At 45.6% G+C, this 212,991-nt stretch overlaps 2 protein-coding genes across 4 annotated transcripts in view; both read left to right on the top strand.

Annotated features, from left to right (window-relative positions):
• Window positions 1-620, top strand: part of SRSF5 (serine and arginine rich splicing factor 5) — a 5,180-nt gene extending 4,560 nt beyond the window's left edge. The window contains exon 8 of one of the 2 annotated variants that reach the window (XM_009900616.2): window positions 114-620. In XM_009900616.2, the coding sequence (XP_009898918.1) occupies window positions 114-360 (247 nt within the window). In that variant the 3' untranslated portion in view covers window positions 361-620. Of the gene's footprint in view, window positions 1-110 lie in introns of both variants that reach the window. The other variant, XM_009900615.2, reaches the window with a different exon arrangement.
• A 50,176-nt stretch (window positions 621-50,796) lies between these two features.
• SMOC1 (SPARC related modular calcium binding 1) lies at window positions 50,797-201,256 on the top strand. Of its 2 annotated transcripts, none has more exons than XM_054161578.1 (13): window positions 50,797-51,039; window positions 99,748-99,919; window positions 108,637-108,749; window positions 120,350-120,449; window positions 122,894-122,941; window positions 145,754-145,843; window positions 151,179-151,259; window positions 171,844-172,036; window positions 172,950-173,032; window positions 176,489-176,594; window positions 186,439-186,686; window positions 195,976-196,026; window positions 197,928-201,256. In XM_054161578.1, exons 1-13 carry the CDS (start codon window positions 50,932-50,934, stop codon window positions 197,939-197,941), a joined length of 1,407 nt encoding a protein of 468 aa, XP_054017553.1. In that variant the 5' UTR covers window positions 50,797-50,931; the 3' UTR covers window positions 197,942-201,256. The 2 variants fall into 2 exon arrangements, with proteins under 2 accessions (XP_054017553.1, XP_054017552.1); XM_054161577.1 differs by having other exon boundaries at window positions 197,925-201,256.
• Window positions 201,257-212,991: the final 11,735 nt, after the last annotated feature.

Below are 212,991 nucleotides of genomic sequence, written 5' to 3'. Positions count from 1 at the left end.
AAGCATTCAAGTCAGTGACCAGGCAACCAGACTGGGAGCTGGTGAATTGCCTGGTCGTTGTCATGGTCTGTGACTTCGAATGCTAACAGTAGCGCTCTTGGGTTTCACAGTAGGTCCAGAAGCAGGTCACGGTCTCGTAGCAGAAGCTCCTCCAGGTCTCGTAGCCGTTCCCGTTCCCGCAGCCGCAAGTCTTACAGCAGGTCAAGGAGCAGGAGCCGGAGCAAGTCTCGATCAGTTAGCAGATCTCCAGTGCCAGAAAAGAGCCAGAAACGTGGCTCTTCCAGCAGATCTAAGTCCCCATCGTCTGTGGATCGGCAAAGGTCTAGATCGAGGTCCAGATCTGTTGACAGTGGCAACTGAACTATAAATAACTTGCCCTCGGGGCCTTTTTTAAACCATACTTGCTAAAACCTGTGGTAAGTATGTGACTTTCTGTGGGGAGGGGTTTGGATGGGGAGGAGGGAGGGGAGGGGGAAGGATCTTTGTAGATGTGGACCATGGTGGGAAGGGTTATTGACTAATTGTATTAAATGTTTTTGATAACCCTTTTCTTGCTCACATTTTTTGTGAATGTCTGAAGTGTATAGTTTGTGTATATTGGTAGAGCTCTTTATAACTAAGGCAAACAAATGTTTTGTACACTTAAAAGTCATCTGAACACTTAATTCCCAATATACTCAACAGTGAGTAGCAACTGGGAGCAACATTAGTTTAGTATCTCAAACTAATAGCTTTAGGCATCTAAGAGCTCTACGTGTGCTGTACATAAAGCTTTATTTCAGAGGATATTTTTTTGTGCTTTAGAACCATTGTTTCATTTACAGGTCAGCAGAGTACCTGCTGGGCTGTACTGGTAATAAATCTATTTTTAAAGCTTTTCATTTAATATGACTTGCACTACACTAAAGATGCTCATTTCACTGCCCTGTGGTAATGATATTCTATAAAGGACCCTAATTCTTAATACTTACGAATTAAATAACGGATAAAGAAACATATATCTGCTTCTAGTCTCTTATTTGTGAGCAGGCCTCGTGCTGGGAGAGTGTGTAAATGTTCCTTCAACGTGGATCTAAGATAAAGCAGTCACTGAGCATGGAGGAGAGCTAACATACTTTCAAACACATCATGCTGTGTCCTGTAGACCTCTTTGTTTTTACAGCAATAAGAGGAATGGACAAGTCTCTTGGGTTTTGCTATCCAAAATGTATGTGTGCACACATGTGTGAGAGAGCATGGAAGTGTGCATAAAGCTTTTTTTGTAGGCATTAGTTTTTGTTCTGAGGAATGAGGAGGGATTTCAGTTGGTGGGCTGGGAGTACTGCAGCCTGGTTTAGTGTTTGTGCCTTACAGGGGCAGCAGCCCTCTGCACTCACCCTCTTTTTTCAGGCTGTCACCCAAGTTATGGGAGGAGCCAGCTTTAGAACGGAATTAAAATAAAAAGTGGTTGGGTTTGTTGTTGTTTTATAAACTGCTTTACAATCTTACTCCAGTAACTCAGTGAAACCTTTAGAGAGTATCTCCAGAGCCTAAGCTGGGCTTTGGATTAGTTTCTAGGAAATCCAGGATGGATCTGCTCAGAGTGAGGTCTGTCCTTGGAGGAGGTTAGTCTTTAGTGTCTGCAGAAGACAAACTGCTGCCTTTTCTCCACACTGCTGCAGAGTTCTTGAGCACCAGGTTAGCAAACAAGACCAAGCCTTTGTGCCTTCTGTATCTCTCTGTAACAGGGATCCTGCATCCAGCTGCTGGGACCTGCTGGGAGCAGGCACCAAGAGCTGGTCAGATAGGGAGTTAATTGTATTACTCCTAGCTGGCTTTGGGGAGTGGGAGGCCTCAGAAGTTGGTAGTTAGACAGTGGGTCACGTGCAGAGGTGTGGAAGAAGAGCGGTTTAACCTTCAGGGGTCAAGGCAGCAGTGACGTATGACGTGAGTTTAGCTGCATCCCCTGAAGTCAGTTGATCCTTCCTGCTTACTGTGATCATGAGAATCTGTTGAAGTGGGACTTGGCTTCAGCTGGATCCTGGGTGGCTGAAGGCACCCAATGATCAGAAAGAAGTAGGATTTCCTCCACTTTGTTCAGGCTAAATCTGGGTACTACTTGGTCTATAAATAGTTGTTCTGAATTCTGCTTGTAATCCACACCGCTTGCCTTGCAGGCACTCTGTGTTGTCTGTGATTTATTTGGGGCATGGCTGTTGTGACAACAAACTTCCCATTTAAAAGGGACACCCAGGCTTTCATTACATCAGCTTCTGCATTTATGAAGCAGAGGGTTTTGGTATGAGCCTCTTCATTCTTGGTTAAGATTCATAGGAGTCATAGAATAGTTAAGGCTGGAAGGGATCTTGAAGATGTAGTTCCAGCCCCCCCACCATGGGCAGGGACACTTTCCATTAGACTGGATTGCTCAAAGCCTCATGCAGTTTGGCCTTGGAACACCTTCAGGGAGGGGGCATCCACAACCTCCCTGGCCAGCCTGTTGTAGTGTCTCACCACCCTCAGTGTAAAACATTTCTTTCTAATACCCAGTCTGAATCTGCCCTCTTCAAGCATCAATCCATTCCCTTTCCTGTCCCTACAAGTCCTTGTAAAAAGGCCTCTCCTGGTTTTCTTGCAAGCCAGGCCCCTTAAGGAACTGGAAGGCTGCTGTAAGGTCTCCGCAGAGCCACCTTTTCTCCAGGCTGAATAGCCCCAGTTCTCGCAGCCTGTCCCCACAGGGAAAGTTTTCCAGCCCTGTGATCATCTTTGTGGCTCTCCTCTGGACCCACTCCAGTAGCTCCATACCCCTCCTACGCTGGGGCACCAGAACTGGGTGCAATATCTCGGTCTCATGAAAGCAGAGTTGAAGAGGGAGAAACACCTCCCTCACATGAAAGCAGAGTTGAAGAGGGAGAAACGCCTCCCTCATCTTGCTGGTTCACACTTCTTTTGATGCATCTCATGGTATGGTATGGTTGGCAGTCTGGGCTGCAAGTGCACTTTGCTGGCTCGTGTTGAGTTTTAGCACCAACTGCCATCCCCAAGTCCTTAAGACAGTTCTTGAGCCACTCCTTGCCCAGCCTATATTGTGCTTGGGATTGCCTGGACCCAAGTGTAGGATCTTGCACTTGGCCTTGTTGAACTTCATGAGGTTGGCTTGGGCCCGCCTCTCAAGCCTGTCCAAGTCCTCCTGGATGACATCCCATCCCTCCAGCATGTCAACTAGACCACACAGCTTGGTGTCATGTCATAGAGTTAAGATTGGAGAAGACCTTCAAGATGGTAAGTCCAACTGTAACCCAACTACTGTGACCACTAAGCCGTATCTCCAAGTGGTAATACCCACAGGCCTCTTGAACACCTCCGGGGTGGTGACCCCACCACCTTGCTGGGCAGCCTGTTCCAATGCGTCACCATTCTCAGTGAAGAAATTTTTCCTAGTGTCCAATGTTAACCTACCCTAGCACAACTTAAACTTGTTTCTTCTTATCCTATAGCTGGTTACTTAGGAGAATAGACTGACACCAGCCTCACCACAACCTCCTTTGAGGTAGTTGTAGAGTGCAGTAAACTCTTCCCTTAGCCTTCTCCAGACTAAACAACCCCAGCTCCCTCATCTGCTTCTCATACGATGTACCCTGCAAACTCCTCACCAGCCTTATGCTACTCTGGACAGGCTGCAGGACCTCAATGTCTTCCCATTGGCACCTCTATTTGAACACAGTACTCAAACTCCAGCCTCACCAGGCTGAGCACAGGGGAACAATCACTCCCTACTGCTGCTGGGCATAATGGTTTTGATACAAGACAGAATGCTGTTGGCCTTCTTTGCCACCTGAGCACAGTGCTGCCGCATGTTCAGCTGGCTGTCACCAGCACCTCCAGATCCTTTTCCACCAGGCTGCTTTCCAGCTATTGTGCCCCTAAGCCTGTAGTGTTGCTTGGGGTTGTGACCAAAGTGCAGGACCTGGCGCTTATGTCTTGTGAAACCTCATTCAGTTGACCTCAGCCCATTGGTTTAACCTCTCTGGGTCTGTCTGCAGTAGCAGGTCAGCACTCACGCTCGGTTTAGCATCATCTGCAGACTTGCTGCTGGCGCAGCGCTGTCCATATTGCTGATGAAGATGCTAAACTGCACTGGGTGCTGACTCCTACAAAAAGCAAGAGCGTGTTCAAGGCTCATCCTGCTTCCAGATGGACAGCTTGCTGGACCCAAAACTGATGTACTGCAGCAGTTTGCATAGCTACCTTCAGGTTTTGTTTGCCTCTGCTCTCTGGAGAGCAATGGTGCACCGCACAGTGCTTAGATTTGGAAACAGGGGTGACTGTCAGGCAGCCCATGGACCCCTTAGCTGCCTGCTGGGTCAGGGTGGATCCTGCACCGAGAAGCTTCTGTACCTCATTTTGGGTCTTTATTAGAGAAATTGCTTTGATCTTCAGTGATGTCCTCAACAGCTGCTTCCAACCATGTGCCACTGGGACAACTGCAGGTAAATGATGTTAAAAAAATGAACTGATGCAGGCAGGGGTTTTTCATATGGGCAAAACTGCGGGCGGTTGCTCAGAATTGTGGCTCCTAAGATGCCCCAAAGGAGACTTGATGGGGTGCTTGGTGCCATGGTTTAGTTGATTAGATGGTGTTGCATGATAGGTTGGACTCGATGATCTCAAAGGTCTCTTCCAACCTGGTTTCTTTTCTACTCTACTCTACTCTACTCTACTCTACTCCTATTCCATTCTATTCTCATGGTGACTTAGAAGTTTCCTTCATGGGCAGGCAGCGAGAAGCTTAGTCTGGAGCAGGAAATCAGGGTGCAGATAGCTCCGTGGCCTTGTGTAAAATCATACAGGTAGATAAAAGTTGTGGACATAGCTGCTGGAGACCTGTAAGCTGGCTACAAAAAGTGGATCCTGAAGGGAGTGTGATGACAGCTGCTGCAGAATTCATGTGTTGTTTTCCTGGTTTTCCCCTGTTTTTGCCACTGGTTTCTTTTCTTCAGCACTAGCTGCGTTCACACCTTTGCAGATCATTTTTGCTGCATCTGAAGAAAAAGTATTGAGAAAAATGCAGATCTGAAACCAGGTTATGGAAAGATTGTGATGCAGTTACAATTGGTGTTGCTGGGTCATTTACAGCAAAAGGGAAGGAGCTTGGAAGCCAAAATACTTAAAGACGTTTTGTTTCAAGGAATTTTTGAGTTGGAGCTTGGAAAGCCACACTTTTTGTAGGGGGGTTAGAGTAGGTGAACTTCAGAGGTCCTTTCCAACCCAAACCATTCTGTGATTCTATGATTCACCCCATGCAGTACTGCAGGCTGGGGTCAGAGTGACTGGAGAGTGGCCAGGCAGAGAGGGAGCTGTGGGTACTGGTTGACAGTAGGCTGAACATGAGCCAGCAGTGTGCCCTGGCAGCCAAGAAGGCCAATGGCATCCTGGCCTGCATCAGGAATAGCGTGGCCAGCAAGAGCAGGGAGGTCATTCTGCCCCTGGACTCAGCACTGGTTAGGCCACACCTTGAGTCCTATGTCCAGTTCTGGGCCCCTCAGTTTAGGAAAGATGTTGACTTGCTGGAACGTGTCCAGAGAAGGGCAACAAAGCTGGGGAGGGGTTTGGAGCACTAAGCCCTATGAGGAGAGGCTGAGGGAGCTGGGGTTGCTTAGCCTGGAGGAGACCTTATTGCTCTCTACAACTACCTGAAGGGAGGTTGTAGCCAGGTGGGGGTTGGTCTCTTCTCCCAAGGCAAGCAGCACCAGAACAAGAGGACACAGTCTCAAGCTGTGCCAGGGGAGGTTTAGGCTAGATGTTAGGAAGCAATTCTTCATAGAGAGAGTGATTGCCCATTGGAATGTGCTGCATGGGGAGGTGGTGGAGTCACCATCCCTGGAGGTGTTTAGGAAGAGAGTGGATGGGGTGCTTGGTTTCATGGTTTAGTGGATTAGGTGGTTTTGGATGATGAGTTGGACGTGATGATCTTGAAGGTCTCTTCCCGTCTGGTCTGGTCCATTCCATTCCATTCTATTCCATTCTATTCCTGCTTGTGTTCCTGGGGCCTGTTTTGTGAGACTTCAATGTGTGTTCAAACTACAAAAGCACATCCATGTTGAAACCCATGTTTTCACTGTTGCACCAGAAGCCAGAGCTGCCATACCTCTCTGTTCTTTCTGGTGACAGAGTGAGGGGAAGGGGGGACTTGAGGAACATACTGGTCATTAAGCTTGAAGACTGCACAGAGAGCATAGCCCAGCAGGAATCCAGTAAAAGGCATGAAGGAAGAAGATCCCAGGAGTGACAGTGAGCAGGCAACCATGATACTGCTTCCCATATTGGTGACAGAATGAATGATTATTGCAGCAGGTAACAGTAGCACAACCATCCCTGCTTAAAGTAAAGATGATCACAACATGAACAAGAAGAAGTTTGGGGAAGTTTAGGCTCGAGGTGAGGAGAAAGTTCTTCACAGAGAGAGTTGTTAGCCATTGGAATGTGCTGCCCAGGGAGGTGGTGGAGTCACCGTCCCTGGAGGTGTTCAAGAGGGGATTGGACGTGGCACTTGGTGCCATGGTCTAGTCATGAGATGTTGGGTGACAGGTTGGACTCGATGATCTTTGAGGTCTTTTCCAACCATATTGATTCTATGATTCTAAGAGTGAAATCTTGAGCAGCATTTTCCCCAGCTGTGCCCAGTTCCCCGTCTGTCACATATAATTGGATTGTGAGAGTGCAGAAGTGCCTTTTATGGACCATGAATGTTATAACTAATCAATAAGAGACCATCCTGTGGTGTTACCTAGAGACACCTTAAAAAGGTAAGTCTTTTTGGTCTATGTGCAAACCAGCTGATGTCTGCTTCACCAGATACTTGTCTCTCAGGCATTGCTGTGTGTCTCTGTGCAGGTCCCATGGTGGGTCTCTTCCACAGGTGGGGAGGAAATCACTTTACTCACAGCTGGAGTCTGCCTGCAGCATGTGTGGAAGCTGGTGGCTGCATTTTCAGGCTGTCTCATTGGTGTCTGGTGATTGGGCAGATGAAGCAGATGGGGAATTTAGTGAGGCAGAATACATAGCTCTCCTGCCTGTCTCTCCACTTTGGAGTCCAGCTTGGATGGACTTCCCCAGGTGCTCTTTCAAAGCATGTCTCTGCTCCTTTTCTCTTTTGTTAGTAACATAAATGGAAAGGTGGTGTTAGCAGGCAGGAACATGATCTTGTCATGTCAGCTGGGCTAGTGTAAGTCACATTGTCATGCTAGACTATTAAAGCTGCTTTTGAAACAATCTAGTCATCACTGCCCTGTGCTGAGTGAAGGGACATTTAAAGAGCTCTGGTTCTCCTGCATCTGCTTGAGCTCAACTCGTGCTTCTTAGAGGATAGTGATTCCTCATGTAGTTTTATCAGGCCTGCTATTGAGTCTTGGCACCCTTTTCTTGCTGTCCTTGGTCCCAATTTCTCTGAGATGAAGCCTTAGTGAAATAAATGATGAAAAACAGGTTTACAGAGCAGCTCTCCGAGTACTGGTAGTGGAGCTCTGGAGTTAGGCAATGGTGTAGTTTGTTGTCCAGATTTTGCTTTTGCTGTTTGAATGCCTGCAGTACAGAGGAGGCAGTGGGATTAGTGGGTTCTTACTGACCTAGATCTTAAGGGGTCCTACAAGAAAGCTGGTGAGGGACTTTTTAGGGTGTCAGGTAGTGATAGGACTAGGGGGAATGGGAAAAAAATTAGCAGTGGGTAGATTCAGATTGGATGTTAGGAAGAAATTCTTCCCCATGAGGGACACTGGAACAGGTTGCCCAGGGAGGTGGTAGAAGCCCCATCCCTGGAGGTTTTAAAGGCCAGGCTGGATGTGGCTCTGAGCAACCTGATGTAGTGTGAGGTGTCCCTGCCCATGGCAGGAGGGTTGGAACTAGATGATCCTTGAGGTCCCTTCCAACCCTGACAATTCTATGATCTGCTGGGTAGACACCTCATCGGTTTAAGAAGCAGCTTCCCGGTGTGACTTTCTGCCTTGTGCTGGAACACTGAGAACAGTGGGCTGGTTTTGTTTGGCTTTGCTTTCTTAATCTGGGGTCTTCTTTGGTTACAGCAGTAGTCAGGGACAGTCCCTGTGAGGTTCATTAGTGCTGTTTGTAGCAAAAGGAAACAGAGTTAAAGCTGAAGCCAGTAAACAAGATAGGAAGCTGCCTACAAAATGGTTTTGGTCTGGAAAAGGTGGAGGATTTTTCCTGAAATGGTAAAGTGAATGTTTTTAGTTCTGCCCTCAGTCCTTCCACTGATTTGTGGTGTACCTTTAAGAAGTTGATATTGCTGTGCCTCCATATGTGAAAATTTACTTGAGGCCCTTGGTTGAAAGGCAGGTAGCACAGGATACTTCCTACCTTGATGATGAAGCCTGGGTGCTGAAGATGGTGCTGATGGTACAAGGGACTAGCATTAGCACCAGGGAGGTGATTAATCCTTTGTAAGGTACCTTGCTCTCCCAATCACTCTTGCAGAGTCCTCCTGTGTAAAGGTCCAGAGGCAGAGGCATTAGTCCCATTGCCAGGACCTTTGAGCATGTTCATTACAATGGTGAGATGAGGAAAGTGCCCCTCCATGAAGGAAGGAGGCTTTCGTAAATGGATTGTGCTAATTTTCTTACAAATCTGGACACACAGTTTTAATATAAGGCTTCACATCATTCTGTCCCAACATCACTGCTAGGTTGTAGAAGATATATGAGTAGAGAAGGGAGAAGTACAGAATCACAGAATCACCAAGGTTGGAAGAGACCTCAAAGATCATCAAGTCCAAGCTGTCACCCAACACCTCATGACTAGACCATGGCACCAAGTGCCACGTCCAGTCCCCTCTTGAACACCTCCAGGGACAGTGACTCCACCACCTCCCTGGGCAGCACATTCCAATGACTAGCAACTCTCTCTGTGAAGAACTTTCTCCTCACCTCAAGCCTAAACTTCCCCTGGTGCCCCTTGAGACTGTGTCCTCTTGTTCTGGTGCTGATTGCCTGGAAGAAGAGACCAACCCCCACCTGTATACAACCTCCCTTGAGGTAGCTGTAGAGAGCAATAAGGTTTCCCCTGAGCCTCCTCTTCAGGCTAAATAACCACAGCTCCCTCAGCCTCTCCTCGTAGGGCTTGTGCTCAAGGCCTCTCCCCAGCCTTGTTGCCCTTCTCTGGACACGTTCAGGAGTCTCAGTGTCCTGATCCCTCTGTAGGTTTTTCCTTCACTGAAGGCATTTATTGCCTTCAGATTGATTTAAACCAGCTACTAGGCATGGTCTGAGTCCCTAGAAACATACAAAGCTGGACACATTCAACTAGAGGGGAGTACATGCTGTTACTTTACATGCTTTTGGATCCAGCTGTGGAAGGCTTCAGTGAGAACCTGCTGCTTCATCCCTTCCTGGCCAAGCTTGGTAAGCAATAGCACTCTTCAGCCTTCTGCTTCAGGAAAATGTTTCCCACTTGGCAAAACCTTGCAGAATATAAAACCTGGCTCTGAAAGAGCCTTGTATCTAGAGAAGTTATTACATGACAGTTGTGTTAGGGGGCAGGGGAAGGGATTTCAGCCAGGGAGGTCTGCTGCAATATGGCCAAGCTCTAATCCCTTTGCTGAAGGGCATTATAATGCTGCAGTAATGTGTCCATCACTCCTATTCATCTGGGAGATCAGCAGGCTCAGCCTCTCCAGCCCCATCACTCTGGAAACACCAGTGGCAGCAGGCAACAATGTCAGAGCTGTTCTCCTTCCTCCTCCCCACATGTTCTCACTTCAGTTGGGAACTTTGTTTTCCAGGCTAGCAGCCAGGCCAGAAAAGCACTGACAACAGCTATGGAGCCCATCACAGGCATCTTGCATTGGGTGGGAGAAGTGGTGCCTGCAGCCGTGTGGGACAGAGCCATTCCAGCAGCTGCTGGTTGCTGTACATCCATGCAAGCAGCTTCTCTTGCACCCTTGTGAGCACCACGATGCCCTGCCTGGGAACAAGGGCCATAAATCACAGATGGTGCTTTGAGACCTACCTGTCCCTGTGGTGGCAAAGGGTACTGCCCAGCCTTCTCCCTAGGCTCCTGGCTAAGCAAGCAGGAGGTTTATTTTGCATATCTACAAGATTTCCAGACACAAGTAAGGGCTGCCCAGGTAGCATATGGACAAGATCCATAGGAATTAGGAGGAAATGCAAGGGCAAAGCCCACAACAACTTTCTAGCCCTCCCTACAGGCTTTTTTCCCCCTGCAGATCCCCAGCTTTCCTGAGAAATGCTTGTTTTCACTGTGTTTGCCTTTTAGCTGCAAACTGACTTCTGTCAGGAGGTGTGAGAAGGGTCAAGCCAGGCAATTAAGTGGTTATAAAGCCTCATTGCCTCAGCGGTGCCCAGACCACCCTCTGGCAAGCTCAGTGAAGCTCAGGGTTTTAAAGTGATGATGTTGTAACCCTCTCATCCTTTGTCTTCACAGGGCTGGAGAAGAACATTTCCACTACCCCCAACAATTAAAAAAATGCCTGCTAGGTATTGCTCTCCAAGTGTTCCTGCTGGTTCCCAGTAGTCAGTGTAGGAGACACCACAAGAGCCAAGGGACAGATTTGTTGAGAGAACAAAACAAATTGGGATCATTATTTCACCCTGCATCATGCTGGGATATCCACGGGCACTGGAGCTGGGGGTATGCATTCAGACATGGCCAAACAAATGTATCTCAGCTCTGAAACTGCTGCTTCATGCTGTGGGACCTAGAAGGTAGGACTACTGAGGAGCATGGCTGGAGGAATCCCAGAAACAACTAGGTTGGGAGAGACCTCCAAGATCATCAAGTCCAACCAATCACCCAACCCTATCTAATCACCAAGCGCATCATCCAGTCTTTTGTTAAACACCTTCAGGGACATCGACCCCACCACCTCCCTGGGCATCCCATCCCAATGGGCAATCACTCTTTCTGTGAAGAACTTCTTTCTAAGATCAAGCCTAAACTTCCCCCAGCACAGCTTGAGACTCTGTCCTCTTGTTCTGTCACTGGATGCCTGGGAGAAGAGGCCAAGCCCCACCTGGCTGCAACCTTCCTTCAGGTAGTTGTAGACAGCAATAAGATCTCTGTGAGAAAGGAGCAGGGGTTCACACCTGGGGGTGGTGGGGCTCAGGTGGTGCAGGGGCATGCAGCTGGTAACCCATGATGGGTTGCTGTTGACCTAATGGCCACATTTATCTGCTCCTGTTCAGAGGAGGCTTTGGCCTTGGAGAAACCACGTGCTTGACAAGTGAGCCCTTTGTTCCCTCACTAAGCGATGTGTGCGTTTTCCTTCCTTTGGCTGCTTCCTGCACTCACTTCTTATGAAGTAAATTTCTAGATGCTCTTAAAATGTTTTGCCTCCCACCTCAAGAATGCTCAAGCAAGGACATTGAGACTCTTGAACGTGTCCAGAGAAGGGCAATGAGGCTGGGGAGAGGCCTCGAGCACAAGCCCTATGAGGAGAGGCTGAGGGGGCTGAGGGAGCTGGTATTGTTTAGCCTGGAGAAGAGGAGGCTCAGGGGTGACCTCATTGCTGTGTACAATTACCTGAAGGGAGGTTGTAGCCAGGTGGAGGTTGGTCTCTTCTCCCAGGCAACCAGCACCAGAACAAGAGGACACAGTCTCAAGCTGTGCCAGGGGAGGTTTAAGCTGGAGGTGAGAGGAAAGTTCTTCACAGAAAGACTGATTTGCCATTGGAATGTGCTGCCCAGGGAGGTGGTGGAGTCACCACCCCTGGAGGTGTTCAAGAGGGGATTGGATGTGGCACTTGGTGCCATGGTCTAGTCATGAGGTGTTTGTGTGACAGGTTGGACTTGATGATCTTTGAGGTCTTTTCCAACCTGACTGATTCTATGATTCTATCTTGCCCCTTGTTCACAAGCCTTTGCCTCTGCCTGTGCCATTGCTCTGAGGAAAGCTAAGGAGCTTGGTGGCAGGTCCTGCACAGCTCCTGCCACTTGAGGGCAGTGGTTGCATGCCCAGAGCCTCGCTGCTCTCCGAGGATAAAAGACCTCGTAAAACAGTCTCACCGTTGGTGCTTTCGCTTAGATCGTTTTTATTAAGCCAGATACTGCCAAATTCAGAGACGCAGTCTAACACAACAGGCATGAGAGGATGCTTAACAGGCCCGAGGCATTAAAGGAGATATTAAAGAAAATATGTATACAAGTTTGCAGGCTTCCTGTTGGTGCTCAAAATGAGCTGTGCTGTGGACTTTGTTATTTTAAAGACACCAAAGGAGTCAACGTTTCGTGCTTGCATAATGAAGCTTTGTAAATCTGAACGGGCTCACGGGCCCCTTTCAGTGGCGGGGGGGTGAGGTCCAGGTTTGCAGATTGCAACTGAGACTGTCATCTCTTCGGTATTTTTGCAGAATTTAGTGTAAGCTGAGCTCAGCCCAGTGGCTGCCCAGAAGACACATCCACACCGAAACGGCAGTGGATTGATTTGTGTCAGATTTTGCACTCTACTGGCCCACAATCCAAGACATGACCTTGGCATCTGACTCAGGTAATGCTACCCAGCGTGTCGCAGGGAATGGGCACAGCTGTGGCGGGGCAGGGTGAAGGGGAGCTGGAGAGGATCCCCCAGCTCTGCACCATCTTCTTGCTGGCTCCCTGCAGCAAGGCTGAAAGCCCTGCTGTGATACCAGCAGCATATACTGGAGGCTTCCTGCAGCTGCCAGGCTGTGCTGGTGATGGGCAGTGGTGTGTTCTGCAGTTCACTACCTGTCTGCTGCAGCACACTGGCAGGGATGAGAGCCCCATCCCAGTGCCCTGCAGCAGGGTGGCTGGGACCTTACACCCCTGTGTGGCAGCTGTGCCCTCTTCCCCACAGCTGGGCATTTGCTGACTCCCTGCCCTAGTGCTGCTACTCTTTCCAGATAGGAGTCAAAGTTGCTTCTATTTATTCAAATCCCATTTAGCATCCCTCAGGCTTCAAAATCCCATGACTCTTCTGCAACTTTGTTAGATAGGAAAACAACTAATTTTGCAACTGCTCTGTGCCCAGAACAAATGCTGCAAGAGCAATGCGTGTGGGCTAAATTAGCACCTGCTGAGGCACGGTGCCAGCATCTGGCTGCTTTAGTGACACAGCCAGAGGAGGGGAGAGAGCGCACCCTTCTCTGATTTTACTGACAACTTTGTCTAAACCAAGAGACCCAGAGAGGACTTGGAAGTGTGAGCTGGATCGGGCTCCCATTGCTCAGCAGTGAAAACCAAGCTTACCCTGAAGCCTCTCCTCTGTGTTAGGAAGGTGGGTTTAAATTTGAGCTTTCTAGCCAGCTGCTTATGCCTCAAGCAGTGTGAGGAGCTCTGGAGAAAGGAAAGCTGCTCCCAAGAGTGTAAGTGAGCCATTTCAGCCACTGAGACTAACACCGAGCCATTGAGAGTAGGTGGCCTCTTCCTCTTATCTTCTGGAGCAAAGCTTTCCACCGGTACCATGAAGTGCCAAAGGATATTGGTGTCACGGAAGGGTCCTGCCCTGTTCTTTCAGCAGTGTTACTCTACCCTAAGGAGTTTTAAGTTATTCCAGACAGAGAGCTGTACTTCTGGAGAAGGGTCATTTTTATTATTAGAAAACCCAGATAGCCTTGGATTTCAGACCACTGTAACAGCCACTTGGTTTTCTTTAAGGAGCCTGTAGCAGCCAGTGCTACTGTGTGGGAGAGGCTCTGCTTTCCCTTGGTGGGGAGGTCTGGGGTAGGAAACCCCCTGCTGATGGGAGAGGGATCTTTGCATGTATTGAGGGGAATACTGGGGGCACCCCTTGTTCCCAGATGCAGAAGGTGGCTCTCATTTTGCCACCCATTCCTGCAGGAAGGGTTCACCTCAAGGGCGAATGTTTTGGGGAGCAACTCCACAGAAAGGAGCATTTTTGTAGCTCTGATGCTTGTTTTTCCCAGTGGGAAAAGAGCTATTTATTGTCTATTGTAGTCACTTGTTAACTGTGTAATTAGTAGGACTAGTTAATTTTGACTGTTTCATTTCCTCAGGGACCAGATGTCAAAGACAGCTTCATAAAAAAATTGAGTGCTTTTGTTTCCTTGAAGCTTTGGTGAAATGCTGCTGGCAGGCCAGCAGGACCTTCCTTGAGCCTGTATCCGATCTCTTGCTTTTAGCTTCGTGGGAGAAATGAGCCTTGTCTGCTCTTCTGCTGATCTTTGCAGGATGACAGCTATTCAGAAAATGCTGTGAGGCCTCTTTGGCACGGACTTGGGAGAGCAGAGCTGGGTGGCAGAAGGTTCCCTACTACCTTGCCCAGCTGTGGATGCTGTACATCGGTGAAGGGCAATTGCACATTGAGCCGAGGTGAGTGTATGTCACCTGCATCAAAGCTTGTAGTTTAAATAATTACACTGGTTAGATTGTGCTTGGGTTCCACCTCCACAGCTTTCAACTGCTCCATCAGTGACATGAAACAGCTTTTCTTCCTACATGGTCAATATGAAGATTTAATAAAGGAGATGGGAAGTAAGAAAGAAGGTGATTGGGAAATAGCCAAGGATTAGTGAAAGAGTCCAAGACCCTTATCAGGTTGGACTCGATGATCTTTGAGGTCTCTTCCAACCTTAGTGATACTGTGATACTTATGCAAACTCCAGGGAAGAACCAGGGGGTCTATGAAAGCGTAGACTCATCACCCAGCCTTTGCCCTTCATTTGCTTCCCAAATTCCTGTCTGAAGGGCCACCAAATTATTAAGGCCACCACCCTGATAAGAGAGAGAAATTTCCATCAGAGTTTAGTCTTAGGAATAAGCCCTCAGGTGGCACCAGGTGGCTGCAGAGCAGCAGTGCCACAGAGCCATTCAGCTTGCTGCCTTGTTTGCAAGGGCTCAGTGGTAGAGCTTGGGGTTCCCTTGTGGCATGCATGCCGTGCCAGAGGAGAGCATTCTGTGCTCCTCAGTGCCTTTACAGGTGGTGGTGGAATGCCAGCAAAGACTAGGTCCTGACACAGCTCTGGAGATCATCCTTGAGCTGCTGAGATGATGCTACAGCCAGCAACGAGACAGTTTTAGCCACCTAGAGACTTGAACCCTCACCTGTGAATCAATTTGGGTAAATTATCTGCCAACATGCTATGTTAGGACCAAGATGACATTTTGGAGTCACAAGGCCAGTGAGGAGGAAAACAGTGCTGCCACTGTGGAGCCTGTGGCTTTGCCTGCTTCGTGTCTGCTCCTTTGTCACCCTTGCATTGTTGACTGCAGTGCCTGGAAATTATCTTGTCTTTCTTCTCTCTTCCTCTTGTGGTTACTCACAGACTGTGTGGGAAAGCTGTAAACCATGCATGTTAGAAGGTCAAACTTCTCTCCCATAGGTTTACTACCCTCTTCAAGAAGAGGACCTGCTAGCTTGCTTAGCAGTGAAGATCTCTCTAACAGGCAGAAGCAGCTGCAGTGGATGTACCACACTTATTCATGAGGCTTGGGACCAAGAAAGCCATTAAGTGGATGGCTGAGGTCAGTCCAAGTCTTGCTCCCTGCTTTACCACTATCTCCTTGTTCCAAAAGTGCCAGCCCAAGGGAGCATCCCGAGTGGGTACAGGGACAGCAGGACTTCGCAAAGCAGCACTGCAGTTGAGGTGGGACATCTGAAACCACATCCCGAGGGAATCTTTGAAGCCTGGCTGCCCTGGCTCAGTGCTGGAATACTGGCCCAGCTCTTGAATGCTCTGCAATCAATCAGTGGAGTAATGCTAAACAAATATCTGGGTGCACAGCAGTGCTTGGGTATGGTCACCTGTTTGCTCACAGGGCAAGCTCTGTGAGTGCTCAGTGATGTGGTTATGCCACTGATTTTTTTTTGTCTGGATTTGGAGGGGAGTTTTGCTATTCCCCTACAGCCTTTATTTGGTTGCCTTTTTCTTCAACTTGTACCTGTTGTGATGAGTCCTTGATTCAGCCTGAAGAGGAAGGACATGCAGAGAGAATAGCATAGCATAGCATAGAATAGAATTAACCAGGTTGCAAAAGACCTTTGAGCTCATCCAGTCCAACCTATCACCCAACACCATCTAATCAACTAAACCATGGCACCAAGTGCCTCATCCACTCTCCTCTTAAATCTCCAGTGATGGTGACTCCACCACCTCCCTGGGCAGCCCATTCCAATGGCCAATCACTCTTTCTGTGAAGAACTTCTTACTTGCAGAGGAGAGCTGGACCTATTTCTTTGCATATCCCAGCTGTGCCACACAGGTAAGGAATTTCTGCCTCTCTTCCACTGATGTAGACAGAGGCATTTTGCTTCCTGCTGGTGAGGACAGAGACCCTGGAATATGTAAGATATGGTACTATGCTCTAATGTGCTTTGAAGGCTGGGAACTTGCTGAGATGGGCTCTAGGTGCATCCTTTGGTCTGAGAGGGGTTGGGCTCAGGGTCCCCAGCACCCTGGGAGATGGGGTGTGCCATTCTGCAGAAGTCCTGTTGCCTCTGCTCTGAACTGAGCCATGGTGCAGATGTGTCATGAAAGCCTTTTGCAGCCCATTAGGCCCGCGTGTGCTGGGCTTTGCCTTAGAGCAGCACCTCCAGGTGCTGGATCTTGATCTGGGCACCAACTGTTTTTGTCACCCTCTTGGATGCTTTGCTGAGTTTCTGGGCTGGTGGGAGCCTCACGTTTTTGATCTCCACCAGCGCGTTAGGGTACTGTTGTCTTTTGGTTATTGGCATTCTTGCGGTCAATCCCTGTACTTGGGCTTGTCCCAGCATCCAGGCAATGGTGAGCCAAACCCAGCAGTGCAATGCCTTTGTCTTGCTTTAATTGGAGTAGGACACAACTATTAGTGGCATGTTTTTATTTCCATTTGTTCATTCTGACAGCAACGAAAGGAAGCCATTATCTCTACAAGAGGATGTTTCAGCAAGTGTGACAGTAAATAAAGCTAAGAGGACTGGTGCAAAAGAGAGTATCACATTCTCTTACAGGCAGCAATCAATAATCAGGCTGTTACAAGCCAGATCCTTTCAAGAGGCACAATAGTGGATCTGCACTTGGATCAGCCTTTAATCTTGGAGAATGACTGAGCTCTTTACAGACTGATCTATTCATTGCAGTCTCTCTGCCCCATAGCACAGGTAGCCCCATAAGGAGATGTGGCAGTTCTTGCAGCACCTATGGAGATAGAATAGAATAGAATGGAGTAGAATAGAATAGAATAGACCAGACCAGACCAGGTTGGAAGAGACCTTCAGGATCATTGTGTCCAACCCATCAACCAATCCAACCCACCTAAACAACTAAACCATGGCACCAAGCACCCCACTTTGGCCACAACAACCCCATGCAGCACTACAGGCTGGGGTAGGAGTGGCTGAAGAGCAGCCAGGCAGAAAGGGACCTGAGGGTACTGGTTGACAGCCACCTAAACATGAGCCAGCAGTGTGCCCAGGTGGCCAAGAAGCCCGATGGCTTCCTGGCATTCATCAAGAATTGTGTGTCCAGCAGGAGCAGGGAAGTCATTCTGCCCCTGTACTCTGCACTGGTTAGACCACACCTTGAGTCCTGTGTCCAGTTCTGGGCCCCTCAGTTTAAGAAGGACATTGAGACACTTGAATGTGTCCAGAGAAGGGCAACAAGGCTGGGGAGAGGCCTCAAGCACAAGCCCCACAAGGAGAGGCTGAGGGAGCTGGGGTTGTTTAGCCTGGAGAAGAGGAGGCTCGGAGGAGACCTTAGCTGTCTACAGCTACCTGAAGGGGGATTGTAGTCAGGAGGGGGTCAGGAGGGGGTCTTCTCCCAGGCAACCACCACCACAACAAGAGGACACAGTCTCAAGCTGCACCAGGGCAAGTTTAGACTGGAGGTGAGGAGAAAGTTCTTCACAGAGAGAGTTGTTAGCCATTGGAATGTGCTGCCCAGGGAGGTGGTGGAGTCACCGTCCCTGGAGGTGTTCAAGAGGGGACTGGATGTGGCACTTGGTGCCATGGTTTAGTAGTCATGAGGTGTTGTGTGACAGGTTGGACTTGATGATCTTTGAGGTCTTTTCCAACCTTATTGATTCTATGAAGAAAATAAGTTGGATGGCACCCGCCTGCCCGTTTTGGGTAGTAAATTTCTGTATGGGTCAAGCTAAAGGTGGAAGTTTTGACGTCGAATAATGTTTCCCAACCTTTCCTGCTCTGTGAGCAGCAACATCCCTGAACACACAACACACTTCTTGGAAACAGTGTGTGGCTCTGGTCTCCTTAGCCTGGGACAGCAGCCCTCGGTTTTAACTTCTCCGCAGCCCTTGGTTGCTAGCAACATTGTTCTTGGAGGGAAACACCAGCGAAGACCTGCTCTTCGTGCTGGCAAGCAAAGTACTTGAGCAATGTGATGTTTGTTAAAACAGCAAAATATCTTCTTAAAGTGTTGTTTTTTTTGTGCAACACTGGAGAGCAGCAGTGAAAGCCACGTGTTCTGCAGGGTGTTTGTGCTGGAGATCTCCAGCATTTCCTCTTCTCCTCGTTTTAGCGTGAGCCTTTTGATCTCCGCTCTTTGCCCCAGAGCTGTGGGCATTAGGTGAGCTTCTCAACTTTATTTTATAATAAAAAATACAGAAGCTTTGTAGCCCTCAGGGATGTGGAGAAAAGTTTGAAAATGTGACCATAAAGTGCCAGAAACCAGAGTGCAATTAGAGAAAAAAAAAAAAGCTCCAACATTTCTCATTTTCTTTAAAAACCAGAACAAAAACTCTTGTGATTTTTAAGCCATGGTTCTCTGGAGCCTGACACGTAACTTCTGAGTATGTGGGGTTGGCAGTGCTGGAAAGGATGTTTTTCTCTGCCCAGATCATGTTTTCTAGTGGTAATTTTATTTACCATCGACTTTAACTGTTTCTGCCTCTCATTCTTGGCTGGCCTCTCGTGCAACTGAGGAGCCCTCTCCATCTCTGGGGGCTTGGAAGGGCAGCTGGAGGTGGTGGAGGGCAGCTGGGATTGCTCCAGACAGCCTTGCATCTGGCCGTGTGCTTCAGACCTGCCAGGCAGCAGAACCACTCTGAGGTCTTTAAGCCCTGTGTCCTAGTGGGGAAAGGATCTGTGGAGCTCACCAGGGGCAGCAGCACCCCTTGTGCTCCACTGAGTCACCGGGTGCACAGCTCCTCCTCCACAAACCAGCAGCTTTGGTTGGAGAACTGGTTATCTCCATAGCCTGCAAAACTTGCTGGAAAGATGCAGACTCCTCCAAGGGCTCATGAAGGGAAGAGCATCTTTCCTTGGAGGGCTTGTTTGCACGGCATGGTGGCTCCTGTGAGCAGGTGCCCCCAGCCTGATGCTGCTCTTGGTGGAGCATGAATAGAATAGAATAGAGTAGAATAGAATAGAATAGACCAGGTTGGAAGAGACCTTCGAAATCATCATGTCCAACCCATCATCCAACACCATCTAATCAACTAAACCATGGCACCAAGCACCCCATCAAGTCTCCTCCTAAACACCTCCAGTGATGGTGACTCCACCACCTCCCTGGGCAGCCCATTCCAATGGGCAATCACTCTCTCTATGAAGAATTGCTTCCTAACATCCAGTCTAAGCCTTCCCTGGTGCAGCTTGAGACTGTGTCCTCTTGTTCTGGTGCTGGCTGCCTGGGAAAAGAGACCAACCCCCGCCTGGCTACAACCTCCCTTTAGGTAGTTGGAGAGAGCAATAAGGTCTCCCCTGAGTCTCCTCCAGGCTAAGCAACCCCAGCTCCCTTAGCCTCTCCTCATAGGGCTTGTGTTCCAAACCCCTCCCCAGCTTTGTTGCCCTTCTCTGGACACATTCCAGCAACTCAACATCTTTCCCAAACTGAGGGGCCCAGATCTGGACACAGGACTCAATGTGTGGCCTGACCAGTGCAGTGTACAGGGGGAGAATGACCTCCCTGCCTTCCCCGAAACCCCACGCAGATTTGGTAACAACTGCTGCTCTCTTGCCTCTGCTTCTCCCACCTTGAGCCACCCTCCCTTGGGTGCTGCCCTTTCATATTTTCAGAAAGCAGAGTTTCTGTTTTTCAGTGCCAGCTTTGCACGTCAGCAGCCACTGCAGAATGATCCCTCGGGGGCCTGTTTATTTTGCAAGCCAGGGTCATACCCTGCAAGGCTGTTTTCCGCCACATCACCATGAACACCCTGGGCTCTAGCTGCTTCAAAATGGCAGCCTATTGTTCAGTGTCCCAAGCCCTGCTTGGAACCATGTTCCCCTAGCTCCTTTCTGTGACCTTTTTATCCCCCAGTGCTTTGGGGGAAGTGGGGTTGGGTTCATTCTTTTTCTTTTAGAGGCCCATGCAGCCCCTCTTCCTGCCTTCCTCCCAACGTTTTGGGGCAGTCCTAGTTTAATTCAGCATGAGCCCGTCTCAGAACTGCAGGGTTTGGGGCCAGCCATGCTCCCTACGCTGGTCTTTTAGCTGCAGGGACATAGCCCAGCCTTCGCGGAATGATGTCTGCAAGAGGGAAATTGTCTTCTGGTCTGCTCAAAAATAGTTTCAAATTACAAACAAATAGAATATCAGAGGAGGGCAACGATGAGCAGGGCTTTGTTTTGCAGCTTTAGGATAACAGTGGAGACCAGGGGAGCCATTTACCACCATTTGTCAGAAAAGATGGCAAAATGAGTAGAAACATTCAGAGGCTGGAGCCTGGTTAGGCAAGGACAGATTCTCCTCCCCCATTGACTCCTCCCTTGCTGGCCAGAAGCTTTTCCCTCGCTGAGCTGGGGGATTCTGACACCTCTCCATAGAAATGCCTTTGCTCCACCTCCCCCTGACCCCTCTGCGTGCCCCCACGTTAACACTGTGTACCCATTAGTTCTCGCAAAAACAGCTTTTTGCAGGAAGAGGGTGGGGAACCCCAAGCTGTGTGGCCCCTGTGGAACATTCTTAGCTAACCTGCCTGTACCATCTTTGACTAAGGTTTTAGGGCTCCGAATGTTTTCACATTTTCCTAGTCAGGCTAAAGGCCCTTCCAAATCATCAGCCTGACCCCACCCATGCTGATTTATGCTCCCTGAGAAATGCAATTGTAACTATTTCCATTAAGAGAGCCCTCAAAGCCCTAGATGGCTCCAAAGTTGCAAAGAATGCCCCAGCCTGGGACTGCAGTGCCCCAGGCTCCCTAAAAGCTGCTATTGTATGCTCCTGAATGTGGCTGTATTTGATGCTTCCAGCACGTGTGTGTGGGCAAGGCACACCATCTGCTTACTCTAACGTGGTGCCCACTAAGGCTTCCCCCCCGGTCAGTGTTTCTTTTGCTTTGTCCTATTTCTTCCCAAATTTGCTCATGCCCTTTGGCAATAAGCTCTCCAGAGCCCAGGATGTTTTTGGTGTTTATTTTGGGCTTGCTTAGGGTTTTGCTAACAAAGAGGGTACAATTCTTGTGTGGTTCTTAACAAGATCACAAAGAATAATAAAGGTTGGAAGGGACCTCTGGAGGTCATGTAGTCCAACTCCCCTGCTAACTCAGGTTCACCTAGGGCAGGTTGCATGGGTACATGTCCAGGTGGGCTTTGAAAGTTTCCAGAGGAGGCTCCACAACCTCTCTGGGCAACCTCTTCCAGTGTCCTGTCACCCTGAAACTAAAGAAGCTTTTCCTGAAGTTCAAGTGAAACCTCCTGTGGTTTTGTTTGTACCTGTTGCCCCTCGTCCTATTACTGGGCACCACTGAAAAGAGCCCAGGCCCTTTCTCATGACCACTTTATACATTTAAGAGATCCCCTCTCAGTGTTCTCATTTCCAGGCTAAAGACTCCCAGGTCTCTCAGCCTCTCCTTGTAAGAGAGATGCTGCAGACCCCCTCATCGTCCTCATAGCCTTCCACTGGTCTATCTCCAGTAATTCCCTCTCTGTCTTCAGCTGGGGAGCCTGGAACTGGACACAACGCTCCAGATGTGGTCTCACTAGGGCAGAGTAGGCGGGGAGCAGAACCTCATTTGACCTGCTGGCCACACTTCTTAATGTGCACCCCAGGCTAGGGTTGGCCTTCTTGGCCACAAGGGCAGGTTACTGGCTCAGTTCTGAGGACAATGTGTTTTATTTCAGACAGAAGCAAGCCCCAGCTCGCACTTAGCACGTGTGAGCCGCTACAGAGCGCCACATTCACCTACGGAGGTATATGAAGGGTAATGATAACGTTGCCCAGAAGGCTGACACATCAAAGGCCAAGGAGCAGTTAAAATGCATTACGAGCTGTTGGCAGTGATTGGGGGTAGGGGGGGTGGAGGGGTACTTGTGCATGGCTGGATTTGGACGGCCCAAGTAAATGGAAACCCTCTGCATTAATTGGTACACCAAAGAGATCTGGTGGAAAATGGAAGCTGATGGAGAATGACAAACAAGGGAAAACACAGATAGCTGGGTGTGCTGACCTGCGGCGAGGCACTGCTGATTAACTTGTGGTTCCCTACTGTGCCCTGGGAAGCAGAGCAGAGGTGGGAGTGCCCCACCAGCAGCTCGCCCGGCGCTTTGGTGGGAGTGGGCTGAGCCCCACAGGCAGCATCTGCAGCACTGCTATTCCAGCACAGCTGAGTGGGTAGTTAGAGGTGAGACTTACCAGGTGTCCTGTGACACCTGAACACCATGGGACAAGAGTTTAATTATTTTTAATGATGTGGGGGAGGGAGAGGAGGCTGTGCAGTGCCTGGTGTCACAGAGCAACTAACGCTGGGAACTCCAAGGTAGATTTGCACAGAGGCCACCCGCTGCCCAAACTGGACGGCGACCAGCACAGGCAATGCTGAATGACACGATCCCATCTTTTACCAGGGTACCCACATTCCAGCTACCATCTTGTGGTTTATTACTAACACTTCAATCAGACACAAACAGCTCCTACCTAAGTGTTACAGTGCCAGCCATACAAACCCCAGTCATACTGGCTCGATCACAGGATGTTAGGGGTTGGAAGGGACCTCCAAAGATCGAGTCCAACCCCTCTGCCAGAGCAGGACCACAGAAGCTAGCACAGGTTGCACAGGAACACATCCAGATGGGCCTTAAAAACCTCTAGAGAAGGAGACCCCACAACCTCGCTGGGCAGCCTGTTCCAGTGCTCTGTGACCCTCACAGTGAAGAAGTTCCTCCTCATGTTGAGGTGGAACCTCCCGTGCTGTATATCCATTGTCCATTGTCCATTTTCCTATCAAGGGTACAATTGAGAAGAATCTGTCCCTTCCCTCTTGACACCCAGCCCTCATGTGCTGACTGACCAGCTGAAGCAGGACCATCACCTCTCGACACAGCCTGGCCATGCTGGGTAAGGCATGCCCTTGCAGACCAACCAGGTGACAATGGGGGCAGGATGGCTGTGCTGAAGGCACTGGGAAACTGGTGCCTACCTGGCTGTCTTTCTGCACTGGGGTTCCAAGGGCAAAAGGTTCTTTGTCTTCTCTCTGATCAGTAATTGGGATTTCAGTAATGGATTTCCAAAACAATTCCCCAAAGCCATCCCGTCACTTGATCTTTTATCTGGACATCATGTCGGTCAACCTGTTAGGTACTTCCTAAGACCTCTTGCCATGATCTTACCTAGTTGTCACTGGCTCTGGTTGACAGCACTTTTCTACTGTTAGCTTTAATTAGATCCCTTGTGATCTGGTTGGTTTCCTATTCTGCCACACCAGTTCCCTCGCAGTCCGGCAGTTCACTTGGCTCTTGTACCCAACGTGTTAACCCCGCGCTTTGCATGTTCATCTGTTGCAGACTTGAGGAATCTTTGTCACAGCTGTGCAGAAGGTGGTGTGCTTCTGGTGACCTGGGGATTTACAAGGTCTCTTTTCCCTCACATCATCTGTTCAGTGCATGGAAGAGGGGAAAGAGGCTGCTCAAACTGACAGGTTCTCCTGACTGTGTGTCCTTCTCCTGGCGGCTGTATGTGTGTGATGGGCACGGAGTCAGGGCAAATTCCAGAGGGACCTTTCTTTGTCCTTTCCCTGAATATACTTAGTGAAAAATGAGTGAGTGAAGAGTTGGCAGAAAGGCAGAGAGTGAAAGCATGATGCTCTGAGCAGCCATACCTGAGCAGGTGGGGATGACTCATCTCCCTGAAAGCTTGACTCCTGCTGACCTGTGTCTGACAGGCTCTTGTCTTGTCTCCCAGCTCATTGTCATGGATGACTTAAAGCAAGGCTCAGCTCTGCAGCCTCCATCCCACTGTCCTGCTGCTAGTCTCCTTTCTTCCATGGGTGTCAGAGGAAAAGCCTTGTTTCCTGCTTGACCCCCAGAGCTGAGTGGGAGGAGCAGGATATTTTTTTACACTCTTTTCATCTAGTGGGGGCATAAAAATGAGCATCACCAGCTTGCTTCTCCCATAACTTTGAGACACACATAAAGAATCTGTTTTCAGTCTTGAAGCTAAGGAGAATCATCAATCCTAAAGCTATTTATAAAGAGAATTGCATTGTAATTCATAATCTTAAGATGCAGTTTTTTAAAGTGCTCTCATCCTTGGAGAAAAGAGACCATTTAATTTTTGGTGACTGATGATGAAGTGCTTTCTAAAGGTGACTGAGCACAGCACAAAGAGCCCTACATATATTTATTAGCTTATTAAGCATAATTGATGGAACGTAGTCGCTAATATTAGCGGTGCCTTTTGCAAGTGAAAAAGGCTGCTTGTTAGCTAGAGAGTTTTTGGTCAAAGAACAAAAATGAAAGCATATGCAGCTTACTGGAGAATCGTGTTATCTATCAGACAAGCAGCAGAATCATCACTGAATTGCTCTTGAAGTGCCAGATTGGGTAACACACATAATTAGGCCCCATTTGATTAGATATGTGTGCCCATGGTAACAGCCGCACTTATTAATATAGCCTTGAAATAAGGGGGATGGTGGCATCAGAGCACATCTGAAGCCTCACTGAGGAGACTTCTGGATCACAACCTATGTGCTGATTTCCTGTCTTCCTGGGTTTGTTTTGGTTTTTTTTTTTTTTTTTTGGTCTTATTATCTTTAATTTTTTTTAAAACAATGCATGCCTTCCATCTCGGAGGTGATATACTGCCTCCCCGAAATGGCACTGCACTTCCATCCCTGATCACATGCATCATATTTTAAAGCCCAAAGCCTTCCTATATTTAGGAATTGCCACGTCCTGGCAATTGGCAAGGCTGCTGCAAGCTGTTTCTAGGAGGTGGGAATAATCATCACCTGGAAGCCAGCCCATCTCGGATCTGCTCTCCTCTCCCAGCCCAGGACAGCCCATTGATGGATAAAGCTTTCTGGATGTTCTTTCAGGCTGTGGCAGGAGCCTTGTGAAGAGACTGCAAGGTTTCAGCAAGAACACTGATTTTGCACCAGATCCAAGCCTTTGAGAGGGCCTGCAAGTGCTGAGCTACTGCCAACCCACAGGGAATGAGCCTGGAAGGTACTGTTTGGGTAACAGTGGAACCCAAGAGAGTTTGTTTAGCTGTAGATGCAGTATGAATTGTTCCCACAGTTTATTTTTACATGCTTAAGAGGTGAATGAGTTTGGAAGGGTTGGAGAGAATCAGGGAATTAGCAGAACAAATTATTCTTAGGGGTTATTCATACAAAATGAGAGACATATATCTCCTGGTGCAACAGTGTATGTCCAGGGCTGATGAGAGTTGTTGTGTTTGCAGTAATGCCTACTGGGAAATATTTTAAAGAAGCCTTTTTCCTCCAGCAAGGAAGATGCCAAGATATGGAAGAGTTCCCCCAGATGAAGGCACCAAGGAAAGACTGGTCTGAAGCAGGGAAACCTAGGCAATGTGTGCTGAGAGAGGAATGTGGAGCCAGTGTGTCCTGGCCAGTCTGGTCCAGAGGGCTATGGTGTACCTGGTTAGTCTGGCCATGTCAACTATCCCACCACCTGGCATTAAGGCACCCTGTTTGGAGATACATGATAGAGAGAAAACCAGCACTGAAAGTCCAGCACTGAAAGTCTGTGAAAAGTGAGTGCACAAAGATGGTTTAGGATGTCATTTAGCTTTTGGCAAGAGGAGGGCTAGGCCAAGCACATGAGAAACACAGAACAGTGGAGGGAGCACAGGAGAAGACTTCATTGCCTGGTTTGGCTGTTACTTGGCACAGAGGAGGGGAACACTTTCTCCAAGGGGACAGTGACACAGCCAGTCACGTTTGCAGCCTTTTGCAGCCCTTTGCTGGAGGGCAAGAACACTTCAAGTGGTGTCTACATAAAGTCATCAAACTGTTACTAGACGCAGTGTTAGGATTACACCTACTGAGGCAAAAACAGACCTGTGGACCCACCTTGGGCATATGCAGCACATGATTAGGGGTGAGTCACCTTTCTGCTGCTCTTAACCCTGCCTAGGGGACAGGATCCATAATCCTCAGCAATATAAATTAAGATCACTGGTCAAATTATGCTGAAGTTGTGAAATTCCCACACCCTTCCCTCTTCTCTTTCATTAAGTGCTGTTCTTAGCATTGCTCCCCAAAGCAGTGGATTATTCAAACCGGTTCCTGGCTATTCACATTGGCACCATACTACAAGGTCTGAAATGGGTCAGACCAAAGCCTGTGTCTGCCCTAGCTGAGAGCAGGAGGACTCCAAAGGGAACTAAGTTGTGTGTGAACCCTGCAATGCTTGCAGTGATGGCTGTGCCAGTCCTAAACACCCTGCTTTTAGGGTACCTTGTGGATAGCTGCTGCTTGCGTTCGACAGTTGTGCTGGGTATGCCCTAGAACTTGGGACCTCTTGCAGGCTTGAAAGGCATCCTTAGGTTGTGGGGCTGGAGGCCTGGCAGATATATGGGTGGTAGAACCAGTCTTGAGAGAGGCCTGGAGGTGCCTGAAAGGCACAGTGGATGTGCTGAGTGTGTGAGTGGGAGTGCACACGTGTTTAGGCAATATTGGTCCCTCCTGTGATAAATGGGTCTGAGTACAGTTGTGTGAAATGCTGAATTTCTGCTTCTGTTTTCCAGAACAGAACAAACTGGGGAAGAAAAAAAAACAACCAACAAAACAAAAAAAGGAGAGAGAGAGAGAGAGAGAGAGAGAGAAAGGAAAAAAAATAAATGTTTCCTGGAATTAAAACAGCCATGTTCAGAAAAGTCTCCATGTTCTGTTTTGACATTTTGGGGATCAAAGTGAAGCATTTTGACGTTTCAGAGGTAGGAGTGTTTTGTTTCAATTTGTTGAACTGACATGAAATGCTTGGTTTCAAGTCTGCTTAACATTAAAGTAGGCAGCGCCTCTCCTTGGGTTCGTGTCCCATTCTCTCTTCTGGGCTGTGCTCCCTGGGAGCTCTGCCCAGCTCCCATAAAGCTTGGGCAAAGTCCACGTTGTTCTCAGTAAATGCAGCTCAGCCACAAGCCCCATGCACAGGAAAGAGGAGGCCTTTTTGGGAAAGTTCATTTTGATGCTGAGCTCGATTGAAATGAAAAATCTGGGGGCAGCTGGAGCAAAGCACTCCCTTCCGGGTCACCTCCAACAAAACATCCTTTCTTGTCAGCAGCACCCCTGTCTTCCCACAGGCACTTTTTGTGTTGCAGAAGCTGTTTTCTGATGGAAAAAAAGGAGGAGATCTCCCAGTGAGCATCTGCATAGGTGTTGCCGTGAGCTATGCCAATAAACTTCCTCAGGCTGCAGACTGCTCCCCTGGACTTAGTAGCGAAGCTGTCCCTCAGGGCCACTTGAGCAGTTCATCCAACAAGCTAAAGACCCCAGCTCACCTGCTCCTTGGGGGCTGGAATAAGAACAGGAGTTTCTTTTAGGATATCAGAGGTTGTTTGTTGTTTGTTTTGTTGTTGTTTGGGGTTGGTTGGTTGGTTTGTTTGTTTGTGGTGGTGGTGTTTGTTTGTTTTGTTATAAAAGTGGATGTAGAAGAATTTTACCTAAAAGTCAGTCTAAAAATTGCCTTGGTTCATTCTCAACAGCTCTCAATAGGACCAGGCAGATCCTACTACTTATTGTAGGGGATAATTGAACCCTTCTCCCTCCCCCTTTCCTGGGCAACAGCTTCAAAAGATCCCTGATTTTGCTCACCAATCAAGTAATCTCATTTGCAAAACAGCTGCAAGGGCCCTGCAAGCAGAAGGCCGGGGGCCTTTGTTCAATAGCGGCTTTTGGGGACACAAAGGAACCATAAAGGTGATGGGGCTGCAGCCTGGACAACCACAGTTCCTGGACTGTCCAGGCTGGGCTCCCTCCCCCACTGCTGTAATTTCAGACCCCGAGCTTGAGGATTATGCAGGGTCTGAACCCGAGGAGCACAAGGTGCATCGCAAACATTCGCGGCTACGAAAATTATTCCTGCCTTTGCTTTGAAATCTGAACCGGGGTTAATTTCTGCCCCCTTCCCCCAGCCCGTTTCCTCTCCCCTTTCATGTACCTGTTTGCATAGACTGTCATCGTAAGAATCTCCATTAAAATTGAAAGCCTCCTTCCTGCATGTCACCTCTGGCAGCCCCCTTCCGCTTGCCCTGCGTGACTTTTGGAGGGCTGGAGACCAAAGGTCCCCTCCTCGCAACGCCTCCCCAAGCCCTGCATTCCCCCTGCCCTGAGCCCTGCTCCTCTGTTGCTATAGGAACATCGATCAGCGAGGGAGTGCTGGAGAAAAAGAACAGGGAATCGTCTTAATTATTTAATGATTGATTAATACATGTTTGTAGAGCACTTCAAAACGGTGCATCCTTCAGTAAATGGTTTATTGCCTGGGCAGGTGGTGTGATTTGCTGAGCGTCCTCCTCTCTCATTGGTTTGGGTGGGAGGGAATGGTGGCAGGCAGCTTGCAGATTTTGTGCTCATTGTGTCTTCAAGAGTACTAGCAGCTCTGCTTCGGGAGAATCGTTTAAATGTGAACCTTCCCTGGAGGCTGAGGGAGGTAGGGCTGCTCCCAACGCCCACCACTGAGGCTGCTCCAGTGCCTCCGTTGTAACGACCTGTGTTCAGCTGCTCTTTGAGCAGATTTCATCCACCTGGAAAGAAGGATCAGGCTTGCTTCTTCAGGGGGATGGATAAAGAGAAGGAGCCCTGGGGCAGTGTTTGCAGCTGGTGCTGCAGCATGCCTGGTGGTGCAGAGAGACTTCTTGGCTCAGCTGCTCCTCTCCTGTTGAGTGGTAGTGTTTTTGTCAGGAAGCTATGGAAGCTGTTGCTAAAATCTGTGTGTTCTGTGCCCAGTTGGAAGGACTGCGCAAGGAGGCTGTGCTGGCTGCTTGAGGAGGTAGGGAAGCAGAAGCATGTTGCTGGTGCCGTGTCTGCTGCCTTGCTCCCACACCCAGCTGAGAATGCCAACTAGATCCATACCTGATGATCATGCTGGTTGTGAATCCTCATCTCTGCCCAGCCTGACCTGTGCAAGCCAGCCTGCCTCTGTTCCCTCCACTCCCCAGGACCTTCTTCAAGTACTGTAAAATGTAAATGCACAACATCAGCTAGCACTTGTGTAGCACCCTGTCCCTGATGCCTGCCCTCTCTGGCTTCCTCACCCTTTCTGCTAACAAGCTGAGACTATCCCAAGGTGTGGTGCAAGGTAAATGCAAACTGAATAGCTTTGTTTCACCAAGCATAGGAGAGTCTAGGACATGCAACACAGTGCCCTGTATGCTTGAGAAATGAGACTTGCAGTCTGAACGGCTTTGGTGTGAGCTGTCATGCACCTTGGAGACCCATAGGGCTGTTATGACCTCAGTAAGAAGCCTGGCTCTCCTTAGTGGTGCAGGTGGTGAGAGGTGGGCTGATGCAATAGGATACAGGCAGTTGCTGAAAGCTGGTGCTCCCTGTCTGACTCAGGCAGGCTCCTTCTCTAAAGCTTGCAGGATCATGGCTGATGTGATGGAGGATGGTTGGAAGGGTAATAAGTATAGCTGATGGTCTTTGAGGGGCTGCTTTCCTTAGAATCATAGAATCAATGAAGTTGGAAGAGACCTCAAAGATCATCAAGTCCAACCTGTCACCCAGGATCTCATGACTGAGAGGCACCAAGTGCCAGGTCCAGTCCCCTCTTGAACACCTCCAGGGATGGTGACTCCACCACCTCCCTGGGCAGCCCATTCCAATGGCAAACAACTCTCTCTGTGAAGAACTTTCTCCTCAGATACTGCCTTGTAGGAAGCACTAACAACCTGAGGTAGATGCTATGGGGTGGGTGCACGATGAGCACAACTCCCTAGTTTTCAAGTGGAAGCACAGAATGAATAAGGAGACCAGCAACACAAAACAGATTTGCCCTGGATCCACACCGATATTTAGGGGTATTAAAGGTATTAAAACCTTACTCATTTCAAGGCCTCTCAGTGCCTGTGAATACATCTGCTGTAGAGCAGTCATCCCATAAAGATACCTACCTTCACCTGTGGCAGTCACCTCCCTGGTTTGTTTATTTGGCTTAATCATGGATTGCCACAAAAAAAGGCTATGCTTCAGCTGAAGAAAGCAGAAGGAGGATTCAGTCATTCCTCTGTATTAGTTCAGCACTAGAGGGGGATGTAGCATGTGCTTCCAGCACATTTCATGTGTGCATGTAACAATATACAGCAGTGTTTATGGGGAGGCTGAGTTTGTTAATTGTTGCCATGAAGATTTTCCTCTTAGAGGGACGATTTTCTTGCACAGGGATAAAAATCAGAGAGGCTGCAATTTTCCAAGCCTTGAAACCCACTCTGCTTATGGCCAGTGAATTGTGTTATGTTTAACGTGTGGCTTGGCTACTGGGGCCTCAGAACTTAAGTCATTCTTGGGACCTGTTCTTTGGTTGTGGGTTTGTTTTTTTTTGTTGTTGGTTGGTTGGTTTTGGTTTGGTTTTTGTTGCTGCTTGTTTTTGGTTTTTTGTTGTTTGGGGTTTTTTTTTGTCTGACATGAGCAACCAGCAAGTAGAGGCTGCTCTGTAGCTTGCTGTAGCTTTGGTCCAGGCTGCTGGCTGGAAGGGTCTGAGATCTGCCCTTTTATACCACGGGGACACTTTGTGTTCTTTGCTGGAGGGCTGCAGCCTAGTTGAGTCCTGCAAGTGGTGAGTAAAGTGAAATCTACCTGACTCCACTTGCTCTGAGAGCTGCATGTTTTTGTTCACACCATGAAAGGCTCTTTGGCTTTGCAGACATCCTAGTAATAAAAAGCAGTTGTCCACTTTGCTCACAGGGGAAAGGCTTTGCAAAAAAAATGCTGCTGCCTCGTGGAGGTTTTGCAGAATGTGGTCAAATGTCTGTCATCTTGTTTTTTCTCCTCATCTCTGCTGTACAGTTCTCATTCCATCTTTTACTCCACAGTTCAGAAGCATGTCAGTGTGGGAAGGTGGCCACACAGGCCAGGGAATTTCTGCCAGTGCACTTGGATACCGCGGGAGAAGAGCAGTCTGGCTGGTGGATGCTGCATGCAGGTACAAACACAGCTGTAGCAGAAGGTGGGGATGCCACATGCAGGTATAAACACAGCTGTAGCAGAAGGTGGGGATGCCACCTGCTGAAGAAAGCCTGTATTGGGCCAGTGGGTACAGGCTGCTCTCATGGATATGAATTCTGCTGGTTTGCTCTCTCTGTGGAAGACCTTCATGCACAGCCCCATGCCCTCCTCTCCTCTCCTCTCATCCCCTGGGCATCTCACGGAGCTGTGGTTCCCACTTCATGCTGAGGGCGATGTTGGCTGGCCAGAAGAGATGTCCCCATTCACATCTTCACATAGAAACTTTTCTTCCCCTACTTTTAGGGCCTGTAATTACCTCTTTACTCCAGTGCCAGCAATCTTCTATCAGGCATCGTTATTAATGGAGAGAAAAGAGAAGGGGAGGGAGAGAAAGAGAGAGCCACAAAACTTAATTTAATCGCAGCACCCCATGCTCAATTTAACAGACACAACAGCTCAGAATGGGGTCCCTGTGCGATGGGAGGGCAGGCAGTGGAGCGTCCCTGGAAAGAATTAATTGTGGATGACAATGTGTAAACAGTGCAGATGAATAGGGCATGCAGGTGTGAGGCACGGGGGCCATCCCGGGGACTTTTTCACACGAATTTCAGCTCCTTCACTGCTGACCTGCTCCCGAAAACGTGATTAGTGTCGGCGTTGGGAAACCATTCAGGGTGTCAGGGTTTGGCACATATTAACTAACCCTGGGGGAAAGGGGAGGGAGCACATTGGGTGGAGGGGGGGTGGCTATGAAAGGAGGAAGTCTGGGGAACAAGGGGATTGTTAAAAGGGCCAGAAAAATCCCCATCGCTTCGAAGTGCCCTCGCTGCTTGGAGGAAAATGGAAAGGAGACGAGGCAGAATACAACTCCAAGGCATCCTAACCAAGCTATGTGGGAAACAAGGCATAGCATCCTGGAATGTTTCTCTCTGTGTGTCCATCATAAATACTGATGATGTTTATATTACTGATTTTTTTTTTCTTGGCTATGGCTTTCATGGTTCTGGACACTTCAGCTCAAGAGATAAACAGTCAAAACAAGCAGGAAAATTAATGGGACAGCACTGAGAACAGGAAACTTCTCCTGGGTAACATATGGATGTTATTCAGTGTGCAGAAATTCCCCTTCATCAATATGTGCTCTATATGTAAGGTGATACAGACAGGGGGTTGTATAATGGACCCCATCTACCAAGCACTCTTAAATTATGTTCCCTGTGCCAACCTGATCCTCTGCATCTAAACAGAGAATTGAAGTGTAAAGAGCAGACAAGGTTACTGATGTGTTTAATTCCCCCCTGCCCCCCATTCAGGAGAATGATGTGAGAGAGACAGAACTTGATGAGATCTAGCCTGGATACTAGTGCTTCTGCTGGACTCTGTTATGCCTGTCTTTCTTGCTGGGAAGTCTTTCCCTGTCTCTTGGCTTGGGCAGCTTGGCAGGGGAGCTGTGCAGATGTGTGCTGAGATTCCCAGCTTTGCACTCCCTGGACTACTGCAGCCCAAAGGCTTGGCCCTCACATAATACAACAGAAAAGCCAGAACGACTGCAAACAACGCCTGTAGATGTGAAAGTGAGGCTGGATTCTTGCTGGCCTGATGAAGAAAAAGGGTACTGGTCTGGCAGTGCAGAGGGCTGTGCAGAAGGCAGGGTGTTCTGGCTTGGAGAGATGAAGTAGGCAGTGAGGAAGGGGCATGAAGTATCATCAGAGAGAAACCATGAAGGCTGGTTTGCCCAGCAGAAATCTCACCTCAAATGCAGGGTTGAGCTTAGTTAATCGCTATTGGAAAATCACCTACTTACTTTGCTTGGTGACCTACAAATATGTGACAGGCTAGTTCAGCACCCTTTTGAGAAAAGTATGGTGGTGGTTATTGCTGCCTTCAAGGGATGTTGTAGGGCTGAGATCACATGGGCAATTACTGAGCTTGGGCAGTGGAAGTTTTGCCTTTGGTTTTGATTGCGTCAGTTAAAGAGGATTTCTCTGTTCACAGCGATGGCTATGTGGGAAAGATGCTATGTAGGCACTAAAGTGACCTTGCAGTGCTTGTATGCTCAGCTAGATTGTTGGCAGAAGAGGAAAATTCATTTGCTTTTAAGCCCAGTGATCTCTAAATTCATAAGCAAGAAAGCATGACACAGGCTTTACCTAATGCACATCTCGGGGAGTCCAATCCTGCAGCTCTTGAGATGGGACCCTCCTTGTCTGATGAGCTTCCCAAAACCTGGGGACGTGCAGCTGAAGCCACTCATCTTGCTTCTCTCTGGGACCCCAGATGGTGCAGGACCTCTCTTATCTTACATGCCCTCAGCAAGGATGAATAACAGTTTTTGCATTGCAACTGCTTCTTCTTCCCTTCTAACTGCTGCTTCTTCCCTTGTCCTGCCCTCCTCCCCACCCCCGCGTTGTTTCTGCCTCCCTGCATTGCTCTCTACAACTACCTGAAGGGAGGTTGTAACCTGGTGGGGGCTGGTCTCTTCTCCCAGGCAACCAGCACCAGAACAAGAGGACACAGTCTCAAGCTGTGCCAGGAGAGGTTTGGGCTGGATGTTAGAAAGAAGTTCTTCATAGAAAGAGTGATTGGCCATTGGAATGGGCTGCCCAGGGAGGTGGTGGAGTCACCATCACTGGAGGTGTTTAGGAAGAGACTGGATGGGGTGCTTGGTGCCGCAGTTTAGTTGATTAGATGATGTTGGATGATAGGTTGGACTTGATGATCTCAAAGGTCTTTTCCAACCTGGTTAATTCTATTCTATTCTATTCTAATTAAGATATCTCCCTTCTGGAGTGCAGCTACCTCTGGGAAAGTCCATACTGCAAAGACTTTCTACCTGTGGGTTGTGCATGGAAGCTCTTTTTAAAACTCTCAGAAATAAGTTCATTCTGTAGGGGCTGTTCTCACCCAGGTGAAAGTGATGTTTTTCAGAAGAATGAGTTAGCCTTGGTGCTCCAGGCACATTCCAAGGTACTGGCTTTGTGCAGTGTTCAGGAAAGTGTGTTGTATTTGCTGCAATATGGCAGTTTCTCAGCACCCTGAGTTCCATACAGTGGTGCCTGTGTTTGGCCAGCTGCTGCTTGTGTGTTTCAAGCCCTTCTTTTGTTTAGGGGTTTGTTTGTTTGGGTTTGTTGTTACTGTTGCTTTTTGTTTTGGTTTGTGGTTTTTTGGTTGTTGTTTGGGTGGTTGTTGTTGTTGTTTTGGTTGGTTGGTTTCGTTTCTCCCATCGTTTGTGTGGGGTCAGTATTTTGAAAGGCATTTGCTCATGTTTACAATTTTGCTTTTCATTGAGGAGGAGTAATGTGCTGGAAATGTCAACAGTTGGACAGCTATCAGTCTAACCATTGGAAGAGAGGGGGCTGCAGGAGCCAAGGACATCCAGGACCCCACCTGGAGTACTGCCTCCAGTTCTGGCACCCCTATTACAAGAGGGATATGGACGTGCTGGAAGGTGTCCAGAGAAGGGCCACGAGGATGAGCAGAGGGCTGGAGCACCTCTCCTGTGAGGACAGACTGAAGGAGTTGGGGCTGTTCAGTCTGGAGAAGAGAAGGCTCCGAGGTGACCTCATTGTGGCCTTCCAGTATCTGAAGGGGGCCTACAAGAAGGCTGGGGAGGGACTTCTCAGGATCTCAGGTAGTGACAGGACTAGGGGGAATGGAATGAAGCTGGAAGTGGGGAGATTCAGGCTGGATGTGAGGAGGAAGTTCTTCACCATGAGAGTGGTGAAGCCCTGGAATGAGTTGTCCAGGGAGGTGGTTGAGGCCCCATCCCTGGAGGTGTTTAAGAGCAGGCTGGATGAGGCTCTGGCCAGCCTGATCTAGTGTGGGGTGTCCCTGCCCATGGCAGGGGGGTTGGAACTAGATGATCCTTGTGGTCCCTTCCAACCCTGACTGATTCTATGATCAGCTCCCCAGACACCTCATCCTAGCAACTATTGCAGTCAGTGAAGGACCGTGTCCTGCAGCATGAGCTAACTGGTCCTTAAATGATACACCAACAAAGACTGGTTTCTCAGGCTGTAATACTTCATCTTGAGGATCCTACACATGTTCTTCATTGTTACTTAAAAATGGATCACTGTATCTTCACTTGCACTATAAGTTAACGTTCTACCATCTACCTACATTCCTGCCATGACACCCTGTGGGAAGCTTTCCTTGGGACCAGACCATCATGACAGTGCTGAAGCCTTAAGGCATTCTGGTTTAGAGCTGCCTAGATAGCAGGGTTATGCTGGCTTATTCCTGAATCTTGGGGTGGCCAAAAGGGATTTAATAAAAAAGCAACTAGATAAATAGTTCAAATTGTGGAGAATTCTTCATAGTTGTTCCCTCTGCTAGCTGTATTAAAGATTCCCAGCTCTCTCTTGCTTTCTTACACTGATGCAGTGGACATTGGTTATATCATGTCTGATGAATTTGATGATATACTGAGTATGGCTTTGCATATTTCTCTTCAGCAAGAGAGCATTCAGCAAAATATTTGGTGTCTTTCATCCTCCTGCCAGTGTCTTGGAAACACCCAAGTTTTTAAAAGTGCTCTTATGTACAGAATTTTCCTTGAAGTGAGGCTGGAGCACAAACTGCCTTTAGAAGAGGTTACAGCAGAGGGCAAGGAAACAGGAGCTCTGAAATAAGAGAAAGCAGTCTGTTCTCTTCCCTTCACAGTCTCAAGCTGCGCCAGGGGAGGTTTAGGCTGGATGTTAGGAAGAAGTTCTTCACAGAAAGAGAGATTGGCCATTGGAATGGGCTGCCCAGGAAGGTGGTGGAGTCACCATCACTGGAGGTGTTTAGGAAGAGACTGGATGGGGTGCTTGGTGCCATGGTTTAGATGATTAGATAGTGTTGGATGATAGGTTTGACTCGGTGATCTCAAAGGTCTTTTCCAACCTGGTTAATTCTATTCTATTCTAGGAAAGAAGAGCTAAAGCTCCAGGTGCTGAGGGCTACTGGGTTCCCTACGCAAGGTCCGAGCTACAACAAAGTCTGAACCTCCCAGGAGAAAGAGAACATAGAGGGAAGGCCTTGAGGGGAAACTCACTGCTCAACATTCAGGCCAGTGAGAGATGTCTCACAGCCTAATCTCCATGGGGTCACTCATTACCATCACTACTCACAAGTTGTGCTGCTTTGGCTGCAGCACAGAAATCATAGAATCAATAAGGTTGGAAGAAACCTCAAAGATCATCAAGTCCAACCTGTCACCCAACACCTCATGACTACTAAACCATGGCACCAAGTGCCACGTCCAATCCCCTCTTGAACTAGGAAAAGCAAAGTCTCTGCTGGCTTATAGATGATCTGAGGGACAGTGATTGAAATGTTGTGAAGCTCAGAATCAAAATGTATTTAAGTCAGAGATGGGTTGACTAATTCTGGTAAAATAAGACTGGATCAAACCTTCAGCCAAAGCTCAGATTAAGTAGATTCTGAGTAGTCTGCTTTTCTTGACATGGTTTTGAAGTCTGCAGTCATAGCTTCCACTGGGAGGGCTTGCTTGCTGACCTGCTTACTAAGTGCCACTTCAGAGACAGGCTTCTTGCACGGTTTGTGTTTCCCCATGAGAGCATGCACCAAGGCAGAGGAGAGGCAGTTCAAACTGTTTTCCTGGAAGACACTTTTCCTGGGTGTAGACCATGAGTTTGAAGGTAGATAAGGCACTTTCTTTAGACCCAAGGGTTTATCTGTATTAACCGAAAATGAAGAAATGAGAACCCCCCTAAATCCTATCTGTTGCACAGTGGTGAGCAGCTGCTAATGCCTTTCAACCAGGAATACACACCGGCGTGCTCATGTTGGGAAGCTCAGTCTCTCTGGTGTTTACTTTCCAGCACCTCCCCAGCACTGCCAACCGCTGTCCTCTTCCTGAGATGGAAGCAGGTCTGGCTGTGCTGGCATATCCAGAAACCTGGTTTGGTTGGTTGTCTGGCTCCAGCTGCAGTGATCAAGCCTAGGACTGCCTGACAAATGCTCCCAGGCCCTCTTGGCCACATGAATTGCAGATCAATTTCTGTGTTTCTCGACCCCTCTTTTTGCCACTCCTGCATCTCCCTTTCTTTTTCTCAGTTGAGAAGGACAACCTGCATCTAACAACTTTTTCTTCATTTGTCCTGGTTTTGCCACATCCATACCTGGATTTTTTGTTTCTTTCAAGGTCATCTCAACCTCATGTGCTCTTAAGGCTGGGGTTGCCACGCACACCGGCTTGGCAAGGTCCCATTTCCCAGTATGTCCCTGGGTGCTCCACTCCAGCTAGCTGTGTTGTTTGGCTGTTCCTCTCACCTGTCCCCCTTAACCAGCCATGGGGTCCAGGATCCAGCCAGCCCTTACACCACCACCTATAGCTTTAGCCAGCTTCTCACAATGTTCTCTCTCAGATCCAGCTTTCCATATGTCACATAGACTCTCTTGTCTGTTAGCTTCTACACCCTTCCCAGGTAGCTCAACCTCAGGCGAGGCTCCAGGTGACAGCCTGGTGGCTGCAGTGCTATCCATGCTCCGGGCTGCCACATTATTATTTGCTTGTAAATGATCTATATGAAGACACAATGTATTTATTTGACAGTGTAAATCTAAGTAATTTTTGTAAAGTCTTGCCTTTTTGGAGAAATATTTAAGGAAGTCAAGGCAGAGGTCAGCTCTGAGACATCCTAAGTTCAGCTTTCCAGCTGACACCAAACCCCATGCCCGTTTAATAACAAAGCAGACTCAAAGAAGGTGGTGGAGAAATGTTTGTGGATGTCCTTACATGTTCCTTGGCAAGTCTGCAGTATCACCTCTAGTACCCCAGGAGCGGTGAAGCGATTCAGCTTGGTTGTTTCTTTCACACATTGAAGAATGTGTGAGGTGTCATTTTGGATCTGCTAAGCAATGCTGGATGTCTGCCCAAACCAAATTGCTGGCTGTGGGAACAGTTGAAGGCCTTATGTGAGAGATTTGGGAGAGAGGAGGTGAAAGGAACCAATGGCAAAAGGGTAAAGCACTTCTGAGATGCTCTCTGTGTCTCTGTCCTTTCTTTGGCACTCCAGTTCGCATCTCTACTGAGTGCCAGCGGAACTTGTTCCTCTTGACCAGCCGAGGGCAGGGGGTTGTCTTCACTCAGGGGTGCCAGCTGAGATAAAGCCACTTGCAGCTGTGCTGCTCACTCCCAAGAGAGGGCCACACTGCTGTTGAGGGATGGAGCCCTGCTGGAGTAAAGCCCTGTGAAAGGCAGCTGCCATGGTTCAGCAGCTACCACAGCTATGCTCTCACCTTCCTGCCACCCACCTGCTCGACTCCAGCTCTTGCCAGCCACAGCAGATGCCTGCCTGGGCTCTGTGTGTGCAGGAGGCTGGCACATCTGGGTAAAGATCTTTTACAAGACTGACTCTCACAGGTTGTGGGCATTAGCACCACAACCGTTTTTAACAATCATGGAATCATTCAGGTAGGAAAAGTCCTTTAAGATCTTAAGCCTCAAGCTGTGACTGGCTAGGTTTAGACTGGACATTAGGAAAATCTTTTTTTTTTCATGGAAAGAGTGGTCAGGCATTGGAATGTGCTGCCCAGGGAGGTGGTTGAGTCACCAACCCTGGGTGTGTTTAGAGGTCGTTTAGATGTGGTGCCTGGGGATATGGTTTAGGGGTGAATTTTGTTATCGGTTGGACTTGGTGATCCTGAGGTTCTCTTCCAACCTGAATGTTTTTGTGATTCTCTCTAGGCTACTGTTTTTCACCTTTAGAATGAAGTGAAACTATCACAGTTGTGAGCACCCATCAGGTTTGCATCTGTTCAGAGGCTACAAATGGACTGCAACAGCATCAGCGGTTAATCTTCACGTTGCAGACTAAACTTCTGCAAGTAAGTATATAAGTAAGAATAATGTAATTTGCATCACCTACCTAAAAAAGCCAGGTGAATGTGATTTCTTTTTTAGAGAAGTAGATTATGTTTAGAGACAGTGGGAGACACTGAAACATCTGAGAACACCTACTAACAGAAATACACAGAAACCTCTGTTTAACCACACCAAAGAGTCCCAGTTCCTCCATATTTTGGGTACCTTTGTCTTCTTTTGCAGATATGAAAGGTGAAGTATTTGGCTAGTTCTCAACTGAGATTGCACACCCAGGATTTCACCCAGCTTCTATGCTCCAGTTATGCATGCAGATTTACCTGCTTGGCCAATAAAAGCACTGGTGGGGCATGTGGCCCTGGTGCTAATGCTTGGCCTCAAAACTTTGAGTGGTTACTTGTTAGTGGGCACACTCTGGCTCTGGGATGGCTGCAGAAAGACTGTCTGAAAATGCTGTTCTGAAAAATGTAGGAGGGTAAATCCTTTAACAGTATGTACATACAGAGGTGCTGCTCTATTCTGCTCTACCAACTAGCTACATTTACTGAATCAGAGAAAACGTCTGGTTGGAAGAGACCTCAAAGATTATCCTGTCCAACCCTTGACCCAGCACTGAAGGGTCAACACTAAACCATGGCCCTAAGCACCAGGTCCACATGATGCTTAAACACCTCCAGGGATGGTGACTCCACCACTGCCCTGGGCAGACCATTCCAATGTTTGATAACCCTCTCTGTGAAGAAATATTTCCTAATATCCAGCCTGAACCTCCCCTGGTGTAGCTTGAAACCATGTCCTCTAGTCCTGGAGGAAGAAGAGAAGAGGCTACCCCCTCCTCACTCCTACCTCCCTTCAGGTAGTTGTAGAAAGTCATGAGGTGCCCCCTCAGCCTCCTCTTCCCCAGACTGAACAAGCCCAGCTCCCTCACATGCTCTGCATAGACCATGTGTTCCAGGCCCTTCATGAGCCTTGTTGCCCTTCTCTGAACTTGCCGCAGCACCTCAATATCCATCTTGTGGCGAGTGGCCCAGAACTGAACACAATACTTCAGGTGTGACTTCACCAGTGGGATGATCACCTCCCTGTCCCTGCTGGCCACAGTGTTTCTAATACAAACCAGGATGCCACTGGCTTTCTTGGCCAACTGAGCACACTGCTGATTCATATCCACTTGACTGTCAACCAATAGCCCCAGGTCTCTCTCTGAGTCATGGCTTTCCAACCACACATCCCAAAGTCTGTAGCTTACCATGGGGTGGTTGTGACCCAGGTGGAGGACCTGGCACTTGGCCTTGTTAAACTTTATACAATTAGCCTTTGTCCATCAGTCTAACCTGTCCAGACCCTGTTGTAAAACATCCCTACCCTCTAGCAGATCGACACAGCCACCCAGCTTGGTGTCGTCTGTGAACTTAGAAAGAGAATCAACCTTTTGATGCATGTTGTCTGATAAGGTATCTCCAGCTTTGGCTCATGCTCAGGAGACATTGCTACAGCAGACAAAATAGAGATCTGGCTTGGCTTGTACTAACAGTTCTGAGACAGGCCCACAGGTACCCATACCAGTGATGTCTTCTCTGTGTTTTGCAGGCCAGAAGGTAGTTACAGGTTGATTTGGCCATCAGAGGTGATCCCACTGCTGGTAAAGAACAGTGTTGTGTATATAAGTGGGAAATGGCTGTCTCTTGCTGCATACAGTGGAGGGCAGTGAGGAACTGACATGTTGGGGACCTGTCAGGTAAACAAACTCTGTGGTTCAAAGGTGCAGGGAGAACTGTTATTCAAACACAACTCATGACCAAAACATCAGTTTAACAAATGGAAAGCACTAAGAAGCTTTGTTCCGGGCTGGGAGTGAACAGGCTCGTGCTTTGGAGAGGCTCTGCATGGCCAAGAGGCAACACAGGCTCTTTACAGGAGTGGGGCAGGTCCTGTGCTGCTAGGCAGTCCCTGCACCCACTTGGTGGTTGTTATCATCATTTATTTGCCCTTTCTCCAACAAGCAGCTAAGTGGAAGTGAGGCTTCTTTGACTTTGGTGAAGTGGCATGGGAATATATCCCTCCTGTAACCCAGGACCATTTCTGCACACCTTCACGGTCTGTGTGAGTCAGGAAGAGGCTGTGTAATGAGCACGTTTCAGGAGATCTGCAAGTTCTGAGGAGACCATAGGTATGCCCTGAGGAAGTCTTCTCTTGAAGTCAAGTTACATGTGCTGTGAGGACTCTTGTTTTCTCAATAGGGGTGGGAGCAGCCTTTGGCACAGCTGTCACATCCATGAAGCGCTCTTGCATCCATCTGCAGTGCTGTTGTCTGCATGTTTGGAGGCATTTCTATACACACGGAGGAAGGGTACTTGTGCACAAACATATGTATATATGTGTATCTCACTTATGTGGCTGTGTTTTTTTGAACTGATCCAGTATCCCACCGAATTGAAGGAGAGATGTTAAAGCCTACTCATAGGAGTACTAATTTGAAGGAGCATGTCCTTGTTTTTGAAGCAGATTGCTGTTCTCAGCTGATATATTTCTTTTTCTGGTAAGAAAACACTGCATGTGCTTTACCTCTCTGAAGTCTTTACTTGCAATGCAAGAAACACATCTCTGTCAGTGATTTATACAGCCTCAGCACCTGAAGAAGCAAATAGTAAGCAGTGGGTCATGACGGTGCTCAGCACTCCGCTGGAGAATCTACTGGATTAGCCCCATATGCTGTGGTCTCTCTTCCTGCTCTCTCTTTATCCCCAGTGTGCATTACACTTGCCCCAGCTTTGCAGAGATAATTTGCACTCTCCTAGTTCATTAGCTGCTACCCCCTCCTGTCCATGGGCCAAAAAAAAAAACAAAAAGCCCTTACTGTTCAAAAGAACACATGCAGCAGTCATTAATGCTGACCCTAATTGTGCCAATTCAAACCTCTCAATAGCTCTAATTAAAACCTCTCTTGTGCAGGGCACTGAACAGTAAAAAACCTGTCACCCCGAACAATCAAATCATGGAGCTAAGAAATTTTTTTTTCCCCCTATTGTGTTCAAATGTTGTTGCTGCTGCTGCAAGGGTCATCTGAAGGGATTAAGTATGGGGCTTTTGTAGGCTGCAGAGTCGGGGGAGGAATATCTAAACCCAGCCAATATGTTTTGGTCACAGTTTGAAATCAGAAGACCCCAACTCTTTTTCCAGGTCTCCTTTCATCCCCTTTACCCACCCCCCATGCAGCAAGCAACACCTGCAAAGTAGACAGGCTCTTGGTTATGAGACACATGGACACCACAAGTCAACTTAAACATCTGCAAAGAAGGGGGTGAGGGGGAAACCCAGGCGTTCCTATCCCTACAACCTCATTTCTCAGGGTCCCTGACTAAACTTTCCTGTGCGCCATAAATAACTCTGCAATTACATTAATTGGTTGCATATTTGTTGACACAGAGGTAGACAAGGGTAGGTTATGGTGGGAGGATTTTTGCTTTCAGTGCAATTTTATACTACTTTCTTCAGATGTCCCTTAATCCCCGCTCTCCCCTCCCCCATTATTTAGGATTCACATGTCTTCCAGAATAATTTTATAAGCCTGTGGGTGGGAGGCGGGGGATGGGGGGAAGAAAGCATTAAAATTCATTTGATGGCACCCATGCATACACATCTGTTCCACTGTGTTTCCCCAGTAAGGTCTATCAATCAAAAGGAAAAGGTTGATATGCATCACAGGGGGATATTTCAAAGACCTGGTTGCAGGCAGTTGTGTGCTGGAAGGTTTCTTTCTGTGACAGGGGTCAGAAGAAGGAAGTGTCGTGCATGCACACCTGCGTTTTTTTTGTGCCTTTGCCATTTGCTAAAGAAGGTAACAAAACTAACAGAGTAACAACATTAGCTACCAACATTCCAGTCTCGGTGTCTTTTGCTCTGTTTGTTGTCGAATGTGTTCTGAAGCCCAAGTCTGGGATCGAATGTCAGAGCCTGAAAATGCTGCAAGGGCTTTTGTATCTGTGATTCTAGTTCAGGCACACATGCTAATTACCATACGTGGCTCTGAGTTCAGACTACCATTTCAGGGTACTTGACTGAATCTTTCCTTCCACTGCCTCCTTGGCTTGCTTTCTTTTGCCGGCAGTAATCAGAACTGCAGTGAGAAAGTTCATGGCATGTTGTGTTTCATCTTTCCTCCTTTCATCTCTCCCGAGCTGCTGTCCCAACCGAGGCCTAGGGAGTAGGATGATACCCGTCGAGCCCTGGCAGCCTGCCTCTTCAAACACCCTGAGCGCTTTCTGTCAGAAACCACCTTCGTTGTTTCTTGTTCCGACGGCTGGGCTGTGCCGCGCACTGTTACAACATTGCCTTGTCTCAGCAGTGAAGCCGTTTCATTTAGTGATGGGTAAACCAGCCCACAGTTAGAGGACAGGTTGACTCAGCCTGTAAGTATTTAGCCTCGGTTAGCGACTAGGCACAAAATCTTGATGTAGAAACATATAAACACATGTTCTTTATGTATAGGAGCGAGGGGACAAAGCTTAAGGATGTTTTTTGAAGCACTTTGGGGATGAGCAGTCTCTTGTTGTGCAAGCCCCTAGCAAACTCGGCCATCTGAGCAGGTATGCTTGGGATGAGGCTGATTTTCACCCGCTTGCCTTGGACCCTGGGAATCCAAGGGGCAGAAGGGCCCCGTGCTTTTCGGAACGTGGGGATGCTGCACCGTGATGTGTGACAGTGCTGACCTGCTCCTGCCTTTGTGTCACCTCCGAGTGGTGTTGAAACGCTCTCCCGTTTTGGACGGGGATGTGCTGTTACAATGGAGTGGAGAGGAATAGGCGGCACTACTATACGGCATTCAAACAAATGCTTTTCAGAGCAAGGTCCCTGCAGCAGAAGCACTGGGGAGAAGGAACTGGAGCTCTTTGATGATTTCGCACTCTGTCAGGGGCTGTGGCAGATAGCACGACATTCACATGAGGCTTTTATACTTCTTGACACTTGCTCAAGAGGAGAAAATAGGAATAGAGAGTGTTTTTGACCAGCTCCAGGTCCTTTTAGCAAGCCAACAGGCAAGCTCAGAACAAACCCTGGGACCCCACTATCATCTCTGTCTTCTGGAAAGCACCATCTCCTTTCCTGCTCTGCTTCTTGCCTGTCTTCATACAGGAAGTGATGTGTTTCTGCTGATCTGTGAGCTGAGGGAAGGGGATTTCTGCAAAATACACTCTGAAGTATATTCCCATCACTTTGTGTACAGATCTCCCACGGTCTCCATCTGCCCTTCCATCCTCATTCCTTGCCCCCATTTTCTAGGCAGCAATGCTGTAGCCTATCCTCTTGACTAAGCTGTTACACTTTAATTTTCAACAGGCCCCTATTGCTCTTGCACCTTGTGTGTGGTCTTTGAAGGTTATGTGGCTCAGGCAGCTGGGAATAGTGAGTGGGTGGGCAATTTAAAACAGAAAAGACTCTGTATCGGCACAGGGCTGAGGTTTGAACTCTGCTCAGCTTTGGATACATGCTCTCAGGGCTGTAATTTAAGTGCAGTCTTGCTGGTGTCAGTGTGGAGCCTAAATCAGTGCGAAGAAACTGGTAGAGAATTAAAAAACAAACTTTGCCTGTCTGATAACAAGTATTACTCTTGGCCCCCACGAAAAATTGCAGGATCAAAGCATTTTGGAATCTGTATTCTGCTGTTTTGTCACCACCTGGCCTCCCCAGCTCAGAAGAAGAGCTTTTCTGGAGTGTATTTCTGAGCTGCTTTCATGCCATTTATGACACAATTCTGATTCTGAGTTTCCTGAGGATAAGGAGTGCTGAGAGAAGGAGGTGGATGAGGGGGGTGCTAACCTGTGGCATAAAAGACTTCATTCCATTCATCTTAACATCTCTCTGAGACAAGGTAAACACGCAGAAGCAACAGAAAGTAATCCAAATGTCATGACTAGCTGAGCTCAGAGGGCCTGGTGCTCAGCTGCTTCCTCCCTCAGCTGCTGTTGTCTGTGTTGGTGCAGAGTCACATGGAGAGGGGGTCCTGCCTTCCATGTGCCCTGGCATGATTCCCCCACACGCACTTCTTTCTTTTGTGCTTTTGAGCACGCTCGTGTATGGGAAATTCATCACCTGCTCTCTCTCACATTTGCTTCCCAGAGTACCCCAGTCCTCAAAATTTTAGCATGGAGGTATTTCTTTCTCCACCCACTTTCCATCTATCCCACCCAGGTAGACAGGATGAGCAGAAAGAATCCTTGCCTTGATAAGATTGATAAATGAGGTTGGAACAGAGTTCTTCTCTTCTGGAGTCCATATGGAGATGAACCCAACTTCAATCTCCTAGCTGACTCAAAAAACCCCAAACAAGACAAAACCAAAACCCCAAACCACCTGGCAAATGCCTAAGTAGTTTTAAAGATTCCAAAGGTTAAAGATATGGTCAATTGGCATTCTTTTACAGCCTGGAGAGATATTATATTTACTTCACACACCAAAAAAAAAAAAGAAATAGGGCAGCACAATGAACATCAGAAATCTGTTAAATTATTGGAAGAGTCACTTAACTTTCCAGTGCTACACAAATTCACCAGCACTGCACTGAGTCTCATACAGATTCTCAACACCATACCCTTGAATCTGCAAAACTTCAGCAAGAGTAAGAAGGCAAACCAGGAGACTACCCTTGTAGTGATCAAGGAGCTGGCAGATTACAGGCTAACATCAGCCAGGTTATTGTAGAGGTTCCACCCTTAAAAATAGGTGTGTGCTTCAGTGCAATGAAAAAACACACTGAAGCTCAAATGGGCTTTACTGCCTCTTTATTACATCTTGCACTTCACTGCATTCCTCTTCTGGGTTTTTCATAACAATACTGGTGTATGGCCAACAACCTCTTCCCGTGGTGGAATAACATCAGGGCATGAAGCTCTGGCTGGCTAGTAGGATCAGATAGATGGGCACTGGGGAGAGAGGAGGGTTTGGCAGTGATGGGGAAATAACCAGAACTGCTAACAGCTCTTTAGGAAAACAAAGAAGTGCAGCCAGGACCCACACAATTTAATACACTTTTAAGAGAAAAGGTCTGCACAGAGTATGGAGTATAAAGAACGAAGTGGTGGGCTCTAGGTGGATCTAATGGAAAAAGACTTGCAATACAAGGGTTTTTGTTCAAGGGTAAGTGAACATTCTGCAAACAGCTTCCAAGATGAAAAGCCTAACAGGACATTTGCTAATGAGGTTTCTGTTTCACTCAGGCACATGTATAATTAGCTTTCATAAGAGGCTGAGCCTCCTTTTTGTTAACATAATCCAGAAGTACACCCCAAGTTATACTAATAGCAATGTGTCTCCACATCTTAACAAGTGTGAATACTTTGCCCAAAGCAGCAACTGTGCTGACAGTAGTATGAGTGTAAAATTGCCTTGTGCTGTGGTGTGAATCCTTTCAAACCCAATGACTTTTAATTTTTACCCTCATAATCACTGTGAGTCACACTTACTTCTTCCCACTACCTTCATATCCCGGCTGCATTTGGGAAGCTGGGGAAATGGTATTCTATCTCATTTTAGGGTAACTGCACAGACTCTCTCAACCTGTGGCTGCTATTCCAACAGGTTTAGAGGCATGAGTGTGCTCAGCTGTGGCTTTTGAGTCTTTCTTTGGGGCTGCCCTGAATTTGCCTTTGGACGAAGATTTGGGGGTGTCAGCATAGTAGTTTTCTACTATGCTCTTCCACTGCTGCAGGTTCTCAGCATTTAAGGCCTTGAAGCAGTGGGTAATTCTCTGATTATGATTATCCAAATGATCCATTAAACACAATGTTAAAACCCCCAGCTCTCTAAATTCTACAACCTGTAACAATTAATCTTACAGCACACACACCACACCCCCACCCCCACACTCACCAGCTCACCCCCACACTCACCAGCTCACCCCCACACCCACATCCCCACACCCACATCCCCTCCCCTATTCGTCTTCACTAATTCTGTGACAAAAAGTGAACTAAATTCAGACCTGCTGCAGGAGCACTGACTTAAAAAAGAACCACTAACATTAATTTGGACCCTGGAAGTAATTGACTCCTGTTTGGAGATAGAAAATTGTTCTTTACTGACAGTGTGAGTAATCATTTCTACAAAATGTCTCCAAGAAGGGATACACTCCCTGATGGAGGCTGTGGCAGACAGATCCCGTGACAGTTCTGTTGTGCATGCCAATATTGTTCAAAAGAGGACACTGATCTTCTGAAACTTGTCTGAGGACAAGACAAGTAGATGCAGAGGCAAATAATCAAAGCAATCAAACAGCTCTCTCTGAACAGTTGTCAAGACCACCAATATACACATCCTGTGCCATGGGTTTGTGGTGGTGCACATGATATGCAGGTGCCATAGCAACAAGATATTAATCATCAACTGTTACAGGCACATGCTGGGGTAAGTCTTCAGAGGTGCAAGTTGTAGGCTGTATCTGGTATACCCAACAAGCCCCAACGGTACCAGTTTCAGCACTACCTCCATCAGCATTGCATAGTTGAATTTATTATGGCTATCTTCCTCCAAAAGATCCAAATGTTGGGCCTGGTATATGAATGCCTGGACATGAAGAACAACTTCTCTTCTAGTTCCATGCCCCTTTCTCTTTGTAGTTTTCAGTTAAACACCTTGGGCAAGTTCTTTGCTGGTGAGACACCACTGACTAAAGTGGCATGGTGCCAGTGCAGTGTTTGGCACTGCATCCTCAGAGTGATGGCAGAGGTTTTCAGAAGAGCTCAAGTGAGAGGGTTGGGGGCCCTTACACTTGGACAGTAGTCTTCTCATGGCTCACAGCAACTCTGGAATCTCACCGATGCCCAAGGCAAGGACTTCCTGCTTGCCAGCAACCTGGAGAGAATTAAGAGACGATTTAGTGGCACAAAACTTTGTTTCATCATTCTGTTTTATTTAGCTAGATTTTTCTCTGAAGATGACACACCAGTAAAGTGCATCTATGCCAACTGGAGTACCAGGCCCAGTATGCCAAAGAGTGAGGCATGCACTTTCAACAGTGAAGGTGATTCACCACTGGAACAAAGACATTTATTCTCTCTCTTGGTGGTGTCTTTAAACTGGGGCTGGATGTGCTCCATCCACCTGGATGATGCTTTGCTGGGTTTTTGGTTGCAGAACAGCCCAGTGCAATGTAATGGTTGTGGTACACAGGCCAGGCTATGGCGTCTCTTCTGGGCTTGGTTATTGCGCTAAGGCAGTTGTTATCTGCAAAGGAAGTATACACCCCTACAGAGGAGAGCCTGGATATGGGAATATTGGTCAAGGCATGTTGCACATTGCAAGGTTATGAACAACTAGGACCATAAAGGGGCTAAAGGGCTCAGTTACCGGGAAATTCCAACCCTCTCTGGAACATCAGTTGGTGTTAAGATGCTGTTGGTGTCAAGGCCTCAGAGGTGTTGGATGATGGTAGGCTTCCAATGTAACTAGTGTTCTCTGTTAACCAGTAGAAAAACAAACACATTTTCATTGTGGTAATGATCATTTATATAGCAGAGAGACCCTGGAATACATGGGTGTGGAAAAGACACCAAAGAAAGACCTCCACATTTAAAGTACAAGTCATAAAGAATACATGAAGGCATCAAACAAAACAGGTCAGATGCAAAAAAACCCTCCCTTATGAAATTGGAGAAGGGAATGTAGGCAAGTGGGATATTATTATCTGGACTGGAATTTAATCAAGACTTAACTATGAGGTGATGTGGTACTTCAGTGGTGGGATCAACGCCTCCACAAAACTGTACTAGATTCTGCCTGTCTTTTTGCAGATGTCAGGTGTGCACTGGTATAACTTGTCCAACCTCAAGAGAGTTGATAGTGATGTACACAAGGACACTTATTCAGATTTCCTAGTTCTCTCTCTCCTCTTCCCCTCAGGGTGTCTCTGCTCATGTCATGTGGAATGGCAGAAGTTCAGGTGGGGATCAGAGAGACTTTGAAATGGAAAATCAGAGGATAACTGTGAGGCCATATTGAAGAAGAGCTGGCAAATCTTAGGACCAGGATGGCAGAGTGGTGAAGGTGAGGGCTAAGGTATATTGGTAAGCTTGTGTGGGGTACTGGGTTTGGAGCTCCAGAGATCTGCAAGCCAAGAATAATGAATACTGGCAGAACTCTGCATGAGCAACAAATGTCTTATCCTGCATAAGCCAATGACAAAATGTTATGTCCTGGCATTTTTTTAGCATTTTTTTTTTTTCCTAAAGAAAAGAAACATTAAAGCAACCACTATAGCTAAACACCCTGCTTTGCTCTGATAAGATGCCAGAATTATATGACTTCTACTGTGTAACAAGGCTCTTTGTGTGGGCGTAGCAGCCTCTCCCCATACCTAGCGGATACACTCTAGGGAATTTTCACAAGTGTAAGTATTGCCTCTTGTAATGTCACTGAGTAGAGAAAGTCAAATATGATGTATGAAGCAATTGCATGTCTTATGTGTTTCCATAAGAGCACCACAAAACAGTCCCACAAGAAAGGTTATTACCACAATTACGTGCACGGCATTGATCTCCTATGCATATTATTTTGCAGAGTGCTGGGCATATTATTTTGCAAAGCATTGGGCCTCTGCCCTGCCCTCCACCAAATTCATGTTGCAATTGAAAAATTAAGGACTCAGTGCAAATGCAAGTCAGTCTGTTTCACAAGATCCCTCTGCCACTCACTCAAGCAGATAGAGGCTTGGTATTGTTTTCCATCTCCACTGCTCAGAGTCTACAGCTGACTGCCATTATGCTGCCACAGTAGTGCTCCTCTTTAGCTCCTAATTGGACAGACATGCCTGCAGAGACCAGGCCCTTCCAGTAGATGTGTCACCATCCTAACTCTGCTCCTGCTCCGCAGATGCACCCACTTGCCTGTTGTGTGATGTAACACTCACTTTCTACTCAAGATTCCCATTTTGGAGTGCCTGGTTATATTTGGATCTACTGGGACACACTTAGAGCCTAGAAGGGCTTGTCCCAAAAAGGTATCAAACTTTAGCCGGGAATAATAAGACTTGTTGTCACAAGAGATGTCAAACTTGATCTTGGAACGGTTTTCCAGGTGCACCATACGTGTTACCAAAGACCCTAAGCATATCACCTCTGCAACAACATCTCTAGGCTTTGCTGGGCAATGTAGAGCAACGGATTGTAGAGCTGCTTCTGGAGTTGGGAAGGTGAGGGCAGATAGTGTCTGTGGTCGCATGTCATCCAAGCTTTGAGCCCTGGCATGCTGGTGACAAGAGGACCTACGCTTCCCGAGACAAGAACTTGTTTCTTCAACAGCCTTGACCCAAGAGCGCCGCACCGAAGGAGAGCGGTACGTGGACCAGCTTCCCACGCCAGATGTGCTTAACACATTTGCGCGACCCGACTGAGCGGCTCTGCTGTCTCGGCCTCCGCGGGGGCCAGTCCCGGGGCTGCCTGGCAGCCGCGCAGCTCGTCAGCTGCCGAGGGCAGGGGACGGTGCCCGCCTCTATCACCCCTCGCCGGCAGCACCGCACCGCCCGGGGCCAACCTGCGCCTCCCGCCTCCCGCCCGGCAGCGGCGGCGGGGCTGGGCGGGGCGGACAGCGCTGCCCCCTCGTCATTGGCTGCGGCTCGCAGAGACCGCGCTGCGATAGGTGAGCGCCGCAGTCAGTGGCGCTCGGCCCCGCCCCGCCGCGGCTTTATAACGGGCATCCCCATGGCCGAGGCGGGTAACCTGCCGCGACGGGAGCGGGCAGAGCCAGGCTGACGGACACGCTGCTGCCGGGTTGAGGGGCAGCCGCCCGGGAGAGCCGCTGCCGGTGGCCGTGGAGTCCCGCCGCTATCCCCCTGCCCTCCCCCAAGGGACGATGGTGCCGCGGGCCTGGCGCAGCGCGGGGGCTCGCCCGTTCCTGCTGGCGCTGCTGCTGCTGGTATATCTGCCTCAGGGTCGCGGCCACCGAGCCACGGGGCCCCGGGTAAGTTGAACCGCCGCCCCGGCGGCGGGGCTGCCCTTCTCCTGCTCACCCCGCCCGGCAGGTTGGCCTTCTCCCGGCCCGCGATCTCCACGCCGCAGGTGAAGCCCCGGCGGTGGGCGCTGGGGAGCCCCGGCCGCCCCCCAGTGCCTCCCGCCCGGCTCCCGCGGGCGCGGATCCTCCCAAGGGCCTTCCCGCTTGTTGGAAGCCGGGAACCGGCTGGACGCACGAAGTGTGCACATTGGTATTAACTGGTTGGTATTTATTGCAGGGGAAAAAAAAAGAAAAGGGGGCAGGGGGGAGGTTGGCAGGCTGGGTTTTTATTGTGCTCCTCTTGCATTTAATGTAGCCCCTGTTCCCAGCACATAGCTTTAGGACTTTCGGTTGTTTCTTTTCTTTTCTTTTTTTCCCCCCTTCTCCTGTTCCCAAGTAGGGATTAAATGAATCCCTGCAATAAAGCTCAATGCCCTCAGCCCAGACTTCGCCCCGTAGGAGTCTAGCTCTGTGTTTTTAATCTGACAATGTTTGACTCTTGCTGGGGCTGTTAATTTCACTTACCAAACTATTACATTGCTCTGGGGGAGAACCCAACATCTTTTCTAAATATGGTCCTCCCTGTGAGCTAATGTTACGGCTGCAGCACCACTACGGAGTAGCAGCAGAGCTTTAAATTACAAAACTGCAAAACAGTAGCTGTTCTTCAGCCAATGCTGCGCTGAAGGCACAGCTCTGGGGAAGTGGAAAAACTTGATCTCTCTGCAGGCGTGTTGGATGCGTTGACCATGTGCATTCTTGACTGATCAGTCTAAAATGCTATGAAATGTGGTACCTAATTAACTTACACCATGGTTAGGCAAGAGCAGGAGTCTTTGGAATCCCTGCTCAGCCCAAGTATAACAATAAGGGGCTTCAGTGCAATGTTCTTTTTTTTTTTTTTCAGTAGAAGTGCTGTTTGAGTGAGATGACTACTAAATGCCTCACAGAGATATGGAAATTATACTGGAGGCACTGGTGTCCTTCTGTTCAGCTGTGCTGTGTAGCCTCTTTTATGGCCAGATGTGTAACAGCGACTGTTAGAATGTGGCAGATCAGAACTAGTGTGTGCCATAAATTCTTGGAAACCTGCTTTAAATGATGGGGAAACATAAGAGTGCCTATGCATATATCTGTATTGCCCGACATCGAGCATAAACTCCCAAACTGGAGTGGTGCCAAATAGAGAGGAGCTTTGAGGTGATATGCAAGAGCCTCGCTGGATGACTAGGGCCCTTCATCAGCGCTGGTATCTAAGTGCTTTGATTAAGAGCAAGTGAAACAAAGAACCAAATAAAAAATTCCTGAGGGTAGTGAATAATTGCACAACGAGGCCTGCCTATCAAACAGGCTCTATACGTGCCATTTTTATATACTGCACTTCACCAGACGTTTTAACTGCTCCCTGTGCTGTGCTGTCTTTGGAATAGCAGCTACTTCAGGAGAGTGGAAAGCCCTATACAAAGGACTACTGATTTACTTTTTTGCTTGGAGTAAGTGAACCAACTTTGCTGTTTCTCTGACTTTGCTGTTTTCCCCTTCGTGACTGGGGAGCAGTACATCTCGCCTATGTCTTTAGTTCTGTAGAAAGATGTGCTTTTAAGTTTTAGCTTACAGGCTCTTAACTGGAAGGCTGTGAGCTTCTGAGAAGTCTGTTTTCTCACCCTTCTGAGTGACATGTTTAGGCCCACCTGAGGCTGGAGAGTTTAGCATATTTGTTGGTAGCCACGTTGATCGATATCATAAGCCCCAGAGCTTCAGCTCCCCTGGTGATTAGATATTGCCTGTAAAGTTGTCATTAGTATAAAGGTGCCATGTTTTAGACTCCAATGTACACAAGAAGTTTCTTTAACTTTTTAAAACTCTGATTACTCAGTTATACCAGTGGGTTTTATGCTGACTTGTGATCAGGAGCATATTTCTGTCAGGAACACACCCTGGATGAGGGGGTGGGGGTGTGTCATTGCAGTTCTGGGGTCTGAGCCTATAGATGTGTGGTGTGATGGTTACCCTTTCATGCTCTGTTCTGTAAGGTAAGCGTTAGAACTAAGCTATTTGTGAGATGAAATGCTTTTGAAGGTGAGCAGTAGGTTTGAATCCTACCCAGTGAGTTTAAATGAGCAGCAGTAATGCAAGAAGCAAGCTCTTGATCTTTCTCCTTGTGTTTCCCTTGCTACCGTGGTGGTGTTGCTAAGCTGGGCAGCCAGGACTGCCTCTGAATGTATAAATAGAGGAGTATGGCTTGCTGCTTGTCTGCAGAAAATGGTGAAAACCTAAGACTATTGAAGAGAAATCAGTGTATCTACATCTATTATGCCAATAAGGGATCCAACTTCTGGATGAAGTGAGTTGTGATTGTTTGAATACCAAAGTAAATAACAAGTGCATCTACTATCAACTGGCCTACTGAGGTCCTGTGGGCTCTCAGATGATGTACAAAGCTTGCTGTTTCCTGTTACAGTAATACTGTGGGCAGTTACATGAATCCTTTACACTTGGGGAGCATCAATGACCTGTAGGAAACATCTGGCTTTTGTACATATGCTGTGGCCCACTGAAACTAAATAACAACTGTCCCAAGTGAAATGATCTCTTGGATGTTCTAGAAATAACTTGGAAGCCCAAGGCTGTTGTGTGACTTGTTTCCTCACTTGACAGACTCTAGGAGCTCTGCTGTATTATGCAGTTTGGTTGCTTCTGCTGTTGTAGCTGTGAGGAGCACTATGCTTAGCAAATGCTTGAAAAGTGTTGCCTTCTGGAAAAAGACAATCAGGCATTGCTTTCCAGTCATATTCTCTCTGCTGGTATGACATCTGGAGTTGTGTGACAAGTGCTGTTTCCCCCTCTTTGACCCCAAAGGGATAGATGGGAAGCTTGACTTGGGCTGGCTCCTGCATCTCTTACCATGTGTTGTATTTGAGCAGTACTGTTTATAGCAGATTAAATAGATTGTGCAACTAAGCTCTGTTTTCCCTCATCTGGACAACAAATTGTGACCTTTGTCTTCCTAGCTCAAAGATAGGTCCATGTAGGCCCCCTGCTTCTTTAGTATGATGTGTGACCATTATAAGCTTGCTTCACTTATGGCAGAGAACTAACTTTCTTCCTAGTTTTGTGCATGGAAACATGCCTTATCCCTCCTTGAGAGGCATTCCAGTTGGAGATGAGGGAGCCTTCCAGTTCAGTGCTATTGGGAAAGTAGTAGACAGTAAAACTATGAAGATCCCCACAGATCCAGATGCATAAATTGGAGTGCCACAGAGCAGTGTGCATTCCCTTCTGCAGCTGGCTGCTAGTTAGAACTCCGACTAAGAGCCTTGATAAAAAGTGCTGAAAAGGATCCTGTAGCTTTGCCATTCCCTCTGGAGGAGCAAGCAGCATCACAGCCTGTGCTATATATCTGCAGTGTGTTCTCACTGCAGCCCTGCTGGGAGTGTTCCACAAAGCAGGTGTCTTTACACATGCTCCACTAAAACTTGTGTGGCTGTTCTTTGTGGTGGGGGAAAAAAAAAATCAGAAAAGGGCATGTGACAAAAATATAAAGCAAAGGGCTCCATGTGGAGTAGATGCAGAACAGAGGGGTGAAACTTAGTTTTTCAATGACTGACTCTTGTGTCTTTGAACTACTGAAAGGTCTACACTGACAAGCAACAACAGAAGGACTTCAGTGTCTTAGTTTTCCTTACTGATGGAAAGACTCATTTTAAGGAAGGAGTAAGTCCCCCTCACAGGACAGATTTGCTACTCAATGGCAAATCCTTTTGGCTACAGGTGCTCTGTTTTGGTTGGGTGAGATATTCTTGCCTATGTGGAAGCTTTAATTTTAGATGGAGGTGTACTAATTATTTGTGCCTCTCCTTGTTCTTGTTTAGATTTTGATGTTAGACAGCTGAATTCCCTGATGTGTGTAAAAGCAAGTGGTCTGCCTTGCTTTTTATACATTATGCAACTGTGCTGAGGATCAGGATTAGTTCTTGCAGGAGGATATTGAAACATCATGTTCCAGTGCCTTAGTATGGGAACAGCAGGTCATGTTCTAAAAAGGAAAACACACTGTAGCATCTGACTTACTCTGTGTGGTCTTGGAGTTTGTGTTTTAGCTGCCTGAGCTGAGAATAGCCATGTTGGTGACCTCTGCTAAGGAAAGGTTTCTGGCCACCAGGAGATTTGACACAGGAAAAAGAAGCTGCTCGTGTACTTCTGCTGGTGGCGGCGGCAGCAGGCTTTGTAGCTGGTGGAACATGTACAGTGATAACCTCTTGGACTAGTTTTCAAGTTTCTAGCAGTAGTCATGTGCTAAGGTAATCTCCACTGCCATCACTGCAGAGCAGATGCTGTCTTGGCTTCTTTCATTTCCCAGATGGCCTGAAGCAATTGGTAAGATGACTGTAAACTTCATTTCGGTGCTGTAGTAGCTCTGAAATATTAATACTGCTGTTTAAATATCTCAGATGTTCTTATCCTGCCATCTCGAGCTAATTGTGACATTACTATGTCAAAAAAAACCCACCCTAAACAAACAAACCCCCATTTGTCTGCTTCTTGGCTGCTGAATTCCTGGTTCTTCTGGGGCTGGCACATCTGACAGAGCAGTTAAGTGTTACACAACAAACTTCAGGCTCACGTTGAAAGCTAAACAGAGACAATACAGGTGAAACTGAGGCTAATCCCTGAAGGCTGCTGTGCTGACTGTCACACTTAGCCTGCTGTGTGACAGCCTGATGGCTTCCTGTCAGAACTCCCCAGCAGCTGCCACACACAAGCTCTCTGATGCTGGCACCACTGTCCAGGGATTTTGTGGCACAGCAGATCTTTCACCAAGCTTGGTGTGTAGTCATGGTAGTTTACTTGTGTCATCAAGGGAAACTCTGGCAGAGAAGCAGATGTGGTACCTTGCATCTTAAACTAGGAAGACCTTTTTATTGGTGGTGGTTGTTACAAGCTTAACTACTGTTGCTGCACTGGTAGGACTCTAAGCTTCCTGTGTTTCTTTGAGCTCTTCCATTTGTAAGGCTCTTGCCCCAACACTGAGGGCTGCCTCTGCTGTAGGTGAGTTGCTTCTGCACTGGAGCTTTCTGGGTAAGGTCAGTGTAAGATGCTTGCTTTCACAGAGAAGCTACTGGGATGTGACTCTCACATGAGCAGTTAAGGTGTGCATTCAGCAGCTTACACCTGAGCCTGTGAAGCTTTCTGTGTGGTGGCTTTACTGCCTGTAGGAGAAAGTATTTTGGCACTGAAGCCCTTCTGGTGATGACTGAGAGTGCAACTCTGCCTTTTTTTCTTTCTTTTTTTTTTTTGTTTTAATCATTGTAGCTATTGGAGAATAACAAGAGGAAAGCACAGCTAGTCACACCAGAGTGTAAAGCTTGAAAACAACCACCCACCATACAAAGGAGCTCTTTGTGTGTGACTTCATGTAGGCTATCAGCAGCTCTTCAGCCTGAGAGCAGTCTGGTCCCTCAGGATGAGGCCTTGCCTTGAAATCAGGCTTATGGCTCCTGTCCTGGATGGCTTTTCTTCCTATCACAGTAGTCTCCTGATGCAACTTAGACCCCTGTGGGATGTTGTGGTAACACTGTAGACAGTGTCAGTCATATTCATGGGCATTTTTAAGAATCATCTGCTCCTTTGCCCTGTGCAGCAGGCCTACCCACTCACAAATGCTATTCCTTGTGGAATTAAGGAGACAAATTTAGTTATGACCTCCTCCAAGAACTGCTCTGAGTAAAGCCTGAACTACCTGAGTACATGTATGACCTGCATGCTGTAAGCACAGTCCCTACAGTGTGGAGAGGAATGATGGAGCAAACAGACTTTGGCTTATAAAAGGATACATGCTGTTCTGTGACCCTTTGCGGGTAGCTTTCAGACTGACCTGGGCCTGACTGGATGATTCTAGGGTGCCTGAAACACCCTGGAGTAGCAGCCTTAGTGGAAGACTGTCCTGTCAGATGTTCACATGCTGGCCTCTCTGGGGCAGTTGTGCTTCTCTCCTTAAGGCATTGACTTAGAAGCCTCTGTAAGTCTTCAACTGCCTGCACTGTTGGACCTCCCTGGCAGTTTCCCAGCTGTAGCCTGCTTGGGAGATCATGCCTGCGTGTTGGGTTTGTGCATTCTTGCCTCCCACTGGCTTGTGGCTGAAGCAGCTGCTCTTGAGAGCCCCCTGACAGGTGTTCACATTTGGAGTAGCATGTAGCTGTGCACGGAAGTGAGTGGTAGGTGAGAAATGAGAGCAAACTCAGACCTTGAGGGGAAGCACCTGTGCCTAAAGATGGGAAAATAACACTAGTTACCATAGGAATGGAGGTTTCATGGTTAAAAGTTGGCTCAGGATTTAGTCAGGTAGAGTCTGGCAGCAAAACCTAGACAAGCTACCCATCAGTGCTGCTGGCAGACTCATCCCTGCAGGTGGAGGAAGCCATACAGAAACTGGTGTGTGTAGGCAGGTAGCCTGCTCTGCCATGGACACCCAGAACCATCTCCTGAGATGGAGCTAGAGTTCTTGATGAGAAGCTGCTGCCTCTGGATAAAGAACATTCATGTGAGCAGAACAGTAGTATGCAGGTAAGTGCCATAGAGTACCAAACTGCACAGTACTTGAGTAAGGACCTACACATTGTGCCATGGTTCTGTGTACTGGGTTGCCTTGCCCCAAACCCTTTGATTTGCAGTGGCTAAGGAGAAGGAAGCAGACTGTCTGTGTACATTCTTTCTGTGCAATGCATAGAAAACCTATTGAGACTGGCCCCATAGGGCTACATGGCAGCCCTTGTCAGTCTAAAGGTATCACAGTATCACTAAGGTTGGAAGAGACCTCAAAGATCATAGAGTCCAACCTGTCACCACAGACCTCATGACTAGACCATGGCACCAAGTGCCACATCCAATCCCCTCTTGAACACTTCCAGGGAGGGTGACTCCACCACCTCCCTGGGCAGCACATTCCAATGGCTAACAACTCTCTCTGTGAAGAACTTTCTCCTCACCTCAAGCCTAAACTTCCCCTGGCACAGCTTGAGACTGTGTCCCCTTGTTCTGATGCTGGTTGCCTGGGAGAAGAGACCAACCCCTTCCTGGCTGCAACCACCTTTCAGGTAGTTGTAGAGAGCAATGAGGTCTCCCTTGAGCTGCCTCCTCTCCAGGCTAAACAACCCCAGCTCCCTCAGCCTCTCCTCACAGGGCTTGTGCTCAAGGCCTCTCCCCAGCCTTGTTACCCTTCTCTGGACATGTTCAAGTGTCTCAATGTCCTTCCTAAACTGAGGGGCCCAGAACTGGACACAGATTATATTTGATCCACTGCTGAAAGAGCATTGGCCTAACAATTTTCCCTATTCTGAGTCTTGTGACAAAGTGAAATAATGTCATTTCACCCTCTTTAGAGTGGAAGATGCCTGCTCTTCCTTGACAGTGAGATGTTTGATTAAAGCTGAGGCTGAGGGTCTGCTGAAGGTAAGGGCTTTCTCCTGGGTGAGATTCTGATAGAAAAAGAATCATAGGGAGTGAAGGTGCATAGGAATAAGGAAAATGGGGGAGTAGGACAGATCAACTAACTTGCTTTTCTGAGAATTTTCTTGGCTGCTGGTCCAGTTAATGATAATTGGAATCACATCCAGAGGGAAGTGCTGATCCTCGAACAGGGAGGAGAGGTTCCAAACACTTAGTGGACAGATTCTGTTTCAGAGTTTCTCTTGGCTACCAGTCCTCTGTTCCCATTAGCTAGGTCACAGACCAGAAGGAATGTGGAAAATGTTATCCATCCTTGTGCTCTACCCTGTTCCATGACTGAGATCAATCACTTAAATTGCATGCTGAAGCCATACTCTGCCTTCCAATGAGGAAAGTCCACTGTCTTAGTTGCTGCGCTGAAGCTTGTTGTGATGCATGGAGTACCGCACATACTATGCTGTTGTGGAGTTCCAGAATACTGGGCTAAGAACTGTTTATTCCTAAAAATGAGATCATCTGATCCTTCAGTTCTAATTCTAATACTTTAGCTCAGTAAATCAAACCATTCTGATATAGCCTTAATGTAAAGGTAACTAACTATCTTTTGTTCTGTGGCCACCGTGAAACTGAGCAGACTGATGGCTGCTTCTTGGGCTGCAGAAGCAGCAGTGTGGTTCCCTCCCTGCAGAGGGGGAGTGAACTAGGAATCAATTAGATAAGGAAGCATCCTGAAATGAAAACACCTGGTAAATAAAGGTGGTGGTATCCTTTAATGTACAGCAGAGACATGCCTAGGAAAGATGTCCAGATGTACACTATCTCTAGATCTTGCTTCTGTGTGTACCAGCTACACACTAGTCAGAAGCAGATGGGATGATAATCTTTTGTTGCAGCATAGATTGGTGTAGCATGAAGATTAAAGAGCCTACTGTAGCTGATACATCAAACCATTTCCCTTCCCATTTCTTTGAAGCAGATTTACATGCAGTCTGCACTTAGGCTTAAACAAATACTTGGTGGAATGATGTAAAAGTTAAGAACTAAAAAGCTCTTGGGTGTAATTTCCAAGTGAAGGATATTAAATGAGTTGGAGATTGTGGATACTGGCCACATAAAGGGGTTTCTGTTTAAACCAAGCAGCTAATTCTAATTTGGGTCTAGTTACCATACAAAATGGTGGTAAGTCTCATTGGCTTCTGCCTTGAGTTTTGCATTTGGCTTCTTCCTCTGCTTATTCTGCTGCTGTACATAGAAGTGGGCACCCGAGTGTGGCAGAAATAGATAAGCTGTGTGCAAAAGTAGCTTTTAAAATTGTATGTGTCTGGGACTCTAGAGCATAATCTGCTCCAAACTTGCAAGGGAGGGGTGAGTTTTAACGTGTACACTTCTTGGTTGTAGTGGAAGCAAAGTGCTTCTAACTCCATTAAAAAGTTGTATGTATAAAATGAGCAGGGCTGTTCTTGCAATGAACACTGCTTTTCTTTCTGCAAAGTTCTAGGGATTGACTTCTTGTTTCCTGTTTTGTCTTCATCTAAAAATATGTAAGTCTAGAAGAACTGGCTCCACCCTTCTAACTTAGAGAGTACCACTGTCCACCTCCAAGGCTTTGGGGTTCTGTCAGGTATGGGATCTGGTGCAAGGCAGTAACGCAGCACTGCTGCCATATCTACCTGCTGTTGCAGTAAGCTGCAGCCAGTTGGATTCTTCAGGACCACTGCTGGTGATGTTATTTGACCTCAGTTAGATGCAATGCATCTGAAATACTTCTGAAAATTATGCTAAATGCAGAACTCTATTAAAGCTGGAGCTTTAACTTAGCTTTTGAAAGTGGCTCCCATGGGACAGGATATTTTCAGTGTGCTGCACATACGTGCGAGTTCGTCACCTTACTTCTTGGCTCTGAGAGAATGATGCTGCTGTACCGAAAGGCCTTAGAAGCTGTCCTGCATCTTTATAGATATACTCCGAAGTGATGGCAGATGAATAGATAACAGCAAATGGTGGAAGGAACTATTTCAGTGGTGGCTGTGCCACCTATTGAAGGGCTTGTGCTTTCCATAAGGGGATAAGCATTGAAGAAATGCGTTACGACGCAGTCTCAACCTGCACCAGGTTTAGGAAGGGCTAGGAAGAAATTCTTCACAGAGAGAGTGATTTGCCATTGGAATGGGCTGCCTGGGGAGGTGGTGGAGTCGCCATCACTGGAGATGTTTAGGAAGAGACTGGATGGGATTCTTGGTGCCATGGTTTAGTTGATTAGATGGTGTTGGATGATGGTTTGGATGCAATGATCTCGAAGGTCTCTTCCAACCTGGTTTATCCTATTCTATCAGGTTTGCTGGCAGCATTCCTCTAACTTTGTCAGTGTCTACAAGCCATCTTTTACTATTGTAAAGGTACAGCCAGTATTTTTAGGAGCAAGACTCATATGCTTGGATGCAGGATTGAAAATCCAATCTGTCTTCTATAGGCTTTAGCTTGCTCTGTGCTCTGTAGAGCTAGTAATGCTGTGCTGCATTGAGGCAACACAGTTCTTTCAGTGGCAGTAGCTGCTCTTGCACTCTTTACTCTCCCCAGTCCAGTCTTAAACTGTAGGAGCAGTAGCTGCAATTTCTACAGCCATTTACGAAATACACATAAATGTGCTTCACTGGTGATGGTTAAACCCTTTGTGTAGGGTGTGGTGGATTTTAGTTTGGTGTGGTGTGGTTTGTTTTTTTCTTTCAGTTAGGGACTCTTACACTGAAGTAGGCCAGTGGGATCCAAAGAATTTTGGATGTCTTAAGTTTTCCAAGGCTACCAGATTTTGTCCTCTCCTCAGTTCACTTGAAGCAACAAGTGTGTTGGCGTTAAAAAAAAGGCATAAAAGTTGTGTTCTGCTCTACTTGAGCTGTCATGTAAGCTACTACCCTTCCTAAAGCTCGCAGAAGTTGTTAAAGTCCAGCAGCAGGAACTCTCCTGAACTTCACAGCTCACCTATCAATGTGCAAACTCTGGAAAAACAGGAGTCTGTTTAAGCTAAAGATGGTGGCTGCTAGAGCTTTAAATAAATAGTCAAGTTAAATTTTTTGCCATGTTGTCACTAGTATAGGTGCTTCCTGATGGTGAATAGGATGGGGGGGGGGGGGGTGTGGGGGTGGGAAGCCTTCAGTGTGAAACTAGGGCTGATGATGCTTTTCATATCTTTATCAGTTGCCAATGAGGCTATCTGAATTTCAGGAGTTTTATTGTGAACGATAGATACCTAAAGTAGTTCTAAATTACCTGGCCTGAGAACAGAAAGAAGATGAGCTTTTCTTTACCACAAAAGAAAGAAGGGCTTCTTTACCTGAAGCACTTTGGCAGCAGTGTTGGAACTGAAACCCGTTGTTGCTCAAACGTTCTGCAATGTGTGGTTTGCAGATTTCTGCTCTGGATGGAGAAGCAGCCACAGGACAAAGCACCTTAATTCATCTGCTCTGTTTTGTGAAATCTGTCAGTGTATGAACACCTGTAATGTGTAGCTGTGTTAGCTCTTACCCTAGGAGGGTGAAGCTGTCATGATTCATTTGTGTGTGGTTCTTGCATTAAAAGTAGTTCAAAACTCAAAAAAAGTCCCAGCTCCCAAACTGAGTCTCACCTGTGAAGCTGACTTCAGGGAAAAACTCAGTATGTTTACCAGCACACTAGGGGTTTTTTAGTGCTGAAATTGGAACTGAGTGGGAGAAAAAATAAATTAATCTGTCACACTTGAGTAAATTTGAGCATTCTTAAAACTCGCCCTTCAACATCTCTGGAGTTGACCCAGTTATGAGGCAAGTACAATTTGAGCCCAAGCATTTGAGATTCTGATCTAGGTTGAATAGCTGGTGAGTGTCAGAAGTAAACTAAGTTTTGAAGTTTCCTGTTGGAACTCTAAGAATTTACCTCCAAGATATGCTTCTAGTTCTGGTGGCATGAAGATAAACTAAAACCAGAAAAGCTTCCACAATTGCTTCACATAACCTGGAGACTTCCCCCTCCCCAGGAGCTCCAGAAGAGATGGGAAGGGATCAGTAGGAAAATCTGATGCAGTTTGCAAAGAGAAGGATTTAATTATAGTCGAAGCTTAGCTTGTGCTGTCGAGTGAATCACAGCACAACAGAAAGTCTAACTTCAGCTGTCAGCATATTTTCCTCTTTATCAAAGAATATTGAGTTCCCTATGTTAAAAAGTAGGTATCCTATCTCACTATCTGTTCTTTCTGTTAAACTTGATACCTTCTCAGGTGTCTTATGCAACTCTTAGCTTATTGTTGCTTGCCTTAAGATGTCCACTTCTGACCTTAGGTGCAGACCCTCCACTACAACTTCTTCCACGTTAACCAGCCTGCTGATAGTGTCACCCTGAGAATACCTACAGACAAAAACCTTCTGACTAACTCTTACCTTACGTCCATACTCTTGTCAAAGTCTGCTCTATACCCTCCAAGATATGTTCCCTGCTTCTATTCGGGCAGGGCAAGGAGTGGGAGAACAGTTCTGAACTTGGTAGTTCTTGCTGAACCTTGCCTGAAGCCTTCCTTCTGGCAAAGGTGAGTCCTACTTCAGGAATTCATGCTTTTCTTTGGAAATCACTGGGGCAGTAAATCAAGTTAAACTGAACATACATTTTCCACCTGACATGTCTTCTTTCAGTTTGTTCAGCTTTGATAAACTCTTCTCAGGTGTAGAGGTGTAACCAACCTTTCAGTGCAGTGATTAAGTGCAGCATGTCAGAGCAAAAGCTAAAGAGACTTTCACTTCTCCTTCCTTGTCTTCACCTTGCATGAAGCCATGGAGATTACAAGCACTTGTATTTGGGAAGTGCTAGAAGGTTGATGATAGACATGATGAGGTCAGCTTAGATTAAAAGGACAAAACAGGGTGTTATCTTTGGCTGTACTCTGGTTAGTATTTATTAGAAAGCAAACCTAGGAATTACTACAAACAACCTAAGCCAAGCATGTCAACTCTTCACCGTATGGTAGACTAATGTTCATGCATATCCATGCATTTCCTAAGGCAACCAATTAGGATCAAGTGAGAAGAGATAATCTTGTTAAATCTCATGCCAGTGTTCTGATGGGTAGAGCCATGCTTATCTAATATTGTTTTAGTGGGACTTGCTAGTGGCTTTTGTTTCACCTAGCAGATGCTGATGTAAAAATGCAAGAGACTCTTGGCATCTGTTTTACTGCGAGGTGATTGACACCAGCACTAGGCAGTGTTTACAGAAAGCATCTGAGTGAACTCAGTGCTGGATTCAACAAGATGCTAACTGAAGACAGCATTTATAAATGCTGACACTGATGAAGCTTGTTTAGTTAATGCCCTATACTAAATTGCAATCAGGATGTGATGGCTCTGAATAGAGGAAACCTTAAAATAGGCAGGGGGCAGGGTTTGAGGAAGAATTTATTTCCTGAAGAGTAGAGAGTATTTTCTTCCTCCTCTTTCCCCAGCTCTGTTGTTATTTTTGGTGATAAAGCAGTTGCTGGGCTGCAATTTCAACTCTTTAACTGAACCTCTTGTCAAGCTGCTGTCTGGCTTCTATTCATCTTGAGTACTTGACTTGGAGGCCTGAATTCCTGAAGTACAGGGAAAGTATCAGAAAGTTTCCTCTTACTTTAGAGAGAGACATGTCTCTGTCTAAGTTTCCTGCCCAGAAAATACCTGATGGTATCTACTGTCATCTTATTCACAGCTCATAATGGTTAGAATATACAGCTGGCTCTTGGAATCATTCTGGATGTATTATATGGTAACATCTATCTGGTGCTGTATGCAGAGGCTGCTCAGCTTAAACAGTTCTAATTGGACAATCTGCTTTCAGATGGTGAGCCTGACTTTGTAGAAAGCTTCCCTTGAAGTGTGTTTTCTCCTTTGGGGGAAGTCTTTTATGGAAATTGACTGAGATTATAAAATCATCCCAGTTTAAAACTCCAATGGCAGTGATTCAACAAACATTGCAAACTATGAAAGAGGCACTTGGGGAGGTCTGAATGAATAAGTGGCAAGTGTCTGTCTTACTTGAAGCTTGGAATCCTCTGGTGATTGCAGTGTAAACTCTAAGGCTGGAGAAGAAAAACAAAAGGCAGATGTTTCTTTATCAGTCTGAAAGGTCAACAGTTTTCCTCAACCTCTGACTGGGTCAATGTGACAGGATGAAACAGAACTGTAATCATTTGCATTCATGTAATTTTCAATTCTTTCCCTTCCTTGACTTGCTGACATTAACTTATGCCAGGGAAGGCTTCCTTCCTTAGATTTCAAATGATCCCTATTGCTTACTTATGCTACAGTCATCTCTAATGAGTTAAGTTATCCACAGGACTGAATGGTATGGGGAGAGTTATTTGCTGAAGTGAGATTGGTGCCTAAAATCTGCAAGCTGGAAAGGTTTGTGCTTTTCTCCTTGGGTGGTGTTGATTGACCTTGCCCAGCTGCCAGACCCCTCATCACTGTTTTTTTTGCTTGCACCAGCATGGATCTCTTGTGTGGACTGCAGTCTTTCAGAAAAACAACCAACCTGTCCCATCATGGGCTCTGTGGGCTGCAGGTTCCTTCAGGGTATGTCCAACTGTTGTAGCATGCCATCCTCTCCACAGGCTGCAGGGCAATACCTGGAATTCCATTGTAGAGTGTAGTTTTTGCTTGTAAATACAGCTTTATTTGCTTCTGAGTTGGTCTGGCTTAAACGTTAATGCTGGGGGAAACTTCAGCCCACTACACTGATCCACCTTGATCTCATGTACAGGCTGCAGAAGAGCCTCTGCTTTGACACCTAGAGCTCTTCCTTCTCTGACGTTATTCATACAGTGGCTTCTTGCTTCTCTCCCTGTCATGTGACATTTTGCCTTTGAACTGTTTTCAGAGGCACCACCACTTTGGCTCATGGTCCCACCTTTGGTCTTCAGTGGGTATGTTGTGGAACCAGCTGTGTCCAGCACAGGGCAGCCCCTGTCTTCTCACAGAGGCCACTTCTGCACCATGCTGCAACTGGTGTGGGTCCTGTAAGAACCTTTGAGAAGTTCCTTCAGTTCCAATTGAGACCTGCATCTGGCCAAGACTGAGCCAATCAGTGCCTCTGCAATAATGTATTTGTGGGGAATATCCTGTTAGGTGTGCTCTTTTGTTCTGGAGAGGGTAGCACCTGAGAGACAGCTATTAAGACACCAAGGTCAGTGAAGGAGGTGAGGCACACCAGAGCAGCCATTGCCCTTCAGCCCATGGTGAGAGTCGTTCACCATTGGAATGTGCTGCCCAGGGAGGTGGTGGAGTCACCATCCCTGGAGGTGTTCAAGAGGGGACTGGACATGGCACTTGGTGCCATGGTTTAGTCATGAGGTCTGTGGTGCCAGGTTGGACTTGATGATCTTTGAGGTCTTTTCCAACCTTAGTGATTCTGTGAGATGGGAGGTTGACCCTGTGCAGTCTTTAAAGAGCAATAGTGGGGGCAGAATCCCACCTGCAGACCCCATATCAAATCAGGGGACTGCTCCTGAAGAAGGCCATTGCTGAGTGCTGGAGTAGTTACTTGCTCAGAGGGTTGCAGCCCGCTGAAAAGATGCTGGTGAGAGAATTTTGTGGTGGACTGTTTCCTGTGGCAGCATTGCCACAGGGGAGGACTGTGAGGAGTCCTTTCCCTGAGGAGGGAGGAGTGGCAGAAACAACACAGAACATCCTGGAGCTGACCACAACCTCCATTCCCTGTCCCTGTGTGCCGCTGGAAGGGGGAGGAGATAGTGAATCGTGAGCAAAGGTGAGTCTGGGAAGGTATTTCCTATCATCTGGGGTTTTTCTTGCTTTTCTGCTCTGGATCATTGGTGAATTGATGGTGGGTTTGTTGTTTGGATTAAATTGATTTTTAGCATTCCCCCCAAGTTGTATTTGTCTTTTTGTCCATGGCCATAACTGGTGAGTGTGCTTCCTCTGTCCTTTTTCTCAATTCTGAAGCCTTTCCAGGTGTTTTCTCCCCATCCCACTGGAAGGGGGTGGGAGTGACTGAGTGGCTTGCCTGATGCTTTGTTGATGGCTGCGTGGGCTTAAACTGAGACATGTAGACCCAACACAGTCAGTCAGACCAGGTTCTACACTGTCAGCCTACAGGCTGAAGGAGCCATGCTGCCTTGGTCTGGAAAGCCTCCAGCAGAGTCAGCAATGGATGTGCCTGTACTTCTGGAAGTACCACCAACGTGGAGTTCACATGTCAGTCAAACTGGTTGTGCCCTGAAGTCAACTACTTCAATCCTTTCCAATGCTGTGTGGATCTCTTACAGCAAAACCATATGCAGCCTCTGTGAAATATGCAAATGCATCTAAACAAGCTTGAAGATGCAGTCTAATGTTGACTGAACACTTCCAGGTTCTCTTCCCAGGAAGGTATTGATTGTGCTCCTCTTTTGCATAGGAGTTCCTCTGCTTCCAGAGTACTGCAGTTCTGTACTGGTTGTGGACAGCTGATTTGCAGGCATGTGTGTGACTTCTGTAGTAAGTAGGGGAATGCCTAATTGCCTTACTTGAAGTTCTTTGAGGTTCTACACACTACTGATGCTTCAGATTGTGGGGTATCATAGAATCAGTCAGGGTTGGAAGGGACCACAAGGATCATCTAGTTCCAACCCCCCTGCCATGGGTAGGGACACCCCACACTACATCAGGCTGGCCAGAGCCTCGTACAGCCTGGTCTTAAACACCTCCAGGGATGGGGCCTCAACCACCTCCCTGGACAACCCATTCCAGGGTTTCACCACTCTCATGGTGAAGAACTTCCTCCTCACATCCAGCCTGAATCTCCCCACCTCCAGCTTCATTCCATTCCCCCTAGTCCTATCACTACCTGATATGCTAAGAAGTCCCTCCCCAGCCACAATGAGGTCACCTCGGAGCCTTCTCTTCTCCAGACTGAACAGCCCCAACTCTTTCAGTCTGTCCTCATAGGAGAGGTGCTCCAGGCCTCTGCTCATCCTTGTGGCCCTTCTCTGGACACCTTCCAGCACGTCCATATCCCTCTTGTAATAGGGGCTCCAGAACTGATGCAGGTTCTTTTGCAGTGAGTTGGGTGGGTGATGGATGCTAAATCCCACAGGAATTCAAGCACCTGGATGCTGTTTATTTCTGTAAGTTCTGGCTCAGTGAGGAGCCTCTCAAAGTCTTGGCATGACACTTCAGTGCTGTTACAGCCAAACCTAGGGGTTTGCTTTTCATCTTTCCCTTTTGGAAGAGCACACAGTTGGTGGTAGGAGGAAGTGCTATTACTGGTCCTGGTACTGAGTAATTCTGAAAGCGTGTCAGATACTGCAATTCCTGACAAACTTCAACCTTGGAAACTTAGAGAAGCATCTATATAACATCTGGATCTGGTGTTCTGCATCATTAGAATCCAAACCCAAAGCTTCCCATGTTTTGATTCCCTGAGGAAAGTATGTTTGGCCTTTATCAGCCAAAAGCCTAGCTAGTTATGTCAGTGCTGCCCAGTGAGGCCAGGAGAGAGGCATAGGATCATGTCAAAACTTTACATCAGAATACATAGAATACATACATAGAATATACCAGGTTGGAAGAGGCCTTCAAGATGATCGCATCCAACCCACCTAATCAACTAACCCATGGCACCAAGCACCCCATCAAGTCTCCTCCTGAACATCTTCAATGATGGTGACTCCACCACCTCCCCAGGCAGCCCATTCCAATGGGCAATCACTCTCTCTGTATAGAACTTCTTCCTGACATCCAACCTACACGTCCCCTGGCACAGCCTGAGACGGTGTCCTCTTGTTCTGGTACTGGCTGCCTGGGAGAAGAGACCATCATCCGCCTGTCTACAACCTTCCTTCAGGTAGTTGTAGAGAGCAATGAGGTCACCCCTGAGTCTCCTCTTCTCCAGGCTAAACAGCCCCAGCTCCCTCAGTCTCTCCTCATAAGGCTTGTGTTCCAAACCAAGCAGTTTTCTTAGTTGCAGGTGCTGAAACTTGGTATGTAATAGTGCTAGTGCTCTGTGCTTGATAGTGGAAAGGAATATACAATGCTTGAACAGAAGGAACTTCAGGGAGAAGCTATTGCCCAAATACTTAGCTTATCTACTTAAATAACTTGTACAAAAGACCAAAACTTATTTCTTAACAAATGTGTTTTTTTTGCTGTTGCTTGAGATCAAAAACTTTTCCCTTGTTACCTTTAAATTCTGTGTTTTGCTGGACAGCAAGAAGTTAGTCAGTTTGGTCACAGACCTCTTAAAGTTTCCAGAATCAGCCATCTTCTCTAACAGTTTAATCTGAGGGACTGGGGACTTCATCAAGTTGTTTCTCAGTGCCTCATGAAGGATATGCCCCTGCAGTAATTCACAAGCACTTACTGACCTTACTCTTTAGAGCAGTGATGGAACTGTACTTTCTTGCATTGCTTGCTGCCTTTTAGCAGAATTTTGTGGGAGGTTCAACCTTTAAATAAAATAAAGCAATTTATGAAAGAAACCAAGTCTATCCTAGCTGTAGAAGCACCACTGCTTGAGTTAAAGTTGTTGGCAATTAAGGGCAACAGACAGCAAGCTTGGCTGGGTACTCCTGAGCTGCAGCACCCTGTTTCTAGTCTTGATTTTTTTGGGGCCCATAAACAGTTATTTATGCTGCCTCCATACTTTTGGCTTGTGTCTCCAAGTTCATGTCCAAGTGTATTGTCTGATCCAAGTGTGTTGACCTTGTTGCTTTGGCCTGCTGCCAGAGAAGTCATTCCTGTGGCAGGACTGACACCTAAATTTTGCCTAACAATTGAATGGCTGAAGATGGATTTAGTCGCTTGCTTTGGCGGTCAGGGACAGCTGTAGATGAAGTTGGTGGATAAAGGACAGCTACTGAAGGCAGTCTGAGCCTCCTGGTTGAAGCACTGGTTTATCTTGAAAGGTGGGCAGCTTTGGGGCTATAGGAGCTTGTTATAATAGTGCAGTTCCTGATAGCCAGCCTGTGCAAGCTGTAGGGGTGGATCATGCTGGCTCTTTCTGTTCCTACTGACTTAGCACTTCTGGTGATTGACAAACTAAGACACTTGTAATTGCTTCAGCTGTTTCTTTCATGCAACCTTCTAGTGAATTGAGTAAGGTTAACTTTTGAAATAGCTTCTTAAAAGCTAATCATTAATAAAAACAGTAATTCATGTCTGCTTGCAACTTGTCTTTTGGTGACTGGATGCTCAACTTGACAGTAGGTGCACCGCTGCTGTGACAGAAGCCCAGCTTCTTAACTGCTTTCAAAGGCTAGTTTAACTCTTTCCTTCATCCATACCTGGATCAGTAGTAGTACCTGGTATTTAATCCTAAGCAAGAGGCAATAACATAACTTACTGACACTGGGTAGGTTCATGACTTGCAGTAAATCATAGAGTTGAACTGAAGAACTCCAAGCAAAGTCTGGAAGTGCTAGCAGTGAACTTTAATGCTGTCCCATTATATAACCCTTGTGAAAAAAGTAGTTGCCACTCTGAGTCTCTGCTGCAAGTTAAAGATCAAACACTGCTTTCCTTTCCTGCAGAGTACACCTGGGAGCCAGGCTAACAACTTCGTTGTGCTTACTACCCTCTGTTCAGACTAAAGAGTTGTGGGGTTTGTGTATTTGTTTTTGTTGTTGTTGAAGTTCTTCCTTGGCAAAAGCAGAGCTTGTGTGTACTCACCATGAGCTGTGATAGCTGAGAATAGGAACAAATATTAATGTCTGCTAATAAGAAAGACACCTACTCCACCCACATTTGTGCTGACAGTTGCAGTGTTCTGCTATGATGTTCCAGCCAAGTGTAAGAGCAGTCTTACATGCATGAGGAGTAACTTCACTTCCAAGGAAGTGTAAGGCAAACTATTTCTTCAGCTTTTTAAAGATAGAGTAGGCTAAGGCTCTCCATAAAGCTTGTTAATTGGGGAAGGATTTCCCCCCTACACTTTGAATGGGGCATGTCTCAAAGCAATAGTAGATTATTTCTTTGCTAATGTGAAATGAGGCAGACCAATGTGAGAACAGTTAAGGGGTTTTGGGCTAACTTCAGCTGAATTCAAGCAAATCTCCCTGCTTTTAACAGAAATACTTTGCTTGTGTCCTGTGCTGGCAGAACTTTCTGCCTACACTATACGTAGTGTAGCCATCATTGGATATCAGAATTGTCTGGGCTTGCTGTAAACATCCACACTGGCTATCTACAAGAACTTGCTTGCTAGAAGAAAACTATACATCCTACAACTCTGCTGAAGTGATTTGTAAGTCCCAACCTTGCCATCAGGATTAGTTTCTATCCTGCCATTGTTCCAGATGCTTTCCCTGCATACCTGATATATAGGTGGTGGATAGATCCAAATTGTTTACATGTACTTCTGAAGGATACTCACCTTTGCCAATGACTGTAGAGGATATGCCTGTGATCTTTGACCATTTCCTGGGTTTCATGGAGCTGGGTGGGTGAGCTTGGAGACACTCTAAACTGGCATACTTTGTCATGTTGTACTTGCATTTACTAAACTGTGCAAGGTCAAAAAGCAGCCTCTGGAATAATGTGGTTCTGGGCCCCTCAGTCTAGGAAAGGTGTTGAGTTGCTGGAATGTGTCCAGAGAAGGGCAACAAAGCTGGGGAGGGGTTTGGAGCACAAGCCCTATGAGGAGAGGCTGAGGGAGCTGGGGTTGCTTAGCCTGGAGAAGAGGAGGCTCAGGGGAGACCTTGTTGCTGTCCACAACTACCTGAAGGGAGGTTGCAGCCAGGTGGGGGTTGGTCTCTTCCCCCAGGCAACCAGCACCAGAACAAGAGGACACAGTCTCAAGCTGCACCACAGGAAGTTTAGGCTTGATCTTAGGAGTTCTTCGCAGAAAGAATGATTGCCCATTGGAATGGGATGCCCAAGGTGGTTGATATCCCTGGAGGTGTTTAAGAAAAGACTGGATGAGGCACTTGGTGCTATGGTCTGGTTGATTAGATAGGGTTGAGTGATCAGCTGGACTTGAGGATCTTGGAGATCTCTTCCAACCTGGTTGATTCTGTGAGTGTATTGCATTGGTTACAGTATTGCTGTGTGATGCCTGGGGAAAACTGCTTCCAAACTGGATATGGAGCAGCACCTTGAGGGCATGATCATATGGCTCCTCAGAACCTGGAAGAGTTATCTGTGGTGCACTAGAAACTAAATTTCCAGGAGGTTTTGATGGGTGAGTTTGGCCCTATGTACATGCTGAAAGGCCTTTGCCTGAATAGGGGAAGGAAACTGAGTCCTTGGGTATGGGTTTGATGAATTAGACTTAGTGTAGTTGGGGCACACTAATTTAGACTTCTAACATCTATGTTCTCTTTGCTATTATGTCTGAGGGCCACGCTGGATAAGGTTCTTGACAGCTGCTTTTTATTCACCATTGTCAAATATTTAAGTACTTGCTTGAAATAGAACAGTGAGATGATTCATCTGAATGTGAGGCTTCACTGCTCATCTGTTGCTTATTAAATCTGAATGCAGGATTGTTAGTCACCTTCGGTTCTTGTTTAGGTCTGCAGCATGTGAAAGTGAAAATCTGTCATGGGTGTATGTAAACAGTCTGTTAAAGCATTCAGTCTGCAACTGTGAACAAGGCACTGCATGGGAATGAGGGAAGTAGGTGTGGAAGGTGTAGCAGTGTTGAACTTAGCCTCGAAAAGAAGATAGTATTGCTGTCTGCACATGGGAGGGAGAGAGCTCAGAAGTCCTTGTTGCTTTCCAAGCTAACCCAGAATTGAAATGAGATGGCAAACACTTGACCAGTGTACACAGTGGTATGCCAGGGAGGGAAGATAGAGGTTGATGTGATTTGTGGCTTGATGAGGTGATTTGCTGACTTAAGCTGAAGGCTCAGATCTCGTATTAAGGCAATTATGCTAACCATGGGATACCTTTCGTTTAGTTCTATGCATGAGCATCCAGGTGGTGATGTGATCCCTATGTGAAGAGGAGTTTGAGTGGAGGAAGTCAGTGTCTTTGACTTCCCTATTAAGCATAGGGCAAGGCCTGTTGTTTGAACTGACTCCTATTTTTGGAGTAAATGTCAAAGCCCTCTAGTGGCTTTAACTGCACAAGGAATGGCTGGATTGTTATCTGGAACAGAGATAAAACACAGATAACAAACACAGGTGTTTGGCTCTGCAGGAAGAGGTAGCTGGAGGTATGCATTCTGGGGACATGGACTGTGTAACCGTTTGAGGAGGAACGATGGAAAACATCCAGGAAATACTTCTTAGCTTGAATTATTTAGATGGTTTGAAATGCCAAGCATTCCAGAGGTGAGATGTGTGGGTACTTCTCTACCTTTTTATGATGGGAATAAACCTTCTCTGAGGAGACCACTACAGAAGAGTTTGATCATCCCCTTCTATGAGAGCCTGAGTTTTAAGAAAATAATCAGATACTCTGACATTAAAATGGGAAGCTAGCCAAGACACACTTTCAGAACTGCACAGTAGAGAACCACATCAGCAGTGTGAGGTAAAACCTGTAGATAAAAAGCACACTGCTCTACAGCACAAGAGCAGTGGAAGACTGTACAGACTTGGGGACTTGGAGCAGCTGGAGGTCTGTGTGGGCAAGTCAGCTACAGGTGTGAGTTCCTAACACTTAGGTTCATGTCCTAAAGTAATTGCTTAGCTTTGAATGCTGTTGCCTGTGTGTTATCTAACACTTTCTTTTGAGGAGTAAAACCTGGGATGGCTAGAGAAGGTAAAAATGTGTTTGGTGGCATAATTGCCTCTCTGCACTTGGCCTCCTACCAAGAAGAAAAACTGGAATATGCCTTAAAGAATTTTCAAGATCGAAACTGCTTGCAAGGCTCTTGCCTTCAAATCTGATCTTTAAATATACCATGGCTTCTAATAATGATGTAGTAGTTCAACTTCCCTTCAGTGTGTTGCTGGTGAAAGTCAATTAGATGCTTTAATTCCACTTGAATAGTCTGCCTGCCTAATGATATAATTAATTGGGCATTTGTGCCATTTGGAGGTGCATGCATTGGTGTGTAGCATACTGATAAGGTGTCTCAGAGATGGCTTTCTTGCATGCTTAATATAAAGTGCTTTGAACTGGAAACTGAGCAATTACCTCTGGAAGTAATTAATAAAAGCAGTGGAAGTTGCAGTTGGTAGATTGTACTGAATGAACAAAGATTAGGTTATGCATCAGGCATTTGAAGACTTACTCTCATCTAAATGTGCTTGTGGACTGTAGAATCTGTGTTCTGATAACTTACTCAGGGTGTCTCTTAAGCTGGAGAACTCCCAAATAGCTGCAATATGATTAAAAAAAAATAGCCTAAAATGCAGTTAAGACTTGTCTTTGCTCTTGTGGTCTTTGGAGTGATGCTCCCCCAGTGTGTTAAGGCTTTGTCTCAAGAACTGAAGGATTTTACTTTGCTAGGCTTTAGGATATTGAGTGAAGTACATCACAGACTGGGTAAGAGCTTCGTTTAAGGGTATCATAATATCAGTCAGGGTTGGAAGGGACCACAAGGATCATCTAGTTCCAACCCCCCTGCCATGGGCAGGGTCACCCCACACTAGACCAGGCTGGCCAGAGCCTCATCCAGCCTGGTCTTAAACACCTCCAGGGACGGTGCCCCAACCACCACGCTGGACAACCCATTCCAGGGCCTCACCACTCTCATGGTGAAGAACTTCCTCCTCACATCCAGCCTGAATCTCCCCACCTCCAGGTTCATTCCATTCCCCCTAGTCCTATCACTACCTGATATCCTGAGAAGTCCCTCCCCAGCCTTCTTGTAGGCCCCCTTCAGATACTGGAAGGCCCAAGGTACTTTGTCCTATTCTAATACAGTGGATGTGTAGCTGACAAAATACTTGCCCAGTCCTTTTTTTTTTGTCTCAATTCAGTTTATTTACTTCAGTAGGAAGAGAATAAAGCTTCTGAACAAACTCAGTGCAGTTCCTCTCTTCCCCATCATTCCTCCTGTAGCTTTTTACTTCCTAGCTCTAAAGTAGCACAAGTCCCCTTGCCATGTAGCACAGCCATGACTAGATGTCTGAGGGGGTTAAGCAGGTATTGACTTCAGCTTCAGTCTGAACAGTGTGGACTTGTTCAAATGAGAAATATGTGCAGACAAACATGTCAGGCTTCTGCTCAAGTCTGGAAACTGAGTCATTATATAGCAGGCAAGGAAATAATTTAAGGCTGTTAACCCCTGTATCAGCAGATCTGGACTCCAATGATTAAGCACTGAACTGGATTCTTCAGCATGTTTTATCATGGATACTACACTTGATTACAGTTGTGTGGTTTAGTTTATCCAGGCAGTCCTGTTTGATACTGAATTTGGACATTCCTGTGCTGGACTGGGAGGAGCAATACTGAGATGGCAAAACAGTTGCTAAAGCTGGCACGCAACTTCTGTAGCCTCTTTGAGCAGTTGGTCTAGGTGCCTCTGCCAAAACCTATAGCTCTTGGTCTCCCACAAAAGTACATGCCTTAGATCTGCTGGTTTTAACTCTGAGCTTGTCAACAGCTGAGTGGGTTTCTCTGTGAAAACCGATGATGTTAGCAGCAGTCCTGCTTGATCTGCTCCTCACACCCTAAGAATACTAAGCTGGATTGTCAGCAGTGTGCATATTCTGCCACAAATTTGCAGAGTGGGAACACTCTAAAGGAATCTACATGTGCTGTGGGTAATTTTAAGAATGAAATGCCACATCAGGCTGGTTACTTTTTCTGGTTCCTTTCTTGTCTACCACTTGTAAATTAAGAATTATAAGGGCATCTCTGCCTTCCTGCATGTGCTGCCTCATTGTTTGCTTTGTGTTGCCTTACTTTTTTACCATTCCTCATTAGGTGGATGAGTAATTACTTTTTTCTTGTACAAAAGAGCTGCCATGGTGTTTCTAGATTTGCAGCTGAGAGAACAGAAAACAAACTCATCCTTCACTGCCTCTCCCAATGCTTTCTATCCCACAGGGCAGTTTGGTGACGGGAAGGGACAGTGCCTGGACCTCCTGTGTTGTGCTAACCTCTGAGGGCACAGGGTACTCCTTTGAGATCCTAAATGGTACTTGGCTCTGCTGTGGTTGGGTTGGTGCCATGTTTAGGCTTAGCTTGCCCCAAAGGTGGGGAAAGGGAAGGGAAGAATGTCAAGTATCTTCAGCTTGCCACAGGATGTGATTAGGTAACTGAAGAGGATTTTCAAGTCTTTCAAACAATGAGTAAACATGTCAAACGTGATGGAAAGCTCTAGAGTCTTACATGGACAATCTAAGTCTCTGTCAAACTTGGAGCATCAGGTTAGTGTTGAATTTTTGCTCTGTTTTGACCCCTGTCCTTTGAAGGGGAAGGCACCAGCTATTGTGGGAGAGGCAGCAGGAATTTGCAGGCCAATAAAGGAATAATTTGCCCCTTCTTCTGAGGATTAGTATCTCATGGTTTGGAGTGAGCTACGAATGAAGCTATAATTTCTTGTCATGAAAACCATGGCATGTTACTCTTGCAACTGTATGGGTTGGAGTCTCAAATTCCACTGAACTGCTGGACTTGGGTTGGCATATATGTAACTTCTTTAAGAGCCCAAGTAAGCCAAGTAACTCCACAATATGCATGGCATGTCTTCACCCAACTGGAGTGATCCTAGCTTTGGTAATGCTTTGTGCATATTTGTACCTAACATTTCCTTGACAGGTGAAAAATGTCAGACAGTGCATAGTGGTGCTCTGCCTTGTCCTCCCTGCAATATCCATGCAATGGTATAAAAACAGGAATAGGTTCTTGCTTAACCCTTCTCCACTGAAGGGTGATTGCTGTACTGGTTAGGTTAAAGCAGTAGCATAGCTTCATTCACTTCTGTCCAATGTTATTCATCCATTTCCCATGCTAAATAGCCAGGCTGCATCAGCAACTGCTGCTCTGTAGTTCAGACATTGCATGTAAGTGAAGCCTGTATCCTTCACAACTGTAATTGGAGGTAGGGAAAAGACCTCTGTGGTGTAAGGAGTTAACCACATAGGACATCTTACCACAGTGATGCATTATGGTACTCTTTTCTTGGATATGCTTTTGGTGACTATCTGAATGTGCCCAGAGGTTGGGGCAGAATAACTTTCCAGGCCTTAAATGCCTGCAGAATAGTGGTAGCTTGGTGCTCTCATCTTTTCTACTGGCTCCATTTGTAAACTTGATCAAGTTACTGTCTCCAAAGCTTTTCACTTCAAGTGGGATAATGCCTGCCTTACAGGTATGTGGAGGAGCTGTTTTCCTAGTCAGTGTGCTGTAGTCAACAGATAAAAGGAATCTTAGAAGTGCAAAACCTCTGAAGCTTATGATATGCTTATGATATATCCCCTTTAAACAGCTTTTTGGCAAAGTTTAGTGCAATTTCCAGTTAATGAGGGATGTTTTCAGGCCCTGCCAAGAGAACAGGTGATGCTTTAAACTGATACTTTTAATAAGTCATCTTTATTTCATAAAAGCAGCCATGTGTGGATCCTGGATATTCTTGTTCTTAAATAGGACCCCAAATTAATCTTGATTGTGTTGCACAGCACTTAAGAGAATCCCTGCCTTAAAGCTTGAACAAGAGCAAAGAATGTCTAGGATACTTGTGTGTCTGTCTCTGTTTGGGAACTTCAGAGAAGAATCTCTTCCAATATCAGTCCTGCAATCTGGTAAAACTTGCATTAAGATACATTAGAGGTTCTGGTAATTTAAATTTAAGAGCAGGAATGTGCTCAATAGAAAACAAAACCAAAACCCTGTTCCTCCAAACACTTTTGTTAGCATGAATGACAAGGAAATCTGAAAAAAGGTGTGGGTGAGTAGATGTATGTCAGGCCCATTTAATTTAGGAGAAAAGCTTGGAGTTTAAGGATGTTGATAAAGGTGCAGATGTAAGCAAGCATGGTCTTTTGCCTGTAGTTCAGGGAGCAAATACAGACTTGTGGGCTGGACAGGCTGGAACCACATGGCAGAGGGGGTGAAGGCCAATGTCTGGGAGAAAGCTCTTGGAGTACTAGTGAATCATAGAATCAATAAGGTTGGAAGAGACCTCAAGGATCATCAAGTCCAACCTGTCACCCAACACCTCATAGATACTAAACCATGGCACCAAGTGCCACGTCCAGTCCCCTCTTGAACACCACCAGGGATGGTGACTCCACCACCTCCCTGGGCAGCACATTCCAATGGCCAACAACTCTCTGTAAAGAACTTTCTCCTCACCTGGAGCCTAGACTTCCCCTGCTGCAGCTTGAGACTGTCTGTTAGAGAAGGGCTTGAGGATGAGGAGGGGAAAATACCTGGTGGTGCTAAGGCTGTGATTGCCTTCAGGCAGTCCCATATTGGTGCCTTGAGGCTGGTTAACAAACTCTGAAATAGCAATGCCTTGAGATGGAAATGTAGATGTCACTCCCCTTTGCTTCTGGGGTACTGGAACCCTCACTGGGAACACTGTTTTCATTGCATCAATATACAGCAATGCTCTTTCACTCAGAGGTGCTGATTACTCAAGGGGCAGGTTAATATGGTAGAACTTGCCCTTCCCTTCAACACTGTGCTCCTGCACCCCAGAGCCTCACTGCAAACAGTTGGCTTGCTGAGTGGCGAGAGATTATTTGGCTCTCTGGGGAGCTGGATGCAGCCTGTAGGCTACTAGTCCTGACAAGTTATCTAAATGCTTGAGATGGCAGTAGTGTCTCATTGTTTTCTGTAATCCTCAGTTATTTTGGGCTGCTTATTTATAGGCATTAAGTGTCTGAAACAGAATTTATGTTAATCGCTGTATTGGTTTGCCGCAGAAGCACATGCTTGCCATGCAAGGGCTCTTATGGCAGGGGAGGGAGGTAAGAGGTAGAAGTGATACTATCTATGAGCTGCCTTGGCACAAGATCTGCTGTTCTCACTGCTTCTAAAACATCTTGGAGGAAAAAGGCTTGTTCTTGGCATTGCTTCCTCTTTATTGTACAGTGCAAGGAGCTAAATCTTACAGAAGACTGTGGACAAGAGACTTGGGCTGAAAGACTCAAGCAGGTAGAGATCACTCCTAATAAACCCTGTTTGGATTGTCTAGAGATGAGAGTAATTAAAACACCCTTCATGATGAACATTGCTTTTCAAACCTCATGCAGTCTTAGGAAAGATCTTCAGAGTTAAACATTCTGTGACTTTTGTACTGGGCTTTCATTTCACCCATTGCCATTCTGCCTGCTGCCCTTTAAAGATCTGTCAGTATCTGTCCTGATACTCAGTTTGGTTTTGGGGCAAGTTTTCTTTGTAGGTATTGTGATGATTTTTCTCCCTGAAATGAGTTGAAAGTCATCCTCTGAGGGTAAAATACCAAGGTGGTGCCACAAATCACCATACAAAACAAGTCCTAAGACAGTCAAAAGTCACAGAATGTCTCTGGTGTTACTGGTTTATTAGCAGCATCGCTTTGTTAGGGCTAAATAACTTACCTTTCTCAGTCAACACTGCTCCTACTCTGAAGAACTTAAGCTTGGTAAACTGAGCTGTTCAGTGGACTTGAGAATCCCAGTGGCCTGTGGTTAGGATACAGATGTTCTTTCAGCACTTGAACCCAGTGCAGACAGTTTGTCATGTGGAGACAAAGACTGGAGGTCAGTGAACAATTCTGCTACTGATGACCATGACTAAGTCCTCCCACAAGCAAGCTGCTGGAAAAACCTCAGACAGATTCCCTTGTTCAATTTGCTGGTTGATGAATGACTTAGGGAATTATTTTTTCCATGCAGCTACCTACTGTTTTCTGACCACTAGTTAATTTTTTTAATATGTGACTCCCCCAAATGAAAGTAACTTCTGTATGTGTATAAACATCCTCTGCATACACGGGTGTTGCTTAAGGGTAATACAAATGCATGGCTCAGTAGTCAGAGCATGTGTGAAGAAAGTTATTACAGGTGCTTATGATAAATTGTTTATTAGGTGTCTTGAAACAGACTTTTGGTGGTAGTTCTGCAGTGCAAGTGTGGTATATATTTGTGGTGGGTCAATGGCCTGTGGCTCTTGCATCCAGTATTCCAGTTAGTGTAACCAGACAGTGTGAAGGGGAAAAGCAATGTGTTCAAGGTAGCTAGAGTCAACCTGTCAGGAAGGTTTAATGCATTGCCTGCATTAATCCAACCTGGTAGAAGTGCCTTTGAGTAGCTGTTGATATGACTGTTAATTCTCTCTTTTTGGGGGGGTCCTGGTTAACATGTACTGAGATGAAGGTAAGCAATTCCAGTATTGCTTAGCTGTGAAGCTATCATACAGCACTGCTAGCAAAAGCAGAGCTACTCCGAACTAGTAAATACTGCCTGAACTGTTAAGTACTACGTGGGAAGAATCTTATTGTAATGTTTCATAGAATCAATAAGGTTCGAAGAGACCTCAAGGATCATCAAGTCCAACCTGTCACCCAACACCTCGTGAATACTAAACCAAGTGCCACGTCCAATCCCCTCTTGAACATCTCCAGGGATGGTGACTCCACCACCTCCCTGGGCAGCACATTCCAATGGCTAACAACTCTCTCTGTGAAGAACTTTCTCCTCACCTTGAGCCTAAACTTCCCCTGGCACAGCTTGAGACTGTGTCTTCTTGTTCTGGTTGCCTGGGAGAAGAGACCAATCCCCACCTGTCTGCAACCTCCCTTCAGGTAGCTGTAGAGAGCAATGAGGTCTCCCCTGAGCCTCCTCTTCTCCAGGCTAAGCAACCCCAGCTCCCTCAGCCTCTCCTCACAGGGCTGTGCTCAAGGCCTCTCACCAGCCTTGTTGCCCTTCTCTGGACACATTCAAGTGTCTCAATGCCCTTCTTAAACTGAGGGACCCAGAACTGGACACAGGACTCAAGGTGTGGCCTAACCAGTGCTGAGTCCAGGGGCACAATGACTTCCCTGTTCCTGCTGGCCACACTATTCTTGGTGCAGGCCAGGATGCCACTGGCCTTCTAGGCCACCTGGGCTCACTGCTGGCTCATGTTCAGCCATCTGTCAATCAGTACCCCCATGTCATGGGCTGCTTCTGCTGCTAATGACGACTTCTATCTAACTAGGAAAAAAGAAAAGGAAAAAAAAGGATTAACTAGGAAGAGTGACTTGGTGTGGTTTTCCCCTATGTACTTACTAAGTACCCAATGAATCTGAGTTAGTTGCTACTTGTTGAGCAATATGGCCTGGTCTGTAAAATACTGCAAAGGCTAGCTACTGATTTATGCTGCTTCTTAAAAGAGCCATCTCCTGGTTTTGAACTAAAAAGAAATCTAAGATTCTTTTCTTTGCAGAGTGCTGTTCTGGAGAAGGTATCCTGTTTCTGCCTCTGAGTTGACATAAGTACTGGACAAGAGCTCTTCCTTTCAACCTAGAAGTAGTAAGATTTAGAGCTGTAACTGTTTCATGGAATCTTCTGATCTTCAGATTTTCTTGGGAAAGTAGCTGTAAGACAACCACCTTCTAACAAAAATCTCATCTCTAAATTCAAACTATACTGAGTTTCTGTGTAGGTGCCCTGTTTCCATTCCTTGGCATGATCTCTTCCCAGTTCAAGCTGAGCCTCTGTTTTGAGTACTTAGCCACCTGAAGCATTGCACACCTTCAGTGCTTGGCAGTTCACAGAACTGACTTGAATAAAAATGTTTGGGGCACTCCAGCTTCCCAGGTTTTTAAGGATCCATACTTCTTTTCATGTAGGTCCTGCTTCAGGGCTTTCTCACGTAAGTTACTACACAGAAGTATTCCATTTGACTGCAAACCTGGGGCTCACCTAATTTAGAGGACTGTCATAGGTTAAGTTGAAAATTTGCTCTTATTACTCAAAACCGTCCTGCCTCATGCCACCTTCAAAATGAAAGTGCTGGCTGGAGCAAGCTATTGTGGGGCTTCAAGTTCAGATTGTAAGGTGAGTGGCTTCCTGGTTTGGTTGCTGCTTTTGGGTTCTGGGGTTTGGGGTGTTGGCTCTCTTCCACTGGGATGGCAGTCAGACAGGGAGGGATGAGGGATGGTGGTGATTTCTGCTGTGCTTGTACTGCAGATAGGCTAAGGTATTTGTGCATTATGTTATCACATTTATATTAAACTCATTTTATCTCAACTCTTTTGTTTTTAACCCAGAGTTGTTTCTGTGTTACTTTCCCCTCACTTCTGTGTTGGAGGGAACCAGGCAGGCTAACCCGTTCACAGCTCTTTAACCTTTTACAGGGACTTTAAAGTGACTCTGCTGAAAATCTCCGCTCTGAGGCAGTCCTCAGTCCTGCTCTGTAACAGAATCCACTTCTGAGTGGAGAGCAATGAAATAAGCAGGGGATATAGATCTGTGTATTGGAGCCAAATGCAGCTATCAACCTCTCATGCAAACTTCAGATCTTCCCTCCCCTAAACCTTGCTTGCAGGTGTTCAAAATTTGGCTCTGGTTTTACCTACTGAAACTTCTCTCCCTTTTACCAAGAGATTAAGGATGACTAAATTATCCTGAGAAGTTTGTATTGGGCTCCTCTTACAAATGAGGGAATGCCAGTGGTGGGGGGAGAAGGAAGGAGGAAGCTCCTTGGCAGAGACTTCACAGCCAGACCTGGAGATTACTATGAGTACCAGTCCTGTGTAAGTCCTATGCTCTTAGCAGGCTCGAGTACTCAGGAGGAAGGCAGATGAATGTAGAGGTGGCTTCTCTACAGGACAAGTGAATGTTTGTTTTCAGATAGTTTGTATTTTCTTGAGGAAAAATTGAGTTTACTTTTATTTTTTTTCCCTTGCTCTTCCCCTCTCCACTTTTATTTTAGGTAACACTAATGCTTTCTTGGCACTGTCTTGGTACCCATTTGTAACTGTAGTGTGGTGCTTCTGAAAGATCTTTGCAAGAAACTGAGCTACTGCTCCACTGCCGTGTGTCCCACAACTGTGGTGTCCAGCTAACAACAACAGAAAACTAGGCTTATGATTAGCCTCCTGTCACTGAAAACTAGTGGAAGAAAAATCTGCTGTTGAGGCTTAAAATTTGTTATCTGGGTTGGTGGATCAGAAACAGGGCAACATTGAACTGACTGACTTCTTTGTAGTCTGGAGTCAGAAGTTCTGTGAAAACAAAGGAACGTGCTGGTACTTGAGCTGCAACTAGAAGCAGAGGATTGGGGATTGAAATAGCATCCAATGACAGAACTGGATTATTGAGTATAATTAGGGGTTTAGAGGGTCTGGTTAATAACTTCCTTTTTCTACTTGAATTCTAAACAAGAAAATGGCTGGTGAAGTTGTTTGGGTTAGTAACAGGTACTGGGAAGAGAGGAAAAAGTCTAGGAAGCTGGACGAGTTGAGGATGGGAGGGGAGGAGCTGGAACAGTCATGAGGATGGAAGTGAACCAGCAGCCTGGCATGTGAATAAACCTGAGAAGATGCTTGGTGTGTGAGCTGGTAAGGATATTTGTGTATATAAGATGTTAATATAATTGCTAGATGAAAAAAGTCTTTCAGAGTCAATTATAGGAGTGGTCTTTGTGTGTGAGAGCTGGCATACCTCAGCTGGGAGGAGCAGAGATGACTCTCCTTGGCCTTAATATTTTTCAAAGGTTTCAGTATTTTCCAAGTCAGTGCTGGAAGAGGGCTGACTAAATGTGTAGGACATCTCTGAACCTTAAGAGGACTGGAATAAAAAAAGACAAAGAGCAAGCAAGTAAAAGGGAGGAGTTGTGAGTGCATGGTTACAAGGAGACTTGACTGGAGAAGTGTGTGTAGTCATGGTTGATTTGGATAGAACTAGGATGGAATCTTCAAGTGGTGGCCACATCTTCATCCAAAGTTAATGAAATCATACAGCTAGGCCAGGTACACAACCATTTTCTTATGCACCTACAAAACCAGTTTTGATGTCTGTCAGCCCAGTTTCTGAAATTAAATATTTAGTCTTGGGTCACAGTTGACCTAAACTGACTTACTATTTGCCTGGAGTCCAATCAAACAACATAATCCCACCCCCCACCAAATTCTTCCCTCCTTATTTGTAAGGCTGATTTTCCCCTGGATTTCTTAAACTTCATTTCCCTTCCAATTATGTCTTGCCCCCTGGTATGAATCAAAAGTCTTGTAAAAAGTGGGATGATATATGATTCAGCATGTCAAGACTTTTTTTTTTCTTTTCAGGTGAAACTAGGACTTCTAAATGCTTCCTAAGATGGCTAGTGCCTGGGATAACCTTTCCGAGTTCACAAGGAGAGAAGGGACTTTTGCTCCAGAATAGGCTCCTCCTCAACCAGAAGCCCACTGAGAGCTGATTCCCTGAATGCTGCTGTCACTGTTTTTTGCTAATGTTTAGATAGTACTAAGCTGCTTTTGGGGAGGTGGATGCCAACCCCCACAGCCCAGGCCTTTGTTGTTGCTATCTTCTTGTTTTTAAACCAGCCTCAACCAGCATCTGCAGCACTTCCTAGCTGTAGTGACTAGAGCGCTCCTGGGGGTTACATTTGAGCAGGGTGAGGGAGTGTGATTTGCTAGTGTTGTCTTGTCTGGATGAGGAAAAAAATACATGCTGTAATTCCTACACAGGTGGATGGGGACAAGTGTTTACTGATCTTTCATCTCCTTTGTTCCCTGTCAATGCATTAGCTTGCCTGCTATCCCCTCAGGCAGTATACTATCATGAGCAGTTGTGCTGCTTGCTGATAAAACAGGAACTGCTTCTGATCCTCCCTACTGGTGCCACTTCTTGCTGGGCTCATCTTATAGGTCATGCTGCTGGAGAGGTGAGCAGTGGCCTCCAATGAGAAGAGGAACTTTGATTATTGGGGTCATCTTCAGATGAGATCATACCTAACAGCTTCCTATGCTACAGTATCACCAAGGTTGGAAGAGACCTCAAAAGATCAAGTCCAACCTGTCACCACAGACCTCATGACTAGACCATGGCACCAAGTGCCATGTCCAATCCCCTCTTGAACACCTCCAGGGATGGGGACTCCACCACCTCCCTGGGCAGCCCATTCCAACGGCTAACAACTCTCAGTGAAGAACTTTCTCCTCATCTCAAGCCTAAACTTCCCCTGGCACAGCTTGAGACTGTGTCCTCTTGTTCTGGTGCTGGTTGCCTGGGAGAAGAGACCAACCCCCTCCTGGCTACAACCACCCTTCAGGTATAAAGAAAGAAAACTGCTTCACCCTGTGCAGAAGCTCACTGTGCTCATCCAGACTTAGTGATGGTGTGAGTACTGCTTTTTATAGTCTGAGGCAGCCACAAAAAACTGTATGTGGAAGCTGATACCACAGCCCCCTTGAATTCTGTCAATTAAAAATGTCAGTTCAGTCTTTGTCCACTGGGAGAAGCCTGACCAGTGAGCTTGAGCATCTGTTTGTCCTGAGGCCAGGTCTTAGGCCAGACAGAAAGTGATTCAGAAAATCCGAGCAATCCAGATAAAGCCACAACTGTTTTGTCCCAGCTTTCTCAATAACATGTCCTGAAAAGGAAGGTGAGGAACTGCAATAATCTTGGCAATTTTGTGAGAAAGATTTGTGGTGAAAAGGTCTGATGTTTGCTTGTATTAAGATTGATACCCTGCTCCCTTCAGGGAGGCAGATAGCAGAACCAGACCAATATGTATATTAGGTTTTTATATATTGATTTCTTTTTTAAGCTTTCACCAGAGAGGTGCATATGAATTGCAGCATAAAGTTAGCTGAGCACTTGCAGAACTCCAGTAAATACAACTGGAGGAATGTTGAGCTGGGGAATGCTGTGTGAATTTGGGCTAGAGGTGGACCTTTGTATGGGGAGCTGTCAGTCCATGTGTATGCAGATACCCCACTGGCTTGGATGGCTTTTAATTGCAAAGGTCTTGGTGAAAATGAAAGTTAACTTCTCTTGTGTTTAAGGTGTAATACTGTAGAACTAGCAATGTGCTAAAACTTGCTTCTGCAGAAAATAAGGAGTGCATGTCTGTCTCTAGGAGCAAGGAATCAGCAAGAATATTCTGCAGTTGCCTCACTGAAACCCTGGGGGGGAAATAATGCTTCAGTGTAGCTCAAAGCACGCTTTCTGCAAGTTGAAAAGAAACACACTAAAAACAGTTCTATAGTACAAAATGTTGTGAGAGTGAACAGCCTGTATGAAGGTCAGTCACTAGCATCTTTCTTCTTGAATATGGGGACTAAGTGTATGTATAACATGGTGGGATGGAAGGGAAGCGCTTTGACCAGAAAGGAATTTTACAGGTTGTTGAGCAAACTCATACCAACAGCCTGGTGCAGCATTAAGATACTTGTAGATGCTTCTCTTTTGAAGGCACCCCTGTCATTGCTTCCTTTTCTACATACTAGAGCCTGCAGTCCTCGTGGCAGCAACCCTCACTGCTTAGGGATGTTCCCTCTTCCTACAAGACAGACGCTGACTTTCGGCAGCTTGTCCAAAGAAGGGCAGTGAAGGTGGTGAAGGGGCTAGAGCACAAGTTTTATGAGGAGTAGCTGAGGGAACTGGGATTGTTTATTCTGGAGGAGAGGAGGCTCAGGGGAGACCTTAACTGCTCTCCAAAACTACCTCAGAGGAGGTAGTAGTGAGGTGGGGGGTTGGTCTGTTCTGCCAAGTAAAAAGTGATAGGGCAACAGGAAACCGCCTCAAGTTGTGCTGGGGAAGTTTAGGTTGGACAGTAGGAAAACTTTCACCAAAAGTATTGAAGCCCTTTACCAGGCTTACATGGGAAGAGGTTTAGTCACCATACCAGGAAGTATTTAAAAGATGTATTAGATGTGGCACTTAAGGACATGGTTTAGTGGTAGACTTCAGAGCATTAGGTTAACAGTTGGACTCAGTGGCCTGAAAGGTCTCCAAACCTAAACGATTCTATGATTCCTTGTAGGTCTCAGCAGGAGGCATTCTGTTTGGAACATGATACAAACCATGTCTGTCACTTCAGTATGGAGAATGCTCCTGCATATACAGAATTTCAAGCTAAAGCAGATTTTTTTCATGCTAGTGTCACAGTAATGTTACTGAATCATTTAGCAGCAGTAGTAGAATGCATCCTCTCACTCCTAAGCTGTTGGGAGGTGTGTGAACTCTGCTTGTAATAAGCTAGAAAAACTTACACGGTAGCAACTTGTTTGTTGAAGTGGTGTTGGGTAGTTTGACTCTGCAGCAAATGGCAATGCTGAGGTGATGCTTGACTTTCAAGTTCAGCAATCAGCACCTAGGTCACTGCTGTGACTTGGAAGAAACTCTGAAGAACCATGGTGCAGGACTCCTGTCTGCAGAAATCAAAGTGTGTTTATTCTTTAGTGTGTGCAGCAGTATTGTCTGTCATTGATTGCAGATGACAGCATAACAGTTAACTATGGTGGAGCTAACATGGATCCTTCATTCTTGCCTTGCATGAGCTTTTTGTCTTAGAACTTTTTACCATAGTATCAGTCAGGGTTGGAAGGGACCACAAGGATCATCTAGTTCCAACCCCTCTGCCATGGGCAGGGACACCCCACACTACATCAGGCTGGCCAGAGCCTCATCCAGCCTGGGCTTAAACACCTCCAGGGACGGGGCCTCAACCACCTCCCTGGACAGCCCATTCCAGGGCTTCACCACTCTCATGGGGAAGAACTTCCTCCCCACATCCAGCCTGAATCTCCCCACCTCCAGCTTCATTCCATTCCCCCTAGTCCTATCACACCTGATATCCTGAGAAGTCCCTCCCCAGCCTTCTTGTAGGCCCCCTTCAGATACTGGAAGGCCACAATTAGGTCACCTCAGAGCCTTTATACCTCTTCCCATTTCCTGAAGCAACTAGTACATACACCTTGTCTGTCATGGAAAGGTTTTTGTGTTTGTCATACTTTAGCATATCAAAATACTTTTTTTCTTTTTTTTTCTTTTTTTCTTTTCTTTGAGCTGGGAACAGTGAACAAAGAGTTAGTTTCATCCCAGCAGAACTGAAGCTTATATCCTGAGCCTTCTGTGCACAGCAGGTTCTCCTGCTTGCGATCCAAGAAGACTTCAGCAGAGGGGAAAGCTGCACTGCTTTTGCTTGTGCTGTCCAAGAAAGCTTTGAGTGCCTGACAGTCCAAGCAAGCGATGCCCAGCACTTAATTTGTACAAAGGGCTGAACTCTGGGGTTGGCTTTCCCTACAAAACTGAGGGAAGCATTTTGTTTGAATGTTTAAAGGTAGAAAGATGAGAATTACTGCAAACAGTGTAAAATACAATGCAACACAGGACTGCAGTGACCCTTTCCCTTAAGGAGTTAGGGGGGAAAGTGTGTGGTTTTTTTTTACTTTTTCCTGACTGTTGACAGGAGTTTCAGTTCTGTTTTATACATCCTTTCCTGATTCTTTCCCTCTTGCTCTAAATTCTTGCCTGGCATATTTCTTTCCTTGGTTAGCAGGCCTGCCTTTTTTGCTTGGTGGAGTGTGGGGTTGCTTTTTTTTGGGGGGGGGGGGGGGTGGTTTGTTTTGGTTTTGTGTTGTTTTTCTGAATTTAAACTTTGTCTTAGAGAAGAGAAGGCTCAGAGGTGACCTCATTGTGGCCTTCCAGTATCTGAAGGGGGCCTACAAGAAGGCTGGGGAGGGACTTCTCAGGATATCAGGTAGTGATAGGACTAGGGGGAATGGAATGAAGATGGAGGTGGGGAGATTCAGGCTGGATGTGGGGAGGAAGTTCTTCACCATGAGAGTGGTGAAGCCCTGGAATGGGTTGTCCAGGGAGGTGGTTGAGGCCCCGTCCCTGGAGGTGTTTAAGCCCAGGCTGGATGAGGCTCTGGCCAGCCTGATCTAGTGTGGGGTGTCCCTGCCCATGGCAGGGGGGTTGGAACTAGGTGATCCTTGTGGTCCCTTCCAACCCTGACTGATACTATGGTACTTAATGTGTCATTTTGGGTCACTGTGGAATCTACCAAGGTAGGTTGAGCAGTTGAATCAGTGATTAAGAAACCAAGCCTGGAACCCTTATGGTAAAACCAAAACACCCTACTGGAGGGCTGTTCCAAAGTCTCTGCTAGCCTGCTAAAACAAGAGTTAGGGTTTATAAATGATGTCTTCAAATATTATTTAGCTTGTATGAAGTTGAGTCTGAAATTACCTGTCTGCAGATCAGACAGAATAATCCTAATGTAAAATGTATGCATGTATTGGTAGTTGGATATTACTTCTGCAGTGTTATGTAGGGGCAGTGAGAGTATCTCAGCTATTAGCTAATGAGAGTGTCTTTGTTGTTGTGTTATCCCTTAAGAAGCAACCTCTATGATATTAGGAAAAATCCTTTTCTTTAGAGCTCTGTAATAATGTTAGCCATAAGTACAAGTAAGCTGCTGCTTTCACAACACTGGCAGCACAAGCTGCTTTGTATTAAATATGGGAACATGCTATTACGTGTGAACTAGGATAAACTCTTGTCTTTTTTTTAACTTAGCTTCACTGTCTTTGAGACTAGGAGTAACAGAGTAAATATGGGCAAACTCTGTTAATCTGCATGGTTGATGAGACCAGAACCCAACTCTGAACATCTCTCTGGAGATGGCAAGATTGACCTATAGAAGGAGGTATGTCAAGATATTTGTGTCCCCAGAGAGAAGTAGTAATAGTGCTTCTGAAGCTCTGACACTGAAGTGCTGATGCTTGTGCATGTAAAGCCAAATGAAATGGGGAGAAGCCCCTGATGGAGCCATCTTCCCCTGAGAGTTATCTTTGGTTAATCATTCTTTGGATCATGTAGGGGTAAGAATCTAGTTAAGAATCCTTTAATGTTTGCAGTACCTCCTTTTTTAATATCCCTCCTGTGCAATGGAATTTCAGTCTTGGCATTCAGTTAGTATACCTCTGCTGATGGGCAGCCAGCCCTTGCTGGGTTTTGAACTAATGAGCTCAGCTACTTCTAATATCTACTTCTTGGTTCTGTTCTTGGCAGCAGTAACAACCACCATAATGAAGGCTGGATGCCAGCTTAAATTTGAATGCCTCTTTCAGCATTTTAGAAGAATTGATTTAAGAAGGAGTAAAACTTGTGGAGCTATGGGGTTTTAATGGGTGACATTTTCCACCCTAGCAGCTCTACAAGAACAAAGCATTTGTATTTGAAGGAGTGCTTTTGTGCAGTTGTTTCCACTGGAGCTCAAATCTGAAGGTAGGGCTACTGAACTGTGTAAACTGTTTAATCATGATGTTGCCTCATGTGAGGATCTTCTTGCAGAGTAAAACAGGTTCAGAGATACTAGTCCTCTTTATATACTTGCCTTGATAACAATAATAACGTCTAATACCTATGGCTGTGACTGAAATGAGACACTGGCTGTGGTATGGACTAGACATTGGAGAAAGATTGCCTGGCCTGATGAAAGCTCAGTTGAACCTATTTTGTTGTGTGTGCTACTGTGTCTAGTTCTGGGCCCCTCAATATAAGAAGGACATTGAGACTCTTGAATGTGTCCAGAGACGGGCAATGAGAGAGGCCTTGAGCACAAGCCGTATGAGGAGAGGCTGAGGGAGCTGGGATTGTTTAGCCTGGAGAAGAGGAGGCTCAGGGGAGACCTCATTGCTGTCTACAACTACCTGAAGGGAGGTTGTAGCCAGGCAGGGCTGGGTCACTTCTCCCAGGCAACCAGCACCAGAACAAGAGGACACAGTCTCAAGCTGCACCAGGGGAAGTTTAGGCTGGAGGTGAGGAGAAAGTTCTTCACAGAAAGAGTTGCTAGTCACTGGAATGTGCTGCTCAGGTTGGTGGTGGAGTCACCAACCCTGGAGGTGTTCAAGAGGGAATTGGACGTGGCACTTGGTGCCATGGTTTAGTAGTCATGAGGTGACAGGTTGGACTTGATGATCTTTGAGGTCTTTTCCAACCTTATTGATTCTATGATTCTATGTCTGTGCTAAAGGGAGTTGATGATACTGACCTAGAAGACAGTGTTCAGGGGGTTCCATAGCTGTCTTTGGTAAGACTGGATATGCACTTTTTGTAGTGGGTGGTCTATGATATATACAGAACACTTTTGTCTTAATGGGGAGAATGCCTGATGGGAGGAGAAAAAAAAAATTGTCTTGTCAGTTTGGGATGTTTGGAAAGCTTATCAGCTGACCCAGAGACTCCACTTAACATAGGTGCCCTGCTCATTAGCAGTAACACTGTAGAAGGAAAGGGCAAAGTACTTGAATTCTTGAGAGAGACTGCATGAGAAAGGAGTCTAGGTGAGTTGATGTCAGGTGATTAAGCCGTATTTTAAAGGCTTTGGATTTAAAGTGAAGCTCTTTATAACTATCAGGCTACTGATGGCAAGTCAACAGAATTTGTACTTCCTTGATCAGATAGAATAGAATAGAATTAACCAGGTTGGAAAAGACCTTTGAGATCAAGTCCAACTTATCATCCAACACTATCTAATCAACTAAACCATGGCACCAAGCACCCCATCCAGTCTCTTCCTAAACACCTCCAGTGATGGTGACTCCACCACCTCCCTGGGCAGCGCATTCCAATGGCCAATCACTCCTTCTGTGAAGAACTTCTTCCTAACATCCAGCCTAAACCGCATTTGAGAACACTTCAGCAGAACTTGGTTGCAGTTAGTAGGTATCCCCACATTGCATAACAAAGACTTACATGAGAAGCTTATTTAATATGAAGCCTTTCCTGCCCTTCAAAACACGTAGGAAGTGTCATGGTATTCATGGCACAGTGTAGTGAGAGGTATTATTGTAGTGCTGGCAAAATCTCATCAGCAGAAATGTGGAAGCATTCAAGGGAAGGGTCTTGCACTGTTGTTCTTGATTAGTGATAGGCCCCAAAGAGGTTCTAGTGGAGTTCTTAGGAAGGAATTAAAAATAGGTGGAGGGGAAAATTACTGTGGATTATAATTATGTCAACTTTCATCTTCTGACAATTCAAGAGCTCAAAACTGGCCTTGCAGATTACCCATTCTGTTTGCACTGCTTCAAGCTCTTATGAAGAGCGGAGATGATTCCCTAGCCTGACTGCATAGCCAGTCCTACTAAAGGTAGGAAGGGGGAAAATAAGCTCAAATAAAAGACAAAGGGGAAAATAGGCTCAAGAAAGTATTCTTTTGTAGCTGCTTCCTGTGTAGCTAAACTTCCCTTGTGAGTGCACAGAACTCTGCAAACTCTGGAACTGCCTTTTAGTGGTTTACAGTGGGGGATAAAAAGCAGGCACTTCAGTCTCCTCCATGATTTGAGAGAACTGGGGCCAGGTGGGTTTGCTCCAGATCATGAAGCATGGTTTAAAGCCTTCACCATGATAGCATTTGTGTAAGGATGGGGATGACTCTTCCTGGAAGTGCTGCTTGCGATACCATCCTTCAACTGTTAAAATATACACCTGACATTACTTCAACACTTCTGTGTACCTGAGAGCTTATTTTGACAAAACCATATCATTTTACAATGGAATAGCTGACTTCTCACCTTCTAGTGACAGCATGAAGTTAGAATCCAGCTACATTCACTAGGGCAGAACAGCCTCAACTATTATTATGACAAATTAGAGCAGGGGATATGGTTACTCAAAGGAGATGAACTTGGCTTAAGTTATACAAGAGGCTGTTTATAGTTTGTTTTTGAGTTATGCTGAATAAGCAGAAGACTCCTTAAGCCAAAAAGACTAGATCAAGGTATTAAACAGTACCATTTACTAGACACAAGATTCCACCTTTTATGTCAACGAAGAGTTTTGCTTCTGTTTTCTTTGGGACGAGAAGTTCATTGCCTGACTATGCAAACATCTGGATTTTCTATCTGGTTCAACATGTATGGTAGCAAAGCTAAGGAGAAGAAACAGTCCAAGTTAAACATGCCTTCTCTTGTCGATGTGCTTGACAAATTGAATTTAATCTTAAGTTTGTTCTAAGTTTGCATGTCATCTTGGCTGCAAGGATAATCTGAGTAGGAGAGTGAGCTTTGAAAGAAGCTCAAGTGATGTTAATTCCAAGGAATTAAATCAGTCTCTACTTCAATATTGCCAAACTTACCAGGGAGGTTTAGGAGTTTTGTGTTTAGAAATGTGAGCCTCGAAAATGTCTATTTTGTGGTTCAGAGTTTTGGTTTCCTCTTCTGTTCAGCTGGTTGGTTCAGCAGATGCTCAGACAGGCTTGATGTTTCTAAAATCAGATTTTTATAAAGGTGATACTGATATGTAGGTTAAAGATTCTGTGGGATAATGGATTACTATAAAATATGAAATGAACTTCTGGTCCTTTAGGTCTCTGACATTTTCTCTCCTAAAGTAAACTATAGTTAAGCACTTGCACCTTAAAAACAAACAAACAAAAGATATAATTCTAAAAGTTCACTCCCTGCATGCAATGACTTTTTCTGTTAAAAACAAACACGCCAAAAAAAAACCCAGTAGAGCTTCTCTGGGTCAGATTCTAAGGGCTTTTCATGAACCATTTTTTGTAGGTGGCCTCTTCAAATATGCCATGAGGCAGTTTCTTTGGATCTAGTAGTAGCTTATCTTCTAAAAGCAGAGTGCAGCTGCTACATCTTCTTTGGGGATCAGTTAGTGAAGAAAACCAAAGTGTTTCCCTCCTAAAAGTCATTGAGCAGATGAAATGCAATACTGAAGTGCTCTCCTTTGTTGTTGTAGCTTACACAAAACAGATTGAGGGAGGATGGTGGGGGGAAGGGAGAATCACTGTAGAAAACTGAGGCTTCTATCCTGTCAAGGCAGAAAACTCTTGAATTCAACTCCTACAAAATACTTCTAGAGTTTGCCTGCTTTGTGGTGTGATCCCATGTGTTTGCCCAGCCTTCACCATCCTCAAGCACAGGCTGTGTGCTTTGAACCCGTTCTTGTTTGCACAGCTGGGGGCTTGGGGCTGAAACATAAGTGGTGCTTTAACTTAGGCTAGACTCCTCACTTTGCAGGTGGGATGACTCAAGGAACAGAAGCATTACAATATCCTTCTTGTAAGTTCCTTCTGTCTGGGGGAAGTGCCTGTGACCTTTCCTGGGAAAGCCTTAAGTCTCAGTATAGAACTCTAGGATGCTTGAAAACACCCACACGGGAACTGGAGCTTGTTAAGATACAGGACTTAAAGAAAGTTTGGTTTAAAAATGTGTTCTTTAACCAAAGTTGTCTGCATGCATGTGGAAGACAAACTTGTGCTTCCAAAAAGATAATGTTAAAATAAATCAATCTTTTCCTTCTCTGCCCCAAAACACAGACTTCCCAAGAAGCACACTTTGAAAGCCTTTTTTCACTAAGGTTCTGAGGCTGCCTGGGCACTTTCAGGAGAGAGACTGGACGCTCTGGCACGCTGTTGGGAGTTGTGGTAGCTCTGGCTGATTAATGTCTTTCTGCACATGGAAGACTGGGAGCCACCTTGAGTTTCTAAAGCTTTCAGTTTTATTTTTTTCCTCTGTATTCCTTGAAGCCAAGGATTTTGGCTCTCTGGCTTAGAGCCAGGATCTCTGACACTTTTTGAGGCCTGCTAGGCTTCTGGTTCCATGGCAGGAAACTTGGCTGAAGTCCCAAAATTAAGGCTGAAGTTAAAGACCTTGTGCCCTGTAGGCAACCTGCCATGGGGCTGAGCCTGGCTGTGGTTAAAACTGGGACTTGGTCCCCACTCTGCCTCCACTGTGGCTAGTTGCACCAGTTTGGAGCCTGAAACCTGGGAATAAATTTGTGAGGTTAAAACTAGGAAGTACGAAACGATGCTTTCCAACAGCAACAAGTGTTCAGAAGTGTGTAGTCTCACCTAATGTCTAAAATGGTATGGCTTTCATGGGGAATTCTCAGGATGGAGTTGCCCATTTATACTTTAGACAGGCCAGTCTGAATGCTTAGACAAATGGGTGGGTGATCTGTGCCATATGAACATGCCTGCATTGATCACTTCCCCCCGCCCCCAAAGATGTATTCTGAGGGTCTTCGAGCTTGGAAGGTCAAGGCAATGCACATGCTGTTTGCCTGAGCTGTGCTCCTCAGTTTTGTTGGGCAGCCGCCTGTGGTACTTGGAGGCAAAGCTGCCAGACCACAGAGGCACCTCAGGACTGCTGTCCTGTAGATTAGTTTCTTAATAGACTTCCACTTTTCTCATGTTCATGTCACTTGTGTCCCTTGCTCCCTCTTTCCCCTGAAGCCTGGCAAAGGCACGTTACTCTGGTACTGCGGTGCTTTGGCCATTTCCCGTTGCCTCCATCACAAAGGGCTGTGCTGTTCTGTTTGTGCTTATAACGTATCCAGATGGTGAATAGAATGAGTGACCACCAAGCTCATTTTCACTTGTGGGGTCAGACCTTTCTCTGCTAAATAACACAAGCGTTCCCAGCTGCTGTGCAGCTGCAGGGAGTCTGCTTTCCTTCACAGGCATTAAAAACCCTTTAATCAGTGTTTGTTGTTTGTCAGCAGTGGTGTTGAGGTGTGGAGAAAAAGAACAGATATGCTTTGTTGGCAAAGTTAACTTCATTCTGACCTCTTATCTTTCCTTTTTCTTTTCAAGTCTGAAGAAGCAGAAAGTAGTTTGGGAAGTGGTTTCAGCAAGCACCTGTGTAAATGTATTTGCTGAAGGAGAAGGTTTATGTCCTTAAACAGATGCAACATTTGACATAAAAAGATGTTCTGAGAGCTGCATTGAACTGGAAGCTCTTTAGGGCAGGGACTCCCATCTTAAGGAGCTGTGCTGGCTTCCTTAATGTAAGCAAATGTTCTGAAAGTACAAATACTGTTATGTTATAGTGGTGTTACTTATGCTTATTTTAGTGTTGAGACTTCATTCAAGAGATCTAATTTGCAGCCTGGTCAATTTTAGCATTCCCCAGAGAAATTGTTCATGATATTTTTGTTTGTTTGTGGGTGGGGTTTTTGGTGGGTTTTTCCCCCCTCTTTTTTCTTTAGTGGAGTTTTGTGTGTTTATGGGTTGCTGTGGGGTTTTTTGGTGTTGTTTTTCTGTTCTGCTTTTAATAGTTCTGCTGTCATGGAGGTAAAGGAAAGAGAAAAGAACTGATAAGTGAGTGACACTGTTTCCAGTCCCATTTGTTTTGGATGTGGTCTGTCCTGAAACAAATGGAAGCAGAGATGTCAAGAAGAAGCTTTGAGGAATCTCAAAGCTAAGATCATGATTTCTCTCTCTGCTCTAGATGAAGTTTGGAAACCTGCTGGTGCTGCATGTGTCTGCAGGGTTATTTTTCCTCTGAGTCTGAATCTGTTCAGGTTGTGTGTCTGCGTGCAGAGCACCACACACTGCTCTGTGACTGGTGAATCTGTTGTTTGCAAAGCCTTTTTGCATTGCCATCCTGAAGATGTTCGGACATCAAGCTTTGACTCGAACTTGAGGAGTCACAATAGGATGTTTGGTTTAAGAGGCTGAATACTTTATCTTGCTACCCTTCTGCTGAAGGGACCAGCCTCAGCTGTGTCACTGCCTCAGCTGTGCCAGGGTAGGCTGGGTAGCCAGGTGTCAGGGCACCCTGTGCACATTCCTCACAGCCCTCAGCCTGGCTCAGCCATATCTCCTGTGGTGGCCAAGGTGCTTTTCTGGAGCAGGGATGTGCTCCTTGGAAAAGTAGTCTTGCTTGAAGTAGGAATAAAGAACTGGGAAGGATTAACTTATGAATTGTAGTCCTAGTGGTTAAAATGATGAATTCAAGTGTTTTCCCCATGGGCAGACATATTTCAGCGTTCATCCAGTGGTGGTTTTTTTTTTGAGTGGCTGAGGCCACTTAAAAAGGAGGGCAGTTGTGCTCTTGGACAGGCAGAAATGGTAGGAACAGAGCTCTTTGCCGGGTGGTAGGGCATGGACAGTCAAAACAGCTAGTGGCTGGACTCTGTTGATGCTAATTTCTATAGCATGAATGCTTATCAGCTAGAAGGAGGACAAAGAACCACCATTTTACTGTCTGAAACCTAACAGGGCTGCTGACCAAGCCGAGAGCTCTAAGCTACAGTGAACCGGGTGACCTGCTGCAGAGGGGGGCTCTTGGGAGTCCTTCAATAAGGTTCCAGGAGATCCAGCTTTACTGGCAGAGCTGTCAGATCACATGAGAAGAAACTTGATAAGAAAGGCATGATGCTGGATCCTTCTGGAAATTAATGCAGGCTTTTAGAGTGATAATCTGGTCGAACAAAACAAGCAGCATCTTGTGCAGCTACGTAAACCATTAACTTTTTTGGCAAGGCAGGTGTGGCATCTTCAGTGTCTGGAAAGCACCTAACATGCTGTGTGGGCTCCCTGCTGTAATCCAAATTGCAAATGCTAAAAAGGCTTTGATTTTTTTAAAGTTTTTCAATTTTATGTTTTTTATAACATGGTTCTTGGCTTAATTTGGGTAGGCAAGGGCTTCATAGATTACATTGGGGCGCTCCGTGTGTTCCTTCAGGGCCTCATAATTAATCGATGGTGAGCTGTGCCTCCTTGTCCCTCTGCAGAGAGGCACCAGAGGAAAGCTCTTCATAGCCTGAGGTTTAGCTTGTTTGTCAGCCCTGAGAGACCTTCTAATCTTCAGAGATGCTCTTTGTGGAAGGAGAGGCCTTCCTGGCCTGCAAGGCCTCTCTGTACAAAGTATTTTGGTACGGGGTGCAGAAGATTTAGGTGAACTTTCATGATACATGCTGAGTTTTCAGTGAGTCCTTAATACAGTTTGATGCTGGGACCCAGTATTCTAGTGGTTTTGATGTACCTCTGGATAACTCTGCTCTGTTTCTGACACAAAGACTTTGCAGAAAGTTTCATGCCAGTAGCTCAAGCTCTCAAAGCTGTGATAAATGGTGGTTGTATGTGCCCTTTCTAAGCCAGTGTGGCTTCTGTGTTTAAGTGAGTAGTGTTTGTGCACCGTGCTGCAGTGTTGGGCAGCTCTGCTTTTAAAGCCTGTTTATACAGGCAGCTGAAGAGCCTCGTGAACCTTTCAGGGTCTCTGATATCACACTCTAGGATGAAGCAGTCAGTGCCTTCTGTCTGCTTTCTGCTGTATGTGTTCAGTTACTGGTGATCTTTACCTCAGGGGGCTACAGAAAGGTTACTGTACCCAGAGCGATTTCAAGCTAACCTGTGATAGTTCAGCCCCTGACAAGAACTGGGCAAAAATCTGGTCCAGCTTTACAGTGTTTTTATAGTCTAGTCCAGGTCTCTATAAACAATTTAAAATTGCCTTCAGGTTTAAATTTTCCAGTTTCCTATTTGGAGCAGGTGTTGCCAGGTTATAGAAAGTGATGCAGAAAAGGAACAAAAACATCTTAAAAACTGCTGTTACAAACGTTGGCAAGTCTCTGACAGATGAGATTTGGGGGGACGGGGGCGGGGGGAAGGTTTGCCCCATTGACAGTCAAACAAGTGCAGACCTCGCTTTCTTTTCACAGCTGTCATGTTTAAATAGGGGCTTTAGTAATGCATGAATCTTCAAAACATCCAGCAGCACAGAGCTAATGTTTTCATATGAGAATATGAAACTTCTGGATTGTTTCTCTCATTTAATTCTGGAGAAAAAGGGACTGAAGGATTTTAATGTTTTTAATGTCAAAAAAAAAAACCAACCCCAAATTTCGGAGATGCATGTTCTTAGTGGTTAAAAACCAACCCAAACTTGGCTTCAGGCAATGTTTTATATATCTATATCTATATATATATATACACTTTTTTCCCCCAACAGCCTAACCTCAAAGCATAGAGCAGACAGCTTTGTAGGCAACTGTAACACCCAGGTGATTATGGCAGCGACTTGTCATAGTATCAGTCAGGGTTGGAAGGGACCAGGAGGATCATCTAGTTCCAACCCCCCTGCCATGGGCAGGGACACCCCACACTAGATCAGGCTGGCCAGAGCCTCATCCAGCCTGCTCTTAAAACACTTCCAGGGATGGGGCCTCAACCACCTCCCTGGACAACTCATTCCAGGGCTTGCACTTCCCTGTAAGGCATTCAGATCTCAACACACTTGGAGAGCCATGGCTTCATGCAGGCAGGGTGTCTGTCAGTCAGTCTGAGCTGCTCAGCTCATAACTGCTTCAACAGCAAGCTGGGATGTTGATGTATTAGGGAGCAACTGGGTCCCCCCCAAGGTTTGCAGGATGCTTAAGAGGTGGGAGCTTGGGAAAAGGAAGTGAAAGGCAGGGTTAGCTTCCCTTTTCTTTGCTTAATTCTTGTGGGACTTGTTTCCTGAGTCCCCTGAAATATTCCTGTGAGCAGGTGGTTGGGTTGGGTAATTAAGGCCTGACTAATCACTAAGTGGGGTAGTGTGGGATACAAAAAGGGCTGCTGCTTTGTGTTCTGCCAGAACTGACAGTGGTCATGGAAAGAAGACTGTCTGTTGAGGTACTCAGTGAAATAGTATAAACTTGGGAGAGACCTGGGTATCTCTATAGGTAGCTCAGAGTACAGCTGAGGGTACGACAGTGACCCATGGGGGTTTGCAGGGAACAAGGAGTGTAAGCACTCATTCTTGTGCACTGTGGGTTTCCCCATCTCCAGAAGATAGGGCAGGAGCCACACTGTCCTCAGAAGAGAAACCAAAGTGACCATGGTATGGAGAAAGTCATCTGGGTGAGGAGTTGGGAGACTGGGGTTGTCCATGTGGAGAGAGTGACAAGGAAGGAATGCCATGCTTGTATGAAACAGGCTGCATCTGAACCGAGTGCTTGGGAAGAAGAGGTGTTTAGAAGGACATGGGTTTCTTGAGAGAAAGTAGCTTTTTCATGTAGTGTGCAATTAGTTTGTGGGACGCATGGAATGCAGTTAGCCGAGCAGGATGTCATTGGGAAGGAACAAAATGTGGCTGTGGGAGCGTGTATGTATGCTGTTAACAGGTGGTATCCACAGATGACATAATTTAAACCCCAAATAGCTGGTAATATAAAGCTGGCCACATCCATAGTTCACCTGCCAAGGCTAATCTTGATAGGTTATTTGGATTCCTCCATCCTAGGAGATAAGTTTCATGCACCTCTGACTGCAATTGTCTGGTACCATTACACTGCTTGCGGCAGGGCAGTGGGCAAGTCGGGCTGCTGTGACTCAGTATTGCCCTTCCCACGTGGGTTGTGTTTGGCTTTGCACACCTCATGTTTTTGGAGGGGAGGCAGAGTGAGCAGTATTTCTGCTCCAGAAAATGGCATGGCAAAGACTCTTAGTTTTATTATTGCTATTTATTTTATTTTAGAGGTGTATGTGTTTCATTTCAAGCTGCCTTCAGGCAAAGCCAGCTTTGGTAGGCAGCTCACACTGCACTGCAGACCATACTGCTATTGTCATAAAAACAAACCACCCTGCTCTGGTTTGGGCAACCAAACCAACCTTCTTTTTTTTGTTTGTTTGTTTAACTCCCTCCCTCCTGGTGTTTTTGTTTTTTTTTTTTTTCTTCCTTCAGTTTTTAATAAGTGACCGTGACAGAGACCCTCAGTGTAACCTGCATTGCTCCAGGTCCCAGTCCAAGCCTCTCTGTGCCTCTGATGGCAGAACATATGAGTCAATGTGTGACTACCAGAGAGCCAAATGCCGGGAGTCGAGTCTGAGCGTGACGCATCGTGGCCGCTGCAAAGGTAGGTGAATTTCAAATACTTTCCAGGGTGGAGTGGGGGTCCTACCTCCTAAGAAACTGGATTCTTAGGCTCTTATGTTTAATACCACGCTATGAGTAATCTGGTTGGAATCGTACGTTCATGTGAACAGGGGTATGCGAGTCTGGGTTTATGTAGCAGGAGCAAGAACCAAGCAGATTATGAATGAAAAAAGACAAGGGAGCCAGAGACCTCACTGGAAAAGGGCTGAAATGTGTGGGCAGAGCAGAAGGAGCTGGCTCCATGCAAATGCAAAATCAGATCCTGAAAGAGGAGGTCTTTGCCACCTGTGCTGGTGAGAAGCTGAGATACCTTTGAACGGTAAGAATGCAGAGTGGGGAAGAATTTGCAGTGCACATTATGTATCTAGTCCCTTCTCAGAGATACAGAGCTTTTCTGCACTGAGCTAACTCAGAAGACTGTATGCATACAAAGATTTACATGGCCCGTTTGCTGTTACACATCTACTTCAAAGTGAGAATATTGTTTCTCTCAACTCTGCTCTTCCTAAGCATAGTCTAAGGGTGAAGCCAAAACTTTTTAAGGAATATTAGTGTCTTGCCCCACAAATGGTTTTGCTTCTGCGGTGTAGTGCAAAAGCAAGTGCAGTTTCTAAGAGCACAATTGACACAGAGGGCAGATGGCACAGATGTTTTTAGCAATTGGTTAAAGTGACAGGAGAAACTCATTAAAATCCCTGTGGAAGGATAAATAGGCATGTGTTTAAGCCTGGCTTTGGTTTATGAAAGATTTTTTTTTTTTACCATTGTGAAAATGTGTCTTTGTCAGAATTACTTGTTCTAAAATGGAAATCCCTTTTCAATGTATTGACAAGCTTTAGAGTTCTAAGTAAATCATGAGCATGATCTTACACCTTACTCTTTTCAACGAGTTCTCATTTGGGTGGAAAAAAGCTTTCTTCTATGATTTTAATTAAAAATAAATAAATCAAATTTTTCTTTTTTTTCTTTCCTCCCCACTGCTGTGTTGCTTTATGGCAGCTTCTCCTCCACAACATGCTTTCTGAGTACTGAAAATCCAGATGAATTTATTTATTTATTTGTTTGGCTTGTTCTTGCAAGTGATGCCTTTTAAAATACCATCACAATGAGAAGCAGTGTCCTGGAAGTCCTGATTTTGCTTTCATCACTTGAACAGAGTGACCTTGGTAAAGCAGCTCTGTGGCTGATACTGGCATATAAGCTGGTGCTGCTCAGCCACTTGAAACGTGGGAGCTGGCTTGTGGTACATCTGTGTGCAAAACTGCCTGTTTCTGGAAGTGGAGAAAATGTTGATTGCCAAACTACACAGCTTGCTGTATATGGTGACTGCAAGGAATCCCAAAACAGTCACTAACTAAAGACTGTTGTCTTAAGCACAGGTAACATTCTTTCCTTTCTGCCCTCAGATGCAACTGAAATGTTTAGCTGAAGCTGCTCATGTTCTTTTTTTCCTTGCCCTGTAGTAGTGTACAGCACCTAATAACCTGAGAGTATTGGACAGCTATGAGTCTTGCTTTTACACACTAAGGCTTCCATGAATACCTGAGAATTGGGAATGTTCTTAACTATCCCATTCAAATGTAACCTTTCTGGTGATTTTTGTGTGGGATGTGTCACTGTAAGGTATCTTGTTTTTCTAATTGTGTTAGGGTTATGACCTCCAGTTGTGCTGAAAGATCACTGGTCTTGACAAATACAGACTGGTATGCCTAACTGCAGGCACTTAGCCAGGTTGTTACCTTCCTTTGCTTGAGGACAAAATATCACCAGCAGTGTCTGAGCACCTTCTGCTGCAGGGCACCAGCTCCACCCTGAACAGCCTTCATTTTCTTCTGCATGACAGACACTCTAAAGGGGAACTGCCTGGAAGAGGGATCGCACGGGCCATTGAGCCCAGTCAATTGTGACAGATACTGTAAACTTACCTTTATGAAATGAGCAATTTTAACTTGAGCTTCTTTCTTTAAGGAGGGGGTGAAAAAAAAAAAACACAAACCAAACAAACAACCAGGTAACTAAAATAAGGAAAAGAGGAAGTATATTGTGAACAGCAAGGCATGGTTCTGCACCCCAGATTACCTCAAGTTTCTAATTTCATGTACCGATAGCTTGAACTGTGCTTCTGCCAAGACAAACAGATTGGTTTCTATAGTGAGAACAGAACCTTTTTGATTCAGCTTAGCTCTCTGCTCTCGCTCAAGAAGCTAAGGACCTTTAAAGATGAAATCTTGGCAGCCCTTTGGGAACTATAACTCTTACTCAGCTTTCACTCCTTGTTAGCTTCCTCACGTGCTTATCCATGAAATTCCTGCAGTGCTGAACTCCCTCCGAACCCTTACTTGCACATCGCAAAGGGTTAAAAGTCATGAGTAGCTTAAAATGATCAAACTAGGACACCCATGACAAATGGAGCCTCGTTGAGATTCCAGAGAACAGTTCCAGATGGCATAGCTGTGCATAACATACACAGCCAAGCACTCCTACCTGGATCTTTTGTCAGCAGGCATCTTAGGATCTGATGTCAAACGAGATTTCCACTGCAGAGCGTTGCAGGGATGAAGGACAAATACTTCTGAAATGAGTCTTGTCAATCTGTGAGGATTATGCAGTGGGTGTTGGGGTATGTTTGATATCTGTGGCTTAACACAAATTTAAGCTCTATGTTAACTGGTTGGTTTTAGGAACTTGTTTTGCCAAGTTAATTGGGGAAACAAAAACACAATCAACCAACCACCCAAAAAGGGTGGAAATAGTCTAAAAACTCCATGTAGATTCGTAAGTGTTGGTTTTGAAAGGCTGCTGGGGTGGAGCTTGTTCTTGGATCACGAACTACTTTGTGGAATGAACCTCTCTGTAATTGCTGATGGGAATTAACAGATCTTCAGCACTCCTGAGACACGAGCATCTACAAAAGTTTAGCTGATGTGCTGGCAAGGAAGGTCTCCTTCTGACTAGGAATGGAGTTGTTTAAAAGGTAATTTAGAATAGAATAAACCAGGTTGGAAGAGACCTTCAAGATCATCATGTCCAACCTATCATCCAACACCACCTAATCAACTAAACCATGCAACCAAGCACCCTATCAAGTCTCCTTCTAAACACCTCCAATGATGGCAATTCCACCACCTCCTTGGGCAGCCCATTCCAATGGGCAATCACTCTCTCTGTGTAGAACTTCTTCCTAACCTCCAGCCTAAACCTCCCCTGGCACAGCTTGAAACTGTGTCCTCTTGTTCTGGTGCTGGTTGCCTGGGAGAAGAGACCAACCCCTGCCTGGCTACAACCTCCCTTCAGGTAGTTGTAGAGAGCAATAAGGTCACCCGTGAGTCTCCTTTTCTCCAGACTAAGCAACCCCAGCTCCCTCAGTCTCTCCTCATAGGGCTTGTGTTCCAAGCCCCTCACCAACTTTGTTGCCCTTCTCTGGACACCTTCCAGCAACTCAACATCCTTCCTAAACTGAGGGGCCCACAACTGGACACAGTCCTCGAGGTGCAGCCTAACCAGTGCAGTGTACAGGGGCAGAATGACCTCCCTGCTCCTGCTGGCCACACTGTTCCTGATGCAGGCCAGGATGCCATTGGCCCTCCTGGCTGCCTGGGCACACTGCAGGCTCATGTTCAGCCTCCCATTGACCAGCACCCCCAGGTCCCTCTCTGCCTGGCTGCTCTCCAGCCACTCTGACCCCAGCCTGTAGCAGTGCATGGGGTTGCTGTGGCCAATGTGCAGAACCCGGCAATTTTTGTCCTCTGCCTACTGTTCTGATTGGACAGGAGATGTTCTGATTGGACATGGATCATGCTAGATACATGTGTTCTGTCTTTGAACTTTGTTGTTTGTAGTCAAGGGAAGATAAAGGAGGTCCTTCCTCAACAACAGTCAGTGAACCGAAATGGCGCTTTCATTTGCTTGGCAAATTTAGGCATTATTTTTAAGCATGTTCCAAATAAGTTACGGGACTCTGGGGTAGAAATGGTTGGGGGGTATCAAAGGAGGAGGAAAGCACATTGGCATGGAAGGAAAGAATTTGGATATTCCAGGTGTAGGACTTGCCAGAAATAAAGTGGAAAGCAGTGAGGAGAGCGGAGAATGCTCGACACCCCATGGGACAGCATGGGGTGTCAAGCTCCCCATGGGACGGCATGCTTTTTGTGGTTTGCTCAGCTTCTGTTTTTACCCATTTCATGCAAAGACACAGATCACTGGCTGGAGTAAATGGATGTGAATCTGCTGACTTCAGTGTAGCTGGACTGCTTCATGCCTGGTGGGGGGGACCTGGCCTGCGTGTGTGGAACTAGAAATAGTTCAAAAGCTGCATGGATCAATTTTTGCCCCTTGAGCTTTTAACAGAATTAAAATTAAATGCCTAGATTTTTGTGGTTCCATAGTATAGATTTGCTGCTGGTGTTATGTAGATGCCTGGAGATGTTTTACTGTCGTGTGGTGTCAAAACTGCCTCTGCCTGTTGAAGAGAGGATGCTGGAATTCTTGGGGCTTATTAAGGAGTGCACTGTATATATTACGAAGGCCACGGTGGTCTCATTTGAATAAACTGTTCATGGATAAGATCAACCATGGTAACTAGCCAACTTCATTGCAAAATCCACAATTATGTGTGCCTGCATTCTGCAGATTAGGCTGCAGATGTCAAAAACATCACCTGCAGTTCACGATTTCATAGTTGCCAGCTACCAACCTGGGAATTAATTTTCTTGAGAAGGCAGCTGTCAGAGCTGCAGTAAATCTGTCCTAAGTTTGAAGATATTGAACGTCATATTATTAAACAGCTCTCCTTGTTGAAAAAGTCATTCAGCTTTGGTTTTTCACCTTATGTAAGGGAGGGGAGAAGGTCCTGCTTAGCCTGTCTGGACCATGAAACTATAATGCATTAACACCATCCTGTCTTCTGAGCTTGGTGTTTGCTATTACAGAGAACCTTTTCAAAAAGATGGAAGAAAAAGTGCTGAAACACTCAGGTAAATAATCGAGATGCAGAGCAGGATCTATAAGCCTACATCATCAGGAACAGTGTGGCCAGGAGGAGCAAGGAGGTCATTCTGCCCCTGTACTCGGCACTGGTTAGGCCACACCTTGAGTACTGTGTCCAGTTGTGGGCCCCTCAGTTTAGGAGGGATGTTGACTTGCTGGAGAGTGTCCAGAGAAGGGCAACAAAGTTGGTGAGGGGCTTGGAGCACAAGCCCTATGAGGAGAGGCTGAGGGAGCTGGGGTTGCTTAGCCTGGAGAAGAGGAGACTCAGGGGTGACCTTATTGCTGTCTACAACTACCTGAAGGGAGGTTGTAGCCAGGTAGAAGTTGGTCTCTTCTCCCAGGCAGCCAGTACCAGAACAAGAGGACACAGTCTCAAGCTGCACCAGGGGAGGTTTAGGCTGGAGGTTAGGAAGAAGTTCTACACAGAGAGAGTGATTGCCCATTGGAATGGGCTGCCTGAGGAGGTGGTGGAGTCACCATCACTGGAGGTGTTCTGGAGGAGACTTGATGGGGTGCTTGGTGCTATGGTTTAGTTGATTAGATGGTGTTGGATGATAGGTTGGGCACGATGATCTTGAAGGTCTCTTCCAACCTGGTCTGGTCTATTCTATTCTATTCTATCATAACATCAGGCTCTGGTCAAGCTTGCAATGATTCTTCTATCTGTTGCGAGCTATTTGGCAGCTACGTTTTAATGTTTGGCCCTTATGTAATATTTCACATTTTCTAATTAACAAAAATAGCAAGGTGAAGTCATCCCCCTGAAATCACATGTTGATGCAAAGATTATGAAAATAACAGCCTGTGGAGTGAGAGAGAGAAGGATTGACAGCCCTTTTAAAAACAAACTGGTCAATGTTGATATTAAAGACACTGTTTTTACTGGAACTGGCCTGTGAAACAACAGACGAAGAAAGATAGCGGTGTGCACACACCTCTCCAGCCAGCACAGGGGAGGTGGTTGTTCCAAGCCAAGGCTGTAAAAGGACTGTCACAACCTTTTGAAAAGCAATGAGGGGGGATGAGAGAAGTAACTAGGACTGAGTGTTCATGAACGGAAGAAAAACTATCTGTCTTCGCTGTACTTCAGCAGCAGTTTATGAAGAGACTTCCCTTGAGCCAAGAGCTGAATTGCAGAAGAGGATGTTGCAACAAGAGGAGCTCTTAAATGCAACGTGGTGGTGCTGTGCTGTGCCGTGTGGTCTACTGGCTGGCACTAGAGAGTTCAACCTATAAAGGCCAGTTAAAATTGTCAACTTGGCAGTTACATGTTTACATTATCTTATCCTTACAGTAAGGACTTAATTGTGTTCATGTCTGCCCATTAGTCAAACTGAACAAGAGCTGAGTTAGTCTCCCTTCTGCCTGGGCTGTGAATGTGTTTGTACTACAGGGAACACCACAAAAGGTTTGTTCTTACCAGCCATGGGGTGAAGCATCCAGCTTTAGCCATCCAGTAGTGACTGCCCCAGCACAGAAGTTGGGTGTCCTGTGGGAATGTTTTATACTTCTGTCTTATGTTCAGGGGAGGAACCAAACATGCCTGTCTGCAGTCCTGTAGCTTCAGATGGAGAGACCAGATAACACACTTTCTTTTCTGAAACTGCTTTGATTGTCACCTGAGAGATTTCCTCTCCTTATAGGTGCAGATGGCTACGTAGTTGCCTCCTGTTAAGCAGAACTTGAAGGTGTGTTTAGTCAGACAACTAGCTATAAAACAGAAGGTGCACCCACACCCTCTGGTTTTGTAATAATGTCCTGTGTCATGCCAAGCAAGATTAGACTTTTAAGCTTGAACAGGAGATCTGCAGGTGGTAGGTGTTCCAGTTAACAGCATTGCCAGTGCTTCCTTTTTAGCAGGAAGAACGAGCAGGTGTTGGAAGGGTCAGTACTGCTGGCAGGACCATCCTTCCATGAAACTATGCAAACAAGACCTGGTCACTTTGGCAAGCAAGGGGTAAAAAGGAATTCCATCTTAAAGGTTGTATGAAGGGTAGTTGGGGGAAAAAAAAACCAAGCCCACACCACCAACCAAGACAAGCCCACACCACCTGCTTCTCTAAATTCAGTGTAAGCTTTATTCAAGAAAGTCTCTCCATTCTGTGAGTAACAGTCTTGCTGAGATCAAAGCTCCTTGTGCTAAGAGTGTGGTGCAGATACCCCACAAATAAATTACAGTCTAAAGGTGAGAGTGACAGGATCAGAAGGGACGCAAGGTCATAAGGAGGCAAGGTGACCAACTTGGACACACTCAGTGGGTCAGTGACAGAATTGATACGGGCTTTCTGTGACTCAGTGCCTAAGCTACAGACATCTGTGCTAAATGCTATTGCTCTAAATGATGACTATCTCCAAAGAGAGAGGTTTGCTTTCCAGAATTTCAGGAAGCTTGTGAAATCCTTCGTGGGAAGTAATGTGTTTAAACTGAAACGCTGCTGGCAAACTGGAAACAGAGTATGGTTTGAAAGCTTTGGGCTGTCTTTATCAAATCTATTTCCAGCTTTGTCACCGTTTTCTCCATTTTAGGTATGCTTAGATGGAAACTGCCTGCAATGTGAATTCAGTTGACCTGAGAACCTCAACTGGCTTTCTAATTCAGTGCTGATTTTAGTGATTCTGCTATTAAAACTATGTGATCTGTGAAGTAGAATATGGGAGCCAGTGGGACTTTTTATATTAACCAGTGTGATTTCTGTGCCTGTTGAAATGGAGATTCAACCTTGATCACTCTCTGTGCTGGAAGATTCTGATGATCATATTTTGTAGTTTCTGTACTGAAAGTCTTTCAGCCACTGGAATCATGGGAAAATGAAGGTGCTAGTCAAACTCCCATGGAAACAGGTGTTTGCTGTTTTTCTTCTCTTTATAGACTGAAGAGCAGTACTGCTAGACATCACATTTTAAAATACAAATACTGAGTCAATCTGTATCTCTGCAGGGCAGAACTCTTCCCTTTGGCCCATCAGATCAGGCTTATATAGATCTGCACTCTCTAACAGTGAGCTGGACCTGGAAGGTCAGGCTACATGTTGCCATCATCTGGAATAAATGCAGAGCTGAGATCTTAACCCTTTCAAGCTCTGCTTGCAATGTTTTTTATTTGCAGCTGAATTGAGTGACTGATAGGGGAAAATACTATGCATGCCTGGCTGTAAACACTTGGACTGGATATAGAAGCAGGGTTTCAGGAAAGCACAGGCACCTGAACCACACAAAGAGGGAAGTTCAGATGGGTGGCTGGGTATGTTATCGTACTGGGAGAGTTGCTGAGAGAACAAACTTTGTGGGGCAATCCCTTCTTCCATACTACTCACTTTTGGGCCCAAACTACTTGGCTTGTGCTCAGCCATTCAATTTCAGACTGTTAATGTCAACACAAACAATTACTTCCTGGATAGCCTTTCACTGTGTGGACTCTGTGCTCCAGCACTTTTTGGAAGAAGCTTTCAGAGCCCTTGGATAACCATAAAAAGTATTGCCTAGGAAATTAGGCAGCTCTTAACTGGCTCCCAGTTTGATTGTCTAGGTTCGTATTCACTTTTGGGATGTGCCAACTCTGTAGCTGCCTCATTAATGTGCAGGTAATGATCCTTGATGCCTTTATACTTGTTTGGGTTCCTTCACCCTGGCAGCTGCTTGGGACATCTGGTAGCTTTTGAAGAGGCCAAATGGTGTGTGCAATCTAAGTGGGTTTTGCTTTTCTCTCTGTAGATGCTGGCCAAAGTAAGTGTCGATTAGAGAGAATTCAAGCGCTGGAACAGGCAAAGAAACCCCAGGAAGCAGTCTTCATCCCAGAATGCAATGAGGATGGATCATTCACACAGGTAAAATTTCTGTTGGCTTCCTTCAGCCAGGATCCCAGCAGCTGCAGGAGTCTCACTGTTAAGGGATGAGCCAAGTGATGATAGCAGCATAGGTGCACACTCTTAGTTACTCAAAAGTGTTGAAAGCTGGGGACTTGTTTAAGCCAACTGGAAACTTTGCTTTGGTCACCATACCTTAATAGATGTATGCACATGTCATGGCATTCACCTGCAGAATAGCTCAGAAACAAAAATGGCATCGACATCCAGCATGGCACAGAAACAAAACCAAATTGCGGGGGAGGTCAGTTCTTCCCTGAAGATGAGCTGCAAAAAGAGCTGTAGGTCACAAGGAACAGGGTGGACCAAGCTGCTTCTACTGATACCTATACTTTGTCCCAGCAAGAGAGTGGCCTGTTGAGCCTCTTACCTCTGCAGGGTAATTGTTAGTTGCAGGCTTCTCTATTTTGTTATCACAGTATCACCAAGGTTGGAAGAGACCTCAAAGATCATCAAGTCCAACCTGTCACCACAGACCTCATGACTAGACCAAGTGCCACGTCCAATCCCCTCTTGAACACCTCCAGGGATGGTGACTCCACCACCTCCCTGGGCAGCCCATTCCAATGATGAATGACTCTCTCTGTGAAGAACTTTCTCCTCATCTGGAGCCTAAACTTCCCCTGGTGCAGCTTGAGACTGTGTCCCCTTGTTCTGGTGCTGGTTGCTAGAGAGAAGATACCAACCCCTTCCTGGCTACAACCACCTTTCAGGTAGTTGTAGAGAGCAATGAGGTCACCCCTGAGCCTCCTCTTCTCCAGGCTAAACAATCCCAGCTCCCTCAGCCTCTCCTCATAGGGCTTGTGCTTAAGGCCTCTCCCCAGCCTCGTTGCCCTTCTCTGGACATGTTCAAGTCTCTCGATGTCCTTCCTAAACTGGGGGGCCCAGAATGCCCTGATTTACTTTGGGGATCTGACAGAGAGGCAACGAGGTTGCTCTGTTTGGGTTTTTGGTTCTTCACTGTTGCTGGAATTAAATGATGTGTTGGGACTGTTTCACAATGCAGCTTCTCTCGAGAAGCAGTTATCTTAGGCACAGGTAGCAGGGGAGGCTTATGGTTTATTGGCTTGAAGTATCTGTGGGAGTTGAGTAACCCTAGTTGCTGGGCACGCTTCAGAGGCAGCTGGGCTGGAAGCTGTCCTCTGGAACTGCAGAGAATTTGAAATAGTTACTGCAAAATTGAAGTTGGACTTTGGGAGGAGTAGTTTGCAAAGGCAAGGCAGAAATGAAGAGTGATACTTGGTTCTGTTACCACTAGCATATTGAGTAGCGTTCCCCATACTAATTGAACTGGGTGTTAAAAATGGCTCATAGGCGTTTCTCTAACGGGTGGGAGGGTTATGCTCTCTGCCCATTTTGGCACACATCTCAAAAGCCAAACGCTGCAACTCTGAACTCTTCTTTGTGAGCTTAGGCAGCCTGCACAATGCTTTTTGCCTTACCTTTCCTGTATCTAGTACTATCTAGAGGCCTTGTGCCTCAGAAATGTTAAGATTCATTAGCTACTGTTTGCAAAGCCTTCTGAAGGGAAGAAAAGGAATAATTCAAAAATATAATCAATATTGGCTTCAAAAATATGAGTGACAGAAAGCTTTGGGGTTGGTTCAAGCACTTTGTGGTGCCTGGGGGAAGAAGAGAGGAAAGATTTTTCTTTTTTTTTTGGTGATAACCCACCAAAATTTTTTATTCCCCCCTATAAGCCTTGCCCTCCCGTTATCTGGTGTGCAGGAGTGTTTGTTTTGGTTTTTTAATGGTCAGGTGGGAAATGTTTTTATCCACTGTGCCAACTCTGCATACTTTGGAGCAGTATCATATGTATAGTATGGACCATCTTGGGCAGGTGAGTGTAGGAGAAAAGGTGGCTGCATTTTCTTGCAGTCTAGAAATAGAATAAACCAGGTTGGAAGAGACCTTCAAGATCATCCCGTCCAACCTATCATCCAACACCACCTAATCAACTAAACCATGCAACCAAGCATCCTGTCAAGTCTCCTTCTGAACACCTCCAATGATGGTGACTCCACCACCTCCCTGGGCAGCCCATTCCAATGGGCAATCACTCTCTCTGTGTAGAACTTCTTCCTAACCTCCAGCCTAAACCTCCCCTGGTGCAGCCTGAGACTGTGTCCTTTTGTTCTGGTGCTGGCTGCCTGGGAGAAGAGACCAACCCCTGCCTGTCCACACCCTCCCTTCAGGTAGTTGTAGAGAGCAATAGGGTCTCCCCTGAGCTTCCTCTTCTCCAGGCTAAGCAACCTCAGCTCCCTCAGCCTCTCCTCATAGGGTTTGTGTTCCTATCTACACTCAGTTGTTGAAATCTGATTTTGTGAAGAGCTGTTCAGATTATGTTGGCACTGGAGGGGAATGCTTATAAAACCTAGCACAGTGGGCTGGCTAAGTGTTCTGTGTTAAACTTTATAGTTCAAGGAAAAAGGGCAGAGGAAGGCTGACTTTCTGATGTTCCCATCACCTATTCATCAACATCTTGGAGAGTAAAGTAAGGGGTGTAGTTGAATTGGTTTTGTCCTAATAAGCCAGACTGAGAGTTCAGTGAATAAAGATTTGTTTCAGACAGGTCTGTTTGGAAGGTTGGTACCGAAGTCTGAATTGCAGAGCAGTTGCTGGGCCTCTTTCCTGCACATTCCCTGGCCAGCCTGGGTTGTCAGCAGAAGGTCAGCTTTCAGAAATGGTGTGTTTTCAGCTGGCAACTGAGCCATAGTTCACATTCTTCCTCTTTTTAGTCCTATCTCTTTTTTCACCTGGCATGATGAAGGAAGACTCTGATCCCTTTGTAGCTGGAATTAACTGGAATTCATATCATTCCTTGGATCATGAAAATACCCCATGTTCTACATACCTCAGGGACCAACTTCATCTTTTCTAGTGTAGCATTTACAGTAATTGTCCCTGCATAGGGTGTGAATGAGAAACGACATCAGAGGAATCTAGCTGGTTTCAATCTGAAACAAACATTTTCTTTTGGCTTCTGTTCCAAATTAATTAAACTTTGATTTTTTTTAAAGGATGTATAAAAATGAGTATTTCAGTAAACAGTTTAAACAGTTTTTGCTTCCAGCAGCTTGGGAATAGATCTTATCTGGTGGAGGTGGTTTGGATGCTGCATCTTTTGTGCAGAGAATTGGCGTGCTTGGTTTCCATCCTACAAAGGAGCTGTAGGCCAGCTCTTAAAAGTCTGTGAGGCCTTGCTGAAGTCAGCTCTGAACTGTTATTTATTCTGGTTCAGCACTCAGAGTTGCTCCTTCCAAACTCTAAAATCTCAGTTGGGAAGTCCAGAAAAGAAGCAGCATCTCTCAACAAATTTTCTGGGTGAAATATCCACCATGCTCTTCAACCTTGAATCCTCATCCTAGCAAGGATCTAAGCAGATGTGTATGCTTCAGGGTATTCCCTGTATGTGGCGTTGGCTAGGGAAGGTTTTCAACAACTTCCTTCTGTGTAACAGTTACTGGGGGAATATTTTGGGTAGAAGTAAAATTCTGATCAGAGGGGAAACAGATGCAGGCATATATGTTTAGAATACCAAATGCCTTAAGTGCTACATCATTCAAGAACTGGATGACTTGCTTACAGGTCTTGAGCTGAACCTCTTTTGTAGGTGCCCACACAGGTGTTCAGGCCCACATCATCCTTGCCATCACATTTCAAAAGATCTGGGGCTGTGTGAAAGTTTTGCAGGAGCAATAAACAGGACCAGTGCAGGTTGGGGAGCTGTTTAGTAGTAGTAACTTTGTTCACAGAACCTGTTTGGTCTTAACTAGATTGAACTGTTGCTTTTGATTTCTTGTCATCCTTTTGATTAGAAACTAAATTGCAATCAGTATGGGTCAGCAGTGAAAGCACAGCTGAGTGTGGCTATTTCTCTGGAAGCTACTCAAGTCTGCCCTTTCCAGCTCCTGGAATTGCATGCAGTACAAAACTGTGGATTTGGGGCTGGATCCCTAGGAAGCTGCATGGAACTGTAGGGTGATGAAGAGAACAGAATTACTCTGCTGTTCTGTGACGACCACCATATGCTGCATGGGGCCCCCCTGTGCATGGGGCAGCTCAGGGGAGACCGTGCTCACTGTCTATCTTCTACCTTCCTTGCAGGGCATTTGACTCTGAGACCCAACTGTTAGATGTGGTAACAAGGGTGAAAGGCAATCGTGAAGGCAAAGGCATGGCTGACATTTAAACACTGTGTTAGAGAGACATCCTGTGTGCTGGAGGTCTCTTTCAGCCCCTAACACTGTGATTCTGTGACTCTTTAATTATCTGTAAATGATTTAGACCAAAAAGAAATGTTGCCATGGATTCTGTCACTGGGATGCCAATTTTCTTAGTCATGGCTACTTACAATGGGGTTTGTGTACTGCATGAGAAGGAGCAGGCACCTGTCCTCAGTTCATTGATTTTTCAAGTGTTGCACCATGTGTGATGCTTCCCTTTTATTCTGGGAGCTGTGTATTGCAAAGATCCTAATCAAATCTCTTTTAATCACTGCTTACACACCTAAGTGTGTCATGGATTTGCAGCATGGAAGAGGGGGTGGTGTTGCAGACATGATGGGATGACTGTAAATGGGAGGAGGTCTGGAACTGCTGTTTCTTTATATTTCAGTCTGTGTGGAATATGACTTCCTATAACAAAAGCTCTCTGGACCTAGCCCACAGTAATATAAGTATGCAGATAAAACTTGAGTTGTTCACAACATAAGAATCTGTTTTATGTGACTAACTTGATTAATTGTATAGAACTGAGGTCATGTACTGCTGTGCAAAATTGGACATGACTAAAACCAGTCTCTGTTCCCAAGACTTGCTCTCTCCTTTTTGCTGTTAAGCTGCATTTTGCATAAATGCCATTCCCTTTCCATGCTGCACTTAACCTGCTGTGATCTGTTCTTCATAAATAGGCTCTAGTGGGTAATCTGCACACTCTTTTGCTGCCTAGTGCCATTGGGCTTGTTGCCATGGGCTGAGAGACTTAGTTTCTTCATAGTTTTCCCCCAAGCAGTGTTTTAGAAAAGGTTGCTGAGATTTTAAAGGGGATCTGTTTCAGAGAAATTAGTATCATCATGAACAATGTTAATGTCACTTTGGGGATGTAGGCTTGTGGGGCTTTTGTGGCGTGTCTTGCTGTTTGCCACCGCCTTCCACTGTCTGGCACTGATTTCTTTTCCTGGCAAGTCTGCCGGCAAGTGGCTGAGAGCAAGTCTCATTGGAGAGTCTTTTGAGTAAAGGGCTCTCAAAACTGTAGCTGCTCTTGCAGCTGCAAATCAGCACTGAGATTTCTCTTAGAGCGCATCAGTCAAACCTGTTGTCTTATGGCAGGATCACAGGGTGGGCTAACTTTACTCAGAGCACTTTACTCTTATCAGATAGCTTCCAGAGCACTCCTGCATCCGGTAGTACAAGTCTGGTTGGAAAGAGTGGTCTCTATTATGGTCCATATCAATACTTTCCTTCTGTGCTATGCTGCTTTCTCCTAAATCCCACAAACAGACTCCTTTCTAAAAGACATGAGGAACCCTCTCAGCTTTCAGTGTGACTTCATGATCCAAGTCTTTTTCCTCTGCATTGACTAGTGTGGCATGATGCTGGGCAGAATTACAAACTCCTTGCTTAATGCAGGATGGTGCTGTGAGGCTGTGTCTGGACATGCCCTGCATTTCCTGAATGCTATTATTCCATTATTCAGTGCTCAGACTCTAGCAATGCTACGTTCTCAAGGACTTAGCTTCTCCTTTCAGAAGAAAAGAACACAGTCTTGCTAGATTAAAGAAACTCTATTCATAAAGACTCAGAGAGCCTCTCCTGAGCAAAAAAGCAGTATTCGTTTGTTCGGGATGCCTTTGACCATGGCTAGGATTCCTCTGCCACACATCACTTCTTTCCCTGGTTATTTGAATAGTGAAATTCTTGTGGAGCAAGTATTTCTTGAATGGTACATAGACTTGTGGGAGTTGGCTGCTGCATGAAGCCCTAGTGGCAATATTTGTCTGCAGAAGACCATTTGGGAGGAATGATATGTGAGCAGGGAACAGGAAAAAACAATATTTAAGGGGTTGCACTCCTGAAGAAGCTCAAACTTATGATTCAGGCTGATTCATAGTTCCTTAAAATTGTCAGTAAAGGCAAGGCAACCTGTAATTAAGTCAGCCTATCTAGCAGAAACCAGTGCAGAGTTAGGATAATCAGCCATCAGGCCAGTGTGCTGATTGTACACTACTAACTTGGGCTCAGGGGACTTTCTAGATGAGCCTCAATGGGTTGAACCAGAAAGGCTTTGATTAAAGAATTGCAGTGCGACACTGGCTTCTACTCTGGGTCAGAGCAAATGACCTACTGGCTTGGTACAATTTCTTTAGCTTTTATACCTTGTTTACAAGGAGCACTTGGGCGCAGCCAGGGTTTGAAGCCTTGCCTGGTGCTGTGAGTGCAGGCAGCAGCTCTGTTGTCTCATCTTCAGCAGTGACTTCGAAAACTGGCTGTGCTTTTCTTCTCTTTCATACCGGATTCATTGCTTTGAATGCAGAAGGAGTGCTTTAGTTTTGTTTTGGGGTGTTTTTCCTTTCTTCTCTCTGCCCTCCATTATGGAAAGAGCCAGGAAATGTTTCTGATCTGCAGTGGTGTAGGAATTAGTTACCAAACTCTTCATCTGAACAGCAGCGGAAAGCTGGTTTGCGTGTTGCTGTTCCTCTCCTCAGCCCAGTGCTTGTCCAAAGTGCTCTCAAGCCTCTTACAGTGAACTTTCTACAACTGCGTAGAGACTGGCTTCACTGCTTTGCCCCTGTTCTCCTCTCATACATGTGCATGCAACTTCCAGTTTGTAACTGGAATCAAGCCTTTGATCCTCCTTTGTCAAATGGTTGGAAAGAGATGCTGCTGCTTGCTTGTTGAAAAGCTTTGGACTCCTTGGGAATGTGATTCTGGCATTGCCAGTCAGATACTGAAGAAACTCAAATGACAACAACTTTTTTCCCTCAGGAAAGTAAGAGGCAGAGTCATCTGCCAGTGACTACACTTTCAATGTTTTCATTTTGGTGAAAGCAGGTGTTTATTCATGTGGCCAGGGGCTGGTATGTTTGCTGCTGTTTAATTTCACACATCTAAATGGCAGGAGGGATGGGAAAACTACTGCTGGGCTCTTAATTTGGGCAGTGGTGACAGAGCAATTTTGTTGGGTTTGTCCCTGATGGTTGTCATCTTTTGGTTGAGATATAGTTGACATGGCATATTTCTCACCCCTGAAAAACAGGAACAGTGTCTTCCTGCACAACTGGGGCCATAAACTGCAGTTTGAGGTTTGTTTTGGTGGTGGATTTTTGTTGTTTGTTTGTTGGGGGTGGGGGAAGTGTAGGTGGTAACAGGGAATCTGTTTGAAGTCTCAACTGATTTGCAGGTTTTGTTTAACTCAATGTTGAGCTGTTGGACAGTGTATGTAAATTTGAAAGCTCAAACCCTGGCATGTGCCTTTCCAGCAGTAATGAGCATTCTGTAGCTGTGGCTGGGTTAGCTATCAAGCTTATTTTTTGTTAAAAACTGGTAATGTGTTTTCTCTGACACAATACTTAGTTTAGGAAACTGAGCCTAAGAGTGTTGAACACCTTTTCTAACGTGTATTTTGTTACAGCCCAAATTAACTCATAGAATCAATAAGGTTGGAAGAGACATCAAAGATCATCAAGTTCAACCTGGCACCCAAGACATCATGACTACTAAACCATGGCACCAAGTGCCACGTCCAATCCCCTCTTGAACACCTCCAGGGATGGTGACTCCACCACCTCCCTGGGCAGCCTATTCCAATGGCTAACAACTCTCTCTGTGAAGAACTTTCTCCTCACCTGGAGCCTAGACCTCCCCTGGCACAGCTTGAGACTATGTCCTCTTGTTCTGGTGCTGGTTGCCTGGGAGAAGAGACCAACCCCCTCCTGGCTACAACCTCCCTTCAGGTAGTTGTAGAGAGCAATAAGGTCTCCCCTGAGCCTCCTCTTCTCCAGGCTAAACAACCCCGGCTCTCTCAGCCTCTCCTTGTAGGGGTTGTGCTCAAGGCCTCTCCCCAGCCTCGTTGCCCTTCTCTGGACATGTTCAAGAGTCTCAATGTCCTTCTTAAATTGAGGGGCCCAGAACTGGACACTCAATAACTAAATATTAGATCTGTGCAGTGAACAGTTACCCTACTGATTATATCAGTATTTAAAGATCTTGCTGTTATGGGGGTAGGATTAGAATGAAGTTGAATTTAGGTACGTGGGTTAAGTGGGACCTAAGATCATTGGAAGATTGAAGATTCCTTACTTAGAGGTGTTCTGGAATAGTTGAGACTTCACAGAGTTTGTTTGCACACAGCTGTTAGAAGTGGCAGTGCATCAGCTACTGCCTTTACTTTCTTTTGGGAATGCCATGCCAGTGATATGTGACTAAGTATAGCAGGTGTTTGTGGTGTGGGGGAGTGGTGGTGTTTTGGGGTTTTTTTGTGCTTGTTTTTCAGCCCTTAAACTACAAAGTCCAAGCTGTAGGCCACTGTGATGATACTTCAATATGCTGAGGCCTGGTCAGGCATCTTTTCTTTTAGAACTTTGTATGTTTCAGCTTTTTTGAAGGCTGCATAGGACCACTGCCAATGAGTGATTGGAGTAATTCAATTGCAAAAATCAGTACATTTTACCCTGCAACACATCTAAGTGCTGTATAATTGTGACTTGAATAGAATAGAATTAACCAGGTTGGAAGAATTAACCAGGTTGGATCGAGTCCAACCTATCAGGAAAGCCAGCTGTAGTGATTTTTGAGGTTTCTGACTGTCCATTCTTCATGAGTAGTTGTCTGGCCTTTTGAATATGGGCACAGGGGAGGAAAAGGTCTCAGATACAAGTCCAAGGAATATCAGCATTCCTTAGCTTAATTACTTACAAAAGTGCTTTGCTTTTATGGATGCAATATGCTTGGCTTGCATAAATGCGTGTATGTAATTGGTAGTTCTCCAGTGGCATGAGTGGCATAACATGCTCTTAGTTGATGCATCTGTAACAAATCTGTCACTGCAGATTTTGTGGAGCCCTCTACCATGCACTTTATTTTCTGAAGGCTTGACTAAAGGACTATCAAGGCACTAACACTTGAAATGTTTTTAAATGCTGTGTACCCTGGATTTTTTTTCTGTAAATGACTTAGAATTACATAGAATAAACCAGGTTGGAAGAGACCTTCAAGATCATTGCGTCCAACCCATCAACCAATCCAACCCACCTAATCAACTAAACCATGGCACCAAGCACCTCATCAAGTCTCCTCCTGAACACCTTCAATGATGGTGACTCCACCACCTCTCCAGGCAGCCCATTCCAATGGGCAATCACTCTCTCTGTATAGGACTTCTTCCTAACATCCAACCTAAACCTCCCCTGGCACAGCCTGAGACTGTGTCCTCTTGTTCTGGTGCTGGCTGCCTGGGAGAAGAGACCAACATCCGCCTGTCCACACCCTCCCTTCAGGTAGTTGTAGAGAGCAATAAGGTCACCCCTGAGTGTCTTCTTCTCCAGACTAAGCAACCCCAGCTCCCTCAGTCTTTTCTCATAGGGCTTGTGTTCCAAACCCCTCACCAACTTCGTTGCTCTTCTCTGGACTCGTTCCAGCAACTCAACGTCCTTCCTAAACTGAAGTGGTCTTGCCCTACCAATTCCCAAGACCCTATCCTGAAATTTGGTTTCATCTCTATGTAAGATTTTTGCAGTTGACACCCAGATGTGCAGGTAGCTTCTTGTGCTGTTGGGAAGGCAGTAATGTGTGTGAGAGCAGCAAAGGTAGACACTAAACACAGAAACCCAAGCAGTTCCATCACACTGCTCTTGAATGTGCAGTTAGTTAGATTGAGCAAAAGGAAACATTTGGCAACTGGGTTATTGCTAATTATATTCAAAGTGCTTTTGAGCACAATCAATTTTGTGATATATTGAGAGAATAAAAAGGGAAGTATGCAGATGACAGTGACTTCAGCAGCGGGTACCTGAGACTATTGTTGATTTTGGCTGCTGAGAGTGAGCTTGCTTGAGGCAAAATGATTGATTTGCAGTTGAGTAAAGCCCAAGATAAACACGTGGTACCATGTTATAGTTGCTCTTAGATCATGTTTTATATGATACTCAAAGCCTTTTAAAAGGACTGTCGTTAAGTCTCTGAAGAAACTCTGCTACCTTAGGGAATCGAAGCCAGCTGTTAGCAAGGGGGAGTGACTGGGTTCAGCTCTGAAGGATCCCTAATGAGGGGCACGGTGTAAACACCCCATCACTCTTCTCCGTGGAAAGGGCTGGAATGGGAAACTGGCTTCAAGGAGTTTATTTGGAAAAAGAAAAACTAGACATAATTCATTTTTGAAGAAGAATGAAAAGGCAGTTTCTGTGGTGACCTCATTTTTGTGTGTGTGGTTTGGTGGTGTGTGTGGTGTGGTGGTTTCTTTAAAAAAAAGAGAATCACTGAAGGAGCTTATACTAATGTAGGCATTTCTATACCCTGCTGGCAGTACTGATGAGCATACTAGCCACAACCCAAAGTATTTTTGCTAGAAAAGGGATTTTGGCACTTGTTAGTATTTATACAGATGCCTGTATGATGATCATTTGCTTTTGTCTTGAGGGAAGTCAAAGGCATCCTGAATTCCATCCAAATGCTGACCACTCTAAAAGCTGAGGCAAAGGCTGTAATTAGTTTTATTAAGGTGGATGAAACTGTAGTGCCATTGAACTAATATCTGTATAGATGTTGCCAAGACCAGTCTGCTAGATGGGAATTTTTCTGTTCTCACTTTAGGAGGTGCACATCTACACTAATGACTCTGGTGTCCTTGTCTGGTGAAGGGTGGAACTGGACTACTTGACATTTTCACTTCAGAAGCAGGGCTTTAAGGTTATGCAAGATGGATCTTATGCTGTGTGCCTTTTGACTCATTAGAGCCTTCATGAAATATTCTTAAGTCCTTGTCAATTTGGGAAGAGCATGCATATTGGATCTTGCTCCTGCTGCTTAGGTTGACATAGTAACAGGAGAGAGCTTAAATCTGTCTGGAGAAGGCTTGTTAACGTAAGTCAGTGCTGCATTTTTCTAGCCATGTTTACTGAACACACTGCTCTCAAAACGCCTACAGATGTTGTTCTCAGGCATCAGCTGTGGAACTGGGCCCGAGTGGCCTTTCCACAACACAGCTGGGATGCAGTGGGACAGCTATTTAATGGTAAATAATAAATGGGATTTAACAGAGGGTGGAATGAGCTGAGGCACAACTGTTGCATCCCCAAACTGAAGTGTTCTCAGCTGACTGCCTGTAACTTCTTTTGCCTCCTGCTTTGCAGCTAAGAGAACAGGAGAAATAACTGGGAAGAGAAACCTTAGGGGAGGAAGAAAAGACAGCAATAACAAAAATACTCTTCTGTGTGACCTCCTCACTGTAAGGCATATGTTTGTGATGTGCTTGGGTTGGGACTTCCACTAAGATGCTGGATTATAACAAAAGTTGTGGGTGACAGAGCGAGAAATGAAATGCCTGCTCTTTGTTTTGTTAAACAGGTGCAGTGCCATACCTACACTGGATACTGCTGGTGTGTGACACCTGATGGCAAACCTATTAGTGGCTCTTCTGTACAGAACAAAACTCCTGTATGTTCAGGTACTGTATGTGGGAATGGCTTCAACAAATACTAATATGATTACCAAAGTCGGGTGGGGAGAATACATCCTGTTGAGAGTGCTTAATCTTTTCAGGTGAGTTGGCCAGTTTACCCCATGTAACACATGCACTTGTGCTTATAGCTCCCTGTGCACTTACTGGAAGCTGCAGGGGACTTGGACTGTGCCCTGTACACTCTGCAGTTAGGCTGCAGACACTCTTACGAGGCTTACCTCTAAGGTAACAGCCAGTGGTAGCCAAGGTGAGGAGTTGCAGTGTTGCTGTGTACGCCAAACCCAGAGATTCCTGCAATAGGTAGGATAATCTTTTTCCATCAACTACATTCTAAAGAAATCATTCTCAAGCTCTATTTAGCAGCCAAGGAGACATTTTGCCTTCAGCATGACTCCAGTTAAACTGGTAGGTGTTGACTCTGTAGCCCCCCAGATCTGGGGACCTGCTGTTATACTGGATTTGGGTCTTCAGATTGTTGCTAGGCTCCAGGGTACCCATGTTTGTGTCCTGGGGATGAACAGCACTGGGCTTGCAGCACAACTCAGAAGGGAGAGGTGTGAACCCAAACTTACAGGTTTAAACACAAACTGATGGGTTTATTAGGTGACATGTTTCTGGACACTTGGCATGACACTGCATTACTCTGTCATCCAATCCCAAATCCATAATTTCCTGTACTTAAACCAGAGTGATGCTGGTGTGGTTTTTCTGTTGTTGTTTTGGGGTGGGGGTGGTTTTTTGGGGGGGATGTCAATATGGCAGCCCATGAATCTCATGGGGTAAGACTGTTCTAGCTTTTCCCTGTGGCTCTGATCAAAGATGTGCAGTCTGCTTTGTGCAAATAGCTGCTCTAGCTGCGGCACACTAGGTACAGAGAGGGGGTAGGAAGCTGTTCTGTGCTGTTTAGGAGAATCCAGGGGCAACACTAAGATTGTGCTGCCATCCTCACCCCTCCCCCCTGAAAGAAGGAAGGAAAGACAGCAAGCACAGAAGCACATTTCTAATGTTCAGTGATACTGGCTTCATGCTCTGCAGACTGCACCTCATGGGTGTGTAATATGTTTCTCCTTTCACACCTTGCCATGTTTGAACCCTTTAGATGGGAACATGACAGCAGCCAAACTTTTGGTTTTCTTAGCCCTTCTCACCTTATTTAGTGTCCTCTTGGTTGTAAGGCATTTTGTGGTGATAAGCAAGTGTAGTGACTTGCATGAGGGTTTGAGTTAAGTGGGAGAATTTTCTGGGAGCCACTGAGTCAGTGTAGCTTGAGGGGATGTTTGATATTTCACAGGTATGTGGAAAGAAAATAGGATTAATATTTTCTTTTAGGTGTAATGCTACAGTAATTTGACTTAAACCTTAGATTACTGCTTTCTTCCACCATTCCCAGTATATGGTTTTAGTAGGGCATGTTTTAGCATTGTGCTGGTTTATTCATTTTAGTTTTGAGCTGTTTATAGAACTGTGTTACTAGGGAATTACAGTCATGGTGTGTTGTAGGACAGATGTTAGGCCTGTGATGAGTAATACTGAGTATGTGCTTCCTACTTTTAATACAGCAGTAGGTAAGTTTGATAAACAGAGTTTATGGTTAGAGTTTGTCTTGACCAGGCTCTTGGACCTGTCAGAGCTGCCTTCTTTGCAGCTGACTTCTGATCCATGTTTTCCTGAAGTATCAGTAATCACTGGAACTGTTTAGTGATGATATATGGAAGAATCAGTTTCCTGTGGGGAGAAAAAGAAAGGCTATTTAAACAGAAGGCAAAAAGCTTGTCAGATTAATTTTTTGCTAATGGATGTGTTAAAATTTTATCAGTTCAAGTTTTAGTGCAAAAACTGTGTAATGAGACACTGTGGAAACAAGTATAGAACTGTGTGTATTGCATGAAGATGTAGGATACAGTAAAAAACTCAGTGTTCTATTCAAGTAGATGCTGCAATTCAGTTTCCCCTTTCTAGGAGCTGGGGATGTTCAGGGATTGGGTGAAATCTGTTTTCTGCAAATTGTCCCACTTAATTCCTTTCCTTTAGAACACTGCATTTGCATTCCCTGCATGCTTCCCCCACCTGTCTTTGATTTGTTCTTCCTGACACTTGCAAATGAGAGAAGTGACTCCTACTGATCTTACCTTCTTGCTCTGGGATTTATGCTGGGCTTCTTACTAGGACACTGCTGAGTTCTTTCCAATCACTGAATCCAGACACTAAAGATTTCTTGTTTGCCTTCATCTTAATGAATACAATTTCCTCACGTTGTCCCAGTTAGTTGCAGCCACATGCTCTCTGAATCCTCAACTAAGCTGTTGGCAAGTAAAACAGACACTTGAGATATTGAGTGCATTAATGTGACATTCCATGTCCTGTGTGATCATGTAGCATCTAAATAAATGTATCTCTTTCTTCTTTTTTTTTTCCCCCTTCCCCTTTAGGTTCTGTCACTGATAAACCATCAAGCCAGGGTAATTCAGGAAGGAAAGGTGAGTGGAGTCCTGTGCTTTAGCAGCTTGTTTTGTCATTGCAGCTACCCAGCCAAGTCCCTTGAGATAACTCAGAACGTTGGTTGCTAACCAACTTGGTGTGCAGAAAGCTTATGTGCCTTCAAACGTCTGCCTTCAGTAGGAGGAATAAGATGGCAGTTTGTTTGTGAACCACCCTGAGGAGTAGATGATGCTGTGTTCCGCTCTGTGCGCCTCAGCTGAGATGTAGTACATGAAAGCAGAACTTCCCAAAGGGATGACTGGCACAGAATAACCTCTGCTTGTTCACCTTGAAGTTGACTACTGAGTGTGTCTCAGTAAAATCCCTGGAGATTAGGAAGCTATCAATATGACTGGCACACCAGGAGTCAGGAGTGCCAGTGTTGTGCTTGTGGCTTTAAATGCATTGAATGAAAGGTGGGAAATATTTTAATGAAGCATAAATCCCTCTGGTTAAATGAAACAGTGCTTGATTAAAACCCTGTCTGTGCTTGGGAACCTTATTCTGGTGCATTAGACATTGGTCTTCCTTCTTTGCACTCTTGTCTTCAGTTCTTGCTTTTCTGGAGCAAGGTATTAGATACCTTGGTGTTCTTTCTCCTGTGGGTATTTGTCGCCCTTCTCTCTACCCTCTGATTTGTTTTCATTTCAATAACGTTGGTAGGGGTGACCACTGAAGTATATACATTGAAAAGGAGTCAAGTTTGGGTTTAGGTCTTCTCCACACTCTGATACTTATTTTTTTCCCCCCAACCCTTCTCCCCTCTACCCCTCATCCCATCCCCACCCCCCCCCCATTCAAAGTCAACTTCTGAGTTTTGTCTTACTACAGAAAAACTGTGCTGAATGCATCCTTAGGCCTACTGCTGAGGATGAAGGCTGTTTCCTGGGAGAAGCAGGATTTGTACTTCTGACTATCTATACCACTTATTTCTGACATTAAAAGGCAGGAAAATGCCTACCTTGATGCTAACATTTTAATTTGAGGAACATCTTCCACACTGGGCCTGTCAGTCCAGTCCATGAATTACAGATTGCTGAGTTTAGAGCAGTGATGCACTCCAAGCGTATCTGCGTGCCAGACTATTGGCTGTGTAGAGCAGCTTAGGGAAATGCAGAAGAAAGATGCAAAGAAAACCACTTATTTAATATTGAATGCTGAAGCCTGCTTCTTACTTGAGATAAGGCTATGTCTCTGTAAACCCCTTATGACATGTTAATGTATAATTATCATCTGCACACATTGTTATCATCGTGCTAATGCAATCATTGCTAGTCTTGCCTGAAGTACAAGCAAATCAAGTAGCTCTTGAAATCTGCATTATTTTTTGAGTGGTGGTGTTTGCAGGCTTCCTATCTGAGTAGTCCTGCTCTGTTCTAGAGTTGGAAGCACCTGACTGTGGATTTTGTAAGTAACAAGAGCAAAGGGGGAAAACATCAGAACTCATTTTATTAACTCACAGGTTGAAACACAGATATAAATGGAATGAATTAATCTGAGATTTGTAGCATAAATTTATTCTCCTTCATGCTGCCTGTGGCATCCCAGTTCAAAAATTGCATGCTTGGTCACATGGCTGCAGACACTTCCTATGCAGTAGCTCTCAAGGAAAATCTTTCCCCTTGTGGCAGCGTGCTTCAAGCAGTCAAACTTTGTCCATTCCAGTTCTGAATCTGTTCATGTCTGTTGGAAGCCCCCACACAAGCCACTCTGTTAGGTTAGAAAAATACTTGAGAAATGAAATCAGCATTTTAAAATAAAGAAGGCTTTCTGAAGCTGGAATAACTTTTGACTAGTGGTGAATCCTGAGTCTGAAAGTTAATTTGGCTTTCTTACCAAGGTTTTTTCTGGACTTAAGCTACCTTGATTCAAAATTCCAGTATCTGTTGTTAGGAAGATGGAACCAGGAACAGTCTGGCTTCTTTGGAGCAGGGTGGTCAGTGGAGGCCTGGCTTCTCTGAAGACTGATGGCTAGCCAGTGTACATGTAACCATCCTTTCTAGCTGGGTGTTTAAGCTTTCTGCAAATATTGCCCTTTGCAAGAAGCTGAGGGGAAGGATGAGGAGGGATCTAGAAGAAACTGGCTCAATGATGACTGTTCTGTTGTAGAGGCACATCTTGGAAACTTTTGACATCACTTTGGGCAACTGCCATCTGACTTGGGAGTTTTTGAGCTTTTCCCACTGCACAGCAGACTCCTTGCTCCGTCCTTGGATGTGGGTGTCTGAGTCAAAAAGCATTATGCATTGCAGAATAGATACTCTCAGGAGGAAAAGGAATAGCTAAGACTCTCAAAAGTAATTTCTTTTGTCCCATTCATCCAGGAACGTAAAATATGGAGCTAATAAACTGTGTGATGCTTGTGCCTTTTTAAGTCTTCAGGGCAAGATAGTTTTTTGAATAGAGGCTGCTCTGCCTTAGAAACAGTGCAAATGGGTAGAATAGAATAGAATAGACCAGGTTGGAAGATACCTTCAAGATCATTGCATCCAACCTATCAGCTAATCCAGCCCACCTAATCAACTAAACCATGCAGCCAAGCACCCTATCAAGTCTCCTCCTGAACACCTCCAATGGTGGTGACTCCACCACCTCCCCGGGCAGCCCATTCCAATGGGCAATCACTCTCTCTGTGCAGAACTTCTTCCTAACCTCCAGCCTAAACCTCCCCTGGCACAGCCTGAGACTGTGTCCTCTTGTTCTGGTGCTGGTTGCCTGGGAGAAGAGTCCAACCTCTGCCTGTCTACAACCTCCCTTCAGGTAGCTGTAGAGAGCAATAAGGTCACCCCTGAGTCTCCTCTTCTCCAGGTTAAGCAACCCCAGCCCCCTCAGTCTCTCCTCACAGGGTTTGTGTTCCAAACCCCTCACCAACTTCGTTGCCCTTCTCTAGACACGTTCCAGCAAGTCATCATCCTTCCTAAACTCAGGTGCCCACAACTGGACACAGTAGGCTTAAGTTAATAACTGAAGACTTTGTATTAGCTCTCCTTTCCATGAGATGAATTAATGCTGGAAGGAGAAAGACTGATTATTCAAATATGTTGGCTTTTTTTCATCCTGCTCAGCCCTAATTTCTGGGGGTGAGTAGGTATGATGGAGTCACCAGAAGCTGTGAGGTAACACGTGATTCCACTGACGGAGTCTTTCGCTTCTAATGGAAGGAAAATGAAACAGCTCTTCTATGGTCACGTGGCTTGGCATGGAACTTCAGAAGTGTCTCTGTGAAGCTTTCTGCACAGAACAGGCAAGAGTGTTGGCAAGAAATCCTTTTTACTTTTAAGTCCATGCTCTGGTTGCCCCTGTTTATGTTGCTGATACTGCTGTATGATGCAATGCCAGCTACTCATACAATTTGCCCTGTAAGGTAATTTAAGGCAACCTAAATAGGCAGTAAGAGTAAAACTTGAAAATAGGACATGCTGATTTGTTCTGCATCTGAGAAGTGCTCTGCTGCTGCAAGGCAGACCGGGGCTGGGCCTGGGGAGATGGAGGCACGTTTGTATGAGGTAGAATGGAAACACAGGTCCTCCAGCACATGCTTGCTGTGTGAACTTTGCAGCTCAGACATTTACCACTGTACTTTCTGTGCTGAGTTCAGCCTCCAAATGAAGAACAAGTTTCTGGGACCTTTGACAGGGAATTTAGTTACTCTTGGGTGGGATTAGGATATCCAGAACCTGCTGATTTCTGTTGCTGTCTGTTCCTTATTCTGGATTGTTCTTTGGACAATCCTTTGTCATAAGAAGCTTCTTGCACTAATTTACTCCAGTTGCTGCTTAGTTTGAAAGCCCTGAGAGACTTGGAAGATGCTCACTGTCCTCCCTCTCTCCCACTGGGAGGATTGTTAATGTTTTAAGAAGCATTGAAAGGCATCCTTGGAGCCAACATGGCTGGATTTCTTCCCTAAATAATGCAAAACTTTCCAGCCAAAGGGAAATTGTGTGATACATTTGAAGCAAAAACAAACACCAAACAAAGGTTTATTTTCTTTATTTGGGGAATGCTGGGCCTTTAGGAGCACAAAGCTGCAGATTTGGTATGTTGCAGCCATGAGTAGTGTCTTTTGCAGCTCCACTCAGGTTTCAAAAAGGAGGCTGGTCAGGAGACAGTGATGTAAAAAGCAGAACTGTTATTGCTTATTTCCCTAAGTCACTTGGTCTTTGTTAATTAAAACTAGAAACTGAGCAAATAAAAAGTGGAGATTGGAAATGAATGAATGGGGGAGGAAGAACAACAGTTAAGTGAAGATCCTGCTTTGTTAGTGTCTGCTCTAGACCTGAGGTGCTGATACCATTTTAAAAACAACTGAAAGAAGGAAATGAGAAAGGAGGGTAGGTTCTGTAATCTGGGATTAAAAATTGATACAAGTACAGGGCTGGATAAACTGTTGGTGTTGGTCATGAAGAGTTTTGAGTGGTATGAACTCCCTTTGTCTTTTATAAAGTTGCATAAAGTTCCAGGCCTGTTTTGACTTTGTTTTCCTGTTGCAGAAGCTGGCAATAGCATCAGCAATTCCCTGAACCTGAGCCAGGTACAGTGATGCTTGTGAAATGTAAGGTCTGATGGCCCCACAGAAAGCAAAGCCTGTGCTGAGCTCATTTTACATTTATCATCTTAAATGTAGGCATGGCTCTTGTATGCTGTTTGCCCTCTTAAGTTTGCAGCCTACAAGAAAATACTGAAGCTATTTGAGAAACCCAAGATGAACAACTTTAGATTCCTGTCAGTTAAGCTTTTAGAATTGGGTTCTTTTTTTGTGTGTGGGCTTAATTCTGAGAAATGGGCTTTGTTGCAGGGAAATTCTCTGCTGCAATTGTGGGTAAGTTGGCCCATTCTGTGGCTCTCTTCCTCCTGGTTTCCAAGAGTCTTACCTCTAGAAAATGTTAATGGCCTAGTTGGGCAGCCAGTAGACTGAGCAATTCGAATCAGTAATGAGCCATTAGTCAGAGCCAGTAATTAGACTGAGCAGTAAAGGGCCAGTGCTCTCCTCAGGCAAACCCAAGTGGGCTTGCGCTGATGCAAATAAATGGAACCATTTGAGCAAGAAGATCCTCAAGCTTTGTCTGCTGGTGGTAAGAAGTCAGGTGCAGCTGGCACTAATTCACCTGCTGTCTGCTCACAGGGAGGGGAGCACACTCCACAGTGGTTAGCATGTTTTAGAGGACAGATAATATCTTGACAAAAATGTCCTGCTGAAATGTGACCAAAACCTGAGACTGAGACTTTGGTCTTTACCTTCTCCAGTGCTTTCTGGGTTCATCTGGGCATTGATCAAATCTGAAACAGGGCTGTGATATTACACAAACCAAGCTTCAAGTGTCCAATTATTCCTGCTTCACCAGCCTCATAAATATGGTGAAAGTGCACTAAGATGTCTTTAGCAGCTTGGCAAGGGTACAGGAGAGGTAGACAACTGTTGTATGGCCTTCATCAGTAAGGTGAAAGAAAGCTTTCTGGAACAATATGAAGTCAAGTGATGGTTCTAGCTGGTGAACCCCATCTTATGATGAATTTCTTGCAGAACATTAGCAGGTAGTAAGCCTGCACTGCTACCCAAAGAGTTCTTCTGGATTGCTTATACTAAGTATTTGGTTTTTAAAATAAATAATACTTCATAACTCTGGGTGAAGAAGAATTGTAATGCAAAAATTGAATTGCTGAACTGTTTAACTTTGCCACAAAGTTTTCCCTGACCAGGGCTGACATGTTTCTGTTAGGTCTTTTTTGAGTAAAATGTACACAAATGTGTACATACAATTTGAGCAGGAGCAGGGAAGTCATTGTGCCCCTGTACTCAGCACTGGTTAGGCCATACCTTGAGTACTGTGTCCAGTTCTGGGTCCATTGAGACTCCTGAATGTGTCCAGAGAAGGGCAATGAGGCTGTGGAGAGGCCTTGAGCACAAGCCCTATGAGGAGAGACTGAGGGAGCTGGAGTTGCTTAGCCTGGAGAAGAGGAGGCACAGGGGAGACCTTATTGCTCTCTACAACTACCTGAAGGGTAGTTGTAGCCAGGAGGTGCTTGGCATCTTCTCCCAGGTGACCAGCACAAGAACAAGAGGACACGGTCTCAAACTGTGTCAGGGGAGGTTTAGGCTCGAGGTGAGGAGTAAGTTCTTCACAGAGAGAGTTGTTAGCCATTGGAATGTGCTGCCCAGGGAGGTGGTGGTGAACACCGTCCCTGGAGGTGTTCAAGAGGGGATTGGACGTGGCACTTTGTGCCATGGTTTAGTAGTCATGAGGTCTTGGGTGCCAGGTTGGACATGATGATCTTTGAGGTCTTTTCCAGCCTTATTGATTCTCTGATGCTTCTGGACAGGGCTGTATGTGTAGTGTAGCTATGTGGAAAGTCAGAGTGCTATGAGTATTTGTCTGGTTTGTCAAAGCAGTAGATTTGCTCTGTGTGTGCTACATGAATGCTCCAGATGTGCAAAAGGGTGATGGTGACAGAGTCTAAGCCTACCTTGATAAAATTTAACAGAGGTGGGAAGTCATCTCTGGGAGAATGTGTGCTGCTCTTATAGGTTGAGGACTATGTCTTAACCATAGAGATGGTTCCCCCCAGAGTACCAGAGGGTACAGGGAGCTGAGCAGTCCAGCCCTAGTGGATGGGCACAGGAAATTTTTAGTCTTTCCGACAATATTGCATCTTTATCTCCCCTTTATAAATGAACAGGCTGTTTGTTCCCTTCTCTCTCTGCTCCCTTCCTGGTGTGGACTGCTATCCTTTGCTGGGCAGTGGGGCCTGGTGCCACCAAGCTGATTTTTAGCCTGGTATGGGGGGGTAGGGAGGTATGGGGAGGGAGCACCTTTGGGGCCTGGGTTTTTAGCCTAGTTTGGGAGAGGTTGTGGAAAGCTTTTGCTAAATGAGGTTCTGTGGTGAGCCCAGATTTGGAGGTTGACTATGGATTTGTGGTTTTTGTCCTGTTGTATAGAGTTGTGAATGGTACTCCCATTTAAACTTCCAATTCTTTCCACTCCTGTGTGGAGCATTTTTTTGCTCTTTACCCCTCCCCAAAGGAGTATCTGTCTCACTCCCTAAACCCAAGACAGCTGCTTTTCATGAAGCTCTGATAAAAAACCAACTTGGCTGGCTGAGAGGTTAGTGCAACAAACCCACTGTCCTGCAAAGGCTGGAGTAGGCTGTGCATGAAAAATTCTGTAGAGGAAAAGTCTAGCACAGGATTTTTGGTTAGCTCACTTATTATTTCTGAGCAAATTTTGTGGAGGAATTGAAGATTACTTCTGTAAAAACTGCTGTGAGAAATGCCATTACTTAGAAGTTGTTCTTCACAGAGGGATTGGCCATTGGAATGGGCTCCCCAGGGAGCTGGTGGAGTCACCATCACTGGAGGTATTGAGGAAGAGGCTAGATGGGGTGCTTGATTGCATGGTTTAGTTGATTAGAAGGTGTTGGGTGATAGGTTGGACTCAATCTTGAAGGTCTTTTCCAACCTGTTCTGCTCTGCTCTGTAGAATCATAGAATCAATAAGGTTGGAAAAGACCTCAAAGATCATCAAGTCCAACCCGTCACCCAACACCTCACAACCACCAAACCATGGCACCAAGTGCCACATCCAATCCCTTCCCGACCACCTCCAGGGACACCTTCCTGGGCAGCACATTCCAACAGCCAACAACTCTCTCCGTGAAGAACCCTTTCCTCTCCTCGAGCCCAAACTTCCCCTGGTGCAGTTTGAGACTGTGTTCTGCTCTGTTCTGCGCTCTGCTCTGCTCTCTGCTTTCTGCTCTGCTCTGCTCTCTGCTCTGTTCATCAGTAAGTTTGCCAGTTTGTAGGTATTCAGGATTCTGTTGGGTTCCTGTTGCTATCCCTATGCTGTGCATAATCTAGGAAATTGTTGGCTTAAATTCCAGTGACACGTAACTGTAGAAAGCAAATTAATGTCACAGGTATTGTAGTTTGCCTGTCCTGCAGATTTTACCAGAGAGAACCCAGCTTTTAACTGGGATTTGTGAGCAAGTTTTGTGAGAGCAGAGGAATGCAATTTTACAATGTTGTCCATACTGGATCCGTTTTCCACCGTTAGAGCAACGTTCTAAGAAACACTTAGCTGTATCTCCTGTGAAACAGGCTTTCAAAATACTGAAGTCCAGGAGAAAAGGTCAAACTGCAATTGCTACCTAAACATTGGAATAAAAAGAGGAAGAAAAGACCCATGTGTGTCCCCACGTTATGGGGAGCTCCAAAACTGTTTAGTTTTTATCGAGACTTTTTCTTTGTGGGCTTCAGAACACGTGTGTCAGATTTGGGGCTGAAGAAAGATTCATTGGCAAGTTTAAACAGAAGGCAAATTCTGGTTTGAGGTATGTTTCGTGTGATATAATGCAAAAATTCTGCTTTCATCTATAAAGCAACAGTTCTGATCGGGAGGTTAGTCTATATAATATGACTTAATAAAATTGGGGTTTACAAGTGTTATTACAGCAATCTACAGACTACCCAAGGTCTTAAGGACAACTGTAAAAGTTTTAAAATGATTAAATCATAGTATTGAGCAGCTGGGGAAGTAGCACTAACAAGCACACTAACAATTGATTAAGCAACATCTGTTAAGGTATTAACCGTTTATGTGCTATACGGTTTTCTGGTGTCTGACCAATTAGTTTGCAGACGAATGGAACAGTTCTGGGGTCTGTGTGGTGTTTTTTGTCACTGAAATCCTTTGTAGCTATGTGGCCTTGAGAAGAACTGTTAAAGAGATTCTTCAGGCTTTTTGAGCATCTGGATCAGCATGCCAATGTATTATGCTATTATGCAATGTATTTCTCTAGATCCTTTAAAACAGCATCATCATAGAAAGGGTGATTTGCCATTGGAATGGGCTGCCCAGGGAGGTGGTGGAGTCACCATCACTGGAAGCATTTAGGAAGAGACTGGATGGGGTGCTTTGTGCTGTGCTTTAGTTGATTAGAAGGTGCTGGATGATAGGTTGGACTCGATGATCTCAACGGTCTTTTCCAACTTGGTTAATTCTAGTTTATTAACTTTTAAAGTAATAGTACAAGACTTTCCCATCTTCTGTAGCTTGTTCTTAATAATAAACCTGAGGAGAATAGAATAGAATAGAATAAACCAGGTTGGAAGAGACCTTCAAGATCATCGTGCCCAACCTATCATCCAACACCACCCAATCAACTAAACCATGCAACCAAGCATCCTGTCAAGTCCCCTCCTGAACACCCCCAGCGACGGCGACCCCACCACCTCCTCAGGCAGCCCATTCCAATGGGCAGTCACTCTCTCTGTGTAGAACTTCCTCCTAACCTCCAGCCTAAACCTCCCCTGGCGCAGCCTGAGACTGTGTCCACTTGTTCTGGTACTGGTTGCCTGGGAGAAGAGACCCTTCAGGTAGTTGTAGACAGCAATAAGGTCACCCCTGAGTCTCCTCTTCTCCAGGCTAAGCAACCCCAGCTCCCTCAGTCTCTCCTCATAGGGCTTGTGTTCCAAACCCCTCATCAGCTTTGTTGCCCTTCTCTGGACACCCTCCAGCAAGTCAACATCCTTCCTAAACTGAGGGGCCCAGAACTGGACACAGTACTCGAGGTGCGGCCTAACCAGTGCAGTGTACAGGGGGAGAATGACCTCCCTGTTCCTGCTGGCCACAAAATTGCTGGGTTTGCAGATAAGAGAAACTAGAAGCTGTCTCCCTTTACCAGCCTAACCTGACCCTATTTTACTGGGGTGTTTGTATCCTGTGGAAGTATTTAGACATCTGAACCTTAGTGTTGTTTTCTTTCAAATCACCGTGGTGCAACAGGAAATGCATTTTGTCATGGGTGCAGTAGTTTGGTTGAAGGACTGGAATTGTTTTCCTTTCACCTCCTTTGTCCCATGAGTGCTGTCAAGGTCTCTAAGAGAGATAAGCTATGAAATTGTGATTGCTAAAGCTTGAATGCATGCAGAGCATGTGTGCTTGTAAATAAGGGAAGCTGGAGAGGCAGCCTCAATGTTTCTTTGAGTTCCTGAGATGACATCTATGGGAATTAACACTTCTTTAGAACAGATCAGTCTGGAATAATGGCTTGCCTCCATGTGCACATCTGGGGTTTTATGTTGACAACAAGGAAGCTGTATTGCAGAATGCTTTGATAAAGGCTAAGGATGGGCCAAGCCTTGGGAACAGACTTAATTTCTCTGGGCTGTGTCTTTTATTGTGTCACTGTGCTAAGCTTGGTGATCAGATTCTGATGGGACCTTTAGGTCCTACAGCAAAGCAGTTCTCAAGTGTGAGGGCTTGACAGGTTTCATCTTAACTGTTCAGCTGCTCACAAATAACAATGTTAAATGAAAATAATTCTTGAGATCATTTATCTTGGGTTTGTTTTGAACAGTCAATCTGTAGATGTCTGGCAGTCTGTAGCTTTGAGGAATGACCTTTCTCCCCTTAAAATAGAAATATTTTAATTTTGAGAAGGTGGTTGTCACTTTTGTACCCCTGTGCATATTTTTGAGATGTACTTTGTTCCATACTTAGAGATTAATTTTTTTCTGAAGCGTGTTAGATGCTTTGGAAGTCCTTCCAGCATTACTCAGTTACCCTATGTTTCTGCTCCCTTCCATTTTTCTCCATTACTTCACTCACAGAAAAAAACAAACCTGTTCCTTCAGTTTCATAATCAAGTACAACAACTCTTTTAGACTACATTCAGATCCTGGGTTAGAGAGCAGAGTTGTACTTGCTCAGTAGAGCTCTGAACCTCTACTCTTAATGATCCTGGGTTGGGGGGGGGAGTTTGAAAAACCTGCAGAAACAAGTGGTGAAAAAACATAGTTGGTTTTTTCTTTCCCTCCCTTTCCCTCATTTGCACACATGCAATACAGACATAGCAGTGAGGTATCCATTCTCTTTGCCTGCGAGGAAATGAAAAGGCGTATTGTAAGCCCAAGGGTAGTCTGGTTGTCAGCCAGGAATTAGTCCTCTAAAGGAGAAAGGGAGAGGGGCTGGCAAGAGAAGAGGCTGGGAAGGGGAGCTGTAAGGGGGGGAAAATACACTTTGAGATAGGTTCAGTGCACGTGGCTAGAGATGGAAGGGGTGTTGTGCTTCCCCAGCATGCAGGTGTCAGGAGAAAGGAAGGGGGCTTGTGTTCTTTTTCAGGGGTGTGTGTCTGGGGAAGCACGGTCAAAAATTTAGACTATTTACTTAATCCCTTGGACCAGCTTTGCTATTCTGTTTTCTTTTTGTGTTTAACAGACTGCTTTACGGGGGACACGTGTGGTAATTAACACATGCCGCTGTAGGGCTTCAGCCATATGTCTGAATTGCAAATGGCCATTGATCTGGGAAACTTGCTGCCGTCTCCACACCCCCCAACCCTTATAGGCCATATTTCTTGAAGATATAGAGGAATTTATAGAGCCTTTGCCTTGAAGAGACCAGATCTGGAAGGAGAGGAGTGAAAGGGAATGTGTGATGTTGGTGAGAGAGGGGAGAGGGACTGTGAGATTCCAATCACACCCTTCATGCCCCTTGCCCCAGGCCACTTTGTATGTTAGATAGCTTCTAGAATGTTTCAGAGCTAGGGATCTGGTTATTGCTCATATGAGGCTTGCATAACAATCCTTATTTTTTTTCTTCATTCACCAAAACAGTTTATGAGCTGAATGACAATGTCTTTGTGGGCTTTTAAGTTGTGCTTCCCTTTCCATAGCTGCATAGCTGGCCTCTCACACAGCCTGGAAATGGCAAGGTTAGAGCCCCTGCCCCTCAGACTGGGACTCTGAGTAGCTTTTTGGGAGGAATAGTCAAAGGAGGGGGTGTGCATGTAGTGGTGGAGGGGCAGGGAACAAAGAGTACTTCAGATCAAACAAAGGCTCCTGAAAGAAGGCATGAAGTATTGTAGGTAGATTCAAACCAGAAAGGCTAAACTAAACAATCATGTGATTGGTGTTGATTTTGCCAACAGCAATCAGGCAGCTGTTGACAGTGCTGTAGAGCTTTCTGCAAACTTCTCTTCCAGTCTGGTGGGATGTTAAGTGCTAAAATCTTGCTATGAGATACAGTGTCTTCAGTGAAATACTTCTTCATGCAGAAACTTCTCTGCTCCCTGTTTTATTTCAAGTGTCACTCAAGGCAGTGAGTCACATGGAAGATGGTTCAAAATCAGGTTTCTGTGGTTCAAAATCCTGCAGTATCTATCATACTTCAAGTGCTAACGGAGTGAGATAAAGAATTGTTTTACTAAGTAAGAAGCTCTAAGTCCCCACAGCCTTTCATCCTCTGCTCCCCCCTCCTTCAATTGACTTTTAAGTTTCCTGATTCCTTGATCTCATCACTCACTCCACAGTGTAAGTAATGCTGACCCTTTGGAGGTGTTTCTGCTCTGGAAAACATTCCCAGTAGTGTCTACACCAAAACTCGCTGAAGGGGGACTGTGATTTACTCAGCCCTTGTAATATTGCTGCTCTGTTCTACTGTGTTCTGTCAGTCCTTTCCACTTTCCCTGTGAAGCTTAGTGCCAGACTAAAAGGATTGGCATGACCTTTTTAAGTAACTTGGTTGTAGCCAGTATTAATAGCACTTGGATACAATTTTCGTTACAGAGCCGAATTCTTCTTTATACACTGTTTATTACAGCTGATTTATTTCCTTTCAGTTGTTTATCTCCCTGAAGAGTAAGGTTATTCCTATTCATCCTCTCCTCTTTGTCACCTTTTCTCTAGAGGAAAAGAGTTGCTGGATTTTACAGCCATGCAATTGCTGGTTTGCATTTATCACCACAAGGCTTTTCGATGCTGGTTGACCTGTGAAGGTGTCTGGTGGTCAGCATGAGGCTTGGAGACTGAGTTTTGAAACTGAGTGCCATCCTCACAACCAGCTCCTATTGTCCTTCAGGAAATATAGCATGTTTTTTGGGAAGGGGGTAATTTTTAATGCTGTGTATTTGTTTGGTTATTTTAGCTGTCCCTCCATTTCTTCTTTGATGTGTATGTCAGTAGGAGAATGATACTAGATGTCTAAAGGACAGCTAAGTATGCAGTTGAATGAAAAATATTCTTTACTTCCCTAAGTGAACCTCTTTCTGCAGCCTTTATGGGTTCCTTTGGTTTGAAGGTGTTCCAACAGGCTTCCTGTGTGTCACTGTATGTGAGCTTTCTATGCCACTGAAACTGCTGTAAGGAAAATAACCATGCTTACTGGTTGTTAGAGGTTCTTGCCTTTAGACTTGCAGAACATTGCTGGAAGTTGTGAAACATCAGTCAGGCTGCAATCCTGGCTGAAAACCTACCAGATCACCAAAGCAGAGCCTGGAAACAGCTGCAGCTCTGAGCTTTGCTCCACTTCTCATTTCTCAACAAGCAGTTGAACTAGTGGTTGGGTTGGTGTGTGGTGTGATTTTGTTGTGTTGGGTTTTTTTTCAGCCATGCTTGTGAGGATGGGCTCACAAGTTGTGTGCTGCAAAGTTGCCTTCTGAAATTATCTACTGTGAAATATGTAGGTCTACATGTAAATGTATGACATTATGTAGTGTTTCTAGACAAGCTGTACAGTGGGGCCAGTGGACTCCAGGCCAAAGAAGGATTTTAGTGTTGTCTGTGCTGCTGCCTAGCAGATTTCATGAGGTGTATGAAAAATACAGAGGAGGTAGTATCCTGGCACTGTGGGATTTGGTATATGGTTGTTTTTCAAGGTAAAAGTATTGCACAGTTTTTAGACTCTTTTGATTATCTCAGTAGGGTGGCAAGAACAGCAATAGGATAGAAAAGATGCAGCAATACCAGGAAAACACTGCCTTATTCCAAAGAATTATGACACTGTGCCCATGAGGGAAAGGAGGAACTTGGCTCAAAGGGAGAAATAGTCATATCTGATACACTGGAAATAGTAGATAGATAAAAACACATGATTTGCATCTCTTAGCTTCCTCAACAGCCTTTGAATGGTTTTCTTCCTCCTTTTTTTTCCTTTCTCCTTCTGACAGCCTGAGCCATTCTGGGAGTGAACTGAAAATTTTGCCTTAAATCAAGACAATTAAAATCATTGCCAATCTCATTTCCATTCTCTTTGGGGGAGGGAAACAACTGCAGGAGTTCAGGCTTGGTTCTGTAGGTCGGTGCTGATGACAACAGGGTATATTCCTAAGTCACACAAGACCACATGACTTCACAAATTAAAATGGTGCAAGGATGGTTGGCTCTGGCCAGCCTGATCTAGTGTGAGGTGTCCCTGCCCATGGCAGGGGATTGGAAATGGATGATTAGGTGGGTTGGATTGGTTGATAGGTTGGATGCGATGATCTTGAAGGTCTCTCCCAACCTGGTCTGGTCTATTCTATTCTATTCTATTCTATTCTATTCTATTCTATCCTTGTGGTCCCTTCCAACCCTGACTGATTCTATGATGGTTGGGGAGGATGGAATAATGAGTCCACATTGATCAAACTTAAAGCTTTCTGTGTAACTCTAAACTGGAGGTAGTCTTAGACTACCCTGACCTTTATTACTTGCTTCTTATTTTTGGTAGATAAGCTTCACATCTGGCCTTATTCTCATGTTACTTACAAGTCTTTGAAGAGACCTCTTTTACCTTTTGAATAGGAATTCTTCTGTGGAGTCTAAAAATTGTAAAACTGCGTAAGGTAAAGCTATGTGCAACAATGAGTCTTCATCCAGGCTTCCTTGCATCTGATGTTAGAAGTGCGCTGTTAAACTGAAATCTGATCATCTGCTTCTCTGCCCATCTCTTATGGACAAATTGCTCTGAGAGGAAAGATCATTTCTGTGTTGAACTTCGGCCCAGAAATGAACTGAAAAGTCTAGTTGAGTTCAGAACAGCAGGACTGTGTGCAGGCATCTTATTCTGAATTACTTCTGTACTCAGCCTACTCAGGAGGTAGTGCTGCTGCTTGATTGGACTAGGTGACCTTTAAAGGTCCCTTCCAGCCCAAACCATTCTATGATTCTTTTCCAAAATTTCAAGCCTGAAAAGTTGGTTAAGATTGCAGTTTAATGCTCATGATTTTGAGGGGAAAAAATGGCTGAAACCATCTTATTTCAGAGATTTCAAGGTTTTGAACTCACAATTAATTACTTACTAGAACAAAAAAGAGACCACAAGCTTGTGGTTCCACGCTGTCCTCCCAAATGATTTGATTGCACTTTAGTTGGGATCCTGGCCCAAGAAACAGGAGAGCAAAGTGAATCTCAAGCTGGAATTAGATGAGTGCTCTGAAGGCTGGCTTTAATTATTTTAAGGTTCTTGCTTTTGTCTTCTGCTTGGAAGCCTGCCCATATACCTGAGGAAAAATATTATTTGGAATGCTGCATTTCTATGAATAAGCTAAACCAATAACTTTTCATGAGTACTGAGGCAGAGGTATATCACTAGAAAGTTCACAACCAGCTCAGCTTAATTCTCTGAGCCTTCACGGATGCTTTTGTTCCTAGAATAACATGTCTGTCTGTCTCTCTACATTGGCACAAAAATCTGTAACAGAGTTTTGCCATCAAAGTGCTAAAGTATAATGGCTTAGCTTTCAGCTGCATTGTCTTCCATGCAGCAGTAGTACTAGTAAGATGCTTGCTTTTTTTTGTCTTCTCTCCCCAGAAAGGTTTACCTACCTTACAGAAATGAGTCAGGTATTTAAGTGGTAATTAGGGCTTGGTTCAACCTGCAGAGTTCAAACCTGGATCTGAACTTTCCCAGAGGGAGGGGGTGTGTTTGGACATTGTGTCGGTTTGACCTGTTTATAGCACAGCCTCTGAAATGCAGGTCCAGATGTGGACTGGGATTCTGTAGCTACCCAAGTGTGAGTCATTTGAGACCACTTGTTTTAAATTGACTCCTGTTTCAACGGTACAGAACTGAAATAATAGAAAGCCAGGTCCCGTTTTGGGGGAGGTGTCTGCAGCATTGTCTGAAGGGGATTATCTTGCTGTGCCTTTATTTTTCAAAAGGAGCTGTTTGAAAGCGATAAGTTAGAGAGCACGTTTGTTTTGGCTAATTACTGTAGAAGTACCTTGAGAACTATAGCAGTAAGTGAGGACTTTGGATTTTACAGAGATACTGTCTGAACCTTGGCATGCAACGGTTTTAAAGCCACCGAATCCCAGAGACTAGAGCATTGCTATTAATACAGAGTGCTGCTCCAGACCCCTTTGACACGTTTGCTTTTGAAGGACCAGGCCCTGGAAGAGGGAGCTCTTTGTTTGTGGTCAGAATAAACTCATTGTACACCCAGACAATTAACTCTTCAATCGACTTGCCAGCCTCTGTAATGCACGCCGGTCCCCTCTCTATCTCCAGTCCTATTCAGACACTTAAGCACACCAGTGTTTTGTTTATTATTCTAAATAAGTCCTTCACAAGAATAGTCAGAGCAGATCAACATTGTCCTCCCAGCAGCATTTATCTCAGCCAGGCAGTGAATGTGTCAATCAGGAATCAAAAAGCCAAACAGAGGAGGCTTTGAATTGTGTCACGGGGGTCAGAGTTACTTCCAGCTGCCTGTGCGTGGGACAGGCTTTCTTGCAGGGCAAAGAATTGTGCTGCCATACAAATGCACTGACTGCCCTGGACCACAAAGTCCTCGGGGCTTGAGTGGCTTTTTTCATGTTGATGCACCTGCGAGAGAGATGTGAGGAGGAAGCGGGGGGAACTAATGCCTTCCAGAAGGCACAGGGGAAGGCTCCTCATCCTATCTGGATGATGCCTGGAATGCAGCCTCGAAGTAAACACTGCCTGTGCCTGTGTGGTGCACAGAATAGTTGAGTTAGGAGGGGAAAACTCACTGCAGTGACAGTGCAAATCGACCTCTGCAGGCAAGAACTCCTTCGGGGCCCTTTCATGTGCAGCCCTTAGGCACGTTTTCACTTTTTTGAAGCAAAACTCCATATTTTGGTCCGTGTCCAAGTGTTTGTGGGTTGTGATATCCATAGGGAATGCCTTGTTGGTGTTTCTTAAACTGAAGGCAATAAAGAGAGAGAACTTGCTTTTGCTGATTTGGTCTAAAAAGCTGGGTGTTTTTCATAGCTGTGGGATCTCCGTGCATAGAAGTGGTTGGACTCTATGATCTTAAAGGTCTTTTCCAACCTAAATGATTCTGTGATTCTGTGAAAGGGGGTGTGAAAACCTGGCAGGAAAGTCTATTTACACTTGGCAAGAATTTATCCATTTCAGCTGCTTGGCAAGAATTTATCTTGATTTGGCTGGGTTGTAAGAGTTTCACATTTTTTTGTCCTGAGCACTAACTTTCTGCATTTATATTGGCAATGTGTCTCTGCATAAAAGCTGCATAGACTACTAAATTAATTATGACTTGCTGAAACTCTTATTTGATGTAGGGAAGGATTCTGATTAAGGCAACAATTTGCTCCACCCCTACGAATACTAGAAGGGACTTTGTGTAAGATCCTATGTAGTGCAAACACAGGTTTTGTTGTTGTCTTTTAATACTTAAGACAGCACCTCCAAGGGATAATACATGAAAATGTCAATGTTGTCAAATTGCATTCTTCAGGATTTAGGAACTGCACAAATAAAGGGAGGTAGAGTTGACCTGGCAGGTTTTGGTTGCATCCGACCAGAGTGTGTGTGACTGAAGTCCTTCAGGAGTGCTCAAGCATAGAAAAGCTCCTCTCCCTTTCTGTTAGTCTGACAGCTCACTAAAGGTGGGGTTTGCTGCATCAAACAGGGCATGCTAAGAATTCACTCATTGTCCTGTCTCTCTGTGCTCCAAGTGTCTTCTTTAGCTTCAACTATACTCTCTAGTGGCTCACCCCAAACCAGGTAGGTGATAAGTGAAGGAACCACTTGACATTAGAAGGCAGCTGTCCTCTCCCAGGGCAGAGCTATGCACTTCAATTTGTCATGCAAATTGACAGAGTGCATCTGCTTGGAAGGGACCCTCAGAGGTCATCTTGTCTGACCCCCCTGCAATGAGCAGGGACACCTGCAACGAAGTCAGGCTGCTCAGGGCCACATAAAGTCTGATATTGGGTGTCTCCAGGGACTGGACCTTAACCACAACCCTGGGCAAGTTGTTCCAGTATTTTACCACTCTCATTGTGAAGAACTTCCTCCTTATGTTCAACCCAAATATACTCTGCTCCTGTTTAAAACCATTGCCCCTTCTCCCTTCCAAACAGTCCTTCCCCAGACTTCCTGTAGGTGCCCTTCAGATATTAAAATGTAGCTATAAGGTCTCCCCAGAGCCTTCTCCTCTCCAGGCTGAAAAGCCCCAGTTCTCTCAGCCTGTCTCATGGGAGAGGTGCTCCAGCCCTCTGATCATCTTTGTGGTTCTCCTCTGGACCTGCTCCAGCAAGTCCCTGTCTCTTTTGTGCTGGAGGCCCCAGAGCTGCACACAGTGCTCCAGCTGAGTGTCATCCTCTTGTTCTCTCTCAGGCTGACTCAGTGTCTGGGAACCAGTGTTGCTCAAGCTGTAGCCTTACAAAAAGGACTGGATTGTGTGTGATGCCTGGATGCTTGAGCCCACAACACTAACTCTCTTTAAAATGGTAGGACTGTTTACGGAGCGACTCATGGATTCCAGTGAGAACACAAACATGAGGTACTGGAGGTTGAGGTTGCATATGAAGAGTAGTGAGATAATGTGGTGGTGCAAATATACAGATGACTTTTGCAGTTGATATGTTTTCCTGGATAGGAGAGATTAGACGGGAGGTTAATTTTGTCATCTAATTTTCTCCCTTTCTCCAGTTTCCATCGGGTGGCTTGAGGCAAGAACAGTGATTCACAGCAGCAGGCAGTTGCTCCACGTTCTTCCATTGTAATTTATGCTGCTTCTGTGTCAAGGAGCTTACTTTTCTCCTGATGTAACTTGAGTTGCTCATGGCCCCAGTGCCTGTCATTCAGAGTTTAAAGATCCCTTTAACAGTCATGTTTGCATGAACTGAATCTTCTTGTCCCTGAATTCCAGTGTGTACTGTAGCCATTCCAGATGTGGATGCTTGGTACAAGGATAAGGTTAAGGGAGGGGAGTCTTAGTAGAAGCATGAGTTGTTGCCCACTACTAGCGGTAGGTCTGGAGATCAAAGGAATTGCTCTTAAATTTACAAGCCTTTGACAGTGATAGTGCAGGTGGGCTTCTGGCTTATAGCTGTGGTAATTTCTTGTGAAAATGGCTCAGGGAGAGTTGTTTGGACCTGCATTTCACTCTTACCAGTGGTAAGATAATACCCTTTTTAAGTGGACACCATTTGAGCCAGAAACTGTGAAACTTTCGCAAGTGCACCCTAGGAAAAACAGGCTTACCGGGAAGGAGTTTTATGGCTTTAATGTGACATCTCCTCAGGAGCTGTTCTGTGTGAGTGATGCTGTCTGTATTCAGTGGCTGTCTTGGAAAAAAAGTGGGTATTCCTGCTGGGCTGCAAAACATAGAAGAGAGCCATGTCAATGCATCAAAGCTCTGAGGATATTCTGCAACCAAGGAAAATGATCTTTGATCGTTCTGGAGCCCATGAGTTCCAGATTTAGGAGCATTGCCATCTAGAGGGATCAGGAAACACTTCCTTGACTGCTTTGATCCCTCTGTTTGTGACATGCTCTGCATGAGGAGCTATTGCAGTTACACTTTGTTTTTTTTTCTTTTGGAAAATGTGGAATTTTAATGCTTTTTGAAGAAAGGGAATTATTTGTACCCGATGAACATCCCTCATTACCTTTTGGCTGCACAGTAACAATATCCTCTACACCTTGTATGCCACAGGCTCCAGGTCTCTGAAATAGCTTGGATTTTTTTGGGGGGGGTCTGTGTCACAATGCTGCTTTAAGGAATACAAAAATGCTTATTCCAAACTTTTAGGTATGTAAAACAGAACTCACTCCGTGTTTACCAGAAGCAAAAAGGCCAGCAGAGCAAATGTGGAGTGTGGTGAATAGTACATTGAGTGAGAGCCTCTTCCAACCTTATCGATTCTATGATTCTGTAAATATTAGGCTTGTTCTTCTGCCTAAAGGGAATGGCAGTGAAACTTTTTACTATAAGCTAATTTGAAATGACTACTGAGAATTCTCTAGCCTCAGAAATGGATTTGGTAGATCCAGAGTAAGAAGCTGGCAGCTGGGAAGTGACCATGATGCTTTTAATAAAGTGCAGGTTTTTTGTCTTTAGTGTGACTATTTCATGACCTTTAAAAAAAAAAAAACAAAATCAGAAATATCCCTGGCCTTTGATTGTGGAATTATGATGAGTGTAATTACAGGGCTCTTGTCTATTGTATTTTTTCCTGTATGTGTGACAAAAGAACTGTGCTTGCTCGAACAACAGGAGGGTGATTATATTCCCCTCTATTTGCAAAAGTGCTAATACTGTGCTGGGTGTTGCCACAATGTGGATCTAGTGGTGGTCTAGCCTTAGTAACCTAGGGAGATGATGATGGTCTAGCACCAGAACAAGAGGACACAGTCTCAAGCTGTGCCAGGGGAAATTTAGGCTCAAGGTGAGGAGAAAGTTCTTAACAGAGAGAGTTGTTAGCCATTGGAATGGGCTGCCTGGTGAGGTGGTGGAGTCACTGTCCCTGGAGGTGTTCAAGAGGGGACTGGACGTGGTACTTGGTGCCATGGTTTAGTAGTCATGAGGTGTCGGGTGACGGGTTGGACTTGATGAACTTTGAGGTCTTTTCCAACCTTATTGATTCTGTGATTATCTTAAACCCCTCAGTTCAAAGGTTAGTTTGGTGGTTTTGTCAATTTGCTGCATTTATTTCACAGAATCACTAAGGTTGGAAGAGACCTCAAAGATCCACCGAGTCCCACCTGTCACCACAGACCTCATGACTAAACCATGGCACCAAGTCACTGTTTTACACTTTCTGGTGGCTTAATAGCTAATTTATACAAAACCTGCTGCAAAATTCTTTCATTAGAAGAACGTATTTCCCAAAATGTAATTGCTAGTCTCTGTCCATCACACACACAGGTCTAAAGAATCCCCCTTGAACCTGGAGCATTCCAAGTTCTGCCAAAGTTCATGTCATGGTTTGGATAAAGCGCTGTGGCTCAGATCCACTTCTAATTTTGCCCCATTGTTGGCTTCCAAGTTGCTCCTTTAAATCTGAAAGCAATTCTGTAATTACTTGGTGCAGAAGCATTCATGAGAACAATAGGAATAAACTTACCATACTGGTTTGTTTTCTGTTTTGTTTTTTTTTTCCCCTTAATGCCAGGTATTTTCCTGGTTTTATATAACAGAAGAATTGGTCACCTTCCCAGTTGTTCTGCAAGTATCTTTTGCACTTTTGAGCTGGTTTCTCCCTCTGTAAAGCCAATCATGTAGAGTACATACTGCTCACTGCTTCACTAGGGCATGAAGTGCCACTCTAAATAAATAACACCCCATAGCTGTGGTTTTCTGGGATATTGGAGAAGCAGAGCAGCCTCTTCTGACCAAAAAAACACCCACCCAGAAAACAACTGAAGACCAACTGTTTACTTTTAGCCAAACATATTTTTGTTTTTTAAAAAACAAAATTCTCCTCCTTGTAAATGAAGCAAAATTCAGGGAATTTGGCCAATAAATCAGTTGCTCAAGCTTTTAAAGGCAAATACTACTTACACATGTTACTGGTAATACCCAATAACAGGAAAACTCAGAACAAGACTTGACTGAGGCAGAGTAAGGAATTTTTTATTTTCTTCCAAATATTTTTTTGCTGTGCTTGCAGTCAAGCATAGAAACAAATACAGCGATGAAGAGGGGGAAAATGACAACAGGGTCTCTCTTTGCTGTCAACCTCCTTTACCTCAGTGAATCACTGAGGTTGAAATGGAGTTACCAGCACCATTTTGCTTTTGGTGAATTAAAATTCCAGAAAGAAATGCCTAAAATTAATCATCTGTGGAAGAGGTATTCAGGCTTTCTCTCACTTTGTAAAACTGCAAATACAGTTACGGATGGAAAAGTAGTTTTCCATCACTGCCCTTCCTTTCCTCATCCAATGGTTTCTTACTTTTGTAACAGGAACTAATTATAAGGGAGAGGCAGGTATTGCTACCTCTAGGGCAGTCTGTCCCATGTGCCTTTCCTCAAATGTTGGCTACCCTGTGCATCTGATAGTTGTGGAGACAGTGGCAAACCTGGGGTTTCTGGCACAGACAGTGGCAAACCTGGGGTTTCTGGCACAGACTCCTCCCTACAACTGACTTTTGCTATGTAACTTTACATTTCAGGTTACTGCTTGCTTTGCTGATGCCTAGTGTCATCTTTGCCCATAACATATGCAAAAAAAACCCCTTTACTGTTATGAATTGCCAGTTTTAAAAGCCACAAAGGAGGGGGAAAAAAATAATTACAAACAAAACCAAAATTAGAAGACATTGCCACAGCATTGCAATTGGAGAACAGCTTGATGCAGACATTGTAAGGAAAAAAAAAGATTTGCTATTGACCATCCCTTTCTCACAGCTCTTCAGTGAACGTTGGTGCCAGGTTCTGCACAGGTAAGTTTCAGAAGAAGGGGTTTTGTTTTGATCCAAAAATAAGGAGAAAGACACAGTGGGACTGCAATCTCCAGGCTTCTGCTTTCTCTCAGGACATGACCTCTGTGATATATGGCCACCTGAAACTCAAAAGGTGACTGCCTGGTCAGTGCAGCAAGGGGAGACTGCCATGTGATGCACACGAGTGGTTTGTGGAGGGAGAGGGGAGAGAGTGGGAGGATTCTATTAAGGATAGCGCTTGATGCGTGTTTGCTATGTAAAGTGTTACTGCTGCTGGTTGACTCTCTTCGTTCTGTCTGTCTTCTTTCTCTTCTGGACTTGGCCGGGCCATGTACAAATCCCAATCATTCAACAGTGCTGGAGAGTAGATAGTATTTACCTCAATAATGGTAGTTTCTTTTCGATTCTTTTTAACCCTCAATTCAGATGACGGTTCCAAGCCAACGCCTACCATGGAAACCCAGCCGATTTTCGATGGAGAAGGTAAGAGCACTCCTTAAAATAGCAACAACAAGACCCCCAGCTACTTCCCTCTCCCTCTTCCTTAGGATTTATGGCCCAAATGCTTGCTTTATCCTGCAAAGCAGAAAAACCAGTGAATCTCATAAGTTATCCAAATTTCACAGTGCCCTTGGGACCTCAGACATTTTCCCTAATCCTTGTACATCCTCCCCTCTTCCCTGGAATCCAAGAATAACACCAGCTGACCAGATTCCTGGAGTAACCTTGGAGGAAAAGGTGTCATGCATCAAGTCAGAAATGGCAACTTCCTTTAGTCTCTACTTATCCTCTTGCTCTCTCCACCCTCATCATACCAGCGCTGGAGTTTCATAACCTTTGCAACATGTTACAGCTTCAGGGAAGGGAGGGCAGTGCTAAACCACAGCTTGTGAATGTTGACTTGGAAGAAGATTGCTGGGAGTTTTCTCTGTTTAGCAATTACTTTCATTGACGCACACAGTATTTAAGCAAATGAAGTCAGTGTTCTGGGCCCACTTAATTCGTGGCCCACCAAGGCAGTTTCCTTCTCAAACGGGATAATCTTGCAATTACATTATTTTAGAGAGGGAATAGTGGGTCTTAGTACTTTGCAAGCCTTGAAGCAAGGGTAAAGTGTCTGTCATCACAGAGGATTCAGGCTTTTTACAGCCCCACAAACATGAATACCAGTGGGGATAGTGGTCCCTGGGGAGTGAATGAGCTGATCAGCAGCTGCCTACCTTGCACATTGCTTAGATGTAGCGCAGGCTTTCTGCAGATTTAAACCCACAGCCATTATAGTCAAGCTGTGGGCTGAAGTCCAAACTGTGTGACCCACCTGACACTGCAGACCATAAGGCAGTGAAGGGAAAGCCTGTGCATTTTCATACTGAGCTGCTCTACTTAACACTTCTTTTAAACTGGATCAAAGCCAGAAGCAGAGACCACTGAGTGAGAGTAGGTGTTGCTGTTGATACCTCCTGCCTGCTTGTAAAATCAGGTGATGGAGTGTGGGGGGGGTTTGTAGTTAAAACAAGCTTATTTGATGGCAGGATGCTGTAATCTTGTCACTTCCATTTAGTGATTGTGGATTTGTAAGAATTTTCTCATGAGATTTAGGAAACAAAGCAAAGCCCTCGGAGCAAAAAAGCATTCTCAGATAAACAAAGGAAACTGAAGCCATGCTGACTATCTCTTGTTTATATGGAAAAAAAAAGTTCCTCCTTGTAGCAAGTTAATGTTGTATTAAATTGCTGTTTGTAATCACAAGCTTCTGGCCTTTAAGTTCTCCTTGACAGTGTGCCCATAGGTGTTCAAAGGAAAGAATGTACTAGTGAAATGTAGGAGTGAGCTGATCTGGTTTAATACGTCTTGTTTAGCAGTTCCTTCTAGGAGTGACTCAATGTTTTGGCCATTCAAATTGAAGTGGGCAAAATTCTTGTGAAATGGTGCAGTGAACAGGCCTGAAGAGACCTTTTCTGGTCCTTCTGGTGACAGGCAGAGTCTGTCAAAAAAAGCTTATCCGGTCTTCTATGAAAAACATTTTCAATCAAAACCCTTTGCATTGGCGTGTAGGTGCAATCAAGTCTGATTAATGGGCTTGGGGAGTGTGAAAAGATTGCCTCTCTCAAATCTTGCAGTATATTATGCAGGACCTTATCTCCTAGACTTCTAGAATGACTAATGCAGTGGCTTCCTGTTGTATTAGCTGTGTCCCATATGACTTGGGAGAAGACAATGTGACAGGCAAGTTAATCAAGCCATGCATTAATGAGTAACTTCTGCAAAGTTTGTCACTCATTATTTGTCATCCCTCTTAGTAAAGTAGGGACTAACTAGATTTCAGTGATGATTGTAGCAATAAGCGTGGGAAAATCTATTCTACCTTTGAGTGTGCTGTCTCCAAAGGTGGCTTAAAGTGGAAACATCAGGAAGAGTGTAAGAAATGTTTATCTCAGAGAAGACTTAGAGATGAGCTAAGAACAGCCTTCCAATACCTACAGGGAGATTTTTATCAAGGAGGTGGAGCCAGGCACAGTAATGCATGATGAGAGACGATGCCCATAAACTGAAACAAAGTGTTTAGAGTGGATATAAGGAAAAATTTGGACTCTGAGGACAGCGAGGCAGTGGAACAGATTGAGAGAGGTTGTATTCTGTCCTTTCTTTCTGCCCCAAGTAGTTCAAGCTGTGAGCAGCCTGGTCTGTTCTTACAACTGACTCTGGAGTGGAAATTTGGACTAGACAGCTCAGGATGCCATCCTGCACAATCCCTTGATTCTGCCTGAGAAAACATAGTAGTACTTCACTAGAATACTCTTCCAGTGTCTTGGATAGGTCTTCATGAAGAATGGCTTGTACTTTCCTGTACACTTTACATTTGTGTCAGACACCAAGGACAAAACAGTTATTCATTCACCTGTCAGGTCTGAACTCTTCGTATATGTTCAAAGGAGTTAAAGTCCAAATCCCATTCAGTTTCAGTGGATTTGAGATCTTCTGGGTTCCTGCAATGTGTGCCTTCAAAGTCAGACAACCAGGCTGGAGCTGGTAGCAACATGAATGGGCAAGAAAAATGTGGGATTTCTTTGCATACTTTGTTTTTGGGTGCCCACTTTTAATCGACAAGGGGCTGACGTTTTCCAAAAGGCCTTTAATACACTCAGCTGCTCCTGAAATGCGAGATATCTCTTGGGCCTCAGCATCTCCAAGATGAAGGTTCACTTTTCTCATGTTTTCACCTACATTGGAAGATAATGAAAATTCATAATTGAAGCATAGTAAGGTCACCTCCCACTCCCTACTGTCATCCCCGAGGGCATAACAGTTCTCTGGTCCAAGGCTTGAATCAAAGGAGCCATCTCTTTTAAACGTATTTCACTTTGTTACAATGCAGATCTCAGTGATTCTTATGGTGAATCTCCTCTTACAGCAAGATTCTCTTCTGCAGAAGGGTGTTTTTATATCATAGAATCCCATCCAACCCAGACCATTTATGATTCTGTTAATGGTCCTTGCTGTAGTTTTAAACTTTAAAAGGTTTTCTTCCCTCCTGCACATCTAGACTCTGTGTTCTTTGTATCCATCTTCTATGTAGTTGTGCAAGTTATGAGTCTGCTCTTTCCACAGATCTGTTGTTTGGAGGAGTCTGTATTGCTTACCTGTATTCCAAAATAGGTCCAGGTTAACCAGATGGAAAATGCCTTTTTGTGGTAGATCCCAAAGGATTATTTTCCTTTCTCTTCTTTTTCCACAGTTCCTCTTTCTGCACCTTAGAGGCTCACTTAGATACGTACTGTTTTCTCTCTAAAGGCCTTGATCCATTTTTTTTTGATGCCTTTGTCCTTCCTTTTTCAGCTTAGACATACTCAGTCCATGCAGTGCAGAGCCAGAAGTATATTTAATCCCAGATTTAGGATTTTGGGTTACAGACTTCCTGCTGTTGTGCTTCTCCCCTTCCTACCTAGTGTTTAATCTGATGTCATTCTCCCTCAAAGAAAGCCTAAAGTATATAGATATAGCACATCATGATTTAGTGATGAAGTCATAGACTCAGAATCATTTTGGCTAGAACAGACCCTTCAGATCATCAAGTCCAACTGTTAACCTAGCACTACCAGGTTACTACTAAACTGCCTCTCTCAGTACCATATCTGCACATCTTTTAAATGCCTCCCAGGAAGGTGATTCTACCATTTCCCTGGGTAGCCTGTTCCAGTGCTTAACAGCTTTTCCAGTCAAGACTTTTTTTCCTAATATCTGATCTAAACCTCCTCTGGTGCCACTTGAGGTTGTTTCCTCTCATTCTGCTTCTTGTTACTTGGGAGAAGAGACCAACACCCACCTTGCTAAGACCTTGTCTCAGGTACTTGTAGAGAGCAGAAAGGTCTCCCCTGAGCCTCCTTTTCTCCAGGCTAAACAACCCCAGTTCCCTCAGCCACTCCTTGTAGGATTTTTTTTTTCTCTAGACTCTTCACCACCTTGTTGCCCTTCTTTGAATAAAATCCATCTCAATGCTATTCTTGTAGTGAGGGGCCCCAAACTGAACACAGGATTCAAGGTGTGGCCTCACCAGTGCAAAGTACAGGAAGACAATCACTTCCCTAGTCCTCCTGGCCACACAATTTCTGGTAGATCCCAGGATAATAGTGTAATGAAACCTGTGAATAAGGTGATCTCTGTTAATTAAATTTACTACTGCTGGAATAGCAGTGTTCAACCTATATTTCCATATGAGAAGAATGTCTTGAATGTGATTACACTAATGCCTACAATCAGTGTAGCTGAAAACATTTGGGAAGGAGAAAGTAATTTTTGTTTTTCTTTTGTGCCCTTACAAATGTGTAATCAGTTTTTCTTGCAGTCAGCCAGCTTCTCCTTTGAATCAGATTCATGTAGATGTCAACAAGGGAGGAGAAAAACTCTTGTGAAACTTCTTAGAGGAACTTAAGGCATGTTCCAGGATCTAGTATTTAAGGCATTCTCTTGTGGGAACTTTAAAATTGTTCAGAAATTATCATTCCTGAAAAATACCACTTCAGGAGCTTTAGTCCATGGTACTGAGTACTGCAGTGATCAGTTCCAATCAAACGCTGATGTGGTGTCATTTCAGTGTCCTGGGCAGGTTCTGCTGTGTTTTGAAGTGGATTTTTACACCCCAGGGGAGGTGCTCTGAACGCTTTCTATTCCCCACATTTAGGTTTGGATGCCTTAGGTGTAGTGCATCAGACATGCTTTTCTAACCAGAGCTTGCTTCTTTAATAGGCATCCTTTCAAGTCTTTCCAGAAATATCTTAATTTCTCTGCCTGTTTATTTCAGATTTTGTTGTTGCTTGTTTTGGGGAGCTGACTGTGGTCAGCTCTAACTGGGCTGTTAAAGTAATATTTAAGATCTGAAATGATTTTTATTTTAATCTCAATTTCATGTGTAATTTAGTGGAAACCAATGTATACTATAGCACACAACAAAGCCTTTTGGAATGTGTCTTGAGGAGAAATGGTTTAGATTTGCAAATCTAGAAAATGGGGGGCAGTGGAGGGAGTTAAAACACCAAAAAAAACACAAACCCCACCAAACCAAAGCAAAATAAAACAAACAAAAACCCCCAAACAAAACCCCCACCAAAACCATCTTGCCAGCAGGGGAGGTACTCTGGAACAGGAAGCTAATGATATAACCTTGTGGAGAGATTTACAAATAGTGGCTCATAAGATGTTATCAGCCAGTCTTTACAAACTTGCAGCTAACATCTTGTCCTCCCGAGTAACAGTCATGTGTATTCACTAGTTACTGTAGTGTCTTGAGGACAGTTGTTCTGTTTTGTTTTTTATCTTTCAGAAATCACAGCACCAACCCTTTGGATTAAGCACTTGGTCATCAAAGATTCCAAGCTGAACAGCTCCAGTATAAGGAATTCAGGTAATGTTCCATCTAAAAACAAATACTTCTCATTTTTTTTAAAGCTATGTTTCAGTCCCCTACTGTCTGTAGTTGTTTCATTCTTCCTTCTTTGTAGCTATCCTGCAGCTTTACAGTGTTGCAGGACTTGAAGTGCAGGCTATAAAATAATTCCATGTCGCATCCTTTGTGTCCTCAAGGCCACAGCTGCTGCACAATGAGGGATATTTGTTTCCCTAAACCATAACTGGGGAACCTCAAATTATGTAATCTAATCATTCATCCTAGCCATCTGCCATCTTTATTCTCTTCACTTCTCAGCTGTCTTTCATAGATGATGTATTTTTCTCTGAGATCTGGGCTGTGGTTGTGGTCTAAGAAGTTGAGAAGCTTGCTGAGAAATTGAGAGGGGCTTCTTTTGTAGCAGATTCAACATTCTTCTCTGCTGGGGATTAGATTGTTTCACAACTGAAAGTAGGTTACTTATGTCTGGACCTAAGTAAATGTTGAGATTATTTTTGTGGGTGGTAGAGTGGATAAAGGAAGACCCAAGCATAAAACCCAGCAAAGATCATGAACACAAGTGAGGGAAAAAAGCTGTAAGGTTAAGATGTAAAATTTGAGATTGGAGATGAGGGTGGAGCACTGAAATCACAAGAAACTGGAGGAATCTGAAGAAGACAGTGAAAGGCTTTTGGTAAGAATGGTTTCTAGCTGATATAATTTCACTGAAGTGGGAGAAAGAAAGAAGGTAAAGGGGATATCAAAAGAAAAATTGCCTTAAGAAGCCATGGGTTTATTAGTTTAAATAGGAGCTGCTGCTATTGCAGATATTTTATTAAACAATGCATGCATAGAACAGCTATTGGGAATAACTCTAGTTCCCAGAATGGATAAATTGTGATAGCTTGAAGTACCTCAACACTTGGTATTTCTGGATTAGCCAGAGAGCATTCACAGCACTCAGCAGTTCCCATAACTTTCCTCTGCTGCTTTCGAACTGTAGGGTGAAATCAGTGCTAGATTAGGTGAGATTCTATTGCTATTTAGTGGAGGAGAGCTTATACCAAGAGGACATCCAGCACTGCCCAGACCCATTTTAGCAAGTCACCTGTGCCTCACCTCCTGACTGTTTTTGTAGCAGAGTGGTCTGCGTAGGAGCTGCCAGTGGAAATCATCCAGAAGCTTCAGACTGATGTGGGAGTATTGGCATTCTTCTTTAAGGATGTCTTTCGTGGGACAGCAAATGCAGTGTGTGGTTTGTGAGCTGCTGGGATTGCTCACAGTGTAATTGAAGCTGACAGCTTAATGTTAAAATCCTGTGTTAATAGATCCTACATATCTTGGAGACCAACTTTCCTTCCAATGCAGCAAACCTGGTAGTAGTAGTAGAGGTTTCCTTGATGTGGGTTCTGGGATGCTACAAAGTGACTTGGGAATAGGAAGGTCTTTTACTTGGGTGGCAGACAGGCTCTCTTTTTGGCCTGTCAGAGACAAAGCAGGCTGGCTTTCACCTTGTGAAAGGAATCAGTTTGTTCAAGTGTTTAGTCAGGAAGCTGCCTGATGTAAAGCCGAGTTTTGTTGATGGAGGAGTTCTTCTCTGAGTTTACTTTTGTCCACTTTTTAAAATTGCTCAGGGTGTCATTTCTGTTACAAGCTGATTGTGGGTGCATGCTACATATCCAAAATAAATGATGTTTTGGAAAATTCAAGAGTCTGGAGGAGGTGGTTTCTACAGCAAGCTAAAAGGAGCTGTGTGGTTCATCTGATTCAGTCTTACTGATTGCCCTGACAGACACTCATTTGTTGTAGGACCTCATTAAGAGACTGGGTTACCAGTTTTTAGCCTCAAATTTCCACAAAGAGATATGTAGACTCTCTGTTTCTGACACTGAAATATTGATACCAAGAAATGCTGCCTCACTGAAAGAAGGCTCTAGTTTAGCTGATACTAGGTGCTACACTAGCTGATACACTTCAGTCTGTTCCTTTCAACCAGTGAAGCTCAGTTCCCTTGTTTGGTACTTTTCCTTCCTTCCATTCCTTATCATGTATGTTAAAAAGCAAGGCAGGGTAGGTGGGATCAAACAACAAAGAGCTGGGGAGATTAATTACTGGTTAGAATCTGGTTCTTCAGGTGTCTTCAAGTCTGGCTTGGCTGAAGATAATGCCATGAGATGGACATACAAAATCGGGGATGGGTTTTAATTGCCATTGGCCACTGACAACTTAAAATTTTAATACTCTTTTAATACTCTTTGATTTTATACTTTTTTTTTTTCCCATTCATTTTGGAAGAGTTAAGGTAAGTTTACTAGCACAAGATTAGATTTTTTGTTTCTGTGTTTTGGTGCTCTGTTTGGTATTCAGCTATATTTTCTGAGTTTCCTCATCCCATCTTGAAAATACAGCCTGGTATTCTCTTGGAGCAATTTAATGAGATCACTGAAATCAGATGACCCATGAGGTCTCTTTTCACCTTTATCTACTGCCTTATGGCTAGTGAATGCAGTGTATGAAGAGCAGTATTTTCGAGTGTAGCATAAATGCACTGGGCAATAAAGAATTCACTTCTTCCCACAGGAAGCTGCTCTGCTGTCTGAACAAAATCTCAGGATTTTTCTTTTTGTAATACCCAGTCTAACTCTTTTATTTTCCTCTTTCATTAGTCTTGAGTCCTTGAAAGCCTGCTATGTTGCTTGGAGCTTGTATACTGAAACACTTAACCCTGATCTCATTCCTTCCCTGCAGTGGTTGTGTAGCCCTGTCCTGTGCAGTGAACAGAAGTCCAGTAGGTACTGCTGCGAGAGGACTTGTGCTCCTCCCTCATCAGCACTGACCTTGGGCATCTTGGGAGGCTAGCACCATCACTCTATCAGCCATTTATGAATTGCTGTATGGAGACAGGCTCTGTAATTTGCTGTCATTGTCTCTGGTCAGCGTTAGGCTGCATTGTGAACTAGCCACCAGGCAGCTGAGCACTGTGGAGCCGGTGATGCCTTGCCTTGCGTACGCAGCCTCTATCTCGTAAGAGCTGCATTTGAGATCTGGGTGTCTCGCCTTGCAGTTAGTGTTGGCAAACAGAAGTTCTCCAGAAAAGTTCTCTCTTTTGGAGCATTTGTTTTGCTTGGCATGTTTAAGTACTAATTAGAGGTCGGGAAAAGCAGAATTACTCTAGCTTGGTGCTTAAGAGCACTTGATTGAGAATATACGTCTCCAGGCATTTTGCCAGCGAATTTTTCTATGCTAAGTAAAACAGCATTGCTAGTGCTGTTACATCAGCCTGCCTTAAAGAATTGAAATGATCTTTCTCAGTATGGGGAGATGCTCAAGCTGTGCCAGGGGAAGTTTAGGCTCAAGGTGAGGAGAAAGTTCTTCACAGAGAGAGTTGTTAGCCGTTGGAATGTGCTGCCCAGGGAGGTGGTGGAGTCCCCATCCCTGGAGGTGTTCAAGAGGGGATTGGACGTGGCACTTGGTGCCATGGTTTAGTAGTCATGAGGTCTGTGGTGACAGGTTGGACTTGATGATCTCTGAGGTCTCTTCCAACCTTATTGATTCTATGTTTCTATGCAGGTTCAAGTCTTCTCAGCCAGAGGCAGGAACCAAAATATGCACGTCCTCTAACACCTGGACTGTTGAGTAGCAGAGAAGCTACCATTTTTCTACATTTAGTTTTGACTTTGAATCCTAAAAGCCCAAAAGTCAGTTCATGCTTCCATTGAAGTAAAAGATCCGTATTGTCAACAGTGTTCTGTTTGATGTGACAGCATAAACATTTTTTGATGTTTGTTTTGAATTGATTTTTCACCTTCCCCAAACATGCACACCCCACAGGCACACACATGTGTACCCCAAACTATTCCTCTTATTTAGCACTGCCCCTTGTGATGTGTCACTTATTTTTAACACTGTCAAAGCAAGGAGGTGATGCAGGTGGGACCTTTGCAGTGGTCTAATCAGCATAGGTAGGAACTATCTCTTCTACTGTTACTGTTTCTAGCCTCCTCCCTCCAACCTATTCTAGCCTGCAACACTCCAAATGATTATTCTTTTACTGCTCTTAATCTAGGAAAATACTTGATAGAGACTAGTAAGAAAATAAAGCTAATGGCTGCATGTTTGGGAGCCCCCATCACTACTGGGGAATCCATAGCTGTCCCTCATTTCTAGAGCTGGGTTGTCTCCAAATCCATTTGTGCTACTTAGTGATTTGGTTTTAGTTAGCAAGAGATCACAGTCTGTATTCAGCTTACCCTGACAACCTTTAAGAAAAACCACAGAGTGATGTAATGAGCTCATGCATGGAAAAATAAACAGCTCTAGAGAAGCCAGCAGTAGCAGCCTCAAGTAAATATTCTGCAGTCACTGGGGGTTTGAACATGACGTTATTTGAAAGGAAGAATGAGTAATATATTAAGGGTAGCAGCTGAAGACAGGTTTGTGTGTGCCTGTTTAAAAAAAAAAAAAAAAGAAAAAAGGAAAAGAAGAAGAAAAACCTATAGCTGTTTATTTCAAAACCTTGCTTGTTGAATGGGAGCCAGCTCTGTGTGGCCTATTCTGTTTCAGCTCTGGCACCCAAGCATCGTGCAGGCATCTCATGTGACAGCTTTCCAGTGGTGGAGCTTTCTGCTGTCAGGAGCTCTTAGTAGATGGAGTGTAAGTGTAAATGAGCTTTGAAAACAAGAATGGTGGTATTCACATTTCTTCTTGTTAATTGAAATCACTTGAAGCCCAAACTTAAGGGCTTCATAAAGAGAAAGCAGCTTGAAAGCTGCATGTCTGTGTGCTTTTGCAAGTAGCAGAAGCACACCCCACTGTTCATTCCAAAGAGTCTGTATGCTCTTGGGTACAGTTAGTTTCCACACATCTACACTGTCAGATGGGATGTGATTGTCAAATGTACTACCAGGACCTGGGGTCTGTCTGTTCCTTCCTTTTTTTCCCCACTTTCAGGCTGGGGTGGGGGGAAGGCAGGAAAACCCACATGGCACCCCAAAATCGAATACTCTTTCTGGTATTACCTAGGAAGTAATACCATTTTGTTGTTGTTCTTTAAGGATCAGGAGTGGTGATTACTGCTGGGAGAAAGTACTTGTGGTATGTTGCCTTGGGGATGTATGGAGTCTTTCTAGGATCTCATACACTAACAAAGGGTCTTCTTTACATGGTCTGTTCTGTTCTATTCTATTCTGTTCTATTCTTTTAACCTTACCTGTGGAGTCGCTATCCCTGGAGGTGTTCAAGAGGGGATTGGACATGGCACTTTGTGCCATGGTTTAGTAGTCATGAGGTGTTGGGTGACAGGTTGGACTTGATGATCTTTGACGTCTCTTCCAACCTTATTGATTCTATGTTGAGAATCAGTGTAGGTCCCCCTTGAGTCAGATTATCAGGTGAGACCAACTAACACAGAGCAGGGCAGGGCTTGCTGGTTTGCTCTAAAACAGGAACATGGCAGTTTTGGTAGGATACAGAAACAATAGCCCAAATTAGACACAAGTTAGGTTTGTTATTTTTTGACTGAGGATTAACCCCAGGAGCTTGAATTCCTATAGTGTTTTTCAGAACGGGGGAGGCAGCACAGTACTGAGTATATAGTTATTTGAAATTAGTGCAAATTTCCTTGAGCCTTGGAAATCTGGAACACTGCTGACACTGCAAGCAGATTCAGATCAGTCTCTCTAAGCAAAGCACTTTTGAATGGGGGCAATTTTTCATCTGTCTTTAATCCTGTCTTCTCAGGCTTATTTCTTAGCTGCTTTGCCCTACTCTTGGTGCATAGCACTCCCCACTTTGTTAGTTAAAGACATGTGAGACCATGGGCTTCTGCTTCTCCTGCTACTTTTCTCATGCTTTCTTCTACTACTAAACTAGTTGTGTTCAAAACTGCCTGGCTGTCTCTCTGTGCCAGTTCTGTTAATGTTGTTGTCCAAAGGGTCATTCGCCGTTGGAATGTGCTGCCCAGGGAGGTGGTGGAGTCACCGTCCCTGGAGGCGTTCAAGAGGGGACTGGACGTGGCACTTGGTGCCATGGTTTAGTCATGAGGTCTGTGGTGACAGCTTGGACTTGATGATCTTTGAGGTCTCTTCCAACCTTGGTGATTCTGTGATTACAGGATTGTAGATTCTTCCCCAAACTCTGGTTGGTTAGTGTTGGTTAGTCAGGACCCCAGGTGGAGGAGAAGGGTGGAAGCAAAAGTTGATCTCGCTTAGTGGGAAAGCAGACTGAGAAGAATAAGTAGCCAGGCACAACTGTGCTTTAGTAACCTCTGAATAAGATGTCAGTAACATTGGAACTGGAGAATTTTGCTGCCTTGGAGTGTTGTCATAATGCTGATTGCAGTCCTGTTTGGTGAGCGTTTTGATGCTTTCGTCTCCTCTGGGCATAACACCAGAGTGGCTTTTGAACCTCTAAACAGCTAGAAAGGCAGAGAGAAGTGTCAGAGGTGGTGTCAAGAACAAGAGTTCATGGGAGGGAACCAGTGAGTCTAAGTTCTTGTTTTCTTCTATCCTCACTGTTAATGTGTCCTCTGTGGCTCTTATCATGCATCTTGAGCCCATGCCTGCCAATACAGTACTCCCCTGACCTGTCAAAGCTGCTGCTTTAATGTCCCACCTGCCAGGACTATTTATCTTCAGATCTTTATATTAATCCTCCCACCCTCTATTTTTGTGAGGGTTTGTTTTGGTTTGGCTTTGAATTTATTCTAATTTAGGTTCTGGCTTGATACCAAATAAAGTTATCTCAGGAGAAGTTCCTGTTCAGTGTGATGTAAAATGCCTCATTCCATTACACGTTCACAGCAAATCTCTATGCTCTTCTCTGGTGAGCTGCTGCTTCCTTGCAAGCCAAAATTTGATGCTGCTTTCTCTTGTCTCTTCCTCCTTTCTGGGAGGTTCTGAGAAGGTACTGTATAGGTGATGCCCAAATGTGATTCTCCTGTGGTCTGTGTGGTGAAGGAGGGAGTAAGTAGGGGGGAGCAGAGGCAGAGAGAATGGAAGAATCTATGACCAGGACCCTTCCCAGACAGCCAGCAAACAAAGTCATAAATAACATGCCATAGGGGACCAGTTAATCTGCTCTATGAAAAGGTGCAAAGTATACAAGTGGGAAAAATAACATTGTATAATAATCAGCAGGCAACCATAGGTGTTAAACCACATGCAGCTAGGTAAATAAATGAAGCTCCCCCTAAGTGCTGTGTGATAAATCATTCCCAAAGAATTCAGTCACTCCCTGCTCCTTATCCCCTAAAGACAGAAAACAAATTACTCTGGACTTGGAGTCATAACTGCTGCTCTACAGCTGCCAGTTAAGGTGAGTGGACAGGGAGTAGTAGGAGAGGGGCAAAAGTGTAAGATGTTGGGGTAAAAGGAGAGGAAAAGCCCCTACCAATAAACAGAACCAACAAAAACAAACCAAAAAACCCACCCCACAACCCTGCATTTAAAACCATTGAGGATTTGGAGGGAAAAGGAAAGAAAATCAGATGTAGTACCAGACATTACCTGGATGCACAGGGACATGGAAGGTGGAGAGGTCAGCTTTATGGAGTGTGTTTTGCTTTTTAACAGAAGCTGGTTCATACTGGAGGTGATGCACTGACTTTGAACTGATTCCTTATAGCAGCAAAGTGCTCCTTGCTGTCTATAATAGAGCCTGCTCAGCACAGGCTTCAGTGTGGATTTGCACTTCAGGCATCCATTTGAACATACATTAATGCTTGCAGATAGACTATACCTGTCGACTCACTTTCCTGCCTCTCTTGAACTGTTCCTGTCACCTTCAAGAAAGATGCTATTTCTAAGGTGGCACAAGAGAGGGGGAGTTGTTTCAAAGTAACAGCTTGCCCCCCACCCCAAGGTTCCTTCTGGAAAAGGTTTTGATCTAGGTTTTTCCTCAACCCAAAAGGTCTGGTGGGGCTTGCAAGTGATTTGCATGGAGACAACTGACTGAAAAAAAGGGTTCAGTGGTACGTGGGTTAGCATAGCCCAAAGAGTGTCTGCTGATCCCAGCATTGTCCAAGGAAGCCAAGGATACCACCTAGCAGAACAAAAGGCTGTGAGGGATAAGAGCTCCATTCCAGGCCTAAGGTGAAGAGGCTCTCCACGTTGGTCAGTCTTGGAGATGGAGTGAGTAGGTAAGAAGGGAAATGTGTGAGGCTCTGCAAGAATATCATAGGGGTTGTGGAGCAGCCCCTTTGAGGATAATGTGGTAGAATCATTGAAGTTGGAGGACACAGTCTCAAGCTGTGCCAGGGGAGGTTTATGCTGCATGTTAGGAAGCTCTTCATAGAAAGAGTGATTGGCCATTGGAATGGGCTGCCCAGGGAGGTGGTGGAGTCGTCATCACTAGAGGTGTTTAGGAGACTTGATGGGGTGCTTGGTGCCATGGTTTAGTTGATTACATAGTGTTGGCTGACAGGTTGGACATGATGATCTCAAAAGTCTCTTCCAGCCTGGTTAATTCTAGTCTAAAAGACCATTAAGGTTGAGTCTAGCCCTTAACCTAACACTACCATGTCCCTCACAGACCCATGTTCCTGAGTACTATGTCCAGACATCCTTTAGATATTTCCAGTGAGAGAGACTCTGCCACTTCCCTGGGGAGCCTGTTCCACTGCTTGACAACCTTCTTCATGAAGAAATGTTTGCTAAAATCCCATCTAAATCTCTTCTGGAACAATGTGAGGCCATTTCTTCTTGTTCTATCATTTGCTACTTGGGAAAAGAGACCAACACCCAACTTGCTACACCCTCCTTCTATGTCTACTGTGTTTTCTTTACCTTTAAACTGATACCCATAGGCCAGACCTCTGAGCTATGTTGCAAGAGTCCTGTGTATATTTTGGAGAGAGGGCATGAGTAAAAGGTGCCATCTTCTCCTTCCCTTTCTCTTTGTAGTTATCTCATTTTTGTGTGTGGCCAGGACACCCAACTAAGTGGTCAGTGGAAACTGCTGGATATATATTGTGATGCATTCCAAGAGTGGCTTAACTGCATGCTTTTAAGGCCATTGAAGTGGTGTGTGAACAGCTGGACAGACCTTTTGGTAAAAGGTCCCAAGGCCTGTCTCTGAAGAGTCAAGAAAGAAGGCTGGGTAGAGAAGCTACCTTCAGAGCCCATTAGGGAGATGGGAGTACATTTTAAAAGGCAAGGCATCACAAGGAAGGAAGATGTGTTCAGCTGGCTACCCTCACTCTGGGTAAATGAAATGGCATTGTTCTGGTTTCACCAGTTATAACATGGGTTGGTCTATGATCCTACCAGTGCCATCAGTCTCCCACATCATCATGGGCTAATTGAGCAGGCTGATAACACAAAGCTACATCTCCTTTCTGGAGCTAGGCCACCTCCCCTCCCCCTCCCACCCCAAGAATGCATGGGATCCCACAGCCAGAGAGAACCTGTTCCATGTGCAAGGCTATGATTCAGGGAAATCCTACTGAGAAGAACACTAACTTCAACTATATAATCACTCTGTAGTTGTTGCCTTTCAACCCAAAGCATGGAAGAGGGCTACCTCCATCTCATGACACTAATGTATTGGGAACAGCTTTTTGTGCTGTGGCTGATGACTAAATCTTGTGTGTTACATTGTCGAACCTCCAAAGCCTGAATGCTTTGCTCAGAGACAGCTAAATGCCCAAGAGTGAGTGCTAGCACTGCTGACAGAGGCAGTTCCCTCTGCCACCTTGACTGCCAAGTCCTGCAGGAAAAAAACTGGTCTGTCAATGCACTAAAAGGCTCATCACGCTGTAAACCTCTTTTTCCTCCTCTTACTCACCAGCAGTAGCATTAAAAACCCACCAAAGTTACTGTAGTTAGGAAGACCAGTCTGAAATACTTTTATTTGGTATTCTACAACTATGTGCTTACAGTACTGTAAAATTAGTGTGATTGTATGCTTCAGCCAGAGTCTCTTGCAGAGTACCTCCAATAATTGCTGTGCTCATTGTCTCAACGCTAGTAAAACCAGGTGTGGAAGTGAAAATAGTTTCCCAGTAATGTTAAGGCTCCTCCAGTGCAAACACCTATGGCTTCTCATTTTACTGAATAGCATTTCTCAGTGTGGAAAGCGTGGTGAGAGGCATACATTCATTTTCCATCTACTCCCCTCTGAAGACAGGTGGCTTATCTCAAAGCTGAGTGTGCCACAAGCTAGCTGTGCATAGAAACTATGAAATGGAATAGAGGAGTGAGGGAGGAAAAAACAATAAACTCTGGGTAGCTTCTTTTAACTATCCTAGGGACATTGTCTAAGGTTGAAAGTTTTTCTGCTGCTGAGAAACTGTCCTAAACTGAAGAGGGCTGCATTTTAGTGACAAACTTTCTCTGCTTAGAGTGGGGAAGCTGTTGTCATTGTGAAGGTACTGACCAGCTACAGCTGTCATAGGGAATACGGAAGCCAGGTGACGTAAGAAGATCTAGCCCCCCCTGGAAATTTAAACCAAATATCTTCCAAGATTGTAGGCTGTGTTTGCCAAGAGGTTGCCTCAGTCACCTAAGATCTGCTGAATCTTCTCAGGCTATGTTGAGAGGAGTGGAAAAGGCCTGAAGAGGTCACATAATATTTTTCCTCCCTGTGTTAATTCAGGGTCGTATCCAGTTAACAGCAGCTCTGACATGTGCAGCCTGTTCCCAATGCAGTGACAGGGATCTCACTACCTCTTCCAGTGAGTGAACCAGGGCTTTTTTTCATACCAAACCTAAATCTCCTTTCTCTGAGTAAGCCAAATGCTGCTTGAACTACCCATAGGGGAAAGGGAAAAAAAGTGATCTATGACCTTTTTCTTTTGGTAACAGCTTTTATGTATCAGAAGACTGAGTCTCATCCCTGGACTAAACAAATTGAATTCTTTCAGCCTTTTCTCATAGATTGAGTTTCCTAGACCTCTGCCTGTTCCTTTTGCTCTCTACTGCACTCTTGCCAAATGCTCCACCTCTCCCTCGAAGTGCAGTGCCCAGAGCTGGATGCAGGGCTGATTTAAAGGCTCACCAGACCATAGTATCTGTTTCTTATGTGAAGATTCTGTTACTACATTCCACAGCCAGGCTGACCTACTTTTAATTATTATTATTATTTGTTGTTGTTTACAGTGTTGTAAAATTGCTGATTTATTATTTTTTTTGGTGCTCTACCTAAGCTCTTGACTGTTTTTTCCAAGTTTCACTGTCTCACCAGTGATTTCCTCTCCATGCATTGGATTTCTCCGTGCTGGTTCTTATGATTCATACTTGCAAGTTTGAATCACGCTGATTTAAAACCATTTATCAAGATGACTTTAAACTCTTTCCTGAATTTCAGTCTGCAAATTGGATGCTGTGTTCCACTAGCCAAATTGGTAATGTAATTTGATGCAAGGCAAATCTCATGATTCCTTTCACTGCTGAAGAACTCTTTCACAGAGAACTTTTCAAGACTTTCACTCTCAGAGGATGTTTTTCTTAACCTCCAGTGTTAGGTAACTATCTCATAGAAAGCAGGTCCCTCAATTGAAGAAGGACATTGAGACTCTTGAATGTGTCCAGAGAAGGGCAACAAGGCTGGGGAGAGGCTGAGGGAGCTGGGATTGTTTAGCCTGGAGAAGAGAAGGCTCAGGGGAGACTTTATTGCTCTCTACAACTACCTGAAGGGTGGTTGTAGCCAGGAGGGGGTTGGTCTCTTCTCCCAGGCAACCAGCACCAGAACAAGAGGACACAGTCTCAAGCTGCACCAGGGGAAGTTTAGTCTTGAGGTAAGGAGAAAGTTCTTCACAGAGAGAATTGTTAGCCATTGGGATGTGCTGCCCAGGGAGGTGGTGGAGTCACCATTCCTGGAGGTGTTCAAAAAGGGATTGGATGTTGCATTTGAAGCCATGAGGTGTTGGGTGACAGGTTGGACTTGATGATCTTTGAGGTCTTTTCCAACCTTATTGATTCTATGAAACTGTATATAGTCTACAGTTTCCTTATTTGCTTATGAGAATGACACAGCTTACAATATACTCTAGCAAACTAGAATTTAATCAGAGCCAGGCCAATGCATCTTGTATGAACTTGCAATTATTTGCAGTTCTTTTGCCAGGATGATGTACTGTAGCCGTAATAAAAAGGTTCTGTTCTTTCTGCCATCCTTCAGCTAGTCTGGCTACAGGTCTAGGAGGGCTGGAATTGTGTGATTGACTGCTGAAGTGTTGGAAAAGTAGGAAGAGTCTGAGCCCTGCAGGGACAGATAGCTTTCAACTGGTAAGTTTCAAGATGCTCAGGCATGGAGCCTTATCCCCTTGTGGTTTGGAAATCCTGTGGAGAAGATTTCTTTCCTAGCTGAGGATCACCCAGGGCCCACAGGTTCTGCAACATGAATGCAAGTTATGCATCATAGAGTCCCCCTGCAAGTTCACTCTAATTCCTTCTTCAGCCATTCCTCCTTATTTCAGCCTGGAGGGGAGATGGTGAATAGGCTTCTCATCATGTAACACTGGCAGGAGTGCAGCGCAGCTTTATCGCTTTGAGCCGAAGGGAAATGGCAGGGGAAGGATGTGTTCCTGGATAGCTGAAGTTAAATGAGCCACTTGTAACAATGCATTTTTCTTAAATTATAGGCCACCTGTTAAACCTTTGCATTGTAGTTGTTTATCACTGGAATGTGTAGAAATCTCTGCTTCCTCTGTGGCCTGTGCCTTGAGAAATGGAACTGAGTGAGTGCCGAGGGAAAGCAAACTGCCGAAGTGGTAGAGTGTGGGAACACCTGCAATGTTTGTTCTTCTCTTCACGTTTACATTAGCCAGCATACCCTGGAAGGACCACAGTCCCAGACAGAACAGGGAGGAGCTGGTAGCAGTATTGATGGCTGACAGAGGTGCAGAGAGATTTATGCTATCCCCATGAGCCATATTTGCTCAGCTGTTATTGTGCTCCTAGTAAACACAGAAGGGGTTGTTTCTGTCCCTCCACTCACAGCCCTGTGCTAGTGCCTATTCACCACGTTGCTTTGCTAGTCCTGCCAGCCCTTGTGCGTGTACATACCCAAGGCTTTTCAGATTGTTTTTCCCCTCCAAGGTGGAAAGCCTGCAGATTTGGGCCACTGATAGACCCTGAGCAAGCTTTCTCTGTGGAATGGGGCTGTGCTTTCTGCTACAGCTTTTTGTAAGCTCTGTACTGGGATGAGGCATCTGTGCTCTCAGAGCAGACCTGGGTCTTGTTTGTATTAGAGCTCCCTTATGCAATGTAAAAACAGCTTTAAGCTGGTGTGCATGCTACAAGAAAATAACCAGTTTAAGGCTGTCCTTCTCTGCCATGCTAAATAAAAATGAGAAATCATTCTCTAGAAGGCAGTCAAACACTTTCTCTCACAAGAGGAAAACTGAGGCACAAAGACACTTAGTCCTCACATTTGGGTTGGCACAGGGTGTCAGCAGGAGCTTGGCACTAGATCCATACTGTTGCCTTTTGTTCTGTGCTGCACTAGCTCTGGCAGAGGCAAAAGCCGGGAGGGGAACAAAAAAAAAAATGGCAGAGGCATGTATTTGATTCTTTTGAGATGGTGTTTTGAAGACACACCAGTGTTGCATCACTAACAATTGGGATTGGTCAAGAATCCTTCAGTAAAAGACCTTTTCCTCCCCTTCATTAAAACTGAAGAAACAAGAGAGGGAAAGAGAAGGAAATCTGCCCTGTTTGGCATAGCCTGTAGCTGTGGGGTTAGTCTATTCACATATGTTCATTAGGGCTGAGCAAGAACACAGAGGAAGGCTAGACCCTCTCTTTTGCCTGATTTGGAAGAAAGATTCTTGTCTCTCAAGGGTGCAGGGATCCCTCTGAGGTGGCCGATTATGGTGTCCCATTTCCCCTCTTAAGAAAAAAGTGTAGAGGAGCTGTGTTAAAAAAACCCAACAATCTGCTGTGGTTAGATGACAGAGCTTCTTTATGTCCCACCCTAATCATCCACAGCATCATTGCAGCCCTTGTGATTGATGCTTGGTCCTTTGGCTCTGATAGTAGTGAGAGGTGCTGTGTCATAAGAGAACAGCTGGGAGAGGCTGCCTTGTCCTGAGAGCTGCACATTGCATCTTGCCCTGCAAGCTGAGCACAGGAACTGTTAAGCACTTGCTTTTGGTTAGATGCTGCTAGACATCCTCTCTTTTCATCTTTGTAAGGTAAACAAACACCCCATCTTTTTAATAACCATCTAGGAGGTAATAACCATGAAGGGAGGTGATTTTCTCTCTCTACTCAGCTCTGGTGAGACCCCACCTGGAGTACTGCATCCAGTTCTGGAGCCCCTATTACAAGAGGGATATGGACGTGCTGGAACATGTCCAGAGAAGGGCCACAAGGATGATCAGAGGGCTGGAGCACCTCTCCTGTGAGGACAGACTGAAGGAGTTGGGGCTGTTCAGTCTGGAGAAGAGAGAAGGCTCCGAGGTGACCTCATTGTGGCCTTCCAGTATCTGAAGGGGACCTACAGTAGGCTGGGGAGGGACTGCTCAGGATATCAAGTAGTGAATAGGACTAGGGGGAATGGAATGAAGCTGGAGGTGGGGAGATTCAGACTGGATGTGAGGAGGAAGTTCTTCCCCATGAGAGTGGTGAAGCCCTGGAATGGGTTGTCCAGGGAGGTGGTTGAGGCCCCATCCCTGGAGGTGTTTAACACCAGGCTGGACGAGGCTCTGGCCAGCCTGATCTAGTGTGGGGTGTCCCTGCCCATGGCAGGGGGGCTGGAAGTAGATGATCCTTGTGGTCCCTTCCAACCCTGACTGATACTATGATACTACTATGATCGAGTTTATCAGAGAGTCACGTGAGTCCCTTACCTCATCCATCATTTTTATTCTTGTTTTGCAGGCACTAGATGTATGCTTGAATGTGTGTACTTAAGAGACCAGGAATGAGAGACCTTTTTATGAATCTGACCATGTATTTCTCAGAAGGCCACTACTAGGGGGAGATGATTGCATAAATAATGTTCAACTGCAGGTGTCCAAGCCCTATTTTTCTGCAATAGCTTATGGCTTCAGAGACACCACTTTAAAGACATGTTTGGAGGAGTCAAAAGTAAGAGGGAACAAACAGCATTTTAGACCTGAGAAGTTAAGGTAAAATGCATATTTCTACCAGTGGTTCTCTCCTTTGTGTGCACATGCATTCCCTATCTTCTTCCTGTAATCCAGATTAGCTGCCTTCTAAGGGTTTCCCTCCCCAGCAACAATCACTTGTCAAGTGTTACTCAGCTGCTTAGCTGATGGTTCTCTTAAGTCAAAGCAGAGATGGCAGAAAACAGGGCAATACAACATGGCCTTAAAAAAAAAAGGTGCATAATGTTATTGTTGGTTCTAGGAAGGCTGTTTGTGTCTCACTGGCTTGCTGTCCTAAATGTTCTCCTCTCTCTAAATGGAAAGAAAGAAAACCTGTTTTGTCTTTCTGTGCCTGCAACCCTTATTAACTCCAACAGGGAACAGGCTTTTTAAGTACCCTGCACATATAATAAATACATGCTTCTTGCTAGGATGACAGCTTAATTTCATAGCTGGCATTAAAACTTCTAGCTTGGCCATAGGCTTTCACTGTCCTCCATAAACCTGGCCTTGGCAACAACAGCAGAGTTTCCAGTAAGCAGTCTGACTGGAACAGGCTGACTTCAGTGTCCTGGAGCTGGGATAGCATTTGATGGTCCCTTCATTACCTACAAGACCATCTTTCAGGGTGACAGTGTATGCAGTTCATGCCAAGTCCCATGCTAGGGAAGCTGATGGTATGGATTTTCCAGCTGATTTTGCTGGCTATTGAAATGCACCCAAACTGTTGGTATTCATATTTATTTTTGGAGAAATTAAGTGCTGTTAGAGTGGTAGCCTGGAGGACAGACCCTCTCCAGGGGGTAGTGCTAGTTAATACTTTTCTTCTGCTTACTAGACAGATGTCACTGGAGGAACTTTGAACAGGGCTTTTGTCAGAGCATCCACTTAGTATAAATGTATTTGCTATTTTGATGCCCTCCAGTTCAGGGAAGGTATGGTAGAACTGGAAAAGGTTCAGAGAAGGAACTAGGTCAGCTGTGATTCTTCAGCATGTAAAAGATACAAAGTAGTAATCTGCCGAGCAATGAGGCAGGGAAGGAGACTGCAAACTGTTCACTGTTTCATCCTCAGAAGAGCTAGGGTCAGCAAACTAGCTGGGAGTCAGGTTTAGATCCATTCAAAGGATGTGCTGTGTTCTACCTGCATGAAATCAAGCCACAGAACTAGCTGCAGGATGAGGTAGTCAATAAAGTTTGTGAGGGGAGACATGGCAAACTGGCTACACAAGCCCTATGAGGAGAGACTGAGGGAGCTGGGGTTGCTTAGCCTGGAGGAGAGTCAGGGGTGACCTTAGTGCTCTTTACAACTACCTGAAGGGAGGTTGTAGACAGGCAGAGGTTGGTCTCTTCTCCCAGGCAACCAGCACCAGAACAAGAGGACACAGTCTCAGGCTGCGCCAGGGGAGGTTTAGGCTGGAGGTTAGATGGAAGTTTTACACAGAGAGAGTGATTGCCCTTTGGAATAGGCTGCCCGATGAGGTGGTGGAGTCACCATCACTGGAGGTGTTAAGGAGGAGACTTGATAGGGTGCTTGGTTGCATGGTTTAGTTGATTAGGTGGTGTTGGATGATAGGTTGGACACGATGATCTCAAAGGTCTCTTCCAACCTGGTTTATTCTATTCTATTCTATTCTATTCTATTCTATTCTATTCTATTCTATTCTATTCTATTCTATTCTATTCTATTCTATTCTCACTAAATACAAACTCTGTAGCCATCTGCAAGTTTCTGATACACAAGTGACTGAGAGATGAAGCACACAGTGGGAAGAAGCATTTCCTTGTTCTGTTCCTCCGTTCTCTAAGCTGCTGCTTCTGGCCACAGCTAGAGGCGAAACACATGAGTTGGACCTTTGGTTTGTCCGACTATGTCTCGGTTTATGTTCTTCAGGATGTAATGGAATAGAGGCTTTCATAGTGCCTATTTCTAGATGCATGCTAGAAGTGAGAAAAATCTGATCCCTGCTATTTCAGTGGTACTGCTGTCACTGCCATCCGCGGAGGCACTGAATACTGATGACGATGGCGGGTTTTGCATCATTACACCTATTCGGTGTCAGCTTGCTTCACTCAGCCTTCAAGCACCCTTCAAACACGAGTGACTACCAATTAGTTCTATATTCTGGTGCTAAATGCAGATTTCTGTTGTTATTTGCAGAGGCTATTTTGTGGCATAGTACAAAGGTGCGTGCTAGTACATACATTTATTCTGTGTGATTTGAACACCTAACTAAAATAAGATGCACACTGATACACACTGAAAGATGTTTATTATTTTTTCCCCTTTTTTTCTTGGTTTCAATAAAAGTGGCACATTTATTTATTTTCTTGGTGGTGCTTTCACAGCCACCCACCCCACACTTCATTTTTTTCTTCAGAGTGCATTTTAGTACTAGTTTTGCAAGACTCACAGGACTTGAGAGATCTTGGTTTGACTCTGTGCACTTGGAAAGCTTTGGAGATGCAGAACACAGAATTAACCAGGCTGGAAAAGACCTTTGAGCTCATCAAGTCCAACCTATCATCCAACACTATCTAATCAACTAAACCATGGCACCTAGTGTCTCATCCAGTCTCTTTTTAAATACTTCCAGTGATGGTGACTCCACCACAGAATCACCAAGGTTGGAAGAGACCTCAAAGATCATCAAGTCCAACCTGTCACCACAGACCTCATGACTAAACCATGGCACCAAGTGCCACGTCCAATCCCCTCTTGAACACCTCCAGGGATGGTGACTCCACCACCTCCCTGGGCAGCACATTCCAATGGCTAGCAACTCTCTCTGTGAAGAACTTTCTCCTCACCTTGAGCCTAAACTTCCCCTGACACAGCTTGAGACTGTGTCCTCTCATTCTGGCACTGGTTGCTTGAGAGAAGACACCAACCCCCTCCTGGCTACAACCACTCTTCAGGTAGTTGTAGACAGCAATAAAGTCTCCCCTGAGCCTCCTCTTCTCCAGGCTAAACAATCCCAGCTCTCTCAGCCTCTCCTTGCAGGGCTTGTGCTTGAGGTCTCTCCCCAGCCTCATTGCCCTTCTCTGGACACGTTCAAGAGTCTCGATGTCCTTCCTAAACTGAGGGGCCCAGAACTGGACACAGTACTCAAGGTGTGGCCTTACTGGGCAGCCCATTTCCATGGCCAATCACTCTTTCTGTGAAGAACTTCTTCCTAACATCCAGCCTAAACCTCCTCTGTTGCAGCTTGAGACTGTGTCCTCTTGTTCTGACACAGGTTGTCTGGGAGAACCCCCACCTGGCTACAACCTCCCTTCAGGTAGTTGTAGAGAGCAATAAGGTCTCCTCTGATTTAGATAGGAAGAAATCCTGGAATGTGGTTATTTTCATTAGAAGTGTTTGTTCTGTTTTTTCTTTTGCTTATTATATAAAATGATGATAGGGGATTCTGTCCCTGTTTTTGCTTCCCCAAGCTGCATGAATGATCCTCTTCACCTGAGGGCCAAGGTGTGAATTGCTGTCAGCAGAGCAATTCAAAGCTATGGCCTCTAGTGATGTAAGTGGTCTGTTAAGGAGCCTGCTGGCCTCTTGCTCAATGGCTTCTCTGTCCACTTACAGCTTGGGAACGGCCACAGGGCCTTTTTTTTTTTTGTGATGTGAAATCTGTCAGCAAAGTGAAGTCAGCTTAAATATCAGCAGAGGCTTAAGCTTCCTTTCATTTTTTTTGTTGACTTTATCCCCTCCTGCTCCTTCCTGATCAGGTTTCTCTCTGCTTGAGTCAGACGTGCCAACACTTAGAAGTTTTTATTCTGTTTCTGTTGTGTGGATCTGTGTGTGGTAAAGCTCAGGTGCCCTTCACATTCCCAGCCTCAACAGTGATCTGAAATGGTGAACAGTCTGAGACCGCTCTGGATCTCTGAGACTCCATAGCTGCTACAGTTCAATTGGAAACCGGTAACAGTGCTTCTGGTACCCAAAACATGCAGTGCTCAGGTGAAGCTGTGCAGACCAGCTGGAGTTTTTTGTGTTGTACCTGCTGCTGCCAGGCTGAGGAATTCTGGTTGCATCCTGCACCATGATTTGTCACCAAAATATAAGACGTGGGGTACAGACAGGCAGGCAAAATACACAGAAACAGTGAGCATGTGTTGTGTGCTGAGCCTGTCCCAGGGGCAGGATGTTGAGGTCATGCTGTGTCTGCTGGCTGACCATGCAAACATCTGCAGGTCTGGGATGAACCTGTGGTGTCATTGCCTGTCAGTGTTGAAGCATTTTATGTATTGAAAGCTGTAGAGAATTCTTGGCTGTGGCAAGGATTTTCAGATAATGTGGCTGGTTTATAAGAGAGAAGAAAAAACCACAATCTGTGAGGGAGTGGAAAACTGGGGAAGGAGAGAGCAACTGTTTCTGTTTTCTGTCACTCTCCTATGAGTTATATTGTTGTCTTTTTTCACCCTAGACTTAGACATATTTTTAATCCTCTGATCAGCTGCCCTGACTGCTTTCTGTCCTGCATGCATGTGTTTTTGTCTGTCTGTGATACCTTCAGTGTTTTCCAAAGTTGAGATAGTTTTCCTACTCCTCAAAGGGCTAGAGTGTTTGAAGACCTGCAGTTGAGGACTTCTGGCTGTTGAGCCAAACAAGTCTTAATGTCTGGGTACTCTGTACATGTCTTCCCCCTTTAATGGCTGGACCATGAAATAAGCAGGACCTCTCTGGCACCTCTCTCTACATCCATCATTACTCTGCAGGCAGTGGTTGAAGAGACAGTGTTAGGGTCAAAAGTATCAGGCTAGCTGCAACAGCCCCTTCTGGACTTCTTTCTTTTCTTTGGTGTGTGCCATCTGTGTACTCTATCCTCTAGCTGATGATATCTTTGAAAATAACCATTTCTGTGTAATAAGCTTCCTGCCAAGGAAGCCATGTTGGGTGCCCTCTGTTTTCCAGGTGAGGCTAAGGGTGGAGCGTGCCGGAGAGGTGATGGCAGTGTGGGTAGAATGGGATATCCCTTTCTGTTCCCTGCAGCAGTGTGTGCAGGTGCTCTGCACTAGATAAAGCAGTGTTAAAATAACTTTCTGTACCTCTTGGAACCGTGTTGGAGAGATGCTATTGAGTGAGAAGAGTACATTGCAGTCTGAAGAAAGAGATGGTGGGGGAGTGCAGGGTGTTTGCCTCCTTTCTTTAGTTGGAAAATACAAGCCACAATTTAGGGTCTCTCAGGATGCAAAAATGTCATCTGGGAAGTGCTTACCCCATGGCTGCAGTAGTTTGTTTTGCTTATTGTTATCTGGTAGCTCTGTTCCAAAACCCTGGGAGCAGGTTTTCCTGCTGTTCCTGGCTTGCTGTACACTTGGCAGTCAATATCTATAATCCATAATCTTCTTGTGTCACAGCTTAATGCAGAAGAAAGCTTTCAACCCAGAAGTCTGCAGGTTCCTAGGGACCTGGACATGCTTGTGTTTGCTGAGAAGGAAACAGACACAAAGGTCTGCTGATGTGAAAGCTGCCCATATGCTGCTGAGCTGAGGAAGGTGATGTTGATTTGACTTTTTTTTCTCTGCTCCCTCCAACCTCCATCCTGTCTTGCAGAGAAAGTTCACTCCTGTGACCAGGAAAGGCAGAGCGCCCTGGAGGAGGCCAGACAGAACCCCCGGGAGGGTATCGTCATTCCCGAGTGTGCTCCTGGAGGGCTCTACAAACCAGTGCAATGCCACCAGTCGACTGGGTACTGCTGGTGTGTCCTGGTGGACACAGGACGCCCCTTGCCTGGCACTTCCACTCGGTAAGTGCTGTGGGCCTGGTAAGATGCCTGCATGGAGAAGATGTGATGGAAAAAATACTGTTGCTGTATCGGATAAGTTCCTACTTCTGGAGCAATTAACTTTGTACTACCTTCCTTAAAGCTAGCAATGCCCTTTGTGATGTTTGCTATTGAATGTGACTGTGCAGTTCCCTCTTTGTAGGAGTTGGTGCATAGGTACCACCGCACTCAGTCGCCTCTGTGTTAAGTGTCCATGCAAAACAGCCGCCTGCTTTTTATCTCAGGATTACAGCTTTGGCACAGTAGCAGAAACCAGAGCTTTGCTGAAGAGGACAAGTCAAGGGCATGAGCAGTGAAAAGACAAGTGGCATTGTTGTATTATCTTCTGCTTTATATTTCCATGCTGTGGCCACATGGACCTTGACCAGTAGAGATTTCGAAGGCCGCTCGGTTGTGCGTTGGTAGATTTGGACGCCAGCGATAGATTAAGCTTTAAGTTACTCTGTGTCTTAAAACCGTCAGGGAAATCTTTTCTCCCTTCAGGTTTGGAAACAAATTGTGGGTCTGGCATGCTACAAAAACAGGCCAGTAGGAATCAGAACCTCAGTTCTGCTAGATAGCGATTCTGCAGGGCATGGACAGGTTTGAAAATAAGCTCAGCCTGTGCCCACTAGAATTGGAAGAGGGCCTTGTGCTCTTTGTGGGTTTGGATTGGTAGCTGGTATGGGACTCCAGAGTGTACTGTCAGTTTTCTCTCCACTGCTGCTGCTGTTGTTGACTGTCCATAAGCAGACAGATGCCTGAGAGTAATATTTCTTCTACAGGTTTATTGGTTTCCCCTGCAGTAAGCAGATAAGACACAATCCCTTAGCAACCATCTGATGACACTAAAGGTATATCACATAGTTTAGCATCTGCTGTTCTCCTTTTTCAGCTATGAGACCCCAGTGTGTGAAAGCGATGCCAGATCGAAGAGCACAGAGATTGATGATCCATTCAAGGACAGAGAGCTTCCAGGTCAGAGAGGAACAAGATCCTGTCTCTGCCTTCTTCCCTTGTCTCACCTTGGGACTCTTAAGAGGCCAAGAATATTACTGAGGAGATGGGGGATTTCCCTTACTGTGCATGTTTTACCATAGCTTTTATTCTATATTATTTTGGATCACCTCCAGTTTCAGCAGTAACTGGAAAAGGCTGGGAGTATCCTGGGGCCAGGTTTTGTCTGGGATGAGCATTTTCAGGAAAGAAACATGGGTGCTTGGAAGTCCCCTGGGGGAGGAAAGCCTGGCCAGGACAGGGCCTTTTCCATTTAACAGGGGTTTTCAGCAACTTGGTGCTCCCTGAGCAGTGAAAGAGGACACAGCTGTCTGTTGTCAGTGGACCAGCTGGCTCCCTGACACTGCAAGGATCAGGCAGGGCAGAGTTTGTGGTGCACTAAGATATCCCTAATTTTCTACCAGGGCCCCACTTTATGTCTCATTGATGCTTGTTTTAATGTCCTTATTTTCCTTCTTAACAGTAACAAGTGACAATCCATAATTTACTGTTTGCCTACCTGCCTTCTGCTTGGAAGATGTGCTGGGCATAGATGTCTGTGCAGCTCTTGAAAAGGTGCTCTGGTTCTTCCTTCTCATTGACTTTCCAAGGAATAGAGTGAGGAGCCCTCACTGACAGGTCAGCCATTGCTCTCCTAGGTCCCTCCCCACCATGAGGGAGTGGTAGAGATCAAGAACTCTGCAAAAAGAGCTGATAGCTCTAGATCTACTTCATCTTCTCATGGCCTTTTCTAGGGCTAGCATAAAGTGATTTTTTTCTCAGCAGATTAGCAAAGGAGATGAGATTGCTTTGAGATTTGCCTTCTGTGTCTCCTAATTCTTCTGCTGGCTTCTGATCTTGGGCACCATAGCTTTCTGCTTAGCAACCCTGCCCTCAGCAGGGCTGCTAAAGCAGCTCCTCATTTTCACAGGTCACGTAGAAATGTTCTGTCTGCCTCCCTCTCACATTCAAATGAAATTGGCCAATTGGTTCAAGTGCTACTTCAGGGGGTAGAGGGAGGGAAACCAGGTAAATGAGTGCATTAAGTCTCATTTCCTTAGGAAGTCATGCTAAAATAGACTAACCTTACATCTTTTCTTCTCCTTCCCCTTCTCTCCTTGCTTTACTGTCTCTCCCTGCACTTTTCTTCTGCCTTTCCAGAACTCCTCTGTAAAAGCCTTTGCTTGTAGGCTTTTTGAGACTCTCTGATCTCTCAGGAAGACAGAATGGTTTTCTTTGCCTTCTCTCTCCCCTTCTGACAAGGGGATAGGAAGTGCTTGATGCAGAAGAGGACACATGATGCTCTGTAGCTTAGTGGTCTGATCCCAGCATCAGACTCCAGACGAGTTCTCTTCTTATCTCAAGCCACTTTCCTGTGCCTGAATAAGCTTTCAGCTCTGTGCTTAGCTGCATTGGCTGGCATGATGGTTCTTGCCAGGGAAAATACCCTCATCTATAGCGAGACTAGGCGATGGAGGACTTGATCCTGGTTTGTCTGTATGATCTTTTGATGCAGACTTGAGGTTTATTTCATTAGCTGCCTGTTGTATGCAGAAATTCACTGGTGAGCCAGAACTGCAGAGAATGAGAAAGGATGTTTCTTTACTTTTTCTTCTACTCTTACTTCTTAGCAGAAATTAATTTTAAGCAAAACCCCTAGTTCAGTTTGAGACTGATCATTCCATTTGCACTCAGTTCTGTAAGGGAGACCCCATGCCTAGTTCTTCTTCTAGAAGCCTGCTCCTTCTTCAGACTCTTGGTGCTGCAGGGAGTGTGTTCCTTGGCCTATTTGAAGACACTCTGCAGAGGCCAAAGTAGGGGAGACACAAGTTCAGATCCTTGCACACCTACATGTAGCCTCTTCACAAACTGTCACAGCTGTGGCGAAAAGAAAGAAGGAGGGAAAGTGTTGCTTGCACATAGCAAATGGCAAGCTGCTCATTCCTGCAGACGGTGAGATGCTGAGGCCCCAGGGAGATGACTTCTGAGCGAATGGTTTTTCAACCTTCTCATTACTGCAACAAAAACCTCCTTTAAGTGAGTGGTCTACTCTGGCTGCCATAGCAGCATACCCATTACAATGCTGACATTTTCTGGACCATGTGCCAAACAAGTGCTGAGGTGGGGGGGTTGGGGGTGTGTGTGTAATGCACATAGTATGGAGACAGGCGAGGGACTGTTGGTTAACTATTACAGAGAACAGAGCTTGTAAAGCTGCAGAGAAGGAAGTTTTGTCAGGTCGGTTTGCAAGCTGCTTTTGGCTGTCAAAGGATTACATTAAGTTTTGGGTGCTCTGTTTGGGGTACACATGCTTCTCTGCTTGTCTGGGAAAAGCAGAAAGTGTTGACACTGCTGTGCGTTGCTGGGGAGGCTGTCTTCTGATGTCTGCTGCCTCAGTCGGCTGACTGCCTCCTAAGTGCAAGGTGGTTTGGGGAAAGAGAGAAGTGCAAGGTAGTTTGGGGAAAGAGAGAAGTGCAAGGTGGTTTGGGGAAAGAGAGAAGGTGATGATTCTATGTGGTGATGGCTCCTCTGTCACATCAGAAGACAATGGGATGGGAAGTGATGGGGTTTGGAGGTGGTGGGTTGAAGTTCAGAGCGCTCTTTCCTTGGTAGGCTAGAGCAATTGTTACAGTGTTGACATGGTAGTAAACCAAGCATGCTTTTGCTCCTTCAAAAAGCAAGGGAACAGCATAAGTTGCCTCAAAGGTGAGGAGATAGAGAATTTCCTCATGGCTGTATCATAACAGGCTGGCACTGTTAAGGGCAGGAGACTCAGTCTGTGGTTATGATGGTGGGGAACCAAATGACTTCAGTGCTAAGTAATGGAAAAGGTTACCAAGCTTGTCTTCAGCCCTCTTTGTCCTGCTGAAGTCAGCAGTGACTGGGGGTGATTACCACGTGTTGACTTAGACTGCACGTGTGGTCATGCAAAGAGCTGAATTGTTGTGGTAGCTGCTGGCAGCCAGCACTCTCTGAAGAGGAGAGTGCAAGCAGGAGTCCTTGCTTTGGCTCCTGCTTTGTGAAGCTTTAAGTTGTCAGTTATGACCTCAGAACAGCCATGTTTGCAGAGGAAGATGACCCAGGAGGTAATGAATTGTTTTGTGAATTTCTCTGTAAGTGTCACCATGGGAACTCCTGTCTGCCAGGCACTTCCAGCACATCCCTGCGGTTATGCTGGTAGAGAAGTGGGAGAGGCTATAAAGCTAACCACATGGTCTTCCTGCCAGATATTGTTGATGACCCTGTGTGTGCCTGCACAAAAGCAGCAGGACCAATTGCTACTCCAAGAAACTCACTGAGGGATTCTTCTGCCTTTCCTTAGGAACTGTGATTATGGCCACCATGTTACAAAGGAGGTTCTGGCTGATCCATAGCGAACTGGGGTAGGAGACCGATCCTGTGTATTCTTGCATTAAACCTCCTCTTTTCTTTCTACAGGCTGCCCAGAAGGGAAGAAAGTTGAATTTATTACCAGCTTACTTGATGCCCTGACTACAGACATGGTACAGGCTATAAACTCGGCAGCACCTACTGGGGGTGGGAGGTGAGTCCAGAAAGCGCTTGAGCTGAATTCCACCAAGGCGGCTGCAGAGCTCTGGGTGCCCCTGAGGTGGGGGCAGGAGGGAAAGGTGTTACTGTGTGCAGGTTTTGGTACTTCTGGGTTGCTGGGTGAGGAGCTGAGGCTGCATCTTCAGAAACTGCTCTGTCCTGTCTGCTTTCTCCCGCCCCTCCTCCCTGGCAGCTGCTCTGCCATAAAGGTTAGTATAGCCCATTTGAAGTGTGAAATGACTGCTCAGTGGGAGGAAATGGCTTGTTCTTTTGTCCCTTGGTGCATGAAAAGACCTAATAAAATGCAAATGGATTGAAGGAGACCGTGTGGCCTAGTGGCTACCATAGGGAGTGAAGAATGCGAACCAAATTCTTGGCTGTACCAGCCCTGTGGTTTTGCTGTGGGACTGGAGCCAGCCAGCCGACTAGGAGAGAGGAGCTGTTTTTCATGGCCCTTTCCTGCGACCAGCGGCAGGTCAGGCCGGTTGCAAGAGGTGGGCAGAAGCCTGCCTTTCTGGGCAACCAGAGAAAAGCTGAGGGCTTGTCTCCCCCTTCTGCTTGGTAACAGCAAAGCCCCTTAGCACAGCTGCCGCAGTGCTGTGGCAAGACAGGTCACAGAGGGATATAAAAAGTGCTGCGTTGCCTCACCCAGGCAAAGCTGCTCTGCTTCTGGGTTCCCCTTCTGTATAAGGAGTCAGTCCTAGGGACACCACAACAACTCTTGTGCTCTTGTTCATGAGAGTGCAGAGATGAAGGAGGTGCCTTTGTGCATGTTGTACAGCTGTGGGTATTCCTCTTAACTTGGTGAGAGTAATGTTGAAGCCCTACTATTGTTTATCAAAATACAGAATGAGGCAGTGTCATCTTTTAACTACTCAAGACTAAAGTGTGTATGTGGGGGGGGGGTGTAGGAAACATGGGGATGGTCTTTTTTTAGCAGGAGCAGGGCCTGTTGCAACAGGACAAGGGGCAATGGTTTTAAAGTAGATTTAGACTGGCTACAAGGAAGAAATGGTTTACAGTGAAGGTGATGAAGTGCTGGTCCCTGTTGCCCAAGGAGGTGGTGGATGCCCCATCCGTGGAAACATTCAAGATGGGATTGGCGAGGGCTCTGATCAGACTGATCTAGTTAAAGATGCCCCTGTTCACTGCAGGGGACTTGGACTAGATGACCTTTAAAGGTCACTTCTAACCCAAAGCACTCTATAATTCTAAGACAAAAAGCTTCCTGGGTGGCACCTCTGTGCCTGTTGATTTACAAGTCAGGGCAGTGGCTGACCGCCTGCATGCTGACTATTCTGTAACCCTTTCAATTAGTCGTATAGACTTAGCATGTCTGTATTCATATAAACAGGATGAAAAATGCCCTAAGGATGGGAAATGCGTCGTTCTCTCCCAGCCACGAGCATTCCAGTGTCAATTCTCTCTAGTTTGCATGGTTCAAATGCAGTGGGTAGGCATAGTGAGAAGCCCTAGAGTATTTGGTATTTATTTGGCGTCTTTGGCGCTGAACCCAGCCAATGTAATCATCACTCTTAAAAGAAAGTTTAATATAAGTCAGTATTGGTGGGACCAGAGATGTATGCCCCCACTGCACTTCTATAAACCAGCAGGCTTGCTTCCTAATGTTGTCCAAGCTTTGTGTATTCCTCATCTTGCAATAGAAGCCTTTCTGGTAGAATTTTTTCACTGCTCAGCTCTTCTCACAGTCGTCCTGCTGGTTTATTTTCAGCTCCAGTGTTGGCAGCCCAGTTGCCATCGGAAAAAAAAAGAAATCTTTTAGCAGGCTGCCCTTTGTAAGGCAGAAGACTTCTACTACCCAAATGCTCTGCCTGCCCACAGCCACCACTAAATTCAGGGAACTGCTCTGGCGTAAGCTTCCATGCACATCAGCTAGGCTAAGCACGGATCCCGAAGAACATGCATCAAGCTTTTCCATCCCACCATGCCATTATTTTGAAGGGGGGGAAAAAGAAAGAAAGAAAAAAAAAAAAAAGAAGAAGAAAAAAAGGCATTTCAAGGAATTTTTGGTACTTATATAATAAAGGGAAGGCATGTGTTGAGTCCTTTCCTCACTAATATCTACTGTTGTCTGCGTGACCTAACTTGACTTTGGCACTAGAAATGAAAGCTGCTTTCCAAGGTGAAGGGATATTTACTTATAGGATTAATCATAGGTCTAAATAATTTCCAGCCTTAACAACTAACAAATTACTGACTTTATGACAGTGCTTATCCTGTATTTCCCTAGCCCAGGTTTACTGAGGAGGTCATGTTGAAAAGAAAATCTAGGGATCCAGCCATCTGACTTCTCTTCATGTCAGTTTTCACACCTTCATGTCAGCTTTCTGAATTGAGGCAAGTGTTGCTTGTTGCAGGCTTTCCCATTTTTGCCATAAAGATGGCAGAACAGGCTCTGTATTTAAACATACACTGGTTCCCTCTGTAGCCTGCCTCTTTCTCTTACTTCACAGTGCTCAGCATTTCATCCTCGTGGGCCTCTTTTAGAGTTTGAGCAAATGCACCAAATGATCTGAGGTAAATTCTTCACATATCATCAGCAAAGCTTGTGTCTGTTGCAGGGGTAAGCCTGGCAAAGAGCAAGCTGTACCCCCATGCCAGTTAGCTTCATTTGTGGTCCAATATATTCTAATCAACCAGAGAAGCAGCAAGTAGTAGTTTTAGGGAAGGGGAGGAGTATTGATGTTTCTTCATGACAGCAGAGATGATACCTGCTTGTACTATGCATCTTTAGTATCAGCATTAAAATACAGGACCAAACACAGAGAAGAGCCTTTCTAAAGGGTCAAGAATGGGCAGAGCCTAATGGGCAGTGTCTTAAGGAGCTCAGCCTTCCTTAGGGTATTAAATTAAAAATGATTTTGTATAATCTGATCATCTTCATAGGGACAAAGGCTCTGCAGGCTCTTTAATCTAGCAGGAAAGAACATGATTAGCTGAATATAAACAAAGTTGTGATCAAAATGTCTTTAAAGGGAGGGCAATTCAAAGACGGAATGAAGTCATGAGAGAGGTTACAGATTCCTTCTCTTTAAGGCTTTCATCTTGTGTGTGTGATGCCTTTCAGAAAGACTTGCTTTAGCCAAACATGAGTTATGGTCCTAAGAGAAATTCAATTCACTTTCTGTATGATACACAGGAAATCAGATTAGATTACCTTGCCGCCTTCAGTTGGAATCTGGATGTGCGAGGGAAAACTTCTTGCATTGGCTGAGTGTCTTCCTCTTCAAGGCTGTACCAATTTATGCTGCAAAGCCATCTGCAGCTTTGCAATTAATGTCCATATTAGCTTTTCTGGGGAGGGTAGGGAGGAGCATGGGGAGAAATGATAGAGATCTGCCTTTAAAATACTCCACAGAGCTGTGTTAAATTACACACTTGATACTTGGCACACAGGAAAACAGTCTGGTAGCAGCAAAGCGAGGTTGTACAACTTGGATCGCTGCAGGCCATGTAAGTAAAACCTGATAAGAGTTCTTTTATTGGGCATGCTTAAAACAACCTTGTAATCCCTTATAGGTCTTGTCTCGTTTAAGCAAGTTCAAAGCTATTGACTTTAATTGAGTTACTCTTGTTTTACAATAATGTAAATGAGATGAGAACTTCCCTTCCTCATGGCCCTGGTTTATATTACAGCAAAATAGCCAAGTAGACTTCATTTTAGACTTTTGAAGCAGGAAATCTCTGGTAAAACTTAGGAATATTCTTAAGTTTATGTAGTAACTCCGAGGCACATCTTTTTACTGTATGTTTTCGGAGTAATTAAGGGAGTGCTTGTAGGAAATTGGTTTACTAAGTGGTGTTTGGTATCCTTTTGGGAAAAAAATGCAGAGCTGAAACAGTTCATGTGTATGTCTTGTGTAACAAGAATGGCACTTATTAGATTATAGGCTTTGCTTTAGTACACTTTAGTCTATTTTCTAATTTGGGCATATCACACAGAGCCTAAATTAAAATGGAGCAAAGGGAATCCCAGTTTGGGTTTCCCTGATCTGAGAAACTCTTTGGTCCCTGCCAATTCAGAAATGAATTTTAGTTGCCAGAACGTGTGCACTATGGCTTACTACCCTATCAGCAGAAATATTACTGCCCTGTGGAACTTAGGGTTAAAAGGGAGCTTCCAACAGCCCCCCACATCAGGTAACACAGCTGCTGTGTTCCCTCCATTTTAAGTTGCAAATTATACCCCCATGTAATAGCCCTAAAAAGTACTTCAGGAAATTGCCCCCAAGGTTCCCTTTTATGCTCTGGCTGAGCAGTTTGAAGTAGGCAAGCACAGCTCAGCACATCTCCAGGATGTTCTGAAGCCAAGCCATGTTTTAATAAAGATTGACACTTTCAAACGGTGCAGGGAGGTTAATGCCCAACTCCTATTGCATTTCAGTTGAAGTTGGATGCCAACTTCTCTTTGTGCTCCCATGGAAATTCTAGCCTAATTAAAATTAGGGGAGAGTTCATGTAAGAGGAGGATCTTTGAACAGTCAGTAAAGAGTGAAGTGAGGTGATTTTTACACCTACTAAATGATTTCTCCCACAATCTTCAGAAGAGCATTCAGAATAGTGTTTGATACACAGATGGAGGAGAGGAAGAGACTGAGCCTGTAATAAGAAGACAACTTAAGCTCTAACTGTAGAGGAACTATGCATTCCTTGTAATGAATTTGGACTGTGTAGCACACTTTTCTTTTGTCTGAACACAGCATAGTTGGTGGGGTTTTTTTGTCTTCCTGATTCTTTGGTTACAGTAAAGGGAGAATGATAAAACAAATACAGGATCCTTTTACAATTCCATTAAAGGCCTGAACCTTCTTTGGTGCAAGCTGTGCTCCACTGTTACACTCTTTAACTTTATAATAGATGACTGCATAGAGCAACAAAATGAGTAAGAAATGGAAGCAGAGCAAGAACAATGCTGAATTTACCTCAGTTTAAATCATCACTTTCCACCACTCCCTGCAGGCACCTCAATGAACCTGGTCAGTGCTGTCATTGATGTTGACTGACAAGATCAGTCCTGTCACTTCTTTAGCTTCACTTTCATCTGTTCTTAGCAGCAGCACCAAGCAAGGTATGCATCCTTGCAAAGTGTTTTCAAATCATAGAAACCTACAACTTTAACCTTGACCACAAACATACCTTGTGTGGTAGGACTGGAAGCAGGACTGATTGTTTATATTTTCTTCCTAATCTGTTGGCAGTTTCTTGTGCATTAGTGTTCTTTCCTCTTGGAATAGCTTCTTTTGGTTTATAGTCTATATAGTTTTATAGCTTGCAGTCCAGTTAGGTGATGTTAGGCTGGCCTTACTCCCCTTCCCTCCTCCTGCCTCAGCCACTGTTGCTGCTACGTAATGCTTATATTACAAAAGAGTAGGTTTTATGAAGTAAGGTCTTCAAACAAATTATCATCTGCTGCAATCCTGCAGATGTTCCAGGAGCAAAGGATCAGCTTTGGTAGGGATGAACAGTTCTCTTTAGTAAAATTTAGTGATGTGTATTACACTTTGATGGCACAGTTTTGTATAGGATAATGGGATTGCACACTGTGCATGGTTCTGTATGTGAGTTTGCAGCTCTTGTATACTTTTCCCTATGTATCTCCCTTTCTTCCCTCCTCATGCCCACCCTGTTACCTCCTTTCTTGCATGGAGCCTCGAGAGCTGGAAAGCGTTACAGGCTGAATGCAAAGTGCATGGTCAAGCTGTCTCCTCAGTTTATTGGCATATTCATCTCTCTGCTCCAGAATTCAGTGCAGCTGCAAAAGCTGCAGGTCCATGTTTTTTTCACAGCTTTTTTATACCTGTACCCCAGTCACACCAGCTGTGGAAGTGTGTCTCGACTGTAAATCAGTATGGTTAAAAGTAGCAGTACCATAGCTCACATACCTCCGAGCACAAGCCACCTAGGTAAGTATCCTCCTCCTGTGAGGGAGCACATTAAACAGGAGGAGGAGGAGCAAAAGCCTAATTAGAGAATACTATATACTCAATAGCAACAAATGCATAAGAAAGCTGAGAGGGCAGTTCCCTGTCCTAGGCTGTTAATGACAGACCATGCTTCTCTTCATTGTTAGGCTGTGGGTGGGCTTATGCAGCATGAAGGAGCCAAACTTGCTGGCTTCTGTATGGAAGTAATCCAGCAACGGCAGATCGTATTTGGGAAACCCACTTGCACAAAGCTCTTTGCTTACCCAGCACTCATTCTTCAGGACTGATTGTTTTGCCAAAGAGGAACAATTAGGAAGAAAAGCAAGTGCAGCTGTAGTCATCCCATGGAGGCTGAGAATGCTGTCTGCATTCGGTAATGTCTGTCTTTACTAGGTCTTACAAAACTGCAGCAGCATTGGAGTGAGAGGCTGGAATTCAGTGGATTTTTATGTGACTAGATATGCTGTTTTTCTGTGCTGGCAGTTGAGAATGTACAAAGCAGCTTTGTTCTCTCTTGGTCTTTCTGATTCCTTTATGGTCCAAATAAGTAGAGAGGAAGGCCAGGAAATGAAGTTTGCATCTGAAGGCTGATGTGTTATTTCTCTTGCAACAGTGATGGAGAGGTAATAGAGGGAAATTCACCGGGAATAGTCCCAAGCCTGTGCTTGCAGCACAAGTAGTGCCCCCAGATTGATTTCAGCTGACCCAGCAGGTATGCTTGTTGTCATGGCACATCACCAAAGCTAGGTGGCTTAGCAGTGCTGTGAAATTGCATCAATTCACGTTTCGTGGATGGTGCTTAAGCGTCTTGCATGGGCAGCTGTCAGTCAGGATGGTTAGATAGGGTGTTGTAACCTCAGCCTTCTTTAGTAGATCATGTCATTTCACAGAGAGATGGGAGATGGGGCTGTGCCAAGATGATGTGGAACCACCACCTTCTGGGATTCTGGCTGGATGATCATCACAAGGGGCAGGCAACCAGCTCAGGAGCTGCAGTCTCACTAAGCCAGCCAGCAGGAAGGGATACAAACTCCAAGATGGCAATATCTTCCTTCCTTCCTCCTACAGTAGTTTAATTCCTTTTAGCCTCATTAGCATGCTGCAGTTTTCAACATGGGCTCTCAGGTTTGTAATGGCAAAAAATGGGTATCTTATCACCTCATGAGTCAATGTATTTGCACTAGCCAGTGGATTTCTCTGATCTTCTGTATGGAAGTGTTGAACAAAACTTATGTTGTCTCTCCTGATAACTCTTAAGAGCTTCTCCTTTGTGTGCCTCTGAAAAGGCAGCACTTTCAGGTCCTCCTAAGTGTCACTTCAGCAGGTAGAGAGAAATTTGTGCCCTTGTCTGTCTCCCTGCTGTTGGTTCTAAGATGCTCTGCTATTTTCTCCAGCTCTGCCTCTCCAGTTGTGGGCCTTCAGGATACTAGGAGCTGGCCAAGGTGCAGACAAAGGGAGTCTCACATGCAAAAGATTGGGTTTTAATCTTCTATCTCAGCAAAAGCAGAATAATTTCCCTTACAATGCAGAAATTCCCTGTGGCTGTTGGAAACATGCTAACCTTCAAGTGATAGCCAGCTCATTTCCAAAAGGCAGAGGCCAATGGCTGTGTTCATAAATGTCATAAAAACAAGCCACAGGATGTGTTTTTATTCTCTCCTGCCACCCTGGTCTTCACATTCAGTTTCAAGGCTCCAAAACTCCGGGCACTGCCTTAGCTTCCTGGGGAGATTTTTACAGTTTCTGCTTGTCCACAGGTGGCTCCAAGATTGCCTTGTATTTTGGCTCCCCAAACCAGGCCAAACATACTCCCAACCTCTTCTTCCTTCCTCACAGTGTTTATCTGGGACCAGACTGTGCACTGACCAGATGCTGTGACTGAATGCCAGGCTTTTTTTTTTTTTTCAGCTGAGAATTAAATTATGGAGGAGATAGTTTCACATAAAACATTGGGGAAACCATCGGGTACCGCACAGTTTATTTGCCTCTCCCTCCTGTGTGTCTGTACTTATTTTGAGGATCCAGATGTCTCTGTATTGGAGCTACCCTTCTAAATTGTGCTCTCATTTGTAAAAGCTGTCAGAGAAAGTTACTGTGGATCTCAGATCTCCACCGGAGCTCCAGTGCTTTCTCTCTGAATGTTGCAGACTCCTCCTCACTAGAGATTTGAATCACAGAATCACCAAGGTTGGAAAAAACCTCAAAGATCATCGAGTCCGACCTGTCACCACAGATCTCGTGACTAAACCATGGCACCAAGTGCCACGTCCAGTCCCCTCTTGAACACCTCCAGGGAGGGTGACTCCACCACCTCCCTGGGCAGCACATTCCAATGAGTAACAACTCTCTCTGCAAAGAACTTTCTCCTCACCTCAAGCCTAAACTTCCCCTGGCACAGCTTGAGACTGTGTCCCCTTCTTCTGGTGCTGGTTGCTTGAGAGAAGAGACCAACCTCCTCCTGGCTACAGCCACCCCTCAGGTAGTTGTAGACAGCACCATGAAGTACCATGATGGAAGGACCGAGGCTGTATCTGAGAGGCAGAACTGGTCAAAAGGATTTTCTCCCTTCTAGTTCCCAACAAAGCCATGTTCTGTGATCGTTAAATATATATCCTACCTGTTTCTGAAACAAGGTTTATGACAGCCTTGAAACACATTTTGTAAGGTACCTGGGTTTGTATTTCCCCATCAGCTGGAGTGCCCCAAACTCACACCAGAATCTGGCTAGTGGCAGCACGCAGCTGGTCCCTCTCTCACTGCTGGGGAAGGAATTAGACAGCAGCTGGAGGTGTCTCCTGGAATAAGTCAGACCAAACAGTGCCAGTGTAGTGTGCCTAACTACCTATCCACTAATTTCCATGTACTGAAATGCTTTATTCTTGGGAGGAAAAAGGCTTAAGTCTCAGCCTCATTTCAGCTTTCTCTGTTGGCACAGTCACTACAGGGAGAAAAGGTTAGAGCAAATTTTAAGGAATTCCTTAGAGTTTCTTTCCTGATTCTCTGTATCCCTGAGGAATAAGCCCTAACCACTGCTGCAGAGGACCAGACATGTAAATGTTACACCACAACAGTGCCTGTACAGTGATGGCTTGACGTTGAATGCCAGCATTCTGTACCTGTGAATCTTAAGTGTTGCTTTTCCTTCTGCTCCTCTTCTCCTCTCTGAGGTTGTTTGTTGTTGTCCACAGAAAGAGAATGTGAGCCAAATGATGCCAGAATTGTAATGTCACAGTGAGTAAGAGATGACACACATGGAAGCAGCCAGTTTTGTAGTATTGCTTTTAATGGATTTGTGGTGCTTGTCTGCTGTGGAGTTCTTGTGGATAAATCAACCATGTGAAAAGCATTAAATATGATGGAAATATGGCACAGGAGTTCAGATCACATAGATAGATACAGCAGAAAGGTTGCACCTTGTCATGGACATTTGCAAATAATGCATGTGCTATGCATTAAATGAGTTTGTTCCTTTTCTGAAGTTTAGATGTTGCTGCTGCAAACTACCGTGACAGCTAAGTGGCTCTCCTGCTGGTAACTTCAATGGGAGTCCAAGGGTCTAAAGGACTGTGGAGATTGCCTCTTGCCCTCTAAAGGGAGATCCCTCTAGGATTAGGTAGCGTTTCAGCAAATGGGATGAGGGCCTACTGGGGGTATCAGTCTCCAGGAATCTCTTGGCACCACTTGTTAATGCTAAAGGACATTTAAAGAAAAGGGTCATCTCTCTCAAAAGAGCCCAGCTGGAAGGAGGAGATTGTAAGACCTTCACATCTCGCCTGATTCAAATACGGCATAGTGCATGTCTTGCTCGGTGATCAGCTCTGCTTCCTTAGTGTGTGCTTGATGGTGTTGGTGAGAGCAGCCACTTGTCAGGGGCCTGTGCTTCCTCTGTTCCAGATTCTCTGAGCCAGACCCCAGCCACACACTGGAGGAGCGAGTGGTACACTGGTACTTCAGTCAGCTGGACAACAACAGCAGCAATGACATCAACAAGCGGGAGCTGAAGCCTTTCAAGCGTTACGTCAAGAAGAAAGCCAAGCCCAAGAAGTGTGCCCGGCGTTTCACTGACTACTGTGACCTCAACAAAGACAAGTCAATCTCACTTCAGGAGCTGAAAGGGTGCTTGGGAGTCAGCAAGGAAGGAGGTGAGTGCTTTTCCTTCCCTGCTGCATGTAAATAGAAGACCAATGTGGAGTTACAGCAAGCTCACCCATGATTCAAAAGTGCCACAGTTTGTTTGAGAATGAGTGTAGCTAATACCCTGCCATGCAAATGTAATTCATTGTTTGTGTTGTGGCTCTGTCTTATATCCCTTATCACAGACCATTTAGCTAAGCCCTATGCAGAAACAAGGCAAATAAAAAGATGAGCCTTGCTCAGAGCTCTGCTTGTACTGTAGAAATTCTTTGAAACTGCGGTTCAGATCAGGTCTGTCCTGAGCAGTACACTGCTAACAATATTCTGTGCTCTCAACCATGTAGTCTGGATGATGTATGAGCCAGCACAGACCCAGTCCTTCTTCAGAGACCCTGCTGGCTAACAGAAATAATATTTATTTCCATTGCTAAATCCAGCATGCAGGAAAGTGGATAACACAGAGGGAACAGCTCAGAAAGAACAAGGTTCTACTATTGCCCTTTTATAGAGTTAAATTGCACTTGAGATTGTGGGAGAAACAGGGCATAAGAAGAACATATTATTTTCCTTTCTGTTTAGAGCCTGAGCAGCCAGCTCACCCTCCTTCCTTTACTCTCTCTCTCATCTTCACCTCATCTTCTGCTAGGACATGGATCAAAGTGGTGGTTTTGGAAATTCTAGTAATTGAACCTGCTCAACCCAAGTTCAATAATTATCAGTCATACTCCACTGCAGGCAGACTTGCTTGGCAGGAGAAGGCAAACAGGGAGATTCCAGGGGTCTAAGTTTCCTGTGCAGGTGTTTTGGCTGTGCATACAGCTCTTGTTATAACCATTATGCCAGCTGGGAAGAGTGGGGAGCTTGATTTCTTCGGTCTTAACCTGCCCTTGGTTCTTTCCTCGGGTCTAACATGAGTGGGAAAGGCAGTCAGTGCATTTGAGTGTTGGGATGTTGCCTTTTCTAGTTGCTTCACAAATATTTTTCGTTACCATAATAAGCACATTGCATGACTTGTCAGCTGTGAGAAGCAATCAGCTTCCCTAGCACACTGGAGTTTTTTTTTCTTCTTCTTAGTCATCAGTACCTTGCTGAGGAATGACATACCAAAATAGCAACTTTATTCCTTAATTTTATTACTTTCCCTACAAGACAAATATGCCAAATGAGTTTTATTGCTATTTGGCCTGGAATAAGACTCTCTGGAATCTGTTGCCTTGGCCAACTGACTGTTCACAATTTACTTTATGGAAAGGGATATAAAAAAGAAGGAGAGAAGGAATAAAATGTGACTCTCTGAGCCCATGTGAAGGGAAAAGAAAGCAGTGAGACATTGCCATGAGTGCCTGACTGCCCTGTTCTATTTGCTGAGAACACAACCTTGACCTTTCATGCTTTCTTCCATTGTATGAGGACAGGGTGTGTGCAAAAAGGGGCTCTGATCTTGTTTTAGTATGCAGCTCCCCTCAGCTGCTAAAGGCTTGAGAGGCTTTGGGGATCAAAGATTAATGGGTGAGTTATGTGGCAGGAGGACTGAGGGAAGCTAGAGGATGAAGAGGCCTAAAAAAAACACAACAGAGGAGAGAGTGCAGGGAGCAGGTATGAACGTGCAGGAAAGAACGGAGGGATACTGCTCTAGAGGCACAGTATGCAAATTTGATAGGGGTCTTTTTGAAGAAGTCATGAATTTCTGAGATGGTAGATGGTGTATTTGCTCTGCTTTGTATTCAGAAGAACTCCTACATTAAGAAATAGAGTAGAATAGAATTAACCAGGTTGGAAAAGACCTTTGAGATCATTGAGTCCAACCTATCATCCAACACCGTCTAATCAGCTAAACCATGGCACCAAGCACCCCATCCAGTCTCTTCCTAAACACTTCCATTGATGGTGACTCCACCACCTCCCTGGGCAGCACATTCCAATGGCTAATCACTCTTTCTATGAAGAACTTCTTCCTAACCTCCGGCCTAAACCTCCCCTGGTGCAGCTTGAGACTGTGTCCTCTTGTTCTGTTGGTGGTTGCCTGAGAGAAGAGACCAACTCCCACCTGGCTACAACCACCCTTCAGGTAGTTGTATAGAGCAAGAAGGTCTCCCCTGAGCCTCCTCTTCTCCAGGCTAAGCAACCCCAGCTCCCTCAGCCTCTCCTCATGGGGCTTGTGCTCCAAACCCCTACTCAGCTTTGTTGCCCTTCTCTGGACACATTCCAGCAACTCAACATCTTTCCTAAACTGAGGGGCCCAGAACTAGACACAGGACTCAAGGTGTGGCCTAAACCAGTGCTGAATACAGGGGCAGAATGACCTCCCTGCTCCTGCTGGCCACACTGTTCCTGATACAGGCCAGGATGCCATTGGCCTTCTTGGCCACCTGGGCACTCTGCTGGCTCATGTTCAGCCAGCTGTCAATCAGTCCCCCCAGGTCCCTTTATGCCTGGCTGCTCTCCAGCCAGTAGCACTGCCCTCAGCCTGTAGCACTGCATGGGGGATGTTGTGGCCAACCCCTTCTCCAGATTTCTCTTATCCTGGTCATGGATGTGTGCAGGCCATGTATTTGCTCTCTGTTTCTTTTTCTGTACCATGGCCTTCAACAGCAGGGACTGAGGTCACTATGGGTCCAAGCCCAGAGCTAGTTGGGGGCCTTTTTGATGACATACTTTCACCAGTCACATGAAATCAAAAATTTTGATGGAAATGTTTCTGTTTCAACAGAATCTTTGCTAGAAAGGTTTTTTTCTGGTCTGTATTGGATGAGGAGGGGTTGGAAGGAAGGGAGGAAAGGTCATGATTTCCCTTTGATATACTTCATTACAACTGAATTTGCTCAGATGTTCCAAATCCTAGTTGAATATCCAGCAGCATAAGGACTAAAGTGAAGTGAGTCATTCCAGGTGAGTGTGCCTCCTGCTAGGCAAGATGAGGACTTGTAATGATGTTGAAAGTGCAGTTTAATACAAATCTTGTATTTGGGTTTGAGATGCTGAGGAAAACAAAGCTAAGTTAAGGCTTCTGCACTGTTTTGCCCTTTTTTGGTTTTGTTGTTTTGTGGTGATGATGTTGTTGTGGCCAGTTCCATCCAAATGTAGAAAGCATTGCTTGAAGGAAGCAGAGGGCAGAAGTAAATTGGCACTCTTATTGCCTCTTGGGCACTAGACACGTTTCAGCTGGGATATTCTTAAAGGCTAAACCTGAGCCTCAGCTCTTTGCAGCTTAAGATAAAGTCTGTCTGAGATGCATAGTTCTGTCTGTATTTCCCTCTTCAGCAGGTTCCTGATGCCTGTGGTATCCTACTATGTGGGTTTGCCAGCCAGTGAGAAAAACATCTGTGTAGTCCTCCAGCAAGCCTTACTCTTGTCATCTTTATGATGACTGCTGTGGTTTAACCCTTGCAGACAACACAGCCACTTGCTGACTCCCTGCAAGTGGGGTGGGGGAGAGCATTAGAAGAGCAAAAGTGAGAAAACTTGTGGGTTGAGATAATGACAGTTTAACAGGTAAAGCAAAAACTGTGCATGCAAGCAAAGCAAAACAAGGAATTCATTCACTGCTTCCCTTCAGCAGGCAGCTGTTCAGCCACCTCCAGACAAGCAGTGCTCCATCACACATCATGGTTACTTGGGAAGACAAACACCATTCTGAATGTCCACACCTTCTTCTTTCTTCCCATAGCTTTATATGCTCAGCATGGCATCATATATGGAATATCCCATTGTTTAGTTGGGGTCAGCTGTCCCAGCTGTGTCCCCTCCTAACTTGTGCACCTGCAGCCTACTCACTTGTAGGGTGGTGAGAGAAGTATAAATGCCTTGTTTGTGTCTAAACACTACTTGGTAGTAACAGAAACATCTCTGTATAATAAACCTTGTTTCCATCACAAATCCATAGCATAGCTCCATGCTAGCTACTGTAAGAAAAGCAACTCTATCCCAACCAAAATCAGTACACTCTCTACCCCTTATTCTACTGCATTTACATCATGCTCAGGTATCACACCATCCAACACAATCTCATTAACCACCACGCTGCATCCCATCTGCTGATACAATACACAGACAGTATTTCCTTAGTCTGTATCAAATGTCCATAAAAATGCCTGTTTAGTTCCTGACCTTGGGCTCTTTCTGTTATGGTGGTCACTTAGGACAGAAGTAGTGTGCATGGAGTCACTGCGCACCAGAGCCAGTTCAGGTCAGCACTTACATTGTTTCTTGTAATTCCTCCCCTCCATTCATTTGGGTGGTTCCTGCCATAATAATTCCCATAATATACAACTCAAGTCCCAGGTTACAACAATTTAAAGGTCTTTCCATTACAGTCTCCACCCCTGGTCCCTTTGGACTAGACTGTTTGGTCTAAAATTGCAATGAATTCCTGCCTTTGTCCCTGCTCCAGCTTGGATTTATCTGCAATCCCTTAGGGGTGCACCTGCTCCAAGTGGAGCCTTATCTGTGAGCCATGTTCTTCCCATGGCTGTACCTGCTGCAGCACAAACTTATCCACAGCCCCTGTCACTTTGAGGTGCACCTGTTCCAGCATGGCCTTATCTGTGGGTCAGGAATGCCTTCAGAGATATACCTGCTCCAGTGTGGCATTACCCACAACCACAGTCCTTTCAGAACAGAACATGGCCTTACTCGTGGCTTAAGTCCTTCCATAGGCACACCTGCCTTATCCATGGCCATACATTTTAAAGTGTCCAGCATGACTTTGTGCACAGCCACTGATGCTTCAAGGTATGTACCTCATCTTTGGACCACAGTACCTTCAGAGGTATACTTGCTGTGGCATAGACATAACCACAGCCACAGGTGCTTCAAGATACACCTGCTGCCCTGTGAACTTCTTCACAGCCACAGATGCTTTGAGGTCTCCTGCTCCCATGTGGCCTCATGCACAGGTCACAGTCCATTCAACTGGAGTTCATGCTGGAGTTCCAGCTTGGCTAGTACAGCAGCACAGAAACAGCAATGCCTTGGCCATCTGCCAGCCCAGGCACATCATCACTGCTGTTATCAAAACGTTCCCAGGCACGTCAGAGTCAGATGATCAGCAGCACAGCAGTGAAAGCTAAAAGCAGCACTAATGAGCACTAGACTCTAACACACAGTGAGGCAAGCAAGCCCTGTGGCAAGCAGAAGAGCCTGTCAACAGGCACTAGCAGCTGGAAATTCAATCTAGTATATTCCAGTCAAATCTGTTGTTATTTCAAACCCTTCGAGCCCCAGGACTGTTATGGTTTAACCCCCTCTGGCAACTAAGCTCCACACAGCTACTCACTCCTCCTCGGTGGAATGGGGGAGAGGATCAGAAGTCAGAAAACTTGTGGTGAGCTGAGAGAGAGTTTAATAGGTAAAGGAAAAGCTGTGCATGCAAGCAAAGCAAAACAAGGAATTCATTCACTGTTTCCCATCAGCAGGCAGGTGTTCAGCCATCCCCAGGAAAGCAGAGCTCCATCACACATCATGGTGACTTGGGAAGACAAACACCATCATTCCAAATGTCCACACCTCCTTCCTTCTTCCCCCAGCTTTATATGCTGAGCATGACATCATATCATGTGGAATATATTCCCTTTGCTTAGTTGGGACACCTGCTCCCTTCACAGGCTACTCATTGGTGGTGTGGTGAGAGAGGCAGAAGAGGCCCTGTTGTGTCTATGCACTGCTCAGCAGTAACAAATATCCTTGAGTTACCAACCCTGTTTTCATCACAAATCCAAAGGCATAGCCTCATACTAACTACTGTGAAGAAAATAAACTCTATCCCAGCCAAAACCAGCACAATGACCTAGAAAGTTGCTAGTAAATCTGCTAAGTCTGATGGCCACTTTGAACAGCTCTTGCCCCTCTGCTTAAACCAGATGTGTTTCTGTCAGGGGCAACTTGGATGGAAAAATGCCATTCCTCAATCTCAGAATGCAGTAGCCACATAGAGACAGTCTTTGAGGACTTGCAGAACCCTGCAAATGATTCCTTAAATTGGGGCAAAAGAGACATGGGAGGGCTTGTAGCTCAAAGTATGCCAGAAGGAGTCTTTGCCATCATTTGATCTAGGATTGTCTGTTTGAGGAATTGTGGAAGGAAAACAGACTGATTTACTGCCTGTTAAATGTTAACATTCATCAGTGCAGGCTGCACAGCCTGGGTTAGGGGGAGAACCATCTGTGATCAAAGAACAAATTTAACTCTCTGTGCTAGTCCAAAGGCAGGATTCTTGGGAGAAGATGGACATGCACTTTAAAGCTTTGCTGGAAAGTTACTGGACTCAAGATTAATTTGAGTTCAGCAATCTCAGAGAGGAGGACCGTAGGCTTATACTAGTGCTGGCTGTAAAATGCTGGAGTTGAGTTTTACCTCTATATTCTTCCAAATTCAGAAGACAAAGTCAGCATTTTGTGCCTGCCCAAAGAGGAGCTAAGGGATTAAGCAGTGAAGAAATGTCCCTCTGCCAGCTGAGAGGAAGCTTCCTTCTGCCAGTTCAGATCCCGTGATTGCTTTGCCATCCAAGAGCTTGTCGATGGTAGGTGTTGGGCCTGCTTCACAGGCCATGAGGACTTCTGGGGTGGAACCCAGCCACTGTCCCTGCCAACAGCCAGCTACCAAGAGCACAGTCCACAAACAGGATCAAAATGTCTTAATTAAGTCTGTGGGTGTAATTAAACAGTATGTCGCTTTCTACTGGAGCTGAGCAAATAATGGACAATCTAAATAGCAGTTTTAGTTCAGTAGTGTTTGGACCCTTCTTATTGGTATCTGCATAAATAAGTGATTCTCTGTGTGCTTGTGAGGCTTCTAGGAATGAGGGTGCTCTATATATGTCTCTGCTCAATGCAGGGGGGGTGGACTAGACGACTTTTAAAGGTCTCTTCCAATCTAAATCATTCTGTATCACTGCTGTGCAAGCAACTGTGTGGGAGCAGGTAAAAAGGAGCACTCACCTGGGAAAGGCCTCTGGATCAATAAAGATAAAAAGCTGGTAACAGTCTGAGAGGAAATCTGTAACCAGGTAGTGGCTGTGTGAATAAAAAGGAAATGCAGAGTACATCTAATTATAATTACATTAGAATGTAAGCAAGCTCTGCTGGTTCAGTGCTGGGGTATTTTTGCCTTGTTCAGATTATCCCCCCTGGAGCTCAGCAGAGGGGCTGTAGTGTGTTGCTTTTAATCATTAGGAAAGTTACTGATGGTTAGCATGAAGCAGGACATCAGTATTGTGTTGAGAACCCAAGATAAAGCTTGGTGGTAGCATGTTCTTCCCCCCGTGAAAGGTGAGACCTTTGCTTGGTAAGTCTGAGGAATTGCTTCTACCTGTAAAAAAAACCTACCAGGTTTGCCTTGGGGCCTTGGCTTTTGAAGGACACCTGGACTAACCAAGTGTGGCTGGAACTGTTACCCAAAGCACAGGGTACTTGCAAGGCTGAGCGAATATTCTGTACTGGCGCCATGGTTTAGTAGGCATGAGGTCTTGGGTAACAGGCTGGACTTGATGATCTTTGAGGTCTCTTCCAACCTTATTGATTCTATGATTATCAAATGTGCTGAATGCTGGAGTGTTACCTTATGACACCCAAGAGCTTCCCAGGTATATGTGAGGAACCTGCTCTCATTATCTGCCATACTTTCCCCCTCGTTCATGTCAACTTTATGCTTGGTGACCTTGCCTTGTTTTGGCAAGGTTTTGTCTTCTGTAGGTACAGGTGGGTGACTTGTGTGTTTATCTTGAAGGCAGCTGGCTGAAGACAATGCTCTCTGCCTTTAGGGCTTCAGGGTAGTTTCCCAGCACTGGGAAAGCACAGAAATATTCCAGGCTGCTGGAAAGTTGTGCCCTGCCCAGCTTGGAGCTCCCTTGCCATTTCAGGGACATTCCACTGCCTTTTCGATCAACTTACCTGCAGCTCTCTGACTCTTTCCAAAGGCAAGTAGGTCTCATTCACAGCAAAGCACTGCTTAGCTGCACTGGGTGCAAAAGCAGGTTCTTTCAGATGCCTTTTGGCTTACCCAGGCAGCCAGCCACAGCCTGGCCAGGCATGGCCCTCCTGTGCCCTCCAGGGCCCTGGGCACAAGAGCAGCCTGGCCACCATGGCTTGTAAAGGCCCTAGCTTTTCATTGCCAGCTCCCAGAATAATCCTAATTAGCTCTGGAGGAATCTGCCTCTTGGCAATGGTGCTCTCTGCTTTTTATACATGGGTGCAGAAAAAAAAGTCAGTGATGGTTCCTGTGATCTCACCAGGGCAGATGGCTGATAGGAGGCTGGCATTTGGGGCCCTTGAAGAAGCTGTCTGTGTTTGTACAGCTTCTCTGATTAACAGTCTTTGTCTGAAGCCAGCAAGTTGTGCTTTGCTAGCCATTTCAAACTCAGCCACCACCACCTTCCTTTCCCCCTCTCTTTTCCTTCCCGGTGGTTCCGTTTCTGTCCTGCAGCCCAACCTCCCATCCCCCAGGGCTTCCCCAGGCTCACCCCTGCTCTCCAAGCTTCCGCTCGTCTTGCTCTTGCAGAGCAAAGAGTGCTTTAGCTGAGGCTGTGCAAAGCAAGCTGTGCAGTCGGGTCAGATGCATGCACAAATCAAAGAGAAGTCTCAGGCTGGGCTGGAGAGTGGCAACAGACTTACAGCTTCTGGCTGGGAGCAGGAGTTCCCATTTCCAGCTAATCCCTCATCTGAAATCAGACCAAGCAGCTGGCAGGAGATGTGACATGCTTTTGAGAGCTGTCTCTATCCAGTGCATGGGAGGAACAGGCTTCCAGCTGAAGTGTGTGAGCCCTTGTCACGGGCTCCATCTAGTGAAGGGTGTGTATGCCTGTACCTCATGATGCAGTCATAGCTCTGCAGCCTGTCCCTGCCTTTCTGCCAGGTAGGAGTTCAGGTCTTTGATTTGAGCCCCTGTTTGATTGTTTGGTCCAAGCTAAAGCTTTAATAAACTTGGGCTATCTGTGCTACCTACACCCTCACTCTTTTCTGTCTGTCCCCTTTCTCCATGGTGTCGTTTTGCTTGCTGTTAGCAAAAACTCTTCTGGGAAACTTTATGGCGCTGCTTGCATCTTCTTCCTTCTACAGTTTTGTTTCACCTTGTAATTGTTGCTTCTTGCCCACACCAAATTTCTGGATTTCGTGGCATTCACTGGGTATTTAGCATCTCTCACCTCAAGCACATTAGTCTGAGTTTGGACGTGAGTCTTAAGGAGTGCTGGCAAAACTTACTGTGTGTGAGTTTAGGGGAGCTGCTCTGAACCTGCTTTTCAGCAGCAGAGAGCAGGGAGGCTGTGACATTCTTTGCCTTTAACGTGGTTCTTGGTTTTTACAGGTAGCCTGAGCGGGTTCCCCAATGGAAAAAGACAAGGCCTTAACCCTTTCAGTGAGTATCTTGTCAAAAATACTTCTATTTTTCTCTTTTTCCTCCTCTGATAACCACATGTCCCAAGTTTGGTTCTTTCCTGCTCTCCTCCATTTGCAAACAACAAAGGTGTTTTTTGAATATAATGACATAGAGCTCTGTGTGTCACTTCCAAGTCCAGCACTGCCTTTACCTGAGACAGGCAGTACATTGCTAAGGAATTAGAACAGCCTATGGCAGCTATGGGATGAGCACTCGCCAACCTTATTCTGTCTGCTTCTAGCAAGCCATGATTTAGGTGATTTGTTGTGTTTACATTACTCCATGGACTACCTTGAAGACTCTTCATTGTCCTGGTGAAGGTCTGCTCCCCTCTGCATTTTGTGGCAGTGAATCACATCATGCTTTCATTGGGCATGAAGAACAGCTTTTATTTGTTTCGCTTTTAGACCCGCTGCTGCCTCGTGGTTTCATTGCGTGCTTCTTTGGACTGTGAGAAACAGTGAGCAGCTCTCCTCACTTGCCTATCTGTCTCCTGCCATTTGTTGTTCTATAGCCCTCCAACATATGTCTAGTTAGACTCCTTTCTGTGCTGAAAAGACCTAGGCTCTATAGGACAGAAGGCTTTCCATACCTCTTCCTATCCTCCTTATCTTTCTGGGTACTTTATCTGATCTCGATGAGATGGGCTGGACAAAGAACTGAAGGTAAAGATCAGCTAAGCCTCATACAATAATGTAGTGGTGTTTCCTGGTGTGTCCCCCATTCTGAGCCTCTGTGTGTGATTTGTTTTTTTCTGCTGCTAACAACAGAGTGGAGGCATTCAAATGTATTCTGTGGCTTCAACTGCCTTCCTAGTCACTCAGAAACCAGTGTAGGACAGGTCATCCCTGCTTATTTGCTGCATTGCATGTGTAGACATTGAAGTCAATCCACTATTTTTATGGGCTGGTCATTGTGAGCAGGCCTGCTGCAGAGCTCTGTGGTTTCAAGTAGGACTGTCTGGAATGATTTTGCATTTGACAATATTCACCCCCTGTAACAGGGCATATCAGTTAGCACCAGCCCCTGTGAGGCCTGTCTGGTAACCTTTCTCCATTCCAAAACCAAAGTCCATACTTTTCTGTCTTCTCTCCAGCATGTTTTTCACCTGTAATTCACAGAGCTCTTGCTCTGATCCTGTCAGAGTTTTGATTGTTTAAGATCCTTTGATGAGGGGTTTAACAAAAGCTCTCTGAAGAAATGAGAACGAGGGCATGTGCATTATCTGAAACACCAAGCAGCATCCCTACAGCACTCACTGGGACACTAATAACTCAGCAGGTCCTGAGACCCCAGTTCCCAGAGTGCCATATCTTGTCTGCAGATTCAGTAGCTTGGTAGGCTTCAGAGTGCCTGGTGCAGGCAGGTCTCTGAAGAACCATGAAGCAGGAAGACTGCTCTGTTGTGCTGTTGGGGAGAGGTGGCTTATCCTTGCCTTGGATGCCAGCCTCCTTCAAGGCCTGCTTGCCATGTAGCGGGGGCTGGCTGCAGCTCATGAGGAAATGATGGCAGGACAGCCTGGTGGGCTTCTGCATCAGCTGTGGCAGGCAGGAGAGCAGAGGAAGAGCTGTTGCACCTGTTGTTTCCTCAGAGGCAGAGGAAAGTGGTGGGTTATGTTTAAAAATAAGTCAATCCCTAGGGCTGCATGTGACTCATTGAAGGGTTTTTTTCAGCAAGGCTGTCTCATTAGCCCGTGGTTGTTTCCAGCCTCACAGCTTACTCTGCAGTCTCAGCCTTCTGGGGCCATGGCTGCAGCACAGGCTGTTCTGTATTGTTATCAGTCAGGTGCCCTTCTGGCTTCAATTTGCCTGTTTTGTCTCACTGTCCCTGCTTCTGTTTTGTTGTTTCCTGACTCCTTGGCCGCCCAACCCTTTCAGTAGGTCGCCTGGTGTAGCTGCAGAAGGCAAGAAGGGAAGGCAGGAGCCGGCGCAGAGGAAGGAAAAGACCCAGCGACAGACGGACAGACACCTCGCTGCTTGTGAGCAAGCAGGCAGCACCAGCAACATCCAGCGTAGCAGAAGTGGCACCCAGAACGTTTGCACTTTTAAATAATTGGTTTGGGTTTGTTTCTAATTGCTTTTCCATGCCATTATCCAGTACTTTGGAGAGCGGGGGTGGGGGGAGGGGGTAGCAGGATCATAACTTGTTTAAAATTGGAACAGCTACTGATGAGTAAAACTGAGTTCTCTGGGACTCAAAGAGAATTTTATATACTGTATATAAATATATATGTAAATTGTACAGTTGTCTTGTATAGGGGTTGGAGTCACTGTTCTGTTCCTCCCTTTGCTTTTGAAGGCTGTTAGGGTTAGAGGGACACTTTGCATTTAGTGGGTTACCGTAATGCATTCATTTCTGCCACCGTCTATCAGCTGCAAACCTTAACACCCCCATGCAAAAAGGAGCAAGTATATCAGTGTGACTTGTGCTTGCAGTTATGCACACAGTGGCCCAGATACCAAATGCTTCCTGGGAGCAGCTGAACCCCTTCTTTTCTTACTGCAAAGCCCTGTGCTGCTTACAGGCCCCTGGGCTTTTGAGTTTCACCTCAGTATCGATGCACTGCAAAGCTGCTTAGTATGGGTAGAAAAGGGTTGTACTAAGGACATGCAAAAGTAGTTTCTGCATCTGTTGCAAGTTGGGCAGAAATGAATTGCAGATTCATTGCTATCCATGCTCAGAAGACACATGTAGCAAATATGTGCCATGCCTTGGGAATCTAACACTGTGGGAAGGACGTGGGAGCCACAGGCCTAGTAGAGTCAGCAGAGTGAAGTCTTTCCTCTTCCTCTGTTATAAAGCCTTCCATCTGTATGTTGTACAACAATAAAAGATATTGAGAAGTCTCCTAAAAGCAGCATTAGCCTTGCCTGTTGCTTTGCTGAAGAGCAAAGAACATTTTTGTCAGTGCAGAAAGACACAATCATGCTGCTGGTCCCCAAGAGTCTGGTTTGCTTATGTTTCACCACTGCAGCTTGGGCCATGCTTACTGGTGAAAGAGTCTGTCTGCAATGACTGTGCATGTCTTTGGTGGCTGTGAATGCCAAGCTCCTTTCCTGCACAGTGGGATGGACAAGCTGAGAGCATCCACTTCACCCAGTTCACTGTTATCAGAACCTCCTGTGTTAATCACACACCACTATCACATTACAGTAACGTGAAGGCTTGGGTTGAGAAGCTTGCTGTTCTCGGAGGCCACAGGGCCATGTTCCAAAGTTGTTGCTTACTTAATTTCAGATACACTTGTAAATTCAGCAGTAGGGTGGTGACACCCATCCTCAGCAATGAGTGCTGGGTTTGGGCAGAGTACAATGGGACAGTATTTTGCTTTGTGCATTTCCAGACAGTGGTAGGATTTTGTTAGAAATGTAGGAAATGTTCTGAGCAGCTTCCCACTTCAGACCTGGCTATCCTTGTGCCACTTGCTTCTGGACTAAGAACCTGCAGTCAGAGATGATGAGATGCCATGGTAATACAAAATCACATACCAACAAGTGTTTCTAAGGGCACTGTCTTACTGTAGGGACTGGGTTTGTCCCTCACGGCTTTGCTGCCTTGGTTAAAGAGGTTGCAACAGCATCCTCACTGTGCCATGTCATTGTGATGGTAGCATGAGATAAACACATCACAGCAGGAGTGTCTGGTGCAGTTAAGTTAGTTCTTTGTTGACAACATGGGAAGTTTGTAAAAAAGAAAAAGGCAAACCATAAATAACTGTTTAAGAGCAGTAATAACTTCCTCTGGGGAGTAGATTTGAGCTAATTAAAGCATTTGGCATGGTTGAAAACACCTCTGGTGATCTCTGAAGTGTTCGTTGCACCACCATAACATAAAGAGGTTGTTTCTTTAGCAAGATCAGAATCACAGGCTATACCTGGTTGGTTGAGAGCTGGAAGATCATCCAGTCCAACTTTCAACCCAGTACTGAAGGGTCAACACTCAACCATGTCCCGAAGTACCAGGTCCACATGCTGCTTGAACAGCCCCAGGGATGGGGCTCCACCACCGCCCCAGGCAGACCAGATTGTGCTGCTGGGCCTTCATGGTTTCTCACATACAATGTGTGTGGGGTTTAGGCCTGAAAGCTCCCATCTACTTGATTGCATCTTCCCTTTTTAAATGCCATGGGCAGTATTTGGTGTTGAAATGATTTGGCTTAGTGTATAGTCAAAAATGTTCCAACCACTCATTAATCCTATCATAGGAGTAAAGCATGAATTCAAATGCATAAAGCAATAATAATAACAGCAGCTCTTCTTTCTTAATATGCTAGTTTTAGGAATTGAAAGCTCTGACTACTGGGTTGATGTTTGGTTTGTTGGGTTGGTTTTTTGTGTGTGGGTTTGGGTTTGGTTTTAATGTATACTTGTATCTGGCAAAATCAGCCAGTTGGATGCCCGCACGAGCTCTGTTAGCCAGCCAGCCACTGGGACTAGGCAGTGCCCCACAAGGTTGTGGGGGTAGTGAGGGCTGCTAAAAGTCACTGCTTCTTTTAACATGGAATGTCAAACAGCCATTGTTTCTGCCTGTCCCATAAATCCATCTGTAGACCTTTTCCTCATGCTTGCCTCCTTCCCCTCCCAACAGCCTGCATTCACGTGTACCTTGCAATTAAAATTGAGTTAGTTCTTCTAGGAAGCCAAACAAGAGGTGACTGTTGATGTTAGCTTTGGTATTGGTGGGCATTCATCTTGCTAGGCTAATGCTGACTTTGTGGATGGATTTGGGTCCAAGCACTATACTGCTTTCCTCCATACTTTCATGAGGCAAGTCCAGGCCCCCTCGTCTGGCTTGCTGGCTTTGCTTGGGCCTATAAGAAGCTTCTAGCGACAGCTGTACATTGGGCATGCAAGACCCAACCAGCACGATTATGTCACATCCAAATAGAGGTTAGGTTACTTGTTCTGAGTTTGTGTGTTGAAAGATCATGCAGGCAGTACTGGTTCTGATTCATGTAACTCATCCTACAGTTTGTCCAAGCAGTCTGTATTCATCAGGGAAGAGAAGTGCTTTCATTCCTCTCTTCCCATGTTGCTTTCATTGCCAGATAACTGGCCAGTCCACCTGGCTGTCAGGCCAAGCATGTCCTTATCTGGTGGTGGTCCTGAGCGTTCTCCCTGCAATGGGTTGTCCAGGGAGGTGGTTGAGACCCCGTCCCTGGAGGTGTTTAAGACCAGGCTGGATGAGACTCTGGCCAGCCTGATCTAGTGTGGGGTATTCCTGCTCATGGCAGAGGGGCTGGAGCTAGATGATCCTTGTGGTCCCTTCCAACCCTGACTGATACTATGATACTATGATTCTTCACCTCTGCTTTGCATTAGTAGCATCCTCCAAAAGCCAGAGTGTCAATGCTGTGCCTGGAAGCAGATCCAAGCTGTTTTTCTTCATCCTTCAAGTCCTCCTGGGCTTCTCCAGCTCTGCTTTGAATGACAGCTTAAAACAGCTGGGACAGAGAAGAGAACCAGGGCTCTACAGTGCAAGTCATCTGCTCTTCCTGCCAGAACCAAAAGTCTCTCTTTTTTGGCTGACCCTCCAAGAGCGTCGTGCGTTGAAGGCAGTTGCATTACGGTGGGATTCACCTGTGTGAAGGTGCCGCTTTCCACCACCTGAGTTTACATTGAACTTGCCTTGCCAAGGCCATTGCTTGTTAGATTGAAAGGCATCTGTTTGATTTTGGTTTTGTAATAAAATAGATAACTTTTGCTCCAGTGTCTCGTGGTGGTTTCTTGTTGACTGGTGCTTTCCAGAACTGCTCTCTTCCATGTGATATTCTGCTGTCTACACAGTGCCAGAGGAGAAGGAAAGGCACTTCCCTGCTCACAGTCTTTGGTGGGGGGGTCTGTGGTCCATGGATTTTTTCTCTCCTGTGTGTAAGCCTCCAGGCTGAATGGAAACATGCCCTGGAGTGCTTCTCTGTGGTTTGATGACAGCTGCCTCAATTTGTCCCGGCTGCTTAGAGAAACTTGGAAGCTTCAGCAGGAGAATAGAGGTGACCGCAGAAGCTGGGCCCCTTGGCCAAGTGCAGTCCCTTGGCACATACTCCCTGAACTAGGGACCAAAAATCTGCATTTCACATCTGCTTATCCCCTTTCACATGGGAGCCTTCATGCTTCACTTTTGCAGGACAGGCATGAGAGCCTGAAGTAGAATCTTCTAGCTGTTGTGCACAACCTCTGAGATGACAAGTAACAAGCCATGCTGGGAAGCTGCTGCTGTTATAAAACAGGCTTTTTCTAGGCTGCAGGGTAAGTGACATCCATCAGAACCTGCAGCACCAAGCCATGACAGAGGGGACTGTGCACCCTTCCTGTGAAGCAGGTATGACCATTTTTTTTCCAGCACTGTCATTTCACTTGATTGTGTGTAAATCTCTAGCAATTAATAAGCCAGCTCATTTATTGAAGGGGAGGTGATTGCAGTTCCAAAGGGAGATTTGGAGAGCAACTGGAAATCAGCTCTATGGAGAATGAATCTGGAGTCCTGATGGACAAGTTGACCATGAACCAACAGTGTGCTCTTGTGGCTGAGGTGTCCAGTGGTATCCTCAAGTGTGAGCAGCAAGTCAAGGGATGTTCTCCTCCCCATCTACTCTGCCCTAGTAAGGTCACCTCTGGAGTATTGTGCCCATTTCTGGGCTCTCCAGTTCAAGAGTGGGAGCTAGTGAAGAGAGAGTCCAAGGGAGGGCTGTAAAGGTGATGAGGAGACTCTTACAAGGAGAGGCTGAGAGGCCTGGGACTGTTGAGTCTGCTTATAAATATCTACAGGGCAGGTGTCAAGAAGATGGGGCCCAACTCTTTTCAGTGGTGCCCAGCAACAAGACAAGGGGCAACAGGCACAAACCAGAACACAGGAAGTTCCACCTAAACATAAGGAGAAACTTCTTTGAGGATGGCAGAGGTGGAACAGGCTCCCCAGAGAGGCTAGGGTGACTCCTTGTCTAGAGAGATTCAAAACTTGCCTGGACACATTCCTGGGTAGCCTGCTTTAAAGAGGGCTTGGATGATCAGATGATCCCCTGAGGTCCATTCCAACCCCTCACATTCAGTGTGATGCTGCATCTGTTTTTTCTGCTTGTACAGTAGTTTGTGTGTGGATAAGCAGAGAGGGGCCTGCTCAGATCATTGTCTTTAGATAGAAGTTCAGTGATGGAAGGGGAACAAGCAGGGATGAGTGACAGCCAATGTGGATTTGTCAAGCATAAACTGGCAAACCAAGCCAATTGATTTGTACTACCAAGGTAACATGTTTTGGGGTTGAGGGAGAAGCCATAGATGATTCTATGCCATTGGAATGTGCTGCCCAGGGAGGTGGTGGAGTCACCACCTCTGGAGGTGTTCAAGAGGGGATTGGACGTGGCACTTGGTGCCATGGTTTAGTAGTCATGAGGTGTTGGGTGACAGGTTGGACTTGATGATCTTTGAGGTCTTTTCCAACCTTACTGATCCTATGATTCTAATCTCTGGAGTTCCCAAGACTTAAAAAAAATATTATTTTCCTGTTTTTATTTAAGAGCAATACTTTGGTCATGCATCCTGTTTCTGGGGGTCATCATCAGGTATCAAATGCAAGGTCCTGCATCCGGGTCAGGGCAATCCCAAGCACCAATATAGGCTGGGCAGCGACTGGCTTGAGGGCAGCCCTGAAGAAAAGGACTTGGGGTGCTGGGGGATGAGAAGCTCAACATGAGCCACCAGTGTGCACTTGCAGCCCAGAAAGCCAGTCATATCCTGGGCTGTAGCAAGAGAAGCATAGCCAGCAGGTTGAGGGAGGTGATTCTCCTCCTCTACTCCACTCTGGAGACCCCACCTGGAGTATTGTATCCAATTCTGGAGCCCCTGTTACAGGAAGGATCTGGATGTGCTGGAACATGTCCAGAGAAGAGTCAGGATCAGAGGGCTGGAGCTCCTCTCCTGTGAGGACAGACCGAGGGAGTTGGGGATATTCAGTCTGGGGAAGACAAAGCTTTGAGGAGTCCTTATTGTGGCCTTCCAGTATCTTAAGGGAGCTACAAAAAAGCTGGGGAGGGACTTTTTAGGGTGGTGAGACACTGGAGCGGGTTGCCCAGGGAAGTGGTAGAAGCCTCATCCCTGGAGGTTTTTAAGGCCAGGCTGGATGTGGCTCTGAGCAGCCTAATGTAGTGTGAAGAGTCCCTGCCTATGGCATGGGGGTTGGAAGGAGCTGATCCTTGAGGCTCCTTCCAACTCTAACAATTCTATGATTCCTGAGGCCTTCACCCTTCCCTGGTGTTGCAGTCATTCTGCAAGCAAGTCTGAAGAACCACAAAGAGCTTGCTTCTGCCTCTACTTCCAGCAGTGACACTGCCAGAAGACTTCCTGGTCCCCCCCAACCCCCCCGGCCCTTGCTTCCTTCCCTCTTGTCTTTGACAACAGAATCAGCATGCTGAATGTTGACCTTCTGACTTCTGAGCAGCCAGCCCTCACAAAGCATTACCGGAAAATTAACTTGGCAAGGCTCCAGAGGGCGACAGTAAATTGGACAGTGGGATCTACAGAAGTGGTGCTGCTTGGTTTAGAAAACACCTTGGAAACAAAGTGGGTTACACAGGACCACTTCAGGGACTAGGAGTATAACGAAGTGTTTTGTGTGGAGTGTTTGCTGGAAAACCTTAGGCTGGCTGCTCTGGGGAGCAATGAGAGAATAGAACAGAATCGTAGAATCAACAAGGTTGGAAAAGACCTCAAAGATCATCAAGTCCAACCTGTCACCCAACACCTCATGACTACTAGACCATGGCACCAAGTGCCACATCCAATCCCCTCTTGAACACCTCCAGGGATGGTGACTCCACCACCACCCTGGGCAGCACATTCCAATGGCTAACAACTCTCTCAGTGAAGAACTTTCTCCTCACCTCCAGCCTAAATATCCCCTGTTGCAGCTTGAGACTGTGTCCTCTTGTTCTGGTGCTGGTTGCCTGGGAGAAGAGACCAATCCCCACCTGGCTACAACCACCCTTCAGGGAGTTGTAGACAGCAATAAGGTCTCCCCTGAGTCTCCTCTTCTCCAGGCTAAACAATCCCAGCTCCCTCAGCCTCTCCTCATAGGGCTGTGCTCGAGGCCTCTGATGCTTTCCATCATTCTGTATCCAAGCACCTGCTCCCTGATTCTAATGGCTGGGTTTGTGTTTGACACCAAGGGGTGTGTGGCTTTCATTCAGAAAACACCACTGTGCTACCTGTTGTGGCACAGACCTATATCCCAACATCTTGCAAAAGCACAAATGAATAGCCTGTGTTATGCTTGCACCGTGGGACCGGGCTGAGGGTCTTCTGGCTCTCAGCCCAGGCAGAGGAGCGAAGGCACTGCTGTGTCCTGCGCCAGTCAGCCTTGCCTTAAAGACAAAGCACTGCTGGTGGGTGGCTCTTTGCTCCCTTCCTGAGCTTGACCTGCACTCTGCTCCAGGCAGAGGAGTACACAAGGTCTGCATTTGGCTGATGAGGGAAGCAGAGGGTTGTGGCTCCTGCACAGGTTGAGGTTACTGCACCTTGCCTCTTCTCTAGTACCAGCAGAAGCAGCAAGCCGAGGTCTTCTGCATGCAATTCACAACTAAGTGACCTTAGTTTGGAGCTCAGAGTGCGAGGTCTGGGAGTCTGGCTTGCAGATGAATTCTTACAAAAATAGACAAATTCAGTCCCAGTACTAAACATTGCAACTCTCTGCTTTTTGGTCATGAATGAAGGACTCGCTTTGGTGACACCAATTCTGCTGTAGTATCTCAGTGCTATGCTTCAAGCAATAGAAGTTGCAGAGTTCGAATGCCCAGTGTCCCATTATAAAGTGCAACTCTGGCCCTGCATAGCACATAGTAGCACTGCTGCATCCCTCAATCATGATTTTGGCTGGGACCACGAAAGCACTCCCTGCTGACCTCACTGTGTCAGAAAAGAGTTGACACAGCATTTGGCTGAAGAGATGGAGCTATTTCTGAAGTGACTTGGATGTTCTCAGCATGAGCTGGCAGGTTCTAACAGACAAGGCTGTACAAAGGTGGCTTAACTTGGATCTGTTCACCTGCAGTCCATGTGAATGTGACTTTTTGCATCTCCTGAGCTGTTATGATTGCTTCAAGTACTTGGATGTGTGCTGCAAGCTTGCTGTCCTCAAACTGCAGTTGAATGCCAGACCTTTGTAAAAGGAGTTAAAGTACTTACTCCAGAAAATAAAATGTCAAGTATCAGTATCAATGGATTCCAAAAATTGCTGGGCAGGATCTTTGAAGAGATGTCCCAAAAGATAAAACAGCTCTGAGAGCTGCTAAATGAGCTGTGGTCAAAGCCACAGTAAGAAGCTATCCTGAGAATGAAAGGAGTGTAAGTGGAGAGCAATAAAAAGGATCAAGAGCACAAAAGCACAAAACAGAATAACACAAAACATGGGATAGGTGCTGGAGCATTGTGGGCTGTATCTGAGCTTCCAAGGGGCTTAGGGATAGCATGGCAATGCCCATCTAGGGATGAATTAAAACCTAGGGAACTACAGAGATGATGTCCTAGCATCTCCATGTGAAAACTTAAGAGAGCTGCTGACCACTTATGCCCTAATCCCCCGGACATGTTTATAATATAGCAAACAATTGGCTGCAATGGGTTAGTTGATGTTTTCTGAGGACAAATCATATCAAACTGATTGGATTTTATTCTTTGACAGGAGAACTAGGCTCATGGCTAGGGAGGGCGGCACTAGATGTGATACGTCTTGACTTTGGTAAGGCTTCTGGCACTGTCCCAGAAGACATTCTGGGCGAGCTGAGGAAGTGCAACCTATTTGGACTCCCAATACGCTGGGTTCAGTGTCAGCGTCAGAGAGCTCTCTGTGGAACTGCATCCAGGGGCTGTCCAGGGTTGAGATCTATTCAGTGCTTTCAGCAGCTTTAGGAAATTGCTTTGCTATAAAATTTTTGGGTGGGGGTGTGGTGTGTGGGCTGTGAGCAACTAAGGGTAGGGCTAGAACGCTTGATAGATTGCAGGAATAATCCGGGTCAACAGGATGAGTTTCAGCAGAGGAGCGTGTGATGACCTGCTGGGAGGCAGCTGGCGTGAGCACACAAACACAGAGCGAGACCCAGCAGGCAGCCAGCCAGCAGAAATGTCTGCTGGAAGCTGGAAAAGGAGCAAATGTGGAACCTGAGAGGCTGTAACACATACACCGTGCTCTTATGACAAGCACATTCACCACTTGTTTTCTGTGCCTTTGCGAATAAGAAGAAATAAAACCAACCCACAATTAAAGAATCAAAGAAGGATAGGTGCTGGAAGGGACCTCGAGAGATCATCTAGTCCAAGCCCCCTGCCAGGGCAGGATCACCTAAGCTCTCACAGGAACTCATCCAGGTGGGTCTTGAATATCTCCACAGAGGGAGACTCCACAACCTGCCCTGGGCAGCCTGTTCCAGTGTTCTGTCACCCTCACAGGGAAATGATTCTTCCTTCTGTTTCTGTGGAACTTCCTATGCCTCAACTTCCACCCATTGCCCCTTCTGCTTCTGTCTGATGCTCCTGAAGAAGAGAAGGCAATCAAATCTCTTTTGATAGCTTTTAGAAGAGCTTAATGGGTGACCATGGTGTTGTCAGAGGCATGAAGATGCTCAGAACAATAAGCCTTAGTGCCAAGGATGTGCCTACAGGACTCTCAGAGCTGAGTGTTGAAGCTTTTCTGTTGAGATGATTTATATTTTTGCCTCCCATACATCTTTTCCATGCACCCAAGCTGCACACCAATAATTCCCACAAAATGAGAGGCCTGTTTCTGTGATGCAAGCTTTTGTTCTTAGGTGGTGGCTGGGAGGTGATTTATAGCTTCTCATCTTGCGCCCTAAGAGAAAACAATCTTTGCTTTAATGGCTAATTTCTGTAATTCACCTACTTTTCACACCACTTTCAAAGTACTTCCTAGAGCTGTGTTATTTTGTTATTGCCTTCTTCAGAGTGGGCCAGTTTCTGAGTGTGAGCCCAGCCATGAGGAGTAGGTAGGTCATGAATTTTCCTTTAGCCACGGCTCCCTCTCTGCTCACCACATCTGTGCTGTCTGGGACATTGGTGAATTTAGGTGCAGTAGGAACACTTAGAATAGAAATAGGAATAGAATAGAATAGAATAGAATAGAATAGAATAGAATAGAATAGAATGGAATGGAATGGAATGGAATGGAATGGAATGGAATAGAATGGAATGGAATAGAATGGAATGGAGAATATAGAATAGAATAGAATAGAATAGAATAGAATAGAATGGAATAGAATGGAATAGAATGGAATGGAGAATATAGAATAGAATATAGAATAGAATAGAATATGGAATGGAATGAATTGACCAGATGGGAAAAGACCTTTGAGATCATCGAGTCCAACCTATCATCCAACACCATCTAATCAACTAAAACATGGCACCAAGCACCCCATCCAGTCTCTTCCTAAACGCCTCCAGTGATGGTGACTCCACCACCTCCCTGGGCAGCACATTCCAATGGCCAATCTCTCTTTCTGTGAAGAACTTCTTCCTAACATCCAGCCTAAACTTTCCCTGCTGCAGCTTGAGACTGTGTCCTCTTGTTCTGGTGCTGGTTGCCTGGGAGAAGAGAACAACCCCCACCTGGCTGCAACCTCCCTTCAGGTAGTTGTAGAGAGCAAGAAGGTCTCCCCTGAGCCTCCTCTTCTCCAGGCTAAGCAATCCCAGCTCCCTCAGCCTCTCCTTATAGGGCTTGTGCTCCAAACCCCTCACCAGCTTTGTTGCCCTTCTATCAACCTCACATGGTGTCTGTAGGCTCCATGACTAAATTCGGATGCCCCATGGGCCTGAGGCAGGCTTGGTCTGTCATTGACACCACACACTGCCAGGCAAAGCACAGATCCCTTGGGCAAACCCAGGGATGGTGTGTGTGAGGGAGGTGTGAGTCAATCTATTCATGGTGCTAATTATCTACGTATTTTATCAAACTCATTGAAATTCTAGGAGGTCCTGAATCCCCTCCTGCTGCAGAGGCAGGTTGGGAGCACTGTCTTCTCTGCTGGGTGCTAAGGGGCGCTGGCAGATGTAGCTCCATTCCTGCCAGTGGCAGATGTGTGGGCATGACAATGATGATTGCAAACATTTTGTTTCTATATAATACTCCAGAGGTTATCCTTGGTGACAAGTCCATTCCAGCTTGTGGCCAGGGCTGGCTGGGGCTGAGACACTGCTGCTCACATTTGTGCAGGTTGACTCCTACACCAAAGTCAGGGCTGCAACTGCTTCCTGGCAGAATCAACTCAGAAAAGCTTTTGTCTGTTGTTTTCAGGAGAAGAAAAACAATTCCAGGTGAATGGTGTGAGGAATGGCTTGCTGGCACTCAGCACTAAAGTGTAACTGAGGATGGGCTGAAATGTCCTGTCTTTCAGTGGTGGTATGTTAAAACATGACTGGATCTCCTGTATGCCTTTCTGTTACTGTCTGTATCTGTCTGTTACTATCTACATCTGTCCTATTGCACTGTCAAGAGGTGGATGATGGTCTTTCCTCAGAGGGAGGTCTTGTTACCTGCACTTTTTAATCTCACCAGTGCCCAGGTGCAATAGTACTGGGAGTCCTCCAAAATGCTTTCTCAAAGCAAAGTGCTGTGCTGATGGAGACATGCAGGTGAGCATCATCCCAGGGCAGTAGTGGCCCAGGGCAGCAAAGCCCAAAGTGGTACATGTAGCTGATGAGGGCTTCTTGCAGATCCTGGAACTAAGCCTCACCACCACTGGGGATGTGGATGTTTCTGCACAGTGGTGGCAGCAAGCCAGCTGCAAAGGCTCACAGCCCTCTCCCAGCCCCTTCACTGAAGTCAAAGGTAATAGCTCCTGAAGCTGGAGCCTGAGCTTGTGTGTGTTCCCTCAGCTTAGGAGCAGAAGTGGTTGCTGCTGGCTGACCAGGCAAGGCATGGGAAGTGACCCCATAAGGCTGTGGTGAAATGGGAGCGTGTGTGACCCAGAGAGACAGTGTCCTTCATGTGGCTTTGATAAGCTTTGTCTGCCCCAGGGGAGCAATGTGCAGCACAGACTCCCCACGACACCTCTGCTAAGGCCACATGTCCTACAGCACAGGTGCCCAAACACAGGTCCTCCCAGCCCACCTGAGCATGCCACATTGCACCGAGAGGTGCCCATGCGCCTGGCACCACACAGGGGAGCTGGCAGGCTCCCCAAAGTGGGAGCCCAGGGTGACAGGCTGCACCTGCCACCCCTCTGCTGCAGAAAGGTATGTGGGGATGGTTCTAGTTCAAGGCCCACAGCAAAAGGCACCACTGGGGTCAGGAACTCAAACAAAAGTGGGGAAAAAAATCGGTTAGTAGTGATAGTGGGTGAGGAGGAGGCTTGGTACCAGTCAAACCTGTGAAATGATTCCCAGCCAGCTGGAGGTGCATGGGTGAGTATCCCCATTAAGCACAGCTCAGGGTGATTTCTGCCCACTGTCCAAGCAGTGCTGTATCACCTGGATGGCAAAAGCCCAGGGGCAGAGGTGATGAGAGGGCAGCCAGAAGTACCACACCATGCATGACCCTTAGGCTATGCCCCGTGCCGTGGCAGCCCCTAGAGATGAAGTGGCTCCTTTGATCTCCTTGGCTTTTCCTACCTGCTGTCAGGATATGTTGTTTATCCTTGAGCAGAGTAGCAAGGGGGCCCTGGTGAGGAGCAGGGAGAGAGGGGAGAAGGAGGCTGGAAGGTGTGTGCCACCCAGAACTGGAGGGCTGCAGAGAGGGACCAAAGGCTGTGACCACAGGCTGCATGAAAAGCTGAGAGCAACAAGAACAGAACCAGCAGCTAAATCTCTCCTCTGCCAGGCAGCCAGAGGCAAGTGCTGCACAGTTCTCCCAGCAGAACCAAACTGCAGGACTGGGTTGGAGAACAGCAGAGCAAACCAGCCAGAGCCTGTGTGACCAAGTCCAGGCATCTTCCCAAAGGAAAACAGAGAGCAAGCAGAGGGCTAGACCCAAAAATGAACCATGAAGCACTGACAATAACCCAAAGCACCAAAGTGGCTTTTATCTTCTTTTTTTGAGATTGCATATCTTTAAATTAAGTAAACCACAAAAAGAAAAGAAAGAAACTCTCCACGGATGGTTTTTGGCCTGGCACTGGTTGCCCTAGTGCATGGAGTCATCACTGATGGCAACCAGTCCTCCCTCCACACCCCTGCAGTCAGCTGAAGAAGGAAGCAGGTGCAAAGCATAGAGTGGATACAGCTCAGGCAAGAGAAGAATCACACCACAGCTCCCCAGGCCAGGCTTCACCTGGGGAGGTGGGGAGGGGGGTGGAGCTGGCACAGTTAAAACCAAAGCCCAACAGAATTTCTAGTTCCAAATTAAAACCAGTGATGATAACAACCTTGGTAACAAACTTGAGCTGCACTTCAAGTCCTCACAGGCAGCATTTGGGGCGCTTTGTGATTTATATTTCAGCACCAAATGTGTGAGCTGAGGGTCTCTGGCTTGCAGGCGGCAGCAGTGGTGGCAGCAGCTGCTCTCAGTGTCGGCTGATGCAGCCAGAGACCAGAAGCAAACTTGGATGGAGCCTGGCTTCAGGGTTTCTGGTCTGTCTCTTTCAGGCCCTTCCCCAAAGGCATGGTGACAGCGGGATAAAGAGGCAGGAGATCGGATGCTTGTTGGCTAACAGTGGGCTCCCACCAGCAAAGCTCCTGCAGTCCCTCTGAGAAGGATCCTCCTTCTCTGCCTTACATCTGTACACATTTACATAGAGATATAGATAGCGCATAAAGATTTGGGGTGAAAATAAACACTTCATCCATCTTAAGGGCCATCTCTCATCTAGTGACAGAATAGAATAGAATAGAATAGAATAGAATAGAATAGAATAGAACAGAACAGGTTGGAAGAGACCTTCAAGATCATCATGTCCAACCCATCACCCAACACCACCTAATCCACTAAACCATGGCACCAAGCACCCTATCAAGTCTCCTAAACACCTCCAATGATGGTGACTCCACCACCTCCCTGGGCAGCCCATTCTAATGGCCAATCACTCTCTCTGTGTAGAACTTCCTCCTAACCTCCAGCCTAAACCTCCCCCCATGCAGCTTGAGACTGTGTCCTCTTGTTCTGGTGCTGGTTGCCTGGGAGAAGAGACCAGCCCCTGCCTGTCTACAACCTCCCTTCAGGTAGCTGTAGAGAGCAGTATGGTACATCCCTTTTTGCCATCCCTTTTTGCCATCGACAACGTTGGTCCCATTGCATCTTTCCTAACCTGTGGACAGCTCCTTCCTGCCTCCTAGGCCAGCAGAAAGCATGGCAGCAGGCAGAGACACACTCTTTGTCAGCCTCTCTCCTACTTCCTGCCTCCCCAGGATTGGCTTCTTACAGGGAACTTTCAGAAGAGAACGTTTCCCTTTACCCCCACCTGTTTCTTGGCAGAATAAATTATCTCCATCTTGAAATAGCTTTACAAAGAGTAAGCTTTTAATGTCCTCTTCCAGGGCTCTTAGGTAAGAAACATGTTTGTAGATAGCACTGTTCATATAGATATAGGTATAGTTTTTATTTATTTTTATTACCAACCCAACATTTCAAGTTGCAGCCATTGATGTAACTCATGACATACTCTTGTGGTGGTTTGTTTGGGTGTGTTGGTTTTTTTTTTTCCTTAAAAAGAATGGAAAGGATGCCCTTTTGTCTGTCTGGTACTCCTAAAAGGTACTCAAGATGACACCAGCGTCCTGACATGGGTGGCAGTTTTTAACCCCGTACCTTTCAATGGCCTGAAGACCACCAGCGAGATGCAGGTGCTGTGAAAACCAGGGCAGCAAATGAGCGAAAGGGAGGCCACCCCTGCAGCTCAGGGTGGGTGGGATGGCTCTGGGAATACACAGCCACGCTACCCAGGTTTTCCTGAAGTCATTTCCACCTCTGAGCAGGAGGAGTGCACAGCAAACCCACCACCACCACCACCCC

This window comes from Dryobates pubescens, chromosome 5, assembly GCF_014839835.1.
Source record: "Dryobates pubescens isolate bDryPub1 chromosome 5, bDryPub1.pri, whole genome shotgun sequence".
Lineage (NCBI taxonomy): Eukaryota > Metazoa > Chordata > Aves > Piciformes > Picidae > Dryobates > Dryobates pubescens.
This window is presented reverse-complemented; position numbering and strand designations above follow the sequence as displayed.

Excerpts from the sequence above, each read along its gene's own strand:
- SMOC1 (XM_054161577.1), top strand. The coding sequence starts at position 50,932 with ATGGTGCCGCGGGCCTGGCGCAGCGCGGGGGCTCGCCCGTTCCTGCTG. Across the intron at positions 99,920-108,636 it reads GCATCGTGGCCGCTGCAAAG|ATGCTGGCCAAAGTAAGTGT; the intron begins GTAGGTGAATTT and ends TTCTCTCTGTAG. Across the intron at positions 120,450-122,893 it reads CAAAACTCCTGTATGTTCAG|GTTCTGTCACTGATAAACCA; the intron begins GTACTGTATGTG and ends CTTCCCCTTTAG.